This window comes from Saccopteryx bilineata, chromosome 11 (genome assembly GCF_036850765.1).
Source record: "Saccopteryx bilineata isolate mSacBil1 chromosome 11, mSacBil1_pri_phased_curated, whole genome shotgun sequence".
In the NCBI taxonomy this organism is placed as follows: domain Eukaryota; kingdom Metazoa; phylum Chordata; class Mammalia; order Chiroptera; family Emballonuridae; genus Saccopteryx; species Saccopteryx bilineata.
Window position 1 is genome coordinate 63,075,027 of NC_089500.1, and position 258,085 is coordinate 63,333,111.

At 45.8% G+C, this 258,085-nt stretch overlaps 1 protein-coding gene across 3 annotated transcripts; it reads left to right on the forward strand.

The window, feature by feature from the left end:
* The first annotated feature begins 88,401 nt into the window (after positions 1-88,401).
* MGLL (monoglyceride lipase) lies at positions 88,402-240,655 on the forward strand. Of its 3 annotated transcripts, none has more exons than XM_066247381.1 (9): positions 88,402-88,558; positions 89,845-89,989; positions 151,471-151,577; positions 193,810-193,946; positions 196,278-196,388; positions 210,667-210,735; positions 216,981-217,070; positions 234,674-234,889; positions 237,658-240,655. In XM_066247381.1, the coding sequence occupies exons 2-9, from the start codon at positions 89,865-89,867 to the stop codon at positions 237,781-237,783; spliced, it is 981 nt and encodes a 326-aa protein (XP_066103478.1). In that variant the 5' UTR covers positions 88,402-88,558; positions 89,845-89,864; the 3' UTR covers positions 237,784-240,655. The 3 variants fall into 3 exon arrangements, with proteins under 3 accessions (XP_066103478.1, XP_066103477.1, XP_066103479.1); XM_066247380.1 differs by lacking the exon at positions 88,402-88,558 and adding an exon at positions 88,618-89,354; XM_066247382.1 differs by lacking the exons at positions 88,402-88,558; positions 210,667-210,735 and adding an exon at positions 88,629-89,354.
* The last annotated feature ends 17,430 nt before the right edge of the window (positions 240,656-258,085 follow it).

Sequence of the window (258,085 nt, forward strand, 5' to 3'; positions counted from 1 at the left end):
AGAAAGCAATCAATGAACAACTAAGGAGCTGCAATAAAGAACTGATGCTTCTCATTTCTCTCCCTTTCTGTCTGTCCCTATCGGTTCCTCTCTCTGTCACACACACACAAAAAGAAACTACAGACTAATATATCTGATGAATACAGATGCAAAAAAGTTCTAAACAAAATACTAGTAAGTTGAATATGACAATACATTAAAAAATAATAGGTCATAATCAAGTGGGGTTCATTCTAGGGGCACAAGGATGATTCAACATATGCAAATCAATATAACATAACACATTGTTGGGAAAACAGCTGTGTTAGGCTTGTTCACTTGCACTTTGCATGATTAGTGCATGAGCCTACATAAGGCTACAGGTGCTTTCACTCAGGGTGGATTGCGGATTGCTTACCTGCCACTGTGAGGGGCAGTTTTCCTGATCCCTTGCCCTCCACAGCAAAAAAAAGTAGTTTTCCTTTGCTTATTTGCTTGCCTGTCTCTGCAAACTCCAATAAACAGGTAATGACTTAGTGCTTTCTTGCTCTGAAGTTCCTCTGCTGTGTGTCCAAATCCAATGTGAACCTGCCTGACCTGGGCTACAGGCATTACAGGTGGCGTAGTTGGCAGGATTTGGAACAGATCAGTATGGAGCCTTCGATATCCTTGAAGAGTGGAATAGAGGAGTGGCTGTTCTTGGGCCTGTGATTCTTTGTGGCTACCCTATTGGGGAACATGGGCTGGGTGTTTTTTACAGCCCAGTGAAAAGAAACTGAAAGCTCTGTGCAAGAGGCCACCCAAGTTCAAAACTCCAGTTTGCATTGGAAGCTGAATGCTGGCACTGGCAATTGTTAGAGAAACAACTATGGGCTCAAGAGCTTCACTTTCAACTTCAGGTTGAAAACTGGCAGCCATTAGAGCCAAAGCAGTCACTAGAGAAGGAGCTGCATCTGTGCTGGTGGAGTTACTCTGAGTCTGCAGTAGCAGTTGTTTCCAACTCCTTTGAGGAGAAGGAGGTTCAGCTGAAACAGCCATCAGCAGACTCAGAGCCCAGCTGATGGTCACCCAGAAGGTAAAAACCTAGCAGCCAAAAGTGCCTCAGGGGCAGGCACAACCCCCTCTACAAGTAGTTGAGCACTCTGTGGTTTGGCCCTATGCCTAGGAAGAGCTGATGGAGTTAGGAGTGAAATTCAGGCAGAAACCCACCTAGTCCCTGGAAGCTTGGTTGCTGCCATTGTGGGACATAGTAGTGGATGGCATCATGCTCTCTGGAACAGAAATGGAGAAATTAGCCATTACCATGCATTCCTTCTTGAGGCAGCGTCTTCAGAGCTGCCATGACACCCAGGAAACCATACCCTATTAGAATGGATGATGGCTGCCATTCGTACAGTCTGGCAGAATGCTGGAGACTTGGCAGGGGAAGGGAGTTGGTGGGAGTCATATACTGAGCTGCAGCAGGTCCTCCAGGAATTAGGTATGAAGAATACTGCTTTCAATCTGAGGTCCTGGGGCCAAATGTGGAAGTGTTTATGGCAGGGGTGAGGGACCTTATTCTCTGTAGTGCCCTATCAGCCCTTTTTGGGTCACTAGTGGCTATCTTGAGCCCCTATGTGGGGCAGCCCATCAACACTATTACACAGCTGGTGGGGGAGGTGAAGGTAGTATGGAACCATAAGGCTGTGCAGGCTGCAGCTTATGCTGCCCCCACTGACTAACAAGAGAAATATGTCTGTAAATGCTACCCAAACACAGGTTTGGGTGGATTTGATTGCAGCTGAGGCAAATAAAGAGAAATTAGATGGCAGGTCTAATAGAGTTCTATTAGAGCTTTGGCAGCAGCTTAAGCACAACAGAGGTTCCAGTCACTGAAAAGGCAGGGGAAGCAGGCAGCCCCAGAAGCTGCCAAGAAAATGGCTGGTGCTCATGTTGTACAACTACAAGATTATTTGTTGGATACAGCTCAGATCCCTGAGGTTCACTGATCCACTGAAGAGAGGGGAAGGCCGAGGTACTCATCCAATGGGGATGGGTGGGAAATTGGCAACACTGGTCCCTTTCTAATATGTGGCAGATGTTGGCCTTAACAGGCATGGGGTGCTTTTGCAACAGCTAAGAGAACTGTCAAGGTGGCATAGGCCTTGGATGTGTTTGACCCTGCCAGGTCCTGTGAGCTTGCTGCGGAGTTTGGATGGGGCTTGTGGCAATGGACAGAGTGCCTATGAAAAGGTGCTGAGATCTGTTGTCCAAGGGCTATATGCCTAGTTGCCTGTAATGAACCTTCACCTTGGGTGATTTGCACAGGTAGTTGGGCTGTCTATCATGGACTGATCATTGAGTGGTGTAATGGACTCTTGAAGCAGGGACTGCAACAAGAGAGTGCCCTGGCTCCCTTGCTGAATGGACATGTTGCTTGTGGACAGTACTACCAGAGACCTTGACGAGTGGGCCACAGCACGTGTGGAGGCCCTCCTGTACCAGGAAACTTCTTCCATCCAGTTGAAGAGATGCACCAAAGACACTTTCTTTAACAGACATGTCCCTGAACTTTACAGGCTCCCCCACCTCCACATAGGTGGCCTTGTTGGCTAGAGGTGGGTTTCCAGTTAACTCTCTGGGCAGAGTGCTCAGGGAGACATTATGAAAGGCACCTTTATAATTATTGTCATTTTTGGTGTACCTTGTGCCTTTGTAATTTGGTTGCTGTAGTCTGTACTATTTCTGTTTGTGTAATGTACCTCAATCCTCACACAGGGACCATCATAGAAGATACCTGTCACACTGTCACATAGACTGTTAGATAAGCAACTCTAAGAGGGTGAATTGTTGGGGAAAAATTGTGTTAGGCTGGCTCATTTGCACTTTTCATGATTAGTGCGTGAGCACGTGGCAGAGCCATGTGTGCATAGCCTATGTAAGGCTATTGGTACTTTCACTCAGGGACGATTGTGGATTGCTTGCCCACCACTGTGAGGGGCCATTTGGTAATTGCTTGCCTGCCACTGTGAGGGATGGTTTTCCTGATCTTGTGCCTTCCACTGCAAAAGCAGTTTTTCTTTGCTTATTCACTTGCCTGTCTCTGCAAGCCTCCAAAAAATGGACAATTGCCCGACCACTTTGGGCTACATAGTTCCTCTACCATTGCCCAAATCCAGTGTGAACTTGCCTGGCCTTGGATGCCAGTATTACACACATTAACAAAGAACAGAAATCATATATTATCAATAGATGCAGATAAGTCATTTGATAAGATACAAGATCCACTTAATAATTAAATCTCATAATAAAATGGGTATGTAAAAATTATACCTCAACATAATGAAGGCCATATATGACAAACCCTCAGCCAATATCATACAAAATGGTGAGAAACTATAAACTTTTTCTCTAAAGTCAGTAATAAGACCAGGGTGCCCACTTTCTTCACCTTTAAAACAGTTCTGAAAGTCCTAGCTGGAGCAATCAGGCAAGAGAAAGAAAAAGTAAATGTGTCACTTTTTGCAGATGACATGATTCTGTATGTAGAAAACCCTAAAGACTTCACCCAAAGAACTATTAGAAACAATAAACAAATACAGTCAATTAGTAGAATACAAAATCAATATACAAAAACCCACTGCTTTCCTATATACTAACAATGAAACTTCAGAAGAAGAAAAAAATTCCATTGCCATTGCAACTAAAAGAATAAATACCTAGGAATAAACTTAACAAAGGATGTGAAGGACCTATATACTGAAAACAACAAAGCATTATTGAAAGAGATTTAAAAAGACACAATGAAATGAAAAACTATTCTGTGTTTATGGGTTGGAGGGATCATCATAGTTAAAATGATCATCATAGTCATTGCTTTGTATTACCCAAAGCAATATACAAATTTAATGCAATTCCCATTAAAGTCTCAGTGTCACTTCTGAAAGGAACAGAACCCAAAATGATCAGATTTGTATGGAACCACAAGAGACCCCCCCAATAGCCAAAGCAATCCTGAGAAAAACGAACAAAGTCATAAGTATTGCACTACCTAACTTTAAATTATACGACAGAGCCACGATAATCAAAACAGCATGCTATTAACAGAAAAATAGACACATAGACCAATGGACCAGAATTAGGAGCCGAGAAAGAAAACCACATGTATATGGGCAAATTATTTTTGACAAAGGATTCAAAAACACACAATGAAAAAAGTAGTCTCTTTAATAAATGATGCTGGGAAAATTAAAAAGCTACATGCAAAAGAATGAAACTAGATTATAGTTTGTCCCCATGTACAAATATTAATTCAAAAGGGATCAAAGATCTAAATATAAGATCTGAAACAATAAATTACATAGAAGAAAATATAGGTATGAAATTTACTGACCTTGGTCACAGAAAACATTTTATTAATTTGACCCCAAAGGCAATAGAAGTAAAGGCAAAAATAAATGAATAAGACTGCATCAAACTAAAAAGCTTCTGCACAGGAAAAGAAACCAAAAACAAAACAAAAAAACCCAACCAATTGTATGGGAGATGATGTTTGCAAACAACACCTCCAACAAGTTGGGCTTAATATTCAAAATACATAAAGAACTCCTACAACTCAACACCAAGGAAACAATCGAATTTAAAAATGGGCAAAGGACCTGAACAGACACCTCTTCTAAGAAGACATATAAATGGCCAGCAGATATATAAAAAATGTTCAACCTTGCTAGCTATTAGGGAAATGAAAATCAACACTACAATGAGATATACCTCACACCTGTTAGAATGGCTATTATCATCAAGACAGGTAATAGCATGTATTAGATTGTGGAATAAAAGGAACTCTCATGGACTGTTGGTGGGAATGTAAACTGGTATTTGCCACTATGGAAAACAGTATGGTGGTTTATAAAAAAATTAAAAATAGATTTACCATATGATTCAGCAATCTGGGTTTTTATCTGAAAAACTCAAAAATATTTATTTGCTATGAAATAAACACACCACACAACACAATCAACAGTTCAAATGCTATAGAAATGTTTATCTGAAACCTATGTACTCTCATTGACAAATGTCACCCTACTAAATGTAATTTTCTAAATAAAAGAATATATAAGCACCCTTGTGTTCATTAAAGCATTGTTCATGATATCCCAGACATGAAGTAAATCAAAGTGTCCTTTGATAGACAATTGAATAAGGAATATGTCATACATATTCAACCATAAGAAAAGATGAAATTCTACCATTTGCAACAATATGGACAGACCTTGAGAATGTTACGCTAAGTGAAATAAGTTAGTTAGAAAAAACTAAGAACCATATTATTTCACTGATATGTGAGTGAAATATAAAACTGAAACTATAGATAAAGACAAAAATATGATGGTTACCAAAGGAAAGGGGGTGAGGGGTAGTAAAGGTTAAAGTGGGCCAAATATATGTTGACAGAAGATTTGACCTTGGAAAGGGGGTGAGGGGTAGTAAAGGTTAAAGTGGGCCAAATATATGTTGACAGAAGATTTGACCTGGGGTGGTGAGCACACAATGCAATATGTATATCATGTATCATAGAAATGTACACTTGAAACCTATATGATCTTATTAACCAATGTCACCCCAATAAATTTTTTCTTAATTAATTAATTAACTTACAGAGACAGAGAGAGTCAGAGAGAGGGATAGACAGGAACAAACAGACAGGAACAGAGAGATGAGAAGCATCAATCATTGGTTTTTTGTTGCGCGTTGCAACACCTTAGTTGTTCATTGATTGCTTTCTCATATGTGCCTTGACCACAGGCCTTCAGCAGACCAAGTAACCCCTTGCTCGAGCCAGCAACCTTGGGTCCAACCTGGTGAGCTTTTTGCTCAAACCAGATGAGCCCACGCTCAAGCTGGCAACCTTGGGGTCTCGAACCTGGGTATTCCACATCCCAGTCTAACTCTCTATCCACTGTGCCACCGCCTGGTCAGGCTCACCCCAATAAATTTAATTTAAAAAGATTAAAAATAAAGTAATTGTTGATAGATATATATTTATTGCCATTTTATTATTCATATTTTTATCTCTTTAATTTTTATTTTTTGCTTCTTCATTGAAAAGACCCTGTAAGCCTGACCAGGCAGTGGTACAGTAGATAGAGCATTGGCTTGGGACACTGAGAACCCAGGTTCAAAACCCCAAGGTTGCTGACTTGAGCACGGGCTCACCAGCTTGAGCGCAGTGTACTTGGCTTGAGTGTGGATCACAGATATCACACCATGGTCATTGGCGTAAAGCCCAAGGTGGCTGACTTGAACACAACGTCTCTGGCTTGAGCAAGGGGTCACTGGCTTGGCTGGAGCCCCCCAGGCAAGGTACATATGAGAAAACAATCAGTGAACAACTAAGGTCCCCCAATGAAGAACTGATGCTTCTCATCTCTCTCCCTTCCTGTCTGTCTGTCTCTGTCTTTCTGTCCCTCTCTCACAAAATAAATAAATAAATAAAATTAAAATATAAAAAGAAAAGAAAAAGAAACAAAAAAAAGACCCTTTAACATTTCATGTAATACTGGTTTGGTGGTGATAATCTCCTTTAGCTTTTTCTTGTTTAAGAAGCTCTTAAGGCCCTGGCCGGTTGGCTCAGTGGTAGAGCGTCGGCCTGGCGTGCTGGGGACCCGGGTTCGATTCCCGGCCAGGGCACATAGGAGAAGTGCCCATTTGCTTCTCCACCCCCCCTTCCTCTCTGTCTCTCTCTTCCTCTCCCGCAGTCAAGGCTCCATTGGAGCAAAGATGGCCCGGGCACTGGGGATGGCTCCTTGGCCTCTGCCCCAGGCGCTAGAGTGGCTCTGGTTGCGGCAGAGCGACGCCCCGGAGGGGCAGAGCATCGCCCCCTGGTGGGCAGAGCGTGGCCCCTGGTGGGCGTGCCGGGTGGATCCTGGTCGGGCGCATGCGGGAGTCTGTCTGACTGTCTCTCCCCGTTTCCAGCTTCAGAAAAATACAAAAAAAAAAAAAAAAAAGAAGCTCTTAATATGTCTTTGATTCTAATCTAAATGATAGCTTTGCTGGATAGAGTTATCTTGGTTGTAGGTCCTTGTTTTTCATCACTGAATATTTCTTTTTTTTTTTTTATTAATTTTAATGGGATGACATTGATAAATCAGGGTACATATGTTCAGAGAAAACAGCTCTAGGTTATTTTGACATTTGCTTACGCTGCATTCCCATCACCCATCACTGAATATTTCTTGCAATCTCTTCTGGCCTGTAAAGTTTCTGATGAGAAATCAGTTGACAGTCTATGGGAGCTGCTTTGTAACTGTTTTTTTCTTGCTGCTTTTTTCAAAAAAAATTTATTAATTTTAATTTATTGTCTTAACATGAATTCAAGTGTCCCACTCAGTATCCCACTCAGTGTCCCCTCACTCCCCACCCCTGTGTCCCTCATTATACCCTCTTTGCCCTCCTCCCCCTAACTCCCACCCCAATTTCTCTCTGGGATTTGCTGTCCTTCTCTGATCCCATCCCCTCATCCCCCTTCCCTCTGACAGCTGTCCCTCTGCTCCCTATGACCCTGCCTCTGCCTCTATTCCATTCCTCAGTTCATTAGATTTCACATATAAGGGAGATCATATGCTATCTGTCTTTCTCTGCCTGGCTTATTTCAGTCAGCATAATTATCTCCAGGTCTATCCATGCCATCACAAAAGGTAAAATTTCCTGGTTTTCATGGCCATGTAGTATTCCATTGTGTATATGTAACACAGCTTTTTAATCCACTTATCCACTGATTGAAACCTGGGCTGTTTTCAGATCTTGGCTATTGTAAACAATGCTGCAATAAGCATGGGAATGCATATTTTCTTTCGAATCAGTGATTTGGTATTTTTAAGATATATTCCTAAAAGTGGGATAGCTGGGTCAAAAGGCAGTCCCATTTTTAATTTTTTGAGAAAACAGCATACTGTTTTTCACAGTGGTTGCACAAGTCTGCATTCCTGCCACCAATGCAGGAGGGTTTCCTTTTCTCCACACCCTCACCAGTACTTATTGTGTGTTGATTTGTTAATGAATGTCATTCTGACAGGTGTGAGCTGGTATCTCATTGTGGTTTTAATTTGCATTTCTCTGATGATTAGTGACATCGAACATTTTTTCATATACCTATTGGCCATCTATATGTACTGTTTGGTGAAGTGTCTATTCATTTCTTTTGCCCATTTTATGATTGGATTGTTTGTCTTCCTGGTGTTGAGTTTTACAAGTTCTTTATAAATTTTGGTTATTAACCCCTTATCAGATGTATTGACAAATATGTTCTCCCATTGTGTGGGTTGTCTTTTTATTTTGTTAATGGTGTCCTTTGCTGTACAAAAGCTTTTTAGTTTCATGTAGTCCCATTTGTTTATTTTGTTCTTTATTTCACTTGCCTGTGGAGATAAATCAGCAAAAATATTGCTGTAAGAGATATCAGAGAGTTTACTGCCTATGTTTTCTTCCAAGATGTTTATGGTTTTGTGACTTACATTTAAGTCTTTTATCCATTTTGAGTTTATTTTTGTAAATGGTGTAAGTTGGTGGTCTAGTTCTGTGATGGCGAACCTTTTCATAAAAACCACCCACTTTTTCAGGGCTGGTCAACCTGGTCCCTCCCACCCACTAGTGGGCGTTCCAACTTTCATGGCAGGCCAATCACAGCATTGTTTGGTTGCTCCACTACCTGACCGCCTACTAGTGGGTGGGAGGGACCAGGTTGACCAGCCCTGCAAAAGTGGGCGGTTTTTATAAAAAGGTTCGCCATCATGGGTCTAGTTTTATTTTTTTACACATGCCTGTTCAATTTTCCCAACACCATTTATTAAAGAGACTGTCTTTATTCCATTGTATGCTCTTACCTCCTTCCTGCTGCTTTTAAGATTCTCTGTCTTCAATCTTTGGCATTTTTATCATGATTTCTTTGTGTGGCTTTCTTTGGGTTCAACTTATTTGGGATTCTCTCTGCTTCCCAGACTTGTATGTCTAGTTTCTTCACCAGATCAGAAGAGTTTTTTGTCATAATTTTTTCGAGTAGGTTTTCACTTTCTTGCTTTCACCCTTCTCCTTCTGGCCTCCCATAAAGCAAATGCTTGAACTTATCCCAAAGGCTCCTTATACTATTTTCATTTTTTAAAATTCTTTTTTCTCTTTGCTATTCTGATTGGGTGTTTTCTGCTCTTCCCCATATTCCAATTCTCTGATTTAATCATCTGCTTTATCTACTCCACTTTTTTTTTTTTATAAATTTTTATTAATGGTAATGGGATGACATTAATAAATCAGGGTACATATATTCAAAGAAAACATGTCTAGGTTATTTTGTCATCAAATTATGTTGCAAACCCCTCGCCCAAAGTCAGATTGTCCTCCGTCACCCTCTATCTAGTTCTCTGTGCCCCTCCCCCTCCCCCTAACTCTCTCCCTCCCTCCCTCCCATGTCCTCCCTCCCCCCCCACCCATGGTAACCACCACACTCTTGTCCATGTCTCTTAGTCTCATTTTTATGTTCCACCAATGTATGGAATCATGTAGTTCTTGTTTTTTTCTGATTTGCTTATTTCACTCCTTATAATGTTATCAAGATCCCACCATTTTGCTGTAAATGATCTGATGTCATCATTTCTTATGGCTGAGTAGTATTCCATAGTGTATATGTGCCACATCTTCTTTATCCAGTCTTCTATTGAAGGGCTTTTTCGTTGTTTCCATGTCTTGGCCACTGTGAACAGTGCTGCAATGAACATGGGGCTACATGTGTCTTCACGTATCAATGTTTCTAAGGTTTTGGGGTATATACCCAGTAGAGGGATTGCTGGGTCATAAGGTAGTTCTATTTGCAGTTTTTTGAGGAACCACCATACTTTCCTCCATAATGGTTGTACTACTTTACAGTCCCACCAACAGTGAATGAGGGTTCCTTTTTCTCCACAGCCTCTCCAACATTTGCTATTACCCGTCTTGTTGATAATAGCTAATCTAACAGGAGTGAGGTGGTATCTCATTGTAGTTTTGATTTGCATTTCTCTAATAACTAATGAAGCTGAGCATCTTTTCATATATCTGTTGGCCATTTGTATCTCTTCCTGGGAGAAGTGTCTGTTCATGTCCTCTTCCCATTTTTTTATTGGATTGTTTGTTTGTTTGTTGTTGAGTTTTATGAGTTCTTTGTAAATTTTGGATATTAGGCCCTTATCTGAGCTGTCGTTTGAAAATATCAGTTCCCATATAGTTGGCTGTCTGTTTATTTTGATATCAGTTTCTCTTGCTGAGCAAAAACTTTTAATTCTGATGTAGTCCCATTCATTTATCTTTGCCTTCACTTCTCTTGCCATTGGAGTCAAGTTCATAAAATGTTCTTTAAAACCCAGGTCCATGATTTTAGTACCTATGTCTTCTTCTATGTACTTTATTGTTTCAGGTCTTATATTTAGGTCTTTGATCCATTTTGAATTAATTTTAGTACACGGGGACAGGCTGTAGTCGAGTTTCATTCTTTTGCATGTGGCTTTCCAGTTTTCCCAACACCATTTGTTGAAGAGGCTTTCTTTTCTCCATTGTGTGTTGTTGGCCCCTTTATCAAAGATTATTTGACCATATATATGTGGTTTTATTTCTGGGCTTTCTATTCTGTTCCATTGGTCTGAGTGTCTATTTTTTTGCCAATACCATGCTGTTTTGATTATCGTGGCCCTATAATATAGTTTAAAGTCAGGTATTGTAATGCCCCCAGCTTCATTCTTTTTCCTTAGGATTGTTTTGGCTATTCGGGGTTTTTTGTAGTTCCATATAAATCTGATGATTTTTTGTTCCATTTCTTTAAAAAATCTCATAGGGATTTTGATGGGAATTGCATTAAATTTGTATATTGCTTTGGGTAATATGGCCATTTTGATTATATTTATTCTTCCTATCCAAGAACAAGGAATATTTTTCCATCTCATTGTATCTTTTTCGATTTCCCTTAACAATGCTTTGTAATTTTCATGATATAGGTCCTTTACGTTCTTTGTTATGTTTATTCCTAGGTATTTTATTTTTTTTGTTGCAATCGTGAAGGGGATTATTTTTTTGAGTTCGTTTTCTAATATTTCATTGTTGGCATATAGAAAAGCTATGGACTTTTGTATGTTAATTTTGTATCCTGCGACCTTACTGTATTGGTTTATTGTTTCTAATAATCTTTTTGTGGAGTCCTTCGGGTTTTCGATGTATAGGATCCTATCATCAGCAAAAAGTGATAGCTTTACTTCTTCTTTTCCGATATGGATGCCTTTTATTTCTTTGTCTTGTCTGATTGCTCTGGCCAGAACTTCTAACACCACGTTGAATAAGAGTGGAGAGAGTGGACAACCCTGTCTTGTTCCTGATTTAAGGTAGAAAGTCCTCAGTTTTATGCCGTTTAATAGGATGTTGGCTGATGGTTTATCATATATGGCCTTTATCATGTTGAGATATTTTCCTTCTATACCCATTTTGTTGAGAGTCTTAAACATAAAATTGTGTTGTATTTTATCAAAAGCCTTTTCTGCATCTATTGATAAAATCATGTGGTTTTTGTTCTTTGTTTTGTTGATATGGTGTATTACGTTAACCGTTTTGCATATGTTGAACCATCCTTGAGATTCTGGGATGAATCCCACTTGATCATGATGTATTATTTTTTTAATATGTTGTTGTATTCAGTTTGCCAGTATTTTGTTTAGTATTTTAGCATCTGTATTCATTAGAGATATTGGTCTGTAGTTTTCTTTCTTTGTGCCATCCTTGCCAGGTTTTGGTATGAGGGTTATGTTGGCCTCATAAAATGTGTTTGGAAGTATTGCTTCTTCTTCAATTTTTTGGAAGACTTTGAGTAGAATAGGAACCAAGTCTTCTTTGAATGTTTGATAGAATTCACTAGTATAACCGTCTGGGCCTGGACTTTTATTTTTGGGGAGATTTTTAATAGTTTTTTCTATTTCCTCCCTGCTGATTCGTCTGTTTAGGCTTTCTGCTTCTTCATGACTCAGTCTAGGAAGGTTGTATTGTTCTAGGAATTTATCCATTTCTTCTAGATTGTTGTATTTGGTGGCATATAATTTTTCATAGTATTCTACAATAATTCTTTGTATTTCTATGATGTCTGTGGTGATCTCTCCTCTTTCATTTTGGATTTTATTTATTTGAGTCCTGTGTCTTTTTTCCTTGGTGAGTCTTGCCAAGGGTTTGTCAATTTTGTTGATCTTTTCAAAGAACCAGCTCCTTGTTTTATTGATTTTTTCTATAGTTTTTCTGTTCTCTGTTTCATTTATTTCTGCTCTGATTTTTATTATCTCCTTTCTTCGGCTGGTTTTGGGTTGTCTTTGTTCTTCTTTTTCTAGTTCCTTAAGGTGTGAAGTTAAGTGGTTTACTTCGGCTCTCTCTTGTTTGTTCATATAGGCCTGAAGTGATATGAACTTTCCTCTTATTACTGCTTTTGCTGCATCCCAGAGATTCTGATATGTCGTATTTTCATTTTCATTTGTCTGTATATATCTTTTGATTTCTGCGCTTATTTCTTCTTTGACCCATTCATTTTTTAGAAGTATGTTGTTTAGTTTCCACATTTTTGTGGGTTTTTCCCCCTCTTTTTTGCAGTTGAATTCTAGTTTCAAGGCTTTATGATCAGAAAATATGCTTGGTACAATTTCAATTTTTCTAAATTTGCTGATATTGTCTTTGTGGCCCAACATATGGTCAATTCTTGAGAATGTTCCATGTACACTAGAGAAAAATGTATACTCTGTCGCTTTGGGATGAAGTGTCCTGTAGATGTCTATCATATCCAGGTGTTCTAGTATTTCGTTTAAGGCCACTATATCTTTATTGATTCTCTGTTTGGATGACCGATCTAGAGTCGTCAGCGGTGTATTGAGGTCTCAAGTATGATTGTATTTTTGTTAGTTTTTGTTTTAAGGTCAATAAGTAGCTGTCTTATATATTTTGGTGCTCCTTGGTTTGGTGCATATATATTAAGGATTGTTATGTCTTCTTGATTCAACTTCCCCTTAATCATTATGAAATGACCATTTTTGTCTCTGAGTACTTTTTCTGTCTTGTAGTCAGCATTATTAGATATGAGTATTGCTACACCTGCTTTTTTTTTGGTGTTGTTTGCTTGGAGTATTGTTTTCCAGCCTTTCACTTTGAATTTGTTTTTATCCTTGTTGCTTAGATGTGTTTCTTGTAGGCAGCATATAGTTGGATTTTCTTTTTTAATCCATTCTGCTACTCTGTGTCTTTTTATTGGTAAGTTTAATCCATTTACATTTAGTGTAATTATTGACACTTGTGGGTTCCCTACTGCCATTTTATAAATTGCTTTCTGTTAGTTTTGTATCTAGTTTGATTCTTCTCTTTTGTTTTTCTATCATTTGTTTTTGTTTGTTTGTGTTCCATACTTCTTTCCTCTGTTGCTATCTTTTTTAAGTCAAGTGTTTTTGTGGTGGTTTTTTTAAGGGTGGTTACCATTAAGTAATGAAAAGGGTACCTACCATATTCATTGTAGTACCCTATCTTATAAGTATTTCTGCACTTCATCATCCTTTGCTACTGTTAATCTCCATCCTCTCCCCCCTTTTTTTCCTTTGTTGTCACAGTTTAAGTTTGGTTTTATTGTGTTCTTGGTGGAGCTGTTACTTGTGGTGTTGTTTTCTTTTGTTCTTTGAATCTGGTTGGAAAACCCCCCTTAGTATTTCCTGGAGTGGGGGCTTTCTGTTGATAAATTCTCTCATCTTTTCTGTATTTGTGAATGTTTTTATATCTCCTTCATACTTGAAGGATAGCTTTGATGGGTATAGTATTCTTGGCTGAAAGTTCCTCTCTTTCAGGGCTTTAAATATTGGGGTCCACTCTCTTCTAGCTTGTAGAGTTTCTGCTGAGAAATCTGATGATAATCTAATAGGCCTTCCTTTATATGTTGTACTCTTCTTTTCCCTGGCTGCCTTGAGAATTTTTTCTTTGTCATTGGTTTGTGTCATCTTTATTATGATGTGCCTTGGAGTGGGTTTGTTGGGGTTAAGAAAACTTGGTGTTCTGTTTGCTTCTTGAATTTGAGGCTTTAGTTCCTTCCACAGGCTTGGGAAGTTCTCGTCTATTATTTGTTTGAGTATATTCTCCATTCCATTTTCTTTCTCTTCTCCCTCTGATATACCTATTATTCTTATGTTATTCTTTCTGATGGAGTCAGACAATTCCTGTAGGGCTTTCTCATTTTTTATTATTTTTGAGTCTCTTTCTTCTTCTCTCTGTTGTGCCTCAAGTTGTTTGTCTTCTATTTCACTAATCCTATCTTCAATCTGGGCTGTTCTGTTAGCTAAGCTTGTTACCTCATTTTTCAGCTCGTGAATTGAGTTTTTCATTTCTGTTTGATTTGTTTTTATAGTTTCAATTTCCTTGGTAATATATTCTTTGTGTTCATTGAGTTGTTTTCTGATCTCCCTATATTGCCTTTCTGTGTTTTCTTGTATATCTCTGAGTATTTTTAAGATTTCTATTTTAAATTCTCTGTCATTTTAGCTCCAAGGCTTCCAATATGTTAAGTCTTTTCTCCATAGATTTTCCACATCTATTTGTGTTACCTCTCTTTCTTTTGTATCCATAATATTCGATTTCCTCTTTCTTATCGGCATCTGAGGGTGGTCTTATTGATAGCACGCAGGCGCACTCCCTCGCGGCTTGAATGAGCGTCGCTGCTGCGGTAGCTTCCTCCACACCCTCGTCTCTCAGATTCAAGTGATAACAGTCCTTTTGCTTTCAGTTTGTGTGGAACTCCGGAATGCTCCGAGGATAAATTTTTCTGTTTCTAGTTGATAAATTTGTTGTGATTTAGGGGAGAGCTGTCGGACGCGCTTCTCACGGCGCCATTTCCGTGACGTCACTCTACTCCACTTTTGATTGTCGGTAATGTATTCTTTATTTTGGTTATTGTAGTCTTTATTTCTGGCTGTTTCTTTTTTTTTATGTTTTCTATCACTTTGTTGAAGTTTTCAATGAGTTTATCTAGTCTTACCCTAAGTTCATTGAGCATCTTTACAGCCAGTGCTTTAAACTCTGCCTCTAGTAAATTGCTTGTCTCTATTTTGTTTAATTCTTTTTCTGGAGTTTTTTTCTTTCTTTTTTTTTTTCGTTTGGGACACATTTCTTTGTCTCTTAATTTTGGCTGACACCCTGTGTTTGTTTCTATGTGTTAGATAGAACTTCTGCATCTCCCAGGCTTGATAGAGTGGCCTTATGTAGTAGGTATACAGGGGTCTCCAAACTTTTACACAGGGGGCCAGTTCACTGTCCCTCAGACCATTGGAGGGCTGCCAAATACAGTGGTCCTCTCACTGACCACCATTGAAAGAGGTGCCCCTTCCAGAAGTGCAGTGGGGCCTGGATAAATGGCCTCAGGGGGCCACATTGTGGCCTGCGGGCCATAGTTTGGGGACGCCTGCTAGGGTCCTGTGGTACAGCCTCCCCATTTACTCAAGCTTGCACTTCAGGCATACTCCCCATTGTGTGGGCTAGATACACCTTCCTGTTGTAGTTGAGCCTGGATTGCTTTTGGCATCTCAATGAGAGGGATTTTCCTTGAGGCTGATTGGCTGTGAGGACTGGCTGAAATCACTGTGGAGGGTTAGCTGTGCAGGGGCCAATCCCGTAGAGTACGACTTAACTTCACTGGGACTCTGGTACCAGATGAGTTTGCCCCTTGAGTGTGTCCTTTGTGAAGGAAATAAGGTGGTTTTTCAATATGGTCTGAAGTTGGAACAGGGTGCACTGGCTCTGAGGCCTCCGAGGAAGTGCAGAACAAAGTCAGCCATGTAGACAATCTTTTAAAGAATTGAATGTCTCAGCCCTGGCTGGTTAGCTCAGTGGATAGAATGTTTGCCTGGCATATGGACGTCCCAGGTTTGATTCCCGGTCGAGGCACACAAGAGAATCAACCATCTGCTTCTCTTCCCTCTCTCTTCCCCTCCTGCAGCCAGTGGCTTGATTGGTTTGAGCCTCAGCCTGGGCGCTAGTGACTCGGTCGGTCTGAGCATGTCAGCCTTAAGTCCCAGGGGTGGCTCAGTTGATTCAAGCATTAGCCCCAGACAGGGGTTTCCAGGTGGATCTAGGTCAGGGGTGCATGTGAGAGTCTGTCTCAGTATCTCCCCTCCTCTCACTTAAGGAAGAAAAAAAAAAGAATTGAATGTCTTAACTCTTCTGAAGAATAGGAAGTGAATGGAAATCTCCTAAATATGTTTTATAAATTAACACATAATTAGATTTGTAAATGAGTAAATCCCTTTCTCCCAAATCCAATAAAGACAGCTGTAAAAGAAATAACACTGCTCTGGCTCATGAATGTTGGTGCTGTCTCCATCACACCTGCTCTGCATTCATGCTGCTGGAGCTCTGATTAAGTCTCCCAGCAGGATATGGTGCCTATAATGAAGGGATTATATAGGGCTTGCAGTTTGCTTATTGCCTCTTGCTCTTTTCCTTAGTTAAACCTCATGCCACGCAGAAGCAAAGTGAATCTCAAGATAGCAAATGGTGCATAACATGGTGGCACAGTGAGCACATTAGAGAGCCTGACATGGAACCCCCACCTGCTACTTCCATATCTGTTATAGCAGTTCCCTCATCATTGTACTGATTATTTTCCTTTCACATTTTCAGATACTTGCAAATGCATTTACTGGGTCTTCTATTGTTTTATTTCTATAGAATTTAACAGAGGAAGGCTTTAACACTTGGCTAGAGTTCTCCCCCCACCTCTACTGTTACAGAAATTCATATATTGGAGTCCTAACTCCCAGTAACTCAGAATGTGAACCTTTTTTTAAGATAGAGTTTGCACAGAGGTAATCAAGTTAAAATGAAATCATTCGAGTGGGCCCTAATCTGACGTAACTGGTGTCCTCAAAGCAAAGGGAAACTTGGAAACAGACACGCATTCAGGGAGAATGCCGTGTGCACATAACGATGGGCATCTAAAAGCCAATGAGAAATTTCCGGAACAAGTTTCTTCTCTCGCAGCCCCCAGAAAGAACCTGCCAACACCTTAATCTCAGACTTGCAGCCTCCAGAACTGTGAGACAGAGATTTCTGTTACTGAAGCCACCAGTCTGGGGTACTCGGTTACAGCAGCCCTAGGAAGCTAACCTCCACATCAAGCCACAGAAGCCACCAGTCTGGGGTACTCGGTTACAGCAGCCCCAGGAAACTAACCTCCACATCAAGCCAACTCCATCACCTTCCTGAGTGCTGTTCAATTTACTGTAAGAAAGACCTCGCGTGTTGTATTACTGGTTCATCCATGAGCAGGTTATGAAGCATTTAGATGAAACCTTTGCCAAAATCAAGAGATACATTTTAGAAAATAAAATGAGGTTAGTTTGACCTAATTTGCATATGTTTATTTATACCCCTAGAGAATCTTATAATCTTCTAAGTGCTCCTAATCCATCCACTTGAAAATACATTACAGAATTATGTCAAGGATCAATTATTTATTTATTTATTTTGCGAAAGAGAGAGTCAGACAGACACGATAGGAGAGAGATGAGAAGCATTAACTCATAGTTGTGGCACTCTTAGTTGTTCATTGATTGCTTCTCATATGTGCCTTGACTCGAGGGCTCTAGCCGAGCCAGTGACTCCTTGTTCAAGCCAGCAACCTTGGGCTCTAGCCAGCGACCTTTGAGCTCAATCCAGCAACCATGGGATCATGTTGATGATCCCACACTTAAGCTGGCAATCCTATGCTCAAGCTGGTGAGCCTATGTTCAAACTGGTGATCTTAAAGTTTTGAACCTGGGACCTCAATGTCCCAGTTTAATGCTCTATCCACTGTGCCACCACTGGTCAGGTTAAGGATCAATTTAAATTTATCAATCTATGATGATCACAATCCACTCTTTATAAATTGCAACATTTGTTTATCAGGAAACTGTGTCACCAGACCTGAATTCCTTATGCATGGATAGATACTCTCATCCTATTGGATTTCTTATTTTGGAGATTTTTCTCTTTTCCATTTATTTTGAAAGCAAGCATACAAAATAGTTGCAGAAATATTACAGTGAATTCTCCTAAACCTTTCACCTAAGTTCACCAATTATTAACATTTTGCCAGTAATATTTCCTTTCTCTCTATGTATATATCCTGATAGATATAAAGATACATTATACATCTATATAATTATTTTTTAAATTTTATATATAACCTTATTTTTTCTGACTATTTTATAATACAGTTCAGATATCATGACCCGCCACTCCTAAACATTTAGTTATGTAATCCTAAGAAGAAAAATATTATTTTACATATCCATGGTGTAATGATCAAAATCATGAAATTTAATATCAATAACAAAATTATTATCATACCTATAATATATATTAAATTTTTTTCTAAGTTCTAATATTGTTCTTTATATAATTTCCCCCAATCCGGCATCTCACATTGATCTTCTTTAATATAAAACATTTACTTAGTTTTCCTTTCATGACCTTGACATTCTTGAAAAGTTCAGGCTAGTTATTTTGTAGAGTCATCAAATTCGGATTGTCTAATACTTTCTCAGGTTATGCATTTGCCATACAGAGACCATTCTCTTTGCTGAGGAAGTAACTGCACGCAGTGCTTCTGCCTTCTTTTATTAAAGTGTTTGCACTGCCTTTCTCTTACAACATAACTTTTCTTCTTTGTGCTTGTTGCCAACATGGTATTAAAAGTCATTTTCTGAGTCCTGAATGATTTGTCCCCGGAGCACACCACTGGTAGGAGGTGCCAGAGAGTGCCCGTGTGAGTGTAGGCCCCTTTCTGATCGCCAGTTTCTACATGCTCAGTGGCCGTTCTTGGAATTGATGAAATCCCAGCTGGTTGTAATGTATATATTACTACGAGAGATAGGATCAAGATGGTGGAGTAGGTAAACATGGTGCTCACCTCCCCCCATGACGACATCAAAGTTATAACTATATTATAGAACAATCAACCCCGGAGCACCATCTGAAGACTAGCTGGACAGAAGTCCTCTAACTAAGGATATAAAGAAGAGGCCATGTTGAGACTTGTGGGAGGGGCTGAGAGGCAAAACAGGCTGGTCCCGCACCCCCAAGTGATGGCTGAGAACCAGGAAGGACATCTCGGTTGTAGAGGTTTCCCACCGATGAGTGAGGGGTCCCAGCCCCACACCCGGCTCCCCAGCTTGGAGCACTAGTGTGGAGAGAGGAGCCACCTAACATCTGCCTGTGAGAATCAGTAGGAATTCCATCTGCCTGGATGAGAAAAAGGCTGCTGGAACCCAGGCATCCTCTTAAAGGGCCTGCAAACATATTCGCAGGCACTCACCCTCGGCTCCAGTGAAGAAACAATGACTCAAAAGGCAATATAAAAATACAAGAAAAAAAATGAGTTATGTGGCTTCAAAGCGAAGGCTGGAGGGACAGCCACCTTTGAGCTCTCCTCTGACACAGCCTGAAGGTGGGTGCCATCTTTTCTGTGCTAAGCCCTGTTCCCACATTGCCAAATATGTATCTTCATTAGACTGGTGAGCTTTGCTTGCCAGACCCTGACAACTCTCTGAGAACTCACCTCACCCAACTTATTACCGCCAGAGGCTCTTTCAGTGACTGAGCCTCATGGGCACCAGGCATGTGATGGTAGGCCTCGGATTGCCCCGTGCCCTTTGCTGAGAAAACAGAGACTTGGTAAAAAGGCGCCTGGCTCCGGTTCACAACATGGCCTCTCCCGCTGGCCTCCAGGCCCAGCATAAGCAACTAACTATTGCAGGTCACTTTGTAGCACATACCAGGTAGTGCCAGGCCAGTCACAGGCCAGACAATGGTTAAACTTGGCCTGCACCAGAGCATCTCTCAAGAGGCCCCAGAACCAACACACCTGGTGGCTTGACTCAGACCACAGGAGAGCACCATCCACCATGTGGGCCAATCCCACAAGCAGTTTATCTAAGGGTGGTCTCCATAGGCACTAGAGCCCACTGGGGAAAATCCTTCTTTGGGTTAGCCTGTGCACACAGCTCAGATAAATCATGTGAGAGTTAACTTCCACTACTAATGTACCAAAAGCAGTCAAGACTCACTTAAAACACACAACCTACACAAATGACACCCTTGGAGCCCCCAGCTCAGATGATCAGGGAGACTGCACCACTGGACCCCACAGGACACCTCCTTACATAAGGCCACTCTACCAAGACTGGGAGATATAGCAGCTCTCCCAAACACATGAAAACAAACACAGAGAGGCAGCCAAAATGAGAAACATGTCCCAAATAAAAGAACAAGATAAATCTCCACAAAAAAGAACTAAACAAAATGAAGCAAACAATTTATCAGATACAGAGTTTGAAATAATAGTTATAAAAATGCTCAAGGAATGACAGTGAGAACATTGAGAAAGAGATAGAAAGCAAAAAAAAAAACAAAACAAAACAGAGAAATCATAAAAAAAGAACCAGTCAGAAATGACAACTATAATAACTGAAATAAAAAATACCTTACAAATACCTAGCCTGCCCTGGGCAGGTATCTCAGTTGGTTAGAGCACTGTCTCTATAAGCCAAGGTTGTAGGTTCTATCCCCGGTCAGGGCACATACAAGAATTGACCAATGAATGCATAAATAAGTGGAGCAATGAATCAATATTTCTCTCTCTGCCTCCCTTCCTCTCTCTCTCAAATCAATAAATAAAAAATTTAAAAAATACCTAGCTTAAGTGAAAGACATGAAGGGATTAAGAAGTACAAATTGGTAGTTACAAAACAGCCACGGACTTGTAAATTACAGTATGAGGAATATAGGCAATAATGTTATAATAACTATGTATGCTGCCAGGTGATCACCCATAAATCATATAAATGTCTAATCACTGGACTGTCCACCTGAAACAAATATAATACTTTACATCAACTATAATTGAAAAATAAAAAATTATTAAAAAAAAACAGAATGAGACATCACCTCACACCTGTCAGAATGGCTATTGTCAATAAATCAACAAACAACAGGTGTTGGCAAGGTTGTGGAGAAAAAGGAATCCTCAGGCACTGTTGGTTGGATCACAAATTGGTACCACCACTATAGAAAACAGTATGGATGTTCCTCCAAAGAACTAAAAATAGAACTACCATATGATCCAGAAATTCTACTTCTAGATATTTATTTGAAAAAATCCAAAACACTAATTGGAAAAGATATATATATATATATATATATATATATATATATATATCCTATGCATATTGCGGTGTTATTTACAATAGCTAAGATTTAGAAGCAATCTATGTGTTCATTAACAGATGATGAGATAAAGAAGTGTACATATATACAATGAACTATTACCCAGCCATAAAAGATAATGAAATCTTACTATTTGCAACAACATGGATAGACCTAGAGACTATTATGCTAAGTGAAATACCAGACAAAGAGAGACAAATACTGTATAATTTCACTTATTTGTAGAATCTAAAGAACAAAATAAATGAACAAATAAAACTCATGGATACAGAGAACAAAGAGGGTTCCCATGGGAGAAGGGTAAAAATGTGAAGGGATTAAGAAGTACAAATTGTAGTAGTTATAAAATAGTAAGTGATGTGATGTACAGCATAGGGAACATAATTAATAATACTGAAATAGCTATGCATTGTGCCAGGTGGGTATTTGACTTATTAGGGGGATCATTTCATAAATTATATAAATGTTTAACTACTATAACTACTATCCTGTACACATTAACCTAATATAAAATAATATTGAATGTTAACTGTAATTGAAAAATAATATAAATGTATTTTTATTCCTTTTGCAATTTTCATTCTTGTCAATTCAACAAGATCTCAATCCTGGTGACCTAACACTGGAGGGAGAAAGAGGTTTTGAAATAAGATTCTGGGGTTTGAATCCTGGTTCTGTTATTTACCTACTGTCTTTCCTTGGACAAGTTTTCCTAATATCATTAAACTCAGTTTTCATGCATATAAAAATTATGAAATTAAGCACTCAGTTGCAAGGCGTTTGAATAGAATAACATGAACAGGGACAAACATATACTATGTATAAAATTATACAGTGTGTCCATAATGTCATGGTGCACTTTTGACCAGTCACAGAAAAGCAACAAAAGACGATAGAAATGTGAAATCTACACCAAATAAAAGGAAAACTCTCCCAGTTTCATACCTATTCAGTGCAGTTCGATGTGGGCTCATGCACAGATTCTTTAGGGCTCCTTAGGTAGCTATCCCGTATAGCCTCTACAGACTCGTCACTGACTGATGGCCTACCAGAACAGGGTTTCTCCACCAAACTGCCGGTTTCCTTCAACTGCTTATCCCACCGAGTAATGTTATTCCTTGTGGTGGCGCTTTGTTATAAACTTGCCGATATTCATGTTGCACTTTGGTCATGGATTCAAATTTAGCTAGCCACAGAACACACTGAACTTTCCTCTGTACCATCCACATCTTGACTGGCATGGCCGTGGGCTGTTCCGCTGTATACACGGTGTTACGTCATCATCTGCACATGCGCACATGCTGCCACATCATCCTACAGCAACTGGGAGGGTTTTCCTTTTATTTGGTGCAGATTTCACATTTCTGTCGTCTTTTGTTGCTTTCCTGTGACCGGTCAAAAGTGCACCATGACTTTACGGACGCACTGTATTTCTGATTCTCTTTCCCTCCCCTCTTCTGGCTCCTGGCCATGGTGGACATGATAGCACACCAACCAGATCCCCCCTTCAGCACGAAGATTCATTCCACCAACTCATTCCACTGACTGCCAGCTTCTGAGGGCCCTCCTGCAGTTGCTCTGAGCCAAAGAGGTTGCCTTGCCCATGGTTTTTACCCATCTTTGGAAGCAGTCTGCATGCAGTGACTGGTCATTGGGGGGTATAAAAAGGTCCTCAATTTTTTACTACTTTGAATGGCCACCCCAAACCCAGAGCTTCCCCAGGGTGACATGTTTTTCATCAGGAAGTCTTTGACTTTAGATTTAATTTATGTCATTCATTTGGGGGAAAAAAACTATGTTAAAAAAACATGCCCATTATATAATATTCAATCAATACAGAAAAGTTCAAGGAAGTATGTAAAACTCACTCAAACTCACAATATATGTGTAAGTGTCCGCCCATCCCTGAAGTTGCATGTGTTGTCAATGTGGGTGATATATTTTATACAAATGGATTATGCAATATATGCTATGCTGTAACTGTGGCAGAGACTGCTCATCTTTCAACACTCATCCTTTTCTACTCCCATAGTAATATCACGTATGTACATAACTCCCTAGAATAGTTATGACATCTCCCAGCCTTCCTTGCAACTAGGTATAGCCATGTGACTTAGTTCTGGCCAATGGCATGTTATAGAAAGTGGTACGAGCAACTTCTAGGGTGGGTCCTTAAGAAAAAAGAGACATGCCTTCCTCTTGCCCCTTTTTTCCTTTCCACTGATAAAAATATTGAAGGGCTTTCAGAAAAAAAAAAACAGACCTTGTTATTTCTTAATTTTATTTAAAAATTTTTTTGAAAGTTTAATATATCTGTGTATATGTTATATTTTCTACATAGCAAAAATATAAAGGCAATAGTACAATCAGAAAAAATGTCAGGAAAATATTTCTAATCAATGTGACCAAAATTAATGTTTGATGTATTAATTTTAAGGGGTATATGTTGACTTCATTTTGTTTTGGTCATTTCATTTGTTTTGGCTGTTGAGGTTGGATCTCTCATACCCTTTGTGAGTGTGGGCACCAAGAAGTTGCACTGTGCCTAGATTAACTTTGAGATGTTTAGGAGACCCCCAGGTGTAGTTTTCAAGGATCTCATTGCATATATAAGTCTAATCCTATGTAGTAGAAAGCATTCTTCCCTTTTTTCACTTTTAAGCTCTTTCAAAAAATTTTGAGTAATTTTCTTTTCTTCTAACAATGTTTGGTTTTAAATTTTAAAGTATTTTTGGTTGTTTATAAAACTATTATATTCTATGACAGAAATTAAGAAAATACAAAATATCAAGAAGGAAATAGATCACTTAGAGATAACTACAGTCAATGCTTCGATGTATCTTTCCAGGCAACCTGTGCTATATTGATAATAACTACAGTGTTTTCCTTTGGTGAAATTTGTATTTTAATTTTGTTTATGGTACTTTTTCATATAGAATTTTTAAAATTTGTTATATAATCAAGTTTATCAATCTTTTCTCTTTAGGGCCTCTATGATTCATATGCTTAGAAAAAAATTTATTTATAGAAAAAATGTTTATAAATATTTTATAAATGTATCATAAAATTATTTATATTATAAAAATATAAAAAGATTATAAAGATTACAAAAAACTCTCCTGTTGTGTTTTCTAGTTGTGCTGTCTATTGTCTTTATTTTTTACATTTAAATTTTAATCCATGTGGAATCAATGTGGTGAGAGCACTCATCTTTTTCTTAAATAATACAGTAGTTTGTCTACCACCATTTATTAATAATTCATCTTTCTTCTACTAACTTGAAATGTCATCTTAATTATAACATAAACTCCCATGTGTAATTAGATCACTTTCTGGACTCCTTATTCACTCTCTTCATTTTAAATTTCTGCCTTTACGTGTATTATTACCACTCTGTTCTCATGGTTATGACTTTATACTGTGTTTTGCTACCAGGAAGAACAAATGCCCCTTTATTACATTTTTAAACAAATTCTTGGCTTTTCTTGACCACTTATTCTTTATTTTATCTCTTTTAAAAACAATATTTATAGAAAATGTTATGTAAAAGTAGTAAATTAATTCAAATTATACCAAAAAAGCAACAACAAAATACTCTGTACAAGCTTGTTCTAGAAAACCATGTTATATGGTCATTAGGTAAGTGCACATACTATTTCTTGGAAGAAATTATGCCTTTTATTTTCCCCGTAGATTGGTTTGATACTTGACTATACATAGCTTTTCATGTTGCTAAATATAGATCATAATTGCAGTGTCTGCACATACAGAACACAGTGTACCAGGATTTACTTAACTGTTTTTCTCTAATGGTCCTTTCAGTCTTTTCTGACTTTTTTTTTTAGTAATTCTAAATACAGTGATGAATATATTTGTGCATACAGCTTTTTGAACTTCTAATTATTTTTTTATCCTGATAGATTCTTAGAAATGGAATTTCTAGGGCAAAAGATGTGCATTTTATTTTGTCTTTTTTGTTCAGTTCCTTCACACACCTCAAAAAGGTGTGCATTCTTTACACACAGAGGTTTTACCAGCAGGCTGCACCCACAGGGTCTGGGAAAATCTGCTACCTATGCCTTAGGTGGCATTGGCCTTGGCAATCTTTTGTGTGTGTGTGTGTGTGACAGAGACAGAGAGAGACAGAGAGAGGGACAGATAGGGACAGACAGATAGGAAGGGAGATAGATGAGAAACATCAATTCTTTGTTGCAGCACCTTAGTTATTCATTGATTGCTTTCTCATATGTGCCTCGACCGGGGGGCTACAGCAGATCGAGTGACCCCTTGCTCAAGCCTGTGACCTTGAACTCAAGCTGGTGAGCCTTGCTCAAACCAGATGAGTCTGTGCTCAAGCTGGTGACCTTGGAGTTTCAAACCTGGATCTTCCACATCCTAGTCTGACACTTTATCCACTGCACTACAGCCAGGTCGGGCTTAGCAGTCTTTTGTTTTCCCCCAAAGTGAGAAGTGGGGAGGCAGAAAGACACTCTCACATACGCTTGACTGGGATCCACCCGGCATGCCCACCAGCGGTGATGCTCTGCCTGTTTGGGGCATTGCTCCACTGCAATAGGAGCCATTTCTAGTGCCTGAGGTGGAGGCCATGAAGCCATCCTCAGCACCAGGGCCAACTTTCTGCTCAAATGGATCCTTGGCTGTAGGAGAAGAAGAGAGAGATAGAGAAAAAGAAGATAGGGAAAGTTGGAGAAGCAGATGAGCACTTCTCCTGCGTGCCCTGGCCAGGAATTGAACCCAGGACTTCCACATGCCAGTCCGATGCTCTTCCACCGAGCCAGCCAGCCAGGGCCAGCAGTCTTTATTATCTGAGCTATTCTTTTAGGAAGAAACGTTATCCTGGTTTTCTTTTCTTATTTATTTATTTATTTATTTATTTATTTATTTAGTGGGATAGACAGAGAAGGGACAGATAGGGACAGACAGACAAAAAGGGAGAGAGATGAGAAGCATCAATTCTTTGTTGCGGCGCCTTTGTTGTTCATTGACTGCATTCTCATATGTGCCTTGACCTCGGGGGCTACAGCAGAGCAAGTGACCCCTTGCTCAAGCCAGTGGCTTTGGGTTCAAGTTAGCGACCTTGGGGTCAGGTCTCTGATTTTATACTCAAGCCAGTGACCTGCACTCAAGTGGTGAGCCTGCACTTAAGTCAGAAACCTCGGGTTTTGAACCTGGGTCCTCTGCAACCCAAGCCAACACTTTATCCACTGCACCACTGCCTGGTCAGGCTATTTTTATATTTTATTTTTAATAAAGTTGAAGTTCTTTTCATATGATTATTTATTTATATTCTTTAATAATATTTCTTGTTGAGACCTGTAGGTGGCAGCGGAGTAGGCAGATGCACAGACTCCCAGCTCACACCACTAAACTGTATTACAAATTAATTTAGGAACAATCAGTGTGAAAAACCAACTCTGGACTACAAGAACAGCTCTCAAAAATCAAGGAGCAAAGAATAAGCCACACCAAGCCTGGTAGGGAGCGCTGAGGAGCAGTGAGTCTCCCCTGCTTACAGAAACAGATGGGGGTGAGACTGAGAGCCCAAAAGGGCTCTCACTCCAAGGAAAAGAGCAAAAAATATTGATCACAGCCACTTGCCTGGGGACCTGAGAACAAGGTATGTTGAAAGGGTTGGCTTGTCTTCCAAAAGGAAAGGGGAGAGAGAGAGAGAGAGAGAGATGGTGAGGGGCAGAGGAATGCAGGGGACAACCTGAGAAGCTGACTCATCCAGTTCTGGAGGTGACCATATCAGGGGAGGGGTTGATCCCTCCACATAACACAAGACTAAAGTGGTTCCGGGTCACCCATCTCCAGACATCTCTCCAGCTCCAATCAGTGCAACAAGACACAGCTGAAAACAAGAAGTGGGGAGGAGGGGCAGTAACTCAGGTCACCATGGAGACCTGAGATACACCTCCCCCTACTGAAGCTGAGAAAACATGCCGCCCCCAGAGAGAATAACTGGCAGATCAGGCCTTCAGAGTCTCAGGTTACACTCACTACATTCCTGGATACAGTTTCAAATAAGCCCCCCTGCTGAGAGCAGTAAACAATACTGCCTTGTGTTAAGAAAACTAGAAGAAAACAAACAAATCAAGACTTCAAAGCGGCTCTACTAGAAAAGCCAAATCCCACAGTAGATTACAAATAACAGCTGATGCCAACCCAAGAAGACCTAGCAATAACACAACTGAAAATTGGAGACAAACAACACCAAGCCTAGACTCAACCAGCTCTACAAAGAATACACCCAAACATGCAAACATAATGAGAAGACAGAGAAGTGCATTCCAAAGGAAACCCCAAGAGAAACCTCCAGGAAATGAACTGAGTAATATAGAAATGACTAAAATTCCAGATGCAGAGTTTAAAATAATGATTGTAAGAATGCTTAGGGATCTTAGAACAAGAATGGATGGTCATTACGAACACCTAAATAAAGAAACAGCAAGTATAAAAAAGGACATTGAAATATTAAAAAAGAATCAGTCAGAGATGACAAATACAATATCAGAAATGAAGACCACAATGAAAGGAATTAAAAATAGGATGAATGAAGCTGAGGATCGAATCAGTGAGTTGGAGGACAAGTTGAATGAAGGCATGGAAGCAGAACAGAAAAAAGAAAAGAGACTCAAAAAGTCTGAGGAAACTCTTAGAGAGCTCTGTGACAACATGAAGAGAAATAACATCTGCATCATAGGGGTTCCTGAAGAAGAAGAGAAAGAACAAGGGATAGAGACTTTGTTCAATCATATCATAGTTGAAAACTTCCCTAAATTAATGCAGGAAAAACTCTCACAAGTTCAAGAAGCACAGAGAACTACATTAAAGAGAAACCCAAAGAAACAGAGAGGAAGGAGAGGGTGAAGGGTGGAGAAGCAGATGGGCACTTCTCCTGTGTGCCCTGGCCGGGAATCAAACCTGGGACTCCCGCATGCCAGGCTGATGCTCTACCACTGAACCATCCAGCCAGGGCCTTTTTTTTTTTAATTGAGAGGAGGATATACAGTGAGACAGACTCTGGCATGCACTTCAACCAGGATTTACCCGGCAACCCCTGTCTGGGGCTGATACTGAAATCTATCAAGCTATCCTCAGAGCCTGTGGCTGAAGCTCTAACTAATTGAGCCACTGGCTATGGGAGGAGAAGAAGCAAAAGGGGAGAGTTTGGGGAGAGAAGCCAGTGTTTGCTTCTCATTTGTGCCCTGACCGGGAATTGAATCTGGGAAGTCCGTATGTGGGGCCAACACTCCATCCACTGAGCTAACTGGCCAGGGCCAGTATTTTGTTTTGTTATTGTACTAGAGTTGTGTAATGAGTGAAGGGTACATGATGCCTTTCTGTAGTATATTTGCAACTTCCTGTGAATCTATAGTCATTTCAAAAGTTTAAAAAAGCAAGGGAGCGATAAGCACAAAATTTAGAGTTGACTTCCAGAAGTGAAGAAGAAAATAAACATACAGCAGATCCAAGAGAATCAAAAACACTCATCCTAAAGCTGGGTGGTGAGTTCATGGAAGTTCATAGTATCATTATGCTTTCTTTTTTATAAATAAATTTTTATTAATGTTAATGGGGTGACATCAATAAATCAGGGTACATATATTCAAAGAAAACATGTCCAGGTTATCTTGTCATTCAATTATATTGCATACCCATCACCCAAAGTCAAATTGTCCTCCGTCACCCTCTATCTAGTTTTCTTTGTGCTCCTCCCCCTCTCCCTTCCCCTCTCCCTCCTTCCCTCCTGTGCCTCCCCTCCCCCCCCCCACCCCCGGTAACCACCACACTCTTGTCTATGTCTCTTAGTCTCGTTTTTATGTCCCACCAATGTATGGAATCATGTAGTTCTTGTTTTTCTCTGATTTACTTATTTCACTCCATATAATGTTATCAAGATCCCACCATTTTGTTGTAAATGATCCGATGTCATCATTTCTTATGGCTGAGTAGTATTCCATAGTGTATATGTGCCACATCTTCTTTATCCAGTCTTCTATTGAAGGGCTTTTTGGTTGTTTCCATGTCTTGGCCACTGTGTACAATGCTGCAATGAACATGGGGCTACATGTGTCTTTATGTATCAATGTTTCTGAGTTTTTGGGGTATATACCCAGTAGAGGGATTGCTGGGTCGTAAGGTAGTTCTATTTTCAGTTTTTTGAGGAACCACCATACTTTCTTCCATAATGGTTGCACTACTTTACAGTCCCACCAACAGTGAATGAGGGCTCCTTTTTCTCCACAGCCTCTCCAGCATTTGCTATTACCTGTCTTGTTGATAATAGCTAGTCTAACAGGTGTGAGGTGGTATCTCATTGTAGTTTTGCTTTGCATTTCTCTAATAACTAATGAAGATGAGCATCTTTTCATATATCTGTTGGCCATTTGTATTTCTTCCTGGGAGAAGTGTCTGTTCATGTCCTCTTCCCATTTTTTTATTGGATTGTTTGTTTGTTTGTTGTTGAGTTTTATGAGTTCTTTGTAAATTTTGGATATTAGGCCCTTATCTGAGCTGTTGTTTGAAAATATCATTTCCCATTTATTTGGCTGTCTGTTTATTTTGTTATCAGTTTCTCTTGCTGAGCAAAAACTTCTTAGTCTGATGTAGTCCCATTCATTTATCTTTGCCTTTACTTCTCTTGCCTTTGGAGTCAAATTTATAAAATGCTCTTTAAAACCCAGGTTCATGAGTTTAGTACCTGTGTCTTCTTCTATGTACTTAATTGTTTCAGGTCTTTTATTTAGGTCTTTGATCCATTTTGAATTAATTTTAGTACAAGGGGACAAGCTGTAGTCGAGTTTCATTCTTTTGCATGTGGCTTTCCAGTTTTCCCAGCACCATTTGTTGAAGAGGCTTTCTTCATTATCCTTTCTTATGTTATATATTTTACGTAGGTCTCAAATGTTACATATTATAACTATAAAGATCATTAATTTAAGAAGTTTTAGTAAATTATCTTTTACCGGAAGAAATTATATAGTTAAGGATATTCGTGGATTCGGGGGATTGTCTTCACTATCAGGACATAAACCTCGTGAACTGTAATACATGGTATAACAGTGAGATTGATTCTTTAAAAGGATGCCCCTAAGGATATCTGAAGTTTTGAAGGATGTTTCATCCTAAAATCTCAGAGCCAGATCTCAGAGTTAACCCTACTACGTATGTGAAAAGCTTCTCCTGATCCCAGGTTCCACATGTAATAATTGGGGGTGGGGGTACCCTGTTTCAGAGTGATTTATCTTCAAGCGATACATCAAAATTTGTGCTGCTCTAAACCAAAATCTCCTGCAAGCTAACTGTTGTTTTTTTTTCAGTCATTTTTTTCTATGTAAATTTAGAATTTCATCTTTATTTTAGTTGAATTGTATCTTCTTCTAGTTGGTCAGTCTACCAACCTCCCGAGGTCTTTCTTAGATTGTGTTTGGCTTAAATATTAATTCTTTCTCAGAGTTCAGTGCCGTGTGGAAATGTGATCATGTTATCAATTGTCTTATCCATGTTTCATTATTGTAATTAGTATCGCCCTGAGTGTCATAAATGGAAGTCAAGTTCAGGGGTTTTGAGCATTCCCATTATGGTCTGGAATCAGCCCATTAAAAACTTTCTCTAAGTCCATCCAAAAATTGTCACTCATTTTGTGTTTCCGCAATTTGTTCACAAATATATAATGAATAATCAATGACATTGAATTATGATTTATGAAATATATTCCTTAAGTAACCTTTGTAATAATCTCATCTTAAACATATGAAAAAAAAAGAACAAGTAAGATTCACGTAGATACCAGAAAGGCTCCCAACTCTCCTCTGATCAACATTCGCTATTGTTATAGTGATCATAGGGGACCTGACATTCTTAAACTTGAATTTTCAGTGAAAGTATTGCTTTCATTCATTCAGAAACATTTATTTACTTGCTCAATATTGTAGAAATAAAAATTCAAAGTGTGCAGAAGGCCAAAAAGTAGAAAGTAAAGATTTCCTGAATTCCCCACCCCATTTCCACAGCCAAAGGATAACCACTAACATGTGACATTTTCTTTTGCACCATCCAAACCTTTCTTATATAGAAAGCTGTTATCAGTAAGGTTCTTCCTGACACAGGCAGTTCAGATGAGCCCTAACATGAACAAGAAAGGCAGTGTATTGACTCTGGTAGGTAAAAAGCTCAGAGGCAGTTTTTTTTTTTTAGAAAATTCAATTTAACAGGATGACATTGATCAATAAGAGTATACAGGTTTCAGGTAAACATCTCTATAGCATTTGAACTGTTGATTGCATTGTGTGCCCATCACCCAAAGTCACATCACTCTTGTCACCACACACTTGTCTTTCTTTACTCCCCTCTCCCACCTCCCTCCCCCACCTCCCCCTGATAACCACTTCATTTTTATCTATGTCCATGAGGAAGATTTGCTTTCTTTCCCTCTTTCTGCTCAACGTCCAATGGAGTTGTCCTCAACTGAAGGCTGGCCTCATCTTGTTTAGCTGTTCCTGAGACCACATGACTCTTTTATTCGTGTCCAGCAGGAAAGAGAGAGCAGTTTTTGCCAAACATTCCCAACAGAAAACTGAGATTCACTTGAATTGGACCAGCTAAGCTCGTATCACCCCAAAACCATTTGTATGAGTACTCGTGTACTATGCATGTATTCACTCATTTGCCTTCCCATTTAATGTACCCGGGGTTTCTTTAGTCTATATAGTTCCAAAACAATGAGCTCTGGAATATGAAGGCACAAGGAGAACTGTCTATGATAACAGTGCTACGCTAGACAACACGGGCCGGTGGGCATTTACTGGACTGGGAGCTATCGTTTCTGTCTTGAGTTTGCTCACAAACCAGGTAACCTTTCTGTACCTTGGTTTCCCAGGTGCAAAATGAAAGAGTTGCTGGACCTCATGATTCCAGCTCAAAGATAACATGAAGAAACTCATGTCTTTATAAAAACATGTCTCTTAGAAAAGATTAATTATTTGGGGCAGGGGTCCCCAAACTACGGCCCGCGGGCCACATGCGGCCCCCTGAGGCCATTTATCCAGCCCCTGCCGTACTTCCGGAAGGGGCACCTCTTTCATTGGTGGTCAGTGAGAAGAGCACATTGACCATCTCATTAGCCAAAAGCAGGCCCATAGTTCCCATTGAAATACTGGTCAGTTTGTTGATTTAAATTTACTTGTTCTTTATTTTAAATATTGTATTTGTTCCCTTTTTTTTTTTACTTTAAAATAAGATATGTGCAGTGTGCATAGGGATTTGTTCATAGTTTTTTTTATAGTCCGGCCCTCCAACGGTCTGAGGGACAGTGAATTGGCCTCCTGTGTAAAAAGTTTGGGGACCCCTGATTTGGAGCATAGGCTAGAGAATGGGTGAGTAATAATAAATGTTTCATAAACTTACAGTGGTTCTAATTTTTAGTTATTTTAACAAACATACTGTCCCCAATGGTCTAGTTGCCCTCTTGTTAGAAAAGGGACTCAGCAACCTTTCTTTTCAAGGACGAAGACAATGTCAGAACACCTCACTTGGTCCTTTGGCTCCTCGGATTTAATTTCCATCCTGCACTTAATATTTTTCCATCAGGACTTTTTAACTCTCACCATATGTAGTTTGGTCTATTTACAATCCAGGATTTAAAGCCTGAGGTTCACACACTTCTATAAATGGATCTGGTTCTAACTGCTTAGGAAACAAAGCATGTGCAATTCCAGAATACCTTTCCTTCACAGTCTCCTAAATGCTGCATTTCAGGGTAATAATCTCCCAGTCGCAAGAGATCCTCCTGCGAGGAGGAAGAGAAGCAGTTCTAGGAGGAAAAGGGTAGTCCCAGATAGGAGGTAGGAAAAAAACAAGAAGATAGGAGGCCCTGGCCAGTTGCCTCAGTGATAGAACATCAGCTGGATGTCCTGGGTTCAATTCCTAGTCAGGGCACACAGGAAAAGTAACCATCTCCTTCTTCATCCCTTCCCCTGCCCTTTCTCTCTCTCTCTCTCTCTTCACTTCCTGAAGACATGTCTTGATTGATTCAAGTACATTGGCTCCAAGCACTGAGGATGGCTCCATGGAGGCTCTGCCTCTGGTGCTAAAAATGGCTTGGCTGTGAACACAACCCCAGATGGGCAGCACATCAGCCCCAGACAAGGTTGCCAGGTGGATCCCAGTCAGGGCGTATGCGGGAATCTATCTCCCATCCTCTCACTTGGAAAGAAGAAGAAGAAAAAAGAAGGCGGGAAAAGCATAACTTTGATACTTACTGGATGAAAGAGCTGAAGGGTTTAAGAAGTAAAAATTGGGTCTAACCAGGTGGTAGCGCAGTGGATAGAGAGAGCGTCGAACTGGGACGTGGAAGACCCAGGTTTGAGACCCCGAGGTCGCCAGCTTGAGCGCAGGCTCATCTGGTTTGAGCAAGGCTCAGCAGCTTGAGCCCAAGGTCGCTGACTCAAGCAAGGGGTTAGTCAGTCTGCTGTAGCCCCATGGTCAAGGCACATATGAGAAAGCAATCAATGAACAACTAAGGTGCCACAACAAAGAATTGATGCTTCTCATCTCTCTCCCTTTCTGTCTGTCTGTCCCTATCTGTCCCTCTGTCTGACTCTGTCACACACTAAAAAGAAAGAAAGAAAGAAAAGAAGTAAAAATTGGTAGTTACAAATCATGCTCAAATCACTGGCAGTCTGCATTCATGGCTGACTTCAGAATGGGGCTGACCTAGGGGTCCAGCTTCATGTATTGGTTTCAATCAACATTCAAAGGAAGAAGAAATGTTTCTTTAGGGTCGTCTTTCCTGTCGGTCCACATCACCCCTCCCTTGTGCCTGTGGGTCTGGCTCTGTCACAGCGAGGCAAAAAGAAGCAATTCACTGCACTCTAACAGGCAGAGAGGGTGGAAGAGGAGGGGATTGACTAGTCACAGGGAATGCCATGCACTTACTGGCTCAGGCAAAGGGTCAGGATCAGCTGATGTCACCACCCAGATCAGCCTCCCCTGTGGTACGCAGGCTGAGTATGGAGGGGCGGTTTCCTAGTGAAGATCATGTGCTGCACGGTAGGGGTGAGGAGGAATGCATTGAGAGCATCAGCCTACTGCGTCCTCTGGAAAGGAGATGTCTCCAGAGAGGGCTTAGAGTGCTCTCTTTCAAGGCTCCCGGTAAATAGTCAATGTGTCTTTTTTGTGTGTGAATTGTTATGAAAACGAACTTAGAGAAAGAATTTTGAGGTTTTAGAACCTATTTTCAATGAAATGCAATCATTATATGATGTAATCATTCATTGTATCAAATGTGTGCTGGTCACAGTGAGGTGGCACTTGCCATCTAGGAGCCAACACTCAAGTCATCAGCATGTTTGTTTCTATTGGACAAGTGAAGGACAGCAGCACGGCTTCCTGCATGGACAGTCCCTCCTTCTGTCCATCTGTGGAGACTCAGAGCTCTCGGGGATGCTGCTCAGTTAGAACCCAGCTACCTACCACTTACCAGCTCTGCGGCTCTAGACAAGTCACCTTTAACCTCTCTCTCCTCTCTCTCTCTCTCTCTCTCTCTCTCTCTCTCTCTCCAGAGACTGAAAATAACACTAAACCTCTTTATAAGGTTGTTATTGTGACTAAGTGTGTGACTAAGCATGTCTGGAACAGTGACTGATATTTAGGAAGTGTTATTTGTGGTTGTCTTTATTATTATTATTTTATCATTATCAATAAAGTAATTATTTATTCAATGAGACCAAGACGTCTGTTTTTAGCACTGGTAGAACTATCATGTAGAGAGGGGTGGCTGGGCCAAGTAGCTCTCTCTCTGTTTCCTATAGGGTTCATCTTCTTGTTGGGGGAGGAGGTATATAGGCCTCTCTTTTTTTGTTGAGGTTAAATATATGTAATATAGTATTTACCCTTCTAATCATCTTAAAGTGTACAGTTCAGTGGATGAAGTACATTGACAATGTTAAGTAACCGCCACTGCCATTCACTCCAGAACTTTTTCATCTTCCCAAGCTGAAACTCTGTCTCCATTAAATACGAACTCCCCACACCTTCTTCCGCAGCCCCTGGCAACCAGTACTCTACTTTCTGTCTCTATTAACTTGTCTACTCTTGGTACTCCACATTAGTGGAATCAAACGATATTTGTCCTTTTGCCTCTGGCTTATTTCACTTAACCTGTTTTCAAGGTTCACCCATGCTGTAATTCAGGGGTAGTCAACCTTTTTATACCTACCGCCCACTTTTGTATCTCTGTTAGTAGTAAAATTTTCTAACCGCCCACCGGTTCCACAATAATGGTGATTTATAAAATAGGGAAGTAATTTTATTTCATAAAATTTATAAAGCAGAGTACAGCAAGTTAGAGCATATAATAATAATTACTTACTAAGTACTTTATGTCGGATTTTCGCTAAGTTTGGCAGAATAACTCTTTATAAAACAACTTACTATAGTTACATCTATCTTTTTTATTTATACTTTGGTTGCTGTGCTACCACCCACCATGAAAGCTGGAACACCCACTAGTGGGTGGTAGGGACCAGGTTGACTACCGCTGCTGTAATGTATATCAGAATTTCATTCTGTTTTAAGGCTAGGACCATATAAACATATTTATATGTATATATTTTTTGGTTGCTGTGAATAACTTGTACACCAATGCTTCTATGAACATTGGTGTACAAGTTATCTGTTTGAGTACATGATTTCCATTCTTCTGTGTGTATACCCGCAAGTGTAATAGCTAGGTCATATGCTTAACTTTTGGAAGAACTGCCAAACTGTTTTGCACAGTAGCTATACTACTTCTCATTCTTACTAGCAATGCACAAAGGTTCCAATATATCCACATTTTCTCCAGTACTTGTTATTTTTAAATAATAACTTTCCTAATGGTTATGAAGTAGTGTTTCTCTTTTTTATTATGCTGCCACCACACTCCAGCCCCCAGACACTACTGTTCTTCTTTTTATATTATACTTTTTATTAAATACTAAAAACTTACATATGCTAATACTTTTATTATTTTTTTATTTTTTATTTTTTTTGTATTTTTCTGAAGTTGGAAACGGGGGGGCAGTCAGACAGACTCCCGCATGCGCCTGACCAGGATCCACCCAGCATGCCCACCAGGGGGCGATGCTCTTCCCATCTGGGGCGTTGCTCTGTTGCGACCAGAGCCATTCTAGCACCTGAGGCAGAGGCCATAGAGCCATCCTCAGCGCCCAGGCCAACTTTGCTCCAGTGGAGCCTTGGCTGCGGGAGGGGAAGAGAGAGACAGAGAGAAAGGAGAGGGGGAGGGGTGGAGAAGCAGATGGGCGCTTCTCCTGTGTGCCCTGGCCAGGAATTGAACCCAGGCCTCCTGCATGCCAGGCTGATGCTCTACCACTGAACCAACTGGCCAGGGCTCATATGCTAATACTTTTAAAAGTTTATTTTGCCTCATAAAAATGTAAAGTAGGTTATAAAGTAATTCTTTTTTCCCCCAGCTTTATTTGATATATTTGACATTCCCATTGTGCAAATTTAAGTTGCACAATGTGTTGGTTTGATCCACTTAAATACTGCAAAGTGATCACCGCCATAGCAGTGAGCTGACACCTCCATCCCTTCACATAATTCCCATTTCCTCTTTTGTGGTGAGAGCATTTAATTTCTACTCTCTTAACAACAACCCAAGTTATCATTAATTATGGTCACCTTATTGGTCACCATGCTGTACATTAGATCACTAGAACTTGTTACTCTTACAGTTGGAAGTTTGTAACCTTGACCAACATCTTCCCATTTCCCTCATCCCCCAGCCCCTAGTAACCATCAGTCTACTCTCTGTTTCTCTGAGTTCTAGAGTTTTAGATTCCACATATAAGTGAGATTATACAATATTTGTCTTTCTCCGCCTGACTTATTTTACTTTGCATAATGCCCTCAAGTTTTTATCCAACTTGTCAAAAATGGCAGGATTTTCTTCTGTCTCATGGCTGAATTATGGTTCATTGTATGTTCACCTATCTAGCGACCTGTCTATCTAATCTCATCTTCTTTATCCATTTCTTTGCTGATGGACACATAGGTTGTTTTCACATCTTGGCTGGGGTGAATAATGCCGCAGTGAACATGCGGTACAGATAGCTCTTTAAGATTTATTGCTTCCTTTTTAAAGCTATGACTCAAGTATGATTTTCTATACCATAGCCAAAGTAGGATGAAGTTTTCAAAAAGACTTTATTAAATATCAAGAAGAACAAAAGAGAAAATCATGTCTATACAAGAAGCATAAAAAGAGTTCAGCTTACAAAACATCTCAGTTTAGTAACCTTACTTGAGACACAGGCCCTGTGCAAGTCACTTCTTTCCTCCCGAGTCCGCAGAGGCTGGTATAACTGGACAGGCTTTTGACTCGAGTTATTTTTTTCCCTGCTCCTGGCCATGTCTGTATGAGGCCTCAGCAGCAGCTCACAGCCTCAGCTACTCGGGCATGTTGAGTCACTTATTACCTGGCCAAAAGAATGACTCTACTTTGTCTTCCTCTGAGGGCTTTGTACTTGGCTCTTGTTTCTGGATTGTAGACCCTTCTCAGTCCCCAGGACAGGCCAAAACTTCAGTAACTGGCACATGAATTATTTCCATTACCAAGTAAGACCCAGCCCATGAGATGCAAGTCCAACAGAAAACAATACCTACCCACAGCCTTCCCACAGCAGCCAGCCGCACAACAGGTGTTACACATACAGGACAATAGTGGGCCCTTCTCCAAATATCTGGTTAAATCGTGAATGTACTAAATTTAATCTTCCTGGATGTACTCTGTTGTTATTCCACATGGTGCTTCAGTTACCTATGGTTGCATAGAAACCACCCCAAAACAGTGGTCTAAGAAGTAGCAAACATTTAGTTTGTTCATGAGTCTGGGGGGCTTGACTGGGTCAGCTGGGTAGTCCTTCTGGGGGTCTTTTAGGAAGTTGTAAGCAGTTAGTGACTGGAGCTGGGGTTTTCTTTTTTTTATTTATTTTTATTTATTTATTTTTTATTTTATTTTATTTTTTTGTATTTTTCTGAAGCTGGAAACGTGGAGAGACAGTCAGACAGACTCCCGCATGCGCCCGACCGGGATCCACCCGGCACGCCCACCAGGGGGCGACGCTCTGCCCACCAGGGGGCGATGCTCTGCCCCTCTGGGGCGTTGCTCTGCCGCGACCAGAGCCACTCTAGCGCCTGGGGCAGCGGCCAAGGAGCCATCCCCAGTGCCCGGGCCATCTTGGCTCCATGGAGCCTTGGCTGCGGGAGGGGAAGAGAGAGACAGAGAGGAAGGAGGGGGGAATGGAAAAGCAAATGGGCGCTTCTCCTATGTGCCCTGGCCGGGAATCGAACCCGGGTCCCCCGCACGCCAGGCCGACGCTCTACTGCTGAGCCAACTGGCCAGGGCCCTAGGGTTTTCTTGAAAGCCTCATTAGTCACATATCTGGTACCAGAATTGAAAAGATTGAACAGCTGGGGCTTTCCAGGCATTTCTCTATCTCTGGTCTTTGCAGAAGTGTCCTCTAGAATGCCAGTCTCAGGGTAGCCAGACTTCTCAGATAGCCACTGAATCTCTATTCAATGCCGCTTCGTGAATCTCGGCATTTCTTATTCAATATCACCAATTGAGGATGAAAGAAAACCATTAACACAGCGTGCACCCAGGATCAGAGCAGTTTGAAATCTATGAAACTAGGAAGAATATTTTCAGCAAGACCTCCACTATATTAAATGCAACCAAGCTTAGATTGTCTATCAGATTTTTTTTTCTTTTTGTATTTTTTCTGAAGCTGGAAACGGGGAGAGACAGCCAGACAGACTCCCGCATGCGCCCGACTGGGATCCACCCAGCACGCCCACCAGGGGGCGACGCTCTGCCCCTCCGGGGCGTCGCTCTGCCACGACCAGAGCCACTCTAGCGCCTGGGGCAGAGGCCAAGGAGCCATCCCCAGCGCCTGGGCCATCTTTGCTCCAATGGAGCCTTGGCTGCGGGAGGGGTAGAGAGAGACAGAGAGGAAGGAGGGGGCGGGGGTGGAGAAGCAAATGGGTGCTTCTCCTATGTGCCCTGGCCAGGAATCGAACCCGGGTCCCCCGCACGCCAGGCTGACGCTCTACCGCTGAGTCTATCAGATTTTTAATATCAATATCCCACTTCCTGAGGAATGAGCTGAGGATTCCCTTGGCAGGGTAGAAGGGGGTAATCTGGGCCCCCTGAGTATTTGGGATTTGATATCTGGTGATGACTACAGTTGGAGGTAGGAAGGCAACATGATTTGGGATCTGGCTGCCTGAATTTCACTCTTGGTCAAACACATTCACTGTGGGCACTCAAGCAAGTCACTCAAAGCCCTTTCAGCCTCCTTCTCCTCCTCTGAAGGATGAGGATGATGGTAGCACTTACCTCATTTTGTGAGAAAATCGATTACATATCTCACCAAAAGCATTTAAAACAAGGTCTATTAGAGAGTAACACTCAAAAACTGTTCTCTATTATTACCACTCCCACCAGATCTTAGAATTTTTGCCATGAAGCATAGGATTTTATTGGCAAGATTTTGGCCCGATGTTCCCAACTCTCAGAAAGCATTGATACAAGTATACATGAGTAGACATAAATAGAAAGAAGGATTAAAATGTTCAGATGGGTTGAAGACAAAGACAGTTCTTCTTTAGCAATTTTAAAGCTATAAAAAGAATGAGAGCAACATTAGTCTTCTCAACATATTTTCAAAACAACTTGGCTCAAGGATAAATTACAGTACAGACAAGTACTAAGTCCCCTGGAAGCTCCTTTGCACAACGCTAGGAAAGTTTCAGGACTGAATGCAAATTTTTATTTTTTATTTATTTTTTTGGCAGCAAGAAAATCTGTCAAACGAGAGTGGGAAAATTGGAACTGCCAAGGCTGAAACAAACAAGAAAAAAACATGTCACCATTTTGAGGAGGCATCAAGGTTGAGCTTTCCAGCTGTTGTCCTGTACGAAAGAGAATATAGGCCCCTGGCTAGGAAAATGGAACGTAATTATGTTATGATGAGCCGGGAGAAAACGGCAAAGAAAAATTGTCACGCAAAGCATGATGGATGATGTTTTTCAATTAAAACTGCTGGAATGCAGCAGTAGAGCAACGCGGCAGAATAATTCTTTTTCTTCTCTTCCAATGTAGCGAAGGGAAATGCAGCAGGGTACCGCATCTTTTCGTTTTATATATTTTTTCCTTGACATAATTGTGTCAGGTTTGTGAAATGGAATGTAGAGTCATCGATAATGAAAATAAAGTGGACGTACCACTTTGAGGCACAAAGCTATATAATTCCATTGCAAGATTTTGCATATTTATATTTTGAAAATTACACAAGGAGTTTACACATGGCCGTTTAGAGCAGTGATTTTCAACCTTTTTTTTTTTTTCTTGGCACAAACACACACTAATTACTAAGGTTAGTGCCCCTGACTAAATACAACCATTTTCATCTCATGACACAAATAAATTAGTTACTAAGGAAGAAGAGGTCAGGGCCCCTTTTTCTTTAGTAATTAGTTTATGAGTGCGTGAGAAACAAAGGTTGAAAATCACTGGTTTATAGGATGGCAAACTATTCATCTTTGAATACATGGCTTTCAGGTGGTGTGTTTTATTTACATTGAATCAATGCAAATCACACTTTAAATCATGATCTGTGTCACAGTCAGGAAAACGCAACTCAGGTCCTTAATCAAGGAGACTCGTTTGCTATTTGTCATCTGCAGAGGGTGCAACCTCGCGGTTTGGTTTGGTGGTAAGTTAATGTTCTTCACAGAGGTAGAAGCTGTATCCTGTTTTAATGCAGTATTTTAATTTCATGTCCGCAGATTAATAATTTTACAGCTAAATAAGAAATCTGAGTGATGATTCGGGGATTTTAACTTGACCAAATTATTCAAAGCATGATGCTCTTTTCATTTATATACTAGGAAATTTATCATTTCTAATTTAACGGAACAGCTATGAATATATGGATATACTTGCCATGTCTTATTTAAAAAAAAACACAACTAATGTATCGGAACCATTTTGTTTAACAGAAATAACGCACATATATTAAACATGCAGGTATGTGTTTTAAGAAGAAACTTTGGAGTCCAATAGATGGGAGTGAATCGGCCGCTGAAAAACTGGAGGCACAGAGATAAGTTAGGATGTTACGTCAATGGTGCAAGATGGAATCAGCAGTGCCTGGCCCCACCCTTCTCCCTCTCCTTCCTCTCTATCTCAGTTGGAAGCAAAGGGACAGCCTTGACGGACATACAGGAGAGACCTCTGAGTGGGACAGATAACAAGCATTGGAATAAGGCATGGGATATAAGGTTGCATAAGCTGTTTTAGACAAGACTGCAATCAGACTAAAGTCTTATTTCCAATATCATTATTCTTCACCAAGAGTTGTTACTATGCTTGAAAATGAAATCATTTTTATTAGAGTACTTAAAGATTCTGAGTGTCCAGTGGCCTTTATCAATATAGTGTTTGCTGAGGTCTTCTATCAGTTCCTTTAGAACTCCAGAATTTTTTTTAATCACATAATTTAATTTTGTTGACTTTTTTGTATATAAATCATTCACATTTTATCTGTCTATAAATATATTTGCATATAAAGCATTGCTGGGAGAAATAAAATATATAAATAAGTGGAAAACATAGCCTACTTTATAAATTGGAACACCCAATTCAGTTAAAATGTAAAATCTCCCCAAATTGATCTATAAGTTTAATCTGATCCCAATTTAAAGAGTCCAGCAGACTCTTGCAAAAACTGATGAGTGAATTCTAAAACTGATGTGAAGTGCAAAGAACACAGAGTTGCCAAAACAATCTTGAAAAAGTGCAGCAAAGCTGAAAGGCTCGTGCAGTCTGATTTCAGGACTTACCCTAAAGCAGGGGTCTCAAACTCAACTCAGCATGTGGGCCGCAGAGCAAGATCACAGCCGTTCGGCGGGCCGCACTAGGTCTACAAAAGGCAACTGTTATGCAACACTTTTCTTGAACTTCGTGGATTAGTCTGCGGGCCGCACAAAATTGTTCAGCGGGCCGCATGCGGCCTGCGGGCCACGAGTTTGAGACCCTTGATCTAGAGCTACCTGGCCAGGGCCCACTTGTCCATTCTTACATTAATATCTTGATATCTCTCTTGATTATGTTAGCTTTAGGGCAGGGGTCTCAAACATGCGGCCCGCCGAACAATTTTGTGCGGCCCGCAGACTAATCCACGAAGTTTAAAATATTTTGGATAAAATTAAGTAAGCCTAGGGGCCTACTTGTATTTTTCATTTCTCTAGCATCCTAGCTAGATATTAGCTTAGTTAACAGCAGTTGTGATGCGAACTACAGTTTCTGGTCATTTTGTGACACTGAGTAAACTGCATGTACGATTGTGCTTGTTGTACTGATTTTTTTTTTGTTTCCAACTGCAGTGAGAAAAGTGTTGCGTAACAGTTGCCTTTTGTAGACCTAGTGCGGCCCGCCAAACGGTTGTGATCTTGCTCTGCGGCCCACATGCTGAGTTGAGTTTGAGACCCCTGCCCTAGCCAGTCTTGGATTGATTTCTCAGTTGGAGGGGGACCAAACTTACCTTCAGCAGCACAATATTCATTCACTTTTGCAAACTGGATCACTTTTAACTTGAATTTATCACTATATGAAAATCTTTTCTGAGTCATTTCTGGGCAGAACGCTGCAAAATGTAACCTACTGTAATATACCAGTAGCAAGTGTGAAACAATGAGCTCAAAGACATCAAGTGTGAAAAAGTGGGAAATGCAAGTAAAAAAATCTACAACCACTGTATAAGACACACCCAGTTTTTAGACCCTAAATTTTTTGGAAAATGGTACATCTTACACATGGGGAAATACGGTATTTTAAAAAGTGACAGCAGAAGAAAGCAATCAACTATCCTGCTTTTGCTACATGAGACGTGATCTCATTAAAAATAATTTTTTTCTCATTTGTTGGAACTCAATTTTATAGAAGGACATTTCAATACCCTTTAGTGAAATAGATCATGATTCAAAATTTCATAAACTCCTGGGAAGTTTCTCTCTGAAAAGAGAGCCACATAATAAAAAATGTGTGTAACTGAATTATACCACAGACCTTGAGCTGTACCTATTTTCAGTAGCCATTTTCCTCAAACATTCTTTTCTCACAGAAACTTTAAAAATAATTGAAATGTTAAAAAAATTAATTTTTACTTACACCCTTCTCTCAAGAAATGCAAAATACTGTGGTTTAAGAAACAAAAGAAGATGTCGAGTGGGCTGCAACACCATCTCAGGCAAGCTGCCATATCAAAACAGGAATCCTTTAGCTTCATTCTAACCTTATGAGATCACTCTCCTATGACCAAAAGTTGTTATACAGATATATAATCCATTGATTACACATTTTTCAATTTACCCCAACAATTCAATGGGGAAAACAGATATCTTTTAATTAAATAATAGTGGGTAAAGCAGATACTGTGTATGGGTTGGGGGGAAGATGACTTCTACCTTATACCATACATAATTAATTTGAGCTGGATTATAAACCTAAATGTAAAATGTTAAACAATAAAGCTTCTACAAGAAAACATAGTATAATATTTTTGTGACCTCAAGGTGGGCAAATATTTCTTAAACAGCATTCATGAAGCTCTATTCTAATACAATAAATGGACAGATTGTAGCTAATTAAAATTAAAAACTTATCTTAATCAGAAGGCACTTATAAGAAAGGAAAAAATAAGCCATGAGCTGGAAAATATATTTATAAAACATACTCAACAAAGGACTTCTAATTACAGTATATAAAGAACTTGTACAAATCAGTAAGAAAAAAAATCACTCCAATTTTTTAAAATAAGAAGTTAATAAGGAACTTCATAAAAAAGGCATCTACAATAAATATTGACCAATAAATATTGTAAACAAAAAAAAAGAAACAATAAAAACAGAGAGAAAGGTGAAGGTTTTATAATAGCTGATTCTATGGTATGAACATTGAACTTAGAATTGGAAAACTTGGATTTAAATCTCAACCTTGCCTTTTACTAGCTGTGTAACTTTAAGTAACTTAAATATTTCCTAGTTTTGTTTTTTTTTTACTATAAAATGAGAGAGGAATTGGATCAGATTTTTCTTAAGTTCTTTCAGTTCTATTAGATTGTGGTTCTGTGTTAATGTACTATACATTGATTCCCCCAAGAGATACATATGACCTCATACACATGGGTAATCAAATTGTCCACTGATAAAACAAAGACCATTTGAAAGTAAGGGTCTAGATTTGAGTCTTAAAGTCATTATGCTACAAATATTACCACTAGTTTTCTCCTGGGTATTTACCATGTCATATCCTGACTTAAAATGTTCAGCTGCTGAGAACTATGAATGGGGTTGGTTTTGTAATTAGTATGCTTTACTTTAGGAAAGTAAGGTACAGAACATAATTTCAAATTTAAAATAAAAAAGAAAAGATTAATGACCTTTAATGTAAAACAACTTTTCATTTACAAAAGAACCTCACATATTATATAAATTTCAAAATATCCTGAGCATTTTTGTAAAATGTTTAAAACATCAAATTATTTACACATAGCTTTTCAGAAGAGCTTAGAGATTAATTCAAATCTCATAGCATGTCACAAAAAATATATCATGATCTGACCTCTGTTCCTCATCTCTACTCCTCATCACCTCTTCCCTACCTTCAAAACTACACTTCCCAGTCATGATGCAAAACAAGAACCTACAACCAAGGCTACTCTATCCAGCCAACCTATCATTTAAAATTGAAGAAGAAATAAAGAGCTTCCCAGACCAAAAAAAAAAAAAAAAAAAAAAAAAAGAAGGCTAAATGAGTTAATTACCACCAAACCAGTACTGTAAGAAATGTCATAAAAGGCCTACTATAAGAAGAGAAAAAGACAGATCAGAAGATGGCAGCGGAGTAGGCGGATGCACAGACGCCCAGCTCTCAACACCAAACTGGAATACAAATCAATTTAGAAAAAATCAGCATGAAAAATCAACACTGAACTGCAAGAACAGCTCTCAAAAACCAAGGAGCAAAGAGGAAGCCACAATAATCCTGGTAAGGAGTGCCTGAATCTCCTCTGCTTACAGGAAGGGAAGGAGGGGGGTGAGGCTGAGAGCCCAGAGAGGATTTCACAGAGGAAAAAGAGCAGAAACTACTGCTCACAGCCACTTACCTGGCGACCAGGGAGCAAGGTGGGTTGAAAAGACCAGCTTATCTCCCAAGTGGAAAAGACAGGGAGAGGGACAGACTGTGAGGGGCTAAGTATGCAAGAAACGAAATAAAAAAGCTGACTCATTCGTGCTGGAGGCGGCCATAGCTGGGGGAGGGACTGAACCTTTCACAAAACAGAGCTGAAGTGCTTCCGGATCAGAGATCTCCGGACATCTATCCAGCTCCAATCAGCACAACAAGACACAGCTGAAAACAAGAAGTGGGGAGGAGGGGCAGTAACTCAGGTCTCCATGGAGATCTGAGATACACCTCCCCCTACTGAAGCTGAGAAAAAACCCTGCCCCCAGTGAGATTAGTTGGTGGAAGAGACCTTCAGCATCTCAGGTTACACCCACAGCATTCCTGGATACAGTTTCAAGGAAGCCCCCTGCTGAGATCAGTTAACAAGACTATCACCTGTTAAGAAAACAAACAAATCAAGACTTCAAAGCTGCCCAAATCCGAAAGTGGATTACAAATAATAGCTGATACAAACCCACAAAGACCTAAAAATAACACAACGGAAAACTGGAGGCAGACAACACCAAGCCTAGACTCAATCAACTCTACAAATAAAAAAAAAGAAGAAGAAGATGAGAAAACAAAGGAGTGCAATCCAAATGAAACCACAAGAGACACTTTCGAGAGATGAACTGAGTGATATGGAAATAATCAAACTTCCAGATGCGGAGTTCAAAATAATGATTGTAAGGATGCTTAGGGATCTTAGAACAACAATGGAGGGGGAGTTTGAGAACCTAAATAAAGAAATAGCAAGTATAAAAAAGAATCAGTTGGAGACGACAAATACAATATCAGAAATAAAGACCACAATGGAAGGAATTAAAAACAGGATAAATACAGCAGAGGATCGAATCAGCGAGTTAGAAGACAACTGGAATGAAGGCATGAAAGCAGAAAAGAAAAGAGAAAAAAGACTCAAAAAGTCAGAGGAAACTCTTAGAGAGCTCTGTGACAACATGAAGAGAAATAACATCCGCATCATAGGGGTTCCTGAAGAAGAAGAAAAAGAACAAGGGATAGAGACTTTGTTCAATCATATCATAGCTGAAAACTTCCCTAAATTAATACAAGAGAAACTCTCACAAATCCAAGAAGCACAGAGGACTCCACTAAAGAGAAACCCAAAGAAACCTACACCAAGACACATCATAATTAAAATACCAAAGCTAAGCGATAAAGAGAAAATATTAAAAGCTGCAAGAGAAAAAAAAGTTATCACCTACAAAGGAGCCCCCATAAGGATGACATCTGACTTCTCAACAGAAACACTTGAGGCCAGAAGGGAATGGCAAGAAATATTCAAAGTAATGCAGAACAAGAACCTACAACCAAGACTACTTTATCCAGCAAGGCTATCATTTAAAATTGAAGGAGAAATAAAAAGCTTCCCAGACAAAGAACAACTCAAGGAATTCATTACAACCAAACCAATGCTGCAGGAAATATTAAGGGGCCTGGTGTAAACAGATAAAGTGGGAAAAGAATACAGGAAAAAAAAAAAAAAGGAATACACCTTTAAAGAAGAAAATGGCAATAAACAACTACATATCAATAATAACCTTAAATGTAAATGGATTAAATGATCCAATCAAAAGACATAGGGTAGCTGCGTGGATAAGAAAACAGGACCCGTACATATGTTGTCTACAAGAGACACACCTTAGAACAAAAGACACACACAGATTGAAGGTAAAAGGATGGAAAAAAATGTTTCATGCAAATGGAAATGAAAAAAAAGCTGGGGTAGCAATACTTATATCAGACAAATTGGACTTTAAAACAAAGGATATAGTAAGAGATAAAGAAGGCCACTACATAATGATAAAGGGAGTAATCCAACAGGAAGATATAACTATTATAAATATCTATGCACCTAATATAGGAGCACCCAAATATATAAAACAGACTTTGATGGATTTAAAGGGCGAGATCAACAGTAATACTATAATAGTAGGGGATTTCAATACCCCACTAACATCACTAGATAGATCCTCAAGAAAGAAAATTAACAAAGAAACAACAGACTTATTGGAAACACTAGATCAACTCGATTTAATAGATATCTTCAGAACCTTTCACCCTAAAGCAGCAGAATATACATTCTTTTCAAGTGCTCATGGTACATTCTCTAGGATAGACCACATGTTAGGGCACAAAAGTGCTCTCAACAAATTTAAGAAGACTGAAATCATATCAAGCACTTTCTCCGATCACAACGGCATGAAACTAGAAATGAATCACAGCAGAAAAGCTCAAAAATTCTCAAACACATGGAAACTAAATAGCAGGTTGTTAAATAATGAATGGATTAAGAATGAGATCAAAGAAGAAATAAAGAAATTCCTAGAAACGAATGACAATGAGCATACAACAACTCAAAATTTATGGGACACAGCGAAAGCAGTGCTGAGAGGGAAGTTCATAGCACTACAGGCACACTTTCAGAAGCTAGAAAAAGCTCAAATAAACAACTTAACCCTGCATCTAAAAGAATTAGAAAAAGAACAGCAAGTAAAGCCCAAATGTAGTAGAAGAAAGGAAATAATAAAGATCAGAGCAGAAATAAATGACATAGAGGCTAAAGAAACAATACAGAGGATCAATGAAACTAGAAGCTGGTTCTTTGAAAAGGTAAACAAGATTGATGAACCTTTAAGTAAACTCACCAAGAAAAAGAGAGAGAGGACTCAAATAAATAAAATTAGAAATGAGAGAGGAGAAATAACAACTGACACAACAGAAATACAAAATATTGTAAGAAAATACTATGAAGAACTGTATGCCAAAAAACTAGACAACCTAGATGAAATGGACAAATTCCTTGAAACATACAATCTTCCAAAAATCAATCTGGAAGAATCAGAAAACTTAAACAGACCGATTACACCAAAGGAGATCGAAACAGTTATCAAAAAACTCCCAACAAAGAAAAGTCCGGGGCCCGATGGCTTCACAACGGAATTCTATCAAATATTCAAAGAAGAACTAACTCCTATCCTTCTCAAACTATTTCAAAAAATTCAAGAGGAAGGAAGACTTCCAAACTCCTTTTATGAGGCGAGCATAATTCTGATTCCAAAACCAGGCAAAGACAACACAAAGAAAGAAAATTATAGGCCAATATCTCTGATGAATATAGATGCTAAAATCCTCAACAAAATATTAGCAAACCGGATCCAGCAATATATGGAAAAAATCATACACCATGATCAAGTGGGATTTATTCTGGGGAGGCAAGGCTGGTACAATATTCGTAAATCAATCAATGTGATTCATCACATAAACAAAAAGAAGGAGAAAAACCATATGATAATTTCAATAGATGCAGAAAAAGCATTTGATAAAATCCAGCACCCATTCATGATCAAAACTCTCAGCAAAGTGGGAATACAGGGAACATACCTCAACATGATAAAAGCCATCTATGAGAAACCCACAGCCAACATCATACTCAATGGGAAAAAATTAAAAGCAATACCCTTAAGATCAGGAACAAGGCAGGGGTGCCCCCTTTCACCACTCTTATTTAACATAGTCCTGGAAGTCCTAGCCACAGCAATCAGACAAGAAGAAGAAATAAAAGGCATTCAAGTTGGAAAAGAAGAAGTAAAACTATCATTATTTGCAGATGATATGATATTGTATATAGAAAACCCCAAAGTCTCAGTCAAAAAACTACTGGACCTGATAAATAAATTCAGCAAAGTGGCAGGATATAAAATCAATACTCAGAAATCAGAAGCATTTTTATACACCAACAATGAACAGTCAGAAAGAGAAATTAAGGAAACAATCCCCTTCACAATTACAACCAAAAAAATAAAGTACCTAGGAGTAAACTTAACCAAGGAGACTAAAGACTTGTACTCGGCAAATTACAAAACATTGATAAAAGAAATCAAGGAAGATACAAACAAGTGGAAGCATATACCGTGCTCATGGTTAGGAAGAATAAACATCATTAAAATGTCTATATTACCCAAAGCAATTTATAAATTCAATGCAATACCAATGAAAATACCAATGACATACTTCAAAGATATAGAACACATATTCCAAAAATTTATATGGAACCAAAAAAGGACACGAATAGCCTCAGCAATCTTAAAAAAGAAGAATAAAGTGGGAGGTATCACACTTCCTGATATCAAGTTATACTACAAGGCCATTGTGCTCAAAACAGCCTGGTACTGGCATAAGAACAGGCATATAGATCAATGGAATAGAACAGAGAACCCAGAAATAAACCCACAGTTTTATGGACAACTGATATTTGACAAAGGAGGTAAGGAAATACAATGGAGTAAAGACAGCCTCTTTAACAAATGGTGTTGGGAAAATTGGACAGCTACCTGCAAAAAAATGAAACTAGATCACCAGCTTACACCACTCACAAAAATAAACTCAAAATGGATAAAAGACTTGAATGTAGGCCGTGAAACCATAAGCATCTTAGAAGAAAACATAGGCAGTAAGCTCTCCGACATCTCTCGGAGCAATATATTTGCTGATTTATCTCCACGGGGAAGTGAAATAAAAGACAGGATAAACAAATGGGACTATATCAAACTAAAAAGCTTTTGCACAGCTAAAGACAACAAGAACAGAATAAAAAGACAAACTACACAATGGGAGAACATATTTGACAATACGTCTGATAAGGGGTTAATAACCAAAATTTATAAAGAACTTGCAAAACTCAACACCAGGAAGACAAACAACCCAATCCAGAAATGGGCAAAAGAGATGAATAGACACTTCTCCAAAGAGGACATACAGATGGCCAATAGGCATATGAAAAAATGCTCAACATCACTAATCATTAGAGAAATGCAAATTAAAACCACAATGAGATATCACCTTACACCAGTCAGAATGGCGCTTATCAACAAAACAACACAGAATAAGTGCTGGCGAGGATGTGGAGAAAAGGGAACCCTTCTGCACTGCTGGTGGGAATGCAGACTGGTGCAGCCACTGTGGAAAACAGTATGGAGATTCCTCAAAAAACTGAAAATCGAACTGCCTTTTGACCCAGCTATCCCACTTTTAGGAATATACCCCAAGGACACCATAGAAGGGCTCGAAAAGGAGAAATGCACCCGCATGTTTGTTGCAGCATTGTTCACAATAGCGAAGATCTGGAAACAGCCCAAGTGTCCATCAGAGGACGAGTGGATTAAAAAACTTTGGTACATATATACTATGGAATACTACTCAGCCATAAGAAATGATGACATCGGATCATTTACAATAACATGGATGGACCTTGATAACATTATACGGAGTGAAATAAGTAAATCAGAAAAAAAAAAACTGAGATGAATCCATACATAGAAGGGACATAAAAATGAGACTCAGAGACATGAACAAGAATGTGATGGCAACAGGGGCGGGGGGGTTGGGGGAGGGGGGATGGGGTGAAGAAGGAGAGAGGGGTTAGGGGAGGGGAGGGGCATAAAGAAAACCAGATAGAAGGTGACAGAAGACAATCTAACTTTGCGGGAGGGGTATACAGCACAATCAAATGTCAAAATAATCTAGAGATATTTTCTCTCAACAAATGTACCCTGATTTATCAATGTCACTGCATTAAATTTAATAAAATAAAAAAAAAAAAAAAAAAAAAAAAGAAGAGAAAAAGAAAAAAGAAATTGAGAGAAAGAGAATTATAGGTTTGAAGAATAAAATGGCAATAAATAAGTACCTGTCAATAATAACCTTAAATGTAAATGGATTGAATGCTCTAATCAAAAAACATAGGGTAGGCCCTGGCCAGTTGGCTCAGTGGTAGAGCATCGGCCCGGCATGTGTATGTCCTGGGTTTGATTCCTGGTCAGGGCACACAGGAGAAGCGCCCATCTGTTTCTCCAACCCTTCCCCTCTCACTTTTCTCTGTCTCTCTTCTCCTTCCCTCCTGTAGCTATGGCTCCAGTGGAGTGAGTTGGCCCCAGGCATTGAGGATGGCTCGATGGCCTCTGCCTCAGGCACTAAAAAATATCTCTGGTTGCCACTGAGCAAGTGCCCCAGATGGGCAGAGCATCACACCCTAGTGGGCTTGCCAGGTGGATTCTGACTGGGACGCATGAGGGAGTCAGTCTCTACCTCGCCTACTTTCACTAAATTAAAAGAAAAAAAAGACATAGGGTAGCTGCACGGATAAGAAAACATGAGCCATAGCAAGGGACAAAGACGGCCACTAAACAATGGTAAAGAGAGCAATCCAACAAGCAGTTATAACCATTGTAAATATTTATGCATCCCAATATAGGAGGACCTAAATATATAAAGCAGATTTTGATGGACATAAAGCAATACAGAATAGTAAATAATTTTAACACCTTGCTGATATCAATGGATAGATCCTTCAGATAGAAAATCAACAAAGAAACAGTGGCCTTAAATGACACACTAGATCAACTGGACTTAATTGATATCCTCAGAACATTTTACCCTAAAGCTGCAGAATATACATTCTTTTCAAGTGTCCATGGTACATTTTCTAGGATAGACCACATGTTAGGACACAAAAAAAAATCTCAATAAATTTAAGAAGATTGAAATCATATCAAGCATCTTCTCTGATCACAATGGCATGAAACTAGAAATCAAGTACAACAGAAAAACTGAAATATTCAGACACTTGAAGGCTAAAGAGCATGTTATTAAATAAGGAATGGGTTAACAATGAGATCAAGGAAGAAATGAAACATTTCCTTGAAACAAACAAAAATGAACATTCAACAACCCCAAATCTATGGACAAAAGCAGTTCTGAGAGAGAAGTTCATAGCATTACAAACATACTTTAAGAAGCAAGAAAAAGCTCAAATAAACAATCTAAACTTGCACTTAAAAGAACTAAAAAAAGAACAACAAATAAAGCCCAGAGGAGTAAAAGGAAGGAAATAATAAAGATCAGAGTGGAAATAAATTACAAAGAGGCTAAAAAAAAAATACAAAAGATCAATGAAACCAAGAGCTGGTTTTTTGAAAAGGTAAACAAGATTGACAAACCTTTAATAAGACTCATCAATAAAAAAAGAAAGAGAACCCAAATAAATAAAATTAAAAATGAAAGAAGAGAAGTAGCAACAGACATCACAGAAATATAAAGGATTGTAAGAAAATACTGTGAAGATCTATAATGCCAAAAAATTGGACAACCTATGCAAAATGGATAAATTCCTAGAAACATATAATCTTCCAAAAACTCAATATGGAAGAATCAGAAAACCCAAGTAGACCAAATACACCAAATAAAATTGAAACAGTTATCAAAAAACTCCCAGCAAACTAAAGTCCTGCACTGGATGGCTTCACCAGCAAATTTTAACCAATATTCAAAGAAAAACTAACACCTCTCCTTCTCAAACTATTCCAAAAAATTCAAGAGAAGAGAAGACTTCCAAGCTCATTTTATGAGGCATGCATTATCCTCATTCCAAAAGCAGGTAAAGACACTACAAAGAAAAAGAAACTATAAGCCAACATCCCTGATGAGCATAGAGGCTAAAATTCGCTACAAAATATTAGCAAATTAGATCCAGCAATACATTAAAAAGATTATACACCATGATCAAGTGGGATTTATCCAGGGAGGCAAGGCTGGAAATATTTGCAAATCAATAAACATGACTCATCACATAAACAAAATGAAGGATAAAAATCACATAATTATATCAATAGATACAGAAAAAAGAATTCAATAAAATTCAGCATCCATTCATGATAAAAAACTCTGAGCAAAGTAGGAATGCAGGGAATATACCTTAAAATAGTAAAGGCCATATATGACAAACTGACAGCCAACATCATCCTCAATGGGCAAAAATGAAAAGTAATTCCTGTAAGATCAGAAACAAGACAGGGGTGCCTCCTTTCACCATTCTTATTCAACATAGTATTAGAAATCCTAGCCACAGCAATCAGACAAGGAGAAGAAATAAAAGGCATCCAAGTTGAAAAGGAAGATGTAAAACTGTATTATTTGCTGACAACATGTTACTATGCATAGAAACCTCTTAAGTCTTTGCCAAAAAATAACTAGACCTGATAAATGAGTTCAGCAGAGTGGCAGGATATCAAATTAAGATTCAGAAACCGGTGGTATTTTTATACACCAATAATGAATGGACAGAAAGAGGAATTAAGGAAACAATCTCATTAACTAGTGCAACAAAAAGAATTAAAGTATGTAAGAATAAACTTAACCAAGGAGGTAAAAGACTTGTACTTGGAAAATTATGACATTGAAAAATAAATTGAGGAAGATACAAACAAGTGGAAGCATATACCATGTCCATGGATAGGAAGAACTAACATCATTAAAACATCCATACTACCCAAAGCAATCTATAGATTCAATGCAATTTCTAATAAAATACCAAGGGCATACTTCACAGATCTAGAACAAATATTCCAAAACTTTTTATGGAACCAAAAAAGAACCTAAATAGATTCAGCATCTTGAAAATGAAGAGCAAAGTGGAAGGTATTACACTTCCTGATATCAAGTTATACTACAAGGGCCATTGTTATCAAAACAGCTTGGTACTGGCATAAGAACAGGCATACAGATCAATGGAACAGAATGGAGAACTCAGAAATAAACCACACCTTTACTGTTGTATGGCTGGTGGCTGGAGCCATGCAGGTTCACAATAGATTTAGGCAGATGGTAGAGGTTCTGTGGAGCCGGAAAATGATGGGTTATTTCATTTATTAGAGTCTTGCATTGGTGGACGAGCAATCAGGCAGGGAAATCTGCTTCTCTCTCTCTCTGGGCTGATGAGCAAACAACCCTGGGTGGGGGGAACCCCTTCTTGGACAAACAATAGAAAACAATGGCCCTTCCCAATGGCAGCAGGCCATCTGCAATCTACAATGTGCTACCCTAAAGGCAAGCAAGCACCTGCACCCTTACATACACTATACACACTTGGTGTTGCCCATGTTCACGCACCAATCAGGCAAAGTACAAACGAGCAAGCCTAACACACTTGTTTGCCAAACAATGGTCAATTAGTACTTGACAATGGAGGCAAAAGTATACGACGGAGTAAAGACAGTCTCTTTACTAAATGGGATTGGGAAAACTGGACATGTACTTACAAAAAAATGAAATTAGACTACCAATTTACACCATTCACAAAAAATAAACTCAAAACGGATAAAAAAGACTTCACTAAAAATCCTAGAAGAAAACATAGGAGCCTCTCCAATATCTCTCGTAGCAATATTTTGGCTGATATATTTCCTTGAGCAAGTGAAATAAGAGACAAAAGAAACAAGTGGGATTATATCAAACTAAAAAGCTTTTGCCCAGCAAAGGACACCATTAACAAAATAAAAAGAATTCACTCTATGGGAGAACATAGTTGCCGGTACATATGATAAGGGGTTAATAACCAAAATTTATAAAGAACTTCTAAAACAACCTCAGGAAGTCAAAAAATCCAATTAAAAAACTGGCAAAGGACCTGAATAAACACTTCTCCAAAGAGGACATACAGATGGCCAATAGGCATATGAAAAAATTTTCAGTGTCACTAAACATCAGTCAAATGAAAATTAAATCCACAATGAGCCTAACCTGTGGTGGTGCAGTGGATAAAGTGTTGATGCTGAGGTCTCTGGTTCAAAACCCTGGGCTTGCCTGGTCAAGGCATATATGGGAGTTGATGCTTTCTGCTCTTCCCCATTCTCTCTCTCTCTCTCTCTCTCTCTCTCTCCCTCTCTCTTCCTCTCCCTCTCTTCTCTCTAAAATGAAGAAAGTCTTTAAAAATTTTTTTCCAAAAAAAAATCCACAATGAGACACCACTTCACACCTGTCACAATGGCACTCATTAACAAATTAACCCTTTGAGTAGTATGAACGTTCATGTACGTCCTCGTGCCTCCTGACCATCCAGACCATCGTAACAAAAATTTTTATTTTAAAAATGTGAAGGCAACATTAAAAAAAGGCAAATGTATGTTCTTCTTGTTTCCATAAATTGGTTATCAAACAAATATGATTTTAAGTTAATAAAACTGGAACTGGAACTAATTTTATTTTTTGAAAGAAAACTCACTCCCAGGGGTCAGTGAGCATGAAAAAACTTACTACTCAAAGGGTTAACAAACAACAAGTGCTGGCGAGGGTGTGGAGAAAAGGGAACCCTCCTGCACTGCTGGTGGGGATGCAGACTGGTGCAGCCACTGTGGAAAACACTATGGAGATTCCTCAAAAAATTAAAAATAGAACTGCCTTTTGACCCAGCAATCCCACTCTAGGAATATATCCTAAAAATCCCAAAACACTAATTTAAAAGAAGATATGCACCCTCATTTTTATTACAGTGTTGTTTGCAAAAGCCAAGATCTGGAAACAGCCCAAGTTTCCATTAGTGCAAGAGTGGACAAAAAAAAATCAGTGGTACACTTACACGATGGAATACTATGCAACCATAAAAAAGAAGGAAATCTTACCTTTTGCAACAGCATAGGTGGACCTGGAGATTATTGTACTAAGTGAAAGAGCCTGGCAGAGAAAGACAGAGACCATAGGATCTCACTTATATGTGGAATCTAATGAACACAATAAACTGAGGAACAAAATAGAAACAGAGGCAAATGGGTCACAGGGAACAAATGGACAGCTGTCAGAGGGAAGGGGATAGAGGGGATGAGATCAAAGAAGGTGAAGTGATTAGCTGACAACATGTATGGAGGACACACACACACACACACACACACACATATATATAGACAACAGGGTAGCAATTCCTAGAGGGAAAGGGGGGTTAGAGGTAGTGGGAGGGGCAAAGGAGGGGAACATGGGTGGCAAGAGACTTTGCATGGAGCATAGTGGGGCATGATGCGTTGTGTAGAGGGTGTTATGTGGGGGGGTTACTTGAAACCATGTCAACACAATAAATTAAAATGAAAAGAAGAAAGAGAAAAAACAACTGAATTAATCATCCCATTTCCCACAAGACACTTCACCTTGACCTTTCTTAGGGCACTTATCTTTCTGTGTGCTCTCCTTTTATGGTCACATTTTCTTTCTCATTGCCGGGAGCTCCTCTGAGGGTCCGCGCCCTACCCTTTGTATCCTCAGGTCTCCCACAGCACCTTTTTATTTATTTATTTTTTTATTTATTCATTTTAGAGGAGAGAGAGAGAGAGAGAGAGAGAGAAGGGGGGAGGAGCAGGAAGCTTCAACTCCCATATGTGCCTTGACTGGGCAAGCCCAGGGTTTTGAACCGGCAACCTCAGCATTCCAGGTCGAGGCTTTATCCACTGCGCCACCACAGGTCAGGCTCCCACAGCACCTTTTAAGAGACAGGAGCTCCAAGCTGTCCAGGCAAGGACTAAGGATAGGTGTGGAGAAAGCTGGAACACCACAGGTATGTGTCTGGGGAAGGGCCTGTTCAAGAAAAGGGGGTGAGGGCTGCATTGCAAGCATGTGCTGTTCTCCTGAGCTGTGAAAATGCCCACTACCAAGGTGTATTGTCAATCTGCAGAGGCAGCCCTCTCAGGAATATGCAAAAAGCCACTTGCTGTGAGTATCACACCATGGGGTGGTGAGAGAGTTGGTGTTGTTATGACTATAGGAATCAGAAATCTGGTCTGCTAAGAAAATGACACTCATTAGAATGTGCCAAGTGTGGACCAGAAGGGGGCGTGGGCCTTGCAATACCCCTGAGTGTTCCGGTCACTTGGCAAGAGTTACTCCATCTGCAACTGTACAAGGAACACGATCTCTGCATTTGCACCACGCATCCTCAGGTTCCTGTTCTTTAGAACCCATGCTTTCCAAGATCAACTCTGAGTCTTACTGTTTTGCAAGCAGACTTTTGCTGGGAAGAAAATTTGGCAACCCACTGACATGAATACTACAGTTTACTTGGCATTTATAGTTAGCTTTTTAAAAATAGTGATTTTTTCAATTATAAAAATAATACATGCTTATAATAGAAAACTGGGAATTATTAAAAACTAGAAAGGAAGAAATAGTTATCCATGATTTCACTGCCTCGAATACTCACTGTTAACATTTTAGTGGATTTTTGATGCATATTTATATAGCTGAATTCATTTTCTGGCTATACTCTTAAAATGTTGCACTTTTAACTTAAAGTGGTAACAGGAGTATTATGCCATACTATTGTGGATAACTATCTACCTAGCTCTTTACTTAACTTTTCATAATCATCAGTAAAATTAAAAGTGTATATACATATTTGTGTTCACCACAGCAACAGAAACTCATTGTAACAACAATAAAAAAAAGAATCAAAGAAAACAGTAATTTGGAAAGAGAAGGTTTATTATATTCCCTCTCTGCAGATATTACCATCATTGGTTGAGTTTTTCTATAAATAAATTTTATTTTATTTTTTGTATTTTTCTGAAGTTGGAAATGAGGAGGCAGTCAGACAGACTTCTGCATGTGCCCGACCAAGATCCACCTGGCATGCCCACCAAGGGGTGATGTTCTGCCCATGTGGGGCGTCACTCTGTTGCAACCAGAGCCATTCTAGCGCCTGAGGCAGAGGCCACAGAGCCATCCTCAGTGCCCGGGCCAACTTTGCTCCATTGGAGCCTTGGCTGTGGGAGGGGAAGAGAGAGACAGAGAGGAAGGAGAGGGGGAGGGGTGGAGAAGCAGATGGGCGCTTCTCCTGTGTGCTCTGGTCAGGAATCGAACCCGGGACTCCTGCATGCCAGACCGACGCTCTACCACTGAGCCAACTGGCCAGGGCCAAATAAAATTTTTATGACTTAATCAGTACATTGTGAAGTCATCAGAAGGTAAGTCAGTACATAGAATAAAATGTGAACAGTCCCAGTGTGCCCAGCCTCAGCCCCTACTCTCCTCCCTAGTGGTGATAACAGTGAAGGATTTGAAATGCGTTCTTCTAGTTCTTTTCCTAAGCATTTATATATGTATGTATTCATTTACACATTGCTTGTGGCTGCTTTTGCACTGGAGTGGCAAAATTGAGTATGTGTGACAATGACAGTATGGTTCCCAAAGCTATATTACTTTCACCACCTGGGGTTACAGCATGAATACATTACTTTGTTTGGGAAAGGGGTTTTGCAGATATAATTAAGTTTACTAATCAGTTGACCTTAAATAAGGAAGTTATCTTGGATTACTTGGACGGGTCCAGTGTAAGCGCCTGGGTCCTTAAAAGCAGAAGAGGAAGTGGATCGACTTTCAAGTGGATCCTGGAAGTTCTTATCACAAGAAAAAAAATGTGTAACTGTGTATGGTGGTGGCTGTTAACTAGACTTATTGTGGTCGTCATTTTACAGTTTATACAAATATGAATCATTACATTGTGCACCTTAAACTAATATGATGTTACATGTCAATTATACCTCAGTTAGAAAGAAAAGCAGAATAGGAAAATTTGAAGCACAAGAGGGCCTGAAGGTAGAGGGTCCCTGTGACAGGAAATGGGCCCTCACTCCTATAACCAGATACAGTGGGATTCTGCCAGCACCCCAGGTAGGCTGAAAGCAGGTTCCTTTCCAGAGACTGCATATCAGAGGGCCCAGCAACACCTTGCATCAAGGCAGGTGAGACCCCGAGAAAGAATCCTGCCAGACTTTTGCTCTACCGAGCTGAGAGAAAAGAAACGGGTATTGCTTTTTCCCCCCCCCCCGACAGAGACAGAGTCAGAGAGAGGGACAGATAAAGACAGAAAGGCAGGAATGGAGAGATGAGAAACATCTATTTTTAGTTGCAACTCCTTAGTTGTCCAGTGATTGCTTTCTCATATGTGCTTTGACCGGGGGCTATAGCAGACTGAGTGACCCCTTGCTCAAACCAGCAATCTTGGGCTCAAGCCAGTGACCTTTGGGCTCAAGCCAGCGACCATGGGGTCATGTCTATGATCCCACGCTTAAGCCAGCAACCCCTCACTCAAGTCAGGTGAGCCCGTGTTCAAGCCGGGGATCTTGGGGTTTTGAATCCGGTTCCTCCACGTCCCAGTCCGATGCTCTATCTACTGCACCACCATCTGGTCCGGCAAGAAACAGGTATTGTTTTAAGTCACTATCTTTGTGATTATTTGTTATACAGCCTAGAAAAAGAATTCAAATTTGTTTTATATTATAGATGTTTCCTATCTGGCTTTGCCAACCTTTTACTGGACAGGCCCCATTTCTCTTTCTGCATCCAAATTTCCCTTTACTTTCACTTCTTTGGGATGATTACTATCATATGTGCCTCCAGGTCCCTAAACAACATTCCTGTATCATTCTTTCCTGCTTTTCCAGTTTTTCTTCATATCTATTGATTCCCCCTCAGGAACTCGAGGTTGACCCTGTTACTCCTTCTGCCCTATCCCTCACTATCCCACTGTTGTTTTAGCTTAATTTTGGTTAAACTGATGATCGGTGTTTACATTCTCATGGCTCTGAAATACTGTTTGCAGCTACAAAATTGCCAAACTTAGAAACCTATGATTAACTTTACCTGCACAACTTTTGTTTTCCTTGGAGTTAATAAGTGTCTTTTATTTTTGTGTGCTTAGTTTTCTTTCTTTTTTTTCTTTTTTTTCTTTTTCTGAAGCTGGAAACGGGGAGAGACAGTCAGACTCCCGCATGCGCCTGACAGGGATCCACCTGGCACGCCCACCAGGGGCGAGGCTCTGCCCACCAGGGGGCAATGCTTTGCCCCTCCGGGGCGTCGCTCTGCCGCGACCAGAGCCACTGTAGCACCTGGGGCAGAGGCCAAGGAGCCATCCCCAGCGCCCAGGCCATCTTTACTCCAATGGAGCCTTGGCTGCTGGAGGGGAAGAGAGAGACAGAGAGGAAGGAGGGGTGGGGTGGAGAAGCAAATGGGCACTTCTCCTATGTGCCCTGGCCGGGAATCGAACCCAGGTCCCCCGCACGCCAGGCCGATGCTCTACCGCTGAGCCAACCGGCCAGGGCCTTGTGCTTAGTTTTCAATGAACATATTGTTAATTCAATTCCAAGCTTCTTTTCTATTGTCTATATTTCCTCACAAAGATGTACATGCATCAGATATACACTCAGTTTATCTTTCCGAGGAAATCTCTCTGGCATTTGCTGAATTGCTCCACTCTGGTCTCTATATAGCTGTCCTTCTGGAACATCTATCTCCTCCCCATCATCTTGCTGATACTCTTTCCTTCATTCCTGTATTGGGTCTACTCTTTCCTATATCCCCAGTGCCTTTTTCCTACGCTGGTTGAGTTCTTTGTATGAGAACATCTTCTGGGGATTCCAAGATGGTTGCAGGGTAGATGGAAGCTACACCCACCTGCTTCCAGCCCCTAACCAGATTTCCAACTAAATTATAGAGCAATCAATCAGAATAACCAACTGAAGGCCAGCTGAACTGAAATAGTATAACCAAGCATTTAGAGAAGAAGCCACATAGAGACTAGTAAGTAAGAAGGGCAAAGAAGCAAAAAGAGCTAGTCCCTGCGGGTGCCATGGCTGAGATGCCAGAGGAAATAGTACGGCATAGAACTCACTCTCCCCAGGAGGAATGCCTTTGACCCCATGAAAGGATCTCAAACCCAGAGCAACAAAAATGGGAGGAGGGCCCTGGCCGGTTGGCTCAGCGGTAGAGCGTCGGTCTGGTGTGTGGGGGACCCGGGTTCGATTCCCCTCCAGGGCACATAGGAGAAGCGCCCATTTGCTTCTCCACACCCCCCCCTCCTCTCTGTTTCTCTCTTCCCCTCCCACAGCCAAGGCTCCATTGGAGCAAAGATGGCCCGGGCGCTGGGGATGGCTCCTTGGCCTCTGCCCCAGGCGCTAGAGTGGCTCTGGTCGCGGCAGAGCAACGCCCCGGAGGGGCAGAGCATCGCCCCCTGGTGGGCAGAGCATCGCCCCCTGGTGGGCGTGCCGGGTGGATCCCGGTCAGGTGCATGCGGGAGTCTGTCTGTCTCTCCCCGTTTCCAGCTTCAGCAAAAAAAAAAAAAAAAAAAAAAAAGAAAAAGAAAAAGAAAAAGAAATGGGAAGAGGAGTTTGCATAGCAACTAGGGGGTGAAAATCAGCGGGGATTCAGTCCACCTGAAAGACCCAGATTTCACCTTCCCAGGAACAAGCACTCCTATTGTTACAGCACCAGCCCGGGGAGTATACTGACCATCTCCAACTACTGGCAAGGCCACTCTGCTGTGCTTGGTCCTGTGGAGGGGTCTGCTGGCTGCACCCACCAGTGACATTTGGGGCACTCTTTCTGGGGAGGCTTTTGGCAGAGACCCAGACAGTGACTAAACTGTGTGGCTTTGGAAAGAGGGCTGGTTTTCCTTACCTTGAAAGCATGGTCAGCGCCCCTCCCCCAACTTGTTGAATTATTTGTCCAGCCTTGTCCTGCTGAATTCAGCCACACAGAAAGCTCAGAGTGTCACATAGAGCCAGGACTCTTCAGAGCAAGTCTCCTGGAGAAACTTTTATCTGGGAACCAGATGGGCAGGTGCTGGGGTGTGAGGGTAAACTCATTCCACACTACCTCAGAAAGGGAAGAGGTACCTACCTCCCTCTTACAGGTCTGCGAGTACCACCCACAATGGGAGACTGTTTGGGTCAGCCCTGCGAGGTCCTGGATTTCCCGTCCCACTGAGCTCAGTTCCATAGGGGATGGAAGAGCAGCTTAGAGCTCAGGCATTCAAAGTGTGAGTCTCTTGGAGGCTATTTTCTGGGACTGGAAGAAAGTGCTTAGCCCTCTCCTGTGGGCCGGATCAGCATCACACCCAATGGGAGACACTTTTGGTCTGTCCCCCTGAGCATGCTGGCTTCACCCAACTGATATTGCTCTTGCAGAGGAACAGCTGGCGGCACCCAACCTGGATCTGTGGCTCTCCTAGGGGAACTAGAGCTGGAGAATTTATCAGATGCTGAGTGGTTTGGTTCTGGATTAGGGACCACTTTCCCCTCATTAAGTGCTTGAATGCATGACCCCCAAGCAGGGCACCCACTAGCCCAGTCTTCCCAATCCTGGTTGCCCTGACCTACTGAGCTTGCAATGTGGGGAAGGATCTGTGGGATGCAGCCAGTCTGGACCTTCTTTAGAGTCTTTCTTTGGAAGGCTCTAGAGGAAGATCAGGCAACATTAGGGGGAGGCAGAATAGCTGACAGGTGGAGGCAGAGCTCAGGGAACCTCTGCCCTTTTATAGATCTTCCCCCAGCTCTAAGCTGGAGGAAACCAACTCTTATACACAGATTGACCTCTCCAATGCACACACTGGCCAAGGAGATGCAGCCACAAACAGTGAACAATGTGGTAACTACAGAGAGGTAGCCCAAGTCTGATTACACACATATGCCATCAATTTATACCTGAACCTTGCCCAAGCAGACCCAGAATCAACGCAACCACAGATAGGCTTCAGATCACACCAGAGCTTGACTCAACTAGCCACAAAAGCAGCCGTCCCAAAGGGGGATTCTAGAAGGCCCCAGATCCTGCTGGTAAGAACTCCACATCAGGTAGCAGCCCCTGTCCAGCATCTCACACATGGTGATCATAGTTTACCCATATAGTCAGCCAGCTTAGAGGGTTAACTCCACCAACAAAACGGCCAACAGTATTTGAGACACAACCACAACAGGAGGGTGCATGTAACCCGTAAGAAACGGTCTTGAAGTACAGAGCTCAGGTGGTCTGGAAGATTGTGCCACTGAGTTCAACAAGACACCTTCATTATATAACCAGTTTGGGAGTCATAGTATGTCTACCTAATAAACATAGAGAAAATGGAGAGACAAAGAAGGACACCCCTGTAGCACAGTAGTTTCAGACCAGGTATATCTATGTGTCTCATAGATATTCCAAAAGAAACACCACAAGAAGTACCAGATGGAGCAGACATAGACTTTATTACTTACATATGGGAGGTCTGATGGTGGCTGGTTGGGCTGTGGGTCCACAACCAGCCACCGATTATCTGGCTTATAAAGAGGTTAGACAGTAGTGGCACAAAGCCAAAGGCAGGAAGTACATGTGCTAAGAGTAAGGAAATGGAAGCCTTATTCAAGGTCTGTTTGTACCTTGGCAAACATTATACACATTCAAGAGTGGACAGGCCTAGGCCCTGGGCCATCTGTCAGGAAGTGTGGAAGGGCAATGTCCAGCATTAACCCTACAGCCCCAAATAAAAAACCAAGAGAAATTCCCAGAAAAAGCAATGAAATGAAATGGAAGCAACCAAAATACCAGATGCAGAATTTAAAACAATGTTTATAAGGATGCTCAAGAACCTTAGGGGGAGAATGGATGATCTCAGTGGGAACTTAAAGAGATAAGAATCATTAAAAAATGACATAAAATCAATAAAGAAAAGAACCAGTCAAAAATTAAGAGCACAATATACGAAATTAAGAGTCCACTAGAAGGAATCAATAACAAGTTAGATAGAGCAGAGAGTCAAACCACTGATTTAGAAGACAAGGTAGAAGTAAGCACCCAAGCAGAGCATCAAAGAGAAGAGAGACTTAAGAAAAATGAGGAAAGTCTAAGGAACCTCTGGAACAACATCAAGCTTAACAACATTTGCATCATAGGAGTACCAAAATGAGAAGAGAGTGAGCAAGGCATAGAGAATCTGTGTGAAGAAATAATGACTAAAAAAATTTCCTAACCTGGTGAAAGAAAATGTCACACAATCCAGGAAGCACAGAGAGTCCCAATCAAGATGAATCCAAAGAGGTCCACACCAAGATACATCATAATCAAAATGACAAAGATTAATTAAAGAATCCTAAAAGCTGCAAGAGAAAAGCAATTGGTTGCCTACAAGAGAGACCCCATAAGGCTGTCAGCTGATTTCTCAGCAGAAACACTTCAGACCAGAAGGAATTGGCAAGAAATATTCAAAATGATTAAAAGCAAGACTCTACAACCAAAACTACTCTGTCCAGCAAGGCTATCATTTAAAATTGAAGGTGAAATAAAGAACTTTCCAGACAAAAGAAAAAGCTAAAAAAGGTCATTACCACCAAACCAGTATTGCAACAAATGTTAAAGGACCTGCTTTAAGAAGAGGAAACAAAAAATCAAGAGAAAGAGGAACATGGGTATAAAGAATAAAATGGCAATAAATAAGAACATATCAATAATAACCTTAAATGTAAGTGGATTAAATGTTCCAATGAAAAGACATAGGGTAGCTGAATGGATAAGAAAACATGAACCATATATAATTATATGCTGTCTACAAGAGACGCACCTCAGAATGAAAGATACACACAGACATAAGGGATGGAAAAACGGAGAATAAAGGGATGGAAAAATAATTACATGCAAGTGAAAAAAAGCAATACTTATATCTGACAAAATAGTCTTTAAAACAAAGGCTATATATAGTAAGGGACAAAGAATGTCACTACATAATGATAAAGAGAGCAATTCAACAAGAGGATATAACCCTTGTAAACATATATGCACCCAACAGAAGAGCACCCAAATACATGAAAAAAAATCTTGGAGAACATAAAGAGAGAGATCAATAATAATACAGTCATAGTAGGAGACTTTAACACCCCACTGTCACCAATGGATAGGTTTCTCAGACAAAAAAAATAACAAGGTAAGAGTGACCTCAAAAGACACACTGGATCTAATGTTAATTGACATTTACAGAACACTTTATCTCAAAGCAGCAGAATATACATTTTTTTCAAGTGCAATGGAACATTTTCAAAGATAGGCCACATGTTAGGACACAAAATACGTCTTAATAAATTCTAGAAGATTGAGAAGACTTCCTGGCAGCCCTCAACTGCTCGTGACCATAATATTATGCATGAGAGAAAGAAATATCTTTTATTTTTAAAGCCATTCTTATTTGAGGACTTTTTTTTTTTTTAGGACACTGAACCCGTGTCCAAACTAACACCCAGGCCACAGGCAAATTTATCCTACCCCTGCTTTTCTTCCTCCTTTCATGCTGCAGTTCTCTAAGGAGACCCTGCACTTCCACAGCATGTTTTTGTTTTTATGTTTTAAATAAGCTGCTTCCTCTTCCTTAACAACCTCCCCCTAACCCCCTCTTCTTGGAAAACTCCTATTCAAGCTATGATGCTCTACTCAAATATCCTGTCCTCCAGGAACCTTCTTTAACTCACCTCTCTGCCCAGTCAAGATTCATTATTTTCTCTTCGCTGAGTCCTTAATAGTGTACCAAAACCTCTATAAGCACTTACCCTGTGGTACCATAATTATTGCTCACAAGTTGATCTCTTAAATCAGATTGTAGTTTGCTTCAAAGTCAGAGATCACATCTTATTTATTTTTGTATCCCTAACACTGAATTTTTAAAAGTCACTAATAGATCTCAGGTAAATTAACTAATGAACATATGATATAATTACATGTATACCCATACAAATCCTCATTCTTTTTTTTTTTTCTTTTTTTTTGTATTTTCTGAAGTCAGAAGCGGGGAGGTAGAGAGACAGACTCCCACATGCACCCAGCAGGGGTCCACCCGGTATGCCCACCAGGGGGCGATGTTCTGCTCATCTGGGACATTGATCTGTTGCAACCGGAGCCATTCTAGCACCTGAGGTGGAGGTCATGGAGCCATCATCAGTGCCAGGCCAACTTTGCTCCAATGGAGCCTTGGCTGCACGAAGGGAAGAGAGAGATAGAGAGAAAGTAGAGGGGGAAGAGTGGAGAAGCAGATGGGTGCTCTCCTGTGTGCCCTGGCTGGGAATTGAACCTGGGACATTCTCATACTGGGCTGATGTTCTACCACTGAGCCAACCGCAAATGCTCACTCTTAAAAATTTTTTTTTTTTTACTAAGATAGCACTTGTGAATAGTATACCCATTTCTTCTTCAAAAATTTAACGATTATCAATTAACTATTATATAATTTATAGACCAGGGGACTGGTCATAAATGGCCTAAAAACTTGTATTATAGATTTGTCTGTCTCCTAAGTGAAACAATCTTGTAAACAGGCTCCCTGCCCTGGGATTGAGTGACCGCAGAATTCTAAACCGATGCCTGAGTCAGTGTGTTTCTGTCTCCCTTTGGCTTGGAGCAGATGATCTAGGCTGCAGTATTAGCAATTTCCAGAAAGCGCTCAGCATGCTCAAAGCTAACAAAGAGATGAGCTCATTGTCCTCTCTTGGAGCACTGTAGAGTTCGTGGGCTTGTAGGCTGGTGTGTTCTGTTTCAGTGGGTGTCATATTTTGCTTTTCTTTCACTCTGGGCCGATATCATAACAACTCTAGCAACTCTGTAAGTGTATTTTGTACTACTTTTGTACTAAGGCAAATAGTGATGTTAAAAATTGTTTTTCTTCTTCTCTAGAAATATAATTTTAGCAGTTCCTAGGCTTCAACATGCAACGTGTATGCCAAGTCTTGAAGTTGTCCAATGGGACTGAACCTATACCAATTTTGAATGCTCCTTTAGATATTGGCCTCTCTGTTCCCATATCTAGCCTGGGATATTTTTCTTTCTTTCTTTCTTTCTTTTTTTTTTTAGAGATTTATCTTCAATATTCTTAATTTGTGAAAATTCTAAAACTATTCTCCTAAAACTTTTCCACCACTCAACTTCATCCCCCAAGCTGTGGATTTTAAAAATGAGAACATGCCTGACCTGTGGTGGCGCAGTGGATAAAGCGTCGACCTGGAAATGCTGAGGTCGCTGGTTCGAAACCCTGGGCTTGCCTGGTCAAGCATCAACATATGGGAGTTGATGCTTCCAGCTCCTCCCCCCGTCTCTCTCTCCTCTCTCTCTCTCTCTGTCTCTCTCTTTCTCTCTCTCTCTCTGTCTCTCTCCCTTTCTCTCTCCTCTCTAAAATGAATAAATAAATAAATAATTTTAAAAAAGTAAAATAAAAAAGCGAGCAAACTTAAAAAAAAAATGAGAACATGGATTCCTTTCTCTGAACATGTAATAATGAAGTATATAAAATACATATAGGATATATTTGTGCACTTACATACTCATTTTTTTGTCTCTGCTAGAAAGAACAAAGCTCCAATAAGAGAAGCAGCTTGTTTGTTTCATTCTTGCTGTCATCCCCAGCACCTGGCACAGGGGAGGTAAATCTGTGGAATGACTGAACGGTGTGTCTCTCTTTTTTTATAGATGTATTTGATGCATAATAAGCCAGTTGTTCTGAGTGGGACATGCCTGGAATAATTGAAGTAGAAACCTGTTCTCAGGGGCTCCCTCACTCCCCTCCCATTTTCATTCCTTCTCCTTCTCTTGTCAGGCATATGACCCCTCCCGACCTCTGGCCTTGGCTCCCTGCCAGTGGCCTTGCCCTGCTGTCTAGCCCAAATGACACGTTTGTTTGCATTCTCCTAGGTGTTCTTTCAGATTAATTCAAATAGTTAATTCGTCCATAAAATGGGTTATTCTAAATGCAATAACTATTTTGGAAAATAATTAAGGTTATTTTCAGAAAATAGTGTTTTAAAACATGGTTTTTTTTTTTTTTTAATTTTATTTATTTATTTATTTTAATGGGGTGACATCAGTAAATCAAGATACATATATTCAAAGATAACAAGTCCAGGTTATCTTGTCGTTCAATTATGTTGCATACCCATCACCCAAAGTCAGATTGTCCTCTGTCACCTTCTATCTAGTTCTCTTTGTGCCCCTCCCCCTCCCCCCTTCCCTCTCCCTCTCCCCCCTCCCCCCGTAACCACCACACTCTTATCAATGTCTCTTGGTCTCACTTTTATGTCCCATCTATGTATGGAATAATGCAGTTCCTGGTTTTTTCTGATTTACTTATTTCACTCCGTATAATGTTAAAACATGTTTTAAAAAATAACCATTTGCTTCTCTACCCCTCCTCTCTCTTCCCCCTTTGCAGCCAGTGGCTCCATGGATTTGAGTGATGGCCCCGAGCACTGAGGATCGCTCGGTTGATTCAAGCATCAGCCCCAGACGGGGTGGCCAAGTGGATCTCAGTTGGGGCACATGCTGGAGTCTGTCTCTCTATTTCTCCTCCTCTCGCTAAATAAATAAGTAAGTAAGTAAATAAATAAATAACCTAGAAGGGGCTAGATCAGGACAGGGGCTTAAATAGATAGACAAGGACAGCAAGAGCAAAGGCCCTGAGCCAGGATCCAGCATGGTATCTCAAGGGGAGAATGGGGAGATGAATTCAGAGCCATCAGGGCCAGGGCCATAACTTGTAGGACCTTGCAGGCCTGCAGAGGTGTTAGGCCTACCATGCCCACAAATTGTATTTGGAGGACCTGAATCTATGCTCATGTCTCCTAGATGTTATGTTTTCTCCCACATTGAAGTGTAAAAATTTATCTAAAAACCTTTTCCCTGATGTTGTCTTGGGACCTTACCACTTTAAATGTAGTTGCTAGCTTGTTTTCACTTTTGGTTCCCCTAATAGTGTCTATATCAGTGTTTTTCAACCACTGGTCTGCAGACCGTGAAAGAGTGAAGTGCCCTGAGGTTGTATGAAGCTTATAATCTACAACACGAGGGCGGTTACCTCTTCCACGGACCATCCTCGGTCTGCAGACGAGCAGTGGCCTGTGCACTGGCAGTTGAAAAACTGGTCAATATTACAGTGACTGACATAAATTCACCGTGCTCTGGATACACGGGCACTGTGTCTGCGGTTTGGAGTGCATCACATGCTAACATACCCACTTAAAGGCATGTTCTCCTGTCACGAGTCATTAACATGCCTTTTGAATATCTTTATTTGGCACATGTCATAGCCATGCTTAAAAAGAATGTTTATAAATGCTTTGTCTGCTTTTCTCCAGGATCAGACATCTGGAGAGTTTTATTCTTTCTCTTAACCAGCTCTTCTTTGTCCTGCAGATCAGCTTAGGCCCCCACACTCATTGAACATTACCTGGCATTTGTAGTGCTCCCAAGAACAGCTACCAGTAGAGGGCGTCCCCAGAGCTGTGCATCAGTGGGCACATGTGGGTTGGAGCATGCACACCTAAGAGCAGGGGTCCCCAAACTACGGCCCGAGGGCCGCATGAGGCCCCCTGAGGCCATTTATCCAGCCCCTGCCGCACTTCCGGAAGGGGCACCTCTTTCATTGGTGGTCAGTGAGAGGAGCATAGTTCCCATTGAAATACTGGTCAGTTTGTTGATTTAAATTTACTTGTTCTTTATTTTAAAAATTGTATTTGTTCTCGTTTTGTTTTTTTACTTTAAAATAAGATATGTGCAGTGTGCATAGGGATTTGTTCATAGTTTTTTTTTATAGTCCGGCCCTCCAATGGTCTGAGGGACAGTGAACTGGCCCCCTGTGTAAAAAGTTTGGGGACCCCTGCCTAAGAGGCTGACTTTCTGCAGCCACTCCTTCCATTGCTTTCTATAGACCTCCCCAGAATTTATAGATATGTTTCAGTCACCCCTTCACCTCTCTTCCCCTTCCTTTCTCAACCTCTTCTCTTGCAATGCCCTTCCCTGTCAGCCCCATAAGCCCTGAGCTTACTCCCTGGCTTTCCCCTGTGGGAGGCCAGTGTGTGTGATCACCTCCCACTTTCTGCTGCCAAGCAAGTTTTGATCTGTCCTCAGATTGTCAGCCAAGTCATGCTCATCACTCTCAAGAAAGAGAGACTGGCGCTTGGAGATGATAGGAGCTTGACAACTGTTGCTAACTATGCGTTTTATTTTGGTGGTTTAAGATGTTGCTGGTATCTCAAGGGGAGAATGGGGAGATGAATTCAGAGCCATTAGGGTCAGGGCCATAACTTGTTGTCTTGGGACCTTACCACTTTAAATGTATTGTAGTTGCTAGCTTGTTTTCACTTTTGGTTTCCCTAATAGTGTCTATATCAGTGTTTTCCAACCACTGGTCTGCAGACCGGTGATGGTTCGGGAAAGAGTGAAGTGCCCTGATGTTGTATGAAGCTTATAATCTACAACATGAGGGCAGTTACCTCTTCCACGGACCATCCTCGGTCTGCAGACGAGCAGTGGCCTGTGCAGTTGAAAAATTGGTCTATATTACAGTGACTGCCATAAATTCATGTGCTTGCCAGATCTGAGGTGGGGAAATCCAATGTTCTAATTACAACAGGTGTAAGGGCTGCTGGTTATATGAACACAATTCCTTTTACTCCCTAAAAAGAAATCCTAAATGTTGCTACCCCCTGTAATAGTTTTGCCTTATAGCAGCTCCCTTCCTACCAAGGGTGCCACCTCTTCATGATCGGACATGCTTGTGCTACTTCATTACAGTCCCATTTTTGGCACTACAGTAATGTCCCCCACTGTTCTGGTTTAATTTCTAAATAAACATAGGAGAGTTTTCACTTGGAGGTAGATCCACATGTCATCTTCAACAGTTTTGAACTTGGTCATCGTGATCTGCTTATGTTCCCAGCTACTCCCCTTCATTCTATGTCTCCTGAGCACAGGGGGACAGTAGCCCCTCTATTTAGCTTCAAATGTGTGTGTTCTTTTGTTGACATATCACATATATACAGAGGCAGGAAAAATATGGAACGATTTTAAAGATTTCCTGCTGGGATAGAAACAGTTCAAATACCATATTGGTCAGAGCATGCGAAGCTAGCTGCTGTAAAAGACAAAACCTAATTATCAGTGGTTTAATGGAATAAGAGGTTGTGTGTTATTTGCTTCACAATCCAGCAAAAGTTGTTGGGGTCTCTCTGCTCTATGCAGTAAGGTGACCAACTTTTTTTACAATGAAAAGGAGGACAAAAATAAATTGAAGAAAACAATATCGTAAATAAAAGAAACATTTTATTCATTGCAACAATAATGCATAATATGATAAATGCATAAACATTTATAATATTTTATATTATAATTGTGCTTACATGTCTATTAATTTTTAATAATAATTGTAAGAAATATTCAATATTCCATTGAATATTTTTTGTCAATGTATCATCTTGTAACAATATATTGGAAATATCTGAACAAGAAATATCCTTCATATTGAATTTTATGCGGATTGTGCTTACCTGTCTATGATTGAATATTCACTGAGAAAGAAATAATCGTGAGTCTACAATGTCATATGTGCTGTGTTGTGTTTCAGTAAGAAATACACAAAGCCATTTGCACCCTCGGTATATTGCACACTCTCTCAAAGTCTCCCGTGCAGAGCGCAGGCATCTCATAATCGCGTCTCACCGCACTGTACTGATCCTTGACGAATCGTCATGTCAAATACAAATACGTTACATCACACGCAATGGATCGACTCTGCACTGATCGACCACGGACATTTACAGATTAGTCTTCCAATATCAAAAAGGAGGACACTTTTTGAGGGAGGACAGAACTGACAAAAGGACTGTCCCCCTTAAAGGAGGACAATCGGTCACCTTACATGCAGTCATGCAGGAACCCAGATCTTGTCACAGTGTGTCTCTACACCATTTTCTAGGAACCCTCCACTCTTCACCTGGATGGCTGATTGGAGGCAGGGGGAGAGAAAGAGAGAGAGCAGCGCCAGAGAGTGTGCTTTTCTCCACATTCCATTGGCCAGAACTCAGCCGAATGAGATCTCTGAACTGCAAAGATGCCTGGGAAATGTAGTCTTAGCACTATGAATAGCCGTGCTGGCAATCCACGCTCCACTCCACCCTGACACAAATACGGATTGAATATATCTTGTAAACCACCGTTTTGTCCCATGCTGCACAAGTAGATGAGCCAGGGGTGGTTTGAAAATCATAAGGAATGTATTTGTTTGTAGAAGGACACTTTGCCTTAAGTTCTTTGCCAGAGAGTTGTGTAATTCCCAGCACCTGAAAGGTGGTGGTGGTGGGCTGAGGAGGTTAAGGGAGAAGTCCCTGATAGCAGCGGTTTTCTAGTGGTTGTATGGTGTCTTTTTTACATCTAGCTCCCTAATCCATTTGGAATTTGTTCTTCGGTAAGGTATAAGATGTGAATCTAATGTTATCCTTTTAGACAACTAACCAGGCAGATATCCAGGGCTATATCTGAAAATGTTCAACTTTGCTCCAGTGATTTAAGATGCCACCTTTATCAAATGGCACATTCCTGCGTGTGCCCTGGTCTATTTTTAGACTGTGTTCTTTCCCACTAATCCATGGTCCTACCTATGTGCCAGTTACCACACTGTCGAAACAGCTAGCGTGCATGTCTGGCGAGGCATTCCTACCTCCCACACAGTAAATGCTGTTCTTGTATTTTTTAAAATCAAGAGTTTTAGTATCAATTGTCTACCTCCACGAAAAAGCTTGTTTCTATATTACTGGGATTGTTTAAGCTTTATAAATTGATTTAAGGAACACTGGCATCTTTATCGTGTTATTGTCCTATCCAAAACAAGAAATATCTTTCCACTTGTTTACCTCTTTTTTTCCTGTCTTTCAGAGATGTTAAGGGTTTTGTATATTTCTTGTTAAGTTTATATTTTATCTTCTTGTTACTGTAAAAAAGAATTTTTCTACCTTAATATCCTTTAAATGATATATAAAAACATTTATATTTATATATATAATATTTTAAAGGCTATTGATGTCTATATGCTAATTTTATATCCTGCTATTTTAGAGGTTTTTTAAACATTAGTATATATTTATCAACCTGTGAAGTTTCAACAAGCCACTTAAGGAATATTTTCTCTTTTAATGTTTTTTTTTAATTTAATTTAGAGAGAGGGGAAGGGGAAAAAGAGAGAGACAGTGAGAGAGAGAGAGAGAGAGGAGAGATTTATTGTTCCACTGATTTATGCACTCATTGGTTGGTTCTTGTACACACCCTATGTGCCCTGACTGGGTATCGAACCTGCAATCTTAGTGTATCAGGAGACGATGTTCTAGCCAACTGAGCTACCTGGCCAAGACCAGGAATATTTTCAAATAAAGATATTGAGAATCCTTCTCCGGTCCAAGGTCACAGGAGAATGTCAGGGAAGGAGGGGAGATTTGGTAGTCCTCTGCTTTCTGATCAAAATCCATTGATTAAGACCTGGAATGTGAACAGCTCAGATCCATGAGTCAGAGCAATGGGCTGACCACCTATGTTTGATTGCATTACTCCATGAGACCCAGGGAAGAACCACCTTTCAGCATGGGAAGCAGGGCATGCATGTGCAAACTGTGGAAAGACGAGACTGAAAAGTGTCAGCAGCCTTGGCCTACAGACCTGGAGGATGAACAGAATTGAGCACTAAGACAGGGAGGCTGGGCTCTTCAGTACTGGGGAGACATGACAACCTAAGGGTGAGCCCCAAAGGGGACCAGGACAGTGACTGTAGACACCTGTAGTTACTCCTTTCTATATTTACATGTTTATTTTTGTACTTCTGGTGCAGAAGGCTAAGGCTCTTCATTACACATCTCTTTATCATGGTTGGTTCTTCTTTATTTTATTTATTTTTCTTATTTATTTTTACTGTTTGCTACTTTTACTTTCTATTATTATTTTTCATTTATCATTTTTCTGCATCTCCACATCCCTTTCCCACTTCTCCTACCAAGAAAATACAACTCTTCTATTCTGTTTAGAGGTTTTGTTTTTAAACTATGTTTTGGTCAAGGTGCCTATGTCTTTAGATACATATAAGTGGTGTTACAGATTTAGCGTTGTTTTCACTTTATTTACAAAGCACTCTACAAGGTCGTCCTATTACTTGGGTATATCTGGTCATTTCTTTGAATTATGTATGACTTTCCATGGTGTGTCCACTGCCCCAGTGATGTCGGCTCAGGATGCAAGGACACCCCTCCGTAAAGGATTGCGCTGTCCCTCTGGACCTGAGAACGGGATTGTGACCTAGTCACACAGTTAAAGGGGAGCGGCTGTCCACGCCGATCAGCAAGGCAGGAACTTTCCTACAGCCCCGCGCCTACGGCTGCTTCCCTCGACTCAGCTGCCACTGGTGGCCAGACTGATATGGTCTTACAAAGTGATGTACCAATGTTATTTAATCGTTCGTTGCTTTAAGGACTAATGATTTTGAGCATCTTTTCAAAGTGCTTATTAGCTTTTTAAATTTATGTTTTTTGTAAATTCCCTGATTATATGCTTTGCTCATTTTTTTTCTATTAGTACAGTTATATTTTTCTTATTTCAATAGTTCCTTGTACCTTTTATAAATTAATCCCTAACTTGTCCTTGGAAAATATCTTCATCTTTTCTTTGTCTTCCCCTATTTGTCCTTGGTGTCTTTTGTTGAAAAGAAATAATTAATTTTGGTGTTATCGATTCCTTCTTTTTCCTTTCCTTATGGTTTCTGTTTTTAAAGTTTAAGATGTGTTTCCCTTTATCTGGGTTACAGAAACATTTTTTCCATTAACTTTTTACATTTTTCTTTTACTTTTGGGTCAATTATCCATGTGGTGTTGGGTGGAGATTCAGCCTTGCTTTTCTAGTACCATTTACTGAAACCTGTACCCCCTCTGGTTCTTACTCTTTTGTGGAGAGAAGTTGGTGATTCAACTACATTCATATCTGGGTTGAAAACTCTATAATTAATTAATTGTACACATGTTCTTCTATTTATATCACTCCTTCTATTTGGGGTGTAGGCGTTCTTCTTAATTAATTCATTTGAATAGTTTCAAGCTCTTTTAGATGTTGTGAAATAACACCTGGATCTTAGTAGACTAGGGTTGCCAGATTTAGCGAATAAAGGTACAAGATGTCCAATAAATTTGAATTTCAGATAAACAACAAATTAAATTTTAGTATAAGCATATCTCATGTAATATTTGGAACATAGTTACATGAAAAAGTTATTCATTGTTTATCTGAAATTTAAATGGAACTGGTCATCCTGCATCTTACTGGACAAATCTGTGGTACATCCAGCCCACAGGAACTCGCCCTGGCTGAGTCTCCCTGCCATCCCTTATCTCTCTGACATTGTTTCCACTAGTAACAAGGACATTGGCTAGCTACTATTCCTGGCTGACATGGCTCAGTTCCTTACCTGAGCCCTTCCAAACAACTTATCCTTAAATGAATTGCTCAGAACTTCACCTAAGGGTTTAACTGGACTATTGCTTCTCAAGTGTTTACACACTGACAAATCCCCTGGGAATCTTTTAATGCACACTGTGTTTCAGTATATTCAGTCTGGGATAAGGGCCTGGAATTCTGCATTAATAACAAGCTCTGAGGAGAGGTTGATGGGGCCAATCTGTGGATCAACTTTGGTAGTAAAGAACTAGGGGATCATATGCATGTCTCTAAGGAACCTGGGTGTTAAGCCACCAGGTCTTTGTGAACCAGAGTGAAACCCAGCTTGGCATATCTTTTCTCCTTTCCTCAAAGCTAAAGCCCAAAAGGGACAGCCGAATTAAAGGAAAGATAAGCGACAGATCACACACTTGGGACTCTCTCAGAGCCTGCACATATCCCCCTCTGATTACTGAAGATGGATATGGCCATCCCCTGATGTCTTGTATGAACTATGACTTGATCCTTTGTGGCCTCCCCCACTGCCCCCTTTCCTGCCTATGATTATCTGTTTTCTTGTCTCTCCTCTCATTGGACTGCAAATCATGTGAGGGAAGGAACGGTGGTGTTTAGTCGCATAGCCCAGCATCCAGCAATTTGTCTGGCATACGGCAGCTGCTTAATAAATGCAAGTCGAATGAATGAATTAGAAGAATAAATGGATACTGACTTCTAATTGTCAAGATTGTCCTCAAAACTATTTTTGTTGCTCCCTGTACAAGAATGAGTTTCTGGAAGGTTTCCCCTTTCGGTTTCTCATTTTTCTCTTTCCAAGTCATCAGCTACAGCATAGCTATGCCTTCCTGCCCCCACCCCCACCTCTGGGTATGAACCTATATGCTTGCACGCATCCACGTGCACGCACGCGCACACACACACACACACACACACACACACTCAGGGAATCAAATATACCAACTTCTTGGTTTGACATAATTTGCATTTCTCAGTCTTCCCACTGCTGAGCCTTCTCCATGCTGGTCTAAAAGGTTGCTTAGTGTTACTCACTTACAGCTCTTTCTTTCTCTTCTCCCCAGACTTCTCTGCATCACATCCCTCAACTCCCATTCCCCATGTCACCAACCATCTTTCAATCTGCTAGGAATTTTCTCAGTAGCTCTGGTAGGTTAAGTCAATAGAGTAAGTTGTACCTGTCAAGGCTCTTTGATTCTAAGCAACGGAAATCAAATCTGGCTAAGCCAGAGGGGACTTCATTGGAAGTCTGTTGGATTGCTCATAGAATGCACTAGACTGCAGACCAGGCTTGGAAACAACAGAGGAGGGCCCAGGACATCACCAGGCCTCCCACAGCTCAAAATCAAAGGCACTTTGTCCAGCAAGCAGGAGACCGGGTAAGGGCCTCCTGTGCCTTACAATTCATGTGCTCTGCTCAAGAGTCAGCTGGGAGAATCCAGTGGCCTTCCTTGGGTCCTGGGCTAACCCCTTAGCCCATTGTTAGAAAAGAGAGTGCTGCCTGGTAATCCAAAAACAACCAAATCAGAAAAAACAAATATCCACAGAGACATGTAAAGGATCTGAAGAAAATGAGGGGGAAATCTGACATCGGCCTGTGGCAGATTGTGGGTAAGATATCCATAGTATCTCAATTTCTGGTTTTCAATTGCTTTTCACACCTGAAACACTCAGATTCCACTGAGAATAGAGGGAGATGATGAAAATAGTACTGGAGATGCAAAAGGAGAGGCCCAGACTCTTGTTCTAATTCAGATTTCTTTACCACTTACTGTGCAACCTTGGGCAAGTCACCTCGCCTCTCTGGTCTCAGTTGGTTCACTTACAGAATGATGGCTTTAAAATAGCTGATGTCTAAGATACCTTCCAGCTGTGAAATTCTCTCCAAGGCTTGAAATTGTTGCTTGATACACAGAGAAATATACATTTAACATTGTATAAAGTACCGTATTTCTCCATGTATAAGACACAGAATTTTCAGAAGAATTTGGTATCTAAAAACTGGGTGTGTCTTATACAGTGGTTGTAGATTTTTTTTATTTGCATTTCCCGCTTTTTTGCACTTGATGTCTTTGAGCTCATTGTTTCACTTGTTACTGGTATATTACGGTAGGTTACGTTTTGCCACGTTCTGCCCAGAAATGGCTCAGAAAAGATTTTCATACAGTGATAAGTTCAAGTTAAAAGCGATCCAGTTTGCAAAAGTGAATGGAAATCGTGCTGCTGAATGTAAGTTTGGTCCTCCTCCAACTGAGAAATCAATCTGAGACTGGCTACGGGAAGAAGAAACCCTACTGAAAATGCCACAGCAGAAAGCCATGAGAGGCAAGTCAGCAATATGGCCCGATTTAGAGAGGGAATTGAAGATACGGATTGAAGAGCAAACAGCAATTGGAATTTCTGTGTCCACAAAGATGATTCAGCAACTGATTTCAAAGGAGGACACAACTGGTGCTTCAGGTTCATGAAACAGAATGGACTAAGCATGCGTACATGCACCAGACTTGCCCAGAAGATGCCTGAAAGCTCTGAGCAGAAGGTCCTTGAATTTCATTGTTTTGTCATTCAGCGTCAAAAGACACATCAGTTTGAGCTGGGACACATTGCAAATATGGACGAAGTCCCCCTTCAATTTGATGTCCTAAGTAACAGAAGTGTTGCTAAGAAGGGGGTGAAAACTGTAACTGTGAAGATGAGTGGACATGAAAAGAGCCATTACACAGTTGTTCTAGCTTGTGTGTCAGTGGAACCAAGCTGCCTCCTATGCTGATTTTCAAACGCAAAACATGCCAAAAGATGACATTCCTCAAGGAGTGATTGTTCATATTCCTGACAAGGGTTGGATGGATCAGGATGGGATGATCTGGTTTGAGAGAAGGAGACCAGGTGGGCTCTTAGACAAACCTGCCCTATTGGTGCTTGATCAGTTCAGGGCACACATAACAAAAACACAAAGAAGATTGCTGCAGAGAAAAAAACAAAACTTGCCGTCATACCTGGAGGCTTGACATCTCAGCTCCAACCACTTGATGTCAGCATTAACAAACCCTTCAAAGCTGCCATGAGAGATGGATGGAACCAATGGATAAAGTCTTCTGGGGACAATTTGACACCAGCAGGAAGAGTGAAGAAACCAACTATAGGAGAAGTTTGTACCTGGGTGAAAAGATCCTGGGATAATATCAAGATTAAGATCATTGTCGAGTCATTTAAGAACTGTGGCATTTCAAATGTCATAGATGGAACTGAGGATGAGGCAATATATGACATATGTGTCTATTCATCATCAGACACAGATGGGGACAAGCTAATGGATGGGAGTTTTGACAGTGATGAGGAGTTGTATGAATTTTATGATGAATAAAACTTGAGTTCAATAACTTTATGTAATACTTTTTTTTTTTAATTTGGGCCCCAAAATTAAGATGCATCTTAAACATGGGGAAATACAATAACATTATCTCATAAGACACAGGTTCTTAGGTGTGTGGTGTTGACAAAGCAATTTGGAGGGGAGAGTTGATGGCAGTTTTACAATAATCATAATAATATATAGCTCACACATAAAGCATTTGCTATATATCAAGCACTGTTCTAAGTTCTTTCATGTATTATCATTTAGCCATCACCACAATACAATGACACAAACACTATTACTATTGCCTCCGCTTTACTGATGAGAAAATACTGAGGCACAGAAAGCCTGAGTAACTTGGTCAAGGTCACAGAGCTTCTAAGTCCAAGAGCCGATTCAGACCCCTGGGTCTGTGCCCTGAATGAGCATACCACATGACCTCTCTGACCCAAACCATCCAAATAAAAGCAGACTAGAAAAAAAAATGCAATTGTTTAGAAAAGCTGTGCATTATGCTTCCTCCCACCCCCAACCTTGCCTAAATTATCTAGAAATGTCTATCCATACGTAGCAGTTTCTGCATCGTTACTCAACCCGCATTGAACTTTCCCTGTCTGAAAATAACCACTGCCTCATTTGCCTTCAAAGGACAAATTCTAGTATTAAGTCAGTGAATCTATTCTAAGAGAAGTTGAAAAAATGTTTTTTAAAAAGTGCCATAAAAACATATATTTATGTGACCCACCACTGTTATGCGCTAGTAACATCCATTTTATTTTCATTTAACAATGTTCCCAATAAATATTTTTCAGCATGTATGACTTTTAACTGCTCTATTAATCAGGTTAATCAGTGGGAAAGTCTTTCCTTTACCACTGAATGCAAGCCTCATTATAGCAATTGGGCCTAGTTACTAATTTCCGACCATTCTGGATTTGCCAGATGCATTTAAAGAAGGTGTTATGTGAGTAGGAATTGTGTTTTCATCTTTTGTAGATTCGATTGTACTTGATGGCCTCTCTCAATAGGCTGGACCTGATGCTGGACGACATAGCAAAAATAGCCACCCTCAGAGTAACCTTTTGAGAGCTGCGAGGACCCAGAAAGGCCATCTGGGCCGGTTCTTTCCCTGGCCCACAGGAAGCTGAAGCCCTACGGAAAGTATCAGCTGGAACAGAAGGAGCCTGACCCAGGAAGTTCTGCCACGGGGGGGGGGGGGGCATGCCCATGCCACCTATCCCACCTGCTCTCACCTTCTGCATGTCTTCCACCCCAGTGATGGCCACACCGCTGACATCATGACTCCACCAGGTCAATGTCCCGTGTACTCTGCTATTTACTTACTCTCTTCCTTTAAATCAATACATGCTTTAAACTTCCATTCACTTATTTTAAAAGTTTTCTTTAAATAGAACGTGAATACCTGCCATAATTTAAGGTAACCCTACTAATAAATGAATGAAAACAAAGCCAAGTGATATATGTCTAGGCTAGGGACACATGGTGGCCTTTATTAAACAGGGAGGAACGCAAGCAGAGAGAATTACAGGTCTGTAAACACTAATGACCTTACCAGAAAGGTCAAAGAGAAGACTTTCTCACCATGAAGCTGAGTGTGATGTAATTCTCTGGACACTGGGCACCTGCCTCTACCTTCCCCAGCAACCTGAATCCACATGCCAGTTTGCAGGAAAGGAGAGAACACAGGAGGCAGACAGCTAGGGCTCTAAGGTGGCTTCTGCCACTTCCCCATGTCTGATCTTGGGCAAGTGGAGGGACGGGTGCAGCTTCCTGAGCTGTAACATCCATGTTAGCGCCCTCCCACAGTGTCCCTTAATGATGACGTGAGCACTGGTATCAGCACCATTTACTTTACTTCTCCATTTTAATTCTTTTTTTTTTTTTTTTTTTTTTTTTTCATTTTTTCATTTTTCTGAAGCTGGAAACGGGGAGAGACAGTCAGACAGACTCCCGCATGCGCCCAACCGGGATCCACCCGGCACGCCCACCAGGGGCGACGCTCTGCCCACCAGGGGGCGATGCTCTGCCCATCCTGGGCGTTGCCATATTGCGACCAGAGCCACTCTAGCGCCTGAGGCAGAGGCCACAGAGCCATCCCCAGTGCCCGGGCCATCTCTGCTCCAATGGAGCCTTGGCTGCGGGAGGGGAAGAGAGAGACAGAGAGGAAAGCGCGGCGGAGGGGTGGAGAAGCAAATGGGCGCTTCTCCTGTGTGCCCTGGCCGGGAATCGAACCCGGGTCCTCCGCACGCTAGGCCGACGCTCTACCGCTGAGCCAACCGGCCAGGGCTCCATTTTAATTCTAATTGATGTAACTTCTGCAGGAGCCATACTAGAAGAACTAAAAATTCGCTGTTTTCTTTTTTTTCCTGAATGACTCTTATAGGTCAAGAAAAGGCAGGAAGGTGCCTTTGATACCTGCCCTTCTGGTACAATTGCTCCCAGTGACTTTCACACATCCTCGTGGAAGAGTCCAGTGGAGGGCTGAGTCAACTCTCGGGAACTTTTCTGCACCAACACACATCTTAGAACTTATACTTGGATTTAATAGCCAGCAGTTCTTTCTCAACCATGAGTGTTGGTGGCTCCTCCTCTCTGCAGGAAGAATTTAAAAGAAGAAACTTGAGACTCTCTGGAAAAAGTAGGGAAAGGGACACAAGGTAGAAATTATTTGGAGAAAAATTATAAACACATTCAATAAGACAAAACAGGCCCTGGCCTATTGGCTCAGTGGTATAGCGTTGGCCCAGCATGCCAATGTCCTGGGTTTGATTTCTGGTTGGGACACACAGCAAAAGCAACCATCTGCTTCTCCACCCCTCCCCCTCTCATATCTCTCTCTCTCTCTCTCTCTCTTCCCCTCCTGCAGCCATGGCTCTATTGGAGCAAGTTGGTCCTGGGCGCTGAGGATGGCTCCAAGGCCTCCGCCTCAGGTGCTAAGAAAAGTTCAGTTGCTGAGCAACAAAACAACGCCCCATATGGGCAGAGCACTGTCTCTTAGTGGGCTTGCCAGGTGGATCCCGGTCGGGGCGCACGAGGGAGTCTGTCTCTGCCTCCCCTCTTCTCATTGAATAATAATAATAAAAAGATAAAATAACAGAATCAATATACCCCATTATATCAACATTAATAATATTTCTGATCTTTTTAGTCACAGCATTGGGTACATTCTACTAATGTGTATATAGTCCAAAGTGTCTCCTTTCCCCTTTCTTTTCCCATCCAAACAATCAGTGATTTTTAAAAATGTTTGGATTTTGAACTGTTGAATCCCTCATTCCATATCCCACTGTGATTATGGAGACAGGATGACTTGTTGTTTTTTTTTAAATTGAATTTACTGGTGTGACATTGGTTAATAAAATTATATAGGTTTCACATAACAATTCTATAATATACATCATCTGTATGTTGCAGTGTGTGTTCACCACCCCAAGTTAAGTCTCCTTTCATTGCTATATATCCCCTATACTCTCTTCTACCTCCCCCACCCCTTTCCCTCTGGTAATCACCATACTGTTTTCTGTGCCTATGAGTTTGTTTCTTTGTTTATTTTTGCCTAAACCCTTCACCTTTTCCATCCAGCCCTGCAAACTCGTCCCTTTCTGATAGCTCTCAACCTGCTCTCTATGTCTGTTTCTATTTTGTTTGTTAGTTTATTTTGTTCATTAGATTCTACATAGGATGAAATCATATGATAATTGTCTTTCTCTGCCTGGATTATTTCACTTAGCATAATGCTCTCCAGGTTCATCCATGCTGTCACAAAGGTTAAGATTTCTTTCCCCTTTTTTGGCTGCATAGTATTCCATTGTGGAATGTACCACAACTTTTTTATCCACTCATGTGGATAAAAGTGTATCAAGGTATCAAGTGTACCAAGTGTATCAAGGTACACTTGGGCTGTTTTTAATCTTGACTGTTGTAAAGAGAAAAGAGATCCTGAAGTTGTATGATGGCAAATGTAATGGTACCCTGCTGCATCAGTTAGCTACTGATGTGTAACAAGCCATCCCAACATTGAGTAACTTAAAATAACAACCCTTTATTTAGCTCATAATGCTGTGGATCAAGTTTGGGGTTGGGCTCAACTGGGCGGTTCTTTCCGTCTCAGCTGGGTATCCTCAGGCGTCTACTGGCAACTGCAGGTCAGATGAGTACATGAAAACTGGCTTCTTGTCTGCCGGGAAGCCAGTGCTTCTTCCTTGTACATCAGCATCCTTGTGCCTCAGTCATTGCTCCATCCAGCTGATCAGGCTGATTCACTTAGGAGAGGAAAGCGAGAGAGAGACAGGAAGTATGCCAGGCCTTCAATGCCTAGGTTTGGTCTAGGCATAGTGTCATTTCTATTGTATTCTGTGGGCCACAGCCAGTCACTGGGCCAGCCCAGATTCAAGGCAGAGGAAAACTCCATCCCTTGATGGAAAGAACTGCAAAAACACAATGCAAATGGCATGGAACAGAGAGGCCATTCACTAATGCCATTGATACAACAACTTCACATCCCGCTGAGGAAATGTTTCTCAAGCTCTGTCCACAATACTGTCACTCAACAGTCTGGCCCTACCTCTTCAGGAACCCCAGCAGCGTGGAGCCACTAGGAATTCCACTGCTCACACTGCCCTGTGATGTACTTGCATCTTCCTTCCATCCCCCTCCCAGGTATTCCAGGCATGACCCACTCTCCTCAAAACTCAGAGCATCTTTGGAAGGCCACACAAGAACCCGCAGGGCTGGTAGCCTCTGTGGACAGGAGTCACAGCACAAAACGGGAAGGAGACTCACACTTCACTGTTAACTTTTTAGTTCTTGTTGGGATTTTGAACACATGTATACATTAATTTAATAATGGTGAAATTTAATAGCATCCTACCTACCAGGTGCCAAGCGTGGTGCTCAATACTGTGATTACCCTGCTCTGCAGAGGCATAAAGAGGGTACACCAACTGCCCAAGACTGTGGAGTTACAGTCAGTAAAGCGGGATTCAAATGAAGGCTGTCTGGCTCTAAAATCCATAGGTGTTTTTGCCACCGTGCTCGACTGCCTCCGCCTCAGAGAAAACGTCCGGAAGCAGTGTCTATACTTGCTGTTGCCACTTACTTTCCACTCACTTTTCAACTTAGCAGGTTGCCTCCTGCCCTGCTTAATCCATGAACTGGTTTTTTCCCCCAGGTCACAAATGACCTCCTTGCTACTAAACCTGTCGGGCACGTCTCAGTCCTATTGTTTGACTTCTAGACAGCCTCAGACTTTGTTGGTCCTGTCGTCTTACAACACACTGTACCTTTGGATTATGTGAAATCACACCTTCCAGGCCTCCTTCTGTCTCCATCACCTTTGAAAACTCCTCTCTTCCTTCTTTTCCTTCTTAACTTGTCCTCCCAAGGATCTCTCCTAGGTCCACTTCTCCCTTTGGTTTTCCTGTCCCAGGCAATCCAATTCATTCCCTTGACATCAATCACCAATTGCTTCCCAGCTCTCGTCCCCTCCCCTAGCCTCACACTTCACTTGCTACTGCCAACCACGCCTCCGTGTGGATGTTCCGGAGAATTACACATCACACCCTGCCCGCCACCATCAAAGCCTTCTCCCCTCCTTCATGCTTCAACCTAGTAAAACCAGCCAGAAATCTAAGAATTCGCTTTCTGGATGTGGGCACAGCAGAGGGGTGGGCAGATGAGCACATGCAGATACTTCCTGAAGGGGGCAGCCTCTACCTGGGCACGGTGCAGACCAGTACCAGGTGCAAGAGTAGCCCCTTGTGTCCGGCCTCCATCCTTTCAGAGGAAACACAGAAACCAGCACTGTTTCTTGACATGTCCTGCTTTTTAGACGTTACATAAATGTCTTGATTTGACTACTAATTCAAATATGTTGAAAGCACCGTGTAGGCCAAGCTAAACCTCCTGCTGGCCAGAAGCATTACCCAGGCCAAGACACACCTCCAGCTGCCCACTCTTCTGGGGTAAGGGCACCCTGTCCCATAGATGCAGGGACGCTTCTGGGCCAACTCCTCCGTCGCTAGCCTGACCTCTCTCTTCAGTTCTAGACCCACAAATCCACCCTCCTCTACAGGAGGTCCTCAACACAGTCAGCACCACGGCACTGAAGGACCACATCCTTCTGCAAGTCAAGAAAAGCTAAGTATCTGGAGATGCGTGCAAAATCATTAATTTTTAAGATTCACATTACAATTTTATCAGACAAAAAGTACTTTCTCTTGGGTCAGATTGGACATCATGGTCACCAACAGCCACCCCTGATTTAGTGCGAGCTGACTGCCTCCCCAGGGGTGTTATGAGTGCCCCACAGACATGGTCACAGCTGACCTTGGCCAAGGTCTGGGGGTGTACTCATATTCCTCTGTGTCAGGCAAGGAGGCAGGTCCGCCAGGTAAAGTAACTCTGGGAAGTTACACAGCCAGTTAGTGGAGCATATTTCTGAGTCTTAGGTATGTTGGTTCAACTTTCTTTTTCCCTGAGTTCGATTGTACGAAACCTCACTTCTCTGTTGTTAACTTTCAGTTCCATCTCCATTCCCAAGCTCTCCTTCCTTCCCACCAGGGGAAATTTATAATTGGAGTATGCAATTCTTCAATTGCAGAACGCTGTAGAAGTTAATGCACATGTGCTAAAATTGCTAATGATAGAAGCTCGTGGTTATCTTAGTGTCTCCCTTCCTCTTCACAGGTATCTCAGCATATTCTATTCTCCTCAAACCTCACAGCATCTCTGGAAGGCCACACAAGAACACCTGTGGAGGGTCAAATGATGCAACTTTTACTTGAATCGCCATCCTGGCTTTTCATCCTGGGCAGTAGGGACAGATCCTGCCCACAGAACTTTTATTGCAGGTCACTATACCTAGAGTAATCTGTATAGAGCAGTGGTTTTCAACCTTTAACACTTGGGTACCATTGAACTAACTAGCCAGAAACAGAAACATGCAATGAATAATATTTTACCTTACTGTGTATAACAGTGCAACATGGTTACAAGCTGGTGCTTGATTTCCCAACTCTACGTTGCATACTGCATAAGTTTGTCCGAATGCTTTTTGTCCATCGTGCATAATAATTTGTAAATGCTCTGCATGGTGCAAAAGGATGTTCAAACAAGCCTACAAGTTCCAAAGGTACCTAAGACAACCTCAATAGTATTTTCATTGATGATACAGGCTGATAAGTGGCAATCACCCTGAGCATAAGCGAATTGGACTAAGATCATGGGGTCTATACTTGTCATGCAACATTAGGATGGTTAACTCCCTCATAGACCAGTCTGGTAGACTGGCATCGGTCTATGGACCAGCAGTTGTAAAACACTAATCTAGAGGAACTGGGACCGAGATAACTATGGATACACAGGCAGGCAGGGATCACTGAAATAAATAGCCAAACTCTCACATCTGCAAGGGCAGAGGGGATGTTCTTTGTACCTATTACTCTAAGTACAACAAAAAGTTATATGTAACTGGATGTTACATATAAAACAAATATAAGGAGATTCTGAAAGTTAGAGGGAAAAGGTAGTCTGGGACCTTGAGATCCAAGAAAAAATGTGGTGGTGAGTTCTCTGGGTTTTTGTTTTGCCTCCTATATTCCAGACTTGGAGCTGAAGAAGCCAGCAACCCAGAAATGCCATGGGGGCAAACCAGACAATACTCAACAAAAGCCTGCTCTCCATCCATAGGATCAGAAGAGGAAAAGCTGAACAAGACAGGAAACTTCCAGATATTAACCTTTCTACACCAAACATCACATGGCCCACACCCACATAGGTTGAATGGGAGACCTAGGCTTTTTCCTCTACCTGGAAGAAATGAAGCAGACCCCTCCTGCCCTGCCCCCCAATTCTAGGCCTGGAGTGGAGAAGGCGGGGTAAAACAGAAGGTTTAAATCAGATCCGGAGTCTTATAACATAACTCAAAAGTGTCCAGGTTCCAACAGAAAATCACACATCTTACCAAGAACCAAAGAGATCTAAAATTGAATTAAAAAAAAAAAAAGACACCAACAGAAAGAACAGAGATTTTATAGCAGCCATGATAAAAAAATTTTTTTTAAAGCTTCAATGAGCAATTATGAACATGCCTGAAACTAAGGAAATCTTAGCAGAGGAATACAAAAGCTAAAGATGACCCAAATGGAAATTTTAGAACTGAAAAATACAATAACTGAATTAAAAGCTCAGTGGAGGGGCTTGACGGCAGAATGGTGGGGACAGAGGAAAGAATCAGTAAAATGGAAGATAGGGCACTAGAAATGACCTAATCTGGGCGAGAGAAAAAATAGGCTGGAAACAAACAAACAAACAAAAACAACGAACAGAGTCTCCAGGATCTATAGGGGCTATAGCTCTAACATTCATACCATTAGAGTCCAGAGGAAGAGAAAAGATGGTGGGGCTGAAAAAGTACTTGAAGAAATAATGGTTGAAAATGTTCTAAACTGCTTCAGAAAGGTTATTGTTTTATTTCTTAATTTGGATTACAGGCTGTAAACCTGGGCCTCCCCACGGACTGTAACATTCAGGAGGACAGCAGTTCCTTTCATCACTGCTGTGGTGTAGTGTTTTGTGAAAGAAGGAAAAATACAAAGGCCTGCTGAGGTCAGTGTGAGCAGGCAACATGTGGCACACTCCTTGGGGACATAGGTAGTGTCACTCCTGAACTGTAGGTGAAGAGATTAAGGCTAACAGGGCAAATGTGAACCCAGGTGATCTGGACTCTAAGTTAAGTGCTCCTTCCTGTACCTCCTCAAGCTACATTGCCAGTTATCCTGGACAGCTTTCAGACCTTCCCCTGCTGGCCTGTGTGGATGCGCCACAGATTTTGTTTGGGTGTTTGGGAGCCTGACTCCCGGGTCGAGGAGAGGGTTGCTGGGGCTGCGTGTGGAGAGAGAAGGCCGGCACCAGTCTGTCTCTACCCTACTTCCTGGGGATTTGTGCACCCCCCAGGGACACAGATATTTGTGTATCTGACTGTGTGTGTGGCTCTGTGTATGTAGGGTGTCTTTTTCTCTGTGTCCACGTTTCTCCCTATGTGTGTCTCTGTCAATGTCATGTGCCTGTCTTTGTGTACTGTGTATGTGCTGTGTGTCTCTCTGCGTGGTGTGTCTGTATGTGTACAGAGTACACGTCTGTATCTGTGGGTAGGTCTGTGTGAATCTGATATCTGCGTGTCCCAGTGCACATTAGTGTGGTTTCTGTGTATGGGTCTGCGTGCATCTACACGTGTGCTATCTGTATACTCATAGTCTGTGTGTGTGGCGTCCGTGTGTCCTCATGTGTGTGGATCTACGTGTGCGTACATGGTGTGTGTGCGCGTGCATGGGTGTGCCGTGTCCTCCCTCCAGTTCCTGAGGCTCCTGAGAGTCCAGCTCCGTTCAGGGCCCGGTGACAGTCCCCCAGCGGCTACCCTGGGGCACGGAAGCCCAGGAGGCTGGGGGGAGGAGCGCGTAGCCCAGTCCACGGGCTGCGCCCCCACTCCTCCCTGCTGGCCAGGCACACGTGGGCCTGGGCGCCGCCTCCCCGCGCCGCCTCCCGCGCCGCCCGCCAGTCTCCCGCGTCCCCACCCACCGCGGGCCGCCCCCACCGCGAGCCAGCCCAGGGATAAAGTGGCGGCTCAGACGCCGCGCCCTGTCGCCACGGAGCCAGTGGCACGCAGCTCCGGCCCGACCCTGGCCCGCGGCAAACTAGGATCCGGGGCGCTCCGGAACGCGACACAGGCGCTCGTGGCCCGGGTAACTGCCTCCCGTCCCCGCCCCAGCCTGCAAGTGCCGTCACCAGGGGTGGGGAGCCGCTTCGGGGTCCCTGGCCCGTTGGGCGTGGGCTCCCACAACCCTTGTACGCGCGCGTGTATGCGCGGCTGTGTGCGCGCGCGTGTCTGTTTATGCGCGTGTGTGCGCGCGCGCCCTCTCTGCTCCCGCGCACCAGCCCCTGAACCAACTTGTCCGCGTCAACCCCATCTTCCCAGCCTCCCGGCCCCGCGCAGGAACCTGGGCGAAGTCGCTAGGTTTCCCCCTGGCATTTTCCAAGTGACAACTGCTGGACTCCATTCTCTGCGCTGTCGGAGACAGGCAGGAAGCAAAGTTTGTCAGGAGCCGTGGGGGTGACTTAACCCCGGTGACCCGCATTCGTGCGTGTGCGAGCTGCCTCAGTGTGCGTGGAGCGTTCCCCGATGTCGCTCGGGCAGTGGGTGTTGGGCTCCCGGCCCCTCCCTCTCTGAACCCCTTCGCGATTTGTTTAGGAAAGTAATGACACTAACTAGTAGTGGAGACTCGCAGGCTCCGGCTCCCCGCCCTGGGAACGGAGGGGAGCGCGGGCGAGCTTGCCGGTGACAGTTGGAGGCAGGCTGTCGGCTCCGCGCCTCTGAAGCTGAAGGCAGGGTCTGGGGAAAGGGCGCGGGTAGGGCTCCGGGCCCGGCTGCCTGCCGCCACACTGTGCCTGCGGCGATGGGGGAACAGCCCTCATCTGCCTGCCCCTGATTCTCCAGCTGTCTGGCTGTGGAATGCAATAACCAGGACACGATGGAAACAGGTTTGTCCACCCAGCGTCTTTGGAATTTCAGGCAGAAAAAATTAATGGGAGGACCGTCACTTCATTATTGTGCCCCCTTGAAACTTACTGGGGAATTTGAAGATGGCTGTGTTTTCTTGCAGCTGGGTCTTTATACCCACATAGCTGACTATAATTTCCACTTGATTACAGTTAAAATAGTCTTTAAGATGAAGTTTCCTGAAATTATTTAAAATAAACACAGATGGGAAGGGGGGGGGAGCTGTAATGAGGCACTTAAAAAATAAAGTGAGCATTTTCTTAAGAAAAAATGGAACTTCAGTGTTGGAGAGATTGCAAGAAATATATGTATTTTTTTAAACCTTTGAAACGGAGTTTCTCTCTTATTTTTTTTACTGCCTTTTAAACAAAATGTTACTGACAAGGCTTTTCTCCCCTGTTTTTCTGTTTGTTTGGGTTTTTTTTTTTTACCATGTTTCTGACTTTGAAATATGTCCTCCTTTCTTCCAAGGACTTGAAGATCCTTTCAGAATGCCAGAGGAAAGTTCTCCCAGGCGGACTCCGCAGAACGTTCCATACCAGGACCTCCCCCATTTGGTCAATGCTGATGGACAGTACCTATTCTGCAGGTACTGGAAACCCACCGGCACTCCCAAGTAAGTCACTCCAGATGTTTGGGTGCCGTCACACCTGTCTCTCTTCTCTCCTCTGTAGCATGTCCTGGGGGCCACCATCTCCGTGATCTACTTCACATGACCCGTTACCCTCAGGCTCAGCCGTGCTAACAAAGCTGAGATTCATTCTTTTATCTTCTTTTATAATTAAGAACCAGAAGTTCTTTTTTTTTATTTTAACAACTAGGATAGGGATTCTACTGTATGTGGAGTTTTCAAAAACTCCACAGACTTTATTTTTTCTGCTGGAGTTGAGTCCCAGTTGTACAGGCATTTCTTAAAAATCAAACCCAACAATTACAGAAAACCACCTAATCAGATAAGAAAATCAAAATTATTTATATTTATATATAGTAACCTTTGTTCTCTTTTCCTGTTTGATTATGAGCTTCAGGAGGTGTCATACGTTAACTAGGAAGAAAGGGGTCTGGGTATTTCCTTCTGATTTCTTTCTTTTTTTTTATTCCTCTTCTGATTTTTTTTTTTTTTTTTCTTTTTACCAGCTCAGTTACTTAGTATATGTTCCATCCAGGACTGTCTTGCTCTCAGAAACAGGCATTGGGACTGCACACAATAAGACAGCTGGTCTCCTGCTGCTCTGCTCTTGTCTGAAACAGGGACAAACCCTGCTGGTGTGTGTTGTGCAGGGAAAGAAATAATTTGTGGTAACCAATTGGCCTAGCGATGAGTGAATAGATTCCGTTTCATGGACATTTTACCTGCTTCTTCCTAGGCCTCTTGTCTCCTAGGGAACATGGTGTGGTGTAATTATGTCTCCCTTTGTGTTTATCAGTAATCACCTAACTCTAACACAACCGTAAAATGTCTCCTGTATGTTCAACAAGGTGTATAATTCAGGTAGCTGCAGACTTAAAAATCAGAGGTGAGGCCTGACCTGCAGTGGTGCCGTGGATAAAGCTGCGACCCGGAATTCTGAGGTCACTGGTTCGACAGCCTGGGCTTGCCAGGTGAAGTCACTTATGAGAAGCAACGATTACAAGTCGATGCTTCCTGCTCCTCCCTGCTCTCGCTCCCTCTCTCTCTCTAAAATCAGTAAATAAAATCTTTAAAAAAAATAAATAAAAAATCAGAGATGAGGACTTTTTAAAGATCTGGCTTAAACTCATAGCTTCAAGGCAGCTATACTAACTGCCTATCAGAATGGGCTGTTGCTAGTTCCTAACTGTTATGGCAGTGTCTCTCTTCAAGGTTTCCCTAGAGGAGAGTGTGTATGCCTGTCCATCTTACGTGTCACATGGGAGATGGAGGGGGGCAGGGTGATCAGGCACTATCTTCATGCTCCATTCTGACTTATCCTCCACTCCACTTTACTGGCTGTAGAATTTCATTTTCTTGAATTAATTTCTAACAGCTTAGTGGTAAATGGTGAGTCATTTTGTTTTAATTGAATTTATTGGGGGTGATACCAGTTAACATAATTATACAGGTTTCAGGTGCCCAATTCTGTAACACATCTCTGTGCACCATATCGTGTGCTCACCTCCCCCCAGGTCCGGTCTTTGTCTCCCCAAGTCCAGTCTTTGTCTGTCACCATGTACCCCCCCTCCGCCCCCTCCCCTCCCCCACATTCACCACACTGTTGTCTATGTCCTTGTATTTTTTTTCTTTTTTTGTCCTTTTTTTTGCTCAGCCCCTCCACCGTCCTCACGTAGCCCCCTCACCAAAAGCTGTCAACCTTCTTTCTCTATGTATGTCTACCTCTATTTTGCTTTTTAGTTCATTAAATTTCACATATGAGTGAGATCATATGGTACTTGTCTTTCTCTGCCTGGCTTATTTCACTTAGCATAATGTTCTCCAGGTCTATCCATGCTGTCACAAAGGTAAGTTTTTCTTCTTTTTTATGGCCAAGTAGTATTCCACTGTGTAAATGTGCCACAGCTTTTTTATCTACTCATCTACTGATGGGCACTTGGGCTGCTTCCAAATCTTGGCTATTGTAAATAATGCTGCCGTGAACATAGGGGTGCGTATATTTTTTCTAATTAGTGTTTTGGGTTTCTTCAGATAAATTCTCAGAAGTGGAATTGCTGGGTCATAAGGCAGTTCCATTTTTAATTTTTTTGAGGAAACTCCATACTGTTTTCCACAGTGGCTGCACTAATTTGCATTTCCACCAACACTGTAGGAGGGTTCCCTTTTCTCCACACCCTCGCCAACAGTTATTGTTTCTTGATTTATTGATGATAGCCATTTGGACAGGTATGAGGTGATACCATTATTATGGTTTTCATTTGTATTTCACTGATGATTAGTGGTGTTGAGCATCTTTTCATATGTATATTAACTATTTGTATGTTCTCTTGACAAAAATGTCTATTCAGGTCCTTTGCCCATTTTTTAAATTGGGTTGTTTGCTTTGTTGGTGTTGAGTTTTATAAGTTCTTTATAAATTCTGGATATTAATCCCTTATCAGATGTATCAGCAAATATGTTCTCCTATTCAGTAAAGTTGTCTTTTTGAGTTATTTTTCAATATACAAAGAGAGGACAGAGAATTGAAAGTAGAAGTTTTTCATATCCGAGTCTCAGATGCTGGGGCCTTTCTTGGTTGAAGTGAAAAGTTGTCCTAGTTCAATGTCAGTGGAAGAAAGAGGGCCTGTAGCCCTCGAATGGGGGCAGGGTGGTGAGTGAGCGGGTCTGAAAGGCCGGGGGTGAGTGGTTTGCACAGGCTTCAGGCTGGGGCTGCGTTGTGGGGAGCTCTCAGCCGCTTTCCTTTCCTTCCTGTTAGAGACAGCAACCCAGTAGTTTAAACAGAGCCGTCACTTAGAAGTTTGTGTTTGCATTGTGGTGGATATGGATGGGCATATAGAATCCGGCGGACGGTGGAGACAGTTGGGCCTCGGGCTTTGGAAGAGAAATGTGACTGGGGCGGTAGGGTCATAGCCAAGATCACAGAGGCAGCACCTCCCACCCGGGTGGCCTGGCCCCGGTTGTCTAGCCTACCCGGAGCCCACTCCCTTAGGGGCTCTGCCTCTACCCCTTGGAGATGATGCAGATCAGTCAATTCCCTTTTGAGGTTGGGGAGGTTGGGGTCCTCCTCTGTCGGAGATGTTTAAAATATTTATATTTTCTAACCAGCCCAGACCAGTGAGAAAGTCCTGGAGGCTCCCTCTGGGGACGGATGTTGACCCTGTGCTTGCTGCATCTTGGGGAGGGCGAAGGGGTACTGGAGGGGGGATCCTGGTATCTGGTGTGGCAGGGAGGCAGTGGGGGCCTCGCCTCAGGGCAGAGGTTTATAACAACCGTTATGAAGCATGTCCGTAGCTTAATAACCGAGAGCAGCTGCTGGGTTCCAGCTGCTGGGTCCGTTGCCCTCCTGCACGGTCTGGGATATTTCTGCTGTCACATTTCAACATTGCAGCCTGCTGCTCTTAGGAATGGGGAGAAGAGCACAGCTCGCCTCTGGCTATAGCCTGTCTCTCCAGGAGCTCTCCTCCAGCCCCCCCCCCCCCCCCCCCCCCCCCCCCCCCGTTCAGCTCAGAGACTTCCATACTTGACAATGCATGGGAGAAAAGCAGGCAAACATCACCTTCTCTCTGCTTGTCCACTCTGCTCCTTTAAAAAAAAAAAAAAGAAGAGTGTTTCTCATAGAGAACCTTGGGACTTCAGAAACCACCCCAGGGGCTGTCTCACCCAGAAGGGGTCTGTACCTGCTTCCCTTAATTGGCACTGGTTTGCGTTGGTTTTCTGGTCAGCAAGTTGCCTCTAGCTCCTGCCCAGTGTACCTGCTAGAACATTCTGCCCTCAGAGCACTTACTGGGCTCCAAGACCAGCCCCACAGTTGGCTCAGAGCAACACTGGGTTGCAAGCGTCAGCCATAGCTGGGAAACCCGCTTAACTTGTTTACGGAAATAAATTATGTCTTTAGAAATGCCGGCATCCTCATATCAGATCCTGAGAAAGAAGCAAGTGTTTCTTGGGGTAGTTATTACAATGTATGTCCAAGCACTATGCTGTTTTAAATATAGCAGGATAGGATTTAGTCCTTATGAACCAGAGATTTTAAACCTATACCTGGCAATATCAAGGCAAATTTATGCTCAGCTAGTAGTATTTATTTATGGCAATAACAAATATTACACTTAAAAGTATAGCAGAATTATCTCATATTAATTCAGTATCAAGTATGATCTGAGGACTAGACTCTATACAGATGCTTTATTTTATGTTTATAATAACATGTGAGACAAATATTAGCATTATTATTCCCATTTTGCAGATGAGAAACAGAACCCCAAGATGATTTAGCCAGCGCTCGCTGGGTTCGCTCCAAATATCTTTGGCTCCGAGTCAGTTGTTCTTCTTAATTGTTTCATAAATAGTACGTTCTTGGTAAATTCTTACATTTTTTTGTTAATAAAGAGTAATAGAATAATTAATTCTCCCTAATCATTTGCCCATAATATATTAAAAGTAGAAAGAGACTGCATTCTAAAACAAAAAAAAAATCTTACAATACCCTGGGGAACTGGCTACCTTATAGAGTTCGTCAGTACTTTGGAATTTTGAAATACTGGTTCTTCAGATTTCACTGATGTTACTGACAGAGTTATGGAGACTTGTCTGTGTGGGGGTTGAGTTGCTTTATGGGCTCTTATGCCCTTGAGTCATATTTAGCACCTTTGGATTCAGTCCACCTAGTGGCTGTTTTAAATATAGTTCCTTTAGAGCAGTGGTCCCCAACCTTTTTTGGGCCACGGACCGGTTTAATGTCAGAAAATATTTTCACAGACCGGCCTTTAGGGTGGAACGGATAAATATATCACGTCACCGAGACAACCGTCAAGAGTGAGTCTTAGACGGATGGATGTAACAGAGGGAATCTGGTCTTTTTTAAAAAATAAAACATTGTTCAGACTTAAATATAAATAAAATGGAAATAATGTAAGTTATTTATTCTTTCTCTGCAGACCGGTACCAAATGGCCCACAGACCAGTACCAGTCCGCGGCCCAGGGGTTGGGGACCACTGCTTTAGAGGACAACTTGAACTCCTTAGCCATTTTCAGGACAGTGAAGGTGCTTCTGCCCCAAATAGTGAATGACTGACTGCATGAGATGGTTGGGGGATGCTGCTGTTGTTCTGAAACAATGTTCAGTTTGATAACTTGGTTCTCCAAAAGTCCTCCTTTGATTCTGCCTGGGCAGGACAGCTGGAGGGCACACTGTAATCATGCCTGTACAGCTGTACTTCAGCACTCTTGGCTCTAGGCGTGGACCAGATCACGTTTACCTGTTCATCAGTGAGGCCTGGCGTTATGTAGAAGTATGTTGAATCCATACGTTGGTGTTCTTCATCTTTCCTTCAAACTGATACCTCTCATGTCATGTGCACTTTGTATCTGGGTCGCACTTCAACTCTCAAGAGCGGATACGCTTTCCTTTCTGTAGCTTCTGTTTGTGGGAACAACTGGTGTCCTGCGGGAAGTATTTCATTCAACATGCAGTTGTTCCTCCACTTCTGGATGTTCTAACGCAAACCCCTAGGGAGGTGAGCCTTCCCACCCTTCCTGGAGAATCACAAGTGACTCATCTTTGAAAGTTCCATTTAGCATTTTGTTCCGAGTTCCCATACATTTCTGGACATCTTCCGGAACATAAGTCTTAGGCTTTGCTGGCTTTGTCTTCTTTTCCTATTCTGCCTCCACCTTTAGTGACCTGGCTTTTCTCTCTGGTGAATCTGCAGCCACACCCTCACCTGGGATGCCTCTTCTTAACTCCCAAGCTCCACCCCTCTGGCCTGCCCCTTTCCTCTTGGTGACACGGAGTTGGGGCTGGGAGCAGAGCACAAGGCAGGGGATGGACTGTGCCAGGAGTACTGTGGCATCAGTTCTTGTGGCCATTGCCGGTGGCTCTAGAATCAGTTAATCCCAGGGTCCCTGCTCTCACTGCTTCTCTCCTCGTTCCTTATCTCCCCCACCGCCCAAACTGGGGGTCAGCTGTTGTCCCCTACCTCTGCCCTGCCCTTTGCCTGGGTCACTCTGGTCCCTTTCTCCACGAAGCCTTCCCATTGTGTGTCTGGAGTTTGGGGCAATGATCTCTTAGGACACTTCCTCCTACCTATGCAAATTTACCTGGAGAAGCAATTCCCCGAAGGTGGAGTATATTTAAATACTAAAAAAAATTCTCCCTTCCTGCCACCCTCATAACGTCCTCCTCATATCAGCCACCAACTACTTGGGTGTGGCACCTGTGGCTCCAGAAGATACAGGCCCCTCCCAGCCAACGGGACCCAGACCACAGAGATGCAGATCCTCACCACCTGGCTGGACATAATTTCTCCCCACAGCCTTCTGGAAATTTTGTTTTCTTAGATCAGACGAGTGTTTCCCCATTCTCCCCGCCCTCTTAGGCTATCTAAGAAGGTTGTAAGTCTGTTAGGTGGCATCTTCCTTTACCTTTGGTTGTTTCATCCCCAGGGTCCACCAGATTGCATTTCTTATTTGTCCCTAAGAAAAGCCATTTTGAACTCCATTCTGTTGGTCTTCATGGGTGTGAGGACAGCTGTTTTCCCCAAGCCCAGTCTCTTGGCCCTTCCACTTGCCTGAGAGGAGCTAGGATGGTTTGGGGGGTCCCCAGAGCATCTTAACCAGACTGGCTCCCAGGGCTCGCCTCTGCCAGTGCCCTAGCTCTCCCCACTGAGCTGCAGTCACCCTCCCATTCAATAAGCTGGTTCAGTGAGCACTTCTTTACAGAAATCTCCACGTTCCAGGCATTGTGCCTGCCACCAGGATGGAGAGAAGGTGTCAGAGACCACTTTGTTTGACAAGGGGTGGAAGAGGAGACGAGCACATAGACAGTTAGCATACAATGGGACAAGTACCTAGAGATAGGACCACTGCTTAGCCAGGCGAGAGCTTTTGTGCAAATTAGAAAAGGGAGCCCCTCTGGGTAGATACAACCCCTCCGGTGTGTGGCTCGGTGGGCAGTGTTGGCCTGATTTCAGCTCCTGCTCACCCTTTCAGCCAGTGCCCTTGAACAGTATTCTGCATGTGAGAAGGGCACGGCAGAGCAGGGAGCTGGGGTGAAAAAGCAGGAGCTCCAGCAGCAGGGCATCGGTGGGCATAAAACACTGGCAGAAACTGAATGAAGATGGAGAGATGGGAGGGAGCCAGGAATGAGCGATTCCTGCAGACCAAGCGACAGGCTTGGACTTGACCCTCGGGGGGTTAGGGAGAGAACGGACAGGCTTTAAGCCAAGAAGTGAGTGGTGCAGTCACACTTGTTACTCGGAGAGTCAGTTGGTTGGAGGTGTTTGCATTAATCCAGGGCACAGCGGAAGAGGGCTGAATCCCAGCATGGCGGTGGCACTGCGGGGTAGAGCGAACGGGGACGTGCACATGGATTTCACAGTGATGGTGGGCACGAGAGGGAGGGAAGGAAAGCTCTCAGGTGTCTTCCTGGGTGAGGCGTGCACGGGGCACATGAGCTTCCCCGTCCCAGCACACACCTTTAGAGTATCCTCTGCTTGAAGATGCCAGGGCTGCTCTCTGCCAGTGAGTTGGGATGGGGCCACGCAGTGCTGTGGGACTCTTGATTGGAGCAGGCCTGCAATACACCAGCAGGAGACATAGAGGAGACGGAATATGGCCAAGCGACTGAATTACGTTTCAGACGTCACCAATAAAATAATAATGGAAAGGACAAGTTCATTTTAGTGAAGGGGAGAAAGGAATCCTATCTTTATAATGTCTCCCCACAATGAGGAGTCAAAAATTTAGTGCCTTTGACTTATAAGCATTATTTCATGTAATTTACACTTGAACGCTGAGAAAATGGACCTTACCGTGCATCTTATGGTGATGTTACATTATTTATAATCAGATTACTGCCTTTCAGTAATGCCTCAAATTTTTTTTTTTTTTTGGCCTATTTTAAGAATTTCTAAAAGTTTCTTTCTCTTATATGAAGCTGTTTTTTCTCCCTCTGATGCTCCCGCCTTTGTTGTGGTGTAATGAACTGCCTTATTTTTAAATAGGGCATCTCTTCTGGGCTGCTTTTTAAAGATTCTTTGAATAGCAAAGATCTTTTGATGGCAATAGGAAAGGCCGGCTGCTATTCTTGCAGTTGATTTTTCCAACAGCTTCGTTAAGGGATAATTTCTTCCAGTTGCTATAAGAATGTTCTGCAAATACAAATCTGGCTTTGTTTTGCAGTGGAGTCTAAGAAAAAAAAAAAGCAAAATAAGCTGCTTCCTGAATAGCATCCATTGTCCACCATTGTCTATTTATCGGCACCTTTTAGGTTTGGATCTTAAACCCAGATGCACTTTGTCCGTGAATGCAAACCAAACTATTGATTATTGTATAATTGGAGGAAACAGCCTTTAGTGTTGTGGATTTTTATAGCTGAGATGACATGACGACCCTTGTCCCATATTTTTAGGGTCATCCGAGGTTCTTGTTGGTAGGGGGTCCTTTTCATTTCAGGCAGCCTTGTTCGTTGGGGTCAGGGTGGGGATGCTGGTGGTGGCCATGGAGTGGCACTAGGAGTGAAATTGCTCTCTGTGCATTTGAAGGCCTGATCAGCTACGGGGAGGGGCTGTGTGTAGCTGCAGGAGAAGCTGTGCACTGCGCTTTATCCATTTGCAGCTGCCCAATTGCACATTTATAGCCTTCCTCTAACATGCCCCTCTCCTGAGCTCTGCTGACTGTTTCCTTTCTCGGTGCCCAACACATCCTCCTATGTGCAGTGACAAAAAGGCACGCCTCACCGTTCTCGAAGAGGTTTGAATGCACTGATTTTCATGGGGTCACAGCTCTGTCAACATATCAAGAAGGAAGGAAAGGAGAGGAGAAGAGGGGAGGGGAGAGGAGGAGAGGGGAGGAAGAAGGGAGGGGTGTGAAGAGGAAAGGATAGAGGAGTAAAGGGGAGGGAGGAATGGAGAGAAGGAGGAGGAAGGAGGAGGAGAAGGGGGAAGAACAGAAGGAAGAAAGAGGATTTAAAAAAATATATCCTGTTCATGTTAGGATTAAGGGGGTTTGGTCTTTCTTTCCTTGAGCAAGTTTTTAAAAACAGAAATATTTATATTTAGAAGGTGTCACTGGACAGACCTGATAAGTTCTCTGTGTGAAGTCACACCTGTGCTACCGTGTAGGTAGCTGTGCCCTCCGTTGTCTCCTCTCACGACCTCCAGAGAGCAGGTGTGGGGGTGAAGGACCGGAGAAAGGCTCCGACTAGGGGTTGGTGATGCACTTCTCCCCCACCGGAATTCAGGTGCTCCAGTGTTTCGTTTCTCTGTGCACATGTGTGTCCTTGTCCAGAACAGAGGCCAGGCCTCCGTGGGAGCTTCATAAATGTGCTGAGTGACTGAATCTGCACCAGCAAGGGGGAAGGGGCCTGTGAGCATGTGACTAATAGAGTGAGACTTCGTTTCTGGTGGAGAAACTCAGACTTCAGCGCTGAGGTATCGTTAGAATTTACCACCTCTCCCTCACCTTGGGGACTTCCTGACATTGGGGTGGAGAGTTTTTGGGGTTTAGAGTCTGTGGATCTTCTGACAGGGGTTTGTGAATACATGTACTTTTCTGGAAAGGAAGATGGATCAGACTACACGAGCCTCTCAACATGAGGGTGCTCCATGAGCCCATGCTCTGTGCCATTGTACTTATCACTGTACAGATGGAAAGACTAAGGCTTAGAGCAGGGGTCTCAAACTCAACTCAGCATGTGGGCCGCAGAGCAAGATCACAGCCGTTCGGCAGGCCGCACTAGGTCTACAAAAGGCAACTGTTACGCAACACTTTTCTCACTGCAGTTGAAAACAAAAAAAAAAATCAGTACAACATTGTTCGGCGGGCCGCATGCGGCCCGCAGGCCCCGAGTTTGAGACCCCTGGCTTAGAGGATGAGCATGAGGTCACCTAGGGCGCTGGTATGGGGCTATGGGCAATCCCCTGACTATTTGTTTCTTGTGCTCCATGCTGTCTCAGGCGTTGCTCCCATTCCTTCTTCTTATGGGTTCAAACCACAGTTTAGCCTTTCCCAGTAGGCATTTGAACAAATGCCCACTGCGGTGCAGGGATTGGAGAGGTCTTAATGTGCCAGCTCCCTGCCTCCTGCCAGAAGCCGTTTGGCATGACTTCATTTGGTGGTTCTGTTTTCAGTGGTTAGAAATGTGTGGGAACGAGGTGAGAGGCCCAAGGAGGCTGAGTAATGGGAGTGGATGGACTTCAGAAAGACAGCAGGAGACTTCCTTAGAGTTCCAAGAAGTGGGGTGGGCAGGAGGGGGTATACTGCAGGAGGAAGAGAAGCCCAAAAGGAAAGGAAGAGAAGAATTTGGCAGAGGAGAGAAGGGGTCCCCAAATGAAAAAGGGACAGGAGAGAAAAAATAATGAGAAAGCTTGAAGTCAAGGAGAAAACCGCCGACTTGGCCGTGCGTAGGCTCTGTTTAGCGCTCTTTGTCAAATCGTCAGCTTTTCCAGCCTATCTACAGCCTCCTGGATCACAGCTGAAGGGCCGTGGTTAGGAAATTGCTGCCTCTAGACATTTTAGAAGCTTTGCTCTGTTTATCCTGTTCAGTCAATCTTGAAGAGACATGTTTTAGATAAAACTGTTCTCTTTGGGATGCAAAACAAGATAGTGCAGTGGAGAAGAGCTTAGGTCCAGGAATCAGACCTCTGGGACTGGAGCAGGTCCCTATGGGTGGTTACGGATACTTGACCAGTCTGGGCATCGGTTTTCTCATCTCAGAAATGGGGACTAATAGCACCTTTCCTCCAGGGCAGTTGTACAAGTTAGAGTTAAGTGTTGGGGTCAATGCCTGGTACAGAGTAAGTGACATGTGTATCTTGGGTTGGCTGTTATATTAGTTTGGCCCTTTGGCTACTTCCATGGTCAGTCTGCTGGGCTCTGAGGATCATGTGCTGGGCTTGTTTGTTACCTGGCACTATCCCCTATTTCCTGCCACCTTTCAGTCACAAAGACCTAGAATGGAAACAGTAACAGTCTTCATAAACTCCTCTTGACTGTGTTTCCCCCATAATGGCAAGCTGCGCACTCTTTCCCAGTCTCTAGGTTATTTCTTTTTCCCCTTTAATAGTTAAAAATCAGTTCCATTTCAGTGATATTTCAAACTTTCTGATAAATTTGTATAGAGGCTGGGTGCTTAGTTGATAAGGTAAATGAAATAAGAAAGCCACGAGGAAGCCACTGGAAGTGGAATTCTGTTTGAGATAACACGAGTTAGAGTAATGGGACACTTCTTTTATCTCACATGAAACCTCTATGACAGTGTTTGAGGTGTGACTCCTAAGCGGCAGGAGAGCAAACCACTCTCAGCGAGAACGACCAGGAGTCAGTGCAAGCAAACCTCAGTTGTAGCACCCACTTGGTTTCCAGTGGCCTGTGTCTTCAGTCATTTCCGTCTTTGGCATCTCTTTCTCCTTTGGCCCTGGCTGCGTATCGGGGTGGTGTGGAAATGTCTGTGCTTCCAGGACTGGACCTGTTGTTGCTGTAGGTCAGGGGTCGGGAACCTTTTTGGCTGAGAGAGCCATGAACGCCACATATTTTAAAATGTAATTCCGGGAGAGCCATACAGCGACCCGTGTACATTACGCATTATCCAATAAAAATTTGGTGTTGTCCCGGAGGACAGCTGTGATTGGCTCCAGCCACCCGCAACCATGAACATGAGCGGTAGGAAATGAATGGATTGTAATACAAGAGAATGTTTCATATTTTTAACGCTATTATTTTTCTTATTGAAGATTTGTCTGCGAGCCAGATGCAGCCGTCAAGAGAGCCACATCTGGCTTGTGAGCCATAGGTTCCCGACCCCTGCTGTAGGTACTGTCCTCCTGCCATTTACTCCATCGGAGGGGGCAGGGCAGTCTGCTGCATTATTAATTTAGCTCACAATTCTGTAGGGTGGCAATTTGTGCTGGGTTCTGATGGGCAGTTCTGCTGGCCTTGGCTAGGCTCCCTCATGTGTCTGTAGTCAGCTGTTGCCTTTGCAGGCACTGACGGTGGGCTGGGGACTTGCTGGTCTCTGGTGGCTTTACTCACATGTCCAGCAGGCTGCTGGTGGAAGCACCTCAGGTTTTCTTTGCATGGTCTGTTGTTCTTTATCAGACTAGCTCAGATCTGTTTTTAGGATGGCAACATTTCCAGAGTAACAAAAGAGCAAACCCCAGTGTGCCAGTGCTTTTCAAGTCTCTGCTGTGTCAAGTTTGCAAATATCCCCACTCTCAAAGCAAGTCAGCTAGAGGTGGTGAGTGAGGGCACAGCCAAAGAGCAAGAATGAAGAGAGAGAATAGTTTATGGCCATTTTTGAAATCTACCACATGGAGAAAAGATCTTTGTATTAAGAGTTGAGAAAGCTAGGGTTGAAATTTTATTTCTGCCTTTGCCTCTGAGTTACTTTAGACAAGTTTCCATCTCTCTCTCTCTCTCTCTCTCTCTCTCTTCCTCTCTCTGTCTCTGACAGAGAGAAAGATAGGGATAGACAGACAGGAAGGGAGAGAGATGAGAAGTATCAATTCTTTGTTGTATCACCTTAGTTGTTCATTGATTGCTTTCTCATATGTGCCTTGACTGGGAAGGGGGGGGGGCGCTACAGCAGAGCACGTGACCCCTTGCTCAAGCTGGTGACATTGGGCTCAAGCCAGCGACCTTAGGCTTCAAGCCAGTGACCTTTGGGCTCAAGCCAATGACTATGGGGTCATATCTATGACCCCATGCTCAAGCCAGCAACCCCACACTCAAGCTGGTGAGCCAGTGCTCAAGCTGAATGAGTCTGGGCTCAAGCCTGATGAGTCTGCACTCAAGCCAATGATGACCTCGGGGTTTTGAAGCTGGGTCCTTTGCCTGGTCCCACACTCTATCCACTGTGCCACTGCCTGGTCAGGCAAGGTTCCATCTCTTAGTCCCTCCAGCAAGTTCCTGGAGGGGTTTGCATTGTGTATAACTCTGGGATGGTTTGCATCTCGTGGTGGTAGTACAGCCTGGTAGTACAGCCCACGAGCTTCTCCAGGGAAGATCTCATGGTTTGTTTATTCTGTCTTCTCCAGTGCTTGCCCCATGTAGTTTCCTGCCTGGCACAAAATGAGGTATCGAAACATGTCTGTTGAATGAATGGATTAAGTTCCCATATTTGAAGTGAGATGGTTGGGCTAGATGATTCCAAAATGCCCTTTTCACACGGTTCTCTTGGAAGAGGGCGGAGGCTTTTCCACCAAGAGTATATCAGAGGGCCTGGCATTGGGTGCAGGCAATGAAACACCTGAGTCCAGAAGTATCATGGAGGGAGTTAGTAACACAGAGTGAGAATGTTTCCTGAAAGGAATGCCCTGAGATACTAGTTGGCTGTGTTTTAGCCAATTAAACTTTGAAGTAAAATTCTATGTGTGAAAATGCATCTACGAGTGGGAACAGCAGGACAACAAAATGTGCCTTCTATTTAGCACAGAAGTCGGCGTAGACACCAGAATCTCAAGATGAGGTCTGCTTCCTTTTTTTGATGTAAGGGATTAATTCAGTGGGTATTAACTGGCCTTCAAAATGTAAACCCAGCCCTATGCAAGATAACAATGCAGCATCTACACAGCATGAAGAGTTGGGGCTCGTCTGAGAGCAGATCTCCAGGCCAGTGGATCCTTCTGAACACCTGTCTGTATCATATATATACCCCAATTGTGGAGATACAGAGTGAAGCAGCTCTGCCTCTGCCTTTGAAGACATCTCTGCACATTTGCTGGGAAAGCGATTCCAAACACTGTGGGCATCTGCCTGTGAAGGCAGTGCGTTCTGTGTTAGGGTTTCAGAGAAGATTTAGGTCACTTGAAGCTGGTTCTTAAAGGTTGGCTCCATTGTAGGCAGGAGAGACCACTTTCACACAGACATGGAGGTGTGTTCTGAAAATGACAGGAATTCTTTGGAAAGTGTAGTCGAAAGTACATGGAAGAGCCTGACCTGTGATGGTGCAGTGGATAAAGCATCGACCTGGAATGCTAAAGTCGCCAGTACAAAACCCTGGGCTTGCCTGGTCAAGGCACATAGGGGAGTTGATGCTTCCTGCTCCCCCCCCTCTCCTCTCCTCTCCTCTCCTCTCCTCTCCTCTCCTCTCCTCTCCTCTCCTCTCCTCTCCTCTCCTCTCCTCTCCTCTCCTCTCCTCAATAAATTTTTAAAAATTAAAAAAAAAAAAAGTGCACGGAAGAAAATGAGTTTTAAATGGCTGGCTCAGGAGACGGTATTTGAATGGCCATTGTATTATTAGTCTTGTCAGGCTGCCATACAAAATACCTCAGACTTGGTTTCCTAAACCACAGAAATTTATTTTATCCCAGTCCTGGAGGCTAGAACAAGGTGCTGGCAGGGTTGGTTTCTGGTAAGAGTTCTCTTCCTGAGTTATAGACAGCTACCTTCTCACTGTGTCTTCCTATAGTTTTCCTCTTATGTGTACACATTCCTGGTGTCTATTCCTCATCTTGTGAGGACACTAGTCCTATTGGGTTAGGGTCCCATTCTTCTGACCTCATTTAACCTTAATCACCTCCTTAAAGACCATATCTCTAAATACAGTCATATTGTAGGTTAAAGCTTCAGTGTGTGAATTTGGAGAGACACAATTCCAATTGTAACAGCTATATTTGACATGCTCAGGGATTTGGGCCGTATTGTGTAAGCTGTGTGGGAACCATTATAGAGTTGCGAGTCAGGTGGAATGATTATTGTTTGCAGGGGTCCCCAAACTTTTTACACAGGGAGCCAGTTCACTGTCCCTCAGACCGTTGGAGGGCCGCCACATGCAGTGCTCCTCTCACTGACCACCAATGAAAGAGGTGCTTCTTCCGGAAGTGTGGTGGGGGGGGGCGGATAAATAGCCCCAGGGGGCCACATGCGGCCCGTGGGCTGTAGTTTGGGGATGCCTGGTTTACAGTCTAGTACAATTCAGAGCAGCTGGGAAATCTATGCTGACCTTGGATGAGGGTCCTCCTTTTTTATATTTGTGCTTCCCTGTGGTTTCATAGTGGATGCCGCAGCCTTCCTGAAGTTGCTGTGTTGTGTCCTTTGCCTTGGTGTTCTGTGTCTAAGACCATTAGTCTCAGCAAACTCCAAGGGCCAGCTGGTCAAAGTGGGAATGTGCCAGAGATAAACTCTGCCTTTGTAGAGTCAGGACACTGTGCAGACTTGGTAGTTGCCTTCTCTGTAGGCATTTCCCTTCTTTATTACTGATTTTTATCCTCAGGGATATGACTCATGATTGTTTTAATTAAATGCAACTATCCCAATCTCCTTTCCCAGTGCCATTTATAGCCAGGGCTGGCTGTCAGACTGTCTTCCACCTAAAGATACTAGAAAAAGAGTAGGCAAATTAAAGCAAGCAGAAGGGAGGAGACAATGTAGATGAGAGGTAAAACTAATGAACTGCAGAATACGGAAATGAGCAAATCCAAAAGTTGGTTGTTTGAAAAGATCAACAAAACTGACAAGTCTTGAACTTTTGACTTCTGGTCAAGATTGTAAAGTAGATAAATGCCGTGCTCACATCCTCCCACAACTACATTAAAATTATAACTAAATTATAGAATAGCCACTCTTGAAAGTTACCTGAAGACTAGTTGAACAGAACTCCTATAAATAAGGATATAATGGAGAAGCCACATCAAGACTGGTAGGAAGGGTAGAGACTCGAAATAGGCTGGTTTGCACCACCATAGAAGGCAGCTAAGAATTGGCAAGAATATTTTGGTTTTAGAGGATCCCCGAAGGAGTAAGGGGTTCTAACCCCATGCCCACCACACTAGCTTGGATCACTAATGCTGGAAGAGGAGTCTCCACAGCATCTGGTTGTGAAAATCAGTGGAAATTCCATCCAGGTGAGAAAAAGGGCTTCTGGAGTCCAAGTGTTTCTCTTAAAAGGACCACACATGGACTTAGTCACTGATGGCCTCACTCACTCTGAGCTCCAGCTTTGGGCATCAGCTAGAAAAAACATCAAGGGCATTCAGAGAGGAAATGAATTGTCTGACTTCAGGAAGAGGGCTGGAAGAATAGCTCTCTCTAGGACTAAATTGCTGGTAGGTGCCATTGTTCCTCAACCCAGCCTGTAGGGACAGATAGGCACAAACCTGAGTCTCCATCAAACTTATCCCACCCTGGTGATTCCCTGAGAACCCACCCTGCCCAACTCACTCGCATGTTGGAAACTCTTTCAGCAACTGTTGCTCACAAATGGCTGACCTTGGCCTGAACTGTGGACTTCCCTAAAATTCTTAAATGTCCACAAACCACAAATAAGCAGGCCTTGGATAGTCCTACACCTATCGCTAAGCTTTCTCCAGTCCAGTACTAGTGGTAGATGATCTCAGTTTGGAGTATAACTTTTCCCAAGACACCAGAACAGGCAGCTACCAACCACAGATCACTTAACTTTGTGGCTCCTACCAGGTGGCCCCAGGTCAGGCATAAGCAACAGCTGAACTTGGACTGCACCAGAGCCCCTCCCAAGAGGCCCCAGAACCAGTACTTCTGATGGCCAGCTTCAGACCCCACCAAATTATTACCCACCCACTCCCACAAATGACAAAACCAAACAGTGAACTCATTATGAACCAGAGCTTCAGTACAGTGAATTCCATTCTGTGGAGTCAGTCCTCCACTGTAGTCACGACACAGCATGCTCCTCTACTGTAGTCATGACTGGTTTTTACAGCCAGTTAACCTGAGGGTTAGTCACACGCACTGACATACCAAAATCAGTCAGGGCACTACAACAGGAGGGCATATACAACCCTCACAAGGGACACTGCTGGAGCATTGGCTCAGGTGACCAAGGAGACTGTGCCACAGGGCCCCACAAGACACCTACTATATAAGGTCACCTTGTCAAGACTGAAAGACACAGCAGATCTACCTTATGCATAGAAACAAATATGGAGGCCACCAAAATGAGAAGACAAACATGTCCGAAGTGAAAACAGAAAAGCAACTAAACAAAATGGAGATAAGCAATCTACCAAAAGAAGAGTTCAAAATATTGGTTATAAAGATGCTCAATGAACTTAGGGAGAGAGCAGATGAACTCAGTAATAACGTCAACAAAGAAATAAGAAACAAATGGAGTTAGAAAACAAAAACATTACTCTCAGAAATGAAGAATGCAATAACTGAAATGAAGACTACATTAGAAGGAATCAACAGGAGATTAGATGAAGCAGAGGATCAAATTAGTGATTTGGAAGACAAGATAGTGGAAAACACCTAATCAGAATAGCAAATAAAAAAAAAAAGAAGGAAGGAAGAGGAAAAAAGAATTTAACAAAATAGTTTAAGGGCTTCTGGAACAATATAAAGCATACCAACATTCACATCATAGAGGTACTAGAAGGAGAAAAGATAAAGCAAGGATTGAAAACCTTGAAGAAATAATGACTAAAAATGTCCCTGACCTGGTAAAGCAGTGGTTCTCAACCTGTGGATCGCGACCCTGGCGGGGGTCCAACAACCAAAACACAGGGGTCGCCTAAAGCCAGGAACCTTTGGATCGTGACCTCAGCGGGGGTCACGACCCACAGGTTGAGAACCACTGTGGTAAAGGAAATAGACGTACAAATTGAGGAAATGCAGACAGTCCCAAACAAGGAGACTCACGCTAAGACACATCATAATGAAAATGCCAAAGGTCAAGAAAAAGAGAGAATCTTAAAAGCAGCAAGAGACAGACAATTACTTACAAGGGAGCTCCCATAAGATTGTCAGCTGATTTCTCAACAGAAGCTTTGCAGGCCAGAAGGGATTGGAATGAAATATTCAAAGCAATGAAAAGCAAAGATTTATAACCAAGACTGTTCCGCTCAGCAAAGCTACACTTAAGGAAGTTCATCACTACCAAACCAATATTAAAAGAAAAGTTAAGTGGACTTCCTTTAAAAGATTAAAATTTTTGAATAATAAAATGGCAATAACTATATATCTATCAAAAAATATTTTACATGTAAATGGCTTAAATGTTTCAATAAAAAACATAGGGTAACTGATCGGATAAGTAAACAAAACCCACAATGATGCTTAAAAGGGAGCCACTTCACATTACAGTACATGCACAAACTGGAAGTAGGGAAGGAGAAAATATTGCATGCAAATGGGAACAAAAAAGCTGGTATAGCAATACTTACATCACACAAAATAGATTTAAAAGAAAAGATATACAAGAAACAAAGGAAGACATTACATAATGATAAAGGGATCAATTCAACAAGAGGATATAACCCTTGTGAACATTTATATACCCAGTATAGGGCACCTAAATATATATATATATATAAACCAAATATTGATATACATCAGTGGTAGTCATCCTGGTCCCTACTGCCCACTAGTGGGCATTCCAGTTTTCATGGTGGGCGGTAGCAGAGCAACTAAAGTATAAATTAAAAGATAGATTTAACTATAGTAAGTTGTTTTATAAAGATTTATTCTGCCAAACTTAGCAAAAATCTGACATAAAGTACTTGGTAAGTAATTATTATTAACTTGCTGTAACTTTACTTTATAAATTTTATAAAGTAAAGTTACTTCCATACTTTATAAATCACCATTACTGTGGAACCTGTGGGTGGTTAGAAAATTTTACTACTACTAGAGATACAAAAGTGGGCGGTAGGTATAAAATGGTTGACTACCCCTGGTATAAATAAAAAGATAGATTTAACTATAGTAAGTTGTTTTATGAAGATTTATTCTGCCAAACTTAGCAAAAATTTGATATAAAGTACTTCGTAAGTAATTATTATTATATGCTTTAACTTGCTGTAACTCTGCTTTATAAATTTTATAAAGTAAAGTTACTTCCCTACTTTATAAACACCATTACTGTGGAACTGGTGGGCGGTTAGAAAATTTTACTACTAACAGAGATACAAAAGTGGGCGGTAGGTATAAAAAGGTTGACTACCCCTGATGTACATAAATGAAAGGCTGACAGAAATACAGAGTAAGGGACTTTAACACTCCATTGACATGACTAGATAGTTCAGCTGGACAGAAAACTAACAAAGAAACAGCAGCCTTAAATAACATTTTAGAGTTGATGGACTTAATTGATATTTTTAGGACATTTTACCCTAAAGCAGCAAATATGGATCTTTTCAAGCACTCATAGAATATTTTCTAGGGCAGACCACATGTTAAGCCACAAACAAGTTTCAATAAATTTAAGAAAATTTAAATCATACCAAGCATCTTCTCCCTTCACAATGGATAAAACTAGAAATCAGTTACAGAAAGAAAACTGAAAACCCCACAAACCCATGAGGCTAAGGATATCAAGAAACATATCAAAAATATACCTTAAGACAAAGGATAATGAAAACTACAATGACCACAAATCAATGAGACACAACAGGGAAATTCATAGCAATGCAAGCCTACCCCAAGAAACAAGAGAAATCTCAAATAAATTTAACCCTACATATAAATGAACTAGAAAAACAAAGTCCAAAAGTAGTAGAAGGAAGGAAATAATAAAGATTAGAGCAGAAATAAACAAAACAGAGTCTAAAAAATATGAAAGATCAGTGAAACCAAGAACTTGTTTGTTGAAAAGATGGACAAAATTGATAAGTCTTTTAACCAGACCTGCCAAGAGAAAAAAAAGACAGGTCCCAAATAAATAGACTCAGAAATGAAAGAGGAGAAATGACAACTGACACAACAAATAATTGTAAGAAAATACTACAAACAAGTATATGCCAACAAATTATACAACCTGGAAGAAATGAGTAAATTCTTAAAAACACACAGTCTTTCAAGAGTGAGTCAAGAAGAAACAGAAAATGTGAACAGGTTCTTAACTACTAAAAAAAAAATCAAATCACTAATGAAGAAATTTCCAACACAAAAAGGCCTGGACCAGATGGCTTCATAGGTGAATTTTACAAAACATTCAAAGAACTAACACATATTCTCAAATTATTCCTAAAATCTAAGGAGGCGGTAAGGCCTCTATGCTCATTTTACAACGCCAGCCTTACCCTGATTAAAATTCTAGACAAAGACATTTAAAAAAGAAAATTATAGGTCAGTATGCTTGATGAACATAGATGCAAAAATCCTCAACAAGGCCCTGGCCGGTTGGCTCAGTGGTAGAGCGTCTGCCTGGTGTGCGGGGGACCTGGGTTCGATTCCCGGCCAGGGCACATAGGAGAAGCGCCCATTTGCTTCTCCACCCCCCCTCCTTCCTCTCTGTCTCTCTCTTTTCCTCCCGCAGCCAAGGCTCCATTGGAGCAAAGATGGCCTGGGTGCTAGGGATGGCTCCTTGGCCTCTGCCCCAAGCGCTAGAGTGGCTCTGGTCGCGGCAGAGTGACACCCCAGAGGGGCAGAGCATCGCCCCCTGGTGGGCAGAGCATCGCCCCCTGGTGGGCGTGCCGGGTGGATCCCAGTCAGGTGCATGCGGGAGATCTGTCTGACTGTCTCTCCCTGTTTCCAGCTTCAGAAAAATACACATACACAAAAAAATCCTCAACAAAATATTAGCAAACCTAATTCAACAATACATTAAAAATATCATTGCCATGATCAAACGGGATTTCTTCTTGGGATGCAAGGTTGGTTCAATATTAACAAGTCATTTAATGTGATACATCACATAAACAAACTGAAGGATTAAAAAAAATCACATGATCAGGAAAATCATTTGACAAAATCCAGCATTCAATTAAAATAGAAACTCTCAGCAAATTGGGAGTAGAGGGAACATACTTCAACATAATAAAGGCCATATATGACAGCTAACTTCATAATCAGTGGTAGCTAAAAGCATTTTCTTTATTATTTTTTTTTATTTTATTTTTTTTATAATTTTATTTTTTTAATGGAGTGACATCAATAAATCAGGATACATATATTCAAAGATAACAAGTCCAGGTTATCTTGTCGTTCAATTATGTTGCATACCCACCACCCAAAGTCAGATTGTCCTCTGTCACCTTCTATCTTGTTTTCTTTGTGCCCCTCCCCACCCCCTATCCCTCTCCCATTCCCCCCTCCCCCCCATAACCACCACACTCTTATCAATGTCTCTTAGTTTCAGTATTATGTCCCACCTACGTATGGAATAATACAGTTCCTGGTTTTTTCTGATTTACTTATTTCGCTTCGTATCATGTTATCAAGATCCCACCATTTTGCTGTAAATGTTCCGATGTCATCATTTCTTATGGCTGAGTAATTCCATAGTGTATATGTGCCACATCTTCTTTATCCAGTCATCTATTGATGGGCTTTTTGGTTGTTTCCATGTCCTGGCCACTGTGAACAATGCTGCAATAAACATGGGGCTGCAAAGCATTTTCTTTAAAATCAGGAACGAGACAAAGATATCCACTTTCATTACTTCTAGTCAACATAGTATTTGAAATTCTAGCCACAGCAGTCAGACAAGAAAAAGAAATAAAAGATTTTCAAATTAGAAAGGAAGAAATAGAATTGTCATTTGCAGATGACATGATAATCATATATATAGAGAGAACCCTAAAGTGTCCAAAAAGAAAAACTATTACTACTGATAAATGAATTCAGTAAAGTAGCAGGATACAAAATTAATATTCAGAAATCAGTTGCATATTTATACACCAGTAATGAGCTATCAGAAAGAGAAGTTAATAAAACAATACCATTTATAATTGCATCAAAAAATAAAATACCTAGGAATAAATCTTAAAAAGATCTATACTCACAAAATAAGACATTGAAGAAAGGAATTGAAGAAGATACAAATAAATGGAAGCATTTACTGTGCTCCTGGTAAGAAGAATTAGCATTGTTAAAAAAAAGTACATACTAGCCAAAGCAATCTATAGATTCAGTGTATGCTATCAAAATACAAATGCCATTTTTCACAGAACTATAACAAGTAATTCTAAAGTTTATATGGAACCACAAAAGACCCCAAATAGTCAAAGAAATTTTGAGAAAAAGAACAAAGTTGAGGGAATCATGGTACCTGGTATTAAATTATACTATAAGGCTATAGTAATCAAAACAACATGGTACTGGCATAGAAACAGGAACCAAATAGGAACCCAGAAATAAGCCTACGTCTGTATGTGCAATTATTGTATGACTAAGGAGGTAAGAATATACAATGGAGGAAATACAGTGTCTTCAATAAATGGTGTTGGGAAAACTGGACAGAGATACATACAAAAAGTTAAACTAGTCCAATTACACCATATATAAGAATAAACTCTAAGATTAAAGAGTTAAATGTGAGACCCAAATCATAAAACTTCTAGAAGAAAATATAGGTGGTGAACTCTCTGGCATTGTTCATAGTAATATATTTTTGAATGTGTCATCTTGGGCAAGGGAAACAAAAGAAATAAACAAAAGGGACTACAACAAAATAAAATGGTTTTGCACAGCAGAGGAAACCATCAACCAAAGAAAGAAGACATTTGCCAATGATATAGCCAAAAAGAGGTTAATATCTATTATTCATTTTTTTAAAAAACTCATACAGCCTGACCAGGCAGAGGCACAGTGGCTAGAGTATCGACCTGAGACACTGAGGACCCAAGTTCAAAATCCTGAGGTCACTGGTTTGAATGTGGGCTATTCTGGCTTGAGCGTGGGCTCATCTGGCTCAAGCACAGGGTTGCCAGCTTGAGCATGGGATCATAGATATGAACCCATGGTAGCTGGCTTGAGCCCAAAGGTTGCTGGCTTGATGCCCAAGATCACTGGCTTGAGCCCAGGGTCTCTGGCTTAAGCAAGGGGCCACTGGCTCAGCTGGAGCCCCCCTAGTCAAAATACGTATGAGAAAGCAGTCAATGAACAACTAAAGTGCCACAATGATGAGTTGATGCTTCTCATCTCTCTCCCTTCCTATCTGTTTGTCCCTGTCTGTCTCTCTCACTAAAAACAATCAATCAAAAAACCAAACTCACACAACTAACACCAAAAAAGAGAGAGACAAGTAATCTGATTTAAAAATAGGAAGAGGACCTGAATAGACATTTCTCCAAAGAGGACATATAGGTGGCCAACAGACATATGAAAAGATGTTTAATGTGACTAATCATCAGAGAAATGCAAATTAAAACCACAGTGAGATATCACTTCACATATGTCAGAATGGCTATAATCAACATACCAACAAACAAGTGTTGGTGAGGATCTGAAAAAAAGTAACCCCTCATACACTGTTGGTGGGATTACATATTGGTCCAGTCATTATGGACAACAGTATAGAGGTTCCTCAAAAAATTAATAATAGAATGACCATGTGACTCAGCAATCCCACTTCTGGTTATCTATATGAAGAAATCCCAAACACTAATTTGAAAGGATATATTCATCTTTTTGATCATTATAGCATTATTTACCATAGACAAGATATAGAGGCAATCTAAGTGTCCATTAATAGACAATTGGATGAATAAGATATTCTACATATGTATATATACAATGGAATATTACCTGGCCATGAAAAAGAATGAAATCCTACCATTTGCAGCAATATGGATGGACATAGAGAGTATTATGGTAAGTGAAATAAGTCAGAGAGAATAAGGCAAAGACTACAATTTCACTTATATGTGAAATCTAAGAAACAAAATAAATGAATAAACAAAACAGAAACAGACTCATAGATACAGAGAACAAACTGAGAGTTGCCAATGGGAAGGATTTGGGAGGACTAGGTGAAAAAGGTGAAGTGATTAAGAAGTATAAATTGGCGGTTAGATAAAGGTCACTGGGATATAAATTATAGCATAGGGAATATAATCAATAATATTGTATGTATAATAATTATGTATGGTTTCAGGGAGGTAACTAGACTTATTGGTATATCACTTTGTAAGTTATATAAAAGTCTAACCACTACACTGTACACCTGAAACTAATATAATATTGAATAATAACTAATTGAAATTATTTTAAATGAAAAAAAATGGACAAGTCTTTAGCCAACTTGATCAAGAAAAAAAGGGAGATGTCTCAAATTACTAGAATCAGAAATGAAAGGAGCTCTATTACCAATTTTTCATAAATAAAATGGATTCTAAAGGAATACTTTAAACAATTGTATGTCAATAAATTAGATAACTTAGATGAAATGGACAAATTTCTAGATATATGAATACCACTAAAACTGACCTGAGAAGAAATAGAAAATATGAATGGACTTATAACAAGCAAAGAGACTGAACTAGGAAGGAGCCTCCCCCCTTGACCCCGCCCCCCCCACACTCACAGACGCAAGAAAAAAAAACAAGGCCTGGATGACTTTACTATTGAAATATGCCGGCCCTGGCCGGTTGGCTCAGTGGTAGAGCGTCGGCCTGGCGTGCAGAAGTCCCGGGTTCAATTCCCGGCCAGGGCACACAGGAGAAGCGCCCATCTGCTTCTCCACCCCTCCCCCTCTCCTTCCTCTCTGTCTCTCTCTTTCCCTCCCGCAGCCAAGGCTCCACTGGAGCAAAGATGGCCCTGGCGCTGGGGATGGCTCCTTGGCCTCTGCCCCAGGCACTAGAGTGGCTCTGGTCACAACAGAGTGACGCCCCGGAGGGGCAGAGCGTCGCCCCCTGGTGGGCGTGCCGGGTGGATCCCGGTCGGGCGCATGCGGGAGTCTGTCTGACTGTCTCTCCCCGTTTCCAACTTCAGAAAAAAAAAAAAAAAGAAATATACTGAACATATAAAGAAAAATTAATACCAATTCTTCATAAACTTTCCTTAAAAAGAGGAGAGGGAACACTTCCAAACGCATTCTGAGTAGCCAGTATTACCAAAAGGAAACGGAAACATTGCAAGAATTGGGAGCAGAACACAGAAGTGAAAGGCAGTTCACAGAATGGGAGAAAATATTTGCAGATCATTGATCTGATAAGGGAATTGCATCTAGAATATATAAAGAACACTTACAACTAAATAGTACAAAGACAACTCAGTAATTCAGTCAAAAATGGGCCAAAGACTTGCATAACATTTCTCCAAAGAGAGTATACAAATGGGCAATGAGCACACGATAAGATGCTCAACACTGACTAAGGGAAATGCAAATCAAAACCACAATGAGGCACCACTTCACACCCATTAGGGTGGTTATTACTTTAAAAAGGTGGAGAATAACAAATGAGGATGTGAAGAAATCAGAACCCTCCTGCACTGCTAGAGGGAATGTAAAATTGTGCAGCCACTTTGGAAAACAGTCTGACAATTTTTCAAAGGTTAAACACAGTTACCATGTTCTATTCCTGTGTCTAAAATAAGACTATTGAAAATGTATGTCCACACAAAAGCTTGTACAGGAATGCTCATAGCAGCATTATGTATAATAGTAAAAATGTGAAAGCAGTCCAAATATCCATCAACTGATGAATGGGTAAATAAAAGGTGTGATATACCTACAATAGAATATTACTTGGCTATAAGAAGGGATAGAATACTGGTATATGATACAACATGGATAAACCTGAAGCTATATGCTAGGTGAAAGAAGTCAGTGAAATATCCAGCATAGACAAATCCACTGAGACAGAAGATAGATTAGTGGTCACCTAGGGCTGGGGTGGAGGTTAAAGAAGTTAGGGTGATAGCTAAAGCAGGAGACTGCTGAGAGAATAACTCCATCACATCACTCCTTACTAAAGTTCTTCTCAAAACAAGAGAGAAGAATGTTGGATGTCAACAAACCTCAAGCTTCCAGGTCCCAAGAAGGCAGGGCCTGGATGTTCTGTAACATCTGCAAGGGAAGAGACAAATGTGTAGCTATAACCACCCACCCCTGCCTCCATCCATCCCTCCATCGCTCCATCCATCCCTCCATCCATGCATTAGTTTATATATCCATATATCTGTTTATCCACTCATTAATCCACCAATTAGTTTCATTCAACAAATATTTTCTGAACACCAGCTCTGTGCCAGACCTTGTGCTAAGCCTAAGGAGATAGAAAAATCATTGAGACCCAATGTCTGTGCCTTCCCGAGGTGGGGTGGGGGGGGTGTTTACAGTGCAGAGAGGAAGGCAGGCAGACAAGCCACTTGCCAGGGCCCAGCGCGAAATCTGGGGTCTAGATCAGGTGCTGTGCCTGCAGAGGCTGGACAGCGTCATTGAGTGTCCCCTCCTCACAGCCCCATGCTCATACCCGGCCTGACCGCTTAATGCATTTGGAACTCCTCACACCAGACCAAAGATGGGCATTTACAGGTTTTGTCTCCATTGAGGCACCAGCTGAGAGTTGAAGAGAGAGCCTATCCGATCTCCATGGCTGAATATCAGAACTGCAGTGAAGCCAGCCTTCCTTGAATAAGTTTGTTGGGGTTTTTTTAGGAAAACTTTTTTTCCTTTATTTTTTTAACTAGAAAGCCCGGCGGTCATACGAAATGACCGCTGTTCTAGATATTATAAATTGTAATTAAAATGATTTGTGCAAAGGTGTCTGCTAATTCAAACTGAATTACCAAGGGCAGGTGGCGAGGACGCCCCTTTGCTTAGGTGGATAATTCTCAATTAGTGGAACTACAATGTTTCTGTACTTGCAACATTGAGAAAATCCTTTCTTGCCACGGTCAAATTGATTAGTTTCTAACTTGAAGTTTAAGGACTGACAGTGTTCACATTTAATATTCATGTCACCAGAGGAATGCTCAAAAATTAAAGTTTCTCCATTTGAAACTGTTTTAATCCTTTTTGCATTTCGGTCAGCATTACTCTGTCATTTTTTTGCATTTCTCTCCTGCCTTTGTTCAAGGGACTCATTTTGTTGAGACAGGCTTTTTTGTCTTGCATCTGAGGCAAGCCTTGTTTCTCTATGCTCATCAGTCTCATTTTGCCGAGAAAGACGCATTTGCTCTGCGACTGAAGCAAGCCTTGTCTTTCTCTGCTCAGTGGTTTCTTTTTGTCGAGAAAGCCGTTTTTGTGCAGCTTTAGCTCCTTTTCTCTCCTCTTCAGTGCTGTATTTTCTAGGAGGCATTCTTAAAAGAAATTACGCTAAAACGTAGTTTTTATGTAAAACAGATGATTCCCAATGCAAACAAATGTTCACCTTCCCCCTGACACGCTCAATTTGCGTTCAGCCTTAAATTGTTTCAAAAGCAGATGATTGCCAGACCAGGTGGTGGCGGCGCAGTGGATAGAGCATCGGACTGGGATGCGGAAGGACCCAGGTTCGAGACCCCGAGGTCGCCAGCTTGAGCGCGGGCTCATCTGGCTTGAGGAAAGAGCTCACCAGCTTGGACCCAAGGTCGCTGGCTCCAGCAGGGGGTTACTCGTCTGCTGAAGGCCCGCGGTCAAGGCACATGTGAGAAAGCAATCAATGAACAACTAAGAAGTCGCAATGCGCAATGAGAAACTGATGATTGATGCTTCTCATCTCTCTCCATTCCTATCTGTCTGTCCCTATCTATCTCTGCCTCTGTAAAAAACAAAAAAACAAAAAAACAACCCCCTCCCCAAAAAAAAGCAGATGATTGCCAATGCAAACAAATGTTCACCTTCCCCCTGACCCTCTCAATTTGCGTTCAGCCATGGCAACTTCACCCCATTGGCTAGTACAGTTACGCAAGCAACCAATAAGCTATCGGCAACAAACAGACACTTAAGCTGCATATAATAAAGATATGCCATTTACTTCTGTATAGCAGTTTTTCAGGCTTTTCTGAAGTTTTTGCTTGGTATTTTCATTATTAGAACATACACACTGCTACTCACATGGCTGGCTCTAGTGAAAAATAATAGATGTAGTAAGGAGCTCTTTTTTTCTTTCAAAAGAAGTGACAATTCAGGGAATTAGAGCCAGTCTCAGAGTTTTGAAGAATCTTTTCTGTATTAAGAAATCCTCAAGATTCTAGGGTGACCTGAGATTCCATATTTCTTTTATTTTGCTTTTTATTTTCATCTCCTATCTCCTCCCCTTTGCCAACCATCAGCTTGTTCTCTTTATCTATGGGCCTGTTTCTGTTTTGTTTATTCATTTCTTTTGTCTTTTTTAGATTTCACATATAAGTGAGATTATATAGTATTTGTCTTTGACTTACTTCACCTAGCATAATATCCTTTAGGTCCAACCATGTTATCATAAATGACACAATTTCTATCTTTTTATCGCTGAATAATATTCATATGTATATATGTATATCTCATCTTCTTTATTCATCTATTAATGGACATCCAGCTTGCTTCCATATCTTGGCTATTAATAATAATGTTGCAATGAACATACAGATGCATATATCTTTTTGAACTGGTGTTTTTATTTTCTTTGGATAATTACCCAGAAGTGGAATTGTATGGCAGCTCTATTTTAAATTTTTCCAGGAATCTCCATATTGGCTGCATCAATTTGCAACCCCAACAACAGTGTAAAAAGTGTTCCCTTTTTTCCACATTCTTGCCAATACCTGTTGTTCGTTAATTTATTCATGATAGTCATTCTGACAGGTATGAGGTGAGATCTCATTGTGGATTTAACTTGCATTTTCCTGATGCTTAGTGATGAGTAATGTCTATACAAGTCCTCTTCCCTTTTTTTTTTTTTTTTTTTTTGTATTTTTCTGAAGTTGGAAACGGAGAGGCAGTCAGACAGACTCCCACATGCACCCAACCGGGATCCACCCGGCATGCCCACCAGGGGGCGATGCTCTGCCCATCTGGGACGTCGCTCTGTCGCGACCAGAGCCACTCTAGAGCCTGGGGCAGAGGCCAAGGAGCCATCCCCAGCGCCTGGGCCATCTTTTGCTCCAATGGAGCCTTGGCTGCGGGAGGGGAAGAGAGAGACAGAGAGGAAGGAGAGGGGGAGGGGTGGAGAAGCAGATGGGTGCCTCTCCTGTGTGCCCTGGCCGGGAATTGAACCCGGGACTTCCACATTCCAGGCCGACGTTCTACCACTGAGCCAACCGGCCAGGGCCCTCTTCCCATTTTTTAATTGGAGTGTTTGGTGTTTGGTGTTAAGTTGTATGAGTTCTTTATGTATTTTTGATACTAACCCTTTCTCAGTGTTATTATTTAGGAATATCTTCTCCCATTCAGTAGAATATCTTTGTTTTGTTGATGGTTTGTTTCACTGTGCAAAATCTTTTTAGTTTGATATAATCCCATTTTAAATTTTTTCTTTTGTGTCCATTACTCAAGGAGATATATCCAAAAAGACATTGCACAGAGAGATGTCAAAGAGTTTACTTGCCTATGTTTTCTTCTAGGAGTTTTATGGCTTCATGTCTAGCATTTAATTCTTTAATCCATCTTGACTTTATTTTTGTGTATGGTGTAAGTGGTCCAATTTTATTTTTTGCATATATCTGTCCAGTTTTGCCAATATCACTTATTGTAGAGACTGTCTTTATCCCATTGTGTATACTCTTGGATCCTTTGTCATTGATTAATTGGCCATATAAATGATGATCTATTTATGAACTCTCTATTAAATTCCATATATCTGTTTTTATGCTAGTACCATGCTGCTTTGATGACTAGGTTTTTAATATAGTTTTATATCAGGGTGTGTGATGCCTCCCACTTTGTTTTTTCTTAACATTTCTTTGAAAAATATTTCTTTGGCTCTTTGGAGTCTATATAAATTTTAGATTAGTTGTTCTGATTCTGAGAAGAATGCCATTGAGTCTCTATATTGCTTTAGGTAGTAAAGACATTTTAACAATATTAATCTTTCCAATTCATGAACAAGGTATATTTTTCCATTTATTTGTAACTTGTTAAATTTATTTTTTCAGTGTCTTACAATTTTCAGGGTATAGGTCTTTCATCTCTTTGGTTGAATTTATTCCTACAGATTTTATACTTTTGATGTAATTGTAAAGGAGATTTTCTTAATTTCTTCTTCTGACCATTCTTAATCAGTGTATAGAAACACAACAGATTTCTGTGTATTGATTCTGTATCCTATAATTTGACTGAAGTCATTTATTAGTTTTAATCGTTTTTTTGGTGGCATCTATAAGGTTTTTTTATATATAGTATCATGTTATCTCCAGATGAAATATACTATATGTATTTAATAGTGCTTTTTCTTTTTCAATTTGGATGCCTTTTATTTCTTTTTTCTTGTCTAATTGCTGTGTCTAGGATTTCCAATACTGTGCTGAGTGAAAGTTGTGATAGTGGACATACTTGTCTTGTTCTTGATCTTAGAGAAAAATCTTTCAGCTTTTCACCATTGAATGTGATATTAGCTGTGGATTTGTCATATAGGGTTTTTATTATGTTGATATATGTTTCTTTTATACCCACTTTGCTGAGAGTTTTTATCATAAAAGGATGTTGGCTTTTGTCAAGGCTTTTACTGCATATATTGAGATGATCATATGGTTTCTTTTTTTAATTTAAAATTTTTATTTTTAATCTATTGTGTTGAGATCATATTATTTTTATGCTTTATTTTGTTAATGTGCTCTATCACATTGATTTACAGATTTTGAACCATCCTTGCATTCTGCTTAGCCATGGTGAATAATCCTTTTAATGTATTGTTGAACTCAGTTTGCCATTATTTTGTTGAGAATTTTGCATTTATGTTCATAAAGGATGAAGACCTATATTTTCTTTTTTTTTTCTTTTGTAATTCTTTATCTATTTTTGGTATCAGGGTAATGCTGGCTTCATAAAATGAGTTTGTAAGCATTTCTTCCTCTTTAATTTTTAAAAATAGTTTAAGAAGGATTTATTCTTAATTAATTAATTAAGAATAGGTATTAATTTTTCAGTATGGTAGAACTTACCTGTGAAGCCGTCCAATCTTGGACTTTTATTTGTGGGGAGTTTTTATTACTATTGCTTTAATTTCATTGCTAGTAATCAACCTCTTTAGATTTTCTATTTCTTCCTGGTTCAGTCTTGTAAAGTTACATACTTCTAGAATTCTATCCATTTTTTTTTTAGATTGTTGAATATGTTGGCATGTAATTATTCATAGTATTTTTTAATGACCCTCTATATTTTTAGATTGTCATTCTCTTTCATTTATGATTTTATTTATTTGGGCTCTCTCCTTTTTTACTTGAAGAATTTGGCTAAAGATTTGTTTATTTATCTTTTCAAAGAACCATCTCTGGGATTGAGCACAGGCTTACTAGCTTGAGTGTGGGGTCATCAACATGATCCCATGGTCTCTTACTCAGTGGTTGCTGGTTTGAAGCTCAAGGTCTCTGGCTTGAGCCCAAGATTGCTGGCTTGAGCAAGGGGCCACTCACTTAGCTGGAGCCACCCTGCCTTCCCCCCACCTCCATCAAGTCACATATGAGAAGCAATCAATGAACAGCTAAAGTGCTACAACTACAAGTTGATGCTTCTTATCTCTCTTCCTGTCTATCTTTCTGTCTGTCTGTTTCTCTTTCACACACATATCTATATATACGAAGGAGGAGGGGAAGGGGAGGAGAGGGAGGAGGAGAAGGAAAGAAGGAGGAAGAGGAGGAGTAGAGGGAGGAGGAGAAGAAGAGAAGAGAAGAAGAAGAAGGGGAGGAGGAGGAAGAGGAAGGATAAGAGGAAGGAGGAGAAGGAGAAGAAGAGAAGAAGAAGGAGGAGGAGAAAGAGGAAGAAGAAGAAGAGAAGAAGGAGGAGGAGGAGGAGGAGAAGAGAAGAAGAAGAAGAAGAAGGAGGAGGAGGAGGAGAAGGAGGAGGAAGAAGAGGAAGAAGAAGGAGAAGAGGAAGATGAAGAGGAAGGAGAAGGAAAAGAAAAGAAGAAGAAGAAAGAGGCTGATCAGTGGTGGTTCAGTGAATAGAGCCTCAGCCAGAATGCTGAGGTCCCAGGTTTGAAACCTGAGGTCGCTGGCTTGAGCGCATGCTCATCTGGCTTAAACGTGGGATAATAGCCATGACATGACTCCATGGTCACTGACTTGAAGCCCAAGGTCACTGGCTTGAGCAAGGTGTCACTGTTTTGGCTTGAGTCCCCCCCCCCCCAATCCTCTGTCAAGGCACGTATGAGAAGCAATCAATAAACAACTAAAGGGAAGCAACTATGAGTTGCTGCTTCTCATCTCCTCTTTCTCTCTCTCTTTCTTTAAAAGGGGGGGGGGGAGGATGAGCTCTTAGTTTTATTGATCTTTTCTGCTTTTTAAAATTTATATTTCATGTATTTCAGCTTTGATTTTAACTATTTATTCTCTTTTGTTTGCTCTTTTTCTAGTTCATTTAGGTGTCGAGTTAGATTGTTCACTTGGGACTTTTCCTTGTTTCTTGAGGTAGGCCTGAATAACTATGAGTTTCCCTCTTAGAACTGTTTTTGCTGTATCACATAAATTTTGAAATTTTGTTTTCATTTTCATTTGTTTCAAGATTGTTTTTGATTTCTTGTTTGATTTTCTCTTTGATCCATTGGTTGTTTAGTTTCATATTGTTTATTCGTTACATATTTGTTTTTTCCAGTTTTCTCACTGTAGTTTATTTCTAGTTTCATGCCATTGTGGACAGGAAAGATGCTTAGTATGATTTCAGTTTTCTTGGATTTACTGAAATTTGTTTTGTGGCTTTAATAGGTGATCTGTCTTAGAGAATGTTCCATGTACATTTGAAAAATAAAGTATATTCTTCAGTTTTTTGAATGAAATGTTCTATAAATGTCTATTAAGTCAATCTTGTTTAATGTGTATTTAAGGCCATTATTTTCTTATTAATTTTCTGTCTGAATGATCTATCAATTGATATGAATAGGGTTTTTAAATTCCCTACAATTATTATATTACTGTGAATTTTTCCATTAGGACCATTAATAATAGCTTTATATGTTTAAGTACTCCTATTTAGGGTATGTAGATATTTACGGTTGTTACATATATTTATGATTGTTGCAATGAATCCATCAACTTTGGAAAGGGGAAGGAAACTAATCTTCAGAAGTTTCAAGCCTGAGTCTGGCACCTTGGGAGGTACTGCTTTGCTCTCCCATTCTGAATTTCATAGCACCATAAAGTGGTTAGCATCATCCTTACTATTCTGTCAACTTAGAAACAAAGTTTCAGAGAGTCAACACTATGCTAATAAATAACAGAGCCAGGGTTTGAACCCAAATATTTTTATTTCAAAGGCACTATGCTCCCTCTAACACCCTGCTCTTTCTCATGATATACTTACAGAACTGTTCCTATAACCCAGTTGTGTGTCCAAGTGCTATTTAATGCTCACAGCAACCCATGGAGGTAGGATGATAACTCCATTTACAGGTGACAAGACAGGCTCACAAAGTTACAGTGACTCTGATGAGATCCCACAGTAGGATGACAGGTCTGTGGTGTGAGCCCATGGTCCATAGTCTGTCCAATATCCACAGGTATCCAATTTTATAGCATCCATTCTGATTATGCTGGCCTGGCTCACCTGCCTGTTTAGGTCATAACACAGCTTTGAGGCCACATTATGACCATGAAGTTGTGACTGTTTTCCTTAAACTCATCACTGTATGACTGTCTACCTCTCCTGCACTTTCAGTAAATTCCTGATTATTTATTGCCATACGTTTGGCATTTCACCACCCAGAAGAACTTAGAGCCATCTGTAGACTTGAAAAGTTCATGCTGTTCTCCTTTCGGGAGGTGGGGGGGGGGGGGAAGAAAGAGTGTTACATGACATGGAACCTAGTAGATTCTTAAAGGAAGGTCAGGGAGCGACTTCTCTTACTAAAGAAAGTCCCTATTACCACTAAATAAATAAAGTACCTATTCCTGTTTGATCCAAGACCAAAATTAAATTGCAGCTATCTTTTTAAAACAAAATTTTTTTTGTTTGCGAGAGTCAGAGAGAGGGATAGACAGGGACAGACAGACAGGAATGGAGAGAGATGAGAAGCATCAATCATCAGTTTTTTGTTGCAACACCTTAGTTGTTCATTGATTGCTTTCTCATATGTGCCTTGACCGTGGGCCTTTAGCAGACCGAGTAACCCCTTGCTCAAGCCAGCGACCTTAGGTCCAAGCTGGTGAGCTTTGCTCAAACCAGATGAGCCCGCGCTCAAGCTGGTGTCCTCGGGGTCTCGAACCTGGGTCCTCCGCATCCCAGTTCGATGCTCTATCTGCTGCACAACCACCTGGTCAAGCTAAATATTTTTCTTTGAAAAGCCTTGAAGAAACATCTAAATGTTATCTCCACATCTGCATGGAGTTGCCTTCTCTTCAAGGTCATCTCTTCAAGGTCCCCTGTGAACTCTGTGAAGAGAGGCTTCTCCCAGAGAACTCAAGCAGCCTTCCCCCCAGTGGTCTGTGTCAGCCGCTTTGTCCTTTGGGCAGGGATGGAGGTCATCTTTAGGGGCTGAGGGTTCCCTGTGGGCCCTTGCCCAGTTCCTTCTAGCCCCTCCTCATGGTTTCTGTCCTATCCCAACTGTTGCCATTTCTTCCATGGATCCACAGATAGGAAAACTGAGACCCAAAGCAGTTAGGCTCATTCATTCCCTGAGCCAGGGAGTCTGAGCTGAGTGAGCCAAGGACCCCCAGATCCCAGAAGCCACAAGTCAACAGGCAAGCAAGAAAACAATTGAGGGATAGGTGACCAGTGAGGCAATGTGGGACAGGGGACAAACGAGCAGAGGGGACCAGCAGGCTCTAACAGGGAGCCCTGGATGGCTTTGAGCTGAAAGGACATTGGAGCTGGTTTTAGAGGGGAACCTGCTGAGCAGTGACAGAGGCAAGGCTGGGACTCAGGGTCCACCTGCCATTTATGCTTATTGGCTTGACGCTCCATCTGGTGCTTCTCTCATTGGCAGCGGGGTTTCTGGCTCCTCGTTACGCCACGATCATTCTGCAGGTTTGCCTCCTAGCTGACCACCTCTCACTCAAGTTGTTTCTGTCCCAGGCCGCATTCCTCCATCATTACTCTATAGCAGTGGTCCCCAGCCCCCGGGCTGCCGGTACCGGTCCATAGAGAAAGAATAAATAACTTACATTATTTCCGTCTGAATGATGTTTTATTTTTTAAAAATGACCAGATTTCCTCTGTTACATCCGTCTAAGACTCACTCTTGATGCTTGTCTCATAAGTTCAACAATTATATATATTTAAAAATACAACAGTTTTTACACCGGTCGCATAATTTCATTTTGTGCATTTATCCGTCCCACCCTAAAGGCTGATCCGTGAAAATATTTTCTGACATTAAACCAGTCCATGGCCCAAAAAAGGTTGGGGACCACTGCTCTAGAGCACGTTTTCAAATGCTTCCACAGGGCCACAGGGGCCAGCCTGGTAGTGAGAGGGTGAACCGGTGACCTCTGCCAGTCAGAGTTCTGTTGACCCGTCATAGGGGAAGATCCCGTGAGTCTGTTTTCCACACACCTCAGTTGTTCGCCTGCCACTTGCATGATCTCCACTGTGGCTCTTGGAATTTAATATTACCTCTGCGTAGTTTTTTTTGACTCAACTCACTTTTTCACTTCAGACCTATTTTAAAAGGAAATGTTATTCTAACTCAAAAAACAGAATCAGATGCCATTGATAGAAGGTGACCACAGGAGAAACCAAAACCATTTTACCTCTCTACTGGGCTTGCTCCCAAACCCAGAGCCTGCAGCTTCTCTCTCTGTCCTGAAAACAGAGATTGGCTAGTGTTGAAGTGTTTTAAGACAGATCAGCACCTAGCTGAGCCTCTCCCTCACATACTCAGAGAGAATGGAATGAACTAGAGATTAAATAATGTTTGCCTGTACACTTCGATGTTATTTAATGTTGAGTTACAGAACCTCCATAATTCATCCCGAGCACCACCGGGTGGGAGTCTTATAGGTGGAGAACCTATAAGATGGAAATCCTATTTCCCAAGGATTCGTGTTAGTAAATGTTGAAAGTTTGTACTATCCCTCTGAGAATCTGATAATCTAGCTGGTTTTTTTTTTTCCTTGTCCTGGTACACAAACACATCTTCATTTAAAAGTCATCCTATGCCCTGGCCAGTTAGCTCAGGTGGTTAAGAACATCCTCACAAAACAAGGTTGAGGGTTTGATCCCCAAACAGAGCACCCACAGGAAGCAACCAAAAATGCACAACTGCTTCCTTTCCCACACTCTCATTCTTCCTCTCTCTGTCTCTCTTTTTAAAATCAATAAAAGTTCAGTCGTGACCGTATAGCTTGCTTGCTTGGTTGGACTATTTTCCCAGAGCATAGAGGTTGCCGGTTTGATCCCCAGTCAGGGCACATAAAGGAGCAGCTTTATGTTCCTCTTTCTCTCTCTCTCTCTCTCTCTCTCCCTGCCTCTCTCTTGCGCTCGATCAAAAAAAAAAAAAAAAAAATTAAAAAAAACTTCACCCTCTCAATGAATATGCCATTCTCTTTTCCTGTGGAATGTGTTAGCACAGCAAAAGTATGCAGATGGCGTGAGTTTGCATGCATTAGTGAGGTTGTTATAAGTCTGGTTGGCATCTGGAAGGGTGCAGGGAAGCAGCCGGAGGCCAGGGCACTCGCCTCTGCACCCTCAGGTGCCCGGAAGTGGGCACCTCACTGTTGGAAACGAGAGCAAACACAGGCCCTTTTCTGTGCTCCGAAAGAGCCCTGGGCTTGGAGGACAGAGCTCAGCGAGCTTTCCCACCGTCACCGAGTCGCCCGTACCAACGTCTGGCCCCCTGGCCTGTCCTTTTCTGGAATCTTGGGACAGCTGTGAAACGCTTCATTAATGGACCATCTTAAAAGTCGTGCCATGTGTCTTTCACAGACCATTAGTGAATTCCCAGAAGGCCAGTTCCAAATATTGATCTGGACAGTGGCCTCTGAGCCGCCCTCTGGCATGAGAACCTTTCCAAAGCTGGCCAGGCCACGGCTGCCAGAGAGGCCTTGGAAGAAATTATGCATGTTAATGAGGGGTCTGAATCTCCTAGCATTTTACAATACAGAACAGCTCTGTGATTAAATAGAAATAATTCCTGGAGGTTACATTCCCCAAAGTGTAAGCAATTATGTTGAAGCAGGACATCTTTGATGTTGGAGGAATCACAATTCTATATAAGGATCTGACTTGGTTTGTATAAGGCAACAGTTAATCCATTATAAGGCAACAGTTAATCCATCTCACCGCACTGAAACACACTATGAGATCACAAGGGGAGGGGAAGATGTGGAAGAGGCTGATTAAACCTAATGAAGGAACCTAGAATGTCAGTGTTGCTTTTTATTGCATTTTGGGCAATAGAACTGCCAGGCTGCTACTTTTCTCAGTGGGCCTGCTGAATTTGGTAAGTTTTGCATTTATTGGCAACAATAAGGCATATACTTAAGCTAGTTTCTGGTTTTATTGAAATAAAATTAACATGCAGCACTGTATGAATTTAAGGTCACTGCATAATGATTTTGACTTACATATACTGTGAGATGGTTACCACAGTAAGTTTAGTTACCATTCATCATTTTATATAGATACTGTATATGAAAAAGAAATCATATAGGTCCTGGCTGGTTGGCTCAGTGGTAGAGCATTGGCCAGGCATGTGAATGTCCTGGGTTCGATTCCCGGTCAGGGCACACAGAAGTGGTGCCCATATGCTTCTCTACCCCTCCCCTTTTCGCTTTTCTCTCTCTTCTCTTCTCCTGCAGCCATGGCTCAATCGAGTGAGTTGGCCAGAGGCACTGAGGATGGCTCCATGGCCTCTGCCTTAGGTGCTAGGAAGCGCTTGGTTGCTGAGCAATGGAGCATGGGAAGAAAATCTCTCCCTAGTGGGCTTGCTGGGTGGATCCCAGGCAGGGCACAGGTGGAAGTCTGTCTTTCTGCCTCCCCTCCTCTCGTTGAATAAAAAAAAGAAAAAGAAATCGTGTAAAAGGTTTTTTCCCTTGTGATGAGAACTCTTAACATCTACTCTTTCCTATATATCATACATATAGTCATCATGTTGTACATTACACCCTTTGTTCTTATTTATTTTCTAATTGGAGGTTTGCACCTTTTGACCATTTCCCTCCAATTTCCCCTTCTCCCACACCCCACCTCTAGTAACCACAAATCTCATCTTTTTTGTTTGTTTTTCTTTTTCTTCTCCCAAGATTCCACATATTAATGAGATTGCACAGTATTTGTCTTTCTCTGTCTGACTTACTCACTTAGCACAATACCCTCAAGGTCCATCCATGATGCCACAGCTGGTAGGATATCCTTTCTTCTTATGGCTGAATGATAAATATTCCATTGTGTGTGTGTGTGTGTGTGTGTGTGTGTGTGTGTGTGTGTCCCTTCTGTGTCCCTTTAGCTATCAAGGGGCACTTAGGTTGTTTCCTTGTCTTGGCTATTGTAAATAATGCTGCTATGAACACGGGGGTATACATACCTCTTTGACATAGGTTTTTTGTTTGTTTTGTCTGTTTGTTTTCTTTGGATATATTCCTAGAAGTGGAATTGCTGGATCACACTGTAGTTTTATTTTTAATTTTTTGAGTACCCTCTGGACTGTTTTCATAGTGACTGCACCAAACTTCATTCCCATCAATAGTTCTCAGGGTTCCCTTTTTCCACATCCTCACCAGCACTCATTATCACTTGGTTTTTTTTTTAAATTTTGTGTGTGTGTGTGTGTGTTTACTTTTTTTATGACAACCATGCTGACAGGTGTGAGGTAATTTCTCACTGTGGTTTGGATTTGCATCTCCCTGATGATTAATGATATTGAACATCTTTTCATGTACCTGTTGGTCATTTGTATGTCTTTGGAAAAATATCTGACCAAAGTCTTGAAACTAGTATCTCTAGTATGTCTAGCACTGTAGGAAGCAATTCTGTGTTTGAGGGATGGAACAAAATACTCCCCTGTCTCCCAGCTTTGTTTTTCTCTGCAGTGCTTAATAAGACAGGCATACATTTATTTGCTACATAGCAGGTTCTGGCACTAAACTGGAATCTCTAAGAGGATAGGGAACTTATATAATTCGGAGGCCTCCCCAGAGCCTAAACCAGTGCCAGGCCCAGACAAAGTGCTCAAAACCTCTGTTAATGAGGAGCTGGGTGAGCATCAGAGTGGTGGCAGACAGTCCTGCTAGTCCTTCCTGTTACATTACCAGTGTCTTCATGGTCTTCTGGACTCTGTCGTGAGGCTTCATCTTTTATATATATACACACACACACACACACACACACACACACACGTATAAAATACATAAAGGGAATAGATAGTTTGGGAGGTACTCTAGAACCTTGCACACATCTGAACTTAACTCTGCTTTCTTACCAGCAGACTTGTTAGGGATTCTGCATTGAAATGGATGTGAGGACAGCACAGTCAGTTGTGCCAGGAAGACAATAGCTAACCACCCAGAGGGTACACATAAAAGCTCCTTCCTTTGGCACAGGATGACTGATAGAGCAGCCTGGCTGGGGCTCTTCTTGAAGGAAAGCATTTTGAATATGATGATAATAACAGTAGCTCGTTTTATTGTGTGTATTCTGTCAGTTAATTTCCCCTGCAGGTCCTAGCGTTATCCCCACTTTACAGAGGAGAAAACAGAAGGTCAGCAACTTACCTAATGTCACAGAGTTAGGAAATAACAGAGCCTGAATTGGGACCCAGGTCAATTTGCTCCTCCTATATGAGGGATCTTCTGAATACAGATCTACATTTGTTAAATTATAGGCTGAGCATTATAAAAAAGAGACCCCTAAATGGAGTGGTTTACATAAGATAGACAGACGTACCAATGCAGAAGGGAGCAGCCCAAACTCCCCAAGTCACAGGGCCACTCTGCTCCATGCAGTCATTCAGGGGCCCAGGCTCTTTCCATCTTGTTGCCACACCCCTGCTTAGGGCATTATCCAATGCTGTATCATTGCCACTTTCATGCGGCTGAACTCAGGAAGGAGAAACAGAGTAAGTGTAAGGCAAAACACACTGTTTTCAAGTGGTTGTTGTGAAAATCACATGCATTCTTTCTGCTTCCTTTGGCATAAATTAGTTATGTGGCCATACCTACCTGCAAGGAAGTCTGGGGAATTCAGTCTCTTATCAGGGCAGACATACGTCTAGGTAGAATTTTATTATTATGGAAGAAGGGGAGAATGGAGTTTGGGGCAATCAGTTCGCATTCTGCCATGAAGACCATCTCCTCTTTCATGAATGCTGGTCTGTCACAGGAAAGGGCTATTATTATCATGCAAACGTATGATCATTTATTCATTTAATAAAGATCATGAAGGCTTTCTTTGGAGGCAGCTCTATGGTGAGCAGTTTGGGGGCTGCCAAGAAGCCCAGTTCACTGTCTGCTTGTGACATGGCTGGGAGGTGAAACATGAACCATGAAACAGAAGCAAGTCAAGAGGTCTGATTCATGATTTAATTTGTTCATTCACTCCTGTTTATTTACACATGACTCACTCTAAGAAAGGACTTGAGATAGTGTAACTGTAGTCACACACAGTTGGTAGAGTGCTATTTACACTCATAATCTCTTTCATCTTCTCTCCCACCCTGTGAGAGGCGGAGTAAGTTCAGAGAAGTTACACCGGCAGCAGAGATCACACAGCGGTGAGGGCTGGAACCAGGATCGGGAGCTAGAGCGGTCAAGTCGGGTAGTGCAGTGGGCAAAGCACAGACTCAAGGTCAGGTGGATCCAAATTCTAGTTCCAACTCTTTTGCTTGGGAACAACCTCCCATCTTTGAGCCTCGTTTCTCTCGCCTGTTAAATTGGTGCTAAGGTTGTTCGTGTCCAAGAGCTGTCAAAAAGAATGTCTAGGAGAATGGTTTAGTTTGTGCTTAAGTGGGCACTCCATCCGTGTATGTTTCTGGCTTCTCTGGAGCTTTTGGTCCTGTGTGTTCAATGCTGTGCCAAGCCTGCTGTGGGAGAACACTGAGACCACAGTCCTAGGGAAACTGGGTAGGTGGCTCTGCCTGTTTCTTCAGGTCTTCACTTCCTTGTGGAAATGCTGCTGTGCTCTCATCCTGACTCTTGTTGTTTCTACCCCTCTTTGGGACTTTCCCCACTCCTGCCTACTCCACCCACAGTTTCCTTCAGTGCACTCTGGCTTGGCCATGTCCCCTGTTGCCTTAGCTTACTGTGAATACCCCGCCCACCCACAGCCACACCAGGGCCCAGGGCTGAAGCACTCTGGGAAAGCCTGAGAGCAGAGCCTCTTACAGTGGGAAGCTTGGCAGAGGTGAGGAGGATGGACAGGACACCCACGGCTGGGGAAGGGGACTGAGAATGAGTGAGAGACAGGAGCAGTCAGCCCAATGCAAGCCGGGCTGAGTCTGCAGAGATGCTAGTGGGAGAGGCTGGAGGCAGCGTGTGGACTAGGAGGCTGTTAGAATCGTCCAGGTCCGGGTGATGTGAGTCAGCTGGTAACAGGGGAATGGAGAGAGCAAATGCAAGAGAAGTGAGGGGCTGGGTAAAGGCCTGTCTTGCGGAGTTATTCCTAGAACTTAGTACCCAGTGGCCAGACCCGCTGCAGGAGCAGAAGGCATGTTCGCAGAGGGCAGGAGCTCACCAGGGAGAGAGGAGGTTGTGGCGGGGCGAGGCAGCACAGCCCAAAAGGCTCATACTGTAGCAGAAGGCGCTCAACCTCTTCAGTAATTAGGGAAATGGGAGTGAAAAACCACAATGAGAGTCCACTTCACAGCCATTCAATTGGCCAATCCAAAGTGTCCCATCACCAAGTGTTGGAGAGGATGTAGGCCAAGGAATGCTCATCTGCTATTGGCAGGAATGTGAACTGGTCCATTCCCTTCGGAAAGAGTCTTCATGTCCTACCCAGGGACTTGACTACCAGATAGATATATAATAGGGCGACTTTTGCCCATGAGCGCTAAGAGACATACTCAAGAATGTCCTCAGCTGTGTGACTTGTAGCATATCAGGACTGGAAGCAACCCAAACGCCCATCGACAGGAGCGTGGTTGAGTTTACTATAGAATACTGTTACAGGGCAGTACGGTGCCCTGGTGAAAATGACAGTACTGCCACACATGCCCTTGTGTGTGACTTCCCAAGACATATTGAATAAGAGAAACAAGACATAGAAGAACCATCAGGATGAGTCTATTTAACACAAACATTCAAATATGGGCAAAACCAAACAGATCATTGTTTACCTACATACATAAGTGGTTAAACTGAGAAAAAATCAGGGAAGTGGTTAAAACAGGACCCAGGGCAAGTGGTGACTTCTGGGGGGGGAAAGGAGGCACACACATGCATCTACAATACTGGTGATGTTCTGTACATGAGCACCCACCTTTTTATGGTCATTTAACCTGTGCGGATGAATTTACATTGAGTGATGGCACTAGCCTTGCTACCCTGGCAACACTGACTGTGGTGTGACTGGCGTCGCATCTGGGGCGAGGTTGGAGACAAGGGCTGGGAACACCTTGGGAAGGCTTTCCGATAACTGTAGAAAACTTTCTGTTTCATGTTACTCTAATCTGAAATATCTTAGCATATTAGTGATATTCAGAATATATAAGATCTTAATTATAGACAAGCACAGTAAAAGGACTTTGTTGTATCTTCATCTTTTTCTGCCCAGGCTTTTGCTCTCAGAGGCCTTGCAACTCAGAAATAGACTGTGTGCCGAGCAAGACTAGATTGCTAGAACCATTGGCCTAGAAGGACAAGAGAAAATATTATTTAGGAGACATGGTACTCTTGTGCATCTTGAAGACACATTTCGCTGCTTGGAAAAGTGAGATTGTGAGCTGGGCAGGAGGCTTAGCCTTGCTCCAGGCACAAGCCACGTGGAATGGAGGAGTAAAAGCAACCAGCAAAGGAGAGGCCTGGTCGAAAACCAGGAAGGACTCTCCAGACGCTGAGTGGAGAGCAGTCCTGGGCTCGTCCTCTGCAGAGAAACGAGAAGGACGGGGCGAGGGGAGAGGGAGGATGTTGCCTCGGTCACGCAGCCCACAGTGACAGGCACGTGTGTGTGACGTGGCGTGCACCCTGTGCCTGATGGCAGAGTGACATCCCATGTCTCTATCCTGCCAGCCTTGACTGCAAGCACACGAGGAGGCCACTGGCTCCCACGAGGCTCTGCAGAGTGGGTAAGGCGTCGCCTTCTCGAACCTCTAGCGGTGGCAAGCATCCAGGTGGCCCGGGGGATGCAGTAGATGCCCCAAAGAAGATGTGAGCAGTCTGCTAAATTGTGTCTTAAAATACATCTAACTGCCTTCCCCTTCATTTCAAGCTGGTTGATGCTAGATTTGCTTTTGTGTATTCGTATGGAAATACATCTTTGCTGTGGCTTATAATCTTCAAGTTGAATAACTTCAGGGCAGGTCCACTTTGGAATCTAATTATCCTTACCCTGGGCAGGCTTTACTGAGGCTTGGTGCTCCGAAAACGGGGCAACTCCAGACATCTCGTGCCACTTAACAGGGGGCACCATCCGCTCTAGGATATTGCTGTTCTGAGAGTTGTATGATAACGTTCTTTTGAGGGCCCGAGAATCGAGATGGACAGGTCTCAGACTGAGCTCTGCTCTCTCACTATTGTGCAGCAGGCGGGTCTCTCATTGACTAGATTCCTATTCAGAGATTTTGTTTTTATTTTGTTTTTATTTTTATTATTTTTTTTTTGCATTTTTCTGAAGCTGGAAACAGGGAGAGACAGACTCCCGCATGCGCCTGACCGAGATCCACCCGGCACGCCCACCATGGGGCGACGCTCTGGTCGCCATGTTGCGACCAGAGCCACTCTAGCGCCTGAGGCAGAGGCCACAGAGCCATCCCCAGCGCCCGGGCCATCTTTGCTCCAATGGAGCCTTGGCTGCGGGAGGGGAAGAGAGAGACAGAGAGGAAGGCGCGGCGGAGGGGTGGAGAAGCAAATGGGCGCTTCTCCTGTGTGCCCTGGCCGGAATCGAACCCGGGTCCTCCGCACGCTAGGCCGACGCTCTACCGCTGAGCCAACTGGCCAGGGCTATTCAGAGATTTTGATGCCAGACCCTGCTTTTGGCCACCTCCACAGTGCTTCTTACTGAGGACCCGCATGAAGTGTAAAAAAAGTCCAAGTGCAGATTCAGTGCACGCCAGAGGCTCCAAGCTGCAAGTAGTGGAGACGTTGTCCTAGAAAGAAATGGGGAATCAAAGCTCCTCAGAAGTCACCTTTTCAAAACCAGGGTCCAGCGCAGGAGCAGATGTGGCCGTCTGGAGCGCGAGGCTGGAAGAGGCTCAAACTCCTCCTGCGGGGCAGTGGAACAGGGAGCTGTGCTTGATCAGTAATGCCTCCTTTGAGTTCGGGAGTGGGGACAGTCGGCCCGAGGGTCACGTGTCTGTCATCTAACCTTCTCCTAGGTACCTCCCAGGTGCGGGGTCCTGTGCCGACGTTCTCTCCATTCACTGTGGAAGGAGGTGGTCGTACTCTTTCTGTGGGGAATGATCATGGAAAGGTGTTAGGGAATCAAAAGCAGGATCCCAAAGGAAACATATGGTGTGATTATAATTATAAATTATAATTACAGTTGTAAGTTGTAATGATAAATTTATGATGAAATTATAAGTACTTACAAACAAATTTCAATGTACGTGGGAAGGAAGAAGCTGAAAGTAAATATACCATAATGTTCATAATGGTCACTGCGTGGGGAGACTGTGGGTGGGTCTTATGCTCATCTGTATTTTTCCATTTTTCAAAATGACCCACATTCCTTTTTCAAACAGTTATAAGTTATGTGTGTGGGTATGGCGGTATGAATTTTTAACATTTTATATGTATGGAGAGTTGGTGGCATGGATTTCTTCATAAATTCGCCAGGAACACTTATTATTCCTCCTCAGTGTGAGTCTTAGCTGCTTAGAGAGTGTGAAACCAGCCTCATCCGGGTTGGAAGGTTTGGGCAGGAGCCTTCACAGTCACCTCGCAATTCCAATACTGGACAGATCTTGACCTTTTTCTGAAAGGACCAGCAAAAGATGAAAATCACCAGAAATCTAAAACACTTAGCAGCCACAATGCATTGAGTTCTGAGGAGTTGTAGAAACATCTTAAGAGATAATGTTAAGGGAAATAAAAGACAGGATAAACAAATGGGACTATATCAAACTAAAAAGCTTCTGCACAGCTAAAGACAATAAGAACAGAATAAAGACAGACTACACAATGGGAGAACATATTTGACAATACGTCTGATAAGGGGTTCATAACCAAAATTTATAAAGAACTTGTAAAACTCAACACCAGGAAGACAAACAATCCAATCAAAAAATGGGCAAAAGAAATTAATAGACACTTCTCCAAAGAGAACATACAGATAGCCAATAGGCATATGAAAAAAACGCTCCATATCACTAATCATTAGAGAAATGCAAATTGAAACCACAATGAGATACCACCTCATACCAGTCAGAATGGCGCTCATCAACAAAACAACACAGAATAAGTGCTGGCGAGGATGTGGAGAAAAGGGAACCCTCCTGCACTGCTGGTGGGAATGCAGGCTGGTGCAGCCACTGTGGAAAACAGTATGGAGATTCCTCAAAAAATTAAAAATAGAACTGCCTTTGGACCCAGCTATCCCACTTTTAGGAATATATCCCAAGAACACCACATCAATAATTCAAAAGGAGAAATGCACCCCCATGTTTATGGCAGCATTGTTCACAATAGCGAAGATCTGGAAACAGCCCCAGTGTCCATCAGTGGACGAGTGGACTAAAAAGCAGTGGTACATATACACAATGGAATACTATGGGGCCATGAAAAAGAAGGAAATTTTACCTTTTGCGACAACATGGATGGACATAGAAACTATTATGTTAAGTGAAATAAGCCAGGCAGAGAAAGAAAAATATCATATGACCTCACTCATTTGAGGAATCCAGTGAACAATGTGAACTGAGGAACGGAATTGAGACAGAGGAGGGATCAAAGGGACCAGAGGAAAAGAGGACAGAGGGAAAGGGGATGATAGGATGGGATAAACCTGAAGGGAAGGGGGGAGGGCGCTTTAGAGGGGGGGGTAAGGGAGATGTTGAGGGGAATACGGGGGAGGGGGGATGCATTTGGGGCAACACTTGAATCTATGTAAACACAATACATTAAAATCAATAAAAGAAAAAAAAAAAAGAAATAGTGTTGCTACAATAAAATTTAGAAACTTTCCAGTATCTTCCAACACAGTCCAGGAAGACTTTGCTTCTGTAAAATAAGAACGGGCTCTCTGAAGAGGGTCTAAACAGACATCTGAAAGACCCCGTGCGATCTAGATCTCTCCCACGCGAGATGCAGCTGTGCACACAGCGCTTAGCCTAGCACCTGGCACAGCAGCAAAGTATGTTGTTACAATTTTTAAAATAAAAAGATATTTATAACCTACATACAAGAAACAGTACCTATTTTTCCAGTGTTTTAAAAACTTTGGCTTTTCAGGGTTTTAAAACCAACCAATTTGTGGAGGTCTGCCAAACCCAGTTCTCTCTCTTTCTTCATAAAAACACGTGGGTTGTTGACCAAGACCCGAGTGTGGCACTGAGAGCCGCTGAGCCCGCTGGGTCCAGGGCGGCTGTCATCTGCCCACACACCTGGTCCCACTCTGCCTGCATGTTTCTCTGCTGGGAGCCACTCTAGTTACCGTGCCGGCACTGTGAAGAGTTCCACCTGGCTCACGGCCAGGGGCGGTGGAGAATTCCTGCCAACCTCGGGAAGCTGACGATCATCTTCACTGCTCCCAGGAAAAGTATTTCAAGTCATGACTGCTCAGTGGGATCAGGTCCAGTTCTTCTTTGGCACAGATGTACCTGCTTTCTGTGAATCAGAGGTATAAAACTCCAAACACACAGACCAGAAAACCAGGAAGTGACCTGCCAGGTGACCAAATGCTTGTCTTAGAGCAGCCTTTCAAGGTGCAGCAAGCATCCTGGCGTGTTCCCACCTGTCTCGACTCACACGACCCTGACATGGGAGCCACGTGTTACCTGGTAGGTGAGATCTTGGACATTTTGAGAATATTGTTGTGTCATCTTCAAGCATCTCCGTGTGGCAGGGTTTATTTTTCCTCTTTACAGATGCCCACCTGAGGCTGTGCATGACTTTCTCAAATAGCAGCAGGAGGGCTCACATCCGGGCGGAGCAGAGGTTTAAAGCTCGCCCCTTTCCATTGCTCCGGGTTTCTCTAACCCCTTTCCGTCAGATTTTATAGACACACATTTACGGACCATGACAGTGTTTTTCTGCTATATTATTGGTCTGTGAAATAAAAATAAAGTGAATGGGTTGGTTAAACACAAGTATCTGAAAGCCAGGTAGATAAGTACAGATCTCCACAGAGAGAGACACAGATATACGTAGAGTTGGACCTAGTGAGAGGCCTCCAGGGGCTGGCGTCACGCCTGCGAAAGGGGAGGGGCACATACTTCTTCCCACGTGGACAGAATAAAGACAAATAGAGCCAGTTGCAGCATAAAGAATGTCCATAGCCTGACCAGGCAGTGGCGCAGCAGATAGAGCGTCGGACTGAGATGCAGAGGACCCAGGTTTGAGACCGAGACCCCTGAGGTCGCCAGCCTGAGCACAGGCTCATCTGGTTTGAGCAAAAGCTCACCAGCTTGAACCCAAGGTTGCTGGCTCCAGCAAGAGTTCACTCAGTCTGCTGAAGGCCCACGGTCAAGGCACATATGAGAAAGCAATCAATGAACAACTAAGGTGTTGCAACGCACAATGAGAAACTAATGATTGATGCTTCTCATCTCTCTCCGTTTCTGTCTGTCTGTCCCTGTCTATCCCTCTCTCTGACTCACTCTCTGTGTCCGTTAAAAAAAAAATGTCCATAAAAAGTAAGAAATAAATTCCTGGCCTCAAGAGTTCAGCATGAGGATAATTGGCTCACACTGACATTTGAGTGTCCTGATCTTCGTCCTGATCTTGGTCCTGGTCCTGGTCGGAGTCTGGGGTGCGATAACTTAGGAGCTCATTCAGTAGCGTAACATATGAAAAGCACCTAGCTCAACAAATAAGAATCTGTCTCCTTTAGCTAAGAGATGGACAGAGATAAACACAAAATTAACAAAATGTAACTGTGGAATAATCAGGATGTGACATTTGAACTGTGTCTGGGCTGTGATTTTCCTGGAGGCTGCAGATTCTCTGAGTGCTTTAAAATAGGAGGGCTCACAGACAAGAAAAGAAACCAGAATAGGCATTTGGAGGGGTGCCAAGAGGCTATGGGGAGGGGTGGAGTGGGGAAGCAGTGCTACGGATTATTCTTATGACGCTTTTATGACTTGATGCACAGTAAGTCTAGTAAATCATTAATAAATTAATGATTCTGTATATTTATTTCAGGACTGTAGATAGAAGCAGACTTTCGATAGGTAATCTCCAACCACTTTGGGGGTGACTATGTATGCGCTTTATGAAGAGGACCCACTCTCACACAGAAGCCATTCACAATCCATCACCCACCCTCTCTCACATCCATGGGACATGAACAGCCACCACCACCCCCATCTCCCTCTCCCAGAGCTCATGCGAGGCGGAGAAGTCCATGAGGGGCATTCAGTGTGCTGGATGAGAAAAAGGATTCTGAAATCAAATTTTCAAAGCTCGGCATGTGTGCGACTTGGACTAAATATTTCACATCTCTGTGCCCGTCTCCTAAATTGATAAAGTGGCACATAATAGTAAAGACTAGCTCACAGGGAGTAAGCACTCGCTGGCTGCTGGCACACACTCCAGCAGGTGCTTTGATTGGTGCCCCATTTCACAGACTAGGAAACTAAGACCCTGAGAGGTTTAGTCACTTGTCTAAGGCTTGCGGCTAGTTAAGGACAGACCCAGGATTCCAGTCCAGAGAGTGACCCCAGGGCCCCAGCCCACAGGGTCTGCCTCTGAAAACATATTGGTTAGCACTGTGATTGCTAATCAGGGTAATTGTCAGTGTGTCTGCTTTTAAGGATCTTGAAGAATGTCTTTTGGGGGCCTAGCCCATATCTTCTATTTTATAGTGTTCTTTATGATAATAAAAAGCACACACCTTTGGGGTGGACAGCAGCATCTAAGGTAAGAGGTGCTGGAGGCGAGCTTCTCTGGGTTTGGGTTGTGCACATTCTGAAAGGTGCAGTTAAATGGAAGAATGCTAAGGAAGCTTTCCCCGTGGCCTTTTAAAAATTACTGTAATTTTGTTTTCTCCTTGGAAAATGCCTCTATTGAAGATCTGCCTTTTAACAAAAAACTAAGATTGGGTTGGGTTTCAGAGATAATGAAGTCTGATTCCCATTGTGTTCCTGAATCTTAAATTTCTCTTCCAGCCGTGGATGTGTCCCTCTGCCTTGTCATATCCTAGCCCGGAGCCCTCAGCACCTCTGAGCCCCTGGAGGATGCAATCAATCGTTTTGTTCTTACATCCGGGGGCCCCTTCCCCACTCGGCTGAGCTTTGCTCCCTCACATATAAAGTCTTTAGGCTGCCCCATGCATCCGCCTTGCCTCAGACTCTCTCTGTTTATGCCCTCGTCTTGAACATCCCTTTAAGGGCCTTCCCACCTGTCCTAATTCTCCTCTTCCTGTGGCCCCAGTGGCATCTGTGTCGGTTGCAGGCTGAAGCCTCGCTAGTCAGGCAAAGTGAAAGGGGATTTAATGGAAGGATCCGGTGCCTCCAGAATAGTGGGGTGGTCTGCAGGCCTCAGGAATGCTTCCCTGACTGCTCTAGCCTGTGGTCGTCTCTGCCTTCTCTGAGCCACATTATTCATTCATTCAGCATTCATGGGGCAACAGCCATTCTAGCTGCGAGGGACAGGGTTCCAGGATGGATAAATAAAATATGGTCCTTGTCCCCAAAGAATTCATGGTCTACTTATACTAGATTATGATAAGTACTTTGGATAAAAGAGAGGTGAACAGAGTGTTACAGGGCCCCAGGCAGGAGTGACTTAACTCAGTCTAGAACCTGGGAAAGACTTCAGAGTTCATAGAAGGGGTGGGCTGGGGCAGGAGGCCAGGGTAAAGCTGGTCGGGCTTAGAGGGCTGCCAGGCACCACCTCACCACACACTGTGACGTGATCCCTTGGTGTCTTACCTTCCCCTTATTGTGTAATCATGCAATGGTGAGGGTATGGACTTGAGAGCCCACCTAAGGGGCTCAAGTTCTACTGGGTTCAAAACCTGCTAGCTGTGTGACTATAGGCAAGCTGTTGAGCCTCTCTGGGCCTCGCTTTTCTTATCTGGAAAGTGGAGGAAACAGCAGTACCTACCCAGTGGGGTTGTTGGGAGGGTTAAATGAGTTAGTGTATAATGCGCTTAGACCACTATCTGGCCAAAGTAAATATCATCTGCTGGCACGGGCCATTATGTAATGCCTGACTCGGCAGCAAGCGCCTGCTGGTTCTTTTCCATAAGTTCTCTCAATTGGTGCTTACACAGAGCCTGGGAGACCAGCATTATTGATCTGTGTTACAAATAAGAACTCTATTTCTAGTTCCCTCTATGAAATTTTAGACCCTTGAAGAGTTTTGTCTATTTCTGTCCCTGCCACCTGCTACTTGTGCTGCAGAAGCCCTGCCTGAGGGGGAGGGACAGAGAGGCGACAATGGAATTTGGATTCCAGCAGAGCCTGTCATGCTCTGGCTTTACTTACGGGAGAGGGGTCCCACTCCGTCTCATGGTCCCACTTGTACCTGATTTTTTTGTACTCAACGTGTTAATTAAGGATAACAAACAATAAGGAAACAGATGACATTTGAATTCATTTTGCCAAATGTAAATAGCCTGATGGAAACTATTGTTAAGTCTGATTTAAATATTCCTCCTTGAAACATTGTGACTTCAAACTACCCATAATCAGAAACATCTCCCATGTATGTATTTCTTTAAAAAAAAGAAAGCCCATCTAGCACCATACTTAGTATCACAATATTATTGACTGGATTCCCTATGCTGTACTTTCCCTCCCTGTGGCTATTCTGTAACTATCAGTTTGTGCTTCTTAATTCTCTTCACCTTTTTTCACCCAGCCCCCAAAACACCCTCCCATCTGTCTACGGTCAAGATAATCTCTGTATCTATGAGTGTTTCTGTTATTCTTGCAAGTTTATTTTGTTTTCTTAGATTTCACATGTAAGTAAAACACTGTGTCATTTGTCCTTCTCTGTCTGACATTTCTCTCAGCACAGTGCCCTCTTGGTCCATTCATGTTGTTGCAGATGGCAAGATTTCATTCTCTTTTATGGCTGAGTCATATTCCATTGAATATATACACCACTTCTTTATTCGTTCATCTATTGATGGACACTTAGGCTCCTTTCATATCTTGCCTATTGTAAATAATACTACAGTGAACACAAAGATGCTGCATTTAACTTTTTGAATTAGTGTTTTGGATTTCTTTCAATAAATACCAAGAAGTGGAATAGCTGGGTCCTTCTTTGTCTCTTGTAGCCTGTTTTTTTTGGGGGGGGGGGTTGTTTTTTCAGGTGAGAGGAATGATGATAGTGAGGCAGACTCCCACATGTGCCTGGACCGGGATCCACCCAGCAACCCCATCTTGGGAAGATGCTCGAGTGTGGAGCTATTTTTAGCACCTGAGGCTGACACACTCAGACCAACCAACCTATCCTCATCACCCAGGCCCACACTGGGAGTCAAACCCAAGACATCCACACAGTGGGCTGACACTCTATACACTGAGCCACTGGCCAAGGCCAGCCTTTGTTTTAAATTCTGTTTTGTCTGGTATAAGTATTGCTACTCCAGCATTTATTTTCATGAAATATCTTTTTCATTGATCCCTTTACTTTTCAATCTGTGTGTGTCTTTAGATCTGAAATAGGTCTCTTATAGACATCATATATAAGATGATTTTCTTATCTATTCATCTACCCTCTGTCTGTTGATTAGAGCATTTAATCCATTTGCATTTAAAGTAATTGTTGATAGACATGTAGTTATAGCCATTTTATTATTCATGTTTTTTATCTTTTCTTTTGTCTTCTCAAAGAAGACATTTTAACATTTCTTGTAATAGTTTGGTGATAACGGACTTCTTTAGCTTTCTCTGTCTGGGAAGTTCTTTACCATTCCTTTAATTTTAAGTGATAGCTTTGCTGGGTAGAGTAATTTTGGTTGTAGGTCCTTGTTTTTCATCACTTTGAATATTTTATGCCAGTCCCTTTGGGCCTGAAATGTTTCTGTTGAGAAATCAACTGACCATCTTATGGGACTTCCCTTGTAGGTAACTAACTGCATTTGTCTTGCTGCCTTTAAGATTCTGTTTGTCTTTGACCATTGGCATTTCAATTATGATGTGTCTTGGTGTGGGCCTCTTTGGGTTCATCTTGTTTGGGACTCTCTGTGCTTCCTGGACTTGTATGTCTGTTTTCTTCACCAGCTTAAGGAAGTGGTCCATTGTTATATTTTCAAATAGGTTTTCAGTTCATTGATCTCTCTCTTCTCCTCTGGCATCTCCATGATGGAGATGTCGTTACACTTGATGTTGTCCCAGAGGCCCCTTAAATATCCTATTTTTTTAAAATTCTTTTTTCTTTTTGCTGTTCTTATTGGGTGTTTTCTGCTACCTTATCTTCCAAGTTGCTGATTTAATCCTCTGCGTCATCTAATCTGTTGATTTTTCTCGAATGTATTCTTCATTTCTGACTGGACGTTTTATGTGTTATTTTCATTTTTCTGTGTTCTATCTCTCTGTTAAAAGTCTCACTAAGTTCATCTAGTCTTAGTTTATCGAGCATCCTTATAACCAGTGTTTTGAAACTCTGCTTTTGGTCAGTTGCTTGTCTCCATTTTGTTTAGTTCTTTTTCTGGATTCTTGTTCTGTTCTTTCATCTGGGGCATATTTCCTTGTCTCCTAGTTTTGGCTGCCTAATATGGTCAGTGTTCTGTAGGGTCCAGTGACTCAGCCTCCCTGGTCACCTGCGCTGAAAACTCCTGTGTGTGTGCTACTGTTGTTGAGCCTTGATTGCTGTTGTTATGTCAATGGGAGGGATTGACCCCTGGCTGATTGGCTGTGAGGACTAGCTGTGACTAGAGCAGAGCAGCTGCTGTGCAGGGGCAGACATCAGGGGACAGGACTGGCTTCAGTGGGTTACTGGTGCCTGCTGAGTCTGCCCCTTGAGTGTGTTGCCGGTAAAGATGGTTGGGTGGTTCTCTGGCATGGTCTGAATCTATCCACCGGGTGCATTGGCCCTGGGACCTCCCAGGAGGCACAGACCAAGATCAGCCAGCACTTTATCCCTGCCTGGGGCTGCCTGGCCTGAGCCACAAAACAATCTGCAGGTGGCTGCTACTTGTGCTGGGTTTGGAGGTGCCTGAGAGAACTAAGCTGCCAACTGAGGCTGGCTGCCACTTGTGCCAGGCTTGGGGCCACTTAGCAAGGCCAGATGCTACTTGTCTGGGGGTTGTAAACCTTTGAGAGATTTTAGAAAGTCCAAAGCCATGAGCCAAAAGAGGCCATTTATATGGAAAAGCCCCTGGGAGCAGCGTGGGTGGGCCTGCAAGTTGGGTGGGGCTGGGTTTCGGGAAATCACCGGCGTGGAGTGAATGGTGTTAGCCAGGTTGATGAAGACTCAGATATGGCGCCTGCCTGCACTGGCAGTGGGGAGGGCTCGGCAAAGGAACAGTGACTTCCGCCAGCACTTCTGTCTGGGAGAAAGCCAGCCCTCCAGATCTTGCCTCACAGCCAGGCAATTCAGTTCCTCCTATGTGTCTCTGGTGCCTTTGGAGCTGCTGCCCCCGTGTTGGAGCTCAGAGGGGGTAGGTTTGAGTAAGTCTGTGCATGAACCCTTTAAGAAGAATGCCTGGAACTCCAGAAGCCCTCTGGCTCCCTTGGCCTCAATCCCCACTGATTTTTACAGCCGTAAGTTAGGGACTTGTCTTCCTGGACTGCACCCCTGGGCTGGGGGCCTGGTGTGAAGCCGGGACAATGTGCTCTTCAGTGGGGACCTCCACAACCGAAAGATCTCTCCTAATGAGAGAGTCACACATTGGCATGGGACCACCCATTCCACATCGGCACCTCTGCTGCTGGCCTCCATGTGGCTTCTTCTGTATACCCTTAGATACAGGACTTCTGTTCCAGTAGATTTCAGGTGGTTTTTCTCAGTGGTGGTTGCTCTGTAGTTTAGCTGTGATTTAGATGTGGTCGGAGGAGGAGGAAAGCACCACATTTACCTACTCCGCTATCTTGACCGGAAGCCCGGATGACTTCAAAGCAGTAAAATCTGCAGTAGGAGTTTGGTGGGTTTGAGTGGTGAGGTGAGCCACACACTGCCTTGACTGGAGCATCTTGGAAATAATTGAAAGACAACAGCATGCACAGTATCCAGAGGCAGCAGGCAGACTCCCTCCTGCCCCTCTTCATTTGAGGACATCGTCCAAATCAGGGGGTCTGCCTGAGTCAGGCGCCTCCATCTTGCTGCTGAGCTGCTGCCTAGGTATAAGAATGTCCACTGTGTTCCTCTGACCATTTGTTTCCTCTGACAACTGCTGTTTTCATAGCTCTTTCTAGTACAATGAGCAGAACATTTCTTCAGTTGGGTATCCAGTTCTCCCTTTAACGCAGCCTGGCATTACTCTGAACAGGGCAGGCAGGCAGGAAGCCTCCATTCTCTAGTCAGTGCCATGCTAGGCAAGTGCTCGTTTAATTCTCCCAATGGCCTTGTGAGGGAGGCACTGTGATCCCCATTCTACAGATGTGCAGATAGAGGGGGCGTGGGTCCCAGCTACATCCAAAGTCCTGTGGGAAACAGCTGGGGGCCCCATTCATGGAGCGAACTCTTTTCCTTCCGACACTGGTCTCTGTCTTTCAAGGCATTAGTGGGGCTCTTGGCCTGTTTCCTACCTACCCTTCTAGGAGTCCCTGTACTGTGTGGGTCTATGAATGGGTCTCATCCTTCAAGGAGTTAGCAAGGCAGAGCAGATGACTGGGAAGGCAGAGGCCTCAGCCTTAACCTACAGAGTCCTTTATCATATTTTTACATACATTCCTTCATTTTATCCCAAAACCTGTGAGTTGATACCAGGCGGAGAAATTAAGGCCCATGGAAACCCAGAGATCAGTTCATGGGAGGACTGGAACATAAACCCAGGCCTCCAGACTGCAAGTGGACTATCTGTCTCATCCTCTAGACCTCACCGTGGACAGTTGCACAGTGTTTTCTTTATATGAGGCAAGACTCCAAGCGTTCCATACACATCTTCTCATTTATTCTCCATGGCTCTCTGGGGTCAGTGTTGTGCAGATTATCCCCATCCTGCAGGTGAGCAAACTGAGACCCAAAAAGGTCCATCGCTTTAAGAATAAATAAGCAATGGAATAAAGGGAGAATTAATGTCTTGATTGAGGGGAAATTCCACTTTGTCACACCTAGGCGTGCACAAGCAGGCCCAGGCTTACAGATTGAGGAATTCTGTGGCGTGTTCATCTCACAGATTGCATATGCTCTATTGGTGGTGGCCCCGCCCCCCAGGGCTGGATGCCAGGAAGGCCATCTGCTCCTGGGACCAGGCCTCCCCCTCTGTTAGTCCCTGCCTTCCCCTGGAACAGCTGGCTCCTCACGGTCCTGGAAAAAGATCTTCACTAGCCTCTTTTGCAACCTAGTTTCTACCACAGTGGGTAGACATTGCCATGTCTGCATAAATGCCCTATTTGTTCATTTTCTGCTGCTGCTGCTGCTGCTCTTGATTGAGTTTGCAGAATGCCAGGGGAGGGAGAGTAGGAGGGCCTAGCAGTGCAGGCTCCCTGTTCCTTTATCCACAGCAGCCAGATTCACTGCAAAAAATCAGATCAGGTCACTCCCGGGATCCGCACCACCCTGTACGGAGGACCACTCCCTACCACAGCTCCTGGCTGCCTCCAGGGCCCCACAGGCTCTGACCACCTCACTGCTTGGAGCTCAGCTAGAGCAACTCCTCCTCCCAGCAGCCTTCTGGACACCATGCCCTTCATTCTGTATCTGAGATAGGTATACCTGTATTGTCCTGGGTGGGACCCTGAACCTGGACAACTCTTATCCCCACTGATAATTGTCTCCTTCTCAGCCGCAGTTCTCAGCTTGAACACTCAAGGCCTTGCCTGCCCACTCCCTCTAATCTAAGTAGGACCTCTGTGTGCCCTCCGTGTCCTCATGGTACTTCTCACAACACACACCTACCTGTACATGTATTCTTTGCTGAGCGTTGGCCTTTCCTGTGAGACTGTCACCTGTGTGAGGGTTGCGACAATGCTATTTTCCATCTCTCTGTCCCCACGACCTGGCTTTGTGATAAGCCTTGAGTAGGTATTGTTTGGCAGTCTCAGTCAAAGGGCTGTTGTCGCCACCATCCTGTGACCGCAGGCTCAGAGTGGCCAGACGACTTGCCCAGGGCCATGTTTGGTGGTGCTGGGAATCAGACCCCCACACCTGGCCTGTGCTCTCTGTCACGGCCTCCCGGCACCTGTGGTACTATTTACTTGACCTCTAAGTTCCTCTGTGCTATGTGTTTTCAGAGCATAAAATATAATCATGACATCTGTGAAACCCTATGTGGTGGCTGGCGTCCAGTGTGAATGTGGAAGTTCACCGGAAGCCTTGACTGGGGTGAGGGGCTGGGGGGGTTTCCCTTCCTCAAAGTTAGGAGGCATAAAGACACAGAGCTCAGAATGTGGCTGGATGTGTCCATGGCAACAAGGAGGGCAGGGGGCGCTGCGAAGGGCTTGGCACCTAGGGTGGGCCTGGGGGCTGCTGGGCAGGCTTAGATGCAGAATGGGGCCATAAACAGACGGTGGCTCCAGCTACAGGAGGAGGGTGGGGACATCTAACAAGGAGAGGGGTTGTCCTGGCAGGTGGGTGGGAGGAAGCAATGGAACATCCTGGTGCTGGCCTGCTTCCTGAGGCCCCTGCTTCCTGAGGCCCCTGCCTCAGGGCAGAAGCTCCACCCTGGGAGACGGCAGTGGGCAGAGCCGAGGGGGGCATCCAGTCAACAGATCTTTACTAAGCTCCTACTGTGTGCCATCATTTTTCCCAGCTGAGAATACAGTAGTGAATGAGATCGACAAGACCTCTGCCCTCACAGAACAGTCTCCTTAGGGGAGGCAAAAGAAAACAGCACTGGATATAAACTGTTAGTGACAAGTACTTAAGAGACCGCTTCACCTGAAGTGGTCAGAAGAGGCCTCGGATTCAAATGACAGTCATCGCCAGCATGCACAGACGGGGGTGGGAGCGGTGACCCCCAGCAGAAGCCCCTGCAGGGGGAAAGGGCTCGCCAGCCTGGTCTGGAGCCGGCCTGACCCGGCTTTTTGGGAACCAGTGGTGTGCCCGTCTTCTCAATTCCAGATTTGGTGACGGCACGGTAACAGCGTGACATCAGCGGCGGCGAGAGCGTGCACACCGTGGAGACTTGCAAATGCTGCAAACGAGAGTCGTCCCCTTCCCAGGTCTTAACCACTTAGCCCACCCTGGCTGGAATATCTGAGCACCAGCGAGGAGCCCAAGGCAGGGGAGGAGGATGCTCTCACACAGCGTCAGACTTTGTTCTGTGGCAGTGAAGAACGTGTCCGGAGGGTTTCAAGCAGAGAGGGGACGTGATCTGATTGTTCGCTTGGCCAGATTCTACGAAACAAAGACTCATGTCCAGGGAACAGCAAGTGTGGACAAGAGGAGGGGAGATTGATTTATCAGAGTTGGGGCCAGGCAGGAGCTGACTCTAGTAATGTAATGTAAGACCCCAGTAAGGCCAGCTGTCAGTGTGTATCTGCAGAGGTGCCTGGCCTGGGTATGGAGGGGCGAAGGGGCCAAGCCCGCGGGTGCTGCCCAGCGGAAGGCTCTGCCACCTGCAGTGGGACGGCCACGTCAGCCTCCTTCATTTCCGGAGGGATGGCAGTAGCAAGCTCCCAACACCCCCGTGTCTCTACAGAGAACCTATGACCGTGATGGCGAACCTTTTTATAAAAACCGCCCACTTTTGCAGTGCTGGTCAACCTGGTCCCTACCGTCCACTAGTGGGCGGTCCAGCTTTCATGGTGGGCCAATCGCGGTGCTGTTTGGTTGCTCCGCTACTGCCCACCATGAAAGCTGGAACGCCCACTAGTGGGCGGGAGGGACCAGGTTGACCAGCACTGCAAAAATGGGCAGTTTTTATAAAAAGGTTCGCCATCACGGACCTATGGTCTACCCAGCATCTCCTTCAGGGAGATAAGGGGCGCCATCGTGGTGACTTCATGTCACCACTGGCCAGTCTTTTGTGTCATCTGAGCAGCACGGTCACCCAGAGGCTTCTCCACTGCAGCCGGTCATCAGAACCGCTGGGGAGCTTCCCACCCCAGGCCCATTCAACTCAGAGGTTCTTTGGGAGGTGGGACCCAGCCTCAGCATTTTGAAAAATTTCCAGGTGATTTCAAGGTGTGGCCCAACTTGAGAACTGCTGGATTTGAAGAATTTCTGTAGATAGTAAGAGGCCAACTAGTTTTCTCCATACTGCCTTGAGGGTGGGCCCTTTGGGCAGGCAGTTCCAGGCACAGTGACGGTGCCTCGTGCCACTCCTTTGGGCACTAAGTGGAACCCTTAGATTCTCCTCTACCAAGTTGGATTCTGGCTGCAGTGAGAGGCTCTTTATTGTATGACTGGCTTAATCACCTGTCCGTCTGCATTAACTGTGGCCTAACTTAATACAGCAGCTGCTGCAATTCCCAGAGGATGTTAAAGTGCTGACCCTCCCCTTCTAGAAGCACGGCTGCTTTTGCAGATCGGAGGTGCTGACTAGGTTCCAGCCATGCTCCTCAGGAGCTGAGAGGAATCCCATCAGCTGACCCCAGACATGTCAGGTAGGCAGCTGGGCGTCCCATGGAGCCATGGAGAAGGTGTGAAATGTTTCTCCTGTATTTTTAGGGAAAGAGCAGGGAGAACAGATCTTAAAGGAAAAGGAAGTTAAGGCTAGTACTTTGTGCCTCGCTCAAAGAAGAGAACACATAGCCTGGTGTCACATAGCGGTGCTGGTATGCCCCACACAGCCTGAAAAAGGAGTTGTGGAAAGAACACAGGCTTTTGAAAAAGTGTTCATTCATTCAGCACACTCTCTCCGGTCTCCGCTCAGTGCCGCCAAGGCTGCAGTGCTGCTCTGGGCTTTTGCCATCCTGGCCTCTTGAGCTGACCTCAAAGTGGAGGAAAGAGCTGGGAACCAGGCATGCAAATGGCAAACTGTGAAGTGCAGTGAGGGCCCGGGTCAGGCCCGAAGGTCCCGAGGGAGGGGGAGAGGCCCTCTCACGGGGGATGGAGGCGAGGCCTTTCTGAGATCTCTGTCCTGAGACCCAAGCAGGAGGGGCAGCCACGGGAGACCTGGCGCAGTCCACGCTAGGGAAAGGGGTGGCAAGGCCAGAGGCCCTGAAGTCGAAGAACTGAGTGCTGATAAGGAATGTCTGGAAGCCCCTCAGGAGGGCAGGGAGGGGAGGGGAGGCGAGCCGGGGAGGCGGCCAGAAGGAGTGGTGAGGCAGGCAAGGCACACGATGACCTGTATTCTGAGCCTGCTGGTAACCTGCTGGAGACCTGAGAGCCAAGTGCTGACACGCTATGATACACCTTCCTTCTGCCAACTTGCTGTGTGACCTGGGCAGTTACCTTCTCTGATTTCCACTCTCATGTAAAGAAGATGAAGCCTGAGATGATTTTTTTTTTTTTTTTAGCAAGAGAGACAGACCGAAAGGAATACAGGTGATGAGAAACATCAGCTCGTAGTTGTGACACCTTAGTTCTTCATTGATTGCTTTCTCATATATGCCTTGACCGAGGGGCTCAAGCTGACCCAGTGACCCCTTGCTCAAGCCAGGGATGTTGGGCTCAAGCCAGCAGCCTTGGGCTCAAACTCGTGACCTTGAGTTTCAAGCCAGTGACCTTTGGGCTCAAACCAGAGACCATGTGGTCATGTCGATGATCCCACACTCAAGCTGGTGACCCTACCCTCAAGCTGGTGAGCCTGCACTCAAGCTGGATGAACGACCTCAGGGTTTCAAACCTGGGACCTCAGTGTCCCGGGTCGATGCTCAATCCACTGAGCCCTGGTCAGGGAAGCATGAGATAATTTTGAGAATTAGAACTTTTGTGTATGGAGTTAACAGAGAAACTAACACATAGTAAATGTGCAATAATATAACACCTGCTGTCCTCCTCATGCTCCTCCTCCAACCTCATTGGCAGAAATTGGATAGCTGTGTATCACAGCAGTCACTCTTTGCTTGAAGGGACTCTAACCCCTTGTGGGTCTTATACTAAGAATATGAGTCTTGACAATTGTATATTTAAGGATCTAAATCCTCTCTCATAAACTCCACCACTGCTGGGCTAACACTAGCCAGTGTAGAAGCCGGGGTGAGCCACACGCAATGAGTGCTATTGTTTGCATCTCAGGGTGGTCATGCCTCATTGAAGGATTTCTTAGGTGACTGAGACCCCAGCCAAGCTCTGCTTCTAGCTCTTGAGGCTTCTTCTGCACAGGTCTTAGGTGAAAAATATAGCTGTTTATTTTAAAACCTCGCAACCTTTGTCATTCATTCATTCATTCAAACAACATTTATAGAATGCCCACCATGAACTCAAAACTATGTTTCCACTAAAGAAAGATGAGGGAGAAGTCTGCATGTCCTTATGAAGGCTGTAACTGGTGGTTGAGGTAGGTGGGAAGCAGCTGTCATGCCTCCTATAACAGAGGGATTACAGAGGCCCAGAGCAGGGAAGAGACTTCAGAGAGCCTGTTAGGGGCTGTGAAATCTTTCTCAGAGAGGAACCTTAAGGATTGGTCTTGAAGGAAGGGGAGGAGTTTGCCAGATGGAGAAAGGGGGAAGGAGTATAAAAGGTGCGCACATAATACAAATGCCAGCAGCCTGTGGCAGAACGAATGCAGAAGTACCGTGACGCCACACAAAAAATGGAAAGAGTTGTATGTCAGTTAGGATTCTTCTCATTACAAGTGACAGAAAATCCAGTGACATCGCAACAACAAAAGGCAGGATGGGGGAGAATGCTGGCCTCGGGTCCAGCTGGGTCCAGGGCTCACATACCGTTAGGACTTGGTGGCCTACCTCTACATGGTTCTCTGTTAGGACAACTCATAGTTTAGTTTGGGCCACATGCTGGGACCTTTCTAGACCCACAGCCTCTGAGGCTGCAGTCTAGTGGGAGAATGAAAGTGCCTTCTAATGATCGTCTTAGCCAAAGTTCCAGGACCAGCTCTGATTGGATCCAGTCAGCAAGGCTTGAGTCACATGCCTATACCTGAGCCAATCGCTCTGGCCTGATCACAGAGTGCCCTACTTGGCTTGAGGCTGGTCCACCTGGGCAGCTGGCTAGGGAAGACACCAGCACCGATGGAGGGCCAGCCGTGTGCCAGGGGTCTGTCTGGCATGTTGGTATCAATTAGCCTCTGCGACCCTTGCCACTGCTCTCGGGGGGGAAGAGACTGTTGTCACTAATTTATAGGTGAAGAAATGAAGCTCAGGGATGGGTCCTTCGCCGGCAAGCTCACAGGAAAGCCAAGGTTTGGACTGCTTTCTGTGCAATCCTGCAGCTCAACATTCTGAGCACCCTTTTCTCTCACTTCCTCTGACTCGTTGCTGATGCCGTGAAAGCGCAGACTGCTAGAGCTCGGTGATCTGCACCTGCTTAACCCAGCTCCCTGTCCTCCCCACAGGGCCCTCATCTTCGTGTCCCACGGAGCCGGGGAGCACTGCGGTCGCTATGATGACCTGGCGCAGATGCTGGTGAGATTGGAGCTGCTGGTGTTTGCCCATGACCACGGTGAGTGAGTGCCCCCAGGGCCCCAGAGAGCAAGGTCTCCGGTTCTGGCTAGTGCCTGACAGTTTGGGGTCTAGAAAGGTCTAGTCCAGGGGTCTCAAACTCAACTCAGCATGTGGGCCGCAGAGCAAGATCACAGCTGTTCTGCGGGCTGCACTAGGTCTACAAAAGGCAACTGTTACGCAACACTTTTCTCACTGCAGTTGAAAACAAAAAAAAAATCAGTACAACAAGCACAATCGTACATGCAGTTTACTCAGTGTCACAAAACGACCAGAAACTGTAGTTCGCATCACAACTGCTGTTAACTAAGCTAATATCTAGCTAGGATGCTAGAGAAATGAAAAATACAAGTAGGCCCCTAGGCTTACTTAATTTTACCCAAAATATTTTGAACTTCGTGGATTAGTCTGCGGGCCGCACAAAATTGTTCGGCCGGCCACATGCGGCCCACGGGCCGTGAGTTTGAGACCCCTGGTCTAGTCCATCTTCCATCCATTGTTCTTTCTTCTCAATTATTCTCTTCTGATTCCTGCAGTGAAACTGGGGAAAAGACATTTTCTTAAGTTAGAAAATACATAGTTATACAGAGGAAAAAGCATGTCTGACCAGCAGTTTCTATTGAGTTTGATTAGGAATCTCCACTGGAAAGTAAAGTGGGTGTGTTTATGTAAGAACTTGGCCCAGGCCAAGTTTCTCTCTTATGTTTATGGTGCACTTCCTGAACAAAATGGGCCCTGGTTTTCTCCCAGGGGACTTCAAATGGCTGTTGTGCAGTCCAGGCAAACATAGTTTAAATTCTGTTTTAGCCACTAGAGGTTTACAAAGCATTTCAAACCGGGAGAATAATAAAAGTCTCAAAAGATCATATTTGGCCTGACTAGGCAGTGGTGCAGTGGATAGATAATCGGATTGGGACACAGAGAACCCAGCTTTGAAACCCTGAGGTTGCTGGCTTGAGCGCGGGCTCATCCGGCTTGAGTGTGGGGTCACTGGCTTGAGCGTGGGATCACAGACATGACCCCATGGTTACTGGCTTGAGCCCAAAGGTCACTGGCTTAAAGCCCAAGGTCACTGATTTGAGCAAGGGGTCACTTGCTCTGCTGTAGCCCCCTGGTTAAGGCACATATGAGAAAGCAATCAATGAACAACTAAGGAGCTGCAACGAAAAACTGATGCTCCTCATCTCTCTCCCCTTCCTGTCTGTCCCTATCTGTCCCTCTCTCTGACTCTCTCTCTCTCTCTCTCTCTCTCTCTCTCTCTCTGTCTCTGTCACACAAAAAATAAAAGATCATATTGGTCACAAGAAAACCCCAAACATACCACATGCACGCCCACACATACACTTACACCCCAGGCCGAGTCTCCTGTTCTTTCAGGTAACAAAACTCACAACAATGATCAAAATGTAACATTCATTGACTAAGTTCATATATAGTTCTTTAATCTTTTCTGTGACATTCTTTATGGCTGGGAAGGCTCCCATATTGAATCTTTCCAATGGGATCTTTCTTTGCCTAAGAATCTTGACTGTGCTGAGTCTTCTGTGACTGAACATTGTTAGCCTGCACCCCAGTGTTGTCAGCAGCGTGCTGCTGGAACCTTCACCTCGACAGCAAGCCAGCTCAGACACAAACACATCTGGGGCCACGTCTCCGCTGGACAGAGATTCTAAGCCGTGCTATCTTGGAGACCTTGTTTAACCATTGCAAGCCTTCGTTTTTCTCCTCTACTAAATGGGCAAGATAGGACTGGGGCGTAGTACTGGCTGTTGTGAGGTGATGCATGCAGAGGACCCAGCAGAGTGGGCCGTCTTCTTCCTCTGGACTCTGTCTGCTCTGAAACCCCTCTCACCGCAGCGCAGACCAGCTGGTGGGCAGTGTACCCACGTGGAGACTCCAAGGCTCAGAAAAGGGCCAGCGGAGCCAAGGCTGGGAGTTGGGGGCACCAGCTTCTTGTCTCGGGGTCGCTGCCGAGAGCCAGGTCATTTGTCAGGCCCGCAGAGGCTGCTGTGACCCTAGGATGACGGGGTAGATACGAAAACCCTTTACAAAGAAACAGAGCTACTGACAGTGGTTATGTTGACGGTTTCCATAACACAATTTGTAGAAACACAGGGTTCTATAACTCTGATGCTGCCTGGACTTTAAGTCAAATCTCATTTCTCAACTATATTACAGAACCCAGTTTAGACAGAAATCTGGAGAGACTGTGATTGGCCACCTGGCTATGCTCTCCGCAGGCCTGCAAATGGTGTGCACAGAGCAGCCCATAGTCAGGGTCCCATTTAACTCTGCTTTCCATTCTCTCCTTAGAATTTTACAGCCTGACCTCATGGGCACAAACAGCTCGCCAGAAATGAGAATTACTGTTCTACACACTCACTGAGTGCCAGTTGCACACCAGGCCTCATTCTATGCATTTCTGTACATTATTTTTTTTAACCTCTCATAACAATAAATATTGTAACCTCATCTCAAAGGTGAGATTCCGAGGCTGTACAGCCAGAGGAACCCACCGTCATTGCGCCGGGGCACGCAGATCAGTCCAAGGCACTCTGATTGAATACAACAGAAACCTGGCGATAGTAACTTCACAACTAAAAGTCTCCTCTTCTCCCCTGCCCCACGAAGTCTGGGGCAGGCACGAGAACACCGCAGTGCTCTCCGTGCCCACGGCTCCATCTGTGGCTCTTCTCAGCTGTTCTGAGCTTGTGTCTTCCATGCCCAGGGACACCTCTCCTCCTTCTGTTTTAAGCAGGAAGGAGACATGGGAACAGACACACAGGGAGGGGCGAGGCTCATATCTGGAAAGCAAATCTTTCTTGGGGCTCCCTGGCATATTCCAGCTACATTTCGTTTGCCAGAACTGCATAGCATGGCTACCTCTAGCTGCAAGGGAGGCAGCGAAATCTAACTTGCTCACTGCATATATGCCGGTACAAACGAAACAGGGTTCTGTGAGTGAGAAAGAAGTAGGGAATGCTTTTTTGCTGGTAGCCATCTTGTCCTTTGCCAGACCATACTCCTTTTCTGCTTTATATGTTTTCTGGGTATAACAGCTAAGTCACAGAAGCACCTTTCTATCCTATCTGTTCCTGTGTTCTTTCATAGGTTTTGATGTGAAGGCTATTATTATCATCATCAGTAAGGCATGGCTAGAGTTCCTAATTAGCCCTGGGTTAGGTTTTATATGAGGAGAAATACAAGTCCACAGTAACTGATGTTTTAATGGTAGAATGAACTGTCTTTACCAGAAAAATTAAGCAGCCTCTATTAAATGCTCAGCTTTGTTAGAGTATTTATTATCCTCAGGGATAACTTTTTTTTTTTCTTACGGTGGGGGCAGCAGGCTCCTAGCAGACAAAGACTGTCTTATTGTATCATGTGTTAGCTTCTCTCTCTACCCCCAAGACCTTCTCGTCTGCTGTGCGGGACCCAGGAATGAACCGAGAGTAGAGACGTCAATGGTAGTTGTTGAATAAAGGAAGGAGTGTATGATCCAAAATAGGTCAGACCAGAAATGTTCCTCATATCAACAGTAAAGTGAGCATCCACATTAGCAGGGCACTGGCGGGGCTCATCCTTGTGCAGAGGGTCCAGCAGAACGGCCACTGGGGCTCTGAGTCTGGTGGCCAAAGTTGGCGAGGGGTGGCAGTCAAGTGGAACTAGGAAGTGATGTGGACGGAGGCTGCAGCAGAGGTAGGGTCTAGTCTAGACCTCAGGAGCACAGAGATTTCCTGATGCCTAGAGGGCTGGCACTGGCTGGGTCTTGTTGGGTGAGTAGGAGCTTGCCAGGGAAGGAAGGGTGTGGAGAGAGGCACCCGTCAGTGAGAGTTGTGGTTCTCACATTGGCTGCCCATTGAAAAATACTGATGCATGGGTATCCTCTCTCCACAGAGACTGATTTCTGGGGGTTTTTGGTGTGGCCAGAGCATCAAGGCTTTTGAAATCACCCAAAGCTGAGTCCATCATTACAGACAGAAGAGGTCATAGAGCAAAAAATTGAAACAGTAGATCCAATGGTTATGTCCTGTTCAGGTAGAAATCCTGGCACAAGGGCTTAGCTAGACCCAGAGCTTTAGAAACGGGAGAGAGGGGGAGCCCCTGCTGGTGAGGCCTGGGGCGCTGTAATAAGTCACTTTGGACACTTGGAGCCTGTGGAGGAATATAAGCCAAGAGAGGGAGGGTGGCTGTGGGAAGCAGAAAGGGCTATGAGGAGTCTTTTGGGACCATTGGGGACTAGGATCCAAAGAGGAAGCGCCGTGGGTCAGCAGAAGCGGAGTGTCGGCGGGACATTAGAGCAGGTGGAAACCACAGTCTGGGATTTTCTGTGCCGTTCTAAATATAGCACCGAGAGACCCAGGGCTCTCTCAGTACCCAGTCCCTGCACCACCAGCTGCTCGGGCTGACTCACTGGAAACCCCTAGGCCTCCCTGGCAGCAGAAGCAGCAGTGTGACCAGGAGAGAGGCAGTGTGGGCAGAGGGAGGCAGGGCAGTGAAGCCCGAGGGCATCTCAAGCCAGCCCCAGCCACACGGCTGCTGGCCCTGTCCCCTTCCCAGTAGGCAGCCTCCTGCGTGCGATGGCCCGCCTGAAAGACTTCTGCTTGAGCTGAGGATGCTCTGTCTTTTATTTACAGCGTATAAAAGAATTGTTCTCAACTGATTGACAGTTAATTAATTATTTGCAAATATTTGAGGGCAAGTGTTAAAGGAAGTTTATTTTGTTTTGTTTTGTTTTCTGTTTGTTTTTTTCATGGCTTAGGTGTATTTCATTGGTTTTCTTTCAGAGTTTTGTTTGGTTTTAACTGTCCTGGGGTATGTGAGAAGAGGGAGTCCCAGGGGAATGTTTGCGGGTGGCGGCTATGCATGAGTAACTTAAGAGGGGCTGCCCTGTCCAAAGAAGGGTATTTAGGAAATTCTGGGGAGAAAGATGACATATAAATGTTTTTCCACACAGGGAGACCGGTTTGAGTCAAGGTACTTTGCTGGGTTTATTTTAAAATAGATCCACCAGTTACAGTAATATATAATGTTTTCGTTTGAAATGTTTGAAAACTATGTTAACCATTGTGTGATCATTCAGAGAATCTTCACAGGACATGATACCTTTGAAAACTATGTTAACAATTGTTTGTGTCTTAGTAAATATGAGAATGGAAATAATAGAACGAGTGGCCCTTTGATGCTTTGTAAGACGCAAACCCAGGATGGGGGGGGGGTAGTGCATACTCTGCAAGAGCCTGAGGCGTGGGAAGCTTGGCTGTATCTCCGCATCCTTCTGAGGTCTCTGCACTCCCTTCTTCACCATCCCTTCCTGCTTTATTCATAGTTAGGCAGACCTTCCATCTTGGATATAAACCTCTGACATGAGATTATTTGGTCACTTGCCTTTTTTTAAAATTTATTTTTTAGTAAAGCAGAGACTTCTGTGAGCCTCAGTTTGCTCATCTGTAAAATGAGGATAGTATTAGTCATGATGATGATAATAATATCAGTTACATTGTGGTTGTGGGATAAAATGGGAGAAAGAAGGCTTTTCACTGTCTCTAGAAGGCTTGTGGAAACCCAGATGACTGGACCCCCAAGCCAAACTATTGGATTCTGTCAGGCAAATTCCAGGAAGAAGGAGCCAAGGTCCCCATAGGTGTTTCTTGTGTAGAATTTAAATAAGATGCAGTGTAGATGTAGTCAATTTGAAAATGTAATATTTGCAATAAGCAAATTCAGAGTCTCATACAGCAGAGATTATGTGACAACCCTATGGCGTGTACGGTTTGTACTGGGCGTGGAATATGGAAATGACGTAGACCCAGGTACTGCCTCTAAGAACCCAGTACAACTAAGGACACAAACATGCTTTCAAAGAACACTGAGCAGAGGAGCTCACTCCAGGGCCCTGGTTGGAGTGCCCAGGGAGTAAGGGAGGGAGGGGCCAAGTCCCCCTTGAGGTTGATCATTGAGAGAATCTTCACGGGACACCATACCTGTGACCCTGAAGAAGTCACTGCTCCTCACCGAGCCTTCGTTTCCCCACCTGAGTCAGCGTATTTACCTGGCGAGGTTTATATGACTGTGGTAACCGCTGGGTACGGAGTCGGGGTTTGGTGAATACCCGTGCTGGTGAGTACCCTCACACAGACCCCCACTCTCTCTTCACCATGCGTCAGACATGATCGCTGAGAAGAGAACTTTCGTTTTCATTTTCCTCAGAGCAGCAAGTTGCTTACACTTCCCATTTTATTCAATCTCCAGTTCATCCCACAATGGGACTGCTTTCACCTGGTGTCACCGTCACAGCAGCAGCCTCTCCATCAGCCTCGGGGGCTTCCCTCTGACGTCTGGAGTAGTCACATCTGGTTTTCAACCCACTGTTGATTTTGATTTTACAAATATTTAGAACGGGATTGCTGTGAAGATACACCCAGAGTGCTGAGTGATTCACATGTGAATCAGGCATGTGATTTACTAGGAAAGTTTGGAGTCTGAACCCTGCATCATAAGCTGGTGTTGGGGCTTTGGAAGCCGCAGCGATGGTTCTAGGGATCCTGTGCTGCCTTTTCTCACACTGGGGCTGGGGCTGCCGCCTGCTTTCTCTCACCGTGAATTTTCCCCAAGGGTAGATAGTCCTTCACAATCATTCATATACCGACCCATGGTTACTCAATGGGTAAGGCGTTGACCTGGAACGCTGAGGTCACCATCTAAGGGGAAGGAGGTCGGTGCCCCTGACTAAAGAGTCAGGTATGGCATGTTTTACCAATTCCTGAGGCACAGCGGCTGACAGCTGCGTGCTCATTCTGCAGACTGGGAAACGGGAAAGGCGCGCAGGTGAGGGAGGGAGCGTGGTTCCTTCCGCTCCAGCCCGGTGTAGTCCCAGAGCCTCTGCTCTCTGCCTCTCTGCAGAAGCGCTGGAGCTGTCCTTCCTCCCGATGCCTCCTGGAGCCCAGGGAGTCTGCCGCAGGGCCAGACATTCCTAAAGGAAAGTGTATTCCCCCTGTCCCTCCTCTGTCCTTTCAGAGGCAGCCTTTGCATCTGCGAGGAGAGGGAAAGACAACTGGCCTGGGAGTGGTGTTCTGGCACCTCAGCAAACAGGCCGGGGCGCTGCCTGGGAGGACCTGTGTGGGACTGGACATAGAGGTCATCACGGTGGGGTCCAAGGATGCCGTGGAGTCCGGGAGAAGCAGGGAGAGCCTGCAGGGTGGCCAGGAGGAAGGGAAATGGCAGGGGGGAGGGGAGAAGGCACTGTGGGACTGAGGCATGAACTGAAACTCATGTGGACCAGGCAGAGTGGGCGGAAGGAAGGGCATGATGGGTCCCGAGGGCGTCTGGGCAAAGGCCCAGAAGCAAGGGCAGGGCCCGGGCTGACCTTCCCCTTCGTGGGTCAGGCACCGTGAGCCGTCGGCGTAGCCCCTGCTTTAAAGGTGAGAGTCCAGTAGTCCTTTCTCGTCTGCCTGTCACCTTCCAGCCTTTCGGTTACTGGCAGTAAAACGCAGTCTGGAGATATTAAACAGACAATTCCAGAAATAAACAATCCATAAGTTGTAAATTGCGTATCGTTTAAGTGGAATCTTGTGCCGTCTGCACCATCCTGCCTATGATGTGAGTCACCCCTTCCTCAGCATCTCCACACAGTGCGTGCTCCCTGCCCGTTGGCCACTTGGTGGCCATCTCGGAGATCAACCAGCTGTTGCAGGATGCAGTGCGTGTGTTCAAATCACCCTTATTTCACTTCATAAAGTTCCCAGAGCACCACAGTAGTGATGCCAGCAATTCAGATATGCCAAAGAGAAGCCGTAAAGCACTTCCTTTAAGTGAAAAGGTGAGCACAGAACAGTAGGATATGTTGAGAGAGAGGAAGGAAAAGACCATATTCACATAACTTTTTTAACAGTGTACATAATTGTATAGTTACAGTGTTATATTGTTCTATTTTATTATTAGTTATTAATGTTAACACCTTACTGTGCCTAATTTAAAAAGTAAACTTTATCATAGGTAGGTATGTATGTATGTACATATAGGAAAAAACAGTACAGGTGTGTGTGTGTGTGTGTGTGTGTGTGTGTGTGTGTATATATATATATATATATATGGTTCAGGAATACATGGGGGGTGTTGAAATGTATTCCCCACAGATAAGGGGGACTGCTGTCGTGAGCTTTGAGAAGCAGAAGGCCAGGTCACATGGTCGGAGGGCACACTGGATTCCCCGCACTGTCTTAGGGCGGGCATGATTTGCAAGACACACTCAGGCTGGGCGGGAGTTTGGAGATGACCACTCCACCGCTTGAGGAGGAGGGCACCACGCTGCTGCCAAGAGCCTCACAGACAGCCTAGACCAGGCCCCGGGCGGGGTTCGCCGCGGCCACGTCCATCTGCTCCTGGGTTCCTAGCAGCATCTTTAAGCCCCTTGTCTTGCACACTGTGGCCAATGGCACGTGGCCCTGGAGTGTCAGCTCCCTCTCACACGACTGCACGCAGCCCCAGCCCCCACTCCAGGCAGCTCTCCTCACCCTCATCATCTTCTGCTCCTGTCTGACCTTTCACTTGCTTGGGGACAGCTCATCTCTCACTGTGTATTCTTAGTTATCTGTTCACGTGTTTGCGTCCCTGGCTACACTCTTAGCTCCTCCAGCATCAGAACCAAGCGCTTTCCCCCCGCTGTATCCCTGACACAGCTGAGATCCTGGTCACTCCCTGAGGGGAGGCAGAATGCCTGAGAAATAAATAAGCTTGTAGCTCCCTGAGGACAATGTCCATCTTCCCCGCTCCAGTAGGGGTTCCATCTCTGAAGTTCAGGATGGGCAGGTGATAGGAGGGAGGAGGGGTGGGGAGGGGGAAGGAAGGTAGCTTAAAGAGACTCCTCTGAGGGCAGATACATGGTGGCAGAGTTTAGAGCAGAGGAAGAAGTTGACACCAGCTCGGGTCTGGACTGGATCAGCAGCAGGGCATGTCCAGGTGGGCCTTGTGGCTGGACAGGGGTTCCCACTGGGGCTGGCAGGGTCCATAACCAGGCAGCCTTGGGCTATGACAGGTCTCTGGGAACCAGAGGGCACACTCTTGGGTGTGCATGAGGGCTGGGCTGAGTCAGAGTTGGCCGTGAGCTCGAGTTGCGTACAGCACCGTAACAACGATGCCGGCTAGACATTGTTAGCGTCCAGCACGGCTTTGTGGTCAGGAGTGTTGATGCTTTCAGTGGTTGATCTATAACACTCTCAGTGGGTGCTCCAGCAGATGCTCTCCCTGGCGTCTTGAAAACTCACTTTGGGGATGATGTGCCCACTGGAGCCTTTTCTTGCGAGGCACGCTGCTTCCTGGCCACTGGACCCACAGAGACAGCCTAGCAGAACCCAGGGCTCGTGAGCACCATCCGTCCGGCTGTCTCCCCTGTGCGGGTCAGACACCTTCCAAATTTAAACAAGATGCACCCGGCTTAGGTAACAGTTACCTGGGATTATCATTTTCCATCTGGAAACAGAGACTATTTTTCTAAAAATGCGCAAGTCAGGAAGATCAGATTCCTGTCCCCAGTCAGTGTTAGCGACACAGGAGTTTTCCAGCACACGTTAGACCAAGAGGAGGGAGTGACCTAACACAGCTGCCCAGGGCGAGAGGCGGATTTACGAGCAAACGCCTGGGCTCAGAGCCCAGCTCCTCCACGCACCAGCCACAGAGCAGGGCGAGGACCTGACCCCGGAAGTTCTGTTTCCTCTGGAAGATGGAGAGAATGGCAACGGACCTGGATGTACAGCTCCTGTAAGTTACCATCTGTAAAGCCCTTAGGACAGGAGCTGGCCCAAAGGAGCATGTCAGCACATGGAGTCTATTCCAACACACACACTCCTGACTTAGGCTAATGTATGGGCATAATTATAACCCTGTATTCGTCTCCCACAAGCAGGAAGCCGTAGTGGACCTGCTGGAAGGCCACCTTCTTCCTCTGGTGTGTGATGGAGCCGGACTCCAGGGCCCACCAAACATGGCAGGTTTGGGCCCGGACTCCAGCTTCCCAGGACTGCCCACCTGTGCGGCTCCCGGGTTTGGAAATGCCGCCGCCCCGCCCTTTGGTAAATTAACACTTAAAATAACTCTGGCTGTCTATGGACCAAGAAAAGGAGCTGCTCAGATTTTTTAACTGGTAGAGCCAAGGCTAGCTGTGTTTAAACATGTCCCCTGGAGAGGCGGGGGGACTCTGTGGGGCCCACGTGAATACCAGGCCCGGAGTGGGGGAGGCGGCCCAGGGGAGGCGCGTGGTCTGTCTGTAAGCTGGGGCCTTTCTGAAGTCAGAGCTGAAACAGCACGTGACCAGGAAATGTCTGACCCACAGAGAACTAAAAATAAGCGACTGGGACACTGTCAACTACCCAGGCAAGCGGGAGAACGCGGGAGGGGTCTGCCCCGAGACCCTCTCGGGCCAGAGAGAGGAACCTCACCGTAGCAGGCAAGCCGCTCCACAGGACTCTGGTGGGAGTTTTCAAGTGTACGTGATGCTAACTTGGGAACCCTAAGTCACCCGCTGCACCTGCCTGGTCCCTGCCTTCCTGAGCGCTTCCACAGCCTTTACTAACTTCTTTTCTGAAAGTTGCACAAGCAGAGTAGCTGGGGCCTTCGTCTCCCGGCCGAGAGAACAGGCCACGAGAGAGGAGGGTCGGGATCAGAATTCCAGCTCACGGCCTGTGAAGCTGCTTTACCAGCGCCTTGATGTCCATTCATGCTCAAGGGAAAAACAGAAAGGCCACCCAGAGAAGTGCCCCCTCGGTGCAGGGAGAGCACATTGGCAAGGCTGTTTTCTATCTGCCTGGACGTTCTAGAACGGAGAGCCCTGTGTCTGAAGGCTGCATAAATCCCAGCTGGGCTGCCACTGTGTGCGGACATGTGCAGGGCCCAAGGTGGCCGGAGTGCTGGCTGTCTGCTGGACCTCCCTGGGCCTCTGTTTCCTTATCTGCAAAAGATGAGACCGATGATACCCCCGTCGTGGACTGTTACTGTAACACATGGACACGTGTTGAACGCACCTGGAGCAGGGTGTGAAGGCAGGGTGCTGTCTGCTCTGGGCCCTTCCACCGGTGTGTGGCTTCAGAGGTAGCTTCCTCTGGAGCACAGTGAGGTCCTGCCCTGATCCCGTAAGCAGAGGTGGGGCAGCAGGTGGCACTGCCTGCTAGAGATGGAGGAGCCCTGGAGAGACTCCTTCCCCCTCCCTGCAGCATCTCACCGCTGTCCTGAACTGGGCCAGCCACCCAACACAGTGGCTCTGATGACATGACACCACGGAAGAAGCCCGTGTGCCTGGCACGCTCCAGAGAGCAGGGCAGTCTGGCTGTCAGCCCCCGTGGGAAGTCCCTCCCACACCACGGGTGTGTCTCTCAGCTGTGGGCCATCGAACACTGTGACAGTGAGCACCTCCTGCCCGGCACTGAGACATTGTAGCTGCTCAGTGGATGTCTGATGGATTATAAAGCATTTGATCAAAAGCAATGGTTTCTCCGGGTTTTCCCAAGTTCACATTCCTAAGTCACGTTTATGTGTGTATGAATTTGGACTGGAGGATGGGCCCTGTTAAAGAAAATCAAATAATGCTTTCCCCCCCGAGAAAATGCATCATCTCTGTGTGAGGAGTGGTCTCCGTGGGTCGCCCCATTTCAGCTTCGCAGCAACGTGACAAGGCAGGGGCATGCCAAGCTGAGGGGTGCAGAGGGACTGCTCTGAGGCTGCACAGCCGTCAGGCTGGGATGGTGAAGCTCTGTTCAGATCCTCACACTCTTTCACCTTACTAGCGTTTTAGTTTGGGGGAAACTGCTTTACGGTGGGGTGCTGCGGGCTCCGTCTGACTAGCAGTGCCCCTCTTGGTGTGTGCCTCTGAGCAGCTGGCTGGGAGTGCAGTCCCCGGGCAAGTGGCCCTGGCATTTCTGCATCACCTGACGGCACTCCCGAGCCACTCCAGGGACTGCTCTGGATATGCAGTCTGTGGTGCACACACCAGCTCCCGCCACACCTTCCCTCGGGGCTCTGCTCAGAGATGCTTGGACTCCCGAAGGTGGACCCACGCCCGGCCAAGGGACGGACACACTGCCAGGGCTGATTCCAGGAGTGGGAAACGGTCTTGCACCCAATTCCTCGGCCTCCCCACCAGCAGAGACAGTGTGTGTGCCCTGTGCTAAATGCAGCCCGTGAGCCTCATGGGGGTCAGACCCCTGTTTCAGCTCAAACTCAGCCCAGGGCGTTCTCTCACGTGGCCCAGCTGGGTAAAGGCAAAGAGGCTCGGGCTCAGGGCATGGTCCACTTTTCTGGCTGTGTGGCCAGAACTAGTCAGTTTACCGCTCTGTGCCTCAGTTTGCCCAGCTGTCTGATGGGCCTGAGGCTTCCCCTAGAAACATTAAACCAGAGAACCCAGTAAGCTCAGCATAGGCTCCCATGCTCATATAATCGTCTCCCTTCCCTCTACTCTGCTTTTGGCTGAAGGGCCTCACTCCCACCAGTCAGCCCTCTGTCCCGTGCCACTAGTCTCTACTTGTCATCGCAGGAAACCAAACCCACGAGGCAGGGTCTGCTGGCGAAGACTCGGTGAGGCAGGGGCCAGCTGTTTCTCCCCAGAGCTGTGGGTCATTTAGGCACCATCATAGCAGTTATTTCTTTTCTGGCTTATTGTGCCGATGTCACTTGATTGTAAAATATCTCAGAGGGATTATTCAGTGGAAACTTTCTTTTACTGAAAAAGGAGAGGAATCATCCTCTCTAGTACTTCCTCTGGCCAAGGGACAGACTCCGAGGCCACTGGGAAGAATGAGGAAGAAGGGAGGGGTTGGGCTGATCTGAGCAGGTCAGGCCCCTTCTTTCTCCCAGTTGACCCACAAACCAAGAGCCCCTGAGCAAGGATGCTGAGCTCCTTAGGCTACAAGCATCCCAATAAAATGGCAGTGTTTCTGTGAACCAAAGCCTCTCCAACATGGTTCAGATTTCTAAATGACCACAGGTGGACACAGGTGTCCCCTTTGGGCACATGACCCAGACATGAGGTGAACCTGACCCCCACTAAACACCTTCTCGGTGCCAAGCACAATGCGAGAGCTTTGTCACACATTTGTGTGAGTTACAGGGACCAAGAGAGGGGGTGACGACAGGTCAGGGTAGGTTCCTGATATTGGTCAATCACCCAGTGGCAGAGAAACAGATTTGAGACCTGCCTGACCCGTTGTGTCTGTCAGTGCAGTCAAACAGAAACTGAAATAACCATCAGGAACTCCTACACCATCCTCACCCGCAAAGTTTGCAACTTAGAGCTAACACATCTCTGCACATGTTCAAGAATGCTATTTCCCCATCAGCAATGGCTTGTCAGTGGCATGATAAATGTGCTGGTTCCTCATAAAATGTATCTGAGGTTAAGACCTTTTAAAGTGCAAGAGAGAAAAAAAATTTTTTTAAATGACTTCCCCTCATTTACTTTTTTTGTGACAGAGACAGAGAGGGACAAATAGGGACAGACAGACAAGAAGGGAGAGAGATAAGAAGCATCAGTTCTTTGTTGTGGCTCCTTAGTCTCCTTAGTTGTTCACTGATTGCTTTCTCATATGTGCCTTGACCAAGGGGCTACAGCAGAGTGAGTGACCCCTTGCTTGATCAAGCCAGCAACCTTTGGTCTCAAGCCAGTGACCATCGGTTCATGTCTGTGATCCCACATGCAAGCCAGCAACCTCACGCTCAAGCTGGTGAGCCCATACTCAAACCAGATGAGCCCACACTCAAGCCTGCGACTTCAAGATTTCGAACCTGGGTCTTCTGTGTCCCAGTCTGATGCTCTATCCACTGCGCCACCTCCTGGTGAGGTGACTTCCCCTTTTCTTAACAACAGAATTGTTAAGAAAAGAGACTATCACTGTGTCTTTCAGAGGAAACAATGGAGTAGGAAGGGAGAGAGAAGCATGGCTGTGGATTTAATTATACAAGGCAACATGAACCGTGTAAAGGCCTGGTAGATAGGGGCTTCAGAATGCTCAGAAAACTTCTTGCTATTGACAGTTTTGCAACTTCCGTCACTTCTCTGAGCCTCACTCACTCATTCATTTGTTTTTCAGTAATTTATTGAATTACCTGCCATGGATATTCAGTAGTTCTAAGCACAGGCAATATAGCGGTGAACAAGACCGGCAAAAATATCCGTAATTGTCAGACCCTGTACTGTCAGAAATGAATGACTTGAGAGTGTAAAACTGAGACGAGTGTCACAGAGAAAAGTAAAACGGAGAAGGGGCAGGGCAGTGGGGGCGGGGTGCGTTCTAAGTACGCTGACCTCATTGAGACAGTGCAGCTGAGCAAAGATCTGGTGGGGGGAGGAGCGCTATGCAGCGTTTGGGGGAGAAGGGAACGGCCAATATGGAGGTCCTGCCAGGAGAGTGCCTGGCCCATGAGCAGAGCAGTCAGGAGGTGGCTTGCAGAGAAAGAGGAGAGAGCAGTAGATGAGACGGAGGTGACGGAAGCAGGCCATGTGGGGCCCAGTGAACCTCAGTTCCTCGCCTGTAAAGTGAAAAGGAAAGCCCCACACAGCTGTCACGCAGATGCGGAGGGATAGCGGCACCTACGCATTACGGCGGGCGCTCCACGAAAGTAATCACACGTGAACCTCCCTCTCCTGTGTCAGCACGCGGAGAGCCAGCTCTCGCCCGCAAGGGGCGAAGGACACACGGCTAGATGCAGCTGAGACAGGTGAACCTGGGTTCACATTCACCCCGCTGGGGTCAAGGAGTGCTCTCTCATTATTAGCAGGTGCACACCATTTCACAACACTGTCACAGCTGTCTTAGTCGCGCTGACTTGGGTGTGTGTGTGTGTTATTATGTATGTATCAATATATATTTCATACATAGGCATTGGGATATGGTTAGGACAGTTTCTAACAAACAGTAAGAAACCAAGTAAGATTTATAGATTGCTACTTTCCTAACTGAATCCGTCAGCAATCGCAAAATAAAGCTGCATAACAAAGTCCCCCGAAGTTCCCACGTGGAAGTGACGTGGAGTGCCAAGTGTATGTCAGAAGGAGAGCTCAGTGGCAGGTACACAGAGGAGACAAGCCTGTCTCTGAGTGCACGTGGGTTGGGGGTGCACCGGGGCTGTGCACGTCAGGAGGGCAGCCCACCAGCCAGCTCCAGGACTGTGCAGCCCACTCTGGTGGTGTGAGCAGACATGGCTCACAGCTGCTGCTCAGGATGAGGGCCCCGCGGTGGGACCCAGCGAGGGCAGCAAACCTGCTGTGGCCCAGACGTCTTTGATATGAGTCACAGGTCACCACTTTTACAATTCTTCCTGGCCACGCACCATGAACCCAATATATCTTTTTTACATGGACTCACTGTTTTATGTAAATGTAATTATTAAAGGCCATTTCGATCACTGCTGTTAATGGAAAACCAGAATCACTTCCCATAAACAGAGAGTAACTGACAGAGACTGCTGTTTGCCTAGCCAATATTCATTCTCATCCTGCTTTTTAGTAACTTAAGCCTGATTTTATTCAGCTTGTCAGTGTGCCCAAAGCACTCTAATCTTTCGTCTTCCCTAATAAGCAGGTGTGGCCATGTGCCTAAGTTCTAGTCATTAAATATAAGAAGTTGATAGATGAACCTTCCGGAAAGCCTTGGTAAGAAGGTAGGCATCATTTCTGATATTGGAAATGTGAGTGTGATGTAATGTCTGGAACTCTCGCAGCTGTCTTGGGCCCAGAGGGGAGCTTACGACTGGATGCTCCAAGGACGGCAAAGCACCCCTCCCTCCGTTCACAAGAAAGCAGTTTTAACTTTGGCTTTTCCTTGTTGCAGGTCATAGTGACTCATGAGAAGGGGAATGGTTTGAGTGAAGGCTTACCTTTTGTTTGCTCTCTGAGACTGAGCAGCGAGTGGGGGTCCTCCCCAAGCAGATGAGGCTTTGCAGGCTGGGAGAGGGCCCCCAGCTGCTGACAACCCTTTCTTCAGCACAATCCCTCCCAGGGGACACTGCTGGGTGACAACTCAAACTGGGTGCCAATGCCCGTAAGGCTGAGGATGCCAGAAAACACTTAAAAAGGAACAAGAGCCTGACCAGGAGGTGGCACAGTGGATAGAGCGTCAGACTGGGATGCGGAAGGACCCAGGTTCGAGACCCCGAGGTTGCCAGTTTGAGCACGAGCTCATCTGGTTTGAGCAAAGCTCACCAGCTTGGACGCAAGGTCGCTGGCTTCAGCAAGGGGTTACTCGGTCTGCTGAAGGCCTGCGGTCAAGGCACATATGAGAAAGCAATCAGTGAACAACTAAGGTGTCACAATGCGCAACAAAAACTAATGATTGGTGCTTCTCATCTCTCCGTTCCTGTCTGTCTGTCCCTGTCTATCTCTCTGTCTCTGTTAAAAAAAAAAAAAAGGAACAAGAATATTGAGTTTCTCCTACACAATGCCCTCACTTGAGCCCAAGGTGAAGTTTTAAAACAGAATGCACAAACAGTTGAGGAAGTTTAACCATCGAAAGAATATGGGGCCTGACCAGGCGGTGGCGCAGTGGATAGAGCATTTGACTGGGATGCAGAGGACCCAGGTTCAAGACCCTGAGGTTGCCAGCTTGAGCATTTGCTCATCTGGCTTGAGCAAAGCTCACCAGCTTGAAACCAAGGTTGCTGGCTCGAGCAAGGGGTTACTCGGTCTGCTGTAGCCCCACAGTCAAGGCATATATGAGAAAGCAATCAATGAACAACTAATGATTGATGCTTCTCATCTCTCTCTGCTCCTGTCTGTCTGTCCCTATGTATCCCTCTCTCTGACTCTCTCTCTGTCTCTGTAAAAAAAAAAAAAAGAAAGAATATGGGATATGTGAACATGAGTATGCACATTTAAAAATACATCTGCCTATGCCCAAAAAACCTTTCATTTTGAGATTTCCCTTTTTCTCCCTATGGTTGATTTCCTCAGCTGCTGAGTGGGAGGAAGTGTAGGGAGGCCAGCTGAGAGCCTCCCAGGAATGGGCTGGGGGACAAATCATATGACTTCCCTGCATCCTAGGCCAAAGCCGGCCTCCACCACGCCAGCCTTCACAAGATGCAGGCCAGCCTCCCACCTCTCAGGCCACAGCTCCAGGACCATTGTTCCCCTCACTTGCAAGGAACCTAACAGCCTAAGGTGGTCAGAGCAAAGTTTGCCATCTGTGGAGTCCAGCGCTGCTGGTCACATCAGCCCCCATGCCTCAGTTTCCACCTCAGTAAAATGAAGATCAGTAATGCTGTCTACCTAGCTGTTGTGGGAATTAATTCAGCTAGTATACTTAGAGATTGAGACTGGGTGATTATACAATATTTCTAAGTCTCCCAATAGCCATTAGCAAGAGGTCTAGGAATTATCTACGATTGAGGAAACTGGAGCAGAAGTGACGTATTTCTGAAGTCTTGGAACATAATGGTGTGGAGCTCTAGAGCAGTGGTCCCCAACCTTTTTTGGGCCACAGACCAGTTTAATGTCAGAGAATATTTTCATGGACCGGCCTTTAGGGTGGGACGGATAAATGTATCACATGACCGAGACAAGCGTCAAGAGTGAGTCTTAGACGGATGTAACAGAGGGAATCTGGTCATTTTTTAAAAAGTAAAACATCGTTCAGACTTAAATATAAATAAAACAAAAACGATGTAAATTATTTATTCTTTCTCTGCGGACCGGTACCAAATGGCCCATGGACCGGTACCAGTCCATGGCCGGGGAGCTGGAGACCACTGCTCTAGATAATTTGCTTTACTATTTTGCCTCTAATGGTTATGACGATGACAGCAGGACTGCTTCTGTAAAAGGGAGAGGTTTTCTCCCTTAGTCTAGGCACTTCCTTCTTCCAGGGGTTGTGAGGAACTCGGAATGAACTTGGGGAGAGTATGGATGGCCAAGCCTGACAGGTCACAGGTATCAGAGGTCACTGTGGGAGTCCCTTGCAGGCTGCGGGCTGAGCTCATAGAAGGAAGTACTAGCAGGAGAAGGAAGCAGTGTGGAGCCAGGGCCTGGGTGGGCAAGAGTGTGGGCTGTGGGCAGTGGAGGCACAGAAACAAATAAAATAGCTGAGAAGTGCCAGGGCCCAGATCCCCAAGGCTGTGAGGTAGCTGGTGGCAAGAAGTGCCATCAGAGAGACGACAGGGCTCATGCGATACCGGCCAGTCCAGGCTGACCCAGGATGGTCCACTTACTGTGCCAAAGTCAGAAGCGAGGATGCAGCAGGGGTGGGAAATGAGGCCCAGGAAGGGGCGTCAGGAGCCCTGCTGGGGCAGTGACACCTGCCTGTCCCCGTGAGCCCAGAGCCTTTGCCATCTTGCAGCCATGCGGCCTTGATTGTTTCTGAGCCTCATCTTATTTGCAGAAGGGACTTTCCTCCTCATGGACTCCAGGCTGCCTTTGTTCCTGCCACCACAGTGTACAAACTACCCATGGCTCTCCAGTGGCAGAGCAGAACTCGGACCCAGGAATATCTGACACTGATTCAGTGCAGCAGCGCTGGGGACGCCCCGGGCTCGCAGCTGCCCCACGTTCTGTTCTCGGAAAATACCAGGAGAACTGGTGGAATGTGGCTGTGGGCACGAAGGGCTATTCCAACTTGGCTCTGGGCCGTTTTGTGTGGGGCCAACAGCCCCACACTCACCTGCAGAGAATGCCTCTGGGCTCTCAGAATCACCAGGGAAAGTCTGCCCCGTCTTCAGCATCGTGGGTCTTGGGCATGGAACACACTCCCAGACACAAAGGGGGCCCGTGTGCCGTGCTTCCTGACTGTTCTCTTTCCTTTCTTCTCTCTGGGTTTCTCTTGTACTTACTTCTGTGAACGTTGTATCTCCCATTTCTTTAGAGGTTTCTTTTATAGTCTTCTTCCCATAAGAATCTGCTATTTATTTTATAATGCAACAATTGAAAAATCCCTCTTTTTTCCCTATGAAAGACTATTAACTCAGAAAAACAAATCAAGGGAACAACAGCAGTTAAACAGGGAGCAATCTCTCCCCACTAGAAAATATAGGGATTTCAGTGCATGTGCTTTTTACAATAGATTAAGGCAGGAAGGACGCACTCTATCTGATTAGTCCTGTGCTGTGCATCCTAAGGCTGTGGGGGGAGAAGCAGAGGGCCGGAGAGGAGGGAGGTGACAGAGACAGAAAGTGCAGGACAGGCTTGACGTGGTGGGTTTTGGAGGAATGGTCAGCTCACTGGTCTGTGGATTTTGGAAAGTTTTCCACTACATGGTCTTCCCATTAAAATGCTCACTTGAAAGTGATTTCCCATTTCTATTTCCACCCCAATGTGTGCACTCAATGTGTCACCCCCATGTTCTGGTGAAACACCCACATGCCCACAGCACAGGAGCTGTTTGGTAGCTAAGGCACATTCACACCTTGCTGGTTAAAAAGAAGCAGCAGCAGCTAGGATTTTGGCTATGAGTAGTTCTCCAAAACATATTGTCAAGGGGAAAGATGGAACACTGTTTATGGAAAGAAGAAGACCATAACATAAAACTATACAGAGGAAGAGACATATGAGTATGTGTATGTAAAAGAAGGTCTAGAACAGGGATAGTCAACCTTTTTATACCTACCGCCCACTTTTGTATCTCTGTTAGTAGTAAAATTTTCTAACCGCCCACCGGTTCCACAGTAATGGTGATTTATAAAGTAGGGAGGTAACTTTACTTTATAAAATTTATAAAGCAGAGTTTTCAGTAAGTTAAAGCATATAATAATAGTTACTAACCAAGTACTTTATGTTGGATTTTCGCTAAGTTTGGCAGAATAAATCTTTATAAAACAACTTACTATAGTTAAATCTATCTTTTTTTTTTTTTTTTTTTTTTTTTACAGAGACAGAGAGTGAGTCAGAGAGAGGGATAGACAGGGACAGACAGACAGGAACGGAGAGAGATGAGAAGCATCAATCATTAGTTTTTCATTGCGTGTTGCATCACCTTAGTTGTCCATTGATTGCTTTCTCATATGTGCCTTGACCGCGGACCTTCAGCAGATTGAGTAACCCCTTGCTGGAGCCAGCGACCTTGGATTCAAGCTGGTGGGCTTTTCCTCAAACCAGATGAGCCCGCACTCAAGCTGGCGACCTCGGGGTCTCGAACCTGGGTCCTCTGCATCCCAGTCCGACGCTCTATCCACTGCGCCACCGCCTGGTCAGGCGTTAAATCTATCTTTTTATTTATACTTTGGTTGCTTCGCTGCCACCCACCATGAAAGCTGGAACGCCCCCTAGCGGGCGGTAGGGACCAGGTTGACTACCACTGGTCTAGAAGAATGCATGCTGAAATGATAGGGTTGGCAAATCAAAGGGAATAGTGAGACCGTATTCATGCATTTTGTAATATAAAGTAAGTAAAGCAACAGATAAAATCCTTGGTGACCAAGTTATTCTTTGGGGCTCTTCACCTGGCACACCTCTGAAGGGCCCCCTGTGGACTGGGAAACCCCAGATGTCATCACAGGAGAACAGTTTTCACCGAAAGAGTTTCATAGTCTAAAACAAAATTCTCCAACGGCCAGTTTAAATTGAGCCAAGGTTTTCTCTCTCAGAGACATCGTGAGAATAACCACTTAATCAGTTAGCTGTTGCTGTGTAGCAAACCACCGTTTGTCTGGCTCCTGGTCCTGTGAGTCATGGAGTTTAGTCAGCAAGGCCCCTCTGGTCTGCGGATCTCCCGTCTGGCTGTCGGCTGAAACAGGGTCATGGAGGTGCCTGAGCTGGTCTCTATTGTTTGGCATGTTAGCAGGGTTTCCAGAAGCCGCAAGACCCGTTGAACTTGGGCTCAGACCTGCTGAAAGATCACCGTTACTGCACTGTCAATCAGAGCAAGCCTGAGCCCTGCTCCAGACCTGGCTGGGCGGGACTTCCGGGGCACATTGCAGAGTAGGAAGGCTTACAGCTGTTTTTGCAGTGAGCCTACCAGGTGCTCAAGTGTCCAGGTGTGTTTCCAAGATGGCAAAGATGGCAGAATAGAATGAAAGCGCTTCTTAGAGGTCTTTCTTTTTTTAATGGAATTTATTGGGATGACATTGGTTAATAACATCACACAGGTTGCAGGGGTACCAGCCCCTAACACACCCTCTGTGCGCTGCACCACACGTTCGCCGCCCAGTCCAGTCTCCTTCCATCACCATTTATCCCTCCTTTACCCTCTCTACCTCCCCCACACCCCTGTCCCTCTCCTAATAACCACACTGTCGTCTGCGTCTGTGAGCGTTTTGTGTCTTCACTTTTTTCATTTAGCCCCCAACACCCATCCCCACTGACGGCTGTCAGTCTGTTCTCTGAATCTATGAGTTTGTTTCTATTTTGTTTGTTAGCTTATGTTCATTCGAGTCCATTTATAAGTAACATCATATGGTATTCATCTTTCTCTGACTGGCGTATTCCACTTAGCATAATACCTTCAGGTACATCCATGCTGTCACAAGAGTTAACATTTCCTTCTTTTTTATGGCTCAGTAGTATTCCATTGTATAAATAAATAAATGTACCACAGCTTTTATTTCTTTTTTTTTCCCCAAAGTTAGAAGTGGGGAGGCAGACAGACTCCCACATGCACCTGACCAGGATCCACCCAGCATGCCCACCACAGGACGATGCTCTGCCCATCTGGGGCATTGCTCCATTGTGGCTGGAGCCATTCTAGCACCTGAGATGGAGGCTATGAAGCTGTCCTCAGCACCCGGCCAACTTTTGCTCCAATGGAGCTTTGGCTGCTGGAGGGAAAGAGAAAGATAGAGAGGAAGGAGAAGGGGAGGGCTGAAGAAGCAGATGGGCACTTTTTCTGTGTGCCCTGACCAGGAATCAAACCTGGGACTTCCACACACCAGGCCGATGCTCTACCGCTGAGCCAACCAGCAAGGGCACACAGCTTTTTTATCCACTCACCTTCTGATGGGCACTTTGGGTGCTTCTAAATCTTTTTATTTTTTATTTAAGTGAGAGGAGAGGCAATAGTGAAACAGACTTCCGCATGCGCCCCAACCAGGATCCACCTGGCAACCCCTGTCTGGGGCCATTGCTCGAATCAGCCAAGCTATTCTCAGTGCCCAAGGCTGATGCTCAAACCAATTGAGCCACTGGTTGTGAGAGGGGAAGAGAGAGAGAAGGGGGAGAGAAAGGGGAAGAGAAGCAGATGATCATATCTCATGTGTGTCCTGACCAGAGATTAAACCCAGGACGTCCACATACCAGGCCAATGCTTCTATCCACTGAGCAAACCAGCCAGAGCCCCAAATCTTGATGACTGTAAATAACACTGCAGTGAACATAGGGATGCATCCATTTTTTCAAATTAGTGTTCAGGTTTCTTTGTATATATTCCCAGAAGAGTAATTACTGGTTCATAAGGCAGTTCTATTTTTAATTTTTTTGACTTAACCCCATACTTCTTTCCACAGTGGCTGCACGAGTCTACATTCCCACCAGCAGTGCAGGAGGGTTCCCTTTTCTCCACACCCTCGCCAGCACTTGTTTTATTGGTGACAGCTGTTCTGGCAGGTGTGAGGTGATATCTCATTGTGGTTTTAATTTGCATTTCTCTTGTGCATGGGTCCCCAAACTTTTTACACAGGGGGCCAGTTCACTGTCTCTCAGACCGTTGGAGGGCCGAACTATAAAAAAACTATAAACAAATCCCTGTGCACACTGCACATATCTTATTTTAAAGTAAAAAACAAAATGGGAACAAATACCATATTTAAAATAAAGAACAAGTAAATTTAAATCAACAAACTGACCAGTATTTCAATGGAAACTATGCTCTTCTCACTGATCACCAATGAAAGAGGTGCCCCTTCCGGAAGTGCAGTGGGGGGGGGCGGATAAATGGCCTCAGGGGGCCGCATGCAGCCTGCGGGTCGTAGTTTGGGGACCCCTGCTCTAGTGATTAATGACATTTAGCATCTTTTCCTATGCCTGTTGGCCATTTCTATGTCCTCTTTAGAGAAGTGTCTATTCCAGTCCTTTGCCCATTTCTTTTGTTTGTTTGTTTGTGTTTTTTTTTTTTTTTGTATTTTTCTGAAGCTGGAAACGGGGATAGACAGACAGACAGACTCCCGCATGCGCCCGACCGGGATCCACCCGGCACGCCCACCAGGGGGCGACGCTCTGCCCACCAGGGCTTTGCCCATTTCTTAATTGGATTATTTGGGGTTTTTTAGTGTTGAGTTTTATAAGTTCCTTAAAATTTTTGGACATGAAGTCTTTATCAGATGTATCAGCAGATATGCTCTCCCAGTCAGTAGCTTCTCTTCCCACTTTGTCGATGGTTTTCTTTGCTGGGCAAAAACTTTTTAGTTTGCTGTAGTCCCATTTGTTTATTTTTTCTTTTGTTTCCCTTGCCCAAGGTTATATATCAGAAAAAATATGGTTACAAGAAATGACTGATATTTTATTGCCTATGTTTTCTTCTAGGGTTTTTATGGTTTTGAGTTCAACATTTTAGTCTTTAATACATTTGGAGTTTATTTTTGTTAATGGTGTAAGAAGGTGGTCTAGTTTCATTTTTTTTGTACAACCCTGTTCAGTTTTCCCAACACCATTTATTGAAGAGACTTGTCTTTACCTCATTGTATGTTTTTGCCTCCTTTGTCCAATATTAATTGATTATAATCTTGGAGCTCTTTCTGAGAATGATCTTTCCCACCCTAGGATATCTCAGGGTGATTAGGGAGTGGTCTTGTGTCCTGGGTCTCTGACCCAGAAGCCTCCTTGTTCTATTAAAGGGCTCTTTAGATGATTGTCATTATTCCCTTCCCCTGCCCCACTCAGCTCATAGTTTCATGTCCTCGGCACCTAGCCAAGTCCCTGGCACATCAGTATAAGACATGAGTGTGCCCACTCCAATTTCAATCATTTCTCAAGAGCACATATGATTGCAGGCTGATTGCGGAGCTAGGGGACTTTGTTTAATACTTCATGTATCTGTACATATGTACAAATGTGATTTTTAAAATATAGCCTTTATATTTTTTTCCCCTGATGACAGAATACCAGTTCTCAGTGGAAATGTTGGAAAATACAAAAAAGGACAAAATAATTTAAATAACCCTAATCTGATTTTTTAGAGATAACCAGTACCTTGTTTTATAGTACGTCCTTTCCACCATATGTATTTGTGTTTGTGTGTGCATGCATGTGTATGGATACGTGTGTGTATATTTGGGTGTGTATATGTGTGCTGTTTATATTTGTGTGGTATGTGTTAGTGTGTATGTGTGGTGTGTGTGTGTGCATGTGTGTGTGGAATGACTGACACCTGTGGTTGTGCTGACATAACAGACAGACACTCCCTCTGTGTCTCTTGGGGCCCAGCCTGCACTTGCTGTTCCAGGCCCTCCACTTCCTGCACCAGGGTGCACACTCTCTTATTTTTGCTCTTTCCTCTATTTTTTTTGTAAGTCGCTTTTGGAATTAGAAAATGGGAACACAGCCTGACCAGGCGGTGGCGCAGTGGATAGAGCATCGGACTGGGATGCAGAAGACCCAGGTTCGAGACCCCAAGGTCGCCAGCTTGAGCGCGGGCTCATCTGGTTCGAGCAAAAACTCACCAGCTTGGACCTAAGGTCGCTGGCTTGAGCAAGGGGTTACTCAGTCTGCTGAAGGCCCGCAGTCAAGGCACATATGAGAAAGCAATCAATAACAACTAAGGTGTTGCAACGCACAACGAAAAACTAATAATTGATGCTTCTCATCTCTCCGTTCCTGTCTGTCTGTCCCTGTCTCTGACTCTCTGTCTCTGAAAAAAAAAAAAAGAAAGAAAGAAAAGAAAATGGGAACACAGCATTTTGAAGCATGAAGGGAGCAGATTTGCAGACTGTCCCCTTAACTGCACAGATGAAGAAGCAGAGGCCCAAAGGGGACAGGTGTCTTGCTCAAGACCACCCAGCAGGTTGGGTGCAGAGTGGGGACTCTTGACCATCAGTGTCCAGACCACCACACGTGACCTCCTTGTCATTGAGATGCCTCTTCTGTAGCAAACCCAGGAAAAAAAGAGGCTCCGAATTTCTCCAGGGAGCAAACTGAACATGAGGTGGCTCTTCAACAGAGCGCCTAGGCCCTGGCCCCATCCTTGCCCCAGAGTCTATTCCCCAGAAGGAATGCCTTCCTGGAAGGGCCCCTCCTCCCTTCTTCCTGATCTGGCCCTGCCTTTCCCTGCCCCCCCGCTTCTCTCTGCTCCACACCCACCCAGCCCCAAACGGAGCATGCACATTTGCTGTTCCCCAGACATCTGTGACCTCCTTCTCATCTTTATTGAAACGTTCCCACCTACATCCTACACACACAGACACGCATGCGCGCGCATACGTGGACTCCCCGCTCACCCCCGTGCTCTGTTTTTTTCCAGACCACCAGCAGACCTGCTCTGCATTTTTCTGTGTTTCTTGTCTGATTCCACCAAAATGACAAAAGAAATGTTTGCGGGCTGGTAGGGATAGGTCTCTTTGGTCTTGTCCATTTCTGACTGCTGAACCCTCCTCCCCTGAGCATAGCAAACTTCTGGTGGAATAAAAGTTTAATGCAATTTGAAACAAAAAGAAGCTACAGATAAAGGAATAAAGGAGGGCATCACACACTCTTCCTTTTAGAAATGGACTTTATTTGTATTTATACATTCTCAAGTTATTCTAGCAGTAGGCTCTATGAAACCTTTGTTTTGGTCATGGTCAATTAGAAAATGGTTGTGACCCTCTGTCAGAACTCAGGTTCTGCGCAAGATCACAGGCATCTCAGCGAGTTGCCATGTGCGGGTTGCAAAATGCAATCAGCACCATAGACACAGACATGCGGGAACCGCCCCTGTGGAAGGGCAGAGGGTGAGACCAGATTGTGAGGGGAGGCGGCATGTACCGGGAGTTGGGGTGGCTGAGTGGAAGTCTGTGAGGTGGCAGAGCAGGGTGACATTACAAGCAAAAGAACAGAACCCCAAAGCAGTGAGATGTATGAAGAGCACTGCGTAACGCGTGTGAGGGGTTGGTGCCACGTGCAGTAGTCAGCTCAGGCCGCCACACCAAACACCACGGACCGGGGGGCTTAAGCAACAGAAATGTATTGTCTCACAGTTCCGGAGGCTGGACATCTGAGGGGAAGGTGTCAGAAGGTTTGGTTTCTTCCGAGGCCTCCTTCCTTGACACGTAGATGGCTGTCCTCTCCCCAGGTCCTTCATGATGCCCCCTCTGTGTGTGTGCGTCTCATCTCCTTTTGTAAGAACGTCATTCAGATTGGGACAGGGCCTTCCCGTCCAACCCCACTTTACCTTAATTACCTCCTTGACGGCCCTGTCTCCACACACAGCCACACCTGAGGTCCTGGGGCTAGGACGCCAGCATATGAATTTGCAGGGACACAGCGCAGCCCCTAGAGCTGGAATGGGAAGTGAGTTGGGACTGGTGAAGAAGACGTTGGGGGCTGCAGCTTCTTCCTGGGAGGCATCAAGGAAGAGACAACGTCAACAGATTAATCTACAGCCCTGAATCCAGAAGAACGTGGATTTAACTCAGATGACCCTGTGAATGCCAGTGGCCCCTCTGTGTTATGGAGGGAAAACCAGTCTGAAGCCATGGATGATGGCAGGTCCTTTTTTTTATGGGAAAACTGAATTTGCCCTTCGTCAGTACTATTGTCATCTACAAAGTACGGTCTCAAAGTTGTTTGGTATTTTTTTTTACAATTACTACTTTTTGAGAGAGAGACAGAGAGGGACAAACAGGCAGGGAGAGAGATGAGAAGTATCAACTCGTAGTTGTAGCACTTTAGTTATTTATTAGATTGCTTCTCATACATGCCCTGATCAGAGAGTGTGGTGCTCCAGCTGAGCCAGTGGCCCCCGTCTCAAGCCAGCGACCTTGGGCTTCAAGCCAGTGACCATGGAATCATGTCTATCCCACGCTCAGGCCAGTGACCCTGCACTCAAGCTGGTGAGCCTGTGCTCAAGCCAGTGACCTCAGGGTTTCAAACCTGGGACCTCAGCATCCCAGGTCGATGCTCTATCCACTGTGCCACCACCAGTCAGACTGCAGTTACTTTTAACAGTTGTCATTTCAAGGAACAACTCTGAATCTTCTTGCTAATTACTTTTTACTTTATGTAACGCCTTTGACACAGTGGCCGCCTCCCTCATGAAATCCCACGCGGCCTAGGGAAGAGAGCATCTGGTCCTGCTTGGCCTGTATTCAATGTCAGGTCCCAGAGCAGTAAGGCGGAGGTGAACCCCACCCCTCTGGGGAGAGGCTCCCTTCCTGTGCTGCAGCCCAGTCACCTGTTGATGCAGGCCCCTGGTGTGACCTAAACTCCAGCCCCCATCAGAATGACCGTTATCTTTGGGACAGTCATTGAAATGATATGTGTGACGGTGGAAGTAGTGTATAGCCACCTAATGTGAACTCCTGTGACTCTCCCCACTGGGCTGGGCTGGACTTCTGCCACATTCCCAGTGAGCCTGTTAGCTGACCTGGAGTGAGTCAGTAAACCACAGCTTGTGGTTCTCAGGAGTTCTCTTACTATTTTTAAGAATCTGTTACGAGCTTGGCGCTTTCCAAATGCTGGAGCTACAAAGATAAATCACCTCTGCCCTCCCTCCCCCAGGAGCACAGCCTCTGGGAGGCTGGTCTCCCAAGGCAGAGGCACCTACACTACTGGTGCCAACACCAGAGTCGGGAAGGCTGAGCATCCAGGAAGAGTCAGGGGAGCTGTCCTAGGGGAAAGATAACATGAGTGGAGACCCACAAGGGAGAAGGGGGAATGTTCCCGATGGAGCACAGGCACATGCAGGGTCCAGGGAGGTGCGGGCATGCAAGGGCCACAGTGCATGGAGCCTGGCGCCTCAGGCAAGACTGGGAGCAGAGGCCTGGGATGGTAGCCTTGTGGTGCGGTCCTGTCCTCCGAGCCCCGGGCCATCAAAGAGCAGGAGCCAAGAGGGAATTTCTCAGTTCTGGTACTGTGTGGGAGGGACGGACAGAGCCAGAGAGAGAAGGAGGGAGGGAGGGTGAAAGAGAAGGAGGCACACTGTGAGTCCCTCTCAGCCACTAGCCTAGGGCCAATCAGATCCACAGCCCTCCCCCTCCCTCCCCGGGGAAATGAGGAGGAGGAGGGAGGGGCTGCCTTGAATTCTGCCCAGGCCCACAGACCTGATGGACTTTGTGGAGCCCCCTGGGATGGAGAAAGAGTAGGGCTTGGAGAGTGTGGATTGGGGGGCAGGGAGGAGTGCTGACAGTGTGAACCATGGGGAGAAGGGAAGCAGGAGCGGGGGGGGGGGGGGGGCGCCCCCCAGAGTGAGGTGGGAGAGGGAAGGGTGGGCAATATCCTGTGACTTCCCCACCAGCGAAGATGAGGAGGGCAGCCTGGACAGGACCAGACTGGGAGGGTCCTGGAGAGACTTGGTTTACGTCAGCGGGGGGGTCTGCGGGTGGGACGGGGTAGCTGCACGCGACCTGTCATCACCCAGGCAGCCCAGGCAGCCGCTGTGGCGCTCAAGTGCTTGGTGTGGACGGGGACCCTGAGGCTGGAGCGGGGGGGGGGGGGGGGGGGGGGGGGGGAGCGGGCGCAGGACCACGAAGTGGAGAGGATTGGGGAGAGGTGACAGGGAACCCTGCGAGGGAAGCTGAGACCGGAGGGTGGCAGACCCGTGAGCCGAGGGACAGGAGAGTTTCACCAGCAGGAGGAGAGTGGCTGCCGTCTCCAGAGGGATGGTGAGTGGCTCAGAGAGACTTGGAGAAACGTAGAACAAGCGATTTGTGGAACAGCCATAGTAGACAACCTGCTGGAAGTGGCTGTGTGTTTCTGTTTGGTTTTTCCCCCAAGGTGGGGCCGACACTTACCCCTTTCAGCATCCCAGGGGGAGAGCCCTGGCGTCTCATTCGGCCCGTCAGCCTGCGGACACCATTGCTCTCAGCCCTCTCTCTCTCCTTCCCACCCATGTGTCTACACCTCTCTCCAAGCTCCTGGCCTCTGCGTCTCCCATTCTGTTTGAACTCTTTCTGTTGTCTTTGCTTCAGAAAAGTCATAATCACTTCTGTTAGTACTTTTTGTTGTTGGGCAGAAGTTGGACAGTTCACAGCCGGTCTTGTAAAGGTTGAACCCTATCTGCCTCCTCCTTCCTCTCTCTCAGCATCACTCACAGGGAGAGCTCGCGACACAGTTGCCCAAGCAGGGGTGTGCTCAGGGCACGGTCACTGGAAAGCTTGTTTGGACTCAGGGGGAAAGACTGCACAGGACAGACAGACACCATGCTACACACTCAGGGCCCTAGTTCTGAAGCAGGCTTTCTCTCCCCTGGGGTCACAAAGGGAGACTAATGCTTTCTGGGCATTGACTGCACCTGCTTTCTCATGTAGACCTTCCAGCAACCTGCCAAATAAATTCAGTTGTCTCTTTGTTGACTTTAACTGTTGGGAAGACCAGGATCACGGTGCGGAAGCAGTGTGCCCATGCTTATACAGCTAAAAAGTAGCCGCAGAATTTGAATCCGGAGGTAGTGACCATGCCTGTGTTCTTTCTGGGGTCTTATAGAAACTTTGCCAATCCATGGGTTTATGGTGTGCAGGCAAATATTTATATATCAGTCAAAACATAGTCTCTATAGTCTGTTTTCTAACAAAAATAAAGACAATCTTAAGGACACAGAGAAAGTCGTTTACAAATGAAGTATTCTGTGAAATCTGGGTCAGGTCAGGAATTTGTCTAATTTGACACATTGTTGCCCATCCCTTTGTCTGGTTTTAAGTATAGGAAGATTTTTTTATATGAAGCATTTTCTTGAAATTTCAAACCCTCGGGACTGCTGATCTTGCCAGGCTTGCGCTCTGTGATTTGCCTCAGGCATTACTTTTGGAATTTGCAGAGCATCCTGTTACTTTGTTACAGATTTTTTATTCCTTGATCTCATGCATCCTGGAAGTCTCTGATTGTGACTGCAGTCTCCCCACCCTACAGCTGCTGCAGGTTTGTAGACCAGGGGTATGTTCTGTGTATCAGGAAGGACTGGGTGAAAGGTCTAGCATTTCTGGATGATTCTGGCTAGCCCAGAGTCCCACCATCCACAAGACAGAAAGCTAATGGGAGAAATGCCCCCACGGGCATGACACACAGAAAAGTGGCAGCACATCCGACAGCAGGAGCCAGCCTCCCTCAGTTCGCCAGAATCAAGTTGTCAGTCTGCATCACGACACAAAAGGAAGATCCTCCTGCGAGGCACCAAGAATTGTAGTTGTGACACTTTTTGTCACGTTGCTTCCACTTATTTATGCAGTGGAGAGTAGGATGTTTTCAAATAAACCCTCTAAATATGAAATCCTGAGAATGCATTATTTCTAACATGCCACACCGTTAACAGCCTTTTACTGGTTACGTTATAAAGCATATTGTCACAGCTTAAAGGAAAAATCTGAGCCGGAATGTGTTTCCATAGCCCATATGTTGAATTCTGGCATCTTTATACCTTTTTCAAGCTGTTGTCAATTAATAGATTAAGTTCCGTCTTTGTGTCCTCTGTAAGACAGAGTGTGTGCTTGGATGCTGCAAAGAGCTGCAAAGGATGATGTTTTTCTTGGGTCAAAGTTGACTGAGAGCAGCGTAGTTGGGGAGACAAAGCCACGATGGACACCCAGGCCATCAACAAACAGAGAAAAAGAATAGCGCTTTTTTTTTTTTTTGAGGGAAACAAACCATTTTCCAGACCAAACAAGCTATGATCTTGGACTTTTTGCCATATTCATGTTTTTTAAAAAGAACATGACAGACAGAAGCAGAATCTCCTGGTCACAGGTCCTCCCTTGCCCTGGCGAGGGAGTGGACACCCGCGCCCGGCAGCACGCAGCGCTCGTCCAGCCTGGACCAGAGCACCTCTGCGGTCCCTTCGCCCTGCGACTTTGACTGTCCCTTTGTTCCCATACTCTTTGCTCTTGGAATATAACAAAGGCATTTTTAGCATTAGTGGAATGTGTCAGCGGATGGCCCAACATCCTTTTATGTTGGCAGCAAATGGACAGATAGCCTTTTAGCTTAAGAATTCATTTCCATTCCTTTTAACTTGTCATTGCTCTTACCTCTTTACACTGTGTTATAGAGTGCCGTTGCTACTGGGACTTTTGCTCTTGCACGTCATGGAAAACAAGCTAGATATGCCTTAGGAAACAGGTTTGAAACGGGGATATCTAGATTTTAAACAGCACAATTACGATGCCGTCTAAAGTAGGAAGGAAGTATGGGGGCTGCTGGCATCCTTGTTTCAATCAAGTATCGAGGTTAAAGGCTGGAAGCAAAAAAAATACAAACAATCACAAGGAAATCTGCTGCACTGAAGACCGTGGCCTGACGTGCGAAGGCCACCGAGCTGGCTTTCTGTCCCGTCTCTTGTGGGTACATTTGCTGTGGCTCAAGCAGCCACCCAGATTCTACCCGCAGTCTTGATTTCCAAGTGAGTCTGGATTATTTTATGACCCATTGTTTGAGTGACTCTTTCCCTACCAATGGTAGAGAAATCGGTTGTCCTAAAAAAAAAAAAAAAAAAAAAAAGAGGAAAACATATGACTTGAACAACATGTTCTTCAGACAAAAACAATAGCTGTCTGTAGGGTTTTTACCCAGAAGCCAAGTTCCATGATGGGAGGAAGGTAAGTTTGTCACCTCCTGTATAACAAACAAAGACATAACTCTCCGCGCTGACAAGAATGTGATGAAACTCAAATTTCCATATTTTGATGGGGGACAGTGAAGGTTATCGAACTGAAAAACATTTCTGATTCTATGAATGAAGACTCCCTAAAACTATTTATATCTTTTGATTTTGAAATCCCATTTTGGCAAGTTTATCTAACAATTTAATATACGTCTGTAAAAAATATGTTCATTGTAGTATTATTTATTATAGCAAAGATTGAAGGTGATCTCAGTGCCCCACCATAAAAAGTGGTTGAATAATTGATTTTATTCCCTGAAGGGCTATCATTGCAGTCACTATAAATAACAAATACAAATTATGTAACAATGGGGAAAATATTCATGTAGTACATAAATTTAGTTAAAAAATAAACTCTAGGCCCCCAATACCTTGCCAAGACCTGACACATAACAGATATTTAGGACATGTCTATTCAGCTGCAGAGAGCTCTCACCTTCTTCCTGTCCTGGCCCTGAGAGAGAGAAACCTTGTCTGATGGAGGACCTACATTGTCCCGCATGCCACGCCCAAACATATGCCCCTCAGAACCATGAACTAATGGAGCATTGACTGAGCAAGATGTCAAATGACACTCCCTGGCTGTTCTTGCTGGAAGACATGTGCATGGCCGCCCCCACCTCTACCTTCTGCCCCTTTGTTGCACGTGTGTCTTGGGTGTCCTAGCGTGAGCCTCGGACCCGACAGAGGACAGAATAATGCATACCAGGCAGCTTTGTCTTGTCTGGGAGAAGTTGGGCTGGCTGAGAATATCCTAAGGCCACACCAGCCCTCCCTGGCCATGCTGACATAGCGTTCAGAGACATATGCAAGACAAATGGCCACCCAGGGCCACAGGAAATAGTATGATTTTTGGGTTTGTTAGAAATTTAAGTAATGAGCCATGTAGGTGTCATTCCACAATTTGAGTTTTTCTTTTTTTCTTTTTTCTTTTTTTTTTTTTTTTTTTTTTTACAAAGACAGAGAGAGAGTCAGAGAGAGGGATAGATAGGGACAGACAGACAGGAACGGAGAGAGATGAGAAGCATTAATCATCAGTTTTTCGTTGTGACACCTTAAGTTGTTCATTGACTGCTTTCTCATATGTGCCTTGACCTTGGGCTACAGCAGACTGAGTAACCCCTTGCTCGAGCCAGCGACCTTGGGTGCAAGCTGGTGAGCTTTTTGCTCAAGCCAGATGAGCCTGTGCTCAAGCTGGCGACCTTGGGGTCTCGAACCTGAGTCCTCCGCATCCCAGTCTGACACTGTATCCACTACACCACCTCCCGGTCAGGCCAATTTGAGTTTTTCTTTCAACAATATGTTTCAAGTTCTTCCCAGGTAAGTCAGCGCACATAGCTCATGTGGGCAGGCCACTGAACTGAAACCACACTTGACTAACGTGTTCCCTGCCATCAGGAAGTAGAGCACTCCTATGAAAGTGTTTGTAAGCGAAAATGGTGTAAGGTGCAGATACAGTTACCATTAATTTATATGGAAAATGTTTTAGTTTTCCCCGACCCAAATTTCAACACACACACACACACACACACACACACACACAATGTCTTTATTTCATTCACCACAACTGAAACGATTAATCATTAATCGTGTCAGTTTTATGTTAAGCATTTAACACCCTTATGAGCTTTCCTACAGGCTTTTCTGGTCCATTAGGACACATATTGTTAACGGATACACAAAAGAAATGGAGTTAAAGCGCAGATGTTCAAAGGCTTGATGCGGAAATGCTAAGTGTGGCCGCTGGGGGGGGGGGGGGGCGCTTGGTGGGGCCTCTCCCCGCTGGGGCTGCCGCCGCCTCTACAGGGGCTGCTATGAAACTGGCCCAGAATGCTGTTTTTACCTTTCACCTTTTATCATAAAAGCGAAGAATCCTCTATGGATTTCTTTTGGTTAGTGAAAACAAGTGTTGACATAGGTCTAGCTGTTATCAAACAAGAGGAACCACACACAGGTCAGGGGGTAGGCATAAGGGCAGGCATGCAATAAGTGCTTAACAGATGAGCTCTTTCATGTTTATGACATCTTAGCAGAAAACAAATTTGCAATAGTGTTTTTTCATTCGTTTGTTCTTTTTTGTTGTTGCAGAGACAGAGAGAGTCAGAGAGAGGGACAGATAGGGACAGATGGGAAGGGAGATGACAAACATCAGTTCTTCATTGCGGCTCCTTAGTTGTTCATTGATTGCTTTCTCATATGTGCCTTGACCATGGGGCTACAGCAGACCAACAAACAGCCCTAGCCGGTAAATCAAACTCTTCCTCACCCCCGCCTCCTATATCCCTGGGCCAATTCCGTGATCCACATCTATGCCCTGCACCGAGCCCCAAACTCTGCACCCCATTATATTATACTTCCGCCCAGTGGCTTCGCAGTTAACCTTCACCCCAGCCCCCTTTGTCTCGATACCCACATACAGTAGGTCTCCCAAACCTTTCTGCCCGATATATAGTTTCAGAGGAGAAAAGTCATAAATTATCATGGTATTCAGCATTCGTCCCTGTCAAAGATTCTTCTATAAGTCTGACTTTAACTTCTCACAATTAAAAGGACTTTCTCTTGTTCAGCTCTCCAAAGAGACCAAGGATGTGGCCTGCAGCATCCTCAGTGCAATCATAACTTTATAGATTAGACACTAAGTGGTCTTTCAGCGCGGGTTCCTCAAACTAAGAATGTCCCATGCAGGGCTCTCTTGGCCATTTGGAGCTTAGGGTTGCTAAAACATGATAAAAACAGAAAAAACACATTTAACTTCTATTGAAATTGTAACAAGTACTCTTGAAAAAAAAAAAAAAAAACCCAAAGTAGCTTGCACATGGCAGAAGGAATTGCTTTAAAAAGAAGTGCAGGTTCATTTCTCTGGTATGTGAAACTTCATATTTTTATTAAAAACATTTTTTGAAACATTATGTTCTGTCACTTATTTCCCCAACAGATTTATGTTGTGAGTAAATTGTCTCCCAGTTTTACAGATAGGTAAATGACCAGGGGTAACTATCATCTTAAAATGTATGTTTCATCCTCCTGCTTTTTTATTTTATGTTTTTATCACCTAGGTATGGCTCTCTAAAAAACTATTATTTACTTCTTTTTTAAGTTTTATACAAGATGCGAAACTGCATATTGGTGCAGTCCTCTGACTTGCTTTTCCCACTTTCTATTTTGTTTCGGAGGTTAATCCAATTTGCTGCTTGCAACTTTAGCTAGTTCATTTCCACTACTGCAGAATAACCCCTTTTTGCTACAATGTGTCCATTCTGTAGCTATGACAGTAGGCTGCTGTGGATAGTCTTGTGCCTGTCTCCTGATACACTTGCTCAAGAGTTTCTCTTGGACCATAGGTATACCTGGGGGTAGAATTGCTGGATTGTAAAGCATAGAATTTCAACTTTACAAGACACTGAATTGTATCCCAAAGTGATTGTATTAGTTCCTCTCTCTCCTATAACATATGTGTTTATAACTCTTAAATTTAGAGGTGGGCATTTAATGCTGTCAGGGCTTTGTGCCACTCTGGTACTCATCCACAGTGGCTACAATTCTCCCTCTGGGTTTGAGTGGCTAGGACTCCCCACAATGGGTTCCTCCCAGTCCAATGGTTCTCAAGGCCAAAGGCTCCACAATAATCCCCTGTCTTACTGGCTTGAACCACACGTTCTGCAAGAGTCCCCTCTCCTGGGGCTTGCTGACCTCCTGTGGGTTGGTCAGGAACACAGGGCCAGTACCATAACTGTGATGGAAGGAAGTTTCTGTCCTCTTCCCATTCACATGTTCCCAGGGAAACCAAAGCCAGCTCTCCCGAGCCTCGGCAATGCCGCATAGCCCTCGCCCCTCCCGTGGCTGCCTTACTGGTGAGAGGAGAGATCCCTTGAAAATCAGGAATGGAGGACTTGCTGGGTTGATAGGAAAAAGGACAGCAACCTGCTAAGGAATTGATTGCACCATGGATCTCTCTACCTGGGTGTTCGGAGTTGGGCCGAAGCCAACCCCAGAGCCCTTTCTCTAGTAACTAGTTAGTAACTTAGTTAGTTCTTTCATCCTTTAACAGAGCTGGCCTCTCTGGCCAGCTTAGCAAATCTGCAAGGCCGCCAGCGTGGCCTGTGGAACGCAGCCACCTTTGAGCGTCAGAACAGACCATCTGGTTGGCGCACACCTCCACAGGAGCAAAGGTGAGATAGAAGAGATTTCTGATTGTCAGAAAGCCCCGGGCAGAGCAGGCGGGGCGGGAGTCAGGAAACCGGAAGCCGCAGACCCTACCTCGGCCCCGCGATCAGGAGGGCGGACGGCAGTCAGTGCTTCCACAGTGAAGATGCCAAGGGAGCGAGGCACCCCGATGTCTCCTGGAAGCAACCTCACTCTAGGCTTGCTTCTCTTACTTCCATCTTTCAGAAGATAGAGAACCGATGATACACAGTGCCGGTCTGATGGTAACACCTGTGTTCATCTGCCGACATTTTCAATAACACATGCCACATCTTTTCCCTCGTTATCAAATTAAGACGTGTTCGAGGTGGATGTAGTGGGGTGGGCAGTAGGGGGCAGCCAGGAAAGCACAGGGGGGCAGCCGTTGAGCCCACCTTAGTGAAAGGGGGGCTCCAGGGTGGGCTCCGGGATCAGTCTTCCTTGGGTCCGATCCAGCCCCTCCACTGCCAGGCCTCAGGCCGGTCGTCAGCATCTTTGGGCTTCCGTCTCCGCGGCGGCAGGAAAAGTGGATGAGGCTGGTGGCCAGCCTGTGAGCTTAAAGCCCGTACTCTTCCGTGTGGGCTTAGCGGGTGGAGACAAGACCGCAGAGAGTTTCCTCGGGTAAGCCCATGTCCTTCTTCTTTTAGGATCTTCCCCGACTGGCTGCATCTTCACACACACACACACACACACACACACACCCCGCAGGTGCCAGCTCGGTACCCCCTGAACTCCCTCGCTCTGCTCAGAGCAAAAGCTCTCCCCTCCGAACCCCTAGCAGGCTGAGTACAAGCCAACTTCAAGGTTCTCTGTACTTAGGTGTAGATATAGTCAGTGGACAAAGCTTTGGACAAGACATTCCATGATGATTTTTTGGCAAAACTGATTCAAAGAGGGCAGTAAAAAAAAATTTTATTTTTATTTTTTAATTACAGTTGACATTCAATATTATATTTGTTTCAGGTGTACAGCTTTATGGTTAGACATTTATGTAACTTACAAAGTGATCTCCCCAACAAGTCTAATAGTTCCCTGAAACCATACAAAATGATCACAATATTGTTGACTGTATTCTTTATTCTGTACTTTACGTCCCTGTGACCATTCTGTGACTGCCAGTGTGTACTTCTGAACTCTTTCACCTGTTTCAGCTAACTCCCCAACCCCCTTCCCCACTTTGCAATCATCGGGTTGCTCTTCGTATCTATGAGTTTGTTTCTATTTTGTCTTTTCATTATTTTACATTCTACATATAAGTGAAATCATATGGCATTTGTCATTCTCTGTCTGATTATTTCACTTAGTTAGCATAATACCCTCTAGGTGCATCCCTGTTGTTGCAAATGGGAAGATTTCAGTCTTCTTATGGCTGAATAGTATTTCATTGTGGATACGTACCATATCTTCTTAACAACTGCTGATTGTTAGACGCTCAGTAAATAATGCTGTAATGAACACATGGATGAATATAGCCTTTCAAATTAGTGTTTTGGATTTCTTTGGTTAAATATCCAGAAGTGGGATTGATGGGTCATATGGAATTCTATTTTTCATTTTTTGAGGAATCTCCATACTGCTTTCCATAGTGGCTGCACCAGTCTGCATTCCTACCAACAGTGTAGGAGGGTTCCCTTTTCTCCACATTCTCACAAAGACTGTTTTTTCTTGATTTATTGATGATAGCCGTTCTGGCAGGTGTGAGGTGATATCTCATTGTGGTTTCTATAATGATTAGTGATGTAGAGCAGCATCTTTTCATATGTCTGTTGGCCATCTGTATGTCCTCTTTGGAGAAATATGTATTCTGGTCCTCTTTCCATTTTTTAATTGGATTGTTTGTCTTTTTGGTGTTATTTGTATCTTTTTCAATTTTTTTTCTTCAATGTCTTAGAGTTTTTGTGTTGTTGTTTTTTTTTTTACAGAGACAAAGAGTCAGAGAGAGGGATAGACAGGGACAGACAGACAGGAACGGAGAGATGAGAAGCATCAATCATTAGTTGTTTTTTTTCATTGCGCATTGCGGCACTTTAGTTGTTCATTGATTGCTTTCTCATATGTGCCTTGACCGTGGGACTACAGCAGACCGAGTAACCCCTTGCTCGAGCCAGCGACTTTGGGTCCAAGCTGGTGAGTTTTGCTCAAACCAGATGAGCCCGTGCCCAAGCTGGCAACCTTGGTGTCTCGAACCTGGGTCCTCGGCATCCCAGTCCGACGCTCTATCCACTGTGCCACCGCCTGGTCAGGCAGTCTTAGAGTTTTTTGAGGACAGTTTTTTTACCCTTTGTTAAATTTATTTCTAGTTATTTTATTTTTTTGACTCAATTGTAAATGGACTTATTTTTTTTAAAAGATTTTATTTATTGATTTTTAGAGAGAGAGGGAAAGAGAGAAAGGGTGAGAAGCATCAACTCATAGTTGGTTCATGTTAGTTGTCCATTGATTGCTTCTCATAGGTGCCTTGACCAGGCAAGCATAGGGCTTTGAACCGGTGACCTCAGCATTCTAGGTTGATGCTTTCTCTCCACTGTGCCACCACAGGTCAGGCTAAATGGAGTTGTTTTCTTAATTTCTCTTTCTGATAGTTTGTTATTGGTGTATAAAATGCAACTAATTTCTGAATATTGATTTTGTATTTTACTGAACTCATTGATGAGTTCTAAGAGTCTTTTGGTGGTCTCTTTAGGGTTCTCTATATATAGTATCAGGTAATTTGCAAATATGAACAGTTTTACTTCCTTCTTTCCAACTTGGGTGCTTTTTATTTCTTTTTCTTGTCTGATTGCGGTTGCTGGGACTTCCAATACTATGTTGAATAGAACTGGTGAAAGTGGATGTCCCCGTCTTTTTACTGATCATAAGGAAAATGCTTTAGGTTTTTACTGTTGAGTATGATGTTGGCTGTTGGTTAGTCATAGATGGCCTTTATCATGTTGAGGGATGTTCCCTCTCTTCCCACTTGCTGAGAGTTTCTTTCATAAATGGATGCTGTATTTTGTCAAATGTTTTTTTTCTGCATGTATTGATATGATCATATGATTTTTATACTTCATTTTGTTTATGTGGTGTATCACATTAATTGCTTTGCAGATATTGAACCAAACTTGCATCCAAGGAATAAATCCAACTTGATCATGGCATATGATCTTCTTAATATATTACTGAGTTTAGTTTGATTTGCTGGTATTTTTTTGAGAACATTTCTATCTATGTTCATTAGAAATACTGGCTGCCTGATCAGGCAGTGGCACAGTAGGTAGAGCATCAACCTGGGATGCTGAGGACCCAGGTTTGAAACCCCAAGGTTGCCAGCTCAAGCACAGGCTCATCTGGCTTGAGTGCAGGTTTACTACCTTGAGCGCATGGTTGCTAGTTTGAGTATGAGATCATAGACATGACCCCATGGTCACTGGTTTGAGCCAATGGTTGCTGGCTTGAAGCTCAAGGTCACTGATCTGAGACCAAGATCACTGGCTTGAGCAAGGGGTCACTGGCTCAGCTGGAGTCCCTCAATCAAGGCATGTATGAGAGAGCAACCAATGAACAATAGAAGTGCCACAATGAAGAATTGATGCTTTTCATCTCTCTCCCTTCCTACATCTCTGTCTCTCGCTCTCTCTCCTGCAAAAAACAAAAAGAAAGGAAAGAAAGAAAAATAAATACTGGCTTATCACTTTAATATTCTGTAATGTCTTTGTCTGGTTTTCAAATCAGGGTAATGCTGACCTTATAAAAGCCTATTTTTAAAAATAGTTCAAGAAGGAAGGGTTAATTCTTTTTTGAATTTTTGGTAAAATTCACCTGTAAAGCCATCTGGTCCAGGACTTTTGCTGGTTGGGAGTTTTAATTAGTGATTCAATTTCATTTGTAGTTGTTGATCTGTTCAGATTTTCTGTTTTCTTCCTGACTCAGTCTGAAAGATTATATGTTTTTTTCGAGGTTATTCCATTTGTTGGCACACGCCTATTTGTAGTGTTTTTCTTATAATCCTTTGTATTTCTGTGGTGTCAGCTGTTGCTCTTCCTCTTTCATTCTGATTATGTGTTTTGGGGCTCTCCCTCTTTTTTCTTGATGAGTCTGACTAAAGATTTATCAGTTTGTTTATCTTTTCAAATAACCAGCTGTTGGTTTCATTGATGGCTTTTTTTTAGTCTCTATTTCATTTATTTTTGTTCTGATCCTTATTATTTCTTTATTTCTACTCAGTTTGGGCTTTATTTATTCTTCTTTTTCTAGTTTTTAGGTGTAAGGCAAGAAGGCCAATTTATTAAAAATGCAAATGTCACTTTTGTGCCTAAAACAGTCAACTCCCCATCTCTCTTTGCAGCTAGGAGCCACACCTGGACAGTGGGCTCTGACCACAAGGCACACAACTCTTCTCACCAGGATTGTTGTGTTCTCTTGTCCTAGTCCTGAGTCACGCTCTCCGGCCCCCTTCCTTGGACACGGCCATGCCTTCAGTTTGTCTCAGATTGCACTTCTTTGGGGGAGCCTGGGCAGGGAGCCTGAGAAGTTGCTAACCCTTCCAGATAGAAGTTTTGGGGTTCAGTAAATGAATGTTGCTCTTTGTTGTATTAATTCTAGTGTCAAACCCGGCCTCTTTATTTTTTTGTTGTTTTGTTTTGTTTTTATTGTTGAATTTATTAGGTCACGGTAGTTAACATAATTATTCAGGTTCCAGGTGCATAATTCTGCAACACAGCATCTGTACACTGTATTGTGCGCTCACCGCCCCAGGTCAAGTCTCTGCCATCATCGTTCATCCCCCTTACCCTCCTCCATCTCACCCTCCCCTCTCTCCCCTCAACAGCCACCGCACTGTTACCTGTGGCCATGAGGTTTTAATTCTCTCTTTAAAAGCCCTATCTTCAAATAATCACTGGGGGATTAGGACGACAGCATGTGGATTGCATGTCAGCAGGGCTATGTGTACAAAATTCAACCCACAACGAGTATGGAGTTAATTTGGGGAAAGTAGAAAAGTTCTGGTGCTAGATGGTGGTGATGGTTAGGTGTGAACGTGCTTAATACCACTGAATTGCACACTAAACTATGGTGAAGAGAGAGAGGGGGAGAGAGAAACATCAGTTTGTTGTCCCATTTATTCATGAATTCCTTAGTTGATTCTTGTATGTGCCCTGACTGGAGGTCAGACCCACAACTGTGGCGTATGGGGACAGTGCTTCAACCAACTGGGCTACCCAGCCAGAACCAAGATGGTAAAAATTTTCTGTTGTGTATGTTTAACCACAGTACAAAATTAAATTTAATTAAATTTTAAGAGGAAAAAATGTCCTCAGAGAGGCAGGTGGGCTGGGCAGTGTGTGTGTGTGTGTGTGTGTGTGTGTGTGTGTGTGTGTGGCAGGGGCTGGGCGTCGTGCCGTGGTCTGAGAGGCAGGTGGGCTGGGCAGTGTGTGTGTGTGTGTGTGGGGGGGTGTCAGGGCAGAGGCACAGGACAGTAGGAGGTAGGAGTCTGTGGTCTGAGCACACTGAGTGTCCGAGCCTGAGGTCTGGGCAGCCAGTCAGTTTCAGGCGGTGATGTGTGCCCACCCTTCTCATCTGTGAAGCGAGTGTCCCAGTCATTGCTGGAATAGCTCCCTCAAAGGAGCAGCAGGAGGGTGTGAGCAGATACTCTCCGGCGGCCCTGTTCTCTGGGAGCTCTTCCTGTTTTGTGATTTTCAAGCACATCAGCCAGTGTGTTTTCGGTCTGGATGTGGGAACCACAATGTGTTGTTTCTATAGCGACCTATGTCCTTCCAAAGGGGGAACAAGAAGAGAGACTCTAAGAAAAGAACAGAGGAAATGAACAGCCCAGATATCTGACATAATCAAGTCCCAGGGGGATAGAGCCTGACCTGGTTCCGTTGCTGCTTTGTTGAGGTTTCTGGCAAGCACACTTAACTATCTTATGTTTGTCGTAGTCTCTTGTAGAGTCAGGTGACTCATTACCTGGTGAAAGGTTAACACTGGAAGACAACTGTGAGGGCCAAGGAACTGGGAAACCCCAGGAAAATCTCAAGCCTCATGGATCTTACTCCTGACCACTTTGCAGAACATCTGCCTGTACCTGCCTTTCTCTCTTCCTGGGAAACAGCCGTGGGGACAGGGGTTTGTCCTGGCTGTGTGGACAGGGTTTGCGGCACGGTTCACTTCCTGGCGGTGATCTCAGGCAAGTCTCTTAACTGCCTGATCTGTACGTGGTCCAATGGAAGAGACTCATTCCCAGGCCCCCGAGGGTTGGGAAGGGTGTGAATGAGGTGCCCCGTTCAGGTCCTCAGTGAAGAGTGCCTGGAGATTCTGGTAAGGAGACATCTGAGCTCGGGCCGCCGTCAGCCGTCTGGTAACTGCAGGTCTCTTGTCTCCCACTCCCTCCAGTTGGCCATGGACAGAGCGAAGGGGAGAGGATGGTAGTGACCGACTTCCAAGTTTTTGTCAGAGATGCGCTGCAGCACGTGGACGTTGTGCAGAAAGACTACCCAGGGCTTCCCGTCTTCCTTTTGGGCCACTCCATGGTGAGTAGACCGTGTGGACGTTGTGCAGGAAGACTACCCAGGGCTTCCCGTCTTCCTTTTGGGCCACTCCATGGTGAGTAGACCATGTGGACGTTGTGCAGAAAGACTACCCAGGGCTTCCCGTCTTCCTTTTGGGCCACTCCATGGTGAGTAGACCGTGTGGACGTTGTGCAGGAAGACTACCCAGGGCTTCCCGTCTTCCTTTTGGGCCACTCCATGGTGAGTAGACCATGTAGACGTTGTGCAGAAAGACTACCCAGGGCTTCCCGTCTTCCTTTTGGGCCACTCCATGGTGAGTGGAATCACTCCACGGAAGACGCAGTCCAAACCCGGCCTGTGGCGGGTGGGCAGTGTGAGAACCCTGTGATGGAGAAGGGGTGGCCCCGCCTTCCCTGGCTGTCCCCTCTCCCCACCTGGCTGGCACACCCGCTCTGCAGGCCCTGCCCCTGGAGTTCCCAGGCAACCTAGTGCTTAGGAAACAGCTCAGGCTCAGCGTCCTGGAGCCAGCCCCAGAGGGAGCTCAGAGCAGCCTGTTTCTTTCCCGGGCGCGAGGCATCAGGGGGGGTACCCACAGTCTTCACTGAGGAGCTCTGGTGTAGGGCATCTTGGGAACCGGATATTTTTTTTTCTTGCTTTTCTGAAGCTGGAAACGGGAAGAGACAGTCAGACAGACTCCCGCATGCACCTGACCAGGATCCACCGGGCACGCCCACCAGGGGCGACACTCTGCCCACCAGGGGGCGATGCTCTGCCCACCACGGGGCGTCACTCTGCCGCAACCAGAGCCACTCTAGTGCCTGGGGCAGAGGCCAAGGAGCCATCCCCAGCGCCCGGGCCATCTTTGCTCCAATGGAGCCTCGGCTACAGGAGGGGAAGAGAGAGACAGAGAGGAAGGAGGGGGGTGGAGAAGCAAATGGGTACTTCTCCTATGTGCCCTGGCCAGGAATCGAACCCGGGACTTCTGCACGTCAGGTCGACGCTCTACCGCTGAGCCAAGGGAACTGGATCTTTTTTTTAACCCTGCTTCTACCTTAGAGCCACCTCATGGTGAGGCCCTCCAATGGGCACTGGTGCCCCTGCAGAGCCACTTCCCAGAGTGGGAGTGGCGCTTCAGTCCAGGAGAAGCCCATGGGCTGTGCCACACCCTGCATGCTTGCTCTGAGCTATATAGCAGGTGGGACCTGGACACCCAGTTCCCTCCCAGTCATTCAAATGTATGAAGCTGACCCTGGCCGGTTGGCTCAGCGGTAGAGCGTCAGCCTGACGTACAGGAGTCCCGGGTTCAATTCCCAGCCAGGGCACACAGGAGAAGCGCCCATCTGCTTCTCCACCCCTCCCCCTCTCCTTCCTCTCTGTCTCTCTCTTCCCCTCCGGCAGCCGAGGCTCCATTGGAGCAATGATGGCCCGGGCGCTGGGGATGGCTCTGTGGCCTCTGCCTCAGGCGCTAGAATGGCTCTGGATGCAATAGAGCGATGCCCCAGATGGGCAGAGCATCACCCCCTGGTGGGCATGCCTGGTGGATCCCGGTCGGGCACATGCGGGAGTCTGTCTGACTGCCTCCCCGTTTCTAGCTTCGGAAAAATGAAAAAAAAAAATGTATGAAGCTATTTCATGTATAAAACCCTGTAAGAATTAACCAAGTATAATCTTTGTGTCGGAGGTTCTCAAACTGGAGGCCCCAGGGACTATCTTCCTTCAACAACCTGAGGTGTTGGCTGGCAGAGAACTTGTACCGTTTGAGTTTGACTTTGGGGAAACTTTTTGCTGTAAGGCAGAGTGTGTGCCCCGTCAGCGCAGCCTGACTCTGTCCCTGCGTTTCTGCCACTTGCCTGGTCCCTGTCAGCAATCGGCGGGTTTGGCACCTGGTTCAGCTTGCCTGCAGCTTCAGCAAACAGCCAGGGCCTCAGACCTTCAGCCACATCCATGTTCACTTAATATTTGTCTTGGTACCTGAATTTCTGGAACCTTTACTGAAGCAGGGGGAGGGGGAGAAGTGTAGCAGCCTCTTAACAGCATCTGACAGAATGGATGAAGGTAGCTGTCTGCCGGCCTCTGGTTTGAAGCGAAGTAGGGAATGTGTTATTGTTTGACTTGCAGCCCAGAAGCAGGAACGTTATTTGTATCTCTCTGAAATGTTTGCTCTTTGGAGGGTGGGGGGGAGGGAGTGTAATGAAAGAACTGCAGACCCGGTTTACCGAACATTCTGTGGTGTCTGTTCCACGGTGAGCCTCCCGAGGCTCTTCGGCCAGGCTGAGGGGGACCCACCCCGCGCAGCTCGCTAGGGCGCTGGGGAAGCCGGCACCCAGCAACTCGACTCTCTTTGCATTGCAGGGAGGTGCTATTGCCATCCTCACGGCTGCAGAGCGCTCAGGCCACTTCTCTGGCATGGTCCTCATTTCACCTTTGGTTCTGGCCAATCCGGAGTCTGCGACAACTTTCAAGGTAAATGGACTTCCGGTTCTCTGAAAGTCCTGCAGCTTCCTCAGGACCTCCATTGATAGCTAGTCTGGGGAAAGGGGCCAAATCCATCCTTGGACTTATCATACTGTTATGTTACTATTGCCCCCGGGGTCCTATAATTTCTATAATCAGGTGCTTTTTTTCCACAAAGACAGAGGGAAAATGACTTCCTGTTTGTGCGTGCTTTATCGGTGAACCTTTAAAGGAGAAGGGATTACAGTGTTAGGAACCCAGCAAAGTAACCTTTGTTAACAAGTCCCATGCAAGGCTCAAGCTGATTTTTATTGAGTATTGGCCAACCTCAGCCAAAAGTGCACACAGTAAGTGGGATCGCAAGTTACTTGTAGTTACAACCTGGAGCCGTGTTCCCTGTAGCTGTCCTCCGTCCCAGAGCACTGTCCTCTCTGACTCTAGCCCAGCGTCATTTTGTGTTTCTGGTTATAATGTTATACGTACCGTCTTGGTTCTGGGGCTTCATCGAGGCAAATGTGCCAAATACACTACAAATACACCAGCACAGAGCAGGTGCCTTCCCCCCTGGTCCTCAGCAGAGCTGCTTGATTGTGAACGTGGGCTGTTAACATGCGATGGACCTGTCCTTGAGGGGCACGAGTTTGGAGAGATAATAACTTAATGAAAGCAGAGAATATCCACCCTGTGCATCTCCAAGGACTGCTCTGTGCCACCCGAGTCCCGCATGGGGCCGCTGCCTCCTGAGCCAGTTCTCAGGACTCTGAAGAGGCGCGAAGGGGGAAGTGCAGGTCACTGGGGCGGGGGGAGCTGGGCCGCCTCTAGCCCGCAGGCTTGTGCCGCTTTCCCTGGCCTCACGATCGACTGAGAGCAGATCATTTCAATCAGGGGTCCCCAAACTACGGCCCGCGGGCCACATGCGGCCCCCTGAGGCCATTTATCTGGCCCCCACCGCCGCACTTCCGGAAGGGGTACCTCTTTCATTGGTGGTCAGTGAGAGGAGCATAGTTCCCATTGAAATACTGGTCAGTTTGTTGATTTAAATTTACTTGTTCTTTATTTTAAATATTGTATTTTTGTGTTTTTTTTTTACTTTAAAATATGTGCAGTGTGCATAGGGATTTGTTCATAGTTGTTTTTTTTATAGTCCGGCCCTCCAACGGTCTGAGGGACAGTGAACTGGCCCCCTATGTAAAAAGTTTGGGGACCCCTGATTTAAAATCATTGCCTTAGCCCTGATGCCTTTTGTATTCTCCTGAGGACCCACACAAGGGAACACAGGACAGGGAATGAAACCATATCAAAATGTCCTCAAATGTTTCCTGTAGCCCACAGTCGCAAACTTAGTCCCTGGAGATGGGCCAGCAGGTCCTGTGTACAGGCTGTCACTTTGAGACTGAAAATTTCACCAGTTTGAAATGTGGACAGGTTGACCACAAGAGAACCTGGAACTAGCAGATAGCTTAAACAGAACCATTTGCTTAACTTCCGAATTTTCAAGAAATCACCACTGCCTTGTTGAAATTAACTATCGTTAGTAAATTTCAGTGCCCTGTGAGACAGCAGCAGAGGCAGGGCCCGCATGTAGCTGACATGGAAAGCAGCAAGGTCACCCACAGAATCACAGACAGCTACTTGTTGGCCATTGAACTGTGTAAGAGGGGACACACCCTCCTGGCAAGTTCCCATCGTGACTGTGATGCATAATGGAGCTAAGTGAGTCAAGGGCACTTGTCCACCTAGAACAAGCAAGACCAGGGTTGCAGAGGAAAGGAGAGCGCCCTCTGCTGTCCAGGTGCTGGCAGTCGTGAAGATATGCCTCACCTGGGGTTTCCCCATAGAAGAAAGTGGATGGATTCTATACGGGATGCTTTGCCTTAGAGAAAAGCTGGGCACTGTGGCACTTTTCAGACAATGTACCTGAGGGTCATGGCAGCTGAGCCTGAAGTGAGGCTGGCAGGAGTTTCTCCCAGAGTCACTGGTGGAGGCGGAATTTCTGGGCAAGGTATGACCTTTCAGAGCCCTACGCTAGTAGATCACCTTCTCAGATCAAGGGCCAGCTGTCCCGGGGGGCTGCAGGTCTCTTCTTATTTAATCCTCCCCACCATGGGTTATGTTGCTGTCCCTGGCTCTGGGGCAGTGTTACTGGGAGAGTCTGTGATTCATCTGTCTGTCCAGCCCATAGGACCTGATCACCCTGCACATATCTGGTCCTGTCTGACAACCTTCCAGAAAGAGTCTCACTGAATCCTTTTTCTGAATTATAATTTTTAAAAACTTTAGTATGATACATTTACGAAAGGGAAGGCTTCCTCCCCAGTTGGAGACGGGCAGACAGAATTACAGAGGGATGGATGTGTTTTCTGTGGACACATACACTCTCCATTTGCTCCTGTATTTTACACAATGGAATGTGCTCCCTGCACTCTGTTGTTCTCTCTTGGTTGGCTGATTTGTTTTTGGGAGTTTGGGGTTTAATCTGGCTGCTTTGCAGAGCAGTTCCTCTTAGTTCTCCTCCCATCAGAATGGAGAGCGGCCCTCAGGGATATGGACTCTGCATTACATGAAATTGTACTGTTGCATTAGGTGAGACTCTGGATTAGTTACAGTTTTGCTCTGGGGTGGGTTCTGGATCAGGCGAGGCCTTGCTTGGGATGAGCTCTGATTAGGTAGGTGAGGCCCCGCTGTAGGGTCAGGTCAGATTCTTCTGTAGAATGCTCTCTGGATTAGGAGAGGCTCCTGTGGGGGATGGGCTCTGGATTAGGTGAGGTCCGGTTATAGGATGGTTTTGTAGTATTGGCGTAGGATCAGGTGAGGTGCTGCTATCGGACGGACTCTGGACTAGGTGATGCCCCGCTGACTGACCTTGGGGTCGTTTATTTGTAGTGTTTTGCTCTTATGGTCCCAAAGGTAGGCAGATTCCTTGCTGAGAAAGCTGAGGCGCAGGAGGGACTTTTCCCTGGGTCCGCGGCACGGTCAGGGATCAGAGAATGCAGAGCCTCGTGACTTCTCCTGGTCTCATGACTCTTCACTCAGAGCCCAACTCAGGGCTTTTCAAGGTTTGCTTCAGGAGCAGGAAGTTCTTGCTATAGAGATCTTGAAATCGTTAAAGCAGGCAGTGTGAGGTCTCCAGCTTTTCAGTACAGAGGGTCATATAGAAGTTGACATAAGACTTGACATAAGAAATGTCTAAACCTGGAGAATTTTGTGAGTTTACCAAAGCCAAACTGATGACATGTGCTGGAGAGGGAGATGTCAGATACTCCGGAGAACAGAAGCGAGGTATCAGATACTCCGGAGAACAGGAGCGAGGTGTCAGATACCCCGGAGAACAGAAGCGAGGTATCAGATACTCCGGAGAACAGGAGCGAGGTGTCAGATACTCCGGAGAACAGAAGCGAGGTATCAGATACTCCGGAGAACAGGAGCGAGGTGTCAGATACCCCGGAGAACAGAAGCGAGATGTCAGATACTCCGGAGAACAGGAGCGAGGTGTCAGATACTCCGGAGAACAGGAGCGAGAGGTCAGATACTCCGGAGAACAGGAGCGAGGTGTCAGATACTCCGGAGAACAGGAGCGAGGTGTCAGATACTCCGGAGAACAGGAGCGAGGTGTCAGATACTCCGGAGAACAGGAGCGAGAGGTCAGATACTCCGGAGAAAAGAGGCAAGATGTCAGATACTCCGGAGAACAGGGGCAAGAGGTCAGAAACTCTGGAGAACAGGAGCGAGATGTCAGATACTCCGGAGAACAGGAGCGAGATGTCAGATACTCCGGAGAACAGGAGCAAGGTGTCAGATACTCCGGAGAACAGGAGCGAGGTGTCAGAAACTCCGGAGAACAGGAGCGAGATGTCTGATACTCCGGAGAACAGGAGCGAGGTGTCAGATACTCCGGAGAACAGGAGTGAGAGGTCAGATACTCCGGAGAAAAGAGGCAAGATGTCAGATACTCCGGAGAACAGGGAGAGAGGTCAGAAACTCCGGAGAACAGGAGCGAGGTGTCAGATACTCCGGAGAACAGGAGCAAGGTGTCAGATACTCCGGAGAACAGGAGCGAGAGGTCAGATAATCCGGAGAACAGGAACGAGGTGTCAGATACTCCGGAGAACAGGAACGAGGTGTCAGATACTCCGGAGAACAGGAGCGAGAGGTCAGATACTCCGGAGAACAGGAGCGAGAGGTCAGATACTCCGGAGAACAGGAGCGAGGTGTCAGAAACTCCGGAGAACAGGAGCGAGATGTCAGATACTCCGGAGAACAGGAGCGAGGTGTCAGATACTCCGGAGAACAGGAGCGAGGTGTCTGATACTCCGGAGAACAGGAGCGAGGTGTCAGATACTCCGGAGAACAGGAGCGAGAGGTCAGATACTCCGGAGAAAAGAGGCAAGATGTCAGATACTCCGGAGAACAGGGGCAAGAGGTCAGAAACTCTGGAGAACAGGAGCGAGATGTCAGATACTCCGGAGAACAGGAGCAAGGTGTCAGATACTCCGGAGAACAGGAGCGAGGTGTCAGAAACTCCGGAGAACAGGAGCGAGGTGTCAGATACTCCGGAGAACAGGAGCGAGGTGTCAGATACTCCGGAGAACAGGAGCGAGGTGTCAGATACTCCGGAGAACAGGAGCGAGGTGTCAGAAACTCCGGAGAACAGGAGCGAGGTGTCAGAAACTCCGGAGAACAGGAGCGAGATGTCTGATACTCCGGAGAACAGGAGCGAGGTGTCAGATACTCCGGAGAACAGGAGCGAGAGGTCAGATACTCCGGAGAACAGGAGCGAGAGGTCAGATACTCCGGAGAACAGGAGCGAGGTGTCAGATACTCCGGAGAACAGGAGCGAGAGGTCAGATACTCCGGAGAAAAGAGGCAAGATGTCAGATACTCCGGAGAACAGGGCGAGAGGTCAGAAACTCCGGAGAACAGGAGCGAGGTGTCAGATACTCCGGAGAACAGGAGCGAGGTGTCAGATACTCCGGAGAACAGGAGCGAGAGGTCAGATAATCTGGAGAACAGGAACGAGGTGTCAGATACTCCGGAGAACAGGAACGAGGTGTCAGATACTCCGGAGAACAGGAGCGAGAGGTCAGATACTCCGGAGAACAGGAGCGAGAGGTCAGATACTCCGGAGAACAGGAGCGAGGTGTCAGAAACTCCGGAGAACAGGAGCGAGGTGTCAGATACTCCGGAGAACAGGAGCGAGGTGTCAGATACTCCGGAGAACAGGAGCGAGGTGTCAGAAACTCCGGAGAACAGGAGCGAGGTGTCTGATACTCCGGAGAACAGGAGCGAGGTGTCAGATACTCCGGAGAACAGGAGCGAGGTGTCAGATACTCCGGAGAACAGGAGCGAGAGGTCAGATACTCCGGAGAACAGGAGCGAAAGGTCAGATACTCCGGAGAACAGGAGCGAGGTGTCAGATACTCCGGAGAACAGGAGCGAGAGGTCAGATACTCCGGAGAAAAGAGGCAAGATGTCAGATACTCCGGAGAACAGGGCGAGAGGTCAGAAACTCCGGAGAACAGGAGCGAGGTGTCAGATACTCCAGAGAACAGGAGCGAGGTGTCAGATACTCCGGAGAACAGGAGCGAGAGGTCAGATAATCCGGAGAACAGGAACGAGGTGTCAGATACTCCGGAGAACAGGAACGAGGTGTCAGATACTCCGGAGAACAGGAGGGAGGTGTCAGATACTCCGGAGAACAGGAGCGAGGTGTCAGATACTCCGGAGAACAGGAGCGAGAGGTCAGATACTCCGGAGAACAGGAGCGAGAGGTCAGATACTCCGGAGAACAGGAGCGAGGTGTCAGAAACTCCGGAGAACAGGAGCGAGGTGTCTGATACTCCGGAGAACAGGAGCGGGTGTCTGATACTCCGGAGAACAGGAGCGAGAGGTCAGATACTCCGGAGAACAGGAGCGAGAGGTCAGATACTCCGGAGAACAGGAGCGAGGTGTCAGATACTCCGGAGAACAGGAGCGAGAGGTCAGATACTCCGGAGAAAAGAGGCAAGATGTCAGATACTCCGGAGAACAGGGCGAGAGGTCAGAAACTCCGGAGAACAGGAGCGAGGTGTCAGATACTCCGGAGAACAGGAGCGAGGTGTCAGATATCCGGAGAACAGGAGCGAGAGGTCAGATAATCCGGAGAACAGGAACGAGGTGTCAGATACTCCGGAGAACAGGAACGAGGTGTCAGATACTCCGGAGAACAGGAGCGACAGGTCAGATACTCCGGAGAACAGGAGCGAGAGGTCAGATACTCCGGAGAACAGGAGCGAGGTGTCAGAAACTCCGGAGAACAGGAGCGAGATGTCAGATACTCCGGAGAACAGGAGCGAGGTGTCAGATACTCCGGAGAACAGGAGCGAGGTATCAGAAACTCCGGAGAACAGGAGCGAGATGTCTGATACTCCGGAGAACAGGAGCGAGGTGTCAGATACTCCGGAGAACAGGAGCGAGGTGTCAGATACTCCGGGGAACAGGAGCGAGAGGTCAGATACTCCGGAGAACAGGAGCGAGAGGTCAGATACTCCGGAGAACAGGAGCGAGGTGTCAGATACTCCGGAGAACAGGAGCGAGAGGTCAGATACTCCGGAGAAAAGAGGCAAGATGTCAGATACTCCGGAGAACAGGGCGAGAGGTCAGAAACTCCGGAGAACAGGAGCGAGGTGTCAGATACTCCGGAGAACAGGAGCGAGAGGTCAGATAATCCGGAGAACAGGAACGAGGTGTCAGATACTCCGGAGAACAGGAACGAGGTGTCAGATACTCCGGAGAACAGGAGGGAGGTGTCAGATACTCCGGAGAACAGGAGCGAGGTGTCAGATACTCCGGAGAACAGGAGCGAGAGGTCAGATACTCCGGAGAACAGGAGCGAGAGGTCAGATACTCCGGAGAACAGGAGCGTGCTGTCAGAAACTCCGGAGAACAGGAGCGAGGTGTCTGATACTCCGGAGAACAGGAGCGCGTGTCTGATACTCCGGAGAACAGGAGCTAGATGTCAGATACTCCGGAGAACAGGAGCGAGAGGTCAGATACTCCGGAGAACAGAGGCGAGAGGTCAGATACTCCGGAGAACAGGAGCGAGGTGTCAGATACTCCAGAGAACAGGAGCGAGAGGTCAGATACTCCGGAGAACAGGAGCAAGGTGTCAGATACTCCGGAGAACAGGAGCGAGGTGTCAGATACTCCGGAGAACAGGAGCAAGAGGTCAGATACTCCGGAGAAAAGAGGCAAGATGTCAGATACTCCGGAGAACAGGGCGAGAGGTCAGAAACTCCAGAGAACAGGAGCGAGGTGTCAGATACTCCGGAGAACAGGAGCGAGGTGTCAGATACTCCGGAGAACAGGAGCGATAGGTCAGATAATCCGGAGAACAGGAACGAGGTGTCAGATACTCCGGAGAACAGGAACGAGGTGTCAGATACTCCGGAGAACAGGAGCAAGGTGTCAGATACTCCGGAGAACAGGAGCGAGGTGTCAGATACTCCGGAGAACAGGAGCAAGAGGTCAGATACTCCGGAGAAAAGAGGCAAGATGTCAGATACTCCGGAGAACAGGAGCGAGGTGTCAGATACTCCGGAGAACAGGAGCGAGGAGAACAGGAGCGAGAGGTCAGATACCCCGGAGAACAGGAGCGAGAGGTCAGATACCCCGGAGAACAGGAGCGAGAGGTCAGATACCCCGGAGAACAGGAGCGAGAGGTCAGATACCCCGGAGAACAGGAGCGAGAGGTCAGATACCCCGGAGAACAGGAGCGAGAGGTCAGATACCCCGGAGAACAGGAGCGAGAGGTCAGATACCCCGGAGAACAGGAGCGAGAGGTCAGATACCCCGGAGAACCGGAGCGAGAGGTCAGATACCCCGGAGAACAGGAGCGAGAGGTCAGATACCCCGGAGAACAGGAGCGAGAGGTCAGATACCCCGGAGAACAGGAGCGAGAGGTCAGATACTCCGGAGAACAGGAGCGAGAGGTCAGATACTCCGGAGAACAGGAGCGAGGTGTCAGAAACTCCGGAGAACAGGAGCGAGATGTCAGATACTCCGGAGAACAGGAGCGAGGTGTCAGATACTCCGGAGAACAGGAGCGAGGTATCAGAAACTCCGGAGAACAGGAGCGAGATGTCTGATACTCCGGAGAACAGGAGCGAGGTGTCAGATACTCCGGAGAACAGGAGCGAAGTGTCAGATACTCCGGGGAACAGGAGCGAGAGGTCAGATACTCCGGAGAACAGGAGCGAGAGGTCAGATACTCCGGAGAACAGGAGCGAGGTGTCAGATACTCCGGAGAACAGGAGCGAGAGGTCAGATACTCCGGAGAAAAGAGGCAAGATGTCAGATACTCCGGAGAACAGGGCGAGAGGTCAGAAACTCCGGAGAACAGGAGCGAGGTGTCAGATACTCCGGAGAACAGGAGCGAGGTGTCAGATACTCCGGAGAACAGGAGCGAGAGGTCAGATAATCCGGAGAACAGGAACGAGGTGTCAGATACTCCGGAGAACAGGAACGAGGTGTCAGATACTCCGGAGAACAGGAGGGAGGTGTCAGATACTCCGGAGAACAGGAGCGAGGTGTCAGATACTCCGGAGAACAGGAGCGAGAGGTCAGATACTCCGGAGAACAGGAGCGAGAGGTCAGATACTCCGGAGAACAGGAGCGTGGTGTCAGAAACTCCGGAGAACAGGAGCGAGGTGTCTGATACTCCGGAGAACAGGAGCGCGTGTCTGATACTCCGGAGAACAGGAGCTAGATGTCAGATACTCCGGAGAACAGGAGCGAGAGGTCAGATACTCCGGAGAACAGAGGCGAGAGGTCAGATACTCCGGAGAACAGGAGCGAGGTGTCAGATACTCCGGAGAACAGGAGCGAGAGGTCAGATACTCCGGAGAACAGGAGCAAGGTGTCAGATACTCCGGAGAACAGGAGCGAGGTGTCAGATACTCCGGAGAACAGGAGCAAGAGGTCAGATACTCCGGAGAAAAGAGGCAAGATGTCAGATACTCCGGAGAACAGGGCGAGAGGTCAGAAACTCCAGAGAACAGGAGCGAGGTGTCAGATACTCCGGAGAACAGGAGCGAGGTGTCAGATACTCCGGAGAACAGGAGCGATAGGTCAGATACTCCGGAGAACAGGAGCGAGGTGTCAGATACTCCGGAGAACAGGAGCAAGAGGTCAGATACTCCGGAGAAAAGAGGCAAGATGTCAGATACTCCGGAGAACAGGAGCGAGGTGTCAGATACTCCGGAGAACAGGAGCGAGGAGAACAGGAGCGAGAGGTCAGATACCCCGGAGAACAGGAGCTAGAGGTCAGATACCCCGGAGAACAGGAGCGAGAGGTCAGATACCCCGGAGAACAGGAGCGAGAGGTCAGATACTCCGGAGAACAGGAGCGAGAGGTCAGATACCCCGGAGAACAGGAGCGAGAGGTCAGATACTCCGGAGAACAGGAGCGAGAGGTCAGATACCCCGGAGAACAGGAGCGAGAGGTCAGATACTCCGGAGAACAGGAGCGAGAGGTCAGATACTCCGGAGAACAGGAGCGAGGTGTCAGAAACTCCGGAGAACAGGAGCGAGATGTCAGATACTCCGGAGAACAGGAGCGAGGTGTCAGATACTCCGGAGAACAGGAGCGAGGTATCAGAAACTCCGGAGAACAGGAGCGAGATGTCTGATACTCCGGAGAACAGGAGCGAGGTGTCAGATACTCCGGAGAACAGGAGCGAAGTGTCAGATACTCCGGGGAACAGGAGCGAGAGGTCAGATACTCCGGAGAACAGGAGCGAGAGGTCAGATACTCCGGAGAACAGGAGCGAGGTGTCAGATACTCCGGAGAACAGGAGCGAGAGGTCAGATACTCCGGAGAAAAGAGGCAAGATGTCAGATACTCCGGAGAACAGGGCGAGAGGTCAGAAACTCCGGAGAACAGGAGCGAGGTGTCAGATACTCCGGAGAACAGGAGCGAGGTGTCAGATACTCCGGAGAACAGGAACGAGGTGTCAGATACTCCGGAGAACAGGAGGGAGGTGTCAGATACTCCGGAGAACAGGAGCGAGGTGTCAGATACTCCGGAGAACAGGAGCGAGAGGTCAGATACTCCGGAGAACAGGAGCGATAGGTCAGATAATCCGGAGAACAGGAACGAGGTGTCAGATACTCCGGAGAACAGGAACGAGGTGTCAGATACTCCGGAGAACAGGAGCAAGGTGTCAGATACTCCGGAGAACAGGAGCGAGGTGTCAGATACTCCGGAGAACAGGAGCTAGATGTCAGATACTCCGGAGAACAGGAGCGAGAGGTCAGATACTCCGGAGAACAGAGGCGAGAGGTCAGATACTCCGGAGAACAGGAGCGAGGTGTCAGATACTCCGGAGAACAGGAGCGAGAGGTCAGATACTCCGGAGAACAGGAGCAAGGTGTCAGATACTCCGGAGAACAGGAGCGAGGTGTCAGATACTCCGGAGAACAGGAGCAAGAGGTCAGATACTCCGGAGAAAAGAGGCAAGATGTCAGATACTCCGGAGAACAGGGCGAGAGGTCAGAAACTCCAGAGAACAGGAGCGAGGTGTCAGATACTCCGGAGAACAGGAGCGAGGTGTCAGATACTCCGGAGAACAGGAGCGATAGGTCAGATAATCCGGAGAACAGGAACGAGGTGTCAGATACTCCGGAGAACAGGAACGAGGTGTCAGATACTCCGGAGAACAGGAGCAAGGTGTCAGATACTCCGGAGAACAGGAGCGAGGTGTCAGATACTCCGGAGAACAGGAGCAAGAGGTCAGATACTCCGGAGAAAAGAGGCAAGATGTCAGATACTCCGGAGAACAGGAGCGAGGTGTCAGATACTCCGGAGAACAGGAGCGAGGAGAACAGGAGCGAGAGGTCAGATACCCCGGAGAACAGGAGCGAGAGGTCAGATACCCCGGAGAACAGGAGCGAGAGGTCAGATACCCCGGAGAACAGGAGCGAGAGGTCAGATACTCCGGAGAACAGGAGCGAGAGGTCAGATACCCCGGAGAACAGGAGCGAGAGGTCAGATACTCCGGAGAACAGGAGCGAGAGGTCAGATACCCCGGAGAACAGGAGCGAGAGGTCAGATACTCCGGAGAACAGAGGCAAGATGTCAGATACTCCGGAGAACAGGTTTTCAGTCCCACTTATGTATTTGAAATTAAGGAGGGAATTTAAGGAAGATTATAGGGAGGTGGAAGACAGCAAGGTAGGGATCAGATTTCAGGACAGTTAAGATTATTTGCTGTGTTGGTGGTTTTATCTGAGGAGGAGGGGTGTAAAAGGGCACGTTTCAGAGGTGTATTAACCTAGGTGCACAGAAACAATGGACAGGACTTGCTTAAAGCAAATCCTTTTAGTAAAGAAGTTGCATGGCTAGAGTGTGACGGACCCCCCAGGATCTTGCCCTGTTAGGAATTTATGATCATGTCCCTTTGTGGGGTCACTTTTCATAGGACCCCTTTATTTTGTCCACATCCCCTAGCCTGAAATGTCACAATGCCAGATCCCCTCCCCCACCCCCTCCACCACTCTGCACACACCTGGATTTTACCTCAGAGCTCTCTGTTTTCAGCAAGTTGGACTGGACGGAGGCTTCTGTCCTCCAAACACTGTGCTGAGAATGTGGCTCCCCTTCTCACAGGGGAAGTGAGAGGGGGAGAGATTTAGAGACAAAAACCTAGTGCATCAGACCAGGTCTCGGCTATTCCTGAGATCCCTTCATGGGGATGGTGGGGAAGGGAAGCTAGAGTAGGCCCAGGCAGAGAGGGGAGACCCTTGGCTACCCAGGTAGGAGGATATCAGATCCTGAGCTGAACTGGGGTCTCCTGCCCTGACCTAACCCAGGACGCCCAGGAATGTGCAGCAGGCTGCAGAGCACCGCCTTTCTCTGAGAGTCCCCAGGTCCAGGACTGAATCCCCCCTGGGCAGAGCTGCGGTTAGCATGGGGCTAGTATTCTCAATGACCTTCCGGCCTGTTGCCTGGAGGTCCTTTCCTGGGGTTCAGGGTCAGATGGAGCCAGCCCAGTGCTTCCAGATGCTTCCACTCCCCGCCAACCAGGGCACCTGACCCAGCAGGGGAAGTGACTAGCCACCTAGCTCTCCTTGGTTGATATCCTCTTCTCACGATCCTATAAGAAGGAAAAATTATTCCCAGTTCACAGGCAAGGAAATGAGGCCAGTTACCTTGCTCAAGGTCAACTTGAGCACCAGCTCGGCTAGCGAGTGTGGCAGGGAGCTAGCTCCCTTTCACCACGAAACCCGCCCAAATCAAGTTTCCTTGACTTTAGCCCAACTGAAGATCACGCATCTGTTTTCAGTCACCAGCATCCAGAAGGTCCCCCGGAGCAGTAGCGGTGGAGGGAAAGTGGGCGGGGCGTGGAGCAGTAGCTGTGGAGGGAAAGTGGGCGGGGCGTGGAGCAGTAGCGGTGGAGGGAAGGTGGGCGGGGCGTGGGGGGGTGGCCATTCTTTCAAACGTCAAGTCAAGTAGTCAAGTACGGTGGGACCCAGGAGTTAGGCTCTTAGCTGTGCTAATGAATGTGGCAGCAGCAGTACCCCATGAGTCATTATTACCTCTGTCCTGCAGGCACCTGCTGTCTAGCAGCTGGGGCTTCAGACTTCAAGACATTTAAGATTAGAGGAAGGACTTATCGCCCCAACACATTTTGGGGGAACTCCAGCAGCCAGCAAGTATTTGGTCCTCCCCAAGGGCTTTCCAGAAAGGGGCACGCAGGGCTTACGATCCTATTTCTGCTTGAGGGTGTACTTTCCCTCTTGAGAAAGTCTGGGCCATCCTCTGACCTTTACACTGATGCCACCCCTGCAGAATGCATGGAGTCCTAACCTCCTTTAGCCCAGGTAGACCTGCCAGAGCCACTTTAGAACACTGGTCCCCAACCTTTTTTGGGCCACGGACCGGTTTAATGTCAGAAAATATTTTCAGGGACCAGCCTTTAGGGTGGGGCGGATAAATGTATTACGTGACCGAGACAAGCGTCAAGAGTGAGTCTTAGACGGATGTAACAGAGGGAATCTGGTCATTTTTTAAAAAATAAAGCATCATTCAGACTTAAATATAAATTAAAGGGAAATAATGTAAGTTATTTATTCTCTCTCTGCAGACTGGTACCAAATGGCCCACGGACCGGTACCGGTCCGCGGCCCGGGGGTTGGGGACCACTGCTGTAGAGGACACCAACTGTAACTACCTCCCTCATGTCAAGTCCTTCACAGGCAGAAGCTTCAGAATGGTCTCAGGGGGCTGTTAAACTCTTTCATATCAATAAAGACGTATGTACAAGTTGCTAGTTTTTCTTAATTTGTTTTATTGATTTTAGTGAGAGAGCAAGGGAGAGAGAGAGAGAGAGAGAGAGAGGAACATCAATCAGTTCCTGTATGTGCCCTGACCAGGGACCGACCCGGAAACCTCTGCCCTGCGGGAGGATGCTCTAACCAACTGTACCGTCTGACCGCAGCACAAGCTGCTAGTTTTTAAGGTGATGGGCCTGCAGTTAGTCTAGGAACACCACAGGGCACATCTAGGACACAGGGCACATTCTGGTCTCTTGCTCCTCAGGAGGTAGACCTCATTCCTGGGGAGTTTTCCTCTTTCATGAGTAAAATAATTCGGGGTTTTAGCTATGATGTAACATTTGTGGCAGGGCTGTAGGTCACATACTTTTTCTGACGCCATCACTCTAAATAGCGCTGGCATGGGCTCATTTCTTCATCAACCAATGCCCATTTTTTGGTGGTTTCTTTTTCTGTTTTTTGTTTTGTTTTGTTTTTAGCTTCTCCTGGGGCCAGAAGCCTGAAGGGACTAGCTCAGAGTCAGGGACTAGCTCTGTGAGAATCGGGTCTCAGGCAACCTTCCAGCAACTCTTAGGGGGTTTTGTTTTGTTTTTAATTATCCCTGTTTTAGAGATGAAGAAATTAAGGATCATAGACATTCTTGGGGATTCAGAATTGGATTCTGATTCAAATTTGCCTGGTTCCCAATCTCTGAGTTGTATTTCTCCACTTTATTACCTCCCTTTGGGGGGGGGCTGGTGTCTAGGGACTGTGTGTCAATTCTTTGTGGGTCTTGGCCCCAAAATTCCCCTCAGGCAATGTCTGTTGAGTTGGGAGTCCCTGTTGAGTCGGTGTCACTGAGATCTCTGTGGTTGCACAAACCTGACTTAGCCTGTTGGGGTCACGATGATGGCGGGGGTCTCTCACTTCAAGGAGGACCCATTCAGGGTCAACTCTCTCCTGAGCTGGGTCCGAGGCTCTCTCCACACTCCCGCAGGGTTTTCCGAAGAGTTGGGTCGAAATAACATCAAGAATGGTAATACCTTGGATTCCAGATTCTTCGTGGGTGAGCCACTCCACCTCCCCCTCACCTGTGCCATGCCTTCCTCTGTCCTCCCTTGAGAAGTAGGTGTGGATGGGGCTCTCGCAGCTGACAGCAGAGGCCGGAGGAGATTACCACAGGAAGCAGCAGCAGCCACTTAGGCAACCTGGACACAACTGATCCTTCTGGGTGTGGGGTCTGCCAGGCTCTTTCTCTCCTCTGCGGCTTCCTTACTACGGTGGGAAGGAAGTCACAGTCAGCTGACGGTGACTTCCTTCAGGGAGACCTGAAGAGTCCCCTCTCAGCTCTTCTCTCTTTCTTCATTGCCACAATCAACTCACTGCTTCCGCTTGGTTCTTCCTGCCCCCAGCCCGCGCTCTCCTCCGTCCTCAGACGGAAGGGTAATGAAATAAACCCGAAAAGGCCGGCAGGGAGAGGAGTTCTCTTCTGCAGCTATCCCAAAGCATCCTCGCCTCGGTGTCCTTCCTGGAGCTTTTGTGGGAAAGAGGCTAAGCACCTGACTTCTTTAAACTGTGATATTCCTGTCATCAAAAGATTTGCCTCTGCCCGGTTACGTCCTGTTAGAAATGTGGTTTGGAACTTACTACGCAGGTTTAGAAAAGAGCTGAGGATCAGGGTGATGCAGACCTCTCTTTCTGTGCCACCTTCAAAAGGGCACTGCGGGAGACGTCTGTGCCCTCCCCACCAACCCGTGTGGGTCAGGAACCCTCTCCTCTGGCTGCTGCACCCTGCATCATCTAGGGAGCTTCAAACAAGCAAGAGCACTGAGGTCAAGGCTCAGCTCTGAGTGGACCTGGGAAGAGGCATTTGTGGTGCTTCTCTGAGACCAGCCGCTGCCAGACCCTCAGACCGCACAGCACACATGGACGTCTCCAGCGTTGCTGTGGACATGCAGGTCCTGCTTTGACAGGCCCATGTCTCCAGGAGCTGACGGTGACTTGTCTAATGGCCACTTAGAGCAGGGAGGCCGTAGAGTACCAGGAAGGGCCAAACAGCCAGGTGGCGTGCTATGCCCCACCAGTACACAAACTGGATAGAAGACACAGAACCTTCAAAATAAAGGGCTGTCTTTCTGGGAAGACAGAGAACCACGGGTCATTTCAAGGGACTCCCTGACTCAGGATGCCTTTTTTAACATTTTCTCTCATGGCGCCTCCTTGTGACAATGTGACCCCCTCTGTGGCTTCTGCACACTCTCCCAAGTGTTAACTCACACCCAGGCTTAGTGATCATCTGTAGGCTGAGATTCTTCTGCTCTTGGAGTGACACCTTGCAGGGTGAGTGACAGGACCCAACCATGCAGTAAGGAGGCCCGGTGGTAATTACCTGCACACGGTATGTGTAGTTGAGCAACCAGTTCTCATTGCTAGGATACCAGTATTGTCCACTATGCTCGGTCGCTGGAGTTGTGTCGTCATGAGCTGCTCCTTCTAGGGGCATTTACCCGTCCTCAATCCACCTGCTTCACTCCCTTAGAATAGCGAGAACAGCTGGCCCCTGTGTCCGTGTGGTAGAAAAAGTACAGCTTCACACATCCACTGGCCCAGCCACCTGCCACCTCTGGTCCTGAGCATGTTGTGTCCTTGTCACATTTGTGCTTTGGGCAGTTGGTCTTAGGCAGCTACAGGAGTCCTCGCCAGGACTGGGCTTCTTGTACTCGGAAGGATTAAAGTAAGGTGGTCAACTGATCTGCCATGAATTGTTGAGTTTCCTCTAGGGACCAAACCCTTGCACTGTGCGTTTTGTGCAAAACAAAGAGTTCTCCAGAAACACTCCTCTTCTTTTTTCATATAAAGTTCTTTTCTTAAAAGTGTCCTTTAGCTGCAGGAAGTTCCCCTGTTAAGAGGAAGGAAAGACTACTGGCTCGGGAAGAGGACAGAACAAGTTTTTTCCTGTCATTGTCCCCTGAAGGCCGAGTCCTTCCTGGCTTCCCAGTGCCCCCTACTGCCTCCCGTGCGGCCAGAGCACCGTGCGGGTTCTAGCCGTCTGGTTTGGTTGTGCCTAAGCTGTCTTCATCTTCTCCCAGAAATAGAGACCGGACACTTTTGGATACAAATGTTTTGGTTTAAGAAGGTAGGAACATGCCTGACCAGGCGGTGGAGCAGTGGATAAAGCGTTGGACTGGGATGCTGAGGACCCAGGTTCGAGACCCCGAGGTTGCCAGCTTGAGCACGGGCTCATCTGGCTTGAGCAAAATTTAAAAAAAGCTCACCAGTTTAGACCCAAGGTCACTGGCTCCAGCAAGGGGTTACTCAGTCTGCTGAAGGCCCGCGGTCAAGGCACATATGAGAAAGCAATCAATGAACAACTAAGGTGTCGCAACAAAAAACTGATGATTGATGCTTCTCATCTCTCTCCATTCCTGTCTGTCTGTCCCTGTCTATCCCTCTCTCTGACTCTCTCTCTCTCTCTCTGTGTCCTTGTAAAGAGAGAGAGAGAAAAAAAGAAGATAGGAACATAGAGTCAAAGATGGAGGTCAATCTGCCTCTTCACAAATGGCTGGCAGCGTATGCCCAGGCCCACCCAGAATTAGGGGCTGAGCAACAAAACCAATTGTTGGCAAATGAGAAGTCTGCTGGTGGACTTCAGAGCAATGGAACGGGCACTGCGTGGTCGCTCTCCGTGGCTCTGGTGCAGGGTGGGTACTGAGTGAGGTGCTGAGTTCCTGGGCCTCTCCCTGGCTGTTGGCCACCTCGTCTGAGAATGGGGAGGAAGCTGGATTGCAAAAGCAATCCGTGTCCTGGAAAAGGCCGTGCCGAGCCAGGCCGGCAGACGGGCCACACGGGGCAGCAGGGTCAGGAGGCTGATGTTAGCACAAGGTCCTGTAAAACAGTCGCCCCTCAGTTCCTGGGCGGGTCAGCCTCACATGTGGAGTTAACTGTCAGCCCTCGTGTCCACTCAGGGAGCTGTGGGCAGGAGTCGTCGAGAACAGCAAAACGTCTAGAAGTCAGTTTTTCAAACTTTGGGTTCCGTTAAGTTTTTTCCTAATAGTGTTGCCCTTCGTGGGGGAGATAATCCCTAAAATCCCCCTTTCTTTCATAATTGGAGCACAGGGATGGCCACCAGGCTGGCTCCCACCTACCAGGCTGGACCCACCTACCAGGCTGGCACCCACCTACCAGGCTGGGCCCACCTACCAGGCTGGCACCCACCTACCAGGCTGGCACCCACCTACCAGGCTGGGCCCACCTACCAGGCTGGCACCCACCTACCAGGCTGGGCCCACCTACCAGGCTGGCACCCACCTACCAGGCTGGCACCCACCTACCAGGCTGGGCCCACCTACCAGGCTGGCACCCACCTACCAGGCTGGGCCCACCTACCAGGCTGGCACCCACCTACCAGGCTGGCACCCACCTACCAGGCTGGGCCCACCTACCAGGCTGGCACCCACCTACCAGGCTGGCACCCACCTACCAGGCTGGCACCACTGCCCTCTGCATACACGCAGTGCACTCGTACTCTGCTGTTTCTCTTCATTAAAAGCGTGTTAACCTTTGGTGAACTTTGGACACCAACTTCTGAATTTACATTCTCAAAGGAGCCCCCCAGTTCCTGGAGGCCACAGATATTTGATCTGTGTTTAGAAACACCTGAGTGCTTTCCTTTCGTAGAACTCCCTGAGCTCTCAGCTCTTCTGGTTCTACCCTTGTTCACAACTCCACCTTGTCTCTTTACCTGCCCAACAGATCATGGTCATTCCATGAGGTTTCAGATTGTGTGGACTGACTAAAGTGCTAACCTACTGCTCCAAGTTGGATTTCCCTTTGATGTATGTGTGTGTTTGTGTGTGTGTGTGTGTGTCTGTGTGTGACAGAGACAAAGACAGAGGGACAGAGAGAGGGGCAGATAGGGACAGACACACAAGGAGAGAGATGAGAAGCATCAATTCTTTGTTGCAGCACCTTAGTAATTCACTGATTGCTTTCTCATGTGTGCCTTGATGGGGGAGGGCTATAGCAGAGTAAGTGATCCCTTGCTCAAGCCAGTGACCTTGGGCTCAAGCCTGCAACCTTGGCCTTCAAGCCAGTGACCTTTGGCCTCAAGCCAGCGACCATGGGGTCATGTCTATGGTCCTACGCTCAAGCCAGTGATGCTGAGCTCAAACTGGATAAGCCCACGCTCAAACTGGTGACCTCGGGGTTTGGAACCTGGGTCCTCTGCATCCCAGTCCGATGCTCTTTTCACTGCACTTCCACCTGGTCAGGCGGATTTTCTTATATTTCTATGCCAGCCTATCACAGCTCAGCTCAGAGCTTGGCAGCAGCACCTGGCACATTGACAGCAACAAGTTAGTGTGCACGGGGTTTACATGCCTAGACACCAGGCTTGGAGTGCAGTGACCTACGCTAGTCTTAGAGGCAGGAGGCTGCCATCTTTGCACGGAAAAATGGAGAGTTGACCATGTGAATTTCAAAATAGGCGCATGCATGTGTGTTCTTTTAGAAGCAAAGCCCTGCCTGATCCCTGGCAGTGAGAGGTTACACCATGCTTACGTAGCCTGAGGAATAGGATGTTTCATAGCTCTGACTGCGAAGGGAAGGAGGGCAGCACAGCAAGTGGGTCACTGTTGGGCAAACAAGTGTGTTACAAACATGTTAGTTTTGCTCACTTGTACTTTGCCGGATTGGTGCATGAGCACAGGCAGCACCATGTGTGTATAGTCTATGTAAAGCTGCAGGCACCTGCCCTTAGGGCAGCAGATTGTAGATGGAGGATTGCCTGCTGCCATTGGGAGGGGCCATATTTTGCTATTTTGTTTGCTGGAGAAGGGATCCCCCCTCCAGCCTGTTTGCTAATCAGTCCTGAGAGAAAGAGAGGGAGGCCGTTTTTCCTGCCTGCTTGCTCGTCTGCCATTGCAAGTCTCTAATAAACAGAATGGCCCGCCATCTTCCAGCTCCACAGTTCCTCTACCGTCTGCCCGAATCCAGCGTGCACCTGCCTGGCCACAGCCACCGGCTTTACAGCCACCACGGAGAGCATCAGTGTCTGCTGTCCTAGACCCTCCCTAGGACAGGCTACCTTCTCAGCTGCAGTCATACAGGGGAGAGGGAGAATGATGAAGACTGGTGCCATAAAGGAAGACGGTGGCCTCACTCAACCCTTGCCCCCTTTCCAGCTGACCACACAGTGTGGCGCTGATTCTCTTTTTTTCTTGTCTGTTAAATCAGGATAAACCTTCACCTCCTCACGTGCATCTGGATTACAAAACGGGGCACCCATGACTGTGCCCGATGCGCCAAAAGATTGTTACTTGGCAGGTGTTAGTGTCCCGCTCGCTCCCTCCCAGGGGGACTGAGGAGACATCACTTAGCTCTTTGAAATTCACCCTCAGCATGCAGTGAGAACTCATTTCTCCACCTTCCATGTGATTCTAATTTCAGCATTTCACAGCTCTTTTGAAATAGCTTCTTTTGTCCCTGTCTGTGCAGAGAGCAGAAATGAGAACATCCCCCCTCTGCAGGCAGGAATGTGAGAGCCAGCTTCATGTTTTTCCTGGGCGAACACCAGATGCAGCAGGAGAAATGGGACGGGGTGGGGCAGGAAGGCCTGGACCTGACTAAGGTTTAAGTCCTAGGAGCATGTCGTCAGCACCTACTGCTTAAGGGGGTACATAGAGTGGTCCCCCTTGCAGCTAAGGAAACAGAGGTCAGTGAGGGTCATCTTTCGTGTCCACGTGCATGAGGTAACACAGCCAGGGATCAAGTGAGGTCTTGTTCCCCTGCCATGCATCTCCTAATCAGCCTTGGTGACGGTTTCTGTTCCCCTGCAAGAGAAACTGTGGTGATCAACAGATTGGTTCTGATCAGCGCTTTCTAGGCTGCCTGGCTTCACTCTCAGGTGACTTCAGTGACTGTGCTCCTGCTGTGTTTAAGATCCCCTGCGAAGTGGCTTGTATAGCAGAGCTCCACCAGGCAGCTCCGGCGGATAATTCAAAATCAAGACCGATGAGTGATGGGGTGGGGAGGGCTACCACACAGAATCCAGAGCAGACCAGAAAAACAAACGGGCATAGCATTCCCTCCGGCAGCCGCCTCTCGCCCACTCCCCACAGGATCTGAGCCAGCCCGGCTCGAGGCTGTCTGAGTCAGAGCAGGCAGAGTCCCGGGGCACTCAGCCTTGGGAAGCAAGCCTGGCCGATGTTCAGTTTGGGTGGCACTTTCCTTAATTTACTGTAAACTGTCCCGTGGGCAGAGCTGGGCATGGATCCCACGGCACTCACACCCTTGTTTTCCCTCCCTGGCTAGGTCCTGGCTGCGAAAGTTCTCAACCTGGTCCTACCAAACATGTCCCTGGGCCCGATCGACTCCAGCGTGCTCTCTCGGAATAAGACGGAGGTGAGCGTCTGCCTGGAAACTGGGGGGGTCGCCGGAGCCAGCGAGGGAGTGACGGCAGTGGCCTGGTGGGAGAGCCAGGTTTGAGCTCCATCTGCGGTGTTTCACTGCCTGTCTGCCGAGGCCCCACTGAGGTGCTGGGGATGTGGAGACGCGGGAGGGGCTGTCTGGCTTCGGGATTGGGAGGGAAGGGACGGGTGGGTGGTCATGAAGCCGGAGCTGTGCCCTGAGCGTGCAGGCAGCGAACCTGATGCTGCTGTGTGTATATCAGCCAGGTAGGTCTCTTTTGGTTGTAAGTGACAGAAACTGAAAATGACTTAAGCAAATTTAAAAGAAATTAAGCAGAAGTGAAATGTATTGGTAAAGGCTTTGGGCATGGGTGGACCCAGGGGTTCCAAAGTCCTGTTCAGTAACCATTCTCCCCACGTCCCATATCCCCTGGTTCGGCTCCATTCGCAACCAAACTTTGCCCAACTGGAGACAGAGATGGCCTCTGGCAGCTTTACATGAGCAATTCCAGCAGACAGACAGCATCTCCTTCCAAGAAAAGGGCTGGTTTTTATTGGCTCACTTGTCCAAGCCTGTATAATTCGTCTGGGAAAGGTATCAGTGCCAACCCCTCCCAACCTCGTGGCCCGAGAGTATAGTGGGAGGGGGGAGGGGGGACAGAATTGGGACAGAGTAGCAGAGGACAAAGGAGTGAGCTCAGGCCAGATCAGATGTCCTGTGGGTTGTGGTAGTGGTGCTGAGCCGAAGAGGGATGGGAAGAAAAGGGTGCGGGTGGAGAGGGCAGCCCGTTTGCAGAATATTGGCCAGTAGTTTGGTTCGACCACGTGTAGGGCAGCAGGTGAGTGTCGAGGGCTAAACTGATGGCAGATCACAAGGTAACGCACAACCCCCATCTACCAGGAGCCACTGTCCTGCTGGAAGTATACTGCAGCCCCCCAAACAGAGTGTTACTGCCTTCTATGAAAGTAAAACCAAAAAAAGAAAAGAAAAAGGAGGGAAATGAGAGAAAGATTAAAAAATAAAAGCAAAACCAACTCAGCGGTGGCTTTATAAGCTGGGAAGTTGTACCATCCATCATTGTCACCGCCCCTGGGACGAGGCACCAAGGTCAGCATGAACAAAAGGTCAAGGAAGGTCAACAGTGTGCCTGAGACGGGGTCTGAGCAGACTCCAGATCCCCAGAAATTGGGACTCGTCTATTAAAATGCTGCTCAGTGAACCAGCCTGCCTCCCGTTTAGCAAAATCTCAGCACCTGTCCCTGCCTTTGATTGGGCCTTTATGCTCCGTGCCAGATGGTTGCTGCATGCTTACCCACACAAAGCAGCCCGAGTGAGCAGAGCAGACTGAGGCTCTGCAAGGTAACAGGATGTGCCAGGGTCACCCACTGGTGGGATTAGCTTGAAAGCGTAGGTGGGTGTGGTTCCAGCCCTGTTCTGTCTGTGGGGGCAACAAACACCCCCTGCAGACTTAGAGCCAGTGGCCTCAGCAACCCTGAGTGTCTGGAAGACGTTGCAGTTATCTTCCGGATTAAGTAAATCCTCTGGCCACTCTGCCGCCTTGTTTCCCATCTTGCTCTAGAATTTGAAACCATGAAGGCCATGGATTCCTATGGACCCTGTGGAGTGGAGTGAGTGCTCTAGTTTTCCCGGGTCTCCTGGGGATGTGAGCTGGGGACTCGAGCTTTATGACCGAATTGGACCTCCTGGCCCTCTGAGTCAGTTAGAGAGTGGGCAGCTAAATGGGAATCATCCCTCATGTTTAGGAAGAAGACATTTCTAATCAGGGGTTAAAACTCCCAGGCTTCCAGGGTCAGCAGCTCCTTTTGAATCGGGCTGGTGAGAGGCTCTGTGGAGTGAGGAGCCGGAGGTATCAGATTCACCCAAGTCATTCACATTCCATTTTCATTTCATCTCATTTGTAAAAGCCACAGTGCATCCCAAACCCACACGTTGGGACCAAATTTGATCCACCAGGGTCAAAGAATATTTGAGTAAAGAAAAATAAAAATGTAACTCCAAAAGGCAGATCTGTATTTTGAAAAGGCACAGCCCTGGCTGGTTGGCTCAGTGGTAGAGCGTCGGCCTGGCATGCAGGAGTCCCAGGTTCGATTCCCAGCCAGGGCACACAGGAGAAGCACCCATCTGCTTCTCCACCCCTCCCCCTCTCCTTCCTCTCTGTCTCTCTCTTCCCCTCCTGCAGCCAAGGCTCCACTGGAGCAAAGTTGGCCCGGGCGCTGAGGGTAGCTCTATGGCCTCTGCCTCAGGCGCTAGAATGGCTCTGGTTGCAACAGAGCGACGGCCAAGATGGGCAGAGCAACGCCCCCTGGTGGGCATGCTGGGTGGATCCCGGTCGGGCGCATGAGGGAGTCTGTCTGACTGCCTCCCTGTTTCCAACTTCAGAAAAATACAAAAAAAAAAAAAAAGAAAAAAGAAAAGAAAAGGCACAGTGTTAGGACCCAAAAAAGCCAAAGGCAAACATATGTTATTTGATTTAATCCTGACATGAATGAGACCAGCTTGCCCATGGCTGCACAGTTAGAGCAGAGCTGGGATTCGAACCCATTTGATTCAAAAGTTCATGGTTGGGTGCCTCCTTCTAGCATCTTTGTACAGCCATTAAGCTTTTTTTCCCGCTTTATAATAACCGGTTCCCGCAGCCCTTGGCTGGGGCCACTGCTCTGTGTGCAGGGCTCCCCTTGTGGCGGGAGTCGGGGTGGGCAGGGGCGCCCCCACCTGCCAGCACCCTCCACAATGTTTCTGGCTGGAATGCGCAACCGCTAGCAAAACCAATTATTTTTTGCAGCGACTGTGCTAGGACGACAATGGGCTAAAAGGCTAAGAGGGACCTCCTTTTGAGATCTTGGAGAGGAACCATCCAGGGCGAGTCTGAGTCATTTATCTCACCACCTGCAAGTACTCTGGCAAAAAGGAAGAGAGAAAAAGAGACAACGATATGATTCTTAACCCTCTTTGTTTAAAACTAGCAACTCTCAAGAGTTTTTTATCTCACTTTTGAAATAATGGAAAATTCCACTGAAGGCCTTAAACACATGGAGGAGTCCGGTGTGAGTGTGCACACAGCACACAGGCTCTCCGGGGGTCCCGGGCTGCCCACCGGCCATTTCCCTGGCTGGGCAGGTAAACGGAGTGAGTCTTTAGAAACACTAAGAAAGGTCCCTGCTAGGAGGACGTGGCGGAGGGAGGTGGCTGGTGCTGGCCGGCACAAAGGCTGAGCTGCTGTTGGAATGAACAGAAGCCAACATTTCCATTTCTCAGCAGAGAGAATTCACTCCAGTGTCCAGCTCCGTCTCCCTTTGAACCTGTGCTGAACTTTAAAAATAGCAATACCCCGGAGAGGAATGAGCTCAGAAAAGGCACCTCCCTGATCTCACATCAGGGTGTCTTAAGGCACATCTTTAGCTAAGATGTTTCCCACAGAGCATGCGGCTATAAAAGCTTCAAAAGGAAAAGAATCGTTTGCCTAACAAGCTTCCTAAAGCCTGGCAAGGAAGGGTGCAGGCAGGGAGGGAGGCAGGGGGACGGGAGACTCTTTGGAAACAGGCTGATTCTGCATGTGAATGTCAAAAGCAGGGTGTTTGTTTGGGGTTTGCTGTGGCAAGTGTCTTCACAACCCACCCAGGACTGTTAGCATAATGCCCTTCACTAGCATCACCTCATGGCTGCCAGCCCACAGACACTCCCCTGCCTGTGTGGCCTCCAGGGGTCATGCAGGGAGTGCCTTGGACCAGTGGTCCCCAACCTTTTTTGGGCCACAGACCAGTTTATTATCAGAAAATATTTTCACGGACTGGCCTTTAGGGTGGGACGGATAAATGTATCACGTGACCGAGACAAGCGTCAAGAGTGAGTCTTAGACGGAGGTAACAGAGGGAATCTGGTCATTTTTTAAAAATAAAACATCGTTCAGACTTAAATATAAATAAAACAGAAATCATGTAAGTTATTTATTCTTTCTCTGCGGACCGGTACCAAATGGCCCACGGACCAATAACGGTCCGTGGCCCGGGAGTTGGGGACCACTGCCTTAGACTGTCTCAGTATGGCCCCATGCACAATGGCTGTACCCTTCTTCTGTATCAGACCAGCCCTTGGTCTCTCACAGCTCCTGTTTGCATTTGTGGAAACTTGGGCTCAGACAGGGCAAGTCACTTACCTGAGGTCACACAGCTACTAAGTAAGGATTGGAGCACAGACCTTCTGCTCTGAGCCAAGTACTCTTGGCACTGAAGCCCTGGGAACAAAGTTACTGCTCAGGCATTTTTTGTTTGTCTCCACATTTGGAGACCCTGGTCAGAACACTGGAGCGCTGACATACTGATCATTCCACCCTTAGAATGTGGTGGGTCCCTTCCACTCTGAAAGGCCTTGAATGTTCTTAGTATCTGCCCTGCCAGGGATGCAGGTGGGGGCGGGAGGTCGCTCGGAGTCTCCGCCTGCCCCCACACCGCACCATTGCTAACCATGCAGTTATTCACAAACAATACCTCACTTTCTTTCCAAGCTCCATCCTTTGGCCTGTGAACTGGGTAGAAGTGGGAGAAAGAGAAGCTGTGATTCTGAGCACGCCTTCCACTGGGGACAATGCACTGTTTATATATAGAGGTACTTTGTCTTCCAGAGCCAAGCCTCTACTCTCTATAAATACTCTGGGATGCCCACCAGCAGTATCCTAGCCTGTTCCTATCATGCTGGCAGGCCATATGGCGAGAGCTGGGAGGAATGGCCAACTTTATTTCATTTCATTTGTATAAGTGGGTGCCACTCCAGACCCCGCCCAGTGTTTGACATGTGCCAGTGTCAAGGATTAGGTACCCCGCACCCCAGTTCCAGATAGGTCTCCCAAGCCACATGCCAGTAGACCACCTCTCGGAATGCAGGTGTGTGTATCTGACGTGCTAGTAAGCCAAGACACTGGGACACAAGTGGTTAGAGATAAGAGGTTTGTTTAATTTGGCCAAAGCCGGAAAACGGGGGAGCAAGATCTTTCCAATTTTTCTTCTTCTCAAAAAGCAAAAAGTAGGGAGTGTTTATGCAGCTAGGAGTAGGGAGGTGGAGTTCCAGGAAACCGAGAGAGAAGTCTGTGTTTCTTCAGTCACAGATAACATTTTGTGCAGCCAGACTTCTGGGCGGCAGCAGCTGGTCACAGCTACCTTGGAGACATTCTTTCCTTCTGCAAAACAAACTCATAAATTATCTTTGTGGCCCTGGAGTTATCTCCTCGTGCTTGACAAAGAAACAGTACATCAGTGACACAAAATTATACTGTGAGAACAGGAGGTGCCGGGTTGAAGAACCAAGATTCTGCAAAATATCTCATAATTCTATGTCAGCGACGTTATCTTTCAAGCGAAAGGCAGAAACTAGACATCTTGTGACTATCGCCGTTGTGTAAGGCAGCAATTTTCAACCGGTGTGCCGCGTGGCAGGCAGCCTGGTGCGCTGCAAGAATTTTTTAAACATGCAGTACCTCAAATAAATAAATAAATAAAATGGAAAAAACCAATCAACATGCAATGCCTCACTATTTAGTCAGAGGCACTGACCTCTTTTCCATAGATTGTCAAATAATAAAATGACAACAGCCAACACAATAGCCATCCATTGTGAATGAATCAAAATCATACCTATATTATTTTTGTCAGATCAGCAAAAAGCAATTTTTGGGGGTGTGCCGAAGAATTTTAGGACTTAGTTTGTGTGTGCCATGAGATTTAAAAAAAAAAGGTTGAAAATTGTTAGGTTAAACTATCATTACTTTAAGCTTAACTAGGTCACTAGCTATATTTTTCTATTATCTCAAGCAAAGTGCCCTTTTGAACATTTCTCCTGGAACTTGCTTTACAGGCAGCCCTTCAGAAAACAACTAGTATATTTTCTGAATTTCGACTATAAGCAACGTGCCAACCAAAGCAATCGAAACAGTAGTCAAAGCCCGTCCCCCTGTCTCTGGAGTCTGTGATCTGACACCTAAACATATTTACTGTTGACTGTTGGTCTCAACATCTCCTATTTCCCCCCAGGAGACTTGTCTGTGTGAGGCAGCCATAACTTACCAATGCCTTAAAACAACAACAACAACAACAAGCCATTAGAATGTTTCCTGGAGTGTATAGCTCCATATGGGGAACACTGACGGGTGGGTCTGCCTTGGTCTCATGCCCGACAAAGTGGGGTCTGTTGATCTTCCCGCCCCCTTACCCCAGATGCTTCCTGCTCCCAGTCCTCCTTCTGCTAACTGTGGGAGAAACAGCTCGGAGCACGACAGACAGGCTCCTGAACTCGGTGACTTTAATTGCAGCGGGAAAGCCAGCAGCTCTTTAGAGAAGCTGCCAGGGGTAGTCCCAGCGGCCAGCCAGACCCAAGACCGAGTGAGGCATTCTCCCCGCCCCACAGGCCGAGCGAAGCTTGTCATCCAAGTACCTTTGCATGGTTGAAGAAGAAGGAAACTACACGCTCAGCTGGGTTCACATGGGGACACAGCCTGGGCAAAGCTCTCTCAAAGATGCCTTTGGGTTAAACCCCCATTTAAATGAGGATCCAGTGCAACTGCTTTCCAAGGCTTGAATAAGTGGCTTAGCCAGACACAGGTTTCCAATGGGCCTCTGACCATAAGGTCTTCTGGCCACAAGCCTGCTCAAGCAATGTATGGCTCCTCCTGGCAAAGGGAATCAAAATAAAGAATGAGAAAACTGAGATTGTGGGGAACGAAGAGGCCAAAGTCAGATACCAGCTTGTCCCTCCAGTTTAACTGTGGACATTTTCAAATCTGTAGAAAAGTTGTCATGGTAGTGGAATGCACCCCCATAAACTCCTCCCCAACATTCACCAATGGTACATAGTCTGCCACACTTTCTTTATGCTTAAAAATGAAAATAGCAATATCTATATCAATGGGGATATAGATTTTAAATCTTTTAAATTTTATTGTGATAAGATACAGAACATAGGCCCTGGCCCAGTGGCTCAGTGCATAGAGTGTTGTCCCAGTACACTGAGGTCGTGGGTTCGATCCCTGCTCAGGGTATGTACAGTGAGTGCACAACTTAATGGGACAACTAAGTGGAATGAATTGATGCTTCTCTCTCTCTCTCTCTCTCCCTCCCTCCCTCCCTCCCTCAGCCTTCTTTTACCCCACTCTTCCCCTTCACTCTCTTAAATCAGTGGGAAAAAATGTTAAAACATACAGAACATAAAATTTGCCATCTTAACCATTTTTAGATGTTCAGTTCAGTGGCATTAAGTATAGTCACATTGTTGTACAACTATCACCACTATCCAGTGACAGAACTTTTTCATCTTCCCAAACTGCAGCCCTATGCCTATTGAATGCATGCTCCCTGGGCCCTCTCCCCCGCCAAGCCCCTGACAACCACCATTCTGCCTTCTGTCTCTGTGGATCCGACTCTCCTAGGGACTTCCTATGAGTGGAATTGTATAGTATTTGCCCTTTTGTATATTTTAAGCATAATGCCTTCTAAGTTCATGCATGTTGTAGCACGTGTCAGAATTTCCTTCTATTTATTCTGTTGTATGACTAGACGACATTTTGTTTATCTATTTATCCTGTTGATGGACTCCTGGGGTGCTCCCACCTCTTGGCAATGGTGAATAATACTTCTATGATTATGGGTGTGCAAGTATCTCTTTGAGACCCTGCTTTGAAGCCTTGGGGGTTTATAAGCAGAAGTGGGATTGCCTGATTGTTTTGATTTGCATTTTCCTAATGATTGTTGATGTTGAGTATCTTCTCACATGTTTATTGGCCAAGTGTATATCTTCTTTGGAGAAATGTCTATCAAGTACTTTGTTGAGTTTTTTAATTAGGTTGTTTGATTTTTTTGTTGTTGTTGAATTGTGGGAGTTCTTTATATATTCTGGACATAAACTCCTTATGAGATATATAATTTGCAAATATTTTCTCCCATTCTCATGTTGCTTTTTTACTCTGTTGGTAGTAGTCTTTGATGTGCAAAAGGTTTTCATTTTGATGTAATCCAATTTATTTTTTATCTTGTTGCCTAAGCTTTTGGTGTCATATTTTAAAAAATCATTGCCACCTGACCAAGCGGTGGGTCAATAGATAGAATGTCTATCTAGGATGCTGAGGACCCAGGTTCAAAACCCCAAGGTCACTGGCTTGAGTGCGGGGTCACCAGCTTGAGTGTGAAATCATAGACATGACCCCAGTGTTACTGGCTTGAGCCCAAAGGTTGCTGGCTTCAGCCCAAAGTCACTAGCTTGAGCAAGGAAGGGGTCACTGGCTTGGCTGGAAGCCCCCACTCAAGGAAGCCTCCAGCCCCCTTGATATGATAAAGCAATCAATAAACAGCTAAGGTGCCATAACGAAGAATTGATGCTTCTCGTCTCTCTCTCCCTTCCTGGCTGTGGCTGTCTCTGTCTGTCTGTCTCTCTCTCTCTATCTCTGTCTTTCTCGTGCTAAAAAAAAAAAAAATTGCCAAATTAAACATTATTAAGTAAATACATTATTTTGGCTGAATCTTTTCAAAGTAAGTTGCAGACACCATGATCTTTCTCTCTTGAATACTTCAGCCTGTGTTGCCCAAGAGCAAGAACCCAGAATACGGACTTCCACCCATATAACCCAATACCATGATCACACTTTGGAAAGTAGCAGTAATTTCTTGTCATTATTCTCTATCTACTCCATATTCTGATTTCCCTTTAAGACTTGAGACCATAGATCTTGCTGTTTGTGACCAGCAGTTATGAAAGTGGTACAGCAAGGTCACAGTAACTCTTTCCTGTTTCTCTCATTATTTATTCCGTCGCTGGGCCTGTGCAAAGAGAGCCCAGGCTGGTATGATTGGGTAGAGAGCACGATGGCCACTTTCCTCTCTCCTCAGTGACCACTCAGGAGCGGTGTCTGGGTCCAGGGTCGCACTACAGGAGCCTCCATCCCAAAGACACAAGCGAGGTTGAGTTTCTGCCTCACTTCTCGTTGTGAAGACCCTCAGCCCTCCATAAGAAGGCCCCAGTGCCCTGTGGTGGGTGTGAGCAAACTGCCTGTGCCCACGTGTCCAGGGCTATGACCTACCAGGACGTCTAGGAGTTCAAGCTTAAATAGCAGAAAGTAATTCTGGGGGGAAAATGTTCAGTAGTTCACATGCTCTTGATTAAGTAGCTGTTCATACATATAAGGTAGTGCTGATGAATCCTCTTTGTATCTAAAGTGGAACTGCATTGTCCTTATTTCTGATGGTTCTTGTCTGACTTGGGAATTTCTGCCACCCAATATGGGCGCCTGCTCTGGCACTCCTAGGGAGACTCAGGCCTCCGATACGTGGGGACTTCTTGGCTCAAGTGTGGCACCGGGACTTGCTGCCAGTTCAGACGCAGCCTTGTCCTTCTGTGCCATCCTGCGGGCAGCACGTTCAGTCGGCACACTTGCGTGGGGCTCACCTAGTGAGCCGGGCCCCACGATGGGGGCAGGGACACCTGAGCAGTCACCCTATCTTCTGAGGTCACAGTCAGAAGGGGAGAAAGCACATCACCTGTTCTGTTAGGACAAAGAGATGGAGGGCTTTGTGGGAGAGCAAAGAGTCCCGCGTCTGGGCCAGCTCTCCCTCTCAGTAACTGTTTGTGTCACTGTGTGACCCCAGATACCGCACTCAGTGTCACTGACACTCAGTTCCCTTAGGGGCCCACGGTGCAGCCTGGCATAGCAGCACCCCTAGGCAGATGGGTGTCCGCCAAGCCCCAGTCGCCCTGGGAGGCGGCGCCAGTCCCGCTGCTAGTCTCTGGGCACCTGTCACGGGGGGGAGCCTCTGAGCTGGGTCGTGAGAGGAGACGGGGATTCGCTGTCAGACGGGAGCTAGGAAGTCTCTGGGCACCTGTCACGGGAGGGAGCCTCTGAGCTGGGTCGTGAGAGGAGACGGGGATTCGCTGTCAGACGGGAGCTAGGAAGTCTCTGGGCACCTGTCACGGGAGGGGACCTCGGAGCTGGGTCGTGAGAGGAGACGGGGATTCGCTGTCAGACGGGAGCTAGGAAGTCTCTGGGCACCTGTCACGGGAGGGGACCTCTGAGCTGGGTCGTGAGAGGAGACGGGGATTCGCTGTCAGACGGGAGCTAGGAAGTCTCTGGGCACCTGTCACGGGAGGGGACCTCTGAGCTGGGTCGTGAGAGGAGACGGGGATTCGCTGTCAGACGGGAGCTAGGAAGTCTCTGGGCACCTGTCACGGGAGGGGACCTCGGAGCTGGGTCGTGAGAGGAGACGGGGATTCACTGTCAGACGGGAGCTAGGAAGTCTCTGGGCACCTGTCACGGGAGGGAACCTCTGAGCTGGGTCGTGAGAGGAGACGGGGATTCACTGTCAGACGGGAGCTAGGAAGTCTCTGGGCACCTGTCACGGGAGGGAACCTCTGAGCTGGGTCGTGAGAGGAGACGGGGATTCGCTGTCAGACGGGAGCTAGGACGTGGGAAAGGGCCACTCTGGGAACTGGGAACGCCGGGCAGCCCCAGTCTACTGGCCTGGGAGCTGAGCACGTGAAGGGAGAGGGGCAGGGATGGCACACACCATGCCCCTGGGGAAGCAGGGGCTCCCGGAGAACCAGGCAGCTGAGCTGAGAGTCATGAGGAGAAGCTCTACAGGCAGCCGAGGCTGAGGCGACGGCCATGAGAAGGCCTAGAGGTACAAAGGGCGGGGGCTGGGGAGCTCGTGGAGAAAGCAGGCGGGGACAGCTGGGGCCCCGTCACACATGTGGCCTTGCAGGCCACAGGAAGAGTTGGGGCCTGGCCCTCCTTGCCGTGGGTGGGAAGCCTGGCAGGGCTCCATCCCTGGGGTGTCCAGGGGGCATCTGGGCACGGTGTGCAGGGGTTGGCCAGCACACTCCGTCTCCAGGGGGAGCACTGGTCAGAGCCAGAAGGAGGGGCACACAAAGAGAGGGGTGCACTGGCCGTGCCGCAGGCAAGGCTGTTGCCAGTGTCCAGTATGCTTTGGGTTCAGGCCAATTTCTATGCTAAATTATTATTTGCACTTAGAATATTTCATAAGCCTGACATAAGAACACAGCCAGTGAGCAACAGGGAAACAAGCCGTTGAATAAACTAATGAGGAACCTTTCCTTCTAAGGCCCCTAGGTATCATTATCATGTGAATAGCCCTATGCCAGCTGTTGACCACTGAGCCTGGTACAGAGGTTCCCAGCTGCTGCCTGATGTGTGCCGGACTCCCAGTGCACAGGGGTACAGCTTCCTGGGCTGGGTTAGAGCAAGGTTGGCTTATTCACTCATCTGGCCAGTATTTAGCGAGGGCTTTCTGTGCCAATGTGCAGGGGTTGGGCCAGCACACTCCATCTCCACAGCAAAAGCAGGACAGACAGAGCCCTGCTCCAGGGGCCAGCTGTACAGTGAAGAGGCAGGCAGGTGTGCAGACACCTAGCTGAAGGGTAAGTGAGGGGCCTGAGAAGGGTTCTAGCCACGAGAGCCTGGGAAGTCGAGAAGGCTTCGCTGAAAGGGTGAAGTCTGAGCCGAGGACCCAAAAAGGAGTATATGTTAATTAGCTTTAAAAGCAAGAGGCTGAAAAAGCCACTTGAGATGGGCATTGGAAGTCACTGTACATAGGAAAGGATTTTCTGTCATACAAGCCTTTCCACAACAAATTGTCATTCAAAACAAAGGTAGGAAATAGAGAAATTATCTCTGCAAAAACACGTGCATTCATATAGTGTTCCCATGGGTTTCTGGATTTCACAGAGATCACTTGGGTGGAATTACTGCACACTCTCTCCAGTGTACACCAGAGAAAGCTATCTGATTTTCCTGTGATGAAAATAGATGGATTAAGAAAGATCTGAACAATGGAGGAAGGAGATGGGAATCCTGGGATGGGCTTCAAAGCACAGGTGCAAGGGTGGGGCTTCCACAGAAAGGGGAGGGCACTAGAGGGGTGGGGGGCCAGGAACACCCAGCTGTAGACACAGGCAGGTCCCTGCCGGGAAGCCGCGGGAGGTCAGACCAGCAGGGCTGAATTCCCTGAAGTAGTAAACAATGTCATGTGAGGAAGGTACACGCCCATCTGTGTCCAGAAGGGCATCCCATCCCTTTCTGTGAAGGCTAGCAAGTTGTGGGACCCTCCAAGTTATTTCACTACCTGTCAGGCCTAGATATTTACTATCCTCACCAGGGACCCACCCCTTTCTTTTCTGGGGAGTGCCACTTCCATGGCTCCTGGCTGTCCTGTGAGGGTCCACAGGACTCACCTTTACTTTGTCTTCTCTAGGCGGGTAGCACAGCGTGGTTCAGAATGCTGGTGGTGGAGCCCAGCGGCCTGTGTTTTTATCCTAGCTCCACCTCTCACTGGCTGTACATCCTGGGGTAGGTCACCCAGCCTTCTGAGCCTCCCTTCCCATGTGTAAAATGATAGTGACACCAATAGTTCCTGCACTGAGTTCCTGTGAAGATTCAGTAAGCAAGTACAAATAAAGTGCTTTTTTTTGGGGGGGGGTATTTCTGAAGCTGAAAACAGGGAGGCAGTCAGACAGACTCCCACATGCGCCCAACCGGGATCCACCCGGCACGCCCACCAGGGGGCGATGCTCTGCCCCTCCGGGGCGTTGCTCTGTCGCGACCAGAGCCATTCTAGCGCCTGGGGCAGAGGCCAAGGAGCCATCCCCAGCACCCGGGCCATCTCTTGCTCCAATGGAGCCTCGGCTGCGGGAGGGGAAGAGAGAGACAGAGAGGAAGGAGAGGGGGAGGGGTGGAGAAGCAGATGGGCGCCTCTCCTGTGTGCCCTGGCCAGGAATTGAACCCGGGACTTCCACATGCCAGGCCGATGCTCTACCACTGAACCAACTGGCCAGGGCCAAATAAAGTGCTTTAACACAGCACCTGGGGCAGAATTTAATGCTCAATATAGTCATTATTTTAAATGTTATTTTAATTAAAAATATAATTTTGCATTCCATCATGGAACAGATTTTTTTTAAAGTAGGTCAAGAGATTAGACTATAAGGGTAGTATCTAGATTTTTTTTTCTTAAACCAAGTTTAAGAAAACTTGCTTGACAGGTAGGGTTGCAGTGGATAGAACATCTACCTAAGATGCTCAGGTTCCAGGTTTGAAGCCCTGAGGTTGACAGCATGAGCGTGGGCTCATTCAGCTTGAGGGCAGGCTTGCCAGAGCCCAGGGTCACCGGCTTGAGCAAAGAAAGGGTCACTGGCTTGGCTGGTGCTCCCTGGTCAAAACACGTATAAGAAGGAATCAATGAACAACTATAGCAGGGGTCGGGAACCTATGGCTCATGAGCCAGATGTGGCTCTTTTGATGGCTGTATCTGGCTTGCAGACAAATCTTTAATAAAAAAAATAATAATAACATTAAAAATATAAAACATTCTCATGTATTACAATCCATTCATTTTCTACCGCTCATGTTCATGGTTGCGGGTGGCTGGAGCCAATCACAGCTGTCCTCTGGGACAACACCAAATTTTTATTGGATAATGCTTAACGGGCACGGGCCGTTGTATGGCTCTCACAGAATTACATTTTAAAATGTGTGGCGTTCATGGCTCTCTCAGCCAAAAAGTTTCCTGACCCCTGAACTCAAGTGACACAACCACAAGTTGATCACTTCTTATCTTTCTCTCAGTCTCTCTCTCTCTCTAAAAAATAATGAAATAATAAAAAGAAAAATTATAAAAAAGAAAACCTCCAGCTGTAGATTGTAACTGTCTTTACTGTGCTTTAGGGCAGTCTCTTCCCCACAGAGAGACAATGTTCAGAAGTCCGAAGCCCCCGCTGGCATATCCCTGGCTGGCAAGCTCAGCCTTGCTGAGAGGTCTCAGAGCCCCAGGAAACAGTGAGGCACTATAGGATTGCTGAAACTAGAGGATTGCTGAAACATGCACGGGAGGCCAGGAAAACATTCACAACCTGTGCAACTTAAAACCCAAGAGGAACCTTCAAGGCCCCCTCTGTGGGAAAACCGAGGCCCGGAAGGAGTAAGGCTTCACCTAAGGCTAGGTGGTTGGAGGTCTCTGAGGCAGAGACCCAGGGCAGTGGCTCTCCCCCTCGCTCCCCGGGGCAGGTTCCGATGTGCCCCACCCACCATCAGCTATCAGCTTCACTGTGGGGCCAGACCCCAGCCTGGCGCTTGTACCTGTATCACCTCATTGAATTGCCTTAGAACCCTCTCAGGCATTTCCACTGTCACCCCCTTTCACAGATCAGCAAACTGAGTCTCAGAGAGAAGAGCCTTGCCCAGACCTCGGCTGGAAAATATCAAGGCTGGGTGCTCCTCACTCTTCTTGGCTCCCTTGCAGTGTCAGCTGACCCCCCCCCCCACACACACACACACAGAAAGACTTCCATCTCAGCTAGGAGAAGCACCCCCCGAAGGTCAGCCCTCTGAAGGAAAGATGAGTCACTTGGATGTGGACCCACACCCACAGCCTCCAGCTGACATGTCCCCGCTGACATATTCTCAGCTGACAGGAAAGATTATGATAAAAATATGGGGGTGGGGGTGCAAGAGATAGGGCCAAAGACTGGATCTTTGCTTTATGTTTTCTAATTAAACTTTTTGTTTTGATATAATAATGATTCACATGTAGTTGTGAGAAATAATAGAGTAGAATCCCATAGACCCTTGACCCAGTTCCCCTCAATGCCAACCTATTACAAAACTATAGGACAGCATCACAACCGGGAGACTGACATCGGTACAGGCAAGCCACAGGACACTATCACCACAAAGGCCCCCCTGCTACCCTTGTATAGCACACCCTCTCTTCCGGCCTCACCCCTGACAACCGTGTTTCTATTCCCCATTTCTCAAAGTCTGTCATCTTAAGCTCTCAGGAAAACAAAGGCTGTCGTGATTGGGCCAGAATGACTACTTCAGGGAAGGGGTTGGGCCCTCTTAGCCTCAGTTTCCCCGTGAGGTTTGGCCCTCCTTTCTGTTCCACACTCCACTTTCCCCCAGTCCCTCGCCTTCTGTGCCAGGGGTGGTAACACCCGGGGCCTGCCCTTTCTCCCACATATCTGGAGGCTCCTTCCCTAGGCCCAGAATCAGTCATTGTGTAAACAGGGCCGACGTGATCAAGACATGGAGAGTGAAGCCAAGAACAGGAAGCCACTTGGGCTGTCAGAGCAATCAGAGCTGGGGACAGACTTCCCAAGGGGCCTTCTGTGGACAGGATGTCTCGGGTTAGCAGGGCAAGGTGGCAGGTCACTTCAGGAAGGTGGTGGTCTAGCAGGTCTGGCCCTGTGGGCTCCTAAGGACATGCCTCAGCCCTAGCCTGGTAGCTCAGCTGGTAAGAGGTTGTGGGTTCCATCCACACGCAGGCCACGTACAGGTATAAACCAATAAAAGCGTAAATACGTGGAACAACAAATCACTCTTTCTCTACCCCCACCGCCTCTCCTTCCTATCTCTCTAAAATCAGCTTTAAAAAGATGTTTTTGAATCACAAGGACACATCCCCTGCAACCAGGGCCCACATCACTGAATGCAGTACAGTTAGCAGGGCAGTCAGCCTGCAGAGACCCAGAGCCCACAAGGGGGCTGACACAGGAGAGGAGCTTCTTTCTGTGCTCGGTGTCTTCTCCGTGTCAGCAGCCCCACGCGCTTCAGCAGATCTCACTCTGCAGTGTGACTCTCTGCCTGGGCACCCAGCTGCCTCCCTCTTCTGCTTGCGGTCTGGTATGTGGGAGGAGAGAAGTAGGACAAGCCTTGACAAGAGGGTGCACACAGCACTGCAGCTCATTTCCCATTGGCCAGAATGTGGTCACGTGACCACACCTACCCGCAAGGGAGGCTGGGAACTGTGGTCTCATTCTGGGTGTTTGTGTTCCAAATGAAACACCCCGGGTTCTATGGGGAGGACAGAACGGGGGAAGGGATAATCATAGGCAGGTTCCTCCTCCACAAAGCAGGGATGAGAACCATTCCTCAGACAGGGTGCTTATGAAGGTTAGTCAGGTTGGACACTTAGTGCACACACAGAGGAAGGAAGAGCTCAAGGGTGTTAGCTATGCTTACTTCTTTTCACTAACTGAGATCTTACACCGATGCGTTGGCGCTGTCTGGGTACAGAGCACCTGTCCGGTCAGGGGTGCCGCAGTTGCGTCATTAGCCTCAGTTCTCGACAGACCCCAAGCCCCAGGTTACCCCTCTCACACAGGGCTCCTTGCAGACCCTGGACAAGCCACTGCCGTGGCCATGCCCTGCCTGTGCACTGTCCGGCGGTCTGTTTCCCCTCCCAGCACCCACACAAACGGCCTGGCCCTGCAGGATTCACACCAACTCTGCTGCAGGAAGTCGCTCATCCATCTTATGTGGCTTTCCCCCTGAGCTGGGTTGCCGAATCTGTTTCAGGTGGCTTTCCACCCGGGCTGGTTTGCCTGCTCTGTCCCCAGCACGGTAGGAATCAGGGATTGCAAGGATGACTCAGAATAGCCTGTCTTGTCTTGGCATGGATCCGGCATTCTAGCCCAGGCCTGTAGGAGCAGTAACAGAGTGAGGTGTGGCCCCACCCTGGCAGAGTCAGATTGGAGCTCAGCAGGACAGCCTCACACAGAGCCGCTGCCAGTGCATTTCCCTTCAGCTGTCCCCGCGTGTTCCTTGACCCCATGGCCCCTCTGGTCCCTCCCCCAGTACCCGCACAACGTGGCACTTCTCCAGCTGGCCAAGAGTCCACTGGCAAGAATGAGGCAAATGAGACGACGGACTGTTGTGGCCTCACAACTCCCCACGTGGGCCTGAGAGAATTCTAGAGACTTTTCACCCAGATTTTGTGGGGGCAGTGCCCCATCTGGGGCAACAGTGAGTTCCTTTAGAGGCTGGAGAAGTGAAGTCAGGCAGAACAAGGACAGGGTGTCACAGTAGCCACGTGAAAGGCTGGGTCAGAGTCTGAGCCATTAGCCAGGAGAGTGTCCGAGTTAGGTCCTGGGGAATCTGATGATTGCGTAGGGAAGACCCAGCCCCTGTATATGTCCCCTAGAGAAGCAGTGGGCATCCCTGTCAGAGTGGCAGGCAGCCTCTGCCAGCCAGAGAACATGGAGGCTAAAGCCCTCACTGCCCAGACCTGCCCTGGACTTCGCTCCCCCAGAAGCCTATGGGGTGGCACCCCATCAGGGTGCCTCAGGGCCCCTCAAACCAGCCTATACCTTCCACCATGGCCCCCACAGCCCTACACTGTGTGTGCCTCTCGCCCACTCCTACAGATGGACACTAAGGATGGGGAGACGGGCTGAAAGTAAAATCCACACAACTGACACCAAGATATCTTTAGAGCTATTCCTGAGTGAAATAGTCCATAAATAATACAATGCTGCCCATATAAAAATATGTAAGTCAGAATACGTGCCGTTGTCTACAGGCACAGGTGTGACTGTGGAATGCACGGAGCAAAGGCTGTGAGGAGAGGCATCAGTGTGGTGCAGGCCTGAGCCATGGAAGGGCGGCCATACTGCTGGCTCTGGGCAGCTGCATCCCGGACCGAGCGGACTGAATGGAATCAGCTCTTCAGACCAAAGCAGAAGGAAGAGCTAAACAGAAAATAGAGAAGTCTCTCACCTGCGAACTGATAGAGCCTCTCTCTTTTGTCCTTCAGGTCGACCTTTATAACGCGGATCCCCTCATCTGCCGGGCCGGACTGAAAGTGTGCTTCGGCATGCAGCTGCTCAACGCCGTCTCGAGGGTGGAGCGGGCCCTCCCCAAGCTGACCTTGCCCTTCCTGCTGCTCCAGGGCTCTGCTGACCGCCTGTGTGACAGCAAAGGGGCCTACCTGCTCATGGAGTCGGCCAAGAGCCAGGACAAGACCCTTAAGGTGAGCGCCTGACCCCCTCTCTTCCTCAAGGTGGCGAAGGTGGTGTCCCTTTGGGTCTGTCCACCTAGACCTCTCAAAGTTCCCCCCAGGACAGGGGCGCGGCCAGCTTGGTCCTATAGGGGAATAAGAACTGAGAATACAAGGCAGCCGTTGATTCTCAGAAAGAACACGAGTCACTAGCCGATTGTTCACAGGAACAAGCTTGAGAAGGAGAAACAATACTCAGATGCCCTGGTCGAGAGAAAACCCACACTGGGTACGGTCAAGGAGAGGTCTCCAAGACCGTGTCCCCACTATTCCTGCCCATGGTCTAAAGCAGGGGTCCCCAAACTACGGTCCGCGGGCCACATGCGGCCCCCTGAGGCCATTTATCCGGCCCCCGCCACACTTCCAGAAGGGGCACCTCTTTCATTGGTGGTCAGTGAGAGGAGCATAGTTCCCATTGAAATACTGGTCAGTTTGTTTATTTAAATTTACTTGTTCTTTATTTTAAATATTGTATTTGTTCCCGTTTTGTTTTTTTACTTTAAAATAAGATATGTGCAGTATGCATAGGGATTTGTTCATAGTTTTTTTTATAGTCCAGCCCTCCAACGGTCTGAGGGACAGTGAACTGGCCCCCTGTGTAAAAAGTTTGGGGACCCCTGGTCTAAAGGCACGTGGCCGCCAGCCGCCCTCAGGCTGGCTTTCGGCAGCAGCTGGGGCCAGCCCCAGCCATGGACTCTGGGTGTACCAGTGCAGCGTGGCACGGCAGGCTCTGGTCTGCAGGGAAGTCTGCAAAGGGGATGGACCTGTGGCTTAGCCACTGGCTGTGACACACAGGTACAGTGGACTACCTTGGAGGCCTTTAGAAATGGAAATGGGATTTGGGGATCCAGCCATTCCTGTTTCTGTTTGTCTGATTGAACTGGGAAGAGCTCCTGCTTGGGGTGCCGGGGAGGAGGAGAAGCACCCACTGTGCACCTGTCAAGTGACAGTCGACCCTGAAGACACTGTCCGCAGTCAGTTGGGCAGACCACAGCCCCAGTGTACTGATGAATGGATGTGTCCCCAGACTGTGCCACTACAGCCTGTGCAGTAGACACACAAGGGCCCTGAGCCCAACCCATTTCCTGCTAAGTTATAAAGAGAGCGGGCAGCTCACTATAGATCTCACGCTTACTGAGGGAGGGAGAGGGGGAGGATTCAAACTCACACCCTCTGACCCAAGCGCATGGCCCTCTGCATCCCATACTACACTGACAGAGAGACACTCACATCTCTACAGTGTCAAGTGCTCTGTCTCACCATCAAGCTGGGCAGACCCTGGCCCGCACCCACTGCTGATACGGGCTAGCGGCTGAGCAGGAAGCACAGGAACAGGAAAGCCGCTCTTCCAGTGCTGGCGAGTGTCAGATGCCGTGGGCACTTTACAGCGTGGGTGAAGGTGCTCTACTGGAACAGGACCCCAGTGACCCTACAGAAGGAGGCCATGCAGAGCGTTCATGTGTTCATTCATTCTCCGTTTATTTGTTTCTTCTTTAATCCAAGTGTTCATTGGAGCACTGACTTTGTGCCAGGCCCAGAGAACAAGACAGGCAAAGTCTCAGCTTTCCCGCCCAGTCTGTCTAGCAGATGAGCAACAAACAAATAACCAGACAGAATGACAGTGATGGAGAGAGTCCGTGTCCTGAAGGAGACTCCACAGAGGGCGGGGACGGGGGGATCTGCTTCGGAAGGGGGGCAGGCCTCAGGGCTGACGGTGGCTAGTGCTACGGGAGAACATTGCAGCCCGAGGGAAGGGCAGCGGCAAAGCCCTGAGCTGCAGAAATACCGGTGTATGCGAGCAGCCGGGAGGCCAGTGCAGCGGGCATGTGCTGGGCAGGGTGAGGCGGGGTGTGATGGGAGGGACCGGGCATCGGGAAGGGAGTCGGACTTTGTCTCTTAGCGCAACGAAGAAGCCACCAGAGCATTCTGAGTGAAAGACCGTGCTCTGACCTCAAGGCACCCCTCAGCTGTCGTGTGGAGACAAGAGTGGAGGCAGGGACACGGGGTGGGAAGATGGTGGTGTCACCCAGGCCAAGAGGATGGGTTTGGCCTGAGGTTGTAGCACTGAAGCAGGGGACAGCCTAGCAGGACCTTGAGAGGGTGTGACCGTAGTGACCAAGTGATGAGGCATGAGTCCTGAGCTTGAGCTTCCACCAGTGAGGAGCCTGTGGCCCCTACCCCAAAATGAGTGACACGGGAGTTCCATTGGAGATGCCGACTAGAGTCTGTTGGAAGTTTGAGGAAAAGAATGGAAAGAAACCACAGGAGGGTAGTATTTGTAGAAGGTTAATAGCTTTTGAACGATACTGAGGAGACAGATGAGAGCAATATTCTCTCGCTGTGACGACTGGAGGTCACTGGAACCCATGCCAAGAGCAGCTGCTCTGGGTGGATGGGAGTGAAAGGAGGCTGGAATCAGCTGAGGTCCTAGTGGGAGGCAAGTAAGTGAACAGGGAATGGAAATGATGGTTGTGAGATGGAGGTGCAGACTGCGCCCAAGGCTGGAGAGAGAAGCAGAAATAAAGGGAATGCGTATGTTCGTTTAAGAAAGGAAGTGCTGGAACGTGCTGGGACATTTTAATTTATTTGACCCATCATCTGATCAAAAGGCATTGGCGCCATAAAGACGGGAGTTCTGGGAGCGTGGGGAGAGCTGAGGGGACTCGGGCTGCTGCCTGCGGCCGCCCTCTCTGCACCTGCAGCTTTCTGTCGCCCTGATTTCCTGTCTCTCCTGATTGCAGGTTTACGAAGGTGCCTACCACGTTCTCCACAAAGAGCTTCCTGAAGTAACCAACTCTGTCTTCCATGAAATAAATATGTGGGTCTCTCAAAGGACAGCGGCTGCGAGAACAGGGTCCCCGCCCTGAGCACACGGTCCTGGCAGGCCGTCCCGCCGCTGAGGATGTGGGTAGAGGAAGGGCAGAAGCTGACCTCTCAGATGTGGCTTGCAAAAAAAAAAAAAATTAAAAATCACAAATTGGAGGAATCCCTAGCATAATTTACTAAAGAAAAAAGGCATTCTTGTCACATGGTAGGTTATCCATCTCTGGATCTGCCTTAAGGGGTAGACACTTTATGCAAAAACAGAGATGGAATGTGCTAGAATGTCCTTAACACACAGTGCAGCCTCTGCCCTGCTTCTCCTAGCTCCCACGAGGTTCCCAGGAATTCCTGGTGTTATGGGACATCTGGCTGCAATAATTGGAGGAGTCCCCCTCCTACTCACCCCTCCAGCCCTACTCCCTACCCCCTCTCCCCGCCTCAGCCGGCCTTCCTCTGGCCATGGTGGGATGGGGTGGTTGGAGTCAGCTCCCCGGGCAGACTCCCGTGCCCTCTGAAGCCCAGAAAATGCCTGGCACTTACCCACAATGCATAGCGCCCCCATGACCTGTCAGCACCTTGTCAGCAGAAGCTGGGCTCTGAGGTGGCCTGAAACTTCTTAGCCCAGAGAGAGAAGTTGGCAGGAGACCCTGCTCCCCCTTCCTTCCTTCCTTCCCTCAGGGAACCTGAGCTGCCCACTGGGAGCGAACTCAAGAGTGGACACTATGAGAGGATGATGATGTTGAAGAGGAAATGTCTAATATATAATGTATATTCTAAAGCAGAGACTGTTTGGGTATGTGGGTGGGTGGGACTAAGTGGGCTTGGAGGCACAAGAGCCTGAGGCCTCTGCAGAGGAGTGGGACAAGTTGGCCTGGGGACCCTGTGCTAAAAGTCCCCGGAGGCAGAGCCCTGAGTGCCAGCAGAGGCAGTGGCAGGCTTGTCCTGAGTCCCCGCGGGGTCCTGCTCCACAACTGCCCTGGGAGCTCAGTGCTGGCAGCACAGCTCCCTCTGGTGGCAGGAGAAGGGAGCCCCAACTCAATGGCCCTGCAGCCGGTGGGCAAGTGAGGCTGGCTGATGGGGCCGACCTCTCCTAGCCTGGGCCCTGTAGGGCCTGCTCAGCCTTTCTCAGGTGCCAAGCCCACCCTGCACTTAGCGCCAGCAATAAAGGGTATCAGTGCCCACTGCGAGGATACCTTCATTCTCGATTGGACTCGCTGTGACCTCATGAGGCTCCTTAGTGGACCTGTGACCACGTGGGGGGTGGGAAGAGCCACTGAGGAGCAGTTTCTCGGTGTTGAACCCCATGAAAGGTGCAGGCAGGAGCTCCAGACTGCAGAAGAGGCAGCCAGTTCTCTGCAGGGGCCTCTGGCTCTAGGGGCTGGGTCTCCCGCCCTCCTTCCTGTAGCAGCGGAACTGCTGCCTCTCATCCACACCCTGTTCTTTTAGGGCCCCGTCCAGGCCTCAAAGTGGGGAGCCCCTCTGTGCTCCCTCCAGGGACCTGCACACACCACGGTGGTGCAGGGGTGCCCCTTCCAGCGGGCAGCCCAGCCATGCGTCCTCTCCCAGGCCCAGGCTTGTGCTCTCCTGCCTTGGCCCTCGGGAGAGGCCAGGGCCCAGGCTCCCACCCCCTGAGCAGCAGGGTCAGGTCCGCACAGAGAGCAGCATCCACTGCCCCGTCTTACTCCTCTGGCTTCTCTCTGAGGGAGAGAAGAAGTGCCCTAAGAGACAAGGCCGTGCTGTGCTGTGAGCAGAGTGTGAGTGTTCCTGCTTCTCAGCTAAGGACACAGGGAAACTGCACTGCGGTCCCACAGGGCCCGAGCCCAGACCTGCAAAGGCCGCATGCCTCCCCGCCACCCGCCTTTTCCAGAAGCAGGTGACTACGGTACCACCGCCCAAGTTAAATATCAGGCACATGGTTTGACCGGGAGTCTTTCGGATGCATGAATTTATTTATATGAATGTTCTTACAGAGACAAATTCAACCCCATTTACATATCTGGTTAAAGAATCGCCTATATTAAAAAGAAAACATTTATAGAGTTGAAACCAGGGCCCACTCGAATCTAGAAGAGGGAGCGGGGATGGCCGCATGCCAGGCCCGCCCGCTGCCTGAGGCGGGAGCCCAGGAGCTGGGTGTGGAGTCTCCCGGAGAAGCTTCAGCAAAACCGCGCGAGTGGCCCGTGGAGTCCACTCTCCAAGTGGACAGCTCTGTGCTGACACCCGGAGCTCCGAGGTCGTGCCGTGGCAGCCCCCACGGGAGCTGGGTGTGGAAGGGAGGGGTCTCGTGCACAGCCTGCCCTTGCAAAGGTGAGAGGAGGGCCGAGGCCAGCCAAGGAGGAAACCCCAGGAACGCAGCTGATCCAAACTGACCTGGAGGAACGGACGCACATCGGGATACTAAGCCCAAGCATTGATATGGACTCAGCCCCTCCCTGTAGCCCAGAGGCCATGCTGGTCCACACAGAAATGCGTTTTATGCCTGAAAAGCTTTCTAGGCAAAGATGTCACTTGCAGCCAGTGGTGGGTCCCAACCCCAAAGGCCCCACTCCTTTGCAGGGACTGGAGGGTGGACGGGCAGCCTCCCTTTCCACTCAGCAGTGACCTTAGCTTCCCCCTCAGCTTCCGGCAGGCACTGGAGTTTATGGCAAGAGCACAGAAGGCGCCCGGAACACCCACCTGGCTCTGCCCAGCACCTTGTGACAAGGCTGCACGCGATGTTTTCTTTCTCTTGCCATTCCTAAAATAAACCCACTAGGATCACAATGATTTTCAAAGCAGTTCACCTGTTTGCTATTGTCACTGCAGCTTGACTCACCCCTACATGTATACTGTTAGTGGGGACATGTGTATCAGTTTAGAACTATTAAAGGAACCAATATGCCACAGCTAATCTGAATAAACCAGATCTTTTCTGAATGGTGTTATCTGTCTGTCTGATCCAAGCCTCGACAGGCCCTGCAGAGAGAGCAGCACTGAGAGCTTGGGCTGAGCCAGTCGTCTCATACAGACCCGTGTGTGCGGGCCAGTCTCACACAGACCCATGTGTGTCATACAGACCCGTGTGTGCGGACCAGTCTCATACAGACCCGTGTGTGTCATACAGACCCGTGTGTGTCATACAGACCCGTGTGTGTCATACAGACCCGTGTGTGCGGGCCAGTCTCACACAGACCCGTGTGTGTGGACCAGTCGTCTCATACAGACCCGTGTGTGTGGGCCGGTCTCATACAGACCCGTGTGTGTGGACCGGTCGTCTCATACAGACCCGTGTGTGTGGACCGGTCGTCTCATACAGACCCGTGTGTGTGGACCGGTCGTCTCATACAGACCCGTGTGTGTGGACCGGTCGTCTCATACAGACCCGTGTGTGCGGACCAGTCTCATACAGACCCGTGTGTGCGGGCCAGTCTCATACAGACCCGTGTGTGTCATACAGACCCGTGTGTGTCATACAGACCCGTGTGTGCGGACCGGTCTCACACAGACCCGTGTGTGCGGGCCGGTCTCACACAGACCCGTGTGTGCGGGCCGGTCTCACACAGACCCGTGTGTGTGTGTGTGGACCGGTCGTCCCATACAGACCCGTGTGTGTGGACCGGTCGTCTCATACAGACCCGTGTGTGTGGACCGGTCGTCTCATACAGACCCGTGTGTGTGTGTGTGGACCGGTCGTCTCATACAGACCCGTGTGTGTGGACCAGTCTCATACAGACCCGTGTGTGTGTGTGTGGACCGGTCGTCTCATACAGACCCGTGTGTGTGGACCGGTCGTCTCATACAGACCCGTGTGTGTGGACCGGTCGTCTCATACAGACCCGTGTGTGTGTGTGTGGACCGGTCGTCTCATACAGACCCGTGTGTGTGGACCAGTCTCATACAGACCCGTGTGTGTGGACCGGTCGTCTCATACAGACCCGTGTGTGCGGACCGGTCGTCTCACACAGACCCGTGTGTGCGGGCCGGTCTCACACAGACCCGTGTGTGCGGGCCGGTCTCACACAGACCCGTGTGTGCGGGCCGGTCTCACACAGACCCGTGTGTGCGGGCCGGTCTCACACAGACCCGTGTGTGTGGACCAGTCTCATACAGACCCGTGTGTGCGGACCGGTCGTCTCATACAGACCCGTGTGTGCGGACCGGTCGTCTCATACAGACCCGTGTGTGCGGACCAGTCTCACACAGACCCGTGTGTGTGGACCGGTCGTCTCATACAGACCCGTGTGTGCGGACCGGTCGTCTCATACAGACCCGTGTGTGCGGACCAGTCTCACACAGACCCGTGTGTGCGGGCCGGTCTCACACAGACCCGTGTGTGCGGGCCGGTCTCACACAGACCCGTGTGTGCGGGCCGGTCTCACACAGACCCGTGTGTGCGGGCCGGTCTCACACAGACCCGTGTGTGCGGGCCGGTCTCATACAGACCCGTGTGTGTGTGTGTGGACCGGTCGTCCCATACAGACCCGTGTGTGTGGACCGGTCGTCTCATACAGACCCGTGTGTGTGGACCAGTCTCATACAGACCCGTGTGTGTGTGGACCGGTCGTCCCATACAGACCCGTGTGTGTGGACCAGTCTCATACAGACCCGTGTGTGTGGACCGGTCGTCTCATACCCGTGTGTGTGGACCGGTCGTCTCATACCCGTGTGTGTGGACCAGTCTCATACAGACCCGTGTGTGTGGGCCAGTCGTCTCATACAGACCCGTGTGTGTGGGCCGGTCTCACACAGACCCGTGTGTGTGGGCCGGTCGTCTCATACAGACCCGTGTGTGTGGGCCGGTCTCATACAGACCCGTGTGTGTGGGCCGGTCGTCTCATACAGACCCGTGTGTGTGGGCCGGTCGTCCCATACAGACCCGTGTGTGTGGGCCAGTCTCATACAGACCCGTGTGTGTGGACCAGTCTCATACAGACCCGTGTGTGTGGGCCGGTCATTCATACAGACCCGTGTACGTGGGCCGGTCACCTCGCACAGACCCATGTACGTGGGCCGGTCATCTCGCACAGACCCATGTACGTGGGCCCGTCATCTCGCACAGACCCGTGTACGTGGGCCGGTCATCTCGCACAGACCCGTGTACGTGGGCCGGTCATCTCGCACAGACCCGTGTACATGGGCCGGTCATCTCGCACAGACCCGTGCGCATGGGCCGGTCACCTCGCACAGACCCGTGTGTATGGACTTGGCTCTCTGCCCTCCACACCCGAGGACTCAGCCTCAGAAGCAGACGCTGAGTGCATTCGGTTGCGTTGCAGACTTGACCGCCCTGCCCACCAGAGGAACGAGGCAGCCCCAGCTCTGGACTCCCCACTCCCTCCACAGTGCCTCAGGGATACGTGACACATCCGGAAATAAGCTCTAATCTGCACTGCCACCCGGCTCCCCCGGGGGGCCTTCACCTCAGCACCGTGTGCCCCAGCTCTGCTGTTCTCAGACAGAGCTCTGGATGGCGTCTTCCACTCCGCTCAGTCTAGCAGTAAATCCTGTCACCCTGGCTCTGTTTCCCTCTGGCTCCACTGCTGGCCCTTCTACCTTTGCCCTGTCTCCCACGTCCACTGTCCCCAACATGACAGCCGCCCTGCTGGACACCTCCTCCATGAAGCCTTTTCCTACCACCCAGGCCCTGCCCGGCCTTCTCCGGCAGGCTGCCGCCACCTTTCTTGCCGTCTACTCCGTAGCTCTGTCCCCAGCACCAAGTGAGCTGCAGGGTGTTGTCCTTGCCTTCCAGCTCCATCTAGTCCCCCAGAATTTCTGATAAAATATCTGTCCGGTGAGGGAGGGAGAAAGTGAGTGAACGATGAATAAAAAAGGGGGGTTGGGAGGAAGGAAGGAGAGAGGGACAGGCAAGTGCCCTTTGTGGGACAGGCACCGAACTTGGCACTGGGGTTATGGACACAGGGTCAGTTTCTTGCGTGTGCAACCTGTGCAGGAAGTCGCCAGGGGCCACACTTAGAAGGGCGCCACCTTGTGTTATTGCTCTGCTGTTGCTGTCAAAATTCTCGATCATTTCTGGACAAGGGTCCTGCGTGTTGGTTCTCCACTGGGCTCCACACGCGTGAATGGTCCTGTGGGCGTGGCTGAAGCTGGCCCTGCCCTCTGTGCAGAGGCCCCTCCAACAGGTGTAGACCCGAAGGACACAGGCTGCTCCCCCAGGCCCTCCCTCTCTTCTGACACCTAACCAAATTCAACCCTGAGCCTGAGTCAGACCTGGCCTTCCCCGCCTCGTGTGAGCATTCAGGGCCACAAGAATCGCCACACCGAGCACCTATGATATGCCTGCCAGGCTCCACGCCGGCCCTGTGGCTCCCACACGGGATGAGGAGAGGGACACGTGACTGCTGCTCCAGCGCCTCAGAGCAGAGGGTCGGGAAGTGAGATGGAGCACACAGCGGGCTGGCCCGGGCGGCTGGCACGCTCTCCAAAGGGAGAGCAGGGTGATAAGTGGGAGTGAGCAGCTCAAGAAGGCTCAAGGAAAGACTTGGGGGTGGAGGATGGTTCCACAGCTGGGACTTCTGGTGCAGCTGGAAGAAACATAGGGCACCCTCAGCAGCACCCAAACAAGGACAGGGTGGTGAAGGGAGCCCATTGGGTAGGTGCCATGCTGGGCCAGCCACAGGGGCAGCCAAAAGCCATGGCTGGAGTGTGTGTCACTGAAACAGAACTGTCCTTGTGAGAGGGGCAGCACTTGTCAGGCTGGGGCTTCAGACAGGAGACACAGCCATGAGCAAGATGGAGCCTGGCAGGAAGGAGGTCACCTGCTTCTTCCTCTTCTCATCTTTCCCTCTCCCGAGCCTGCAGTCCGGAGCACAAGGCTTCCAGCCCAGAGTACAAAATGGCTGCTCTAGCTCCGGCCACTGCATCCTTGTCCCAGGCATCCAGAGTGCGACTGGAAAGGGGACCCAGCCGTTTGGGTCTGCCTAGGGCTGGCTGGTATTGTGTGGGTTCTCGACTTCATGCAGAAAAGATTGCACAACACGAGTCTAGGTGACTTTGTGAGTGTGTTTATGAAAGCTGGAACAGAGACACAAGAAAGGGCAGAGGACAGAAGAGGCTATAGGAGATAGCCTAGGCGAGGCTGCTTGGGCTCTAGAAATTCCACAGGAAAGAAATGAGCCTAGACAGCAGGACTGCTCTGGCTCGCTGGGAAGTCACAGAAAAGGGGGCCTTGCCCTGGCCGGTTGGCTCAGTGGTAGAGCGTCGGCCTGGCGTGCAGAAGTCCCAGGTTCGATTCCCGGCCAGGACACACAGGAGAAGCACCCATCTGCTTCTCCACCCCTCCCCCTCTCCTTCCTCTCTGTCTCTCTCTTCCCCTCCCACAGCCGAGGCTCCATTGGAGCAAAGATGGCCCGGGTGCTGGGGATGGCTCCTTGGCCTCGGCCTCAGGCGCTAGAGTGGCTCTGGTCGCGACAGAGCGACGCCCCAGAAGGGGCAGAGCATCACCCCCTGGTGGGCAGAGCGTCGCCCCCTGGTGGGCATGCCAGGTGGATCCCGGTCAGGTGCATGTGGGAGTCTGTCTGACTGTCTATCCCTGTTTCCAGCTTCAGAAAAATACAAAAAAAAGGGGGGGGCCTCAGAGACAGGCCCATGGTGTTAGCCTGGGACAAACTGCCACTGCCCACTGCTCCCCTGGTTGCAAACCTCGTGGGGACTCGAGAGTTTAGGAGATGCTCGCTTGTGGGCGAAGAGGAGAAGGGAAAGGGGCTGATGTGCTCCTGGGAGGAAGAGCACGCTCATGCGCTGGGTCCTTTGTTTTGCAGGTTTTCAAAGTCTGGGAGTTTAGGGGAGATCTCAAAAGATTATGGTAAGGCCAGTGGCTGTGGCTGTGGCTGTGGCCATGCAGGTTCCCACTGGATTAGGGCTGACGGTAAAAGAACTGTGGAGCCAGAAAATGGTGAGTGTAATGCCAGTGGCCTGTTGCAGGAGAGCAAAACCTCGGAGGACTGACACTCAGATAACTATAAGAGGAAAAAGAGAATTTATATAATAAAAGCCAGCGAAGCACGTGGGGCGATAGCTCCAAAGACACCTGCTCTCCGAAATTAGATTTCTTACATCTTATATACCCTTAACGGAACATAAGTTCACATTCATGGTTCTCATGATTCCTATGTCTTGAGGTATATTCGTCAATCACACGATTTCAGGGTGGGAGGGGCTTACAGGATCCCAGAGGATAATCGTTTATAAATCACCCATTAAGGAGAAAGAAAGGGGAGAGGAAGAAAAGGCTACTCAAGTCTCCCTTCCCCCTCCTACATTCCTGGCTGTTTACCTTCTTTCACCCAGGTGTGGAGAAAGGAGGGGGTCCAAGCCTCCTTCTGCCTTCTATTCAAAATCTTCTACAGTATGAAAACCTCTTCATTGACAATACAACAGCCCCCCCCCCCCAAGCAGAAATACGATCGGCCATCTTGAGCTGGTGTAAATTACACACAAGTATAAAAACCATTATTTACAAAATCTCTCTGAACGCTTGGCCTAAATTATAAAATATTCTTGAAGCCTCTTATCTCAAGGGGGGTTTCCTTCCTCAGGCCGAGGCCAGGCAGGTCCACGTTGGATTCAGACAGACAGTAGAGAAGCTGTGGAGCCAGAAAGGGCTGGGCCATCCCGTTTAATAAAGTCTCCCAAAGGCAAACAAGCACACAGGCAGAGGAAACCACCTCTCAGGCAAACAAACGGCAAGAATGGCCCCTTCACAGTGGTAGGCAGGCAATCTTCGCATCCGTAATCCCCAGCCTCTCCCAAGTGCAAGCACCCATAGCCTCATATAGGCTACGCACACGCATCTCTGCCAGGTGCCTACGCACTAATCAAGCAAAGGGCTTGCAGCTGGTACACCAGAGAGCAAGCCTAACACAGCTGCCCTACAGCGGGCCATTCCGTTTATTAAAGTCTCGTAATGGCGGACAAGCAAACAGGCAGGGAAGACCGCTTCCCTTTCTCTCAGGGCTCCCAAGCCCCGACTTACATCTCCGGATTTACCGGATTCGTTATCTGGATTTACCTGGACTCACAGGCCCCCACCCGCCTCAGCACTCTTCAGCAAAACAGGCTGGGCAGAAATACCCCTTCTCTGGCAATAACAATTTCCCCTCCCCATGGAGGCAGGCAGTTGGCAATTCGCAATCTGCCACCCTGAGGGCAAGCGGCTGTAGCCTTCCACAGACCACACACACATGGCACTGCCCCTCCAGCAAACCTAACTCACTTGTTTCACACTTGAAACACATTGGTTGCCCAACAACTACTCATCAGCTTTTCCAGGTGGGCCCTTTCAGGGTTATAGTCTCTACTGATTGGTCAGCCCCAGGGCCAGGGGGTCATTAGTCACCGCAGTTGTTTCTGGTGTCACCCACCTGGTTTTGCCGCTTTTCTGGGCCTGGAGCTGAACTATGCCAACGTAAGTGTTGTAAAGTACCCAATCCACAATTCCACAGATTTTCATAGAGACACCAAGTCCAGATAAAATTTGAAAAGTTTTATTAAAGGAGGAAATTTATTAAATATGCTGGCCGCATATAGCTTACACGGGGCAGCAGTCCCAAATCGTGTGTGTGTGATTAATATTCTAGGGGCTGGTATATACCATTAATTATACATGGGCGGGGAAAAAGCCTGACATCATGGCAGAAGCTTATAACCTTTGTTTTCACCTATACAGGTTTAGGAAAAGGGTGAAGGGAAGGATGGGACAGAATTCATTAGCAAGTTTATAAAATTTGTTTAGGCCCTGGCTGGTTGGCTCAGTGGTAGAGCCTCGGCCTGGCATGCAGGAGTCCCGGGTTCAATTCCCGGCCAGGGCACACAGGAGAAGCGCCCATCTGCTTCTCCACCCCTCCCCCTCTCCTTCCTCTCTGTCTCTCTCTTCCCCTCCCGCAGCCAAGGCTCCACTGGAGCAAAGTTGGCCCAGGTGCTGAGGATGGCTCTTTGGCCTCTACCTCAGGCACTAGAATGGCTCTGGTTGCAACAGAGCGATGCCCCAGATGGGCAAAGCATCGCCCCCTGATGGGCATGCCGGGTGGATCCCAGTCAGGTGCATGCGGGAGTCCGTCTGTCTCCCGTTTCCAGCTTCAGAAAAATACAAATATATATATATATATATATATATATATATATATATATATATATATATATATATATATATATAAAACATTTGTTTATAGAATTCATAAAAAACGTTTCTACACATTAAAACTTACAAGGTAACACAATAGTAAAAATGTCATTCTACATATTAAAAGATATTCCTATATTTTCTAGTGTTCACCTGCCATTCCTTTGTTCAGAGATATATATATATACATTACACGCTTTCAGGAGGGGAGGGGTAGTTTCCATGGGGACAAATGCCTGTAAATGGCCCATCAATATAAGAAAAGTTTTAATTTAATCTTTTCTCTTCCTGCACCTGGCTAGCTATTCTCTCGCTTCTTCACAGGTGTGGGGGGAGGTCAGAGAATCCAACTCTCCTTCCGCTCTGCATTTACAATACAGTGCCTTCGGCCATCTTGGTTTTGATGCTAATCACACAAGTACAAAGATCATTTTCAAAATCTCTCTGCATGCCTAGCCCAAATTAATAAAATGTTCTTTAAGCTTTCTAAAATATTAATATTAATTCTGTAACTTTTGATAGATACCTTTCAACATAAGAAACATCCAAACCAGTAAGACCTGATAGGGTTGCAGGTGGGGGCCATGACCCCCTCCTCCCTTAATTTGGATGAAGGCACATTGACAAACTAGATGTTCCAGATCAGGGGTCCCCAAAATTTTTACACAGGGGGCCAATTCACTGTCCCTCAGACCGTTGGAGGGCCGCCACATACAGTGCTCCTCTCACTGACCACCAATGAAAGAGGTGCCCCTTCTGGAAGTGCGGCGGGAGCCGGATAAATGGCCTCAGGGGGCCGCATGTGGCCCGCGGGCCGTAGTTTGGGGACGCCTGTTCCAGATCACGTTGCCACAGGTTCCCACACTGACTCACCTGTGTGTGGAAGGTCCCCTAGCTTACTTATGGTTAATCTTTTTTTCCTCACCCTCGAATCCCCTATTTAACCCTACCTGTTAGAGAACCAGTTGCTGACCTCCGCCTCAGGAGTCAGCCCGGCAGATGACCCACTAATAAACTTCTCTTGCCGAAATTCGGGTGTCCTCCTTTGGCTGACCTCTCAAGAATTTTTATAAGTTTAAGCCAAACTGAAGACAGTTGTCGGGAAGCAAAGTATCTGTTAAGCCTAATCCGGAGGGACTCGAAACATTGAAGACACGAACAAAATCTGTCGATTACACCCCAAAGCTTTATTGTCTAGCTTGGCCAAGCGGTGGCAACTCCGACAGAAATCTGAGGGAGAGCGTGCTGGCCCTTTGTTCTACTTAGTTTTTATAGTTTTGCAAGCGGGAAGTATAGAAGCAAAATTTGCAATTAGGTGCCCTTTACCACTATTGGTTATAGTCATATGCCCTTTAATATGATAGGACCATGTTCAATTTGCAAGCCATACATCATTTTGGAGAAAACAAAATTTACAAGTCAACACAATGATAAAAAGATGTCTCTTTACATATTGAGAGACATTCCTAGCCTGACCTGTGGTGGTGCAGTGGATAAAGTGTCAACCTGGAAACACTGAGGTTGTCGGTTCAAAACCCTGGCTTGCCTGGTCAAGGCACATATGGGAGTTGATGCTTCCTGCTCCTCCCCCTTCTCTCTGTCTCTCTCTCTCTCTCTGTATCTCCCGCCCTCCTCTCTAAAATGAATAAATAAAAATTTAAAAAAAAAGAGAGACATTCCTATATTTTCTAATGTTTATCCGCCATCTTTTTGTCCAGAGTTACACACATTAACTATATGCATTTATATGGGAGAGGTAGTTTCCATGGGAACAAATGCCCGCAAATGGCTCATTGCTATAAGAAAAGGTTTATTTTGGCTTTTCTCTTCCTGCACCTGGCTAGCCATTCACCCCTTTCCCCACAGGTGTGGTGGAATGCCTGGGAATCCATGTTTTCCTTCCCTTCGCATTTACAATACAATGCCAAGGGCCATCCTGGTTTGATGCCAATCACACAGTACAGAGATTATTCACAAAATTTCTCTGCACACCTCAACCTAAATTAATAAAATGTTCTTCAAGCCTCTTAAAATATTAATATCGACTCTGTAGCTTTTTGTACTTTACAACACCTGCGGGTGAGGTGGCGCAGTGGCTCCTCAGGGCTCCTCAGTCTCAACGGATTGAGAAAGTGCTCGGGAAAATGGTGGTTTCATCATTTATTTTATACATCAGAATCCAAGGGGAAGACCTAAAGGGGTAAACTGAAATTAATTGCTAATAGATTAGGGAGGCTGGAAAAAATCAATGAGGGGGAGGGGAATCTGTGGGATGAGATTAAAAAATAAAAATATACATGCAGAAACTTCTTTTACAGAGGCAGGAATAAGGTAGTTGATGGTTAACAATTAATATGAGTAATAACAATGACAGGATTTGTTGGGGTTTCCTTGAGCCACAGGAAAAGAAGATGGCCCTTACATTTCAAAGGCATGTTATCAGGTATGTTGTTGTAGATACAAAAGACAACAGACAGACTCAATTAAGGTAAAGGCTGACCTTTGTTAAGAAAAAATACCAGCCTACTACATCACTACCCACCATGAACTGTTTTCAGTTAGACCAGTGATAGTCAACCTGGTCCCTACCGCCCACTAGTGGGCGTTCCAGCTTTCATGGTGGGCGGTAGCAGAGCAACCAAAGTATAAATAAAAAGGTAGATTTAACTATAGTAAGTTGTTTTATAAAGACTTATTCTGCCAAACTTAGTGAGAATCCGACATAAAGTACTTGGTAAGTAATTATTATTATATGCTTTAACTTGCTGTAACTCTGCTTTATAAATTTTATAAAGTAAAGTTACTTCCCTACTTTATAAATCACCATTACTGTAGAACCAGTGGGCGGTTAGAAAATTTTACTACTAACAGAGATACAAAAGTGGGCAGTAGGTATAAAAAGGTTGACTACCCCTGCCATACACCAAGGTTGCAGGGTCAATCCCCAGTCAGGGTACCAATGAATGCATGGAGAAGTGGAACAACAAGTTTATGTTTCTCTCTTTAAAATCAATAAATTTTTTAAAATCTTAGTAGTCACAATCTTATACTATAATTTTTAAAAGTCAAAATTAATGTAAAAAATTTTGATGAACCAAAGAACATTTTAAGTAAAGATAGGATATGGGCCTGACCAGGCTGTGGCGCAGTGGATAGAGTGTCGGAGTGGGATGCAGAGGACCCAGGTTCGAGACTCCGAGGTCGCCAGCTTGAGCGCGGGCTCATCTGGTTTGAGCAAAAAGCTCACCAGCTTGGACCCAAGGTTGCTGGCTTGAGCAAGGGGTTACTTGGTCTGCTGAAGGCCCACAGTCAAGGCACATATGAGAAAGCAATCAATGAACAAATAAGGTGTCGCAAAGATAGGATATGGCTTTTCCTTTTGCTTCCAATTTTAGTATTGAAATCAGAAAATATAACAGAATTTGTGCTGCCTATCACCAATTCAGAGACAGAGGTTGAATCTTTATGGGTACTTTATTCCCACGGCTGGCAATCTGGGGAGATGAGAGTTACATTCCCAAATCATCTCAACTCCCTAAACCCCGCTAACCTTTTTTTTTATATATAAATAAATTTTTATTTTAATGGGATGACATCAATAAATCAGGGTACATATATTCAAAGAAAACATTTCCAGGTTATCTTGTCATTTAGTTCTGTTGCATACCCATCACCCAAAGAGAGATCGTCCTCTGTCACCCTCTATCCAGTTTTCTTTGTACCCCTCCCCCTCTCCCTCCTTCCCTCCCCCCACCCCCCGTAACCACCACACTCCTGTCCATGTCTCTTAGTCTCACTTTTATGTCCCACCAATGTATGGAATCCTGCAGTTCTTGTTTTTTTTCTGATTCACTTATTTCACTCCGCATAATGTTATCAAGATTCCACCATTCTGCTGTAAGTGATCTGATGTCATCATTTCTTCTAGCTGAATAGTATACCATGGTGTATCTGTGCCCCATCTTCTTTATCCAGTCTTCTTTTTTTTTTTTTTACAGTGATTAAAAGCCTCTAAGCAAACTCTTGGCCAATACAGCAAGAATCCATAAAAGAGTAGAGTCCTTAACATGTTCACCAAGTCCAAGTTGGCCCCATCACCATGCCAAATCCCTGAAAAATGCAACCCAACCACAGTTCAGTCTGTTAGGAGCTGTCACAGGGAACAGGAGTCCAGGAAAAGTCCACATCCAGGAAAAGTCTGCATGGCACTGGAATTGTTGTCACCATTCTATACTTTGCAGCTCATATCCAAGTCCCAATGACCGCCGCTTCTAGCTGGTAATGATTCAGGTAGATTGGAAAAGCCATTTGCAGCATGCCTGGATATGGAGCTTCTGTTCTTCTCTGCCTGGAGAGATGAGACCAGGTTGCTTTTCCCTGGAGCTCTGTGACTGTGGCTTGGTAAAGAGAACCTTGGGATACACTAAGCAGTCTCAGTGTGGCTTCTTCAGTGTTCCTTGGTTGAAGAGTCCTCTTAGTTTAGTCCAAAGTTGGTTTTTCCAGATGATAGTTCTTAAAATTAGTTTGTAATCCACTTTGGTTCTGGGAGGTAGATGTTGGTATGTCCGCCTACTCCAGCACCATCTTGTCTCTATCTCTGCTAACCTTTTATGAGGGGAAGGAAAGGGTAGGTAAGGGTTTTGGATTTGCAAGGGACAGGTAACCAGATCATAGTCAAAGTTGACTGGATTATGATTAGGGAGAGTTTTGTCCTTAGAGTACAAAGCTTTTGGTGCAGTCCCCTGGGGCAAAAGTAGGTTGCTCACAGATCTACTAGGATGCAAAAAGCTATTCCTTGCAGTCTGCTGGAGCACAAAGGTGGGTCATTCCCAGATCTCCTTAAGTCCTATAGTCCTGTTCAGGTGTCCCAGTTCCTGGAACAAAGCTGTTAGTTGCATTAACCACTATGTACACTGACCGTAACCAAAGCCACCATTACTCAAGCTAAAACTTTATCTCTTGAGTCCCCTATGAGTATGACCTAGCACAACTCATGACCCCATCTCCACCCTGCCCCCCTCCCTCTTCTTCTCTCGGGGTTACAACAAGCCATCCCTATATATACATTATATGTATAAATTGTGTTTCTTTCTTTTCCACTGGTGCTTATTTTGTCAGTGTTCAGTTCATCTATCTTTCCTTCTATGAAAAATGCATATCTGGATTTGGGACAGAATGCATATGGCACCCAACAAAATTTATGGAATCTTTATTTTTTCATTTAGCAGTTTTGCACTTAAGAGTCAGGAGTGAATTGAAATAAGAGATAGACGTGCTTTCTCATTATAAAAGTAGTACAGCCGCAGTATGAACACTACACACAAGCCAGATGAGCCCCAGCTTTCACTCAGCACTCCTGTTCCTCTCTGAGGTCACATCATGTTTAGGAGCTGAGGACTGTGGGCACACCTGAAGAGGACTGTGGGCACACCTGAAGTGGCCTGAATGAACCCATGTTTTCCTGGGGAAACAGAAGCAGCACTGACATTTTTGCAGCCACACCTATTGTTGGGCAGATAAAATATATTATGCTCACGCCTGACCAGGCGGTAGTGCACTGGATAGAGTGTTTGACTGAGATGCCGAGGACCCAGGTTCAAGACCCCAAGGTTGCCAGCTTGAGCATGGGCTCATCCGGTTTGAGCAAAAGCTCACCAGCTTGGACGCAAGGTCACTGGCTCGAGCAACGGGTTACTTGGTCTGCTGAAGGCCTGCGGTCAAGGCACATATGAGAAAGCAATCAATGAACAACTAAGCTGTCGGGATGCACAAAGAAAAACTAATGATTGATGCTTCTCATCTCTCCATTCTTGTCTGTCTGTTCCTATCTCTCTCTCTGACTCTGTCTCTTTAAAAAAATTAATATATATATATATATATATATATATATATATATATATATTATGCTCACTTAGTTAAAGATGGCACTGCCCACATAGAAGCCCGTCACCCAGGTGATATTAATGTGTGTTGGGGCGGGCTATGGGCAGGCAGGATCCTTGTAGCCTGGGGCTTCGTTTTAGGACTAAGCCTTTCCCACCCTTTTTGATGTAGGGTGGTACAATCCCATCATGCCTCAGATAAGTGACTATATCAGAGACTTCCCCATTTTGTATCTTGGATTAAGATTTTGATTTCTACACTATAAAGTGGGGCAGACCAGGAGCTTGCTCTCTCTTGGTTCCTGAGATTAGCATTAGGCCACATGGAGAAGAGAAGAGGCAGCCAAGATGGCGGAGTGCTGAAAGAGAAGCCAGTTAGTGCAGAGATTGTGTAGAGAGGAGATGGGGAACAAAGGAGAATGAGGCTAGTGAGCTAGAAACCTTTGATTCTAGGAAACTCAGATAAGTCAGTAGCATTGTGAGCACTGAATGTGAGTGGGTTTTAGAGCCCAGTGTGTGTTTTTACTTGCGGGCCAAGTGCAAGCTAGGATTAAAGATGATGGCCCACCAATTCGTGGCTCTGTTGTTTCATTACCGTCTGTTCGAATCCAATGTGAACCTGCATGGGCCAGGCGGCTGTGATGGTCGCCGTGGCTACTGGCCATACACCTACCCTATAAATTTTCTTCTGTGCTTACAACTCAGAGGCTGTTTGTGTTGTTTCCTGTTTATTTGCAACACCACGATGGGCACCTTTGTACGAAAGTCTTTCTCTCTGGGCCCTAGAGCCTTCCCCACAGTGTAGCAGAAAGCAGTCTGAGGGAGTACAGACACTCAGATAATTTCATTAGAGGAAAAAAAGAATTTATTAAAAGCCAGTGGAGCATGTGGGCCTAGTAGCTCCAAAGACACGTGCTCCCCAAAGTTGATTTTCTTACGTGTTATATACCTTTACAGTATCTAAGTGTAAAGCCAGTAGCCAGGGCCACCATCACAGCAGCCTGGCCCATGCAGGTTCGCATTGGATTCGGACAGTCGGTAATGAAACAACGGAGCCAAAAACTGGTGGGCCATCATCTTTATCCTAGCTTGCACCCGGCGGGCAAGTAAAAACACACACTGGGCTCCAAAACCCACTCACATTCAGTGCTCACAAAGCTACTGACTTATCCGAGTTTCCTAGAATCAAAGGTTTCTAGCTCACCAGACTTATTCACCTCTGTTCCCCATCTCCTTCCTTCTCCCTGCACAAACTCTGCACAAACTGGCTTCTCACTCAACACTCCACCATCTTGGCTGCTTCTCCTGGCCTCCTCCACGTGGCCTTTCTCTGCTCTCTCCTCTCTCCTCTTAATGCTAATCTCAGGAACTAAGAGAGCAAGCTCCTGTTCTGCCCTCATTGTATAGTATAGAAATCAAAACCTTTAATCCAATATACAAAATAAGGAAGTCTCTGATACAAAGTCACTTATCTGGGTTGTACCACCCCACATCAAAAAGGGTGGGAAAGACTTAGTCCTAAAACCAAGCCCCAGGCTTCAAGAATCCTGCCTGCCCACAGCCCTGAGACACACATTAATATCACCTGGGTGACGGGCCTCCACGTGGGCAGCGCCATCTTTAACAAAGTGAGCATAATATATTTTATCTGCGCAACACTAAGCAATGGGCATGTGATTTCTTTGTTTAAAGTTTCTTAGGACTTAAGAAGAGGGGAGGGAAAGTTTCAGTGGGATCAGCAGGGGGGAAGGGGTTTCCAGATCAATGGTCATAGTTACATACAGATTCTGCTATTCTTGCTTTGTATTGTGACTCTAAACACCCATTTATAGAACTATGGGATGTAGTTAATTTATCATGGGCTGACTTGGTTACCCCTGCTGGCTCCTTTCCCTTGCATTCTTTTTATTTCTTTCTTCTCAGGGAAGAGGGGGCCTGCCCCTCCGTCCTCAATTGTACCTCATCGTAACCAAAGAACTAGCTCAAAATGGTCTTATCCTGGTCAGTGAGACACTGAGTTGCTTTTCAGAGACAACAAACCAAAACTGCGAGTCATGCAGCTGAAGCAATACTAGACAGAATTTTGACCTCCAGCTTCACCAGAACTAAAGTCTCATCATTGCCTGCCCACCCCAACCCACCCCACCATAGAATATAAGGCCAGGGTAGAATCACTGGAACCTTTTATAAGCAAGGGTCTGTTGTCCAGGAAGATACAATGTTAACACTCCTCTACCACAAATGGCCAAGTTCCAAGGTCCGATTAAAAACTTGCCCTGCCAGCACTTCCACATACCTAACCCAGGATTTGAGGCACCATTGGGTTTCCCATCTTTGTGGTTGGTTTTCTTTGCTCCAAACTCTGACATTTTGAGTTTGGGCCTTTTGAAGCCATCAGACTTTAAATGTTTAATTTGGTATCACCACTCTTCCTCTATCAGTGAACAACTGAGGTATCAGTTCTGGGCCATTTTTTCTTAAACCCCTCACTTATGGGGGGTTTTTGTGTGTGTATTTTTCTGAAGTTGGAAATGAGGAGGCAGTCAGACAGACTCCTGCATGTGCCCGACCGGGATCCACCTGGCACGCCCACCAGGGGTGATGCTCTGCCCATCTGGGGCATTGCTCTGTTGCAACCAAAGCCACTCTAGCGCCTGAGGCAGAGGCCACAGAGCCATCCCCAGTGCCCGGGCTAACTTTGCTCCAATGGAGCCTTGGCTGCGGGAGGGGAAGAGAGAGACAGAGAGGAAGCAGAGGGGGGGGGGGTGGAGAAGCAGATGGGCGCTTCTCCTGTGTGCCCTGGCCGGGAATCGAACCTGGGACTCCTGCATGCCAGACTGATGCTCTACCACTGAGCCAACCGGCCAGGGCCACACATTTTTATTTTTGACCCAGACATCTTCTCTTTGGGGGAAAAGCATGGGAAGGGTTTTCATCATATAGATTCCCCCGTCTTTCTATACAGGATGGATGGCCTATGTGACAAGATTACCTCACTGGTGCTTAACCAGAAAATTCCAGACTGGTTGAATATTCCAGTTTCTGGGAGAGGTCAAGACTGTAATTAGGTCAGGTATTAAATCTAGGCTTGCTATCACAATTTTGGGCCTATTGTTTTTCTTTAACATATTTAAAGTCTGTTATAAAACAAACTTTACATAATTTCAAATAGTATCTGTTTAAAAAAGATGAGTTTAATATACAGTACTAGTTCGTTTCTGCCCTGATACAATTAAAAGAATTTCAGAGTAATATAAAAAAAACCTTTAATATTTAAATTTCTTACTGAGGAGGAAGCAAGCTTCCCTTCTGCTTTGAGAGGGGAGAAACCAAAAGAATAAAAGGAGCCAGCAGGGATAACGGGGTCAGCCAGTGATAAATTAACTACATCCCATAGTTCTTGTCTAAATGGTTGCTTAGAGTCACTTGCAACACAAAGCAAGAGAAGCAGGATCTGTATGTAGCTATGACCAGTGATCTGGAAACCCCTTCCTCCTTGCTGACCCCACTGAAACTCCCCTTCCCCTCTCCGTGAGTCCTGGAAAACCTTAAACAAAGAAATCACATGCCCATTGCTGTGAAGGTATATAACCTGTGAGAAAACCTAATTTGGGGAGCCCATGTTCTGGTGCTACTGGTTCCACGTGCTCCACAGGCTACTAATAATTTTTCCTTCCTCCATTGTCTAAGTGTCTTATCCTCCATTGGGGTCACTCCTGCAACAGATTTCTGGTGCATTGGTCGGGAAGCAAGGAGGAACGACACTCATATTTGGCAGAGTAAGGCCAGTGGCTGCTACTGTTGTGGCCATACAGGTTCTCATTGGATTCAGGCAGATGGTAAAGAAACAGTGGATCAGCCCTGGCCGGTTGGCTCAGTGGTAGAGCGTCGGCCTGGCGTGCAGAAGTCCCGGGTTCGATTCCCGGCCAGGGCACACAGGAGAAGCGCCCATCTGCTTCTCCACCCCTCCCCCTCTCCTTCCTCTCTGTCTCTCTCTTCCCCTCCCGCAGCCGAGGCTCCATTGGAGCAAAGATGGCCCGGGCGCTGGGGATGGCTCCTTGGCCTCTGCCCCAGGCACTAGAGTGGCTCTGGTCACAACAGAGTGACGCCCCGGAGGGGCAGAGTATCGCCCCCTGGTGGGAAGAGCGTCGCCCCCTGGTGGGCGTGCCGGGTGGATCCCGGTCAGGCGCATGCGGGAGTCTGACTGTCTTTCCCCATTTCCAGCTTCAGAAAAATACAAAAAAAAAAAAAAAAAAAAAAAAAAAGAAAGAAAGAAACAGTGAATCAAAAAAAAAATGGTGGGCCATTCCATTTATTAAAGCCTCATACCTGCGGACGAGCAAACAG

Excerpts from the sequence above, each read along its gene's own strand:
- MGLL (XM_066247380.1), top strand. Across the intron at positions 196,389-210,666 it reads AGTCTGCGACAACTTTCAAG|GGTTTTCCGAAGAGTTGGGT; the intron begins GTAAATGGACTT and ends ACACTCCCGCAG. Across the intron at positions 217,071-234,673 it reads TCTCTCGGAATAAGACGGAG|GTCGACCTTTATAACGCGGA; the intron begins GTGAGCGTCTGC and ends TTTGTCCTTCAG.